Below are 288358 nucleotides of genomic sequence, written 5' to 3' on the forward strand. Positions count from 1 at the left end.
GTGTCTAAAAAAATTTAAAAATAATAAAATCATTCTGTGCAGGTATTTTTCCTACTATAGAATAAACTGTATTTCTTTAAGAAGAGACCCAATGCAATAAATGAAAGCTGTATTTTGTCTTTTGTCACTCCACCTACTTTGCAAACTACCTTGAACTCATTAATTTTATTTTGTCCAGCATTAAGATGGCTCTGACTTTCAAAGCCGCCACAAAATGGTTTCAGCCTATATCCTCTATCCTTTCTGATTTCTCATTATTCACTACAAGTTTACTTGCTCTTGCAGGGATTTGATGAGACTAGTGTTCGCAAAGAACTTTAGTATAGCTGAGTTGAATTTGCAAGAGGTAAACTGTGGGTGCTGTTTATGTTGCTGACCTCTGGGAAGAGCATTTAGAAACATGGGATTTTAGGTGGAAGAGTTCTGCATGTTATATCCTTGGAAAATAGAACAATGCTATTGCTGTTCCACTTTTCTCAGTCTTAGAGTGCTTTCAGAAACATGCCTTTTGTAGTTTACGCCTGCAAGCTCTGTTCCTACCACCTACTTCACACGGACATGTGAATGGATCAGGTTTGACATATCTGGCTCTTCCAGATTTAGAGCACTGAAAGAAAACCATCATGCTGCATTTGACAACTCTTGGGCTGTGTATTCCATGATCCCCTGAGGCTTCAACCTCCATTGAGCAGTCTGTCACCCTGTCAATTATTTTCCCAGATTTGTTTCAACAACCCCAACTGTCTTTCTGCCAGGTAACTTCTTCCATTACTTAGAGGCTGCTAAATAGAGCGTCCTGAACATCTTTAACAAACACACAATCTGGACCCAGTCACACCTCACCTCATCCCACAGAGTAATCACCACCCTTCTCCGCAACCTCATTTTCTGGATTTGCAATGGTAAAGAATGTGTATCTTGGAGACCCTCAGCTTGGTAGGTCCATCAGTCACTGTGCTGTCAACATGGCAGGCAACTACCATGCAAGTCATAGTTCAGACCAGGAAAAGACCCTGCCCCAGGTGAGTCTGATACAGCTGCTCTGAGGGAGCCGTAGAAAGAGCTACAGGAGCAGTGCGTTACCATTCAAGCTCTTCCCAGTGCTACAGAGAATGCCAAAATTGCCTTCTGTACTTCATTTTAGCTTCCAAAATCTCTTGCCAAGCACAGAACGAGAGCTAAGGATTTGTGCTGGCATCTATTTTGAGAAAGTTATCTGGAGGACAGCATGGGAGTCAGAGAGCTTGTGAGAACTGCTTTCACTAGGCAAGAGCTTCCTAGGTTCCCAAAAATGCTCATGTATCACAGCCCACAGGAGCTGGTCCAGATGCTCTGGGGTAGTTAACCAACGTGTAGCAACTGTAGTAAGAGCAGATGTGTGTTGTAAACTACACCTGATTCAACATGATGAGCACAGACGCACAGTACAGCTGATACACAGATAACACAGGTTTAATTATCCACAGTTTGATTATCCGGTGTTGACATGGTTTTTATGACTAAGTTACCCTCGAGACGCTCAGAATCTGGAAACTGCAACCACAGATAAAAATTTCCTTGCAGCTACATAAAGTCATAGTACTTTTCTGACAAATTTTGGCTGGGAGTTTTGAGCATTTTTAACTTATCGAGTTTGCTTTGCTTTTTACAAGGAGTGAAGTCTTAAGGCATAAATCATTGACTTAAAGGAAAACAACTGTGTAACAATATTACAAGATATACAGAACAGGATGCGCTTGGATTCCAGTTTCTGTTCACTGGCTCACCAGAGACAAGGATCATAAATCAAAAATAAAGAATGGAAATCAAAGAAAAGTAACAGGAAGTGTCAAAATGAAAACCTGGCAGAAATTACCAATAGGAGGAAAAGAAAAAAGACTCCAGATGTTTTTTTAAAAAAATAAAAACCTGGGAAAGATTCAGGGAACAAAAGATCTACAAGCAGAAAAGAAAAAATGATAGCTTGGGTGGGGGGGCTTCTCCTCTTTCTTTCTCACATACAAGCCAGGTCTACAGTGAGGTAAGAAAATATGTATCTACTAAGATGAGGGAGGCAACGAGGGAAAAAAACATACAAACATCACCTCCCCTCTTTTCTTCCCATGAAGCACAGCTCTGGAAACGTGATCCTACAAATATTTCAATGGGGCTTACAATTCAAAAGGTTCATTAAATTCAGGATTATTACCACGAGAGAACTTGATCAGAGCAGCCAGGCTGTAACATTTAAGGGGCTCCTTATTCACACATACCTACAGGCTGCAGCACTCACATGGCCAGAAGCACGTGAATCCCAGCCCTGCCAGAACCAAGCTTTTTCCTTTGGGGCCATCTGCTGGCTCTCCTGCAGATGCTTCTCAGGACCTTTCTGGGAGAGTGATTGGTTTATCAGGTGCATCAAAGGTGCATGGTGCTGGAGCCATTTGGTATGATTTCTCATGGAGCTGTGGTCCAAGCTGTGCTGGAGGTTCCATCTCTCTGTCCCACATGCCACTCTAATTCCCACGGATGGTGCACATTCTACAATCCATATTCTGAAGACTTAAAAAAAACCAAATGCAGCCCCACTTCCAATACTTCCCTTGTGATCAGAGATGGTTTCGCCCCTTCCCCATGTATGTACTATATTTAATCAAAAAATGGTCATAAATTTTAATAATTTTGAGGGTAAAGCATGCTAAATCCTTTCTCCAACAACTCCAGCCAACATTAATCTATTCACCTAAGACTTTCAAACAGAACTGTGAGAAAATTAATTTGCAGACTGATACTTAGAAAGACAAGGTTGTTACTTATCCATGTTTAATTTCTCTAAGAATCAAGCTTAGTCAATAGACTCCCGACTCAAGAATAGATTACATTTTTATTTGTACATGATAATCTCAGGGTAATTTTACCAACTGGCATATATTTGTATCATGCTGCTACTAACTACAGCGTACTGTTGTAAATTCCTTTTCAAGCTGCTTAATTCAAGAATGGCTAAATGCTTAAGGCTATCATAAAACAACCCAACAGAACACCAAAACCCAATAACCTACACACACTGCCCCAGTGAATTCAAACACCTTTCTCCCTTCATCCCCCAGCATGCTTTACAAATTTTGACTGTTTAAACAACATTCATGAACCATACTGTAACATGAAGAAACTTTCAATCCTAGCACATTCCATACAAAAATAATCTCATGTTATAAGGAAGAAAAATATCCCCTATTATTAACAGAAAATGTATGCTGACCCACCACCAGCAATTTGCATCTGAAAAGCTTATTACCTTTCAGACTAGAGAGAGAGACTGATATGTTTTCCATTTTAAAAACTCCAGTTCCTATAATTCAAAATTATATAGCTGGGCTACATATTATTTGCATTTCATTTAAGCATTAAACTTTCTGTTCAAAGTTTCTCTACTCGGCTCCTTTGCACTGCAGCCACATCTATTCAAGTACGAGGAATCAGGAAAGCCACTTGCTATATATACTGGATCAGATTGCATGCAGTTACATGTGAAAGTGCACTGTGAAGCTACAGTCCATCTGACCAAAGGTTTCTAAAATGAAAATGATGAGTTTCTGTATATTGTTACAGCATCCACTGCTTTGAGGAGAAAAATGAAGAATATGCTTCTTTAGAGATAAAGAAGATCGTGATAATGACCCGTTAGAAATCCTTAGCAATGCAGACATCAAAAGTAATACTAGGTCTGTTTATGCATTAGTTATTTTCTTGAATAATGCTAAAAAGCCTTTTAATTATTTTATAATCTTAGAGATGTTGGGGCTCAGAATAACCTCAAATTTGAGACAAATTAGAAAGGCCACAGAGTACAAAACAGGCATTCTTTGGTATTTTTGGCATTCTACTGCGTTGCAATTATACTTAAACCTCAATAGTAAGTCTTGCAAATCTGTACTGTAAAGATGCTGGAGTCCTTAACAAAACGAGCCCTTTCTTATCTGCTGGCTGGTTGTATAACATATAAATTAACCCTGTCAAGCTAACAAAACCCAGAGCTTCTCCACACCCTGCAGCCAATGAAAAATCCCCTCGAGTGACATATCCCAAGACAGTCCTGGAGCAGTGAGAAGTAACATCTGGGAGAGCATCTGACCAAAGACCAAGAATGAGGTCTTCATGGTCTTCAGTTGTGTCTTTATCTGGAACGCTCAGAGGGTCACCTTCTAAAGCCTTCGTGCCACCCTTTTTCTTCTTCTTCTTCTCTTCTTTTTGTCTCTGTACCTTGTCCTTGAATATGTCACGATGTTTGGGTTCTTGAGGACCACAGAAGAGTTTGTCTTTGCTTAGATGCAGCAAGTCGCCTTCTGTTGGGATGCAAATCATGGCATGTAATTCAGGGTTCCCCTTTCTCAAGAGTGACAAGTTGACCCAGACAAGAGCCCTTGGATAGCTCATCAGGATTGGCAAAAAAACATCTTCAGTCATTTCTTTCTGTCCCAGTCGAGAAATAAGACGGATTCGCCGATCTTTTCCAGCAGTGGGATAGCACCAGGCTGATAACTGCATTAGTAGTTTCTCACTCCTATTAAAAATTTTCAAAAATAAATATCATAGATAGTTATTAACAAGCAGTACAACAGAAATCCAGCACCCCACATATTTGCAAGAGAATGATTAATAAAAACCCTGGGGTTTTCAGATCACTCTGAGCACAAAAAGAACATGGAGGAATGGAATTCATGTGTCTTCTTCAGAAGGAAGGTGACACTACTTGTTAAAACCCTCAAAACTTTTTAAACCACAAATACTCTAAAACCTTCAGTGACATTAATGCAGTCCAGAACTTCCAATGTTTTCTTCTCTGGTAACTACACAAAACTACACTAAGTCTTGCATTCAGGCACTTTCCAAACACTGTTGCTGCCCTCATGTGTTGCACTGGAATGCAGGGGATTCTCTATTTTCTTTGGAGTGCAAGAACCACCTGTGATGATGTATTACAGAAGAGAATGCAAGACGATTTTCACAGCAACAGTTTTAAAATCAAAAACATGAACCTCTAAAAGCTCCATCCACCTGGAAGCAGCCAGAATACGCCAACTCTAAGAACACAGTAAACTCCAGAGTGTTATATTTAAAATAATTTCAGGAATTTACTTCATCTAGTCACTAAGTTTGCTGGGGAAAAGCAAAGGACTTCCACTCAATGGGAAATTCTGATCCATGCAAAACTATTTAATCTCACTGTATTTGGATCAAATAATTCCCTTATCTTAATATTCAAGGCTGGGCTCTTCTTTTCCTCAATTCAATAATTCCCAATAAAGAAATAACATGTGTGTATCATTTTGACATACCTGAGAACAATAAAGTCACTTGTCTTAGTTTCATCTCTCTCACCAAGGTCATGGGTGCTTGTAACATCCTCTGGTTTTAGGGCACCTTCAGAACTTGTTATTTCCATGGTCTCCTCTACCTCACCAGTTTCAGGGGAAGTTTCTCTGACCACTTCTGCTTTGGGGTCACAGTAATTATGCCCTTCAGTTGTGCAGCACTCAGGGTGTGGGGAAGAAGGACGTACAAATCCTCCTGAAGCTTTCATTCTTCCTTCCCAGTTCTTTGTCAGCTGCGCCCAAGGACAGATGAAAGGAGACAGAGTGCCCAGCTTGACATAATTTGCCCTTTTTGCAGGTGGACGTCTAAATGATAAACCAAGTAAGTAGGTAAGAATATTTGTTTCCTGGGCCTTTACTCAGTACTTAGCACTTCAAAAGGCTGTCTGCTTTTTCCTGCTAGTCTAATGTTTTCTGTTTTCAAAATCAAGTATTTAGAGCAGAAAGTTAACTGTGCATTCCCTTTGTTATCTCATTGAACAGGAATTTTAAAGTTACAATCTAGAAAACACTGCTGCATGTTTGACGACCATATCCTTTCAGCCAGCTGGAAATGTCTATGTGCTGTGATTGACACCACCACCTTTTCCTCTGACCTTCTCCTACGATCCCCTCCTGGCTTGAAGGGGAACCAACACCAGTTGGTGCAGAGGACACTTCCAGCTACTCCACACTCATGGTTAAGAGTTTTGTGTTTGTTGCAGTGAAAATGAAGGAAAACTTCAGAATACCTGATATTTTAAAAGTACACATTGAGATGTACTTCTTAATTCACTTTATTCTTTAACACTTGGTACATACTTTGGTATTCTGCCTCTGCATTCTCTTACCTCCTCCCTCATTTTCTGCCTAGGGAACTTGGAATAGCTTTGTTTATTTTATTGTTTTGCAGCCTTGTTACTGTCCTATAACTGAGCATGTCTCTGGGAATAGAATGTTTTAATTCGTATGCCCTGTTTAGCAGAGTTAAATATATTTAGGATTCTTTTTTATAATATAAGATTTAAAGCATTAGTGAAAGATGTCAATATTAAGTTCAAGTTTAAATGAACACAATGACAGATAATTAAGGGAATATTTTAAGCAGTATTCCTTTTTGTCATTCTTGTAATTAATTTTTAAGTTAATATTACCGTTTGAATTGTTCAAGAAGACTGGTTTCCAGTTCTTTGGCAAACTGCCTTCCTGCCTGGCAGTCTGGGAAATCATTTGGAATGTGAGGTGTTCTTTGATATTCAGAATGCTTTAATGCTTCTTGCAAGCCACCGACACGTACACCTTGATATATCTGTTATAAAAACCAAACACCCAAAAAGCAATGTTTGTACTGATTCCAGCTTCCTAACTGAAACAAAAACATTAATGCTCCAGAAGGTACTGCCTTAGAAAATTGAAAGTCTAACACTTTAGCTTTCAAAAAATAAACTTAAGTATGGTTTCTACAGTTCTACATGCCTATTTCAACAAAAATGTTAGTGATGCTCTTTAAATTTAATTCTGAAAAACTATCAATGAAATTGAAAAGAATTTCACAGGTTCTAATCCTGTACATTGCCGGGAATGTTGTAATACTTCAACAGTCACTGCCCTCACAACAGGTATCACTGCAATTAATGCCCCTGCACATTCAAAAGCATAAATTTAACTGCAGAAAGATATTAAAACTGCCACCTAAACATTCAAAGCAGGATGCTCCAAACAGCATCAGAGGAGTATTCAAGCTTAACTCAAATTTTGTGTTTCAAGCTCTCTCCCAAATCAGAGACAACCAGTTTGTTGTCAGAGGTGGAGATAGCCAAGCTGAAAATAGATTAGCAGCAGGCACTAAATGATTTCTCTTTAGAGGCATATCCCTGCAGAAACACAAAACCAGAGAGCTACAGCTTCAGCTTCCCCTCCTGACTCCCCACTGACTTGCTGCTTTTAGATGCTGCTATGTGGACATAGTTATACCCAACAGAAGATATTGTTTAAAGTTTCAAGGCCAAGCTTCAGTCATCAAATCAGTTCATACGCGCTCTTTTAAAGTGGGATTTTGATCCTGTAATTGTGAATTGGTTACACAATGTGAAGTATACTCTCTAATATCGATTAATTTAAACCAAATTATTTGTCATATTTACTTGCAATTTGGCATCAAAGTCACTTACAAAAGGAATCCAGAAAGCCATGCCCCAGCCCTTTGGGAGATAGATATCCCAGCCACTCCCCCATCCTGGTCGATCTTCTCCAGCCATTTTCCCTGGCTGCTGCACCAACAGTATGGGAATCTTAGATTCACAAGGACCCAAATCAAGGTGTGATCCAGGTACCAGTAACTGAGCTCTCATATGGTTTAAATCCTGAGAAGGAGGAGACATTTCCCAGAAGTTAGTAACCATTCTTCTTCCCTCTTCCAGATACCCTTCCAAGATACAAAGAAGAACTGAGCTTACAGTTAGGAAAAATATTCTAGTAATATACTATATATTTTAACAGAATTTTATCATGGTATGAAAAATTATTTTAGAAGAGTATCGAGCACCCTCTTATCATTCTTCTTACTTCTGTAGTCCTTGATGGAGAGCAGGTACTGAAACTCAGGGAAAAAAAATGTACAACATAAATTAAGGAGGAAAAACAAACATTGCAACATCGTACTATAGATCTGTGCACAAGACTAGACTGAACAGGTGCTTTCAGACAGTTTGTCAATACATAGAGCAAATCTGAACTACATCCAAAGAGATGGGAAGAACATTTGGTCATGAAACAGTTTCACATAAAGCATGCTGGCACCAAGGCTTTGTCAATCACCAGTTGGTATATTCCATTGTACCACATTAAGAATACATTTATAAAAAAATAGACCATCAGACTCCCTCTGTTTTATAAGGTAAACATTAAATTTCATGATAGCATGAAAAACACTGTCATCTACAAAAAGATTGTGCTGACAACTGTCATGTGCTAGCGCAATATTTTCCAAGTACTCTCCTTTTTTAACACTATGTCAGCCAGTTTGAAAGAGCACAAAACTAATTTTCATAAAGAGAATATTTATAAAGATCTTTCTGCCATGCAAGTGTTTACTCTTTCTGATTACAATGGTGCTGAAAGTTTATCACCTGTTGTGACTAAACCACCACATAAAGTGCAATTCACCCACGAACTCTACGGGCTGCTCCTCCATTGTGAATGAAAATGTCAAGATAGATTTCAAACCTGCAACAGCAAATTTAAAGTTCTCTACAAATCACGAGTTATTGCCCAGAATGCCCACAGCATAGTGTGCTGCAGTTCAGAACCAGAGGATTTATTTCCTTCCAACTTCCGCGGTTCTTTTATCAGGAGAATAATCCTGGCTACGAGTGAAAGGCCAGAGCCTCTCTCTGCCACTTATCCCTCTTATCTGCTGCACTTGAGTCAAGGTGATGTAGGAAAATCTAATTCCAAACTCTTCTGATAAATAAACCTACAACTATTTAGTCCTGTAGACAATGCAATAAAGCTTTCTTTTAATTGAGTCGTGAAAAATGGTTGTGCAAGAACATTATACAAAGGCTACAAAAAATCACTTCAAGTCAGCAACTGGATACTATGACATTAGGAAACTACTGATGGACCTTGGATTTACACAAGTCTCAAGAGCCTCTTTCTATGGACTCTAAGGACCATTAGCCATTTTCTCTGTGGCAATCCACCTACTTAGTTACCTGCTCTGAGATTTTATTTTCAGTGACGTTCTTACAGATGTCCTGGTCCCAGATAAAGCTGTGAGCACAGTCTAGGGGTACACCCTCCAGGTACAGCTGCCTAACTTTATCTAGAAAAGAAAAGAACCTTTAAACAAAATTCAAACAATTTTTGTGGTTTAAATATCAAATTTCCAAAATCACTCCACTATCATAAGTACTATGGGTAGACAACCAAGGAAAGACTATTAAAAGCTTAACAAGCATCGCTGCTTCTGGAGTAGGTTCCTATCATGTTTTTCCAAATACCAAATACGAAACAAACTGTTAGAAGAACTAACCTGGCATTTTTTTACCAGCATTTCTTATTAGAAATGACAACACCTTTGGCAATCTAAATTAGATCTTTACATGCCAACTTTAATGTTCTGGAATTTGACCTTTCAGGCAGAGTGTGAAATTCAACAGGTTTGCAGAAAATCAGGAAGAGTAACATTACAAATCCTGAAATAAGTCTGCCTAAGTAAACTTGTAAGAAAAGTGAGTATTACCTTTAAGAAATGTACATACAGGAAATATTTGTATGGAAATGACTAGCATGCAACTACTTATTTAGCACTAGCTTTCCATTCTGGATCTTTTCAGACTCTGCACTTCAAGGAAGGGACTATTCTTCCTTATGTCTGCACAAATCAACAGTTGTGTACGTTACTGACGATAAATAACACTTCTAGCTTTAAAACTTATGTTGAAGTATTAAATACCCTCTCTCTTCTGTTTCGCGGTCTAAGCAAAGCAAAGAAAGTGTATACCTACCTTTAGTGATCTGTGGATTAAAAGCCTTCAGTGTACAGTATGTAATGTATGCTGATCCATATTTTAAGTAAAATAAGTCTTATCCATAAATAATTCAATGAACCTATTAATAGTTCTGTGATTAAAACTTAGAGTGACTGCTCCTCATTTTGTCATCTACAAGGTCTTACACATTAAAGGAACAGAACATGTCAGGGTTTGTTTTGTTTTTTAAAATTACTTAAGTCTTTTAAAAATGGTTCCACTAATTTTTCCAGGTAATGTTGACAAAGACTTGAAGCACAGAAGATAGGGACTATTCAGTGGTAATAACAATACAATAGGTACTGTCAAACATAACTGCAGTAACTGTTTTTTTAAAATCCATACTCTTTAAGATGTCCCCATTACTAAAATTTGCAAAATCCTTTGCAAAAAATATTACCTATGGCACCATTTGTGACAGTTTCATAGTGTTATCGAGTTGATACTTGCTATGCATTCTTGCTAATGAGTTAGATTTATGTGAGAAGAAATGTTAAAGAAGTTATCAGATTAGGGTGACATTTCTCCAAATTAAGAACAATACAACTAAAAAGAAATTCTTGCCAATTAAGCCAGAAGAATTCCTTCTCAGACCAAAAATTAAGGACAGGAACCTGATTAAGAACTTAAGAGAGCTCAACACTCCTAGAGACAAAGCACATTTTATCTGAAGATACAGCAAATATCAATGCCCCAAAGGAAGGAGAAAAGACAGCAGTAAAACTATAGGTAGTGCTGGTGGGGAATTCCTTTCTGGTTCTTATTATGTGACTTAGGGCACATAATCACAAGCAAACATAAGGTAAGGAATGAACCTTTTCTATCTTCTGTAGAGAAAGCATTTGCGAACACCAGAATCTCTTTATGTTAAATCATTTAAACATGTTCTAGTTCCTTCACTGTAAATTATTCACTGTAACTTTTTGTGGTTTTTCTTAACATTTCTTTTTATTACCACAGTTCAGGCAGTCTATCCTTGTCATATTCTTGGAGTTCTTTACAATTCCTGTATACTATAATGGCATTAATGTTTTTTCCCACTACAGAAAGCCCTTTTAAGTCATTCTCTTTCCATCACCACTGTGCATCCAATATCTTCCTCACTACCTTAAAATACTCTTCTCTAACTTGGTACTTTCTTTTCTTTGATCCCCACTACCTTGGAGAATTTATTCTTTCTACTAAGCACACTGTAAATTAAATCATAATCCCAAACTCTCACACCAGTTCTTATTTCTTACCTCTCTCCCGTTTTCTTCAGTCCACATTTTAAGATTGCTGGGGAAATAACCCTACTGATGAATAAGTTGCTGATGATAGTGAAAGATGTTAGGGCTAGTATAGGAAACAAGAAGTTGCATTACTAAGCACAGAAAGCTCAGTGACAGACTACTTCTGCTGGTGTCAATGGTTGGTGCTTAGACAACACAGATAGAGGGAGGTTTTGTTCCATTTCAAGCTGTTGATCTGATTTGCATAGCTGATTATCTGAACAGTCTTAGAAGAGAGGCCTAAGAGTTGAAAATTCTCTTTCCTCCCTTTTGCAAAAAAAAAAAAAAGCCAAAAAAAAAAAAAAAGCAGTTTCAGAGTCCTATGTACATAGGGGTTTGTGTATCAGGACAACTGAGGACAGATACCTGAAATTCTGCAAGAGACGTGTTTACAGGCAAGGACCCAGGCTCTGTGTCTGCAGAAGGAACTTCAGCTCATATATCTTTCATGGTGTATTTTCCTTCTATGCATCTCATTCATGCATCTATATGTATCATTTAAAAGCTTCACCATACTCCACGCTGACTGGGTTTTAAGGTCGTGAAATTTGCTTTCTCCCACGGAAGACAGTAAATACATATCAAAATGTCAGAAGTGTACTTTAAACTGGAGAAAAGAACAGCACTAATGTGCAGTCATGTGAGAACTGATTGCTTATGGGGAAGCCTTGACTTCCAGAAGGCATAAAGCTGCTGAGAAGGCAGTGAAAAATGATTTATCCTCCAGCCTGAAGAAATGAGGACAGTTTTTTGAGTAAATCCCATCAGCACGTGTCCATAACACACAGCTTTCACACATGCATATGCATTCAAGAGTGTGAGTAACTGGGAAAGACTGAAATTACACTTGATTTGTTAGCATGTCACTCACAGGGAAAAACTACTCAGGCATACCTTAGAACAGCATTTTGGAAAAAAAATCAATATGGAGAGATGTGTATCAATTTCACAGAGTGCATGTATGACAATCCACAAGCAAAGATGATGGCTGTAACTTACCTAAACTATTCACTCATTTGACAAACAAATGCAAATTAGTAAAGATTGTCTAAGAAAATCAGTTAGCTTTTATATGACACTGAAGAAAAAGAAAGGCTAAAGTACATACAGAATCTGCTACCATAAGCAGTGGCATTTCAATCTTACTAATACCAATCCTAATAGCATTTCAGTGTCTGGGAAGAAAAATGAGGGAAAAGTGTGGAATACAGAAATGATTCCTTTTTATTGCTTAACCTACATGATGTCATTAAGGCAAATGAATGACTATTAATATTTTTTAAATTGAGATCAGCTGAAAATACTACCACATCTGAGTAAGGCTACAACACAACCAAGGCTCAGAAAGTTTATGTAGTTCTAAGGCTTATAAAAAGATTTTTTTTTTCTTACAGTAGGGGAAAACTAATACCATTGAAATGGAATTACAGAACTTAGAGAAGTCTAATTTTTTTTTTGGGTGGGTGTTACTGTGGAAATGTTGATAATGCTACTGCTGTAGTGATGCATGCTATGTGCCATGATTAAATTCCTTCCTTTTCTGGTTGAACAAACTGCCCTTCAAAAAAAAGTGAAGAGGAGGGCAGTCTCCATTCCCGGGAGACTCCATTCCATTACTCCTGGCAAAAGAACCAGTAGAATGAGGGGATAGAACTGATTGGAAAAATACTAGTGAAAATGCTAAGTCAAACTAGAATAATCTTTAGGAATACATTGTTTTTGATGAAATTCTTGCTGGATGTTTCACTCATCTGATTCCAAGTGTGGCCAATAATAGGGTCCTAGGGAAGAGTACAACACTAGAATCAGTACATCGTGTTGCATTTCTTCACTCTGCCAGTTCTTTGCCTCTTGTGGCTTACAAACTTTCAGTTAGAGGTGATTCTTTTGCACTGAGTGGCTTGCAATAGGTTCTTCTACATATATTTAACTGATTTTAACTTCTGCAAACCTGTCAGGCAACCAAGGAGGCTTACAGGAAAAAAGAATAAATCAAAGTGATAGACTTAGCAATGCTGGGTTAATGGCTGGACTTGATCTTAGAGGTCTTTTCCAACCTAAATGATTCTATGATTCTAACTGATGTATAAAGGCAGTGAAATAGGCAACAAGACCCCGTGCTCTGAAGAGATTATAAACTAGTCTGAATTCAGAAAGACCTTATAATGGGTCCTGAAACAGTGAATTGTGGCAAAAAAGTGTAATGATTGCACGGAGAACAGATTAGACATAAAATGGATTCTGCACAATTATGTCTAGGTTTCCTTTTATTAACACATATGCAATTTTACTTTTTCTTTCAAAACCAACAAGAACCAAATGCACTGGAATGCTTTCTCCTGATTAGAAAATTATCTAAGTATCTGAGTTAAATATTTAACGTAGATTAATTTTCTAGAAGGATTTTTAAAAAAATATAAGTTCTCTGCTTTTAACTACTTTAACGAGGAGGCTCATTAAGGCAGAAATAGATCACAGGTAGTAGCTGACACAAAGTCAACTACAAAATTAGGTTAAGAACAAAAGTCTTTAGAGAGTAACAATAGCCTCTCTTTCCAACTAACGTGGAAGAATATTCTGAGGGAAACAGGAAAGTGGCAGTTAGACCCCAGTCTTGAGATGTGAACTACCGCACCATAGGATTCCCCCACTGCACGTGTAATACCTGTGCAGGAGCTTGTGAATGATTCTTCCCACGCAGCATGAGGAAGTCAAACTTAGGTGGGAAATGTAGAAAACAGCTGCCACTTTCCCTGCTAAACCATCAGTTCCTCCTATTCTCTCCCTAATTACAAGAACGTAGGAGGGCTGTCCTCTCCTCTTCTACTCTCTTACCGTGACATCCTTTTGATTTGCTACTGGAAGACAGCTGTATTGTCTGTCTTCTTTCATTTTTCTGCCTCCTCAACTTTTTTAGTCATGTGTAACAATAAGTCATTTAGCAGAATCTAAATTGGAAGGTATTAGGCAGTTTACCTTCCCTTACTAGCTGAACAAGGACCTTCTCCCCCTCCTGAATAAAAGTCAGAGAGGACAGAAGCAGCTTTGACTTCATGATGAAACAAAAAAAAGACTCAGAAAGAAACCAGAAAGCAACACCAAGTTTTCTGAGTACTTGTGGTTTGGAAGATTTTTTGTAAGTAAAGGATAACCCCAGGTAGAAAGATCTTGAAGATGGACATTTCTAGCTAGCCACAGGAAAAACACAAAGGTCCTCTTGACTCCTTATCTTACATCATTACCTTTTTACCATGACCATACTTCCTGAGGGACAAATAGCTCTGGCAGTGAGAGAGAAACTACTTTTAGACATTTCCAATACCTAGATGCCTTCTCTTGATCTTGCCTCCTTGAACACATCTTCGGACATGGCAAGCAGAATGAAGGGAGTCAAATTACTTTTTGCAGTTGCTAACTCCTCTTTCAGCTCAAACCAGTATCCTTAAACAAGTGCTACATTGCTCACCTTACTTCTCAACAGGAAGGAACCAAAGCAGAGGTCATGTATGCTGCAGCATTTTCAACAGGAACACTAATGATGAGAAACTTAGCTGAGCAGAAATAATTAATAGAAAGGCTGTTCTAGGATGTAGAAGCAGAGGATGTAAGAAAATAAAAATAACAGAATTGTGCAGAGAGCTAAAAGATACTAACTGAAGTAGGTATTCAGCCTGATTTAAGTGAAAGGTAAGACTACATTATTCTAGTGTCTTTCACTAGACACATCATCAAGGAAATTAAGTATTTTTAAGTCTCTGGAACTTTCAGCTTATCCTATGTGCTGCTGCTTGCTAGCTGGCAAGGATGTTTTGTATATTAGGTCAGGCAACCTGTGTCCACTCAACCTAATTGGGAATGCCTACACAGCACTGTGCACAAACCCCATGGTATAAACTCTTGAACATTTTTCAAGAACGTTCACAACCTGCTGAATTTGAATTTTGCACTGAAATCCTATGTAAGTCAGCACTGAAATGAAAATTTCAGAAGTCATGCTTGCATCTTTCATTTTTTAGCATAACCACATCCTGGCCATCTGAAATATTAATCCTGCAATGTTATTATTTTTTCCCAATGAAATTGGAACTTTCATCACTGTAGGACTATAAATCAGAAATAGCAGATATCTTCTTGTAGAGATAGACAGCATCAGGAAGACTAAACAGCAAACAAAAACTTACTAAGCAGCTTTTAGCACCTGGTTGGCCTTGCCAGGATTCGAACCTGGATCATCTGTATGGTCAGACAGAGGCTTCCACTGAGCACAAGACCAGCTTTGGTGCATGTCCCTCCCTCACAACTGCTGTTCTAAAACCTATGCAACTTTCAAGCTGTTTCTGTTTGGCCAGGGGCTGTGGAAAGGGGAAAGAAACATTCTGAAAATCAAAAGCTAAAGGAAAACAGCAAGAGACAATCCATAGGAGATGACAGTAAATGAAAAGAAGTGTAGAGAGAAACTGAAACTTCTCCCTTTGTCAGTTCCACAAGAAGCATAATATAAGCCAGGCATTTTACCTTGGTATTTTTCAAAGTCAGGCATGGCTTTTGTCTTCTTTTTTGGCAAATTGATTCGAGGATCTCCAACAGTTAGGCCAAGAATTGTACCTGGTGGCATTTCTGATGGTGAACTCATCCCTTTAAAAACACACAGATGAACAATGCCATGAAAGCACCAATTAAGTTGTGATCTTTTTCTGGACTGGTATTTTATGCATTTTTTGCCTGCAGGGATGTGACACCACCTAAGCCAGCAAAGCAATCCTGAGTACTCTATTTAATGCTTTGAAAACTCACCAATGCTTGTTAAATGTCCAAGACCAAGGAAGTCAACAACAGCAAGGCAAGACTTGGTTTGCAATTAATTTTAAGCATAGAAGTGAGGTCATGCTCAATTCATCCTTTGCATTTGCACATATCAAAGAACCAACAACCTTTGTTTTATACTTGTCTTCCAGAGAAAGGAAATTTAGAAATGTTTTGTAAAAGATTTACCTCATCTCTGCTTAACTGCCTCACATTGGATAGACAGCTTGAGTACAGTGTGAGATCTACCAAAGCCAGTTCCTTACCTGCTTCAGTGCTAGAAAGTGAGGAGATGCTGTTAACTTTATGATACTTTAAAATTCAGTCAAATATACAACTGTTAATTAGAAGCAAACATTTATAAAGCAAGTTATAATACTTTCACTTTGGGTAGAAGACTACCATTTTATCTGGGGAGGTATTGTACAACTTATTGTCTTAATTTGAGTGTATGAGGGGAGGGAGTAAGAGCATACATCAGACTGTGTATCCCATCAGCAATCTCAAATCTAAGTTTACAAAGAAAACAAACAAGATTCAGTTCATCTATTAAGAGTTTGGACTACACAGATGATTTAAATTCCCTTAAAAACTCTGATGTAACATTTCTTAATTCTTTGCCATGCCATGGTAATTACCTAAGCACATTCTCAAAGGCATCACTTTCTGGATCATGCAAAAAATAAGCATGTCCACACTGAAGTCAACTCATTAACATGCCAATTCTGACCACTAGATTTTAAGAGTTCCCCCTTTCTCCCATAGCACCCACATGCCCAAATACCTTCTAGTAGCTCAAAGATAGCACTTTGACACTGATGAAGAGATACTTTTTCAGAGTCCTTGCAGTTTTCTACCCACCAGTTATTCAGTTCCGTCTCTGAGTCTGCCATCTCCTGGAAAACAACACATCTAATTAAACTCAAGTGGTTATTTATTACTTTCTATCAGTGTGAATTCACTCTTAGTTTGCCTCAACCACTATAGTCATTTTCTCTCCCTTCATGTTTTAAACCAAAATAATTTTTTCATGATTCAATGTAGGCCTATACTTTACAGTAATCCCTAATAAGCTGTTCAATTTAGTCCATGTTACAAAAATAAAAAAAGCAATGCACAATACTTCCTAATTCTGTCATTATTTCTTACAGAAAGCCAGAAATTTCATGGCCCCCATCATGTTTGCTGCAAGAGACAAAAAAAACCCCCACCATTAAAACCACGGTGATACCATGTGACAAGAGGCACACAAACCCCCACATCCTGGAGGAACTGAATATTTGATTGAAAACACAAAAGTTTGCCCTTTAGTTCTAGTGCTCTAGCTCATTGCTTGAGAAAACGGTCTAGGGTTTGTCAAATAGAACACAAATTATTCTGGACCTCTCAGCAGAATACATCACTACAGCAGAAACTACACAGCCTGCTCAACAGCACCATTATTTTTATTTTCTTCCTACTGCCACTTAAAATCCACATAGGAGTTCTTCCTGAGATAGCATTGATCAAGAGACCCAATACAGAGAAGATAACAAGTAATACATAGGTTAGCCTTTATAATAAGTAAGGCTAGATAATTTATGGTTATTTCTAGCCAAAACAAGCTTGCACATGCTAGGAACATTACCGAAATTACACTAACATCCAAACTGCCAATTTCCTTACTGTTTGGACAGAAGCAGCTTTCAGGGTCTCTGTAAGGACTGAATGTGATAATGGGCCAATCAGCCGGTATCTGAGAATCTCCATGCTTCTGTCACTGAAAAAGAAAAATTTCAAGTGAATGTACAACATACTTTTTTTTTCCCCAGTACACTATTAAACCAGCTATGTTATGTAGTTATAGGCCACAGTTTCTGACTCTACTATGAACAAACCTGATTCCAATACCAGTAGTCTGTGAGATCCAAGAGTAGGACTGAAATGGATCTCTAGTGCCGTCACCAATTATTTTTTTAACTGGCACAACTTTTTCTCCTTCTTTATCCTCCTTCTTTCTTTTCTTGCCAGGGCTCATAACAACCTCCATTTGTTTCTCCTCTTGAATTGATGTTGTAACAGGCTCAGTAATACAGATTTCTTCAGGCTCCGAACACTGAAAAATTGCTTTTAACTCCCTCAGTATGTCCTTAAGAAAAACAAAGTTTGTATTAGGATAATATGCAGTGCCCTACAAAACTTAAGTACACTTCAAAAAAATTACACTATATTATTTAATTTTCCTATTTGGATTTAAAGGAATAAACTTAATTCTGCTGAATTTAAGGGCTTGCTAACAAAAGCTGAAAGTAATATTGAATGTTACTAAGAATTTGTTCTCATGTAAATTAACATAAGAAAAATTGCTTGCGCACGTTTTACTTTTAAATTTTTTTTTTAAAGTTGATAGCTAAGTATCAGATTATGATTACCTGTGATGATATTAAACTTAGCCTGTTGGGGGTGCCAATGGAAAGGATGTGAATCAAGCAACATCATACTGCACATGTATCCTGAACCAAGTGACACTACAAAACTTTTAACAAGCTCAAACAGTAAATGCCTCAGCAGCATCCACCTTCTGTACCACCTTTATAAAAACTGTTTCTGCAGAACATGAATATTGTTACAGCAGAAACAGTTTTCCAACTTTTAATTCCTAAAGTCATGTATTATATCCAACTCTTCCATACTTTTCAGATGACATCTTCAGCACTAATATGTACAATGCATAAAAGATAAGAGTTCAACTACATAAAAAAAACCACCTGCTTTAGAGCTGGATGAACCCATATCCACAACTGTCTGTGTTCAGACCCATCCCTGGGTCTCCAAATAAATGTAACAGGACCAAGCATCTCCTCAGGATAGCGATCTGCTCGGTAGAGATTCAGGGAACCCTCGAATCTTCCAGACAGACAACAAGCTTCTTGAAATGTTAATCCTAAAAGAGACCACACTTACTGAAAAACAAAATAATCTCTTGTTTAATAAACAAAATAAAATTGAAATTCAGTCTGGCTGCTGGGTTGCTAATGTTGTACCATAATTAGCTTATTAATAAGCAACTTAATAAGAAAATAAGAATGTCTAGTCCTAGTATGACACATTTTAATTATGTTTTCCACCCAAAAACACAACTCAGTATCAACTTTGTTACTGAGACTGGTACATTATTAAAAAAGGAAAATGATGGATCATCCTTTAGTCTACTCAGAATCTTTCTTTTGAACTACATAAATTTTACCTGTGTCAATGCTACATATTCGACCAAGTTGCTTCAGAAGTTCATTCTCTTTACCAGTCAATTCCAGGCAACAATAATATGATAAGTCCTGAAACAACAGGATAGTGGTAAAGTAAGAATAACTCTTGAAAGTGAGCCTGCTAAGAAAGGACCAGACAAGGCTTCACAATTTACACTGAAGTATTACTTTTTCATTCTCTAAAATTTGTCAAAGAGGAAGGAAAAATTACTTTTCTTTTCTAACTCAAAATTGTTAGTTATAGGAAGGCTGACAAGTATTTCTCATTTGAGGGCCAACTTCCTCTCAAACCAATAGACCAAAAAGGACATGGAACAAAGTGTCTCTTTTCAATAGCATTCTGCTTAAGAAGATGATACAGGGTTTTGCTTAATCTCTTGGCTCTTGAGAAGACTGAAAATGTAGTATTTCAGTCATAGTTACCATAAGTCTTTTAAAGATTCATCTTATTCTGATACTCGTCACCTTTAATAACAATTATAAAATCTTTTATTTCATACTTAGCAGGGTTTTTAACAGCTGACACAACAATACTTCAAAGAGACAGAAATATTCATTATAACTGAAGAGTTGATTACTTCGCCTTGGCAAAATAACAAAGAAAACAGATGTAAAACGCGGTACCTGAAGAAGGCAGTGTTTTGTCATGGCTCGGTAACAAGCCCTGTAGCTCTTCTCTGTAGGGCTGTTTCCTAAACAGTATCCCCATTTCTTTACCATGTGAAATCTCTTTGCATGCCAAATATGCGTTTCCAGCCAAATATTCTTTCTTTGCCTACGATTAAACTCTACTACCAAGTTTATGTGGCGCCTTCTGGCTTTGCGGCATTTAGTCTTTGACTGTTCTTTTTTCTGATGTACAGCTTTCTCTGCCTGTTTTTTAAAAGAGAGGATATGGAAGTAAATCTCGAGAACAAACTTCTGAAAAGAAAAAGGCTGAAATATAATGATACAGGAAGCACTAACATTAAGTTATACTTTATTCTGATGTTGGATAATTCTTGAGGGTAACTAACACTTTGAACCATTCTACACGAGCGACATCCATGGAAGTGCGTCAAGGTTTGGGTGAAACCCACACACAAAACAAAATCCCCACACATTCAGAAACTTAACAGTGAATAGTAAGATCTGCTACTTCCTGTCTGAGTTTTTGCCACACATCAGTATATTCACATGAACAAATCCATGTGACATTAAAAACACCAGTTGATTTGAGCTCCTACAGAAGCAGTACAGACTCTCAGATTGTCAGGTAGGACCCTAAGGGTTCTACAATACATAAAAGCAGGTAAGAGAGGACTGTGGTGATATCTTGACCAAATTTTTGATAACCAGACCCAGTCAAGGTCTGAATTATTATGGGTGAATGCATGGCTGGAGAGGAAGGCTTGATTCAGTCAACATTTAATTTGTCCTTTTGAGAAAGAAATAGGGACTATAAGATACAAAAAGATTCTTAAAATATCCTTTGTAAGCTCACCAAGAAACAGTTGACAACAGACCACTGGTTATAAGAACAGCAAAGGAAAGAGAATCCTAGAAGATTGGTGCCAAGAACACAGAAAACACTGAAGTAACCCATGAAAATTGAAAAAAAAAAGAAAATATCTTCCCATCAGACCCACCATTCCACCTCAGAGGAGGCAATACAAGTCACTGGATCAATGGTAGGGGACTGGCTTAGACAGGCAATTAGAGAAAAAGGGATGTGGTATTGTAGGTGAAAAATATTCACATTTAAGCTTTCTGAAGAGATAAGAGATGGTCTGGGTAAATGTTTAGATGAAAATGGTCATGATAAAGGATCTTAGACAAATGAAGAAAATGCAGCAGAAGTGAAACAGATAATTTTGAAGATGTAGACCTCAAACACTGCAAAGTAATAGACAGAAGCTTTACAAAAGCAAATAATGGAGATATGACAAGCTGTAGGAAAGCATGAAACAAAAGAGACTGTGCAAACACACAAACTACACCAAAAGACCTGAAGACAGAAAATACAGAAGAAGAAATACAGCTGTACCAGGGCCAGTTAAATAATGTCAAATATCCAGGAGTCAGACATGGATGTGAGAGTGTGAGCATGTGAGAAGTCAGACAAGCTGTCACGTGGAAGGAGTTAAAAAAGCAGGACACAAAAGAACATAGACACTAAAGAAATCTAGATTTAACAAGGATAGAGCAAATAATTAACTACGCAAAATAGCCCACACTTTCTTCCTTCAGTTCTCAGAAAACAGGCCAAACTGCATCTCTTGTCATGACTGACAAAGCAAAAAGAATGCTAACCAACATAGTAAAATAAGAGTTATGGGTTATGAAGATCCAATAACATGTAGTTATTGGATCCTAAGAAACATGTAGTTGGTGTAGCAAGGAAGTACCCAAAGCAATTTCTGAACTGCTAACAATTATCTTCAGGAACTGAGGATGGAGGCAGTAAAGTCTCAAAGAACTTAAGAAAGACAATGCAATGGAAAAAAAGAATGCAATAAATACATTTATCAGTCAACCTTAATACATAGAAAATTTACCAAGCAAACTCAGTCACTTTAAGGAGTCCCTAAAGATGATAAAGTGATCAGTGCCAAACATCAGAAAGATCATTTCCAATACAATCCTGCCAAAACAATTTTTTAATTTTTTTTTAAACACCCATGAAAGCCACAGGGGGTAAGGAGCAAGTGCATAGGCATATTCTGACTAAATGCTGAAATACTGACACAAAATCAGTTTCATAAGCTACTAGGAATAGTCAATAAGTAAGTCTTAAGCTGCATGCAGTCTGCCAATAACCCCAGTGTACCTCCCACATTAGAGCTATAGCATGTGAACTGTCCATCAGCCATGCTGGTTTGAGCCAGCAGGGTCACACCCTAAAACTGTGGTGGTGCAAGGCAGATAGGTCTTACTGTGGACTCTTGGACCACCTGAGACCAGTGCACGACCTGAACAAACCCTCCTGGCAGTGGACCCTTTTAACACTACTCTAATAACTTTTCGATGTCCAGCAATCGCAAAGCCAAGTGGTTAATGAGACCTACTTGAGCAAACACCTAAAACTGAGGTGTTCCTGCATTTTGCATCCAAATGTCACTCATACTTTAGGGTACCCAGGGAAGTTCTGCAGACAATTTCAGGTCTTAATATTAATAAATGTACAGCTGAACACTGTGCATTAGCTATGCCCAATATATCAAAGGCTGTAAAATGCACTTATACCTCTTTCCTGGCCATCTCTTGGAGGCGCCTGGGGAGGCGTTTAATATTGTGACTCATTGCTCGCCTTCGCATGTGTCTGGGTAGAGTCTGGAAAACCAGAGAGTTTGAAGACTTCTGCGAAACCGCTTTCAACATGGCATTGATTTCAGCAGCACGAGCTTGAGCAAAGGTAGACACTGGAATGAAAAGGACTGCATCAGAGCATGATAAATACCAAAAACCAAAGAGGATACTGTACATAAATTATGGAATTACTCCTAGTATATCAGTTCAATACTTTCTTGACATAAAAGTAAGTACTGCACACTATTACTGAGGAAATTTCAATTCTTCAGATATCCTGAAGCTTACAGATATGTTCAAGCAAATATTTATATGTGAATGAATCTGAAAGCCGTGGTATAACCAACAAGTCCTATTTGCATTAAACAGTTCTTTGTTAAATTAAAATAGCAATCTTTTCAGATGATATTCAGAGAGATGAAAAGAATTTCAGCGTGGAGAAAAAAAGGAAGCAGTAATCACATTATAGACTGTTTTAAAATGATCAAATAAAAATCCAGAACTTGGTCTTGTTTTATGCTTATGGAGGTCTATCCACTATCAGAGCACTGCCACATTTTGCAAAGCTAATCTGCTCTCCTAAATAAACGTTCTGTTAGATAAAAAGCTGTCTTTAACTTACATCATGGGTAAAATCAGTTTCACTGGCTACATTAAAAGCAGATGACTGTCGGTACTCATTTTGCTGGCAAACAGAAACCAAAATGCATATCCCTCACTACAAGCAGGTGCAACTTTTCAACTCAGAAGTCCGAAAGGACCCATTGAACAACAGCTGGTCATTCATTCCAGTTCACAACTACTTCTGTGTTTTGGAGAAAATCAGGAAAAACAGAAGAACATAGCATCAGTTCTAATTTTTGCTCTTGCACAAAAACAAAGACAGACAGTAAACTTAATCACCAGCAAAATTGTCCTGGACATGAAATTATGACCTTTTCATATATACAAACCTGTTATGTATTTTGGCATTTCCTCAGAAACACTCTGGCATCCTCCTTGCCATCCTCCTCTTCCTCTGGCTCTCTCTCCTCTACTTTGCCCTTTTGGAAAATATTGGTCTTTCCTGTAAGAAGGCCCAGCTGACTGATTTGAAAATTTCTGCTGCTGATGCTGCTGCTCAGAACGAACATCTCCTGGAAGGTTTAGAGATGAAAAGAGGTTAGAGAAATGCAAAGCAGTCTGAGTAACTAATAACTCTACAGTCTTTCCTCATGAAACTGCATTGCAGATTCCTCCTATTATACTTAATATATGTAACTGAAAAAGGCATAAGAAATCAGAAGAATTAAGTTCTTTCTTACAGGAATAAATAAGAATTTTACACTGTCCTGCAGCAAGCCTACAGTAGATTAAGTAACTTCTGCACATTCTGAAAATGGTACCCAATCCAGACTTTGCCTCCAAGAGCCTGACTGAAATCAGTCCATGCAACACCAGTAGTGATTTTTATTATTGTCTAGTCAGGATTTACTATCAAACCAGCAGTTATTTTTTCCTCTTCCCCCTTTTTTTCCTATAAGCAAATGTATTCTTGTCGGGCACTATAGAACAAAAGCACTTAGCAGTACTTAAAGTTGAAGAGGGCCATGAAGTCCATATTCAATGATTATTGTATATTCACCCTAACTAACATTATATATTACTTTAGATTACTTTATATTCAGTTAAGTCTTGGTTAGGATCTCTAGTATAGCTTGAGATATGGTTCTCAGGCTGTTCAAGCTGGAAACCCAACTAAAAAGGGCCCAGACAGCCATTCCCACCACCCCACCCACTTCATCAGGATGAGTGCTTGAGAGAACATGGGGCCATACAGTTCAGGGACTTCCCTAGTGAAAAATCAATCTGTATGTGCAGAGAAATGGGGTGAGACAAGCCTGTCCTTTCATCTCAAAAATGCTACCATTGGCACAAAAAACAGCCAGGAGCAGATTCACCTCCAGCAGCATCAATTTATGTGAACTAAAAATGGTAAAGAACCTTCTTTTTCCATTTCAAATAAGCAAGAAGTTGAAGTTTTATGTTCAGTAGCAATGCTGTTACAGCCTGCTGCAACCACACATCATGCAGAACCACAGTAGTACAGCTAAAAAAGTAATTTGGTGTGGAAAACAGAAATCAGCTTTTATGTAGAACAAGTCCTTGACTTGGGTTTTCCATGTGGCTGAGAGCAGCACTGTCCAGGCACTGAGGTGAAGGTGAGAAGGAAATAGTTGGGAAAGAGGAATGGAAGCTGCCTCAGTCAGCAAATCTGTGTAGCCTTACAGCCCAAAATTAACTCATATCACAAGCACACTCTCTCAATGGAGGAACTAAAAATTTTATCAGAAGATGGAAGAGTGTTTTAAAAAGCAGTGAATGACTTAACACCTAAATAAAATTTAAATTATTCCAGCTTCTATGGTTATCCATAGTTTTATAACTCCTATCTAGAATTTTTCTTTCCTGTTTCTACAAAATAGCCCTGTAAAACTGAGATACTAACACCACAGAAGAATGTTACATGGATGAAAATCCACTATATTTAATAGAACAGAAAAGCATAACCATGTAATCTTAGAAGTTCCCTGCTACAAATAAAGTTAGAAAAATGTGTTTAATCTGGCAGTACTGCTGTAATGATATTCCAAAATCTTCAGACATGACTGAGCATAATTTGCTATGTCATTCTGTCTGCTTAGGAACTCTTCAGTCACCTAAATACACTGTGACACTTCAGCATTTTTTTGTTCAACCACAAAGACGCAATTTGTCATCTTTTGAAGGCCTCACAGTAACAAGCCCTTTCATGTGTGGTGTTTTTAGGTAACAATATATCTAAATGGGAGGGTGTGTGAGGTCCAACTGAAGCATACAGGATGCAGGTCAACAGACAGATGAAAAAAGCATGTGGCATACAAGCTGGCAGGATCCTTCAGTCTTCAGCTGCAAAGGTTACCTGTGTACAGAATGCTCCAGCAATGACCCAGCGACACTGCCATTTTAGGGACACGTCCTGCTGCCTCCTGCCAATACCCTTGCATAGATAAAGGAGCCACAAGCCCCAAGAGGCAAACTGGTCGGGCATGCTGATCTGAGGGAAAATCAGTGCATTTATTCACTGCGCCAGAAGGCTAAACCAGCCCCTCCTGCAGCTCCGAGGTCTGACAGAAAAAGAGGGGGGCCGCTGGATGAAATATAACATCCAAATTCATTTCAAGACTAGGAACCACAGGGATTTGTTGTGTAATCGAATGGATGATACAAAGAAGCGCATATTCCCAGAATTGTCAGGGTCGGAAGGGACCTCTGGAGATCATCCGGTCCAACCTCCCACCTCTGTCAAGGCAGGATCACCTAGAGCAGGATACACAGGAACGCGCCCAGGTGGATTTGGAATTACTCTGGAGATGGAGACTCCACGATTCTCCCATATTAACGAGAATCCTGTACTAAAGGGATTTATGGCAGCACCAGGACTAAAGGAGTCTATAGCAGGGGACGAAGCCTTGGGTACTCCCGTGGCGGGCACACCGGGGGCTGAGGGGACGGGGACACCCGGCCGGCCGTACCTGGGGGCGGGCAGGCTCTGCTCCCGCCGCCTGCGAAGGGCCCCGGCTCTGCCGGAAGCGTCACGCTGGCCGGCTGGTTCCTCATCTTCTTGGCCCGCTTCTTCTCCCGCGCCCCAGACATCGCCGGTGGGGGCTGCCGAGCCTCTTGGTGGTGGGGGGAGGCGGGAGGGGCTGGCGGGCGGTGCAGCCGCGGGCGGAGCGGGCACAGGCACCGCCACGGACCCAGCGCTCACTCGCGGCGCGACCTCCACCAGCACACGCGGCTGCTTGCGCCCCGTGCGGCGCATGCGCACCACGCCCGCCCACCCAGCTCCGGGGACTACACTTCCCATAAACCCCTGCGGGCGGCGGCGGCCGGGTAGTGCGCCGGCGGGATCCTGAGGGAGGCGGGGAGGGGCGGGCACCGACGGCAACACCGGCACCGACGGCAGCAGCAGCGCCAGCTATGGCCTCGCTCGTGAAGAGAATAATCAGCACTACCAAGGCCCCTGCACTGGGTCCCTACAGGTAATGCCTTAGCTGAGAAGGATCGGGGAGTCTTGGTGGATGACAGGTTGACCAGGAGCTGGCAGTGCCCCTGCGGCCAGGAGGGTCCATGGTATCCTGGGGTGCATGGGAAGAGTGTGGCCAGCAGGTTGAGGGAGGGGATCCTGCTCCTCTGCTTGGCCCTAGTGAGGCCACATCTGGAGTACTTTGTCTAGTTCTGGGCTCCTCAGTTCAAGAAGGACAAGGAGCTACTGGAAAGGGTCCAGCAGAGGACCACAAAGATGATGAAGGGTCTGGAGCATCTCTCTTGTGAGGAGAGACTGCAGGAGCTGGACCTGTTTAGTCTAGAGAAGAGAAGACAGAGGGGATCTCATCAGTACATATAAGTATCTCAAAGGCAGGTGCCAAGAGGATGGTGCCAGACTCTTTTTGGTGATGCCCAGCAACAGGACAAGAAGCAATGGCCATAAACTAAAACACAAAAAGTTTCACTTCAACATGAGGAAGAAATTCTTTACATTGAGGGTGGCAGAGCACTAAACAGGCTGCCCAGGGAGGTCATGGAGTCTCCCTCTCTAGAGACATTCAGAACGCACCCGGACACGTTCCTGTGTATCCTGCTCTAGGTGACCCAGCCTTAGCAAGGGGTTGGACTGGATGATCTCCAGAGGTCCCTTCCAACCCTAACAATTCTGTGATTCTGTGAGGGAGAGGTCTCTTAGGAGAAGCAGAAGATGTTTTGTTGGTGGAGTTTCGGCAGATCCCAGTAGGGTCTGTCAGGCAGCCCAGGGGCTGAGGTGAGGGCAGGACCCCTGAGCAGGGGCTGGTCCCCTCCCTGGTAACCCCTGGAACACCTCGAGTCCTGCAGTAGGAGCAGGGCTGCAGTGACATGCAGGGGAATGTCCCCTAATCGTTTTAAAATGCCCCTCCAGAAGTCAGTTTGGGAAAATAATTCTAAAATTAGTGGCAAGAAGTGAATGAAAAATAAACTGCAAGAGGAAGAACGATTCTTCTCCAGGAAAATGTGTTTGCCTAGAGACAAGCGTGTTGCGCAGGAGAGTTACAGAGTGCTGACTATGGAGGTGATGGAGAGGGAAGGCTGAGCCTGATCCAGGGTGAGCTTGGGCAGATGGAGAGTTCAGTGCCTCAGAATTGTGGATCCTTCCTTATTTTGAATGTTTGTAAATGCTTTTCAGTCTAAAAACTAACTGCTGTAAAAATATGTAAGATGTTGTTCAATGTTTTCACAAGTTTGTTGTTGCAGCAGATCTGCATGCAATTTAAAAAAAAGAAAAATCCCACTTTTATTTGCAGAAGGGTTTCTCTTTACTATAGGGATGAGAAAAAAAAGTTCAATCAGTATAGCATACTCTTACAGCTAAGGTACAGAGGGGTTTTTACTAGGGCATTTTATAAGAAATTTTAATTCTGCATTCAGTCTTTGTATTCCCAATAGTACCTTATTGCCTTCCAGGTGCATTTTTGTCTGCATTACTTTGTGTCCTGAGTTTTCTGAGCTTCAAACTGTGTGTTCCTTATAGACATTATAAAGATGGAAAAATACAAAGTTTGGAAGCTGAGAGACATGACATGAAGGTTAACTTCTGTAAACAATAAACTGTTATTGTACTGCAGCCAGGGGCTCGGCACTGCTTGGCATTAGGAGAACATCTGAGACATGGAAAGGTGATGATTCTTCTGCTGCATACGCACACACCACACTGGCCTGGTCTTTAATATAGTTATCCACTTCTGTTTTGGATTAACTGCACTCCAACATTTTGTGCTTACTGATAGTGCTTGATGAAATACTTCTTATTATGCTGCCTGTTAATTGTACAACAGGTCTAACTAACATCAGTGAGTTTATCACTAACTTAGTTTATCAGATTTCGCTAAACTTGTCAAAGTCCAGTGAGCAGAAAAGTTGCACAAGAAATAACTGCCACTGGGGTTTGTGTGGTTGAAGTTTCTCTGAGCTTCACTCATGCATTTGACTGCAGTAGAACTGCACCCCTTGGCTGGTAAATTGTTACTAGTCTCAGTGAATGGAGGAGTCCATCAGTAAGCATACCAAGAGAAGGAAGCTGAGGAGGAGCAGAGAAGGAGACCCAATAAGGCTGTTGCAGATGTTGGTCTGGCAGTGGTATCAGAAGGTTTCAGCTTGTTTGTTCCCTAGTTATTTGTGATTTAGGATTTTCCTAAGGCTTCTTGAGATAAACGTCTTGTCATGTCATTTATTTTATAATAAGCAGTACAAGACAATGTCTTTTTTTCTAGAGGGCTCATACCTTCTTGTTGCATGGTTCTCTGCGCTTCAAACAGAACAGAAGTTTATGCGCTGAGGGCCTGTGCCTCAAAGAAAGCAGGACATGGTAGGAAAGAAAATTAAAGAAGCGTGTGTGTACAGGCACATATTTTCTATGAAAAAGACTGTCAGCTGGAAAACTATTTTATTCACTAGTTTCTCATCTTTAAATGGTGTTGTTCCATGATTTACTCCAGTTTTGTTAGTTGATGATAGAAAAAATAGTTGTCACATAAGATATTTTACTACATCCAATAAGTTACTGGCTGTTTTTTCCCCTTATGAAATTACAGGAGAATGTAGGACAGGGATAAAAGGAAAGAAGGGAATGATGGCCCTGTTTGAACTGCCTGACTTTAATCATTTTACTGAGTCCCTAAATCAGGTGTGTCACCTGTGAGGTTGGATTGAGACAATCCAACTGAGTCAATCTCAATTGAGAGAAGAGATGTCATAAAAATGTACTCTGAAAGTGTCCATTTCTATTTCTACTGACATTTAAGGGAAGCTAAACTCCTTCAGATACTTAAGGGAGGTGCTCAAGCAGTTTATGTAGCTTGAGAAACTTGTTGAATGGTTAAAACAATGCATTTTCTTGTGGAATGGAAGAGGTAAGAAAAAAGGTATTGACACGCCACAAACACTTTCAAAAAATCTTTCTCTAGTTCCTTTGCAAAATATTTTTAATTACTAGCTGAAGAGAATTAAATTATGTTTCTTGCATAATGTTTGCTAGGTAGTTTAAATCTTTGTTTTAATCTTTTAATCTCTTTGTGATAACTAAAGACATTAATAATTGCTAATTCTACTTCAGCAAAAACACACCTGACATTTATATAAAAATGTTTTGCAACTAGCTTTAATTCTGCATTCTTCTGAATTAACCCAGCCAACAGGTCACTCAGGTTATTTGGTGAAAGGAGAGTGATTGTTCTGGGGATGGAGCGATCAAGGTGATTTGCTGACTGCCCAAATTCATGACTATGGAAGAATACTGCCAAAAAACTAGTGGGCAGGGTGTCACCTCACAGCTGTAACTCATTACCGTGGTGCCTGTTTGAGAGGAAAACTCTTAAATTTTCTAATGAGCCCTCTTTTGATTTTTCTTTCTTTTGTGGGTTTTTTTTTCCCTTCATTCCCCTCATCGCTCTGCAGCTGAGATGTAGATAAAAGGCATTGTCTGCTTCCCAAACTAGGATGGAATATTTATCTAGACGTGTGCAAAAAATGTCCATTTACTCTGCCTTGCATCTGTGCTATCTGCAGTGTGGAATCTATAGGTCAGTTTAGTGTTGTGTTGCTGCATTCATACTCTGAACCTTTGCAAGAAATGGGGTTTATTTCCTCAAAAACAGGTCTATGCAATTCCATAGATGGCCTAACCTTGGCACTTCCAAAGGCATACACCTAGTGAGTGTATGACTGTGTGTACAAACTTGTGTGTGCATAACCTCGGTCTCCTTTCTGAGATATTGTAAACTACTGTGGAAAATTTGACATGTGCTTTCAGACACTTGGATGTTTTAATGGGGAAACATTAAACCTACAATGTGACTTGTGTTTTCAGCCAAGCTGTGCTGGTGGACCGGACAATGTACATTGCAGGACAGATAGGCTTAGAACCTTCCACCGGGCAGCTTGTCTCTGGAGGAGCAAAGGAGGAAGCTAAGCAGGTAAGAAGTCTTCTAGCAATGAACTTGTACTGGGATTGGCATGTGTTTAGTTAAATGTGGACTTGTGAGAAATTGAGAAGACTAGAAAGTGCATTTTGCATCCTCCAGATGAGGAAAAAGCAAGAAAAAGTCATTCCATCCTAACCCTGTCTTTTTTCTGCTTGGACAACTTGGAGGTCAGGGGAGGAATCTATGTTTTTATGTCATAAAAACATAGATTTGGGAAGTGTTTTTATATAGGAAAGTAAGAAAGAATCAATGTTTGTAACAAAGGTTCACACCCCAGTAAAAACCCTGGCTTGAGTTGGGGAAAGATTTATTCCCCCAAAAGCAAAGAGGTGGAATAAGATGAGATGGAGCTGCATCATAAATTTACATCTAATGAATAGATGACTTAATATTTATGGTTTATTAGAGGCTCGCTTTTATTAGTTTTTATTTTGGTCAGTTTTGACAGTTGAGGTTTTGCTGGGTGAACTTACAATATAACATGGATGCAGCCAAGTTACAAGTCGTATTTGCATACTTACACGGATATAACCTGATAGTTAAAAGATTTTTGTTTCATTTTTCATTAGGCTCTAAAAAACATGGGAGAAATCCTGAAAGCTGCAGGCTGTGACTATTGCAATGGTAAGTGGTGCTATGATGGTGGCAAACAAGTAGTTGTTTTTACCTGAATTAAAATACAAAAAAAATCAAGTGACCTTTAAAGTGATCTTTGCAATGGGTATCAATGGAACACTACTCTTCACTGAAAGTTTCTGCCACTGGTACTAATACTTTAACTCCAGCTGGGAAAGCTTAGGTATAGACAGAGCTGCACCTGACTACAGGCGTTTTAAGCATCCTAGGCTTTGCTCCAGGTAAAAGAAGGTTTGTGTCTATGGTGTTAATATTCTAGACACTTTCAGTACTTTTTTTGGGGGGACTCTAATAGTCAGCCAGACCAGGATTAATGCTGCCTTAGACAGTCATGGGCAAAAAATTCTAGAGTAGACTGTATTTTCAGGCATTTTTATGGATTTTTTTTCACAGCAGATATTATATATGATATAAGTTATTGCCAACAGTTGGTTTACAACAGCTTTTTTAATTGACTTGCTTGTCAGTTCTGTGCCTCTTGGTAGATTTTGGCTTTTTCAGAGCTGGTCAGGAATGCCTCAAGTCCTTAAAGTTTTCTTACATACGAGGTACTCAGATTTTTTTTGGTGGTTCTTTAGGTTGTAGCTCTAATGATCAGTATCTGTTTGGAAAACTTATCAAAATGTTTAGACTACTCAAGAGAACTTTATGAAATAAAAGCAAGAGATGCATTAAAGTTTTTCAACTTTTGTATGCAAGGCCGAGGTCTAAAATAACTGCAGTTATATAATTTCCAGTTGTGAAGACTACAGTTTTGATGGCAGACATGAAGGACTACAATGATATTAATGATGTTTATAAGCAATGTAAGTAGATGTTTTGTTTCTGTTTTACCAGTATGGCTTGTGTAACAAATTATATTCATGGTATTCAAAGTGTTTGAATGACTCAGATGATGCAGTTCCATGTTGTTTGAAATTCCAGTAGAAATTTTAAAAAAATTCATTTGCAAGCATCAGATCAAGGACAGCCTAATTTCTTGTAAATTTGTGACCTACCATCTCACTCACTCACTGTCCTGTGAAGATCAGCTCCTGCTATCCCTCCAAGTTGATCTTCCATGCCTCTATCTCTATAGATGCTCAGTTGTCCCTAATATAATTCTACTGTAGGCAGCCTTCAAATGCTTAATTTTAGATTTTGTATCTCCATTTCTTTAAAGTCTATTTATATCTTTGAACAATTTGTGGGTTATTGGTATGAGACAGGGCTCATTTTTTATACAAAGATGCTCCACTTGAGGAAAAAAACCAAACAATGCTTGGTTAACAAAACTGAATGTAAACTGAAATAGGTGATGCCAATGACCCATATTGTGCAGAAGAATTTGAGAGAATATGCACAGGAGTTCCTTATGTTCCTTTGGCTTTAATTGGGTAGCAGCATCTGATCTTGAATGGAGTCTTTCATTGATGAGCAATCAACACAGTCTTCTGCATGTCAAAGTGGAATGGTGTGTGTGTTTAAGCAGGGTAAAAACAGGCCACCTAGACACTTAGTTACATGTTGCCTCCTACCTGTAGTTCAAGAAAGCAGTTGCTGTTCTTTCATTGTGAGTTATTATCTCAGTGATTAACAGCTTTGAGTAAAGTTTCATTTAATTACACAAACTCCTTGGAAACGATTGAAGTCAGGTTGGACGGGGCTTTGAGCAACCTGATCTGATGAAAGATGTCCTTGGCTGTGGCAGGGAGGTGGATATGACTATGTGAGCATTAAATGTTCCCTCCAACCTGAGTTATTCTATGATTCTACAAATTCAGCTCTTATATCTTTACCAGTACCCTTCCCTCTGCTTCACCCCCTGTTCTAACACCTGTGACCGCCAGGTCTAAGCGGGCACAGAGGAATAGGCCAAGGGCCTATTTTTTTCTCTGTTTTCCTTTGAGATGAGTAAGTTTGGACTGCTGTTGACTTTGCATAAATCTGGGGTCTCTGCTCATGACTCTTCTGTCAGGGGCCTGTTTCTCTCTCTTGCTCTTTCTATGAAAGAGCCATCTCCTACTCCTTGGTGTTTGCAATTGTAGATCACCATTCTGATTTAATCTTTCACTTTCAGCCAAGCTGGTGTTAAGACCCTGCAGTATCAGCAGAGTGCAAATATCACTGGTCACTAGATTACAACTGCATCTGGCTTCTTAGTGATGAATGATGGCTTGCTGAGATGTGAGAGCAGTCAGTGACCAAAACAAACCAAAAAGGCAAAAATGATAGCTGGCACAGGAGACCTGTAGCCTTGAACTGTTCAAATTGACTGCATTTTATATGATTACTTTGAACTGTGTTTTATCAAGCAGAGTTCAGTGATTAGTGGATATTTCTGTTTAAATTGCAGTTTTCAAGGCAAACTTTCCAGCCAGGGCAGCCTATCAAGTTGCTGCTTTGCCCAAAGTAAGTGTCACTTTTCTGCCTACAAAAAACCCCCATTCTGAAATACCTTACTTCTGAAGCATTCTGACAGCTTTTCTTATTCTGAAATAGCTTTGATCGCAATTATTTTAATGGAGACTCCTAATAAGCTTTTTTCTAAGTATACCAGTCTTATTCCCACACATTATCAGAGATCTGAATATGAGATATAAATTTCTTTATTGTGGAAGATAGCTACAACACTAGAAGTAAGGGCTTATGATACTTGAGTAAGTGTAAAGTGAATTGTCAATATTACTTAACCTTGCTAAATCTGTCAGAAGTGTAATCTCTCTCAAATATCACTGTTCTTTCAAGGTTGTGTTGTACATCCACTTGCTTCATAAAATAGGTACATTAAATTCCTAATATGTTCCTTCATTGTTTTGTCACAGGGTGCCCGAGTTGAGATTGAAGCTATTGCCATTCAGGGACCCCTCCAAGATGCTTCAGCCTGACTATAAATAGAGACTGGATATCCTACAGCAGCAGTTTTGGATTTGATTAATACTTCTCCCTTACATCCCATTCCTACAGTTTACTAACAGCAGTTACATTCCTTACCAAGGAAAGGTGCCCTCTTCCGAATTGGGGCCTTGGATTCTCTAAAATATGAGCTTACAGTGAGTTCTCTGCCGGCAAACCCTGAAACCTGTGGGAGTCCTGCTAAAATCAGCTGATCTTGATTGCAGGACAGGGCCCACTTTGTGATGGTCACTGGATATTCAGGTATTAAGGTACATGTTTGGGTGAACTTATAACAGTTATACTGTCATAAGTTATTCTATGTGTGATCTGGACATAGAAAACTATAATGATTTGTAAGTAACAATTTTAAATAAGAAAAAATGACAGAAATGAGAAAGCAGAACACTTGAATTGCGTAGGACATATTTTCACTTTGGGGAATTTTACTCCATTTGTTTCTGAATTGTCTTAACCTCTTTCTTTACATAATAGATTACTGTTGGGAGTCACTTTTTTCATATGTAAGCAACTGTTTAAGAAACTTAATATTAATTTCAGAAATAAGAAAATTATGCTTTTCTGAAGTGAAGTGCTAACTTTATAAATCAACTGTAAATTAATATCTACCTGAACTTTTTTCATAATTTTTTCATAGCAATTCAACTTTGACTGTTTTGATTTTAAAAAAACAAGCAAAAATCCACAAAAAAAAAGTTTAATGAGAATAAAATATAATTGCAGCTGCAAAAATGTGCTTGTCTATTCTGGGGACAAACTTCTTTTCCTGATTGTGCTTTGATTATCCATTACAAAAAAAAAATCCGCATTTTGCTTACTCAACAAGAAATAATTTGAACCAGAAGAATAGGCTTATTACATCTCTCCTAATAGCTAAGGATGAAATTCTCCAAGACAGGACGATTTCAGCAATTGTAGCATTACAGTTCTTGGCTCTTTTTTTGCTGCCATTAAGGTCAGAAGCATCAGTTTGATGGGGTGATTAAGCCATATTGAGAAGTCTGACTGGTGCTGCTAGTAAGTTATCCCATCCCTACTGATCTTCTAACCAAGTAGCAATGGATATTGTGTTTTTAAGTATCTGAAAATCAGCTGCCTCATGGCAGAGTTGATTCCATCTTCCCCACAGCCACATGACTAAGCACAGTTGGTTTATTCGGGGGGAAATGAGCAGAAATTCTTTCCTGCTATAGTCTGTCCACCTCAACATCTCTTTTTTGCTCTCTTCTGTGAGGATGGCCATCAGATTGCGTATGGATGCTACTGTCACTGTGTCTTCACTGTCTTTGTGTAGAAAGTAAAAATAGCTATAAACAGCATCTTGGAGAAAGTACTGTTTTAACGGTGGAGATGTGTACCTGCTTTATCCAATGTACTGCAAGAGGGAATCTCGTAGGCTGCTCCTTCCAGAGGCAGTTGTTTGTATGCCAGAGTGCCGTGATTGAGCGTCTCAGAAGCTATTTCTAGTCCCATCTTGTGTTATCACACTCACTTAATATTGGTAAGCACAAAAGCAGTAATACAGTGAGGAGAAGGCATAACAGTGGTTTGCCACATGGCGAGTCCCAATACTGTCTGTTCAGCTCTCCGACCCCAAACTTCAGTTCTGTGTGTGCATTTCTGGGCATAAAGCCTACTGATGCTCCTCTTGCATACTTTTACCTGGCTAATGGTTTTCATATGGTAAGCACACAAGAAAATCCAATCTGGCAGCACCATGTTGCTGTCAATCTTGCCATGGCACATGCAGATGTTGCCTTGTCTGAAAATCCCCCAGCATGCAATAGCACAGCCACACTGTGTGAATCATCTTCCATCCCTGGATAAACTGTAGGTGTCCCACTCGTGGTTTCTTACCTTCCTGCTCACCAGCTCTGCTTTCCAGATCTTGTTACTTCAGTTGCAGTAAGAATATTTTGTATTTTTCATGCATTCCTGGTATCACTTTAGCGTACACCAGATGGACTGTTGGAAAGTTGTGAGGAAGTCAGCCCTATTTAACCCTCCTGGATGTGATGGGAAGTGGCTGTTTCTGCTTTTCACTGAGGTTATAAATTGTATCTCTATAGAAAAAACATTCATAATGAGGTTGTCACAGTAAGCATATACTTGTGATGTGTGATATTTTACAGTATTATCTTGCTTTCCCTTGAAAAAATGGGAGATACTTATTTTTATTAGAAGCGAAACAATGCTTTCAGTATTTCAACAGTGAACTTCCAAACAACTTTTTAAAAGTACCTAACTTTTCTGCAAATAAACTTCCTACACATAAACTTTATTAGTTTTGGCTTCTGCTTTTGTTCTGTCTCCTTGACTATACTATTAATGTGTTTATGCTCTACAACTCTGACTCAATAAGCAATCCCTCCTGAGAAAACACATGGTCAGACTTGTTAGGAAGGAGTTAGTATACTAATATGGATATGACTTTCTAGGAAACAAAGAGCAGATATTGCTTCACTTTATCAATTAATAAGAATAATATAATTGAATGAAGTTACATTTGAACTCCATTTAAATGGAGTTTAATTTCTAATTTATATTTGGGGTTCTCTGTAACAGCTTTGTTCACATATAATTGTGTTGTTTGAATTTATTTCACTTATTTGTACAAATAGTTCAAGTTCCCGTAAATCAGCTGATTTCAATAGTCTTGAACATCAGCTAAGTTCAGCCTTGTATAATCGCTGTGGTTATCCCTTCTTACCTCTCTGCCTTACCTGTGCTGTGCTGCCTCTTTGCCAACCTTGAACATAACACTAGATGACAGTTTCGATATTTGTTTGGAGTGCTGACGTGTGCTTTGGCTGATGTAAGCCCTTTATAGAACTCCTTTGGGAGACTTCCCTGGTAGGAATAATGTTAATACACCATTGCTTTACATAGTAAGGGTCAGTCTGAGACTGAAATTTAAGTGAAACACCTGGAAAAAATGCATTCTGGGTGCAGCTAACAAGGCAGAACACATTGATTCCATTAAAAACATTATTATCAGTGCAAAAAGTCAGGAACTAAAATTCACTTTTAGCTTTAGGATTTTTTAGGTGGAGACCAGTTGTAGTTTTTAGACTACATATTTAGATCAGAGCCTTTTCTTGAATGGCTCTGATCTAAATACGTATTCTTCTGGTACAGGAAGTCTAGAATGACTGAAAAAACCTCTTATTTACAGCTATAACAGTTCTCAACATAAACAATCAGCCTTCCATAGAGGTGTATAAAACATTTATTTTTTTAAGCAGACTTTTATTATTTGATTCTATTCTTTAAAACAAAAAGGCTAAGCTCTGTAATTCTCTAATATGAGAAGCAAGTATCATGACTGTCTCTTAGGTCTTAGCATACAAACTACTTAGTACATGGATATTTAATAAAACCTGTTTTAGGTAGAGGCAAGTCAAACATAGCTTTTTTTGTTTGCTAGACTGAGCCGCTAGCGTGCAAAAATATGAAGTTGGAATTCAGCTGGTGGAATCCCATTTTCACCATTTAGAATTTGTTTCCATCACATGTAACTGAAAAACCACAACAAAACAGGTCCTCTCTTTCTGTGAAAGTAAAGAAATACCAAAACATGCATGTTCTACCAGGTGTTTCTTTTAGTAGAACTTTTTCTTCTTCAAATGATTATATACTCTACAGATTAAACAATGCAAAAATAAACTTCAGTGCCAAGTTTAACTTTGCTCTCCTAAAGCACTTAACCTGCCCTAATTTGCTACAAGCACTTGCACTTGCTGCAGTGTTTACCTGAAAGCAGCTCCTCACTGAGTGAAAGAGCCAATCCCAGCCAGTCAGATGGCCAAGTATCTTCTGAGATCTTACAGGGTGCATATGTGCCTGCATGGAGCTGACACAGGGTGCAAATTTAACCTCTTCTAGGACTGTGTTTATTGGTAATTAAAAAAAAAATTCTATCAGAACTTCCTTGTTTGCTTGGAAATCCAGTTTGTTCCATCAAGTGTCCTGCCCAGCTCTCCCTGCAGCATGAAGTAATTAATTCTATCTTGGATGAAGCTGAGGGCTGAAGATTGTCCAGCTTTTGATAAAATACAAAGCAATTTTCAAAAATGCTTGCCTGTGTTAAAAAACATAGACATTGGAGCATATCCTTTTCCCAGCCTTTAACATGAAAAAGCTCTTCGATACACAGACCAGTTTCTATCCTTGGGAACCTCTGTGATGTCCCAGGTTTGCAGAGGCAAATAACTGCATTTTGGCCCTTTATCCATAGTACATGCTTTGGTAGCTTACAGATCATGAATAGTAGACCCCAATGAAATTTTCAAGGTAGGAATGTTTTATTTCTCAAGGCAGAGATGTTCAGCATCTATCTAGCAGCTGCATTGTAAGAATTTAGGTGATTTAAATTTTCATGTTTAACAAAGTATCAAGCATATTTCATCTTTTAGAAAGGAAAAATAGCTTTCATCTGTTGTAGTTATAGAATATGTAAGGATGAAGATGATTGACAAAGGTTGATACTGTTGAGTCATTGACTGGTTTATATTCATCTTTTTTCTATTTGCATTGCTTAATGACCTGAAAAAGTTGAACAGTGAGGTAGGAACATACATTGTCACCCATCTTCCTTGTTAAAACAGTGGTAGAAAAGAGTGACTGAGGTGAGCAGGTCATTTTGACTCCTGTGTATCTTCACATTTTGCTTCCAAGTGCAGCCTCCTCTATTGCTGTGAATACTACTGATCTCTGTCACAGAACTCTTCTTGGTTTATGCTTTAAAATTGTTTAATATAGCTGGTCAAACTGCAACTCGTGGTCTTACAAGAAGTCAGCGTGGCTCCTCCACCAATTTAATCTCCTGTGTTTGGGAGTGAGGTTATGCTGGCACAGGTGCTGGTGGCTGACCTGAATTCCCAGCTCACAGGAGGAAATCAGCCCTGAGATGCAGCTGAAGGTGGAAATTCCTGGGGAGTCCTGGACCCTGGATGTACACCCAGCCTAGTCCTGTATCACCCAGGGCTGTCCTCATCCTGCTCAGTACCTGCTCCCCCCCTCCTCAGCTCTCCAAAGTGCATAGTATGCTTCTCATGGATTTTCGTCACGTTTTGACTACCTCTCTTTGGATTTTTAACTCTTGCTTTTTTATTAGATCTCACAAATTTTTTATAGAATTAGCTGCTCATTTTAGCTTCTCTATTATAGAAAGCTAGTAAAAATAAAAATAAAATAAAAGCAACTTCCACCTAGCAAAAAATCCCTAAAAAAATAGTAAATATGCATTTGGGTTCTAAAAGTATATGGTGTTGCCTATATGATGCTGACATTAAATGAAGCTGACAAGTTCAAAAGAGTGCTGCAAAGCAGAAAACCTTAGATTTAGTGATACAGCCAAGTTATATCAGCTTACACAAAAGGCTGATAGCCCAAGGATATCAACTAGGTTATTTGATACAAACCAGAGTCAGCTGGAGTCAGATGTGCACATGCAGCACCAAATTTTGTTAAGTCCTTTTGTACAATAAAGCTAATAAAACAGACGTGCTTGCTCTTTTTAAGTAATGGACTTTTTTTCCGTGTTCTACTTCCTAATGCTAGAGCATCCTGTTAACACAGTCCTCAACAATATCCAATATATAGTCCCTTTGCAACATTCACCATCAGAACATATTTCTACTTTCTGTCTGATCCATAACACTAATCATATTTAGGACCCATTTTCACAGGAAATTTGTTTGAAAGCTTTGCTATTCAGCTTCAGCTCCAAAATTATTATTTACCATTTTGGAAAATAACCCATACAGTCCCTGATGGTGTACTTCTCTGGGAGGACAGCTCTACGGGGAAATATAATAGATGGCATCTCCTTTGGGAACAGGCTTACAGTTGTCTCTTGTTAGAAATCTATTTTAGAAGCCACAAATGCATATGAAGAGAGCTACACAGCTAAAGACAGGTTGTTAATCACCATGAATGCTAATAGCTGTGAAATTATCTTCTAGGATTTATATTACTAAAACATCCTACCCAGTTAAAAATGCCCTCTTCTCCCTGTTTTTGCAGAAGTCATCACATATATTGTACTACTATTTTTTAAATAAATTTATGTTTAAAAATGGGGAGTGAGCAGCACATACTACTTGGGTCCTGGACAATGCAGCCTGTTATCTTCTATCTTCTGGAAAACTAACCTCTGCATTTAGTTACAGCCTGGTAAATGGGCACTTTCATCTCGCAGTCCTCTAAGCTATACACTTGAGCAGCTCCATACACTGGTAGTCCAGGCACTCAAAGAAATTGCCTGCATACAGTCACTTTAAAAAAAAAAGTTGCACTGTATTCTTTATCCTATATAAGGCTGATTGAAGGTATAGACGGCTTGAAGTTAGTTATCTGAACCTGAAAAAAATCCTAATTGAAAACTGAATGGTTATACTGCTGTTGGAAAATTATCCCACTGTGTATAGAAGGCACTCTGTGGCAGGGTGGTAAAAGTTTAGGTATTTCAAACACTTGAGATCTTGGCAGCTTGAACTAAAGAATATTTATATTATGTAAAACTTTTTCTGATGCCTTTTATTCATGTGTCTGTAGCTTGTGGCTCAATCCATAAAAGCTTTTCTATCTTCCCAACCCAATAAAATTTTAAAATGTTCATGTGGACAGAAGAGCAGGCCCAAGAAGAGGATGTTCATAGAGACATAACTTCTATTCCTTGTTATTAGTTGTCTCTGAAACACATGGAAAAATTAATTTAGCGATTCATTGAAGGTACAACTTGATATTCACAACATCTCACAGAATTCAAAGTGAAAGTTCCCTGGAAGCATCACAGGATGAAGGGGGTATCTGTTCTTCTCCCAGATCTGTAAGAATGTTCTGTGTCGACCTGAAATGACCACAAGCAGCCACTGGCTCTGCTTCCTCTTGCCCCATCATGTTCATACAGTCTTCCTCTCACAGACATTAACATCACCTCTGTATTATGCTGCAACAGTCTCGTGCTCCTCCCCACCCTGCTGCCTTTTCTCTTAACAACTTTTGAAATCACTAGATCCTTTCAGTCATATCTGACATAGAGGCAGGCATCTCATGGACATTAAATCTTAAATAAGGACAAGAGACATAGGGCATAAATTCAAGTAACTGAGTATTAAATATAAGAAAATATTTTCTTTTTTTTTTTTTTTCTCTAAGGACAATTGACTGATGAGAATTGACTGCCCACAATTTATGGAATCTCCATCCTTGGGGATTCAAAACCCAACAGGACAACCTGTTCCAGCTGACCCTGCTTTGAGCAGGACTAGACAAGCTTCAGAGGCACCTTTCTACCTTAGCCATTCCGTGACAAAGTATGGTTGGGGAACCAGCCCCTGAAACTACTGATGTTAACCATCAGCAGCTGAGAAGTTCTGAGGCTCACTGGCTTCCTTGATAGCTAAAAAAAAAGTGGCCAAGGGGATGATTGGCTGAAATCATAGTGTCAGACCACCCAAGCTCAAAGTACTTCTTTCCCAGCCAGAAGACGCTGCAAGGATAGATTGGGAACATGAGAACATGGCACTTCCTCATAGTGAATAATGGTGTTCCATGAGGGTGGGAAGGTGGGAAATTTGCATGGAAATCAAGTTGAGTGACAGACATCCAACTGCAGTGACTGACTGTGACAAAGACAGTTAATTAGCATGAAGATGGCTAATGTAGCATGAAAAATAACCAACTACCTTTAATGGTTTTGAATTTTTTTTAATTCAACACACTTAGCATGTCACTGAGCATTCGTTCAGAGGTGGATTGCGGCTACCTTTAGAGCAATATTTTTTTGCACTAGGAAAAGCTCATATCCTCTTAGTTGTACCCTCTCAGAGGCAAGGCTCTGAATGGTTTTGATGTCTCTCAAAGTAAGAATTTTTTCATTCCCTTAAGCCATTCTGTTTCCCTGCCCAGAATCTTGTTTTAGTTCTTCAATATCCTTTCAAGATGAAAGAATTGCTCCCTTACACAACAGCATCCCAGGTTTAAATGGTCGCTATTCCATTCTTAACATTGTTTTCTCCTCTTGCCCGCAGCCATTCTCTGAGCTGTGTACATCAATGCATTCCTATCATCTGAAATGCATTACAGACACAGAAGCAGGGCTGATTTTTCTGCTTCCCTACAAAACTGTTGAGGAGAATATTGTCAAAGCGGGAAAATGCAGAAAGTATTTCAATAAAGCTGTAATTATCACATGATGAAATTTCTGGATTCTGGAAGTATTCAAGGCCAGGTTGGATGGTGCCCTGAGCAACCTGATCTAATGGCAGGAGGGCTGGAACTAGATGATCTTTAAGGTCCCTTCCAATACAAGCCTTTCTATGATTCTCTTACTCTTCAGGAGCAGGAAGCTGTTCTTTAAACTGTTCTTTGATTCTCCCAGAATCAAGTGCTTTGCTGAACTCAGCACAGAGAGATAATTCTTTGCAAAAGCATATGGGCAAGACATTAAAAACAAGTTGATTGAATAGAATTGTTTTGACTTCATAAGCAAAGCTACATGGCATAAATCTAAAAATTCTGCAAAAGCACACTTGTCAGTGGCCAACATCTGCTTGTCCTCACAGGCTAGCTTAATAAGTAGCAGTATAAAGGGGAGCAACTGCCAAACATGAAAATTAAAGAGAGGTGAGTAATTTTTTTTGTTTTATCGCTGTTGATCTAATTTTACTTGAGTAATCACAAAGTCGTAAAGGCACTTATGCCTTGACCAAACTGCTGGACCATCACCCTACTGGTCTTCCAGGCTGCAGTGCTTGTGCTGAAAAACATTTTTCTTAGTCTTGTAGCACAAGTGGAACAAGCTGGCTTGCTGCTGGGAGCTCAAAGCTGACATATACTAGCATATACTGGTGTATGCTAGCATTGGGAAGGAACCAAAAACTTCTCATCCCAGGTGCAAGAGCTTCATTTGGAAGTCATGAAAGGCACTTGTGTAAGATATCTACTACCCTTTCTGCTAAAGCTGTCCTCAATTACAGAAATACTCACTATCCCGGAGAGATTTTGAGCATAGCTACAAATGGTGGTTAGGAGAGAGGGGAGAGGGGAAAGATGGTTTCATCATGCAATAAGTTCAACAGGGGAAGAGAGGAGGTGCCTGTGTTGCCTGCTCATCCCTTTTCACATTTCAGCAATACCACAGGGTAATCTGTGGTGGTAGAATCACCATGCCTGAAAGTGTTTATAAAACATGTGGATGTAGAACTTAAGGACGTGGTTTACTGGTGGACCTGGCAGTGATGGGTCAACAGTTGGACTCAATGATCTTAGAAGTATTTTCCAACTTAAATAATTCTATTATTCTAATTCTGTCTTCTGGGGCATGTAATCACCTGATGTGATGGACTTGAGTGTGGGATTCTTAGTGAACGTGGAGGAAGAAAAAGAAATAACTTTTGCAGAAAGACTGTGTTGACAGAATTGTGACCATAATTTCAAAGTCTGCCAGAGGGATAATCCCATCTCCTCGAATTTTTCTCTTCACTCGTATGATGAATTTTCAAAGGCACTTTATTTGGCCTCTGACTTTTTCTTCCCACCATTTGACTACATTTGTTGTGCAATGTGCTTTCACCTGCTGATTCCAACTGATATGAAGAACGAGGGGATCTAAAATGACTGACATAGAATGGAAATCACAAAGCAGCTTTAAGACTTAGCTCACAAAAAGAAGCCTGCAAATAATAATGAGCAGAGTCATGATTTTAACACAGGTTTTTATTTTCCAAGACTGCATGTCACAGTCTAGCATACTCTCCAAAGCTGGATAATTTATCTCTGGTAAGGCTCATGTATTGTATAAAGACGACCCATGTAAAAAGCATGACTTCCAATTGATTGCTTCCAAAAATGTCTCTTAATGTAAACAAAAGTATTTATGATGCTCTCGTGTTAAAATGCAGAAAGCAGCTGCCTGCCAGTAGGGGAATGACAAGAAGTGCTCATTAAGGACAGCACAGTATTTTCTGTCTCCTAAACAATAACCCATGTGGTCCTTCCCTCCTCTGTCAACATACCCATCTCTGTCGCTGCTGCACTATCCACAGCTTCTCCTGTTTCTTCTTTTGTTTCAGGCCCTCCACTTACTGTCTCACTGAGCAGCTCAGTTTCCACCTGTTCTCCCGTCTCACCTGGGAATGGTAACCATGGAGATCAAATTAGCATCCACTGAGAAAAGCACCAAGCGCCCCAGCTCCCTTCTGTAAACCTAATTTTGCTTTGTCAGCTCTCCAATGCCCCTTACCAAGGTACCCCTGAATGAATCCATAGACAACAAACAGGATGATCCCATCCAGTTATATGCATGCCTCATGCCCATGAAGTTCTCCTTATGCTTTCACAAAATCCCCTTGATGCTATATCCAAAAGACATCATGAGTACTATTTCTGTTCAAATTACTTTTCCTGGATTTTATTTTATATATGTGCAGTTTTATTTGCAATTGGAACAAAATGGATATAGAATACATGGTAACGTGCCAGTTTGGTTGAATTTGTGCTTTCCCTGGGAAGTTGCTCCCTGATTCATTTCCTCACACAGCTATGGAAGAATAAAGGAAAGTGAAACAAATGCTAAGTATCCTATGCACCATAGAATAAAAATGTAAAGCCTCTTCATCATATGCCTCATGGAAAGAGAATGCACACAAGTTATTACATCTAGCTTGGAAGTAATAGGAGCAAAACTCTTTTTCCTAAAGTCTTGTTCAGTGGCCCTGCACACATCATTTGGTGCTCAAAGCCCCACGACTCATCTTCAGCCAAACAGTCAACTGTAAATGTGTTTGCACAGACATGAGGTGGCAGAGTAATGTTCAGTGTGTGCTGCTCTGCCTTCAGCATTCTGCCCTGAGGCTTAGAAATGGTGATTAATGAGTTTGCAACTGGGCAAGACTGCGAGTTTAACAGGTGAGCATCCTGTCATTTACTCATTACATAAAATGAGGCTGTATGCCTAAGGATAGATGCCCATGTTATGTAGAGGAAACTTCAAAATTCTTTTGTGGAGAGACACAGGAGAGGACAAAGTAAGTCAACCACCCTGCTCAGCTACTGGAATGCAAAGAGTGAGATTTATACAGCTGGTTCAGAGACATGCAGAGCAAAGCCACAGGATTAGTGGTAGTGTGTGTAACTGGTTCTGGACTTCACACAGACCAGTCCTTCTCCTGCATCTTGCATTTCTTCAAGGCAAATGCGGAGTGAGGAAGGCTGCTGATACCATGTTTCCCTGCAGAGAAATATTCCTCTTTGTGCTTCGCTTGCTTGTTCCCTGAAAAAAAGCTCCCCCAGGATGTATCTGATTCCTTACCAAGCTACTTTGTACAATTCAAGAGAAATTCGACTCCTCCTGTGAAGTGTTCACCTTTTGCATGTGCAGTCCATGTAGTTGGGCACCAACCCAAAGATGAGCATAGCCTACAATTTTCAGGAACAAGCACATCTCCCACTAAAGGTCCCTCTCACTGCACATGGAAATATCTGCCATCTCAGACACCACTGCCTCCTCATGCAGCCTTCCTCCACTGCTAGTCATCTCCAGAAATTTTTTGAAAGCCCAGCCCAATGTCCCTCTGCTACTACTTCTATTTAGCTTGTCTAGTAGCCAAGGCTCTAGGACAGACTGGATATGCCAGGCATATATCAGAGATGCTTTTTCTTACACATCCAGGCAGCCTCCAACTTTATGTGCCCAGGGAGAGTTGCTTTATAATTAATACATGTGACTAAGTAATGGAGCCTTTGGGCTCTGCAAATATTAAGGAATGTGTCTGAGCTATACAGAGACACAAAGTTTTAAATGAGGGGTACGGTGAGGCATTTTACCTGCTAAGAACAAAAAGGACATGAAATGAAGTAGCAGAGATAATGACTGGAAATGCTGATTAAATTTATTACAGCTTGGACTTGTAAATCTGAGGCTTCCTCACCCACATTCTTCTACGCTCCACATAGTACAGGCTTCCAGGACCAAATTCTGACTCCAGAAGCTCTTGTGAGGCTCTTAGTAAAGTCAAAAGTACCCACACAGATGTCTCTGGAGGCAAAATTTGGTCTCCTGAATTTATGAAAGTACAAATATTACCCTCAATGAGGTGGTCCTCTTCAGTAATATGTACTTTATCCATGACTTCCACTACAGAGCTGTCACTGCCCTCTACCAGCCCACTGTCCTCAGCTGGTCCTGGTGATGGTGCCCCAACATCTTCTGGTGCTGCAGGTGAAGGCCCATTGCCCTCCTCTCTCCACACAGAAGGCAGCTCAGAGCTTTCCTCTGCTCCTGCAGGCAGGGGCTCGGTGCCCTCCGGCTCCTCCCTTTTACTGACTGAATCGGTCTTCTCCTCAACATCCAGAATCATGGCTGCAGCCTCCTCTCCTGGCAGATGCTCTCCTAGGTTTGTCTCCTCAGAGGCAAGGCTCACATCCTCTTCTGGGTCCAACTGTGTTTGGTCAGCTATGGTTTCATGATTGTCTGCAGTCAAGGTGTTTGCACCTGATGATGCTTTTAGTTGCAGAAGGGCAAAGAAAGAAAAAAGAGAATTGGTGAGTAGTAAGCTCAATGAAAATTAAACCCACAGTGAACCGCATAAGCACTACCTGTCAAAGAGCTCCCTCCTGGCTAGGAACATACCCTCTCACAGGTGTGCTGCACATATCCACAAATATCCCATAGAAGATGGTGCTGCTCTTACACTAAAAGGAAGTTTTCATTTGAAGCATATCATATATTTTTATATGAAGAGAGCCGACCTGTTTACAGGTCACTGTCCTATTACATTTTGCCTTATGTATCTGAAGTGTGCAGGTGGTTTGCAGGTGATGGGACTCTATGCAAGGAAGCACCTTATCCTGCCCCAAACCAAGCACAGGATCAATGTGATGAGTGTGAGGGAGCTGCTGGTCTGGGCCGCACGTGGGAAAATTCTAGTGGTGCCTCCAGGTGGGCTCAATGAAAAACCCTGAGAATGTTCTCATTCTGAAGGACGAGCAGTGCCCACTTCTTAAAACAAAAACTGATTTGTCTGTCTTTTTCAATACCAAACTACCATTCATAGTATCCTCTGTCTAATAAAAAAATCAATAACAGGAAGCCTAAACAAATTAACTTCCACTTCTTTCATCTTTCATCAACTTATTGGCTAGTAAAGCAATGGATTTTGGCAGAAAAAAATTATGAATAAAGAACTGACAAAATTACTCTGACAGGTATTTAAGTATGAAAGTTGAAGACTCAAAATGAGCTATACCTACCCATCAGACTGATTTAATAATGTTCTGATTAAAATCAATTTGACAAGAGCTTGCAGTTAACCTTCTTCAAAGGAATGCCAGGATGAAAACCCTAGTAATTCATGTATGAAATGTTTATATAATAATTACACAACTGGAAAAATGTTATTTTCTGAGAAAATTATGATTGCGTTGTCAAAACCAGTAAGCAGAATCATATGATACTGTTCACAGGTGAACACATCTATGCGTGATCATACAGACATAGATGAACAGCAAAAAAAGGTAATACCTCCTGCTCTTAAAACAGCTGCTTGAATACTGCTGCTTTAAAGTAACTTCACAGTTCTTTTGAGGCATTCAAGCAAAACACCTTGCCAGCAAGTGTCACCTAGTCAGCATGTGCCTAGAGAAACAGGGAAGGATAGCCAAGCAGGAAGAAGAGCAAGAACTGGGAATCTGGACTGTCAAGATGGACAGAAAGCAACTTTGACTACAACATAGATAAAATCTCATTTGTCCCAAGATCTGTAAACCCATCCAAGTTCCAACCATGCCCTCCAAATCCACATAGATATGGCTATTTATAACACAACTCCAACAACAGGAGATAAGTTCAGCTACGCATGTTAGACCACAGAGCCCCCAAAGGGCAGAACCAGCCTCTGACAGCTGCCAAGGGACAGGGAAAGGACAGATGGTCCCAACCCACGGGGCTGAGCTTCAGTCCATCAGTGGACATTCCTCTGTCAACCTGCCCAAGCCCTTTTCAATCCATTTACTCTCAGCCTCCCCCATGACCAGTGGCAATGAGAGCTGCAGCCCACTTATACCCCCTGCAAAATATATTCTGGCTGGTTTTAAGCCTCATGCAAGTGATTTCATTGAGTGACAGTTCTTGTGTTACAAGAAACAGCAAATATATTTCCCCTGATTACCTTCTCTTGATCTCTATCACACCTCGTCTTCCAGGCACTCATTTTTCTAACATGAAGCTCAAGGTGAAACAGATACCCAGTTGGAATAACAGCAAGTAAATCTTAACCTAAAGCTACTCTAAGCAGTGATTAAAAAAAAGCAATGTATGCTCAGAGACCAGAGACTTAATCTTTTCACATTCTTATTTTTCATCTCTTTGGACACTTCTAAATGCCTTCACCTTGCTTGGTGTCAGGAGCATTTAAAACTTATGGACAGAAATAAATGAGCCATTCAAATCAGAATGTTTTCAATTGTTGTTAGCAGTAAAAAAAACAAACCTCAGACCTATTATTACTGGGAATCTCCTGCAGCTTCTACAAATATCAGCCTTGTAACTTCCAGCTAGCCTTCTCTTAATCAAGATGTTTTATATAAATTGAATTTATAAAATACTGCCATGCAACATGAGATCTGCACTGTTGGAAACCGTGGAAGCATTCCTCTGCTCTCATCTGAAATGCAAAGAATTCCCTAATATGGAGGAAAAAAAATCCTCACAGTAATCTATTCAATACCTTTATCCCCCAGAAGAATGAACATCATGTGGCAATCAACATTCCTAGGATTCTGGCTAGTTTTGTTTTATTTTTAAATTTATAATTTTTATTTTCCCTGCTGTAGATAATTTCGGCTTGAAAAACAATGACAAACACAGTGAATTTAAGTGGGCCATGGCAACAGTATTTTTCCCTTTGCCTTCTTTTTTTCCTTTTGGAGAAGCCTCAGATTTTTGTTTTTATTAAATACATTTAATAAAATTAATTTTATTTTAAATACATTTCTGCATTAAATGTACATTTCCTCACATTAACACCTTTGGATAAGTTGTTTTTTCAAATTGTCCTTTCTTATTAAACTAGATTTAAAATTATTAATATATCTGGCTGGTAACTGCCCAATTAATGGAGATCTTTCATCTGTAATTACAAACTGCACTTCATCCTTACCATGACATTAATTTACAAATTTATTACATTTCATAACCTATCCTGACATGAACAGGTGCCTAGACAGAATTCTTAAAATACTCATAATAAATTAGTTCAGTTATTTCCCTGAGCCCTTTGGTGTTCCTGTGCAAACATCTTTCAGTGGAGGACGGAAAGGCAGAGGAATTGTTACATTGACCAGGTGAACAAGACAGCAGGCACAGGATAAAGAGATTTCTGCCGGGTACTTTCAGCTGGGCTCCTCAGTTTGCAAATGTATGTTGGCTCTGTAGTGGCACCGACAACACTCACCCCATACAACCTGCTATCGTCTCTGCAGTCACAAGCCACAGCATTGCCAGACAACACATGGAAAATAAACCCATATAGAAAACATGGATGCTGCAGCCAAAATAACAGCAAGTACTTATAACGCGAGAATATAAGAAAGAAATGCAGCAAAATTAAGTGCAAACAACATTTATGTATATGCCTTCAGGAAGTATGTTACTCGAGAAGCCAATATCTGTAACTGCAGCATGCAGGTTCATATGAAAACGTTTCCAAACCATCCTTGGAGCAAATAGCTAAGTGTGATGAATATGGAAACAAAGTTTTATTTTATTTCCACTGAATAGCAAGGATATTCTTATGCAACATTCTACAAATACACCTTGCACACAAAATTAGTCTGCTGTGACTTGAGCCAGTCAAAGCCACAGGAGCATTGCCGGTGCTGCAAACGGTGTCGGGGGTGAATTTTGTCAAAAAACAGGAAGGATAATGGGGTCAGGTATTGCTAGTTCGCTATTCTTTTAAATGGGGGGGGGAAGGCACTGGGTTGAAGAGGTACTACACGAAACGGCCAACAGCAGGACCTGTCTGGAAATTAAAAAACAAACAAACAAGCTGGCGGAAAGGAGCGGAAGGGGACTTAGGCATTCATTCACAAGAAACAGCAGTTTCGAAGCATCGCTCACAGAGCGCAGTTCCATCCACAGCTCAGGCAGAATTGAAAGCCGGGAGAAGCCCGACGGGCTCCTGCCCCGCGGGGTTTCTGCGGGTCGCGCACCCGCGGCTGGACGGGACGGGACGAGACCACCCCGCGGCTGAGAGCACCGTGGCCTCCCACCCTCAGCACCCGCCTGCACCCCCCAGCCCGGCTCATCCCGGCCCAGCTCACCCCGGCCCGGCTCACCCCGGCCCGGCTCAGCCCGGCCCGGCTCACCCCGGCCCGGCTCACCCCCGCCCGGCTCACCCCGGCCCGGCTCACCCCGGCCCGGCTCACCCCCGCCCGGCTCACCCCGGCCCGGCTCACCCCCGCCCGGCTCACCCCGGCCCGGCTCACCCCGCGGCGGCGGCGGCGGCTCCTGGGGGCGGCTGCGGGCGCTGCTGGAGCAGCCCATGGCGGGGCGGGCGGCGCTGCAGCCGCTCCCGACGGGACCGGGGCGAGTGAGGAGCGGCTGGAGGGGAGTCGGGCATCATCGACCGACGGAGCCGGGGGGCGGCCCCGGCGACGGAGCCTTAAAACACACCCCCGCGGTTCAGCCCGGGCCACCGCCGCGGTCGTCCCTGCCCCGCGGGCGGATTTCAGCGCTGTGTGCGGGTGCCAGAAGGTGTGAGTGGCAGCAGCCGAGGAGGGGGGACTGCAGGTCCGTGTGCCCCGTGAGTTTAACCCTGGGGCTGTGTACGTAAACCTCACGAGCAAGCTTCGACCCAGGTTGGTATCGAGGAGACCCATAATTCCGGGTAAGAGGGTCCAGGTCTGGAGGGGGATATCAGATGGATTTGAAGGCCATGCTGATATTTGGGGGGCCATGACTGTGGCTGAGCTTATGAACCTGACACAGAGGGTGTGGGGTTTCTGTAGGGAACCCCAATCCGGACCAGCAGAGAGGAGCAGCAGGACTGGGTTATCTGCACTTAAGGTGTATGTAGTAGAGACGTGCCGGGGGTGTGTGCTCGTACACACACAGGGACCTCAGCGTCCCCACCGGCCCTCCCTACAAACGGGAACAGAAGTGGATGCATTCGTGGTACGGGAGAGGGAGACCTCTGGGGTCTCAGCAACTGGAAGGCAAGAAAGAACCCCTGGGCTGGAGATTCCTCTGGATTCAGCAGCTACCTGCAATATCCTTACCATGAGCCTTAAAGATAAAATAAAGATAGCATGATTTTTATACTTGCATGTAGGCAAATCAGCAGATGTCCAGGAAAGTCCAGGTGGCCTGAAAAGTTTCCAGAGAGTAAGAATGAAGAATGTTTGCCACACGTTTTCTTGCATAAGCAATTATTGCACCAAAGACATGTTTCATTATGTCCTTCAAATTTAGACTAATCACCCACTCTTCTAAATGAACATTTTTTATCCATCCAGAAACTTGTCCAGACAAACCATATTGTCTTTGGACATTTGTCCAGAGTGTGCAATGTCCCACAGCCAAGATGGAGCAGTAGCAATTACTCCAATAACTTCTGCAATAACTTCTACTTCCTCTGTTTAGGTTAATTTTCAGGACCCTTTTTAAAAATAACAGAAAGAACCCTGTAGGCTATATGGATTTCTTCATGGCTATACATAAGATTTTAATCAGACACTTGGTGGTGAAATGCTGGTAACTTTAGCATCAGCAAAGTATTTAAGGGCATTTAAGGGCAAAAGCAGAAGTGCAACAAAGGTCTTAGCAACTTAAAAATTAGTTTCAGAAATATTTAATATTCATGCTGCTGGTGTAAAATCCTGAGTGTGCTTTGGTGGGAATGAGGGAATGAGTTCCCTATACAGCACATGTGGGTTCCCTGCACAGCACAAATGAAGACGCCCAGGCACCCCACTGCTCTGCTGCCACAGGTAGGAAAGTAGAAGTGTCTGTGACTTGAAGGAGTACTGACAGCTGAGGAGGCTGCCTGGAGACAGCACATACGAAAGGGAGGGATGGCAAACATATCTGATTTCCCACTTTTCTTCTATGATCTTTCAGAGAATAAAGCAAGGAGGATGGGCCACCTGGAGAGACTCATTGAGCACTGGAGACTGAGGGAAATAAAAAGGGAAAGCTACATTCAATTCCTACTCTTGCTTGAGGAGCTTTGTACCTGCTTCCCTCTGTGTCCTAGCCAAAGGGTAAGCTGTGCAGAGTGCACCTACTATCCATCTAACTTAAATAGTGGAGAAAGGCATCCAAGATTTACAAGGCCAGAGGGAACACGTGTGGGCATGTATTGGCAGCCACAGGCTCACCAAGGGGACCAGGGTGGGTCTGTACTTCACGTTCCTTAAACAGGCCTTGGACAACATACAGAAATAGGAATGAAAACCCAAGGGCCATTTGGGAGGTGACTCCCAGAATCACTAAATAACGATGTCATGGTCTTCTTTCCTCCTCCCATGAGTGAAGGAAAAGTTGCACGTTTTCAGCAGGAAGAGTCCAACGGAGCCAGTGCTGGAGCTGATATAGGTGGGGCTGTGGCAGGACAAGGCTGCACCTCAGTGTATCAGCTGTTTTGCTACATACCAGGACAGGCTTGGACAATGTGTGCCCTCTGCAGAGTATTCATCACAAACACATTCCTGCAGGATAACTACATGCTGCTCTGCAGCTGCCTCTGTGCCACTGTCCTACCTTTTGGGAGCACAAGATCGTGCAGAGCTTGTACAGAGTCCCAAAGAAACTACTGCAAGTGATCCAGTGGCTGCAGTATGATGTTGGGAGATGAAAATCCTTGGTAGCCTTCCCATCTATTTTCCTGAGCAAGGCACCTCTCCACAGACTCCCTGCCTTCTCTGATTTGAACCACCCTGGTACTGCCCCAAATGAAGGCAGTACAAAAGTAGCTAAAAAAACCCCCCTTTAACAGCAAATAAACTAAACAATCATCTCAAATTAGTTATTTTTTACAAAGGAAAACTATTTTAGTCAGGAATATAAATTGGGAAATTAAAATTAAATGTAAACTGTGAGTGTTCAGGGATAGCTGTTTCTCCAGCAGTAAAGCATCAAATACCTATGACCTCTTATATACAAGCAGCAGTACACTTCTAAAAGCAAATTTCCAAGGCCCTGGCAATTTTCAAGTTCCCCAGACCAGTACTCCATGATCAAACTTGTTGCATTCATTGCAGGCTCACTAGCTATTAAAAATTTCGAGTACTATTCCTGCTGCAGCTATTAAATTTATTATATATTTTCTGGTAGTCCCAAATCCTGGGACTTCCCAAATCACAGTGACTTTTCATAACATTATCTTAATCATGAGTTTTCTTCTTTGTGATTTCTTTTCTCAGCTCTCTGGCTATTCTGTACAGAAAGACCAGCACCTAACCAGGCAATAAAGTATTCTAAAATGTTTATTGTGTCAGATAATTCAAGTCAAATGTTCCACTGATCCAAATTTGTGTAGCTCCATTGAAGGCTTTTCTGTGATGCTAAGAACTGCCTTCTGAAATGGCTGTTTTGTTTTGCATGGGATGCAATGACCTTGAAACTTACTTCCTGGGACGCACCTCGTAATTTCCTGGAAAGGAGGCAATCTGAAGATTTTCTTACCAAACTAGTTGCTATGTTTAGATATCCACACCTGTGAATTTCTGCACAATATGGCTCTTAGAAAATGCAGTATCTTGTTGTACAGGCACTGTATTTAAGCTGGCTACACATCTAGGTATCCAAATGTATGTGTTTATATATGTATATGTTTATGTATGTGCATACGCTCGCACTTCTAAGCATGCTTTCACTGGCTGAAAATCTATCCAAGTTGTGCAGATATCCAGGTATTCACAATAGACTGTATTTAACCTCAAGATTTTCCCTGTTTCCTAATGAGATAGCCTTTCAGCACTTGACCCATTTTCCTACTCAACTCCTTTCTTTCCTTCCTTCCCTTCTCATGTTAAAGCTGATGCAAGGGTGGCCAAGGAGAGGTTTGCATACAGATGAGGTGGACCTGTGCCTTACTGGGATTTCAAATTCCCAGCAATCTGAAATGATCTGCATTTGTCTGCCTGACAATACAGGGGATAGTTCAGTGCATGACCCTGTGAAAACCAGATGAACATGTTTGCATTCACTGTAAATGTGATGATTATCAGAGAACACAGTCTGTCACTTTTAATAGCCCTGATGTGCAAAAGTAGAAAATAATGGCTGCAGGTGTTCACACAATGTGGTTGCATAATGTGCAGAGACTTGACCAGACTATAAATCTAAGAAAAAGCAGGATTGTATTTTTGCATATTTACATCCTATCAAAATAGTATGTTCTATTCATATTGGTAGAATAAAGATATAGGCCTAGCTTTTCGAAAGATCAGTCTTCTTTTTTGAATTGAACGTCATCTTTCAGGGTTAGCGTGTGACTTCTGGCACCTGAAGGGCAGCTGTAGATCTGTTGTCCCCCTTTCAGCACCTTTAGCAGATCAAAAGCCCCCCCCCACTGTCACATCACACAACATTTCCTTGAACTTTTCTGGCAACGGGTCAGTACCTGTTACTGCTTCAGGGACCTGGCAGCTCTGTCAAGGAGCTCTACCCGTTGTCTGCTGACGCTCAGGGAAGGGGGCTAAGCAGGTGTACAACTTCAGATGTTCCTCTACATCTCTGGCTGTCAGAGTGATCCCCACTTTCTCACAAGGTCAGCAGTGCTGCCACTTCAGCTTTATGAAGATCTCAGAAGTTCAGAAAATTTAACAGAATGATCCATCCCAGGCTGTGCCATAGGGTGCCTGTGTACTGCTCATTTTTCAGACTTCAGAATGATTTTTTCTCATTCTCCTTTTCTCTTTTTCCTTTCCAACCTTTTCTCTCAATTAATTATACACCACTGCTCTCCAGATTGAATTAAGTTATCTCCCTCTCCATTGGAAACCCTGTTCCTGCTCTCTTACTAGGTAAGCACAGACTAAGGCCAGGGTGGGAGAAGCAGTAGGGGAGGAAGAGTGGCTTTGCTTTCCCTAAGTACTCTCCATTCCCTGCATGCTCATCTTCACTGACAAACTGAGCACCAGCCTGCAGAGCCCCTTGGCTGGAGTAATACCTGACTCCACCAGAGAAGATCTCCCTGGCTGAGCATGGTGGGACAGGCAGGAGGGCTGGATGAGACCACAGTGTCTGCTCTTAGTGCTGGGAGAAGTAACGCTGGTTTTCCTGAGCTTTCCAGCTGCTCCCTGGATCTTTCCATCGTGAGACTTGTTTGTTGTAGATAGAGACATTGTCTACTTCTTCCCTCCCTTTCTTCTATTTCTGATGTATCACGGCCTCATTGCAGAGGGGAGCTCTGCATTCCTTGCTGAGGGTGCCTGGGTACCAAACTCTGCCTGACGTGCTTTCCCCCTTTCTTTGCTTCTCAAACAGCTGCACTGTCAATGCCCATCTGCTCCCAGCTGTTGATTTTTAACAAAAAAGTGTCAGTATAATACTGTTTAAGGAATTTTGGTGGAGCCAAAGCCTTTTTTTTCTTCTAGTGTTGTTTTCATCTGACTTGGACTTGCCCTTTGCCTTTATAAAGGACATTTTATGGACCACAGACCCCCAGGAAAGGCCTTCACAGCCACAGAAGGGAGATTTTGGGGATGAGAGACAATAGTGCCCATCCCTGCGTGTATTCCCACCCCCTCTGCCAATCCTTATTTCACCCAGATTTAGGGACAGAATTTGGGGTCCAGTGACCAAAGTGTCTGTCAGAAATTTCTTTTGGAAATGCAGAGTTTTTTAAAAAGCACATCACTGGAAAGAACTAGTTATATAAAGTGCTAAGGAAAGTACCGCCTTCTCTCCTAATCTGAGGAAAGGTTGCAAGGGTACCCTGGGAAACAGCTCCCTCTCCCGGAGCCGTGCATGACTCCCACATCTTGCAAGGTATCATAAAACATGGAATAGTCGAAAGGAATGGCACCGAGGACTTCATGAAGCCCACAGAACTTTATATTCCCTTGCCAGTAATTTCAACAGGCAAAAAAAGGTTAATGTTTCACCAGACCACAACCAACCGGATAAAAGTATAAAGAATTAAAAGCAAAGTCACAGTTTGACAGTAGGAATAACAGCAATGCAGCTGAGTGCTGGAGCACAGGGATGAAGAAGAACAGAAAAGAAAGAGCCATAGAAAGGAGTTTTCAGCTGCCAAAGAAAAGTTTGAAGCATACTTCAAAATTTATTTAATTATGCTCTCTAAAGGGATGGAAATTATTTTGTTTCAGTAAGAGAAATCAGACTATAGAGACACATCAAAACGTAACATTATTACAGTACTGTTTATATACTACATATATCATTTATGTGCTTAATATAGAAATTATTCCCAGAGAACTTTATCATTAGAGATGGACCAATGTCTGCGTTTTACCTGGGGTATTTAAGCTTCACTTAAGTTTGGTGACATTTTTTCCAACCTAGTTTTATCTCATCTTTATCTCAGCATAAGTAGCTTAGATATTAATCTAGGTGCTTAAACTGATCTGTCAAAACCTAAGGTTGTTGCCCAGAAAAAAATGGTTGGGATGAGGGTTTGCATTTTGACCAAAGGCTGCCTGTCAGTGAGGTTATCCTGTTGGAAATATTTTGGTAAGGTGTGTGATCACAGACCAGAAAAAAGTTAGCATGGAGGTAAGCATGAAGTAGAAAAGCACAACAGTATATTGCAATGAATGATTTGCCTTATTTGAAATAAGGTCTATTAATATAAGCATACTAAAATGACTGAATACAACATGTTTGGGCTTGGCTTTTTAGTTTTTTGTTACATATCCTGTATCAGCAAAGGCATCAAGCTTGCTAAAGCCAACAAGCACAGCACTCTCCCGTGCTTGTGCTAACCCAGGCGAGTCTAGAAAAGCTCTTCTGCTTTGTAATTTCATGAGAAAATGTATACGCTGGGGTGCCTTTCTGGTGTGATGTGTCTTCAGAGCACGAAGTCACATCAGCAGCAGACTTGCTGTCCTGTGGGTGGATCCCCAGGCGTCATTTTGGGGATATCACAGGAAATCCCCAAAACTCTCACCCTGAAGACCCTCACTGCTCATCCCTGCAATGCCATTTGAGCTTGTGCTCTCTGTGCCTCTCTGCCCAGCCAGGCTGGACAGCACTGTGGGATCGACTACAATTGTCCTCAGATCAAAAAGGGGAACCTCATGTAACAGCCATGTTCACAGCCAGCATGTCTGTGCTCAACCAGACAGTTTTCAAGCTGGTGGTTTCCAGAGGGCACAGGAGCAGGAGGAGGTTTCCCTGCACTGTGACTCCAGCACAGCCAAGGACTGAGCTGCTCAGTGTGGGAAAAGAACACTGCACAGTTGGTGGGAGAGCAGACCCATCGCCCTGGCAAACCCTGGAGGTACATTGAGGGTGCCCAGTGCTGAACTCGAGCTTAGTGGCTTGCCATGCTTGAAACCCACATGACTGTGCAGCCCAGGGGTGTAGTCCCATCAGGACAGGCTGCTGATTTCTGCAGAACTAGGGGCAGGCAGGGGCTGCCAGGCCTGGCAGAAGGCAGGCAGTGCTGCTTTACCAAGGCAATGCTCAGTGCTTACAGCAGGGACATGGAGTCAGACCACCATGTGTGTCCCCTGAGCCTTGTGATACCCAAGAGATTTATTTTCTCCATCCCATAAGTTTCCACATCAACTCTCTATCAGAAGTGACAGTCCCCAGGGGGACTGTCTACTCTGTTACCATGAGACTCCACCTGGAGTACTGCATCCAGCACAGGATGGACAGTGACATTTTGGAGCAAGTCCAGAGGAGGCCACCAAGGTGATTAGAGGAATTGAGCACCTCTCCTATGAGAATTGAGATTGTTCAGCCTGGAGAAGAGAAGGCCTAGGGGTGACCTAATTATGGCCTTCCAGTGCCTGAAGGGAGCCCACAAGAGAGATGGAGAGGGACTTTTTACAAGTGGCAGAACAAGGGTGAATGGCTTCAAACAGAAGGAGAGCAGGATTAGACCAGATATTGGGAGGAAGCTCTTTACTGTGAGGGTGGTGAGGCACTGGAACAGGTTGTGTTCCTGTTCTGACTTTTTCATTTTCAGACTTGTGTAGTCTTTAGAGAAATCTTTGCTCCACAACTTGCCTTGATTTCCTGTTAAAATATTGTACTGTAGGATGTGCTAATTATCTGTTTCTACAGGCTAGTTGAAAGTTAGTTATCGTACTCAAATGGCAAGATACTACTGAAAATATTTTCAAGAGTTTGCACAGGCCAGGCTGGCAGGATGCTGCTCTGTGATGCCTGACTATGCTCTCTGTAGGCCAACATCCAGGTGAGGAAACAAGCTGCATAACACTACACACAGTTCTGAAGGAGTGTGCCTTTAAATATATTCCCTGAAAGGGCCAAACAAGCACCTTTTTAATAGGAACCTTTCGAATAGGTGCATCCAGAGCAGCTGTGGATGTTCCATTCCTGGAAGTGCTCAAGCCCAGGCTGGGTGGAGCTCTGAACAACTTTGTCTAGTACAAGGTGTCCCTGCCCATGGCAGAGGAGTTGGAACGAGATGATAACTTTGAGGTCCCCTCCAACTCAGGCCATTCTATGACTCCGTGATTCTATGATGGAAAGCTCGGGCCCCTGGGACTCTCCCTGCGAGGGGCTTCCCTCATCAGCGTCCGAAGCTCCCACGAGGCTGTGACGGTAAAGGGGCCCTCGGAGCCGCTCTGTGGAACGGGGAGGGGCGCGGAGGGGGAACGGAAGGGAAGGGGCCGGACCCACACCCACGCGCGCGCCCACAGGAGCTGGCCCCGCCCCCAGGCAGGCCCCGCCCCACCCGCCCCTCATGGCCCCGCCCCACCCGCCAGGCCCTGCCCATTCCCGCCCGCCGGGGTTGGGGCGCGTTGGCGGCCGAAGGGTGGGGCGGGGAGCGTGCGCGCGGCTCTCGCGAGAGCTGCCACGGGTATTCGCGCGGTGCGCGGCGGGAGCGGCCCTTTCTGCCGGCCCGGCCATCTTGGTGGCGCGTCTGCGGTGAGCGGGGCCGGGCGGGGGGCGCGGGGCGCGGCCGGGGCGCTGCCAGGTGCTGACCGCTCCCCTCCATCCCACTGTGTTCCAGGTACCGCCGGACCCCGCGCCAGGCAGCACCATGGTGGCCGCGAAGAAGACGGTGAGTGGGAGCGAGACCGCGCCGGGTGCACGTGGCGGCGGCCCGGCGGAACGGGCCGCGCCCCGGTGAGGGGGAGCGGAGCCCGGCACGTCTGGGTTGGGGACCGGGGGTGCCGGGGTGGAGGGCCCTCAGAGCTCGGGCCGTGCTATCCTGACACAGGCCGCGCTCCCCGGCCCCCTCCCGCCGGGTCCCGTGTCCGGGTTCCCTCCCGGGCAGCTCACAAGGCCCTGAGCTGAATGGAGGAATGGGGAACTGGTGCGCAGTTCTTCGTGCGGGTGGAGCTCAGCTTCTGCGCTTCCTGCCGTGTTCTGGCCTTTCTCTTAATGTGGCTCTAACAAGTCTGTGTTTTGTGTTAAAAGGGGCCGTGCTCGTCTTTGCAAATGCCTTTCCTTACCTGTGGGAGCTTCAGCACGGGATTGCTTTTTTCTGCTGCCCAGTATCACGCTGCCACTGTGCGCCCTAGGGAGAGACAGACTCCAAACTTGACTTAGATTTGCAAGTATTTACTTGAGCAAGACTTCGTATTTACTTGGGAGTTGAGTAGCTGAGCTTGATGAGGGCCTGTCAGATACACGCATGTCATTGACTTGCATAGGCAGCAGCAGTGCCTTGAGATAGATGTATTTTCTTATTGTAAGATACCTAGGTAAGAGAAAACTTTCTGAAGCTGGGAAGACAGTGTCAGCAATCTCTTATCAACAAACTTTCTTACACTCAGAGGGTTGTGTGGCCTTTCTTATTCTGTATTTCAGTTCTGCTTGTATTTGAAATGTCTTTGTTTTCTTATGTTCTCCATGATTTTGAAAAATGCAAAGTAACACACAGTAATGCTATTCTACATCTTGTCCAGAAAAAGTCCCTGGAGTCCATAAACTCAAGGCTTCAGCTGGTTATGAAAAGTGGCAAATACGTGCTCGGATACAAACAGACTCTGAAGATGATCCGGCAGGGCAAAGCCAAGTTGGTCATCCTCGCCAACAACTGTCCTGCTTTGAGGTGAGCAGACATTTGGAAAAACAGTTCTCTCTGAGACAAGTTCTTCGTACAAACACAGTGTGTGCTAATTGCTGCAGTGAGGTAATGCAGAGGACTTCATGGGCATGTTCCAGAGTGATGTGAAATAAAAGTAATGGGTGATTTGGTGTGTAATGATTTCAGGTCTGGATATGTTGAAATGCTTCCCAGTGGGTTGTTTTGGTTTTTTTTGGTTTCTCTTCCAAGGAGTTCATACTAGAGAAGCTAGTACAGGAAGCTTTTCACACTGTTAGCATTCACTGAGAGTGTACTGGAGCTGAATTCCTGTGCTTTTTCAAAGTAGTGTATTGGAAAATAATTTTACAGCTAGGAAAACCGGTAATTGATTTAAAATATTTGAAGCATACAAAATTTGCTGTCCAAGTTAGTTATAAATTAGGGTTCCTGGTGAGTGAGTTGCTTTTTTGAGAATGAAATCTTCACTAACTTCCTGACGCTTTCCTTGTGGAATATGCCTTTTTATTGTCAAGGGATATTAACAGACTCAAGAAAATGCAGATGTGAAAATGAGAAATTAGACTCTTGAGAAATGGCAGGACTGTTCCAGTAGGCAGCAATCCCCAGTGTTAGTGGGGATTCCAAAAGTGCTTGAAAAACAGTATTGACTGCTAGACTCTCCTGGTGGAAGCCAGAAGAGAGTGGAATATAAATGGACTTCTTGTTTTAAATTACAATACACAGTTCCTTTCTCAGCTAGCAGCAGCTGTATCTCTGTTCAGTGTCTGGCCACTGCATATCAACATTAATATTGATCTTCGTTTATGCATTTTGGCACAGCTACAGCTTTTCAGAAGTCTGCAAGACCTAAAACGTGTTTCTACTGTGTAGAAATAAGGAGGTATAGGAGCAACCTGAGGGGTTATTACAAGGTATGTTATTACATACCTTCAGCATAAGTCTGGGTAAGGGTACCTGAGCCGCAACACAGGGCTGATTTTGTCTGGCAAGGAACAGCTGTGTTTCTTTGGGTGCTAAGGAAAACTGTGTAAGGTTTAAGTGTGATATGAGTTAAAGCTGCTCTCTGTACTGCAGTCAGTCAGAATTGTTTGTTCGTACTGTAACACCCAGTTTTTGGATTTCAGAAAATCTGAGATTGAGTACTATGCTATGCTTGCCAAGACTGGCGTCCACCATTACAGTGGCAACAACATTGAATTGGGCACAGCATGTGGAAAATACTACAGAGTGTGCACACTGGCCATCATCGACCCAGGTAATTCCCTCCTACAGCAGAGGGACCAAATGAGCATGTATTCATGGTTCCTCCTTTCTCCTGTGAGCAGCAGCACTGAGCAAGTAAAGAGAAGGAGTGATGACACACTTTGCCTTTTTCCATCAGGTTTAACTCTTAATTTGCTTTGACCAATATCCTGTTCTTTTGTGAGTCCTAGGTTCTTAGAACCTGGAAGGACTGCTGATTCTGTTTGTACATAGCTCCTTTTACTGCTGAACCTTGTGAGCATTTTCTCTATCTATTGGTCCATAGGGAGGTTTCAGTACCTAGGAAGCAACTTTATGGGACCTGTTTCTGAACCCATTAACTCAGATACGAGCTCATGCAACGTGCTGTTTACATCAGCCCTGTTTGACTGTTCTTAATCGAAACCAAAGGATTGTGACTTGTTTTGCTTCCCAGAATGATATATCCAAAAATAACCTATATGCAGATGGGTGCTAATCAAGGATTGAAAATTATAGTAAAAGTCTTTGTGTATTTCTATGGTTTGGTGGCACTCTTTGTCCCACAAAGTTGCTCAAGTTCCTTATATAGACTGCTTATTAGGTGACTTGCCAGCCTCTTTCCAGAATGTTCTAAGAGAAGAATCACTCTCTTGTTCTGTTTGTTGCCCAGAATACATACACATGCGTTAATGATTTCTGTAATAACTTTCACCAAATGTTCCCCAAATGACATCGGTTTGAATTCACTGTTACTTCAGAAAACTTTATTTAGCTTGCTTGTATTCAAATAGTAGCTGTAAACCTCATGTTCAAAATGTCACTTTTAGGTTTGCTTTCGGGTGGGGTGGGAGCTGCAAGTAAATCCTGCTGCTGTGTAACAAACCAAATGCGAATATTCTCGCTGTCCTGATATTGCTGTGATCAGGGGAGGCTAGACATTCGCTAGAGTAAAACTATGCACTGTGTCCTCCAGCACTAGACTGCTGCTCTAGTACTGGCTTTGTAAATGCTAGTAACAGCTACATAATTACTGGAAAAATACTGTATTTGGATTAGAAAAATACAGTTATAAGTATTTTTTTATCAAATCCGTAAAAATTACTTACTTTTTTCCTAAACAGGCTCTCTGTACTGCTTTTAAGTTGTTTTCTTTTTCTAGAATCATCGTGGTGTTTTTATGGGTGGGGTATTTTCCTGCTTTTTGGCTTATTCTTGAAAGCACCTTCTGTGGGTCCTTTTGTAACAATATATTTTTATTTTACAGGTGACTCTGACATCATTAGAAGCATGCCAGAACAAACCAGTGAGAAGTAAATGCTGTAAAGGTGTTATTTCTACAATAAAACTGGTTACAGATATCTTTTAAGAAAAATTTCTACTATACCTTTCTTGGTTTTGGGAACAAACTATATAAATGAAGATTCATTACCACTGCTGTGTTTCGTGTTGTGTTAGAAATAACCTTAATGGGACAAAGCTTGGCTGTTTCTTTCTGTAGAAGATGTGGATCTTGAGAGGTAAGTGGAGGAAGGCTTGATAATGGCAAGAATGGTGCCAAATCCCAGCTGGCTAGGGCTTCCTTAGTGTTTGGTTTTGGAGTGCTAGCTGTATTGACCAAAGAATGTTTTCATAATTAAAATATTAGTTGCATTCAGGAAAGTTAGAAAATCTGAATACTGACCAAGGGACAGCAGGGAGAGGTTGGATGGTCCGGATGCGCTAAGAGAAAAAGTACTGGAAACTTCAGGCTGTGATGCCCTGATAATCCAGCAGACTTGCCCCTCTGTGCATTTACTTTGATCACAGTTTAAACACAAAGGTGTAGATTTGTATTTTTTACTTCCAGCTGATTTCAGTAGTCTGCTCATTTGAAGAATCCAAGTAAAACGTAATGGCTTTGAGTGCTGTCCCACTGGTTCTGTTTATCTCTGTATGTATACCTAGTACTATATATATTCACACAGATTAGGTGCTTAAAATGTTAGCAGAGTGGAGGAGGGAAATACAGAAAAGCCATAAATAAATTCATACCCTAAAAGTACTTCAAAACATGGAGGTTTCACTTCAAAAAATAACAGCATTTTATTATTTTGCATAGCTTATTTCAGTTAAGTTCTGCTTAATTAGGATTTTTGCTAGTTACTAAATTGTTTATAAAATTTTCAACATTTCTTATCTGCAATCAATGCAAGACAACACATGGCATATAGATGCAGGGATCCAAAATACTCTTTTTAACTTCAGACAAAAGGATTAGTTATTTTACTTTGAACCAGTTTAAGAAAATAGCTCTGACACATTTGTATGTATAAATATACAGTGTAGCATACACTTTAAATTCTCGTCAGTATCTTAGCCTGTTTTCCAAATCTTCCATTCTCTTCGTCATTTCTTCGAGTACATAAATGTTAAGGAAAGAGAGGTAGTGCTAAGATGCATTAATAGAAAAGTCATCTGCCTAATTGTTTTGGTCCATAAACTTTCTCTTGTTTCTCCTATTTAATGCTGTTTAAAAAATGTTCCAATTAATCACATGGAAAACTGCATGTAACTAACAGATTATAAAACTGTATGGAGCTCTGAGACTGCAGTAGGAATGTCTGCTGCTGATCTGTTCTGCCTCATGGTCATGTAGTGTCAGGTACAGTTTTTACAAAGCCAGTGGTTTCCAGACAGATGTGGAATAGAGCACAACAAGCCCCATGAGATCTAGGGGTGGCTCCACTTAAACTAAGAAGCTGTAGCAATACAGAGCAGCGTACAGCATCATATTCCTGATAAGCACTTCTAGTTGGCAGGAATTTTATGTCTGCTGCAGCAGGAGGTTGGACCAGTACTGTTTACCTGAGCATCTCTCTCTGAGTGCCATGGTAAGGCTGCAGCCCGGGGAAGCTGAGAGGAAGAGGATGCCTAGCATCAGGAGGGAACTGAAGGCACTGAAGCCCTCCTCAAAGGGATGAAGTTGCTGCATTCCACTCTGCTTGTTAATCTAGTGTCTTGATTTCAACATTTTAAGGTCTTCCACAAGAGAAGAGGGAGAACAGGGTATATAAATTGGGATCTTTGACAAGTGGCACAGGAATTGGTATGGGTAGACAGGCAAATTGAATTCAGCCTCTTAGTTTGGCCAGAAGAGCCATGTGCTCTGTGTCCCCTCCCTCCCCACCTTGACAGCAGGAGAATATATCCTCTGGGTAGTAAGGAGCAATAGTGTGGGTCCTGCTGTTGCTGTGGGCACTAGCTTGCCTGGACATCGGGTTTGTTTGGTAATTCCTCAGCTGTCTGTCTTGCTGAAGGGATTACTCTGCATATTGGCATCACGTGAGCTGCTTTCTTTGCAACATCCATGTTTCTCAAGTGTTCACAGAGGCAAAATTCAAGCAATGGAAACTGCATTCAACTACTGATAGAAAAAGTTAAATGTAGCTGGATACAAATCCTCAAGAGTTTGGACTGGTCCCTCTATATATTCTATAATGAGCTAGTTTTGTAGCCAGTTCTCCCACTCCCCCCAGATCTCTGGATGAGGACTGGCCAGCCATCTTCTGCAGCTATCAAAAACTGGTGTATCACCCTGTATCTGAGCTGCTCTTGAGATAAGGCAGAGAAACAAGATTTGTAATGGAGAGGAAACTGGATGGTTCTTACTTTGTTCAAAGCAGTGTTTACACAGTGCTCTGAGAAGTGCTTAGCACTTCCTATCATAATCCATAGATCTCTGGCTCAGTGTCAACAGCTTTTCCATCACCTTGAGTCCTTGGAATAAAACTCAAAGGGTTGCCTGTTCAAATTGTAAAGCAAAAAAGCACATGTTGCTGAGCTCTGTTCTTTGATTCTGAAGAAGCTCCTTGTAGCCTGGCTGTAGGAGATGACAGTAAAAAGGCTGAGGCTTCTCCTGAAGGGGTGAGGAGCAGTCTCCTTTCTTGTCAGCATCTAAGTTGGAAGTCCATGTGCCTAAATAACTTAAGGATGTGGGAAAAGACCTAGAAATTTTTCTCCAAAGTAATTTGGAGAAGTCCCTTCAGAGAAGGGCATTTGATATGAGCATTTGAAACACGTAGCAATAACCATTTACAATGACTTTCTCCCCCTTTATGAAATAATTCTACTTTGCATTGAATAATTTAATCAAGAGATCAGAACATGATTCCTTGAAGTGTCTACCAAAGGATTCACTTGGGAAGGTGAGAGTGAAGCTGGCTGCTGCAGGTACATAAAATAGCTAGAAGTAAGGCCTGAACTGGTAGGCAACGTTTTGCATCAGGTTAACAGAGCCTGCTGGTCCTGCCTGCTGTTACAGCCCCTGAGGGCTCTGTTAGCCTTGCTCTGGACAGACTTCACAGGTTCCTCAGTCTGAATCTGTTCTTGTCTAGGAAGCACACAGTTAGGAGCTGTTAGTGTCACTGCACTCTTTCATATAGAAAATAAGTGCTTACTGATCTTGCACTGAGTTGTAGAACTTAAACAGAAGATGTAATGTCTTCTCACTATATATTTGATCAGAGAGACGCAGCTTTCATGAAGAAAACAGGAATTTGCTGCATAAATAGTGCATAAATACTGCATGATGTATTGTATTGCCAATTTGCTGCTCTTGTCTGCTGAGACGTGGTAGATGTTACAGATAGTACAGCAGCCTTTACACTAACATTTCCCTTGGAAAAAACAGACTAAGGAGGAGGGGGAAGGGACAGAAGCTACTGATCTGCACTTTGCTTATTTTTATCTGCATTTCTTTTGATGCAAAATTAATCAAACCTCAGTCCTCTGAATTCCTCTTCATCTGGAGTATGATTTTAAATGACTCACTGCATCTGGTGCCTCACCAAGCAGTTCAAAAGGGAAACATCTCCTGTAGCCAGTAAATGCTATTTCAATACCATCTGAAGAAGCAACGAGTGCTAGTCTTGAATTTGATTAGTCATTTCTTTGCTGTCCCTGAAGGTGTTTACTGTTAGGGGTTATTAAAACTTAAGATCTTTATTAATATCTTGGTCCCTTCTATGAAGGAGAGACAGATTACAAGTCTTGAAGGCCTTGCTTCTTGGAAATTATTATGTAGTTTAGATTTTCATGACAGCAAATTGATTTGAGCTATGGATGCAGTTTGGACTTGATGCATTAAAGTTATAGTTTCTATTAACCTGCCCTTCCACTCTTAAATGTAAAAATTATCCGGAAAGGATATATCGCTCGATGAGTTTTCTTACTTCATTAGTTGCATAGTTCTGGAATGTCACAAGGTTTTCACATTTGCACTGGTCGTTATCTTTTGAAGCTTTTGCTGAAAAACAGAAACCATCAGGCAAAGGCTAAATGCTTAATACATTGAATGGGATGAGGGAGGAAATTATAAGGATTTATAAATTCAGAGTAAGTTTAATACAGCTTCCTGTTCTCAAAACAGGTCAGCATCCAAAGGAATGCTGGGGACAGATTTTGTAAATACTGGAAAACAGTAAACAGTAAGTAGGCCTGTATAGTGAAAGAGCAGTCTGGTTATTCTAAACAAAGGTAACCTGATTACCTGTTGTTGAGTGACTGTGACTGTCTTCAAAAAGATACTTGTGGTGTATTGCAAGGTGTGGACAATCAATGACATCTGTGATGGCTATTGTGGTTGATTCAGGTCCTGCAGGAAACCCCCCAAAAGTCTAAAAATCAAACCCACTTAATTATACAGTATTTTTTTTTCTGCTCACATGCACTGAGTTCTCCTTAATTAGTGAGTAATCTCACTGATTGCAGTGAGGATCATTCATGGAGAGGACTAGGGACACAAAGATATGAAGGAACCAAGCTGTTAGGCTGTTATTTACTGTATACATGATTGTAAGATGTGGGTTGCAGAACTGAAAGGAAGCTGTGAAGGTTCCTGTGAGAAACAAGTGACTGAAAGCTGAACATGCTTGAAGTACAGTGTTGAAATGCAAGTTTCCCCATGAAGTAATTTGTTTGGATGGTGTAAGAAGCATGCAGCCATGCTTTTGTTACAGTGAATCTCAATTTTTCACATTGCAGAAAGGAGGGTGGCTTGAAGGAGGGGGAGGCAGGGGAATGCAATGAACAACTTCAGGTGAATTGTGAGGGTGCTCTACAGAAGGTGACTTGAAGAGGCAACTTAGCAATGACCGGGGAGACAGCAGGACACTGAGTGAAAACAGCCAACCTGAAGGCTGTGGACCCATCTTATGAAGTCTGCCAGACGATGGATCCTGCTGGTGAGGTGACTTGCTCAAGGCTGGTAGACAGAAATTGTCAAAGGAAACAGTATCACAAAAGGAGCAATAAAAATGTTCACATTCCCTAGAAGTGGAGATGTTTATTGCCAGTAACTTGGTGTTTGTCTCTCATTACACATGGAGAATGCCTCATACCTGTGCAGTTTAGAAGAGGTCCAGTGTTGATGGAAACTCCAGGACTTGCCCTTCAACTCAGACTATCAGAGGAAGTCTTCCAAAACCAGAAGTGCTTTATGAATAGATTAATAGAAGTGAAGCAATCTGAAATGACAGCAATCTACTTTGTGTCCTTTAGTGAAAATTCTTGCATGTTTCATTATCATCCATCAGTCCTTTGGGGTGAACTGAATAAGAATAAAAACTGCTTGGAGAAAGAAAAAGGCTCTTACTCTCCTTCAGTTTTCTTCTTTATAACAGGAAACATTGATAAGGGAGTTAGGAGTGTATAGGTGAGAAGCATGGAGTCTATTTGATGCACTGCAGTTATAAGCAAAAACACACGTTTCTAATTGATGAAAAACAGCCTTTAAAGTGTAGGGATTTATTTCAAACTCTGCACACTTATCTTTTTAGTCAAAAGGTGTTTGGAGAGAAATAGAAACACATTCTAACCGTAGGGGTAACCACCTCGTGCTGTGCACTGCCCCTTTCTTGCCGCCAGAGGGAAGTGTGGAGGCAGCTAGAAAATAAACATTTCTCCCTTCGACTGACTTTGGAGCCCTTAATGGCTCAGATGAGCTAAAGAACGTGTAGTTAACAACTGCACGACTTGATGGACCATGCCAAGGGAGTGGATGGAACATCTGGGGCTCCCTCCCTCTGGAACCCAGAGTTCTTGCACTGAAAATAAATGCACAAGTGTAAAAGGTGACAGTGCAAACTCTCCTGATGTGCCATGAAGATGCAGTAGGGAGATGGAAGATGCATCTGGGCCGCCCAGGTCTATAGCTATTGAGATCCCTGCTGGTTCAGCCAGTTTTGATAGATGCACAGTAACATATACAGCTGTGCTAAGTTGCACTGGGAAGGAGATGAGATCCTCTTGGGTGAGGGCTGGAATGACAGAGCATGAGGATCAGGGAATGAACAAAGATGAATGGTTGAATAAGAAGACCAGAGATCAGTGGGCAGAACAACAATATTTTTATATCTATCTATCTATCTATCTATCTATCTATCTATCTATCTATCTATCTATCTATCTATCTATCTATCTATCTAATCTATCTAATCTATCTATCTAATCTATCTATCTAATCTATCATCTATCTATCTATCTATCTATCTATCTATCTATCTATCTATCTATCTATCTCAAAAAGTCTGCATGGGAACCAGCTGCTGGAAGGAATACAGTTTTTTGAAGAAGAGTTCAGGGCAGAGAAGTGTGGGATGAAACAAACTTGGTGAGGACTAGCAAAAGAACGATGAACTGCAAAGATGGATGGTGAGATTTCCAGTGTAAGAGGGAAGGAACAGGTAAGATGAACCTCGAGTGTTTGATGTCGGGTAATGACGTGCTCTAGAAGTTGTTCAAGAGCTGCAGGCTAATTGAGGGGGTTGTTTAGGATGGGCAGAGGAACTGACCTGAAATGTCTGAGCTTTGGACACTGGGCTGGTATGGACACCTAATTAGGGACAGAAAAAAGACAGATACACTGGTAGAGGTGTGGCAGAGGTTCTCCAGTTTGGGATGGGAATTGGGCATTTCAGAAACTTCTCTTTAGGCTTCAGAAACTGGTTGGGGCTCCAAGATTTCTGATCTCATTGCCTCTGTAAAGCTGAATAAACAGATGAGTAGTGACAGAGGCTGCTCACCCTGAATCCCTTAATGAAGTCAATGCAGTGAACAAAACTGTTGGGGAACAACTGAAGTCGGGGAGTTTGTTTTTACTGTTCTGTTTTGTAACAAAACATAAGTAGTTTATTAAAAGAAGCCTTCAAAAAAGTGTCAGTAAAAGCAGTGTCTATTTGCTGCACTTATAATGATCTGCAATTTAGAAGGAGAACAGAATGTTAACCAGCAGGCTGCTGAGTACTGTCATATGATCAGGGCTGGGGTCTGGTGACAAAAATAGTATATGACCATGTAATTAAAAACTCTCATAATGCACATGCTCAGAAAGGGATGAAGCCACAATCATGTTGAGTATGTGTTATGTATGACATTGCTGTAGCCTCGTTAGTGCTCCCAGTCAGATGAGAAATCAACATTAACCAAGGCAATGAATGGGAACCTTCCGACTGAGTTCTTCTTAATAAGAGACAAGAGAAAAACAAACCCTCTCTTTTTTTTTTGCCTTTACTACTAGTCATCAAGAATAATTAATAGTAATCAGAAGCTATTCTACAAGGCAGATGCTTTTGCAGAATAAAAGGAAAAAGCCTTACCCCAAAAAAAGATTTGGAGGGCTTCTGATTTAGTTGGAAACATGCAGTGCATCCACAGCTGGGACTGGGGATGAGAGGCTTTTTGTCAGTGGAGTCCATGAGGTTCACAGGATCTCCCACTGTCCTCACAAGTTGCAGCCTCAGAAGTCCTCAACTAAGGACCAAGGTTGGAGTAAAAATAAAGTTATTGCTGTTGCAAAGGAGGGGGGAAATTAGGCTGTAAAAACAGAAGGGGAAAAAACATCCCAAAACTTTTAGCTTAAGTAACAGACTTGGAGGCTGAATTCCTGGTGGAGTGAGTTGATGAGCAATAGCTAGTCCTGGAGTGTCCAGAAAAAAAGGCTGGGTGAGTCCTCAGCTCACAGGTGTGAGGCATTCATTGCCTGTTATGAGAGAGGAGGAGTAGGACAGAAGCTAAGGCAGTTACTAGAGATGCAGACTAGAAACTGCCACAAAGGGGCAGGATTTACTTATTTTTTTCATAAAGTAATAAAAGAAAAAAAAATTGTGGTTGCTAACCACCGGTGTGGGTACCTGAAGAATGCATTTCCATCACTGAGCTCTGGGGCTTGTTAATGAATGAGAATTATTATACTGGGGTTTGCTAATGAGTGGGAATTATTATCCTGGTTGCCAGGTAGTTTTGGCTTTGGCATCTCCACGGGTTTTTAAGATGACATGCTGTCATCAGCAGATTATCTGCCTAATAGGAAGGTTAACTGAACTGACTTGATTTCATATTATCATAGTATTTAGTATTTCAGAAAGATGGAACTAGGACTTAGGACTGAAAGACAGAGAGCATACAAGCTAGGAAACATCCTCAAATTTTTTTTTACAGATTCTTCCTTGACATCTGTATGAGGAAGAAATGTGCTGCAGCCAATTTTACACGGTAATGTTAATGAAAAAGAAGGCAAAACCTGTTTGCATTTAGTTCCAAGAAAAAAATAACCAAGTAAAAGCTAGTAAAATTAAATTATCTTGCACAATTCTCCTATGACTAATACTATTCCTAGTGTTCTTTCTAGACTTTGCTTCAGGTACCAATTTGAATGTAGAAATACTAATGAGTCTTGGGAACGTGTGAGTGGGAGAGATAGGCTGTCCTCTCCCTGGCTGAACAGCTTTCGCCCCAGCTCACATTCCCCTTCCTCTTCAGCTGGGAAAGGTAATAGAGAGGCTGTTTGTGCCAGAGTGAAGAAGGGTGCTTTCTGGAACAAACAGTCCACATTTGTGGAGCAAAACTTGGAGCTTACACACAACTGAAATCCACTCTTTGTAGCTGTGAATGTATACTCAGTGAACTATTTTTAGTCTTCTATAAATAGGCACAACAGGTCTTGATGATTTATTTGCTGTGGTTTAGGTTTTTGCCACTGGTCTTAAGAATATTTTTTTTTATTCTCGTTAAGGTATTATGAATCCCTGATTATTTTCCTACATTCCTAATGAAGTAGGTCAGGCTTCTTTGGTGGGGTGGGGTTCATTGCATTACTGTAGAAGTAGAAAAGGGAAGGAGCAATTGATTCTTCTGGGCATAGAAGTGTACATTTAATGCAACCTTTATGGAAATAAAGGAAAGATAATTTCTATATACCTTTACCCAGTGATAGATTAACGATATATATTCCTCACATATTAAAGGAAAGAAAAATCCAAAAAGGAAAACACCTGTATGCATTTGTTCCTTTGCTATCTCAAGGAAAGTAGAATTTTGTTACCTTCACAGATTTGGGCTCTTAGCTCTTCACTTATGTCCTCCAAAGCTGTGAAATCCTCAGCATAGAAGAGATGTTTATATGATGGCTCAGAAGCAATTTCCAGCAGTTCTTCCTCAATTGCTTTTCCTATTCCAATTGCATAGATGATTATACCTGGATTCAAAAGAAGTTGCACATAATTATTACTTCAGCAGTTCTAATTCTAAGTACTTGTTCCTCTGTGAAAGGAAGATATGAGAGAAAGGGAGAGCACAAGAAAGGTAAATGCTGTGTAACTTCAACATCAGTGTTGAAGAGGCTTAATATGCTTTAGTTACTGAGAGATTTGTAGAAACTCACTTGTTTGCTGTAATTTGACATATAGCTTTTAAGTTAAAGAGATGACAGTTGCCTGGCACTACTGATACTAAATAGCCCCAGAAAGAGTTATTGCAAAACATCCAAGAGGATCACATAATTCACCCTCGCAATTCCACTGAAAGTCCCTGGTTTGTGTGTGTCTGTGTATGTAGGATATGTCCAATAAAGCTAATTATTGGGTGGAAAGAAGACCTGTCACATACTAGAAAATGGGTCAGAATCCTGAAAGATGGCAGTATTTTTTAAAAAAATACTAAAGTGTTTCATGGAAATCCTCAGACCATATTCAGACTAGATTCTTGCACTCTAGAGGACATTAGCAGGCTGGGAGGCCCACTTAGGAGGGTAAGAATGGGAAAACAAATTATTTGTGGGCCTAGGAAAGAAAGAGCCTTACAACAGGGATGCTCAGGATAAGTATTTCCCCAGCAGAGATGCTATGGAGAAAGTAAATGAAGATTTGTAGTTTTCTTAACTCTGAAAGCAGGGATGGAGGAAGTGGACTCAGATTTTAAACAAGCAATGTGTACAAGATATAGTGATCTTCAATATCCTTTTTTTCAGCAGTTATTTTTCTATTCTCATGAATATATGATTTGATACAACATTTCCCTTTACATCAGTTCTAGCTTAGGAAGTGTGAACCACCACTACTGATTTGTGATTCACAGTACTGCTATGAGCTTCATAGCTCTTTTATATGATTCAAGAGCAGAAGCTGCCTTCTCAGCTGGTTGGTTTCAGATAAAACTTGGGATGAGGAGATTTGATAACTTTATTGTCATGGGGTAATAACTGCTGCACACTCATGGAATTGCAACTTTAACCTTTTTGCTGAAGAATCATGGGCCTGATAACATAATACAATATGATTTTCCAAGCTTTTAACATTTAATACAAGCATCTCCTTGCTTTTCTTCATGAATCTGCCTACCATTGCACTTTAGCCAGGAAAGTCAAGTGTTCACCAGAAACGGATCCAATTCGATGAATGCAGCAGTCATGCTGAGATTTGGGTTTTTTTAAAGACTTGGAGGTATCAGTGATAAAGTATTCAAGGTCAGGTTCATATTCAGCATTACTACATTGCCTATGCTGCAATTACCCAGGGGATGAGTTTGGCTTGTAGCATTACAGTATCAGTGTAAGCAGCCCAGAGCTGACATTTCATTGAGCAAGTAAGAAGGTCAGCTTGTACTTCTTTCCTTCTTCTTTAAATCATTCATGTAGTGTCACACATCTCAGCAGTTAGCCTATAAATATTGTTTTTTGAAAAAACTATTTTAAAACGCACTTTGTGTATTTCCCCATTGTAATGGCACACTTGTTAGCACATACTCTTCTCATATCCTTGGGCATTTTCTCCTTGCAGAGAGATATCAGTCCTGATCGATGCTATACTAATCATATATCAAATTCTGAGTGATGTATCTTGTCAATAAAACAAGAACCGAAAAAAAGATGTGCAGAATCTTTTAAAGTCTGTCTATTTTCTCTGAGCTGTATGCCATCAGCCACGGTTCTTAAAGCAGTTTCGCATTAAAAAAAAAAGTTTTGCAAAGAAGAAAGGGATTGTTTACTTTCTTGAAAACTTTTGAAAATTTTCAATTGACTCTGCTAAACAGATTAAAAGTTTCTGATTTGTAGTACAGGTGTCCTAGAGGATGAATTTCTCCCCAGTCATATTAGAAATTAAAAATCACTGGTTTTCAGTCACATTTCAGCATATCACCTGATAAGGTACGTAGAAACAAAAAGATAGACAGCAGGACAGCTATATCCTTTTGAAAAGAGGACCCATCTTTCTTCCAGAACACCATCAGCATTACAAAATTGGTTCAAAATATAGAATATATTCTGTAAACAAAAATATAACATAGCCAATTATTACCATAGTATTTCTCATGAAGATAGATTTCTGTATTTTGAAGACAGCTTGGGGCTTGGGGTTTTTTTTATTGTTTTCTTAGAATTTTTTATGAAGTTCCCAGTGCTCCCAATGTATCAAATGTCCACCCTTAGTGGGTATGTTCAGGGCACTGCATGGCACTGCCTGGGCATGGCACAGAACCCCAGTGGTGAGACACTTACTGTGGGTCCCGCTCCAGGGATGAGACATGTGCCTGGCAGCGAAGGCTCTTGAGAACACCAAAGATTCAATGGTCACTGTACCAGCTACACTCCTATGGCAAATGCTCTCTTGATTAGCACATACTGTAGCACACCCAAACCATTACTACATCTTATTTCTAACAGTACTTGCCTTTTAGAATTAAATATCAAAAACATTTCCACTTACCATTTTGTTTTGCTCTAGTAGCCCACTCAGAGACTTCATCTTGGGCTCGTCCATCCGTAAACACAATGGAGATTCGAGGGACATTGGCTGAAAGTGGTCTTGCTCCTTCTGCTTCTGTGAAGCTTCTCTCAGACATTTGCCTCAGCGCCAGTCCTGTCATGGACCCTCGCCCCATGTACTTCATCTGTGATACAGCTTTCTTCATGTCCTTGGCTGAGCTGAACTGCCTTAGTGTAAACTCTGTGCGAACCTCCGTGGAATACTGAAGCAGACCAACTCGAGCAGCCTTGGGTGAAATCTCAAGTGTATCCAAAATTCCTGAGACAAATTGTTTTACAATTTCAAAATTATCCTCTCCGAGACTTTTTGATCCATCAATCACAAACACCAGGTCAATTGGGCCTTCAGTGCATCCTGTGAAATGAGCAGGAGAGTGTTCAGATCACGAAAAAAATCCACAAAGTTGGGAAAGGGATCTAGATACCCAGGGACTGCATGAACTCAAGAGATCATCAAAAGTTCTGGCTCATCCAATTTTGCCAGTATATCTGAAGATGTGTTTTAAGAATGACTATTAAGTGGAGAGAACTGAAGAACATAACTAGGATATAGAGACAGAGTTGCCACAATTTTCTTCCAGGGATAAGCCATATGCTAACTTTGCATTTGTGTAGATGAGCAGCACTGAGAGACGTGGAAGAGAATTACTGAAGTTGAATTTGTACTGCAGAAGTTAAAAAATAGTTAAAAAACTATAGGTGAGAGAATTGGTTAGATAAGGGGTTTTTTGCTTGTAACTGCCTAACAGTCTTGTAATTAGAAGGCTAATGTATTGTTGCAATTAACCTTTTTGGTTTATCCATTAAAGCTGGGAGTTTGTCAGAAGACTGACAAATTTGGAGTTCTTGTACTTTTTGGCAAGTGCACATGCAAAAATCAAAGTAGTTTCAGCAGGCATAGACTACTGTGCTTTGTGCAAGGGCTAGCTGCAGAGATGCTTAGCTCCTATTTGATCAATGGAGCTTCCAAGTAGAATTTTCCATACTAAGGAATGTAAGATTTGGTTCTTGGTCTGGATCAAATAAACTTTGACCTCAACTCATTTCAGAGCTTTGTATAGGAAGAATGCTGAAAGCACCATACAAAAGAGTATTGTGCAGCAGAAATTACTCTGACTGCCAAAATTACTGGAGATGTCTGTTACCAAGTCAATGAAGGAATAAGGAATTTTCAGCTTTAAAGCTTGGACTTTACTTTCTAGAAAATATCTATTTCAAAACTGCCCAAGCATTCATTTCTGCAGTCATCTGAGAAAAAAGATGCCTTACACATACTAAGGTGATGCAAATGCAACTTATATGAGTATCAGAACCACCTCAGTATCATTGTGTAAGTCAAGATAGGTCAGCAGTTCATGGTGCATGGTTTTAGGAGCAAGAACAGCCATGGACAGGATACCATTATTTTGGTAATCGTAGTCTCCTCGACTAAGGCATCCATTTTTAGCAGAATAAACATTTTTATTGTATTCCACTAAAAGAATTTCTCCTCCAAGTACTAAGAGATGAGATAAATGCATATCATGTTGGAAGACAAGCAAATAGAATTAATGGTATTTTAAAATACAGTATATAAAGATAAAAGATACACTATATGAATCTGATTGAAGTTCACATTCCTTGTTAATAAGATTCTATTTTCGCTTTTTTGCTGATGTTTTGAAATAATTATAATTGTACTTGATGCTATACCAAAACAACTGTTCCAATGTGATAGCGTTTCGCTTATGAGAGCATCAAGTTAATTGTTTGCAACACTTCCCACCACACATATATGCTTTGGGCTTTCAAATATTATTTCATGTTTGAAGTGAGTTGTGGCAGTGTACAAGGCCAGGCTGGATGGGGCTTGGAGGAGCCTGGTCTAGTGGAAGGTGTCCCTGCCCATGGCAGGGTGGTTGGAACTATGTGATCTTAAAGGTTCCTTCCAACTCAGGCCATTCTATGATTCTATGATTTTTTTGAAGTGAGGTCAGTTAATTTTAGAAATCAAATAAACAAATGCTTTCTAAATAAAATGTACTTACTTCTGCATGTTTTCTGATCGTCTTTTAGTACATATCCCTCCTGGCATTTGCAGAAATATGAATCATCATTATTAACACAGGTATGTTCACAACCATGCTCAACTGATTTGCAGACATCTTTATCTAGGAAAAATTGAAATATTTATCTGTATTCTATTTAACACATTTATAAATTCAGAGACTCCATACATAATATTTGAAGAACATATGACAAAGGAATATAACATCTTAGTTTGTTTACATAGCAATGCCAGGGAAGAGTGATTGACAGACACGATTAGTTACTTACCTCGACATGTTTTCCCATCTTGTCGCAGGACAAAACCCTCATGGCACTGACAGCTGTATGAATTGTTATTATTAATGCACACATGTTCACAGCCATGGTCAATGGATTTACACACATCTTTATCTGAGAATTGTTAAGAGAATTTCCTTATTAGACCACTTTTTAAATGCAAAACTGGCATGAACAAGCTTTGAGTGAAATTAAGTCTGTTATTTCTTTTATGACTGGAAAACAGATTCCCCATAAAAGTTTCAGCTACTCACTCCTGCACGTTTTTCTGTCTTGCCTCAATATAAATCCCTTGTGACACTGACACATGTATGAATCGTCAGTTGGAACACAGACATGTTCACAACCATGGTTGACTGTTTTGCAGACATTTTTAGCTTGGAATAATGAAAATTGTATTTAGCACAGTTAGCTAAGTACATAACTTTCACAAAATATAAGAATTATGGCAATAATTTTCTATGAAGAAGCTCACTTCCATGAAGTTGATTCTATATTAAAGACACAAATAAGACACTACTGTTGCATAGTGTGTTTCAGTAACAGATCAGGAAGTACAAACCACAGATTAAATAACTTACTCCTGCAGGTTTTTCCATCTTCCCTCAGTATGAATTCATCATGACACTTGCAGACATAGGAATCATCAGTATTAACACAAATTTGTTCACAGCCGTGGTCAACTGAGTTGCAAACATCTTTATCTGAGAAGAGTGGATGGGGTTTGTGAGGTGAGGCTCATTAAGGCTGGGTTTTTTTAACCAGCCCAAATAGTGGGAAATCACAAACATACACGTGTGCAAACACTCAGAGCCACAACACTTGAAAGCCTCAAATAAAAACATACTTTTATGCTCAGCCTACTCACATCTACATGTCTTTCCATCCTCCTTCAGTATGAATTTTTCACGACACTGGCAGATGTAGGAATCTTCAGTATTCACACAAACTTGTTCACAGCCATGGTCAACCGAGCTGCAAACATCCCTGTCTGCAAACAGGAGAGTTGGTAGTCAGCATACGTCAGCAGAGGCCTTGATTATATGTGTAATTCATCAAACTACGTTCTCATGCTACTTACTTCTGCAGGTTTTCCCGTCATGTCTGAGTAGGAACCCGTCGTGGCATTTGCAGATATACGAATCACCAGAATTAACACAATCATGTTCACATCCATGGTTGACTGATTTGCAAAGATCTTTATCTGAAAGCAGATGACAGCTTTTGCTGCTTAATGCATTTCTACACAAGCATGAGCTACAGATGCTGGTAAGTATCAGACTACTTACTTTCGCAAGTTTTTCCATCTTCTCTTAGCAGGAATCCCTCCTGACACTTACAAACGAACGAATCACCAGCATTAACACACTCATGTTCACAGCCATGGTTGACTGCTTTGCAAATATCCTTGCCTGGGAATAGTTAGATAATATTTAATGTGGTTTGCTAGTTAAACTTTTTTTTATAAATACAAATACTGTGGAGGTAATCCCTTGAGCAAACGGAAGCAAGTCTCCAAACTGAAAGCAAATCTCTTAGTTAAATGACGGTTAGTTAAATGATGGATAGCTTAGCTTACATCAAGCGTGAGTTCTTTACCATCTGAGCAAAAAAACTGCATGGTTTGGATGGCCTTCAACTAACAGTAAATCATTTTAGGATTAATCTGACTAGATTAAGGAGGAGGACTTTACATTAAGAGCAGTAAGAGTGAAAGGAGGGAATAATTTAGTACAGTCATTTAGCACAAATTCATATTGGGATAACAAAATTAGGAAAAACACCACAGGACATGATTTAACAATAATTCTTTAACATCCTTACATCAGTGCCAAGAGTCTGCATAAAAAAACACCATAAAGAATAGGAATTACTTATTTGAGACAATAAATAAAATCTAACTGGTATTGCTGAGAATTGATAGGAGGACTCATATGACTTCAATGTTAAACCAGTGGGTTAAAACCTCTTCAAGAAGGATAGATGGGGGAAAAGTATAGAAGAAAGTGGAGCCATCTATCAGCATTCTCTGTTTCTTTTTCACTGCAACACAGAAGAAAATATTCTCAATTTCTAATGGAGAACTACCTTTACATAAAAAGTGGAACAATACTGACAGTCAAGTTCAAATTGACTCTTCAGGTTTAATACATAGCGAAGAAAACCTTATGTTCCAAAAACTACTACATAAGACAACCTTCTAACTCAACAGAAATTACATTTAAGACATGGCAATCTAAACTAGATTCCATCATAGCGAATAAAAAGAAATTATAATGTAAATAAAAATTAGCATCTGCTTATACATAGCTGTGGGCAACTTAGACCCATTTCTTGTTTATAAACAGAAACAAAAACAAACCAGCAACAGATATGGCTATTACTTCAAAAGGATGAATTTTTTACAGCTGAAAGCAAATATGAGCCAGACTATTTTGGGATCTGAGGGGGCAGGGGTTGGGTGGGAAATAATAATAATAGTAGTAAAAAAAGTCAATGATTGCAATGATTTTACTAGACACTCCCCAAAAATATAGTCTCACAATTGGAAAGGAATGCCAGAGTAGTTCAAAAATTTAGAAATTGAAGTTGAAGACAGCTGTAAGATTTGAATAATGACTGGAGGAAAGAACATTCACAGTATTTACTGAACGTGAAAATATTAGGAATTTGAAAACACTGAAATAAAAAGGACAAGGGGTGCATGGCCAACCAAATAAAGGGTAGTATGAGTATGTTATTTAAATATTATTAGGAACAAAAAGCATTCTAACAATGTATTTTTAATTAATAGACAGAAATGGTAGAATTGCCAATCAATGCAGAAATGTTAAAAATTTTATGTATTCAGATCTGAACTTATGAAATAGACTACTGATGGTATTGTTGGAGTGAAGTTTCATCAGCTCAGATTTAGGTCACACAGCACATAGTGAACACACACACACATTTTTGAACCAGTAACTACAGGTAATTTGCAGCAAATAGGTGTAAAAGAGCTGCCTGAAGAACACCTTGGATGCACACTGAAAAAAATACTATCCTTCCAGTGTTTAAAAGGATGAGTAGTTCATTGTAAGCCTGTCAGCTTGACATTGATCTTCATTAAAATAATGGAATAGATAATGTGGAACTTGATTCAGAGTAAAACCAAAGAAAGGGCATTAATATCAATCAACTTGGTGTTATGGAAAAACAGATCCTGGAAAACTAAATAAATATCTTTCTTAATTGATGATGAAGCTGTTTCATAAAGCTCATGCTGTTCATACAATGAAGCAGTCAGAAAGGCAGAAGTCTTGGTATTTATTTTGATTAAGGAAACAGACTATAGAATCAACATTATTTGGACTAATGCTGCCTTAGAAAAGCCTTCAGAATCAATTGTAATTGGGAGACCATCAAGTGGCTTTTTTTCTAAGAATTTGCCCTACTCCGCTTCTACTTAACACTTTTATGGACAGCCCAGAAGAAATTACAAAATAATCACTGACAAATTTTGTAGTTACTCCAGTTTTGAGAGAATGGCAAAAAAAAAAATAGAGCAGCTGCTGATATTAGAAGACATGATTCTTTTTGGAATCTGGATAACAGAAAAACATATGTATTTTAAAATAGTCAGAACTAAGCTTATGCATTTAGAAACAAAGGCGTGGGACACCTGTATAACTGAGAATCTTAAAACAACTTATGATCTTGGTAGATAAGTAACTGAACACAAATATTAGCAGAATATTTTGTTCAGAGACTAACATTATCTTTTGTCATAAAAAAAGATAGATTAAAAAAAGATAAAAGATAAAAAAAGATAGGTAGATTCAAACAGGAATTAGGTGAGTTATTGTTCCTCTACCCTGGCCCCTGCTCTGTCTCCTATTTCACCGGGGTGCCGCTACAAGGATGCTGATAAATAGCAGAGGCTTTAAGGGAGCAAGAAAAGGGTTATAAAAAGATTAGAAAACATATAAAAAGTCTGAAGGAGTTTCGTTTGCTTATCATTTACAAAAGAATATCCTAAGAGGTTAACATAAGGAATGGGTTAAGTCATGATCCGCATGAATATACTCAGAGCAACCCAGTGGCAATTAGAACTTCAACCCATTAAAGTGCAGCAACATCCTATGCTCAAGATTAAAAGTCAACATACTTAATCTGGAAACAAAGCTCACATTTCTGAAACTACATTCAAATCTTAAAATTGGCCTATTTTCTGAAATGTATCTTTTGTTTAAACAATACTTACTTCATAGAAGTCTGATGAAAAATAGAGAAAAATATTCCATTCTGGCCACTATCAATCAGTGAATAATATCACAATAAAAGGAGAACGAAATTTCTTGTTTTATTCATAAACTACTTACTTCGGCATGTTTTCCCATCTTGCCTTAGTACAAATCCATCATGGCATTGGCAAGTGTATGAATCGTCATTGTTAACACAAAGATGTTCACAGCCATGACTGATTGATTTGCAGATGTCCTTATCTAGGAATAATTTAGATTTTATTTACTACAGTTTCATGAATAGGAACATTTTCAAAACTTTAAAGACTAACAGTAATAATCTCCTAGTAAATAAAGAGGTTATTCTCCTCTTTGTTAGGCAAAATCTCCTATAAGAAGACCTGCCTCTAAATAATATGTTTCTTCAGTAGGCCTCTGAGTATAAAAAAATATAGTAACATAAAATGACTTACTTTTACATGTTTTCTTATCATCCCTCAATACAAAACCCTCATAGCACTGGCAAATGTATGAACTATCAGTATTCACGCAAATATGCTCACAACCATGGTCAACAGAATTGCAAACATCTTTATCTGTCAAAAAAATAAGGTTGCCATATTTAAAACATGTCTACAAATGCACAGATTATAAAGGAAATCTTCTTTAAAGATAAGGGTACTTACTTCTACATGTTTTTCCATCTTCCCTTAGTGCAAATCCCTCATAACACTGGCAGATGTACGACTCGTCAGCATTAACACAGACGTGTTCACAGCCATGGTGAACGGAACTGCAGATGTCTTTATCTGAGAACATTGATGATATTAGGTTAGAGCACATCCATAGCCAATATATCATGCAGGGAGAAGTAACAGCTCTTACTAGGTCTACTGAGATCACTGGAACAAATGGACAAAAATTTAGGCAGCAAACACTTTTAACTCTTGATACCTGAAAAACTTTGAGTATTTTCTGTTTCTAGTCTATCAGTTCAGCTATTAAAATACATTATTTTTATCCACAGAGTCTCTTCAAGCTTCTGGCAGGTATAACAATACTACTCCTATATTCTAACAGTAACCTGTTGCTGTATTTGTTCAAAGCCTTCTACAGATCTACATACGGTAGATCAAAGTCTATGAGTAATTATCAGAATACTTACTTCTGCATGTTTTCCCATCTTCTTTCAGCAGAAAACCTTCATGACACTTGCAAACATACGAGTCATCTTCACTGACACAAATATGCTCACAGCCATGGCTGACTGATTTGCAGATGTCCCGTCCTGGGAATGATTGATATAAATGTAGGTTTCAAACAAAAATATGTTAAAGAAATGTAGATATCAAAAGGTAAGTTTTGTTTTTTTTCTTTCCGGTAAGAAGTGAAAACCCCCTTTCTTTCCTTGCCTGATGCACACGCAAAAATGTTCAGTAGATATCGGTCACTCACTTCTGCACGTCTTGCCATCTTCTCTCAACACAAATCCCTCACGACACTTGCAGATGTAGGAATTGTCAGCACTAACACAAATATGCTCACAGCCATGGTTGACTGATTTGCAGACATTTTTACCTGGGAATAATTTAATATATAAAAAATTGTGTTTGTCAAAGGCAAACAAATTGTGTTTGTTCAAAGTCTTACAATTGTGATCTACTGAATGTTCTTATCCTTTCTAGTACACTGAACTCAATTCTGGAAATCGTTTATAGCACCTGTTGTCTTTTTTGGTTGTAACAAAAAATACATCTTTGTCCTGCTAAACTTACTATTAAGGAAAAGTGCATTGTTCCAATTCTAGAGTTTGTGAAATTTCACATATCCCTAGTCTGCAGATTAGTGAGACACTGCAATTTCCAAAGGAACATAAATCCCATATCCACATTGTAAGTAAACTTTCTGGTGAGAAATTGATTTTTCTATCATCATCTTTTTATCTTCAGCAATGCTGAAACAGTTAGTCTTCGTTTTCTTTGTGTGTTTCTTTGTGTGCTTAAGCTTGGAAGGTGTTTGTAATTTTTTCTGTAAAGCAGGATGACAAAAGTTTGCTGTATATAGCATTTAGGTAGTGAGAAAGATGAATTTATGATCCTGCTGTGAAGTTCTGGAAAATCGTCAGCTATAATTGAGCAAGCAGATGTTCAAAATTTAAACACAATTAGTATCTCAAAATAAAATCCACAACTGTCCAATTTCAGGACTACTTTTTTAAATGGCACAGACACTTTGGGTATGATTCAGGTGCCTAAAATTATACATTCAGTACCACTTCAGATGCCTTAGCATTTCCAAGATATAGACAAATATGATATGACACCAAAAGTGAAATTAGGACCTCTTGAAATCCTTGAACATTTAAAATCACATTGGACTGTAATGTTTAGGCAATCAAACCTACCTTACAGATTTCTTCTGTGTGTAATATTAAACTGAGTTGCTGAATAATAACTTACGTTTACATGTTTTCCCATCGTTACGAAGCCTGTATCCTTCAAAACACTGACAAGTATAAGATCTGTCACCATTTACACACAAATGTTCACAGCCATGATCACTCAGAGCACAATAGTCAACTCCTGTAGGAGCAATTGAAATTATTAAAAAATTTAACCAGTAATGAATTAATTATTTTTCATCTCTAGTATTTGCATTCCATATAAGCAAGTAAATATAAATACATTGATCTGCTTAAACAATAATTCGGTTTCTCATCTGCTAATATATACATAGCTTCAATAAAATGTAAGAGGGCCTAGTGATGTACTTTTCATTATTTGCTTTAAGCAGAGTTGAGAAATTATACTTTTCTATGCTTAAAATAGCTAAACAGAGTGCATGTCTCAGTAATTAGAAAGTGAATTAAAACAAAACAAAACACTTTGGCAATGATTTTATACAAGACACTTGCAAAGACATAAAAGCTATCTTGTTAGCGTTCTTTAAATAGTCTCTAAATGGCCTGATGTGAAGGTGGCAGACCCCAGAACTCACTTGTGGACCTGACCCAGGTCCTGTGGCAGCAAGCAGAAAACCTCTCAGGCATCAGTGGGATTTGGTTTGGACTATTCAAGCTTTTGCAAAGAATTGCAAACGACAAGTACTGTCAAATATGGTCCACTTTACATCTCAGATTTCCCAAGTGTTTCTTCTCTGTAATATAAAGACATAGGGCTCCTGGGACCTTGCAGGCAGCACTTGATACTATCTATTGGCTACACACACTCATTTTTTTTTTTGTAATTAGTTGTCAGACTATAGATTTGTTTACCATTCAGGTGTTCCCACAGCTCTCTCAAGATACTGATATCGGTGTATATGACACTAGAAGGTCCCCTGTTTTCCCATTAGGAGTGGTACATATTAAATGCTAATCTCTTCCATTCAACTGCTCATTCAGGAAATTGCAAAGTGCCAAAACTCTCTTCATGGTAGCCTAAAAATGTTCAGGAGGTTTCAACAACTCATTTAGAACTCAGGAATAGGACAAATCTCTTTCCTAAATATATATGAGGAGAGAGTTACGCTGGCAAGAAGAGGAGCTATTCAAAAGGGCTCAGTTTCATTGCACAAGAGAGATTCCAGAAGTCACAGCACCATTTTCATAGAATCATAGAATATCTTGAGTTGGAAGGGACCCACTAGGACCATCAAAGTCCAACTCCTGGCCCTGCACAGGACAGCCCCAAGAGTCACACCATGTGCCTGAAAATGTTGTCCAAATGCTTCTCGAACTCTGCTACTGATAGGTCTCCAAGTACAAACTGGAGGAAATTAACTCAGGAATGAAAAATCACCTCTTTTTACTATAAAGGAAAAAGGATTTTCCATTTGCAAGTTGATAAAACTCTATAGTTTGTCTGTTTCACAATTTTCAGTGGTTCTACAGATAAATGTCTAGGTAAATTGTTTCAACTGTAGACCCCATGGCTGTTACAGGTACACTAATTCTGCTTTTGTATTACTGTCTGCCCCTTTCTAGAGAGCTGCAGTGGCAGACAGAAGCAAAATCCAGCAAGGTATTGGATGGGGATAAAAGCGTTGGTATGGAGGCAAAGATAATGTTGAATACAAAGGCAAACTGCTTTTGCTGATTCGTGTCACCTTTCTATATATAATTTTTGTGACTGAGGACATGCAGTTTAACTTATCTTAAAACTGTGTTGCCTGACTGCAAGAAAAAGGGTAAACTCTGGAGCTGCTCCAACACTCAACAAGCTTGAAAAATAATGTACCTCCAAAATCTGTGGAAAAAGTAGCCAAAACTCCCTCATCAAAGAGGTCCAAGAAAAGTCAACAGGCAAAATGCATTTACATTTCTCTTTTCCTGGCCCTTTCTATATATTATTTTTTCCAGTGAAAGAGGCAATTCAACTATTTGTGAAATCGCAACAATTCTCAATGTTCATTAAATTTATAAATCTAATGACAGCAGAGAGCTGTCAGGATAACTTTTGTTCATTTATTTGGGATTCCCATACAGAATGTAAAGCTCAGTGTGGGACACTCAGTTCTCCTCCTGCCCCAGGTAAGGTGATGCAGTTTGCCTGGGGGACATTGCTGTCCAGGCAACCTGTCAGTCAGACACATTTGTCATGTGATTGAAAAACTGTCCTTAACACCTGGGGATGAACAGGTCTTCCAAAACTTTTCTGACTATGAGAGGACTAACAGTTATTCTTTCCTAAATACTTTTTCTGTTTCTGCTTTCAAATAATTATTGAAGTATTACTGAAATGCAGACTGTAAGAAAAAATTGAAAGTGTGTCCTCTTCCCTGTATGAAAACAGAAACCCTTCCCAGGTGAGCTGAGATAAAGGGCATTCTCACAAGACTTACGTGTGCAGGTTTTTAGGTCCTCATTGATGACAAACCCTTCAGAGCACTGACAGACGTAGGAGTCATCAGTACTTAGGCACAGTTGCTCACATCCATGATTGCTTTCAGCACAGTGGTCCACTCCTATTGATGTGTTAATGATTGAACATCTTAGACATTGGCATCTTAGATACATAAACCACTGTAGTTAGTACACAATGCCTTTGCAGAGCAAGGGAAAAAGATCAGTACAGCTTTCTACGTATGCAAGTGTTCCCACCTATTTGAGTAACCTGAGTTAATTAACAACACATAAGTGAAATTAATACAACAACCCCACCTGGCAGGTAACAGACTTGGTGAAGTACAGATCTCCCTTGCCAAAAATCTCAGTGTGATTGAACTAACACCAAGTGGAGTGAAGGGAGAACCCTGAAGCCCATTCTGATCTTACTCACAGAATCATGCTTTCTTTCTTCAAAAAGCAAGACTCTTTTGTTCACCATAAAATTTTCTCAGCAAGTATGAATATTAGTAACTTTTGAAATAGAAATTATGTCTTTCAGATTATTTAATAAACATTAAATTCTTTTTTCAAAGGACGAGAAATCACCAATTTAAAACTTCAACCTGCCAAAAGGTTCAAGCAGTTAAAGCCTAGTGGGGCACAGATACAAATTAGGAGCGTGAGAGTGTCTTAACAAGTTCTTTGATTTTCCTATTCCAAGTAAGATAAAATGGAATATTTCTTTTAAGTCTTGTATGCAACTGGTTGTGTGCAAGCTGAAAGGTGGGGTAAGGGAGAGAGAGGTGTGAATTTTGTTTAAAAAATATATTGTCTCATATAGTGGACAGCAAAGCAGTAGGGTGAGATACGTGCACTTGCAGATGTACTATGTAATTTGCTGAATCTGTGAGTATAGAAAAAGGAGATTTTAGGAAAAAAACTTTGAACTTCCTCATAATATTTTATTACTGGTTTGTTAATGGCTATTTTTAGTTACATAGGCTCAAACCACTTTATCTTAACTTGACCAAAAGTAGTGAAGTTCCCTCAAACACAGTCTCACATGTCTCCATTTACAAATCATTTACAGATGTGAGCAGGCATGTCTGTAGCAATTTGTTTACGTAAAAAAAAAATCTGCACTTAATGTAAAATCACTTAATTCTAAATATTTCTGTTTATTAGTTTGTTTAACTAAGCAACGAGTTTGCAGTAGTTGGTCCAGATTTACCATCCTACATAGAGAGACAATGTAGGCTTGAACAGATGAAGCTGAGGTGTCAGCTTTTACCAGCTAAAGCAAGTTCCAGCTGGAACATTCTCCTTTTTCCAAGAGTTCACATCATCATGAAGAGGCTTGTGTAACTTCACAGAGTACACAAAAAATGTGGAAAAAAAATAAAATCCTCATATTCTCTGTGAAAAATTGCATCTGTTTGGCACCGTCTTTTACAAACACCCACACTAACCGAATTTTTAACATTTAAATACCTGGGGTTCTCATGCACAATATTGTAACACACTCCTTCAAAGAGTGCAGTAATCACGAAGGTGGTAATTACCAGGTTTTAGAAATCATTATAACTGTAAATTTGGTCATCACATGTGCTTTATTACATGCGTAAAAAAAAAATATAAGAAGGGGAAGGGACCGGGAAAGGCCCACTGTTTTTAAAAACAACAAGTGTCTTGGAATATATTAATTTTTAGATATTCAACTTGAGATAGTCTAAAACTATAATTGCTAAAAAGTTCTGAGGTCTTGCAAGACATTCAGGTTACCTTATATATGGCTTTATCACAAACAGTTTATTTAAAAATAATTATTCCTTGTCCTATCAACTTTTTTTTTTAAATTTCAGTGACTGGGTATCCCTTTGGAAAAGTATGTCATACATACATCAGGAAAAAATGCTGCTGATATTTTAGATGATATGCAAAATGGCTCTCTGCAATAAAACTATCTTCTAAAAACTGGGTGATGTCATGTGGGCAGTGCTGTTGGGTTTTTGGGGGGCAACATTGATCCTTCATTTAGCAACATTCTTATGAACAGAGGACATTTTACTGAACAGATCACCAAAGGTGTAAACATAGAGAAGAGGTAGGTCTCTGCATATCTCCACATGTCAGCATATAGCAGTACCAGGTGTGCTGCAGTTTACACAGCCCATGACAATGATACAGATGTTCAACAGCAAGCACTGCCTTTGTGTTAGACACATTGGCTGAACACGTTTTCCCAGTTAGCTGGCTTGGAGAAAATGATGCTGTTGGATCAAGGATCTCACTATAGCATTACGTCACCAGGCCTGGCTCGTGGTGGACTTTACAGTAACATAGGTTTGCATGACTCAGAAATATCTCAAGAGGGACCCAGAAGTATTTTCTCATTCTGTTCACACCTTGCCCTTGCACTAAACTAGTCACTGCAGTTCATGAGAACAACTTATTGCTGCACGTATTGCCATGGTGTTGTCGGGTGTATCCAGGATGACATGATACAAATTACCCCTCCATGTTAACACATTCATGTTCACAGTCATGCTGATCTAGAGCATAGAAGTTTACTTCTGTGAAGAGAAAAACAGTGAAGAATTGAAGCCAGCCATAAGGGTTTCTGAAGTAAAGTGGCTTAGAAAAAAACCCCACTTTTCTTAAACAATACTGGATTCTGTGCTTTGGATACCTGCTAAAGCTGATAGTGAGTGGAGGATCTGAGAGCAGATTGCAAATAGTTGGCTGTGTAAGGTTTCACTGTGACTCCCACAGATCTCCTGCAGTCATCAGAAGTCACACATCATGGTGAAGGAGGAATGCCTGGTGCTAGTCACCACTGATCTATTCTCCCTGATTTATGAAGAGGGCATATATGCAAGTGTGCTGCTTTATTTTACAAGCTCAGCTAACATGATCCTTGTTATAACAAGATTTGGAATAGGAGCTTAATCCTGGAAGCATCACCAGATTTACAGCCAAATCCAAAGCCCCCTGAGGAAAAATACCCCAAATGGGAATTACAATTTGCCTTTAATTTGCAATTACATCCTTGCAATAAATATTCTACACAATGCTGTTGTTTTGCTCGCCAAGGCTATTCAATCTATAAAAACCTGAATATATTAAAATACCATATAGATAATAAAAAACCAGAATAGCATGGATTGCTGTAAAAACAGCACTGTGCAGACGAAAATGCTTCATGAGAATGGATCTTTAAGAATGAAAGAAAATAGTTTCAAACCCAGATAACATTTTATAAGTGTCTAGAAATATCATTAGATTGCTCCAAGCAAGCTTATTATTCATAAAATACCAGCAGTACAATTTCCTCCCCCAAACCCGAGTCACCAGATCAATTTATTTCATTTTACTGAATATATTCTCCCTGAACTTTAACATATTACATTAAAAAATTGGTGTGATTCCAGGCCCCCACTCAAGAAAATCTGTAACACTGAAGTCTTTTTAATGGAAATAGTATGTGTGTTTGGTTTAGAATCTTGACCTTGCTCAGGCTGTTTTTACAATTTTTTAGGAAGCTGTGGGGGTTTGCGTGTGACTTTTAGTTGATTTTGATAGATATGTTACTTATCCAATATGTTTCCAAGCTAATGAAATATATCTGTCCTTGGCTAAACCAAGTGAGCAAATCAAGGGGATTTTTTTTTTAATTTAAAAGCTGTTTGTGTCACTACAAGCCAAGGTCTGAAAGCTTCAAATAAGTAATGAGCTTATTTTTTTTAGGCACTTTGGTTCCTATATTAATCTTCAGGTTTGCATAAAACTCTTCAGAAAATGTCTAATATACAAAGCAGGCTACAAAATAGCAAAAATGTGTATTTACCCCAGCATGACTGGCTCAGTTAAAATTCAAGTTTATAAAGAAACATTTGTTTCAACCTTAATTACAGAGAAAACTTCCATCCTTTCAGAAGCAAAACAATTCACAGCAGGTTTAAGAAATAAAAGCAGATAAACTTTATTATGTCCAAACGATTACTCACTTTTGCATGTTTTCTTATCTGGATTAAGTCTAAACCCTTCTTGGCATTGACAAAAATAGGAATCATCTGTATTAACACATTCCTGTTCACAACCATGGTCCTGAAGAGCACAATAGTCTGGTACTAAATGGAAAAAAATTTGTGTCAGTGAGGAATATAAGAAATAAAGTGGGTAAATAAAATTAGAAATAAACTAGGTAAAAATTATTTACTTTACTTTCTTTTCCTTAGCCTTTTTTTTCCTTAAGCATCATTCTGACTTTTTACCATATTGTTTCAAACAATGAAAACAAAATGTTCTTTTTTTTCCAAATATCTGCTATACTGAGGTACCCCTGACATGTACACTTCAAAGAATTATTCAAGTACACAAGTACTTCATGCAGTAGAGAAGTTAGAATCTTAAATATTTCTTAACATTTTGCAACTACACCTTATACATTGCCTCATCAAAACTGCCTCTCTATTTCACCCAGAGCAAGCTAGATATGATCTGTAACAAACACACAAACATGCTGTTCACTAGATCAAAGCAGGACAACCAGGCCATCAGGAGCATTGATGTTTTTCACAGCTCTGAGTGCTTGCTTCATAATTCTTCCATTTGAAATGCTCATGGAAGACAAGACAAGCAGTCTAGAAACAGCTACCATGTGTATAAAGTACCTCAGAAAGGAAAGCAATTGTGCACTGAGCACTGAGGTATTTGCCACATAGTGTTTATCACTACTGATGAAGTTAAAGAACCTGACATTCACTTAGATCCAGTGTCTGCCCATCATTTATATCAGTAGAGTTAATTAATTTATACCAGTGAAAAATGGTTTTAACCCCTCAGCACTGCCAAAAATAAATAAGCCACAAATTAAGTAAATTACACTTTAAAAAACATCCAGGCACTTTCAAACACCTCGTTACACAACCTGAAAACGGAGAGGGTTTTATTATTACCAACAGTTAATGAATTAGTATTCCCGTAGGTAACTGGTTTTCTGAGGCAGGAACTGTGTTTTCCTTGTATTTGTGGCAGGTAAATGCAATTGAACCTTTATATATGATGAAAGTCCTTAGCAATAATAAACCACTCACATTCTCAGGAAAAACAAGGCAGAATGTTTTCTAAGAAAACTCAGGAAAACTACTTTATAATTTATGAACATTACTTCATATATTAATAGAACATTTCCTTTACCAAAGCTTTTTTCGACAGCGTATGCACATACACATATACATAACATGCAGATCTCTCTTTACTAAAAAGATAATTAGAAAATATAGTTTGTTCAAGAGTACACTGAAGGGACAGAAATCATAAAGCCATGTGTGTGCACCAGAGGAATATAGCTGTATGCCTTCTGGACCTACTCAGTGCTGTGATTCATTTACCTGCTAAAATCCTGACTCACTCAAGTGTGCAGGACAGATTTTTCCTGGATAACCGATTCTGAAGATGACCACAAGAGTTGAAAAGTGTGTGTTACCTTTATTGGAACCTTGAGGCTAGCATGTTGGGAATGCTAAAAACACACTTCACAGGGCTTTATTAACACAACCTAGATTAAGGATGGTAACAGAAAGCCTCTACCAGCTACAAATAGTGTGAACCCACCCAGAACTAAAATATAAACCTTCCCTAAAGAGCAAAAGGCTCAGGCTCGGCTCCTAAATACAAGCAGAAGCTGCCACCTGTCCTCTTGAGGGGAGCAGCAAGAGTGGCAAAGGTCCCCTTAATAGTTACTAGCTCTAATGACATCCACCCGCCTCATTGCTCAACCAAATTTGCTGCTCTCTTCCAGCCATAGAGCACTCTGCAGGTGTCAGCAGGGTTGTCTTCCTGAGCCTTATTCCTTTTGTTTCATTCTGAGAAGTTTGGAATAATTTCAAGAGAAAACATTTGTCAGATCTGCATGACCATACTGATCACATTTACATTTCCAAGCTTTTCTTTGTAGCCATGAGCATAAAGGCTTACTTTCTATTTTTGAAAGGAAAGCCAGGATTCTGAGACAATCACGAGATCTTTGGAGCCAGCACCCCAAGCCTAGGCCTGCTTGCTGATGCAGAGAACTAGTCTGGCATGGGTGTAAGTCATGGCTAGCTGGCCATCATCCCTGAGATTTAGTACATAAGCAAAACATGCAGAAATTTATGTTAGAAGTTTTAAAGTCATAAACATTTTAAATCCAGTGATATGTAATTTGTTTCTTTGTGTTTTTTTATGCTGACTTAAAGGCAGAATGACTCATAACACCTGGAGTCTAGGGGACACTTTTGCTCTGAAGAGCTCTCATGCCATCTTGACTTTTGCAGCATTAAGAGCTGCACAGTTCTTTCATTCATGCTTTAATTTATTAGCAAGGCTCAGAAAATAGCAAGTTTAAGGTAAAGTGGCTTGTAAGTTTTATTTATGCTTAGGCTCAGGACACGCATCTTGAGTGATTTGATACGGTGGGTAAGACATTGTGCATGCAACACGGGAGGATTATGCACAGACTTGGTGACAACTTCCTAATGTGAATTCTCGAGGGGTGGGGTTCCTTTTTGACTTGGTCCTGTGACCATGAGATGACAGAGTTCACAATCCAGAAGGCTGGGAGGTGAAACAGCAAAATTCTGACTCCATATTTTACAAGCTCAGATTTCAGCTTATTCAGGGAATTGGTTGGAAGAATCCCCTGGGAAAGAGCCAACAAGAGAAAAGATGACCAGGAGAGTTAGATTTTTAAAGAAAACTTACTAAGACCTCAGGCAAAAACCATCTCATTGTACTGGAAAATCTGTTCAGAAGAGCCAAAGCTTCTCAATGAACTAAAACCACAAAGAGGAATATAAAAGCATTTGTTACATATTTCGGGACAAAACCAAAGCTTTGCTGAACCTTTTATTACTGAGGTACACTGAAGGAAATAAGAAGGGAGCCTACAAATACGCTGGTAGCAAAAAGAAAGTCATAGAAAACACTGGTGTTTTGACTTAGGGAACAACCTAATGATAAATAATACAGAAACGGCTGAAAAAAAATGCCCTTTTTAATTCCTAATTCTTACAGACAAAGTCTCTTCCCATGTTTCCACATGTACCAGTAGTCTGAGAAGGAGAGGGGCTAGCAACATCGGTTAGAGACCACTTAGAGAAACTGGATATACACAGATCCATAGGATGACTGGTATTCACCTCTGGGTGCAGAAAGAGCTAAGTGATGTGACACTACTGTCTATCATGTATCAAAATTCACAGGGACCAAGAGAGGCCCTGACAACTTAAAAATGCTAACATTACACTTATCTTTTAAAAAAGGCAAGAAGAAAGACTCTGGGAACTGTAGACCAATCTGCATTATTTCAGTCCCAGGACCATGAGGCACATCCTCTCAGAATCCATTTCCAAATATATAAAGGACAAGACGATTCTTGGAAATAATCAGCACAGACTGACCAAGGGTAAACCACTCCTGGCCAACCTGTCCACCTTCAGTGATGAAATGACTGCACCTGTGAATAAGGGAATATTGGTGGATGCAATACACCTTGGCACTGGTGAAACTCCTGATGCTGCCTTCCACAGCATTCTCATTTGGAAGCTGAGGGAGTATAGGCTGGAAGAAAGAACTGTTAGGTGGAGTCTAAATTTGCCAGGCTACCAGACTCAAAGGATAGTGGTCAATGGCTTCATGTCTGGCTGGTTGCTGATAATGGCCAAAGTACCACAGGGGCAGTGCTGGGGGCCACATTCCTGAACATCTTCATGAGTGGCATAGATGATGATACAAAGTGCACCTCAAGTAACCTGTGGGTGTCATAGGTTAGAGACAGTCATACAGGGAAACTGAACAGCAGAACTTAAATACAGAGGAGCCTTATAAACTTGATGATTAGACCAGAAGATGTTGTATGAAGTTCAGCAAGAAGAATTGGAAAGTCCTTCATCTGGGTTGGAAAGACCTTATAGCTTGTACAGACTGGGAAGTGACCTGCTGTCAGGGAGGAGCATGGGCCAGCTGTTCCCCAAAGGAAGAAGACCCCTGAGGGGCCAAGGGTGATAATGCAGGCAGCAGGCTAGGGACCTTCCTAGACAGGTAGTGCCCTGCAGAACCCAAGCAGGTTGAGCAGGGCAGGCCTGGAAATGGCAGCCAGGTTTAACAAGAAGTGCAGATGAGCAGACAAGTACATGCTGCTGAGGCAGGTCTGAGGTCAAGCCAGGAAGTCAGCCTGTGTGTCAGCATGAGGCAGGGCCACTCCTGGTGAGGGCAGGAGTGTCCCTCAGGAGTGACACAGCCCAGGGATTGCTGGGCAGGTCTGTAGTGTGAGGGAAGGCCATGGTCAAGCTGGGAAGTCAGTCTGCAGGTCAGCTTCTGGACCAACAAGGGCTGTTGCCAGGCCAAATTGCTGGAGACAGCATCTGACATATTTTGTTCAGTGCTGGAATAACCCCTTCCCTTCTACCCACAGTTAAAAGGATTAAGATGAAGAGGGCTCAACAAAGACCTACTGCTGTGACATAGTGCACTTTACTTGTGTGGAGAAGTTGAGGAATGTGGTCTTTCTGAGTTTGGTGAAAAAGAAGGTATTTAACTGCGGCCTACAATTACTTCTTGTGGGTCATTAGAAAGGTGATGCAGCTAAACCCTTCTTGTTAGTGCCAGATGATGTAACAAGGAACACTGGTCACCATCTGTGGTTTGGGTGATTCATGATGGACATGTGCCAATCCTAGCTTGTTGACTTTTGAGCTTGTTAGCCTGGTATCTATCAAACTTGACAAACAATTAACAAACAAAGCCAGGAAGCTACCATAATCTGGTGGAAATACGTAAACTTCGTAGAAGATACCGATGTTGCCAGAGCTTTGTCACACTATCAAAGAACTCACTCTGGAGAAAAATCCACGGGAAAACAGACTGCAGTGTTTCCTCTGATTGTGGAATTACTCATAATTTTAGCTGATCATAAATTGTCTTGTACAGACTTCTTTGTTCACTCAGCTAGGGAGATGATATTCTAACTGAAAAATCAAAATAATCAAAGAGACAATGCAAGACAAAGCTCTGGCCTTTAACTGTCAAAAAGAAGCCTGGTTTCATGCTAAAAGCTTCCTGTTCATAGGAGGGACCCCTAACCTTAGCCCCTCCCCTCAAAAGCCAAACTATCCCCCAAAACAACTTGCATTGCTTTCAGGACCTTTGGCTTCCAGGGCACTTCAACATTTTCTATAGCTGACTCATTACTCAGTGTTCCCAGGACCAGTGGGACAACTGGACAACTGGAAAACAGAAGAAGTACAAACTGTTCATAATTAAACCTTATCACAACTTACTTCTGCAAGTTCTTTTGTCTGGATTTAAAATGAACCCTGGGTGGCATTTACAGTAATAGGAGTCCTCAGTGTTAACACATTCGTGTTGGCAATCTTGGTTATCCAAAGCACAGTAGTCTACAACTGAAAAAGAACAAGACCAAAATGTGCAATTAGAAAAACAAAATAAGAACTATTATGCATAAATACTATGGTACTAGTTACACAAAGTAGACTATTAAAAAAAAGGAAAAGCTGACATAATTTGTGTCCTGAAAAGTCTTTCTGCAAAAAGTAGCACACTTTCAACACTAGCTAGTAAACCCGATTTGATAGGAATCATTTCTCAACTTTGAACATTTATTAGATTGTCAGGAATCTTCTCAACATGTTTTCTGAGATCTGGAAACCATGCCTCAGTCAGTTAGTCTGTCCAGATGTTCACACTGTAGTCCAGGGCGTAGCAAAGTTTGTTTGATTTAGTTCTGTCTTCTGTCTCTCAAATCCCAATCCTGGAATTGCTCTATTTTTCCTTAGTTCTCTCCCAGTTGTACTAGTTCTCAAGAGTTGTTCCTGTAGCCTGAGCATATAGGAGAACCTTGGCAATATCTTCTGCATGGAGGACTGTCACAGTACATTCATTCCCTCTAGCGTGCTCCAGATTCATTCTGTACAAAGCAGCTGCAACTACAAAGCCTGAGAGCTTCAGGCTGGTATTCACTACTGACGTTTTGCTTATATAATGCCTTTTGTAAAAAAAAAAAAAATCACATGCAGTCACTTATAAGTCTGGTAATTTATTACATAAATCCATATTTACAAGTTAGATTGCCAAAGAGTAATATGGTAATACTTCAGAATTACTCTGTAAAGCCCATTCAAAAGCGCTAAACAAGTTAAAGGACTATTTTTTTTAAATTTCTTTGCAGGTTAAGTTTTATCTCCACAACAGAAGTCTTAGAAGAAATTAAAGATAAGTCACAAAGCTGTTTCTCTGCCCCCAAAGAGCTGCCAGGCCTACATTAGGAAAGTATACCTGATTCTTTCTGCAGAAGACAGTAATGTGTTAAGCTTCATACAGACATTTACTGAGACAGGTTCCTCTTTGCAAACTGAGTAATTTTTTCACTACTTTATACTGCTGAGCCTCACAGATTTCTTCAAGAGGCAGTAATTTGTTTCAATGAACTCAGTTCTTTCTTCAATTGCCCTGCTTTTGTAAATCATGCACACTCAGGTGTGCTACAATATTTAGTCAAGGTCATCTAGTCAGGAATGCAGATAACCCATTTAGTTACTTTGAAAGAGTTTCTTTTAACCCTTCAGAATATTTGTGTTGAGTCAAGTCAACTACTTACTGGCTACTATGTGAGACCATTTTCCTGGCATGCACCTTCCTGTTTCCAGACTGAATAGATTCATATAAAAATCTATTTACTGAATATATATTTCAGGGATATAATGTGTCATAAAATTAGTCAGCTTTCCTTTTAAATTAATTCTAATCTCATGTACATTTTCAAGTGTTTTAAAAGACACATTAAGAAACAGGTAAGCTAAAGAATATGTATTTTTTTCTATTTATCATCGTACCTGGGAAACAGCCCATATGGACTACTCTGCAAAGTCACCTGCTCTTCTGCCTTTAAACCTTAACAAAATTAATTACTACTAATCCAACTCCTCTAGGAAGCCTGTTCCAGTGTTGGACCACTCTCTTGATAAAGAAATGCTTCCTAATGTCCAGTCTAAAACTCCTGTGGCAGAGCTTTGAACCATTCCCATATGTCCTATCCCCGGATAACAGGGAGAAGATCTCAACACAGAGCTCCCTCTTCATGTCCCCTCCTCATTAAGCTGTAGAGAGATGAGGTTGTCCCTCAGCCTCCTCTCCAAACTGGACAAACCCAGAGTCCTCCGCTGCTCCTCACAGGACATTCCTTCCAGCACTTTCACCAGCTTTGTTGCTTTAGAGACAACTAAACAGGTCTTAAAATGTTTTATTATCAACATCTGAGCAACTATGACCCTAAGCACTTTCAAATTACAATCTCTGGAGGGAAGAACTGTGCTTTCTTGTGGCTATGGAGTTGCTAATGTACCTTGGACAGAAAGGAAAAAACCCCAACAAAATAAATAACTAATTTTTTCAGGCTTACTTTTTAGCATTTATAGCTTTCTGAGGATCTCTTACTGACAGAATTAGGTCTGCTGACCTATAAGAACAACAAGCACATTAATTTAAAAGATACCCTTCCACTAACACAGTTAAGAAGTAAAAACATTTGCTTGACGGTTGCTTTTGGAGATAAGTATTATTCCTTTTTTCAATAATTTTGTATATAAATTGCACTAATTACAGGCAGGCTTGGCCTTGCAGATTGGCACTAGTAACTGACCTATAAAGTCATTTCGGTTTTAGCTTCGTGTTTCATTTTGGTGGTATTTGTTTAGAAGGGAAACTTGTCAACAGCATTCCAGTCAGCAAGTAGGTAAGGTGTCTATGGAGTTGAATTTTCCTGAAAAGACTGAGAAAAATTGTAAATTTCTATTTCTTATACTGAAGCACTGTAATCCTTTAGTTGGTATGCAGAAAATAAACACAGTTGCTATAAGAGCAAAGCAGAATAATATTTTCCTAATTTGTAGAAGTGTCATTATTTTCATATTGCTATACTGAGTCATGAGATATACGTTAGAAAGTGAACACTTAGAGATCTCACTGATTTTACTGTTATGTCATGCCTATTTCAATGATAAGTTTTTCTAAATGCTGAACTAATGTCCTTTTTAGTGAGCAAACTATTAATTCAGTTGTCATCTCCCCATGTTTGTTCTGCCCCGTTTTTGTTGCTCAGAATTAGTAAGTGATAGGTGCCATCTTTTACTTCCAGTTACCAGTTCTGCAATCTGGATGCTTACATTGCCCTCTCTGAACTCTGAGCAGTGTGGCTTATCTTTCTCTTGTATAGTTGTTTTACTCCTATGATGTGTATACAGGTTACTCAGGCTCAGGAGAACAAAGTTAAGGAGAAGGGTAGAAGAAAAGAGTAGGAAGAAAAGGTGACAGAGTAACTAAAGGCATAAGGAGGATGAAAAAGAATGAGGGGGAAGAGTAGAGCAGACTCATGGAAGACTCATAAGAACCTAAAAAGCAGCCAAAAAAATCTAGCAGTGCCAGGAATGCAGAGAGGTGCCAGCAGCCAAATCACTGCCAGGTAAAGAGGACCCAAGCCCAACAGCTGCAGCAATATGGAGAGAGTCTAGCACTAGTGCCAGGAAAGAGAGGGCAGCACGTCAAGCAACACCAAGAAGGTGGAGAGACTGAGTGTCCAGCAGCATGATGGAGAAAGAATGGCTCATAACCAGCAAACTTCAACTGACAGGACTTCGTTCATGTGAAAAGGTGTTCAAAAAGGCAAAGTTATAATGCTCTGCCAGCCAGAGCAGACAGTTTCAAATATTGTTTAGTCTGAAAATTTGTTCATAAATTGTGTGTTGCAAACACTCGAGTGGTTGGCTGTTCAGTGGTCATTTTGAATTGATACATTGTGAATTCTGGCTGCAAGATTTTATTTCATTATTGCCATTCAGATAACTGGCTGATATGTATCAATAAAGCAGTTAGTATTGCCTTTGATCCTTAATTCAGCCCATCAGAAAGATCTTAATAAACATGCCTGTGAAATGAGTTTTCTGCACTTTCTCATTTGCTTTTGCTGGACTTAAAACTTTAGAAGTATTAGATATCTCAGAGGGAAACCTCTGTCTCTTTGAGAGAACCACAATGGGTATTTTCCACTGAAATTCTCTCTTCATTCCCTGCATGAGGAGAGAGTAACCTTAATGAAGTCACTGCTTTTTGCAAAATTGTTATTGCACTCAGTGGTCTCTAGTACATCAAGATCTTTTTCTGATCTGGCTCATTTGATAATAAATACTTCACAGAAAGAAAGGGTTAAATAGCTTAAGAGTAAGGAAAACTGAGAGTTGTCACTACTGATTCAATGCTACACATAGTCTCCTTTATATGATTTTCCAGCAAGTGTGATTATTCACTGGTCATCACATCTGGGGAAGCTGTACATTCTTAGTAGTAGCATATTCCTCAAAAATGTCAAATTGTTCAAACCTGAAAAATCAAATTCTGGAGGCTGACAGCCAATAGGATTTGCAGAAAAATTACCATCAAAATCACAACTTACCCAGACAAGCTTTTCCTGTTCAGGAAAGGTAAAGAAGCTAAGTTCTGCATGGGTCAAACATATTTAATATACATTGAACCATTCTTGTATATCAGTAAGAAATTAAAAATTAAATGGTCAAATACACAAATGCAAAAGAAAATTGAAAAATAGAAGAGTTAATAGGGTGCTTTAAAATCACAATTAATACTGCTAATTACTGCAGTCATATAAATAGCATGAATTCATGGTTTTTTGCTAAAGTGGTACAAACAAATAGAAATCAAGTGGAGGAGAAAAAGAGCTATAAATTGCAAGATAGTGAACCCATGCATGAACTACATTTTGAAAATAATTTAAAAGAGAATATTAAATCTTTAAATGTAGAGCTTATAATAGACCTGTATCTCTTCATGTTAAAGAAAGTCAGTGAGGAGATAGAAAAAAAAAGTCAAAGATGTATCCCACCTCCAAATACCATTCTCCAGACTTTGCAAATAAGTTATTACCAGGCAAAAAAACAAATGCCACTTCAAGAAATTTAATAAATGGCATAAAAATATTTTGAAGCTTTTAATAGCAAAAATAGACTTTGTATTTATTACAGAGGATAATATTAGATTTGACACACAAAGAATTTCTCCAGAATGATGCTCTGGTAGCTACCTTCCCAGTAAGAATATCTTGGGTTGTCAAGGACCCTTCAATTTAATAGAGAGAAAATAGTAACAACAGTTGATGACACTAACATGAATATTTTGGATTAGAATATATGGTAGGAAAGAACTGGGGATGAAAGAACCTACCAACAGAAGTTGCAGATTTTCTGTGTCAGGATATAGTCAAATAAATAGTAGAGAAGCAGATCCTTTATCCTAACATAGGTAAAGGTCATGAGGATCAGCTAAGGGTATTGCAAGAACTTCAGTGGAATGTTAGATGTAGAAATTTGGGCCAGAACATCTAACTTGCCTAAATAACCATTATTATCTGCATTTTCAAAACAGTTTGGCTTCAAAAAGCGGGTTCTTAAAATGGTGTATTAGTGGCCAAATTATGCTGGGGAAAAATTACATTGAGAACTTTAAACACTCCAATCCTGAAATCCTAAGCTACAAGTAATGAAAATGTTTTGGAAGAGCAAGTAAGCACAGAGTGAATGTTCTTCAAAATTGTATGTTACCCTAGGCCTAAAAAACCTCATTTGCATTTCCTATATGAAAGTATGTGCAGAAAGTTCCATAAACTGCCACTGGTTTTGCATCTCAAAACAGGTTTATCCTACAAGGCAATAGCTCTGTGAAGGCAATAGAAGACAGATATATTATGTTAGAGTTTTTTAAAACAACAAGAAAGGTGTTAGACAAAAGCATTGTGGTGGCCTGTGGCAGATTGGGGGCAAGGATTCACTGGGATTCACTTCCATGGTTTTTCAATATGTATTTGAAATTAAGCACGCATTTAAGTGCTTGCCTGAAGAGAATACCTAACAAATAATGCAATTTTTCATCAGGGTCTCACTAAGGTTTTTTTTGTGGTGGATATCAGAAGACAATATTTTCTCAGAATGTAGCATGGGATGAAAAATTTACAGGGCAAATAGGCAAAAAGATTATACTCCAAGTATTTACTGTGTATAACAGGAAAGAAGAGAAAGATACTTACATGGTAATAGAGAGGGAAGTATGTTTTGTTTTAAAAAATTATCGTACTGTATTTCCACACTCTTTCTTTTGGGCTGTAATTCTTAGATCTGATGTTTACTTCATTATTGCTCATAGCGAAAATTAAATGCAGATAGTGGATGGGTTCTTAAGGAGGCTAAACTTTCCTTAAGACCATCTTCCCAAAAAGGGTTTGAAATCTCCACTCACATGACCATAAAATCAAGTGAATTAAATATCAAGAAATTGTCCACTTTCAGGTTTTTCCATGCATAACTTCTGTCTGAAGAGGAGCTACTGAGTTTCTCTGGCTTTGTTTTTTAATGGCCACATATATCATGCCAGTACATTGCCGGCCACCTACATGGATCTCGAATAAAACATCTCATGTTTTGTTTCAAAACAGCAATGTTATTTTCTGTGTGAAATTCGTTGGAACAATTTTCCCAAGACACCATTTATTGTCAGTAAAGGCCTACAGACACACTAATTATGCGTTCTTCCTCATCTACCACTCCTACAGGAGAAGAGAATTTCCCCTCATTGTCTATGGCTAAACTGGATACTCATTTACATTTAATTTCCCTTTGGTTTGTGTTAAGAGATAAATACGAAGTGATGAACTCATACTCACCGACACAATTCTTTCCATTTGCATCAAGCTCATACCCTTCATAACACTGACAGACGTAGGACCCAGGTGTGTTCACACAAATCTGCTCACAGGCATGTTTCTCCACAGCACAGAGGTCCTGAGCTACAAAACATAATTGCATGAATATGAAATTCTTTGACTTTCTACAATGCACAGGTAGATTATAGATCAAAAGTAAATTTCAGGAAGCTGTGGACAGCTCTTTAGAAATTCACTCATTTTAACACAGATCACGTCAATGTTCTGTCAAACAGTAAAAGCCAGCAGGATCAGTCACTCAAAAGCTGAGGAACTCCTACCTTCAGCTGAAGGCCAGGACTATTGATGGGCCAATGGTGCCTAGCAGAGCTGCTTGATGTATGTTTCTCTAAAAAGTTTGAAGGGCATTCCTCAGGGTTTTTTTGGAAAAAAAAATTGTGTTTTTTGATGGAGGGTTTTTTTGTTTGGTTTATAGTGTTTTTTTGTTCTGGTTTGGTTTTTTTGCATAACCAGATAAATGATGATGAAGTTGGAAAGGAAAAGGAAAACACAACATCAGAAGACTTGGGGATATTTAATTTCTGAGTTTTAGACTTTTTCATTTTTGTGTGAAATACTGTAGCCAGTTACCCCTCCCAAGCAAAAGATCTCATAAATAAAATCACAATGACAAATGAGGTCAGTTCAGCACCTAGCCAAGTGAAGCACACTGGGCTTTCTTTTCAACAGACTAATGCTTTATGAGAACCTCAAGTTTCCCCAGCGAAAGCTCTGGAAAGCAACGTATTTTTGTGTTACTCAAAGACTGCTCAACACATAATGGTCATTTACAGCTACAAAATGGGCTTTTGGAACATGTTTGAGGAAACTAGCCAAGCAAAAACGAATTTTCTTTTATAGCTGTCTGCTTCATATCAAGCGGCACCATGAGAAGCATAAACAGTCGTTTAACTCTTTTGTTCCAGTATAAACACTCACAAATAGATAATTTTCCAGCTTGTTTCAGCTACATTTCCTCTTTTGTATTATTTTGTGTATTAATGTAAGATTTGAGCATCTTAGAGAAGAAAGGAAGAGATTAGTTAAACAAACAAATACAATGTAATGAGTAAAGAATACTCATTATCTGACACAAAACCACTTTCCTCTAGAAAAGTTAGACCACAGTATGTGAAAGGAGCATCCTTTGAATGGATGCAAAACCATCATAATGAAACAAATGTAAGAATATTTCAAGTTAAACAAACAAAATTACTATTTTCTCCCTAGTTTTGTTCTTGAAGACAGATGAGTTGCCTTTTCCCCCATCTCTCCCACATGGAAAGTAACAAATCACAAATATAGGAGATGTTCTTCTTTTAATGCAAGGAAATATCTTTTTTAGAAATAATGTTACAATGAAATGCATCAAGGAACAAAATCATCAACTATTTAAAACAGAAATGCACCATATTCCAGCCTGAAGCAAAGCTGTCAGTTCATTGCTGATTGAAGCCATTTGGTTAAGGGTTTTTAAGAACTGAATCACTTCAGTGATTGTTCTGTGGTGTACTCCCACAACATTAAAAGAAAAGGGAACAGAAGAATGAAAACAGAGTCTAACTTTAGGTACAGGAGAATGAAAAGAGAATATAACTTTAGGTACGTATCTTTCATCTTTTCTGCACTGTTTAACTTAGAAAACCTTAAAATGTATATAAGGAAACTATTTGTTTGTGAAAAAGCTGCCAAATACATCCACAGCTTAGATAAATACATCTGGTTTACGTTCATTATGTATTGCACTTAACATAAACATGCTGAAGATTTATTCTTCTTAGAGGTCAGGTGAGGAACATGTTCTCTCTGTGAACTTGTGGGCAATTAACAGCCAACGAAGGCAACCAAAACCACTCCCAGCCTGTGGGTTTTTCTATCCCCATGGTTTCCCCTACCTCCAGAACTAAGCTCTCCTAATTGTCTAGGCTTGGCTCCCTATCCTCATGAATTCTGTTACATCTCTGTGGGGATTTTAGACATAAAGGTTTGACCTTCTCTAGGCTGTTTCTGTATCCTCTCCCTCCTTCACCAATGATTAGCACCATCCTAGCACATTTAAGGCCAGTTTGAATGCCTCTTCATATTAGATTCCCAGTGCTAATTGCTGAAATTAGTTTATAGTTTGGTAATGTAAAAACAAGTCCTTTAGAAGTAGGCTACAAACACAGTAATTTCCCTTTCATATTTATCAAACTTCAGTCTGTATCTTCTGATTGATGATCAAAGAAAGTACACAATCAAGGAAATTATGTGTGACAGGTAGGTGGGGAAAACTAATAGAAGCCATAGATGAAAAAAAAAGTAAAACAATGCAGCAAAGGGCTTCAAAAATGGTATAAAGGGAACATATTGAGGGCTACTGTGCATGGGTCACCAGTAGGAAAATTACACACAATTCCAAAACTCTTGAAAATGAATCAGTAATTTGAAGCAAAATTACTGATTACTGGCTGACAAAAACAATGGAAACATAACACAGTAAAAAGGAAGAAGAGACAATAAAAAAAGAATTTTTCATACTTGTAATTAATTTTTTTAATAGACTGAAAAAAGACAAGTTTAATTATCAAAACTGATGTTAGGGGTGGGGATAAGGACAATGTGTGAAGAACAATTAAAAAAAGAAGAGAAATTTTGAATTTCAATTAAATTTCAGAAAATTGAAAGAAAAAATTCTTTGTTAAAAATTCTTTAAGAAATTTAATAGCATGTAGAGGGTTTAAAAGAAAGGTTTAAAGGATACAGAAGTTTTAAATGAGAAGCATTTAAGGGGACACAGGGAATAGAATATGTTAGAGAATACTATTAAAATGTGATTACATAATTGGAGCCATCATTTTTCATGATGATTACACCATCTGAGCACCTTCTTTCTGCAGAGTTATAGCAAATATGCTGAAGCAGAGAAAATAGGCTCTACGAAAAATTTTTCTGGTCACTATTGTTGTATTGGCTGAGTTGCTACCAAATAATAATTAGGAAATATTCCAGATTGCATTGATTTTTTTTTCATCTTCTTGAGGAAACAAAACCACAAATGAAGTGTTAGATTTGTTCAATTTAACACAAAATATTGCCTTGCAATTCACAGACATGAATATGACAAATGTCTGCACTTGGTGAAGGATGCTGATGAGAAGGAATAGAAAACAAAGATTCTCCTAGCTCAACAGCTCAAAAGTGGTTTCCTGCTGTAGCCCAAAGGGTCTGAAGATGCTTCCATGGGAGTTAGAATGCCCTGATCAGTTCAGTGCTGACATTCTTTTGATCCCATACCATTTACTGAGCCTCTGACTGAAACCACACGTCCCACTGCACATGTAAGGATTCTAATGCCAAAGCTAGAGAGTCACTTTAGATACTGACATATCCTCACTGTTTCAGTGGTCACTATTTGATCTAAAATGCAACACTAAGCAAAAGAGACTAAGAATCCTCTAATCCCAAACTACCTGATTGTTTTATTGGAACTCTCCTGAGATGCAGAACATCAAATACAAGGATAGGATCTGAGCCTGCATCCTCCATCTCAATTCTAAATCATCAGTTGTGAGGAGTAAATCCTATGCTCCCACAGTTTCTTGAGAAGACATTTTCCAAATTTTTCTTCTGGCCCAAATCAGTTTGGCAGATTTCATTTGAATCCATGTAATGTTGTGGGATAATAAACTGAATTTTAGACAAGTACATTTTCCACAAGTAATTAAAAAATAGTGTTACATAATTTCATTAAAATAATGGTGGACACAGAAATAAATTTTGTGTATCCCCCTAATGTAATTTGCAGTTAATTACTAGGAAACAAGTTACAATGAACTAAAAAAAAATGTTGATTACAAAGATCACAATTAAAGTGAAATAAAGTTTGTTACTATAAATTATACAACAAATTACCGAAATTTCAGAAAGGTTAATATGAATTTCACTTACACAAAGCAAGAAAAAAATGTACAACTCCACCTTTCAAGACTCTTTCTGATGATTAACATTGATTATATACTGACCTCAGTTCTTTATGAGCCGATCAGAAAGGGTGTGTGATGTTAAGCACTTTTTGGGAGCAAGAAAGAGAAAAATTAAGTGAGATAACATACTGCTGCAAGTCTTCTGGTCAGCATTCAGAATATATCCTTGTTTACATCTGCACAGGTAAGAACCAGGAGTGTTTATGCAGAAGTGATCACAGTGATGCTCAACTGTACTGCACATATGAGGCACTGAAAAAAAAGGGAAAAACATTATTAACTGCTGGCCTTAATTACTTGTGGTCACAAAAAATGGTGTAGAAAACTTTACTGAAATAATTCAGAAATTTCAAATTAATGTTGCTAGTAAAGACAAAAATGGGAGCTTAAGAAAATAAACATACACAAGCGAGTATCTGAAAACACTAATTATTTGGTGGTCCCAAGAAAACAACAAAACAAACCTACCATATTCAAATTTAGAAAATAAGTGGAATTTAAATATAAACTGCTTTAGAGGACATTTGATTTCTTGAATGAAGAAAATCACCACACAGAACAATACTAAAGATGATGAATTACTAGAAAACAATGAAGAGAATATTTTGCTTGCTTAGTTATTAATGCTGAGGAACATGCAAGTAATACATGATGACACTGAGAACATGCTTCCTTGAAGATTCATTAAGCAGTTACTGAGATGAGCTATGCTCCAGACTGTAAGTCTTTCTGGGTCTATTTTTAATCTGTTTGTATTTTATGTCTCTAATAGCAAGTAGCAAAAGGCAACAGGCAGAGACAGTAAAATAAAAAAGAATGGTAGACCCGTTTTGTCAAGTTCATCATTGAACTATTTTCTCCAGAGCAGTATTTGGGAATTTGGAAATCTCCCTGATGTTTTCTTTCCACTGGAGTATTGCTTGTATGTAATTTCTATAATAACTGATTTTGCCCAACAGCAATTAGGGATCGATGTGCTCCTTAATGTGCTAGGTCAACAAAGCTCAAAATTTATGGAATAGATACTAACAGTAATCTTCTAGAAACCACAACAGAAGCCTGCTAAATAACTTAACATGTGGTATGTGTGGTACTTGTGGAAAAAACCACATGTGGTTTTTAAGATATATACTACGCATCTCCTCTTTGAAATGGTTACAAGAATTAGGCATTTATTACTAATACACAAACCACCACAATTCCCAAATCTCCTAATCAGCTTCTTGGATCTCATAACTTGCTGCCATAATAAAACTTCTCAAGTACTTTGATTTATGGGAATATAGACCTGCTTTGACTTCTTGTCTTTTCATCTTTCTGTCATTCTGAAAATGAAAGCATTCAATGACAAGCATCCCAATAACTCAGTCCTTTCTAAGAATATATTGTTACCGTCTGTTACCAATCTTCCCATATATTACCACATAATTTTTTTTCCAAAGTGCCTCTGTTGCACTCATTTCAAAGCACCAGTGATACTCTGGTCATCAGTCTAATTTCTATGATGAAGGAGCCTGCTCTCTGAATGATTTCTGTAATGTCACCTGTTGCAGGAGGTGTTTGGCAGTCACAGACAGGGACTGAAGTAATGGAAAGGGTGATCTCATAGTTAAGGAATTTGAACATGAGCCTTGTTGTGAATTATATTTTGTCCCTATGTCACAGGGTCCTTATTTGATTTTGGGCAAGCCAATCATAACAGTATCTTCAAGGAAGCATCAACATTCACACTGTTTAGATAGGGACATCTGAATCTGGATTTGCAAGAATGCAAGTGATGGCTGCAGAGCTGTGAATAATATGTTGCATTAGTCCAAAAATGCTAAATGTCCCAGAAGATCACACCAGGAATTGCACTGAGTAAAATATTTAAAGTTAGTGGGTGATCTTGACAGACTTCAACCTATTTCTGTGCCTCCATTTCTCCAACGTAAAATGGGGATGACACCACTATCTACTTTACAGGAACATAATACAGACTTTATTCTCCCCTGACTGCTCCATCCCAAGTTCTGTCTTTCTCACACTTCTAATCTCCATATCCTTTCCTGCATTCTGTCCCCATTTCTGTTTACATTCTTCTGAGTTTTCAATTCTTGTCTACTCCTCTGATTTCCCAGGATACTCTTTGCTTCTGTTTTACCCTGCTGACTAGTAATAAAAAAGGAGGCCCTTGGGATTCCCTGGTTTCAACTGCTGTTTCTGATATCCTCAGATCTTTAGCAGCCAGAGGCAGCATCTGTAGGGAAACTCCAACTTAGCAGGAGGCTGGACATGACAGGAGACTTGACCAGAGGGATGCCTTCAATTGCTTTAACAAAGAAACAAGGTGTCCAGATGTTCAACTCAGCTAGAAGAATATTGCCTCTGGGTCCACACATGGGAGGACTTAAAAAAAACTAACCGCATTTCCCAGGAGGAATGTAGGTGCTCAGGAAGCAAAGCTTAGATGCTCTCTTGAGACTCAGCAAGAGATGAATGCTGCTTCACAGTCGAGAGCCAATAAAATATTAAGGATCCTATCTGCAATTTAGTACCTTAAGTTGAAATCCATATGAATCTAACAGCTTAAATTATCTGTTGCATCTGGCTATGAGTTTTTAAGTACATCTTAGGATCTCACTTTCGATTCCCAGCACAGCAGATATCGTGGAGGCATTCCCTGAGAACAGGAGGCAACTGCAACCCTTGTCACCTCCATACTCCTGTATCTGCAGGGGGGGTGGTTTTACTGAGGAATCCATGTATTTGATTAAAAGTGAGCTATAAAACTCTAATAAATTTATTGGACACTGCCTAGTCAGAAAAAATCAAGCAAACAGTATTTGTGCTGGATTTGTTTCTAAAACACAATTAAAGAAATTCAATAAGATGGCATTTTGAAGCATTTGCTGTTCATTCCGTTTAAACTCTCAATCCGTGATTAGTTTACTTTTTCTTGGTCTTTAAATATATCTTACCATGTCAGCTAATAATGCAGCAAGGAAGAAACAGGAAAAAAAATCTATTGTCTGATGAATGTCTGTGCTGGTGTTTTGTGCTGATGCAGTTCAGCTGCTCTTTGAAACAATTTTGGAAAAGACCAAGTAAGGAAAAATCTCCAGACTACCCTTACAATAAGCCTCAGTTCTTTTCTGGCAAAAGCATCCCTAGAGATGAGTGAGCATTTAATCTCACCATGCATTCTTTTTCTGGACTCTGCTGAAAATGCCTTAGCTTAATGCCAAATCTGTATGAAGCACTTTCATTTTTATCTCGTGAAAAAATAAAAAAGAGAATTATACTTACTATACAGATTGGAATAAAATTAATTATGTATCCCTTGATATTTGTAAAGTGTAATTTCTTGTAAAGGGAATTACAGATGGAAGTGATATCTCTGTTGTAAATTAATACCTATTAAAATATTATTTACTTTATTGTATGAATGAATAATATCACTGTAATGGATTTTCCTAATTTTCTGTATTTCAAATAGATGGAATACAAACATTGCCATGTCTGTGTCTCACTTCCAGTCACAGGTTCAGAAATGATTGTTTGCATAGAATTAATATGTAAGCTTTGGAAGAGGAATACATGAACTTCCCAGAATATTTAAATAACTGAAAGACTGTTTATCAGTTTGAAGTTTCACTACTAAGGGAGATCACATTTAAAATGAATAGATGAAACAACTTATCTAATATTAAAACAGCAGAGGGTTGTAAATGTATTGCTATTACTCAATAAATAGGAAAATCATGATATGTGTGTTTGCCTCACTGCTTATGACCACTAGGAATTAGACCACATTTTATGGCACCTAACAGTAGCATTAGGTTTATCCCAGATGTATGACTGTAGTTCTGAATGTTGTCTGGCTAGTTCCCTTCAAAACATATATCCTAAAAGATAAGGTTTAATGTAAAAAAAAGTTTAATTATATTATATTGTTTCTGTGTTTTACTTTCATCTGTGCATTCAAATCTATAGATAAAAATCTTACCACAAAGTTTAGTCTGGAAGGCAGAGGTCAGTGTTTCAATCTGACTGAAATTAGCAACCAGAAAAACATGCTCTTCATGCGGTTCACTCCCAATGGACTTCAGAGTGTTCATATCTACTCTTCCCACGCCAATGGCAAAAATTAGGATTCCTGAGTTACGTGCTTTAGCAGCAATCTCTGCCACTGGATCCTGAGGTCTCCCATCTGTCACTATCATGATAATCCGGGGCACATTCTGCTTCAGAGGCCGAGCTCCTTCTGACTCTGAAAATGCAATGTTCACTGCGTACTGCAGAGCCAGCCCAGTCATGGTGCCAGTGGCCAGGTGCATCATCCTCTTCACTGCTCTTTCGATATCCTGCTTCCGCCTGAAGGTCTTCAGTGAGAACTCCTGTTTGACTGTGCTGCCATACTGAATCAGACCTACCCGGGTGGCATCAGGACTGATGTCCAGGAACTGCAAGATGGTTAAAATGAACTCCTTCACTTTTTCAAAGTCATAATGTTGTACACTGCGAGAGCTGTCAATGATGAAGACAAGGTCCAGACGTTTGTTGTTGCAAGTATTTTCTAAAAGGCAAAATGCAAACAAAAATACTTTACAAGAATTTCAAAATGCAAATAGGTTTGGGTTGATTGTCTAAACACCCTGGAAAGTCCTGGGAAAATTAATGAAAAATAGGAGATATCACAACTAAGGTTACTTGGGCAATATAAATTTGTTCACCAGTAAATGAAAAAGTTGCCTGTTACATGATCATTATATGTATCTGTGTGTGTGTGTTTGAGATCAGTGCCCAGAATTGTTAATGGCAGTGGAATATGTAGATAGAATTGCAGAATTGTAGAATGGTTTGTGTTGGAAGGGACCTCAAAGATCATGTAGTTCAACTTCCCTGACATGTAGTTCCCTTCCCTTCCTCTAGACCAGGTTGCTCAAAGTCCCATCCAACCTGTCCTTAATCACTGCCAGGGATGGGGCATCTACAACTTCTCTGGGTAACCTGTTCCAGGGTCTCACAGTGAAGAATTTCTTCCCTATATCTAATCTAAACCTGCCCTCTTTTAGTTTATTAGTAGTTCATTACCCTTTGTTCTATCACTACATGCCCTTGTCGGAAGTCACTCTCCAGGTACTTGTGCCATACCCTGTTGTGTCATTGTAGAAGTTTTGACCTCACTCCCCACACAGGATGGAAATCCCCCCTGAATTACATAGTTACTATTTGAGTTGGCTGCACTATGATGCTTTTTGTGGTAGTGCCTGAGAATTCAGAAATCTAATACTCATGATGCAGGGTGGTATCAGTCCTCCATTACAAAGAGAGAAAACAGAGCACTAAGGAATCCAGGTCAAAAGCATCTGTTAATTGCATTGACTGATAAGAGACACGAAGGGACTGATTTTTCAGGGAAGCTGGCAGGAAGCAGCACTTTGCATGTACAAATTACAGCTCTCAATGGCTGCGAATGCTCAGCACTTCTACAAATTAAACCCCATGATTTCAAATCCCATCTGGGAAAAGTTTCATGTATTGGACTAGCTCAGCATCAGAAATTCTGTGGCTGCAGCAGAGAGAAAATCCTGTTGTTGTCTACAGTGGCACTCAACCTGGCCAAAAGACGACTCATACACTCCCTGAAATCTTCTATTTCAGCCATCAGCTGTCTTTTTTCCAAGAGCCACTGGAGTAGAAATACAACAAAGTATGTCTATATCTAACAACTGTATAGGCAGGCAGGCCAAGCTGTCACAGATGACAACAGAAGTGAAGGCTGGCTGCCCTCTGGCCATGTTACAAGCTTTCTGGGACACTGGGTACATCCTCTGGCTTCTGCTCAGCATCCTTTTCTGGAATGAATGTGTGAGTTGTGTGATGAGAATGGATAGGGACTGACCATTCTCAAGAAGCCAGCACATGGCAGGCTTAAGGCAAGCCTGGGAGGTGAGCCATTAGCCTTGCTTGAGAAGACAGCACATTAAAAGGACTTTGATGAGACTCTGGTGAAAAGAAATTAACTGAGGTTTAATATTTACATCAAAGACTCCTCCAAATTAGGAAGTCCCTGAGTCACAAAAGTATGGCAGTTCAGGCAATAGCACTGTTTTGTCCTTAAACTATTTCACATGTACCTACTGTTGATCCCTGTCAGAGAGAGAACATAGGGTTAGATAGACCTATGGCTTCAATCAGTGTGTCTGCTCATCTTTTTAAATTCCTGTGGCTATGAATAAATCTGTGAGGTTGTCTGTTTGTCTGCATGGCTTGCAAGATTAAAGATGTCAAGAATGATCATCAAACTGCAGTGGCGTCCTCATTTTACTAAGTTGAGATACCCCTAATCAGTAATTTCCCTTATTGCCCAATTCAATTCCCAGTGCACTCTCATCCATCTTGTGCAGCAAATGAGGCAAATGCTTGATGGAAAAGTAGTGTTTGACTGTATAATTAAAGGTCATGTCATACTGCACAAGTACAAGTGGCCAAATCAATTGGAAAAACCTCTGTCTGTAGAGACAAGCCTTCAAACAAGTTCACTTGTGACTGCTGACGAACACTCATCATGCACTTCTGCCAAGGCAGGGGGTGAGAAAGATGCTTGTTTTCACCAGTTAGCTCAGAGGCCTCTTTCATAGATTACCAAGAACATTCATTGGCATAGAACAAAAATGCTCTTTAATGACAATAAAAATGACTGCCTGGATTTATTCATGTGCAGTCTACAGTATGTCTTTATTCATAAGTGCAGAAATATGCTCGGGTTGTTTATTCTTTCAAAATCAGAGCAGGTTGAATGTAAGCCAAGTGGAGCAGAAACAAAATTCCAGTTCTAATGGGATACAGATATCCTGACATGACAATTTTCCATCTTATTATCTTAATTATAGTTATATATAATTATTAATTATATTTACTAATTATAATATGATCTACAAAGATAACACTAAGTTATGATTTGTGGGAGCAGAGCAAGAAGAAAGGAGGATAATTACAGAAAAAGGGCTAAGAATATGTGTGTGTATATAAGGGAAGGACAGGTAAGAGAGAAGAGTAAAATGACTGCTATTTTATTTCCATTAAAACATTTCAGCATAGGCAAAATCAGGAGGTGTGGATTGGATGAGTGGACAGTGAGGTAGATTGAGAACTGGCTGAAGAGCAGATCCCAGAGGGTCCTAATTAGTGGCACAGTTGTAGGCCTGTCACTAGTGGTGTCTACCAAGGTTCAGTACTAGGCCCAGTATTAAGTTATTCATCAATGACTTGGATGAAGGGGCAAATGCCCCCTCACAAGTTCACTGGCAACACAAAGCTGGGAGGAGTGGCCAATACCCCAGAGAGCTGTGCAGCCCTTCAGCAGGACCCTGACACGTTGGACAGCTGGGCAGAGAAGAACCACCTGAAATCCGACAGGGGCAAATGCAGGGTCCTGCAAGTGGAGAGGAATAACTCCCTTTACTCGTACAAGCTGGAGGCTGACAAAGTACAGGCTGGAAAGCAGCTCTGCAAAGAAGGACCTGGGGGTCCTGGTGGACAACAAGCTGTTCATGAGCCAGCACAGTGTCCTTGCGGCCAAAGGTGTCCTCAGGTGCATGAGAAAAAGCATTGCCAGAAGGTTGAGGGAGGTGATCCTGCTCCTCTACTCAGCCCTACTGAGGCCACATTTGGAGTGTTGTGTCCAGTTCTGTGCTCCTCAGTACATGGAGAGACATGGAGCTCCTGAAGCAAGTCCAGTGAGGGGGTTATGGAGATGATTAAGGGACTGGAGCATCTCTCTTACAAGGAAAGGCTAACAGATTTGGGCCTATTCAGCCTCAAGAAGAGAAGACTGAGAGAGGCCTTCATCAATGTCTATAGGGATCTAAAGGAGGGTGCCAAGAAGGTAGAGCCAGGCTCTTCTTGGTGGTGCCAAGCCATAGGACAAGAGGCAACAGGCAGACACTGAGGCACAGGAGCTTCCACCTGAACATGAGGAAGAACTTCTTTCCTGTGCGGGTGACTGTGCACTGGAACAGATTACCTAGAGAAGTTGTGGAAGTCTCCTTCACTGGAGATATTCACGAGCCATCTGAATGCAATCCTGTGCCATGTCCTCTAGGATGACCCAGCAGAGAGGCTGGACCAGATGACCCACTGTAGTCCCTTCTAACTTTACCCATTCTATGATTCTCTGAAAACAAGTCAAAGCTAGAGCCATGGTGTTGAATCCTTTTAATTTCAATATAAAGATTTGGATCCCAGTCTGAAGAGACTCATGTCTATTTAGAAGTCTGGAATGAATCTTGGTGGGAAAAAGCCTGGACAGCGTTGGTGGATAGTACTACCAGAAACACACCCCATTGTGCTAAATTACTTAAGAAAAATCTGCTAGTCTGAATGAAATACAGTGTATTTCAAAACTACTTTGACAAGCAAAGTTCTACCTATATAAATACCACATATTTTCAAATTAAATTGTATTTAAAATTTGTGTCTTCTGAATTGGAGGGAATGTTTAAGAACCCTGTAATTATTAAAGTTGATTTAACTGAGATGGGCTCTATGAAAAATAAAATATAACTCTTTTACAGATGGAAAATCCAGTTTGGTGATATTTTGAGGAGTGGCAATCAGTAACGACTAACAGATCTAAACACTCGTCCCCTCAGATAAATGTTCAGTGAGAGCTTTTTAGCAGTTACATGCTTTTGCATTTGTCCTGTAAACTATAATCTCTTCCTCTGACCAGCTCTCATTTTAAACAGGGAACTTTCTCACAATTTTGGCAAACATCTTCGTACCCAAAAGTAACTCCCTTCCACTCTTCTTATGAAAAGTGACATACTCATTAAAAAGAGCTACTCATCCGTAAGCCTGCTTCTAAGTCAGTGGAGGTTTTGTAATTTCAACACAAAAGTTAAAAAACCCTCAGTGTGAGTTGTCTTATCCAAAGGGGAGGCCAGGAGGGGCAAGACAAAGGCAGAAGGAAAGATCAAGTCAGTAGTAAACATGTTCTCCTCCTCCGCTCAGTATTCATTTTGTAAATGACAAATACAATGATGCCACCTTTTCAAAACTAACAATGCAAGGAAATTTCAGTTCTACTTGGAAGAATCCAACTGGGGTTCAATTACTGAGAGATACATGAAACAAAGCTTAAAAGAATATTTCACATTGAGCATCTTAATTTCCTCTAAAGCTGAAAAGTCTGTTAAATTATTCTCTCTGATCCCTGCAGGTTTCCTTCTATTCCTTTCTCAAAGCAAATTATGCTCAGGCCTGAATCCCTATTTTGGCTTTGACAAAGCTCAAATTGCCGTGTCTGAGTGTGTTTCTATCCTCTCAGCTTATTTCTAACTAATGCTACATTCCCTTATTATAACTAAACAGTACCAAGGAGTTTTCCTGGTAGTTGGAATTGACTCTTCTTGGCTCTTAAATCATTAGAACAATTCCTGATACTGTTGTATCTCTTGGTGAGCTCAGGGTGTTCTGTAGCACAGCAGCAGGCTGCTTTGTACCTCTGGTCTCAGTGCCAGAGAGTAATCTAAAGTACCAGCTAAGCTCAGAGGCCAGCTGGCCTGCATCCCCAGTGTTAAATTCACCTTCCCAGTAAAACAGAGTGGCTGTATGCAAGATGCCTACTGGGAATAATCCCCTGCAGGGATTATTCTCTGTAGTCTCTGAACCATGCATGGGGATTGCTTGGGGTTGATAGTCACTGTGGGCCAGAGACACTTAGCAGCAAGAATGATGGTGGAGTTCCAATGTCCAAGAAGTTCCCAGCACTGTTTAATTTCCTCAAACATTTCCATTTGGGGATACTCAAACAACACATTCAAAGGACCCGAACATTAAATGGTGATTTTTCACAAGATTTTGCAAGCTCGCTCTATTGGAAACACTGCTTGTCTAAAAATGAGTTAGATATTTTCTGTTATTGTCCTACATCTTTATGACTCCTAAATACTTTTTTTTTTTTTATCTGGATATTACTTATTTGGTTATGTAGGTTTTTATCCTAATAGATGAGAACGGATAAACATTAAAGGCTATTGTTGTATGCAAAGCAAGAGGAGATTAGTTCAATTTGGTAAACACTACAGCAAAGTTAAAACATTGAAAAAGTGATTTATAACAAGTTAATATTATCTCCAGGAAGATGTTTGCCATAGAGCAAGACAATTTAAGCAAAAAGAAAGGATTACATCAGTTAAGAAAAAACGAGATCATAGAAAAATTATTGCCTGAGCAGGCTTTAATGGCAATTTAAAGATTTTGTGTTTCTTAGCTCACTCCACAGTAATGTATATACAAAAAATTACATGTCCTCTGACACTGCCAGTAGTAACACCAGGTTTATTTTTAGATTTTATCTTTGACTAACAGAGCAAGTCTTCACTCAGAATTAAATAGAGGATAAAACTATTCTATTAGCAAACTACACAACTTTTTCCTAAATTTATCTTCTTTCTTTGTAATTTTATTTCATTTTCCCTCTAGCCTTCAACCTTACTTGCCTATTTTCTCTTTACAACTTCTTTCTTTATAAATCTCTGTATAACTCCTACCAAATCTGTTTCAAAATATATGAACTTGCTGGGTGTCAAATATTTTTTCTTGAAGTCCACAATTCTGATTTTCCCTAGCTAAATATCCAGCCAGAAAGATTGTGTTTGACAGGTTCTCGCATATTTCCAAATGATTTATTAGTTCATCAAGAAGGTTAATCTTTATCATACAATCATACAAATAAAGAATACTCGAATTTCCAATTAATTCATAAATATAGCAAGTACAAAACACCTCGGAAAACACATTTTGTGATTGTTGCAAAGCATAAAGGAAGAAGAGCAATAATTCCAAGCACTTCTTGTCTCTAGTGAGACATTTTGAGCAAGTTAGCTTCCACTCTTTTCATTTTTTTCTCATTTTAATTCAAAGAAGGACAAAGTATGATATGGTGCATTTCAGATATGATCAATACCTAATTCCTGAAGAGAACATTAGAAACTGCTCAGTACCCCTGTCCTAGCACACATATGGGCTGCACTTGGTTCTGCAGGTGACTCCACCTCTTGCCAGCTCCGAGACAAGCCTTGGATCCAAGACCTGCCCCTCTAGTCCCTGGCCCCATCCTTTCTCTGAGCCTTTCCCCAAATACACAGGCCTATGGCCCTAACCCAAACATTCATTATGAGTTTGGCAGCTCACTCATTCTTCCTTACAAATTTCTTCATCTGGGAACAATCTCTAAATGGAACACAGCCTCCAGACATTTCTTTATTGCCTTTGACAAAATCTCTTCTGAACTTCCAACATTTCTGGGAGAACTGTACAGCAGGAGGCTCTTGTCCAGAGATTTCCATTTCCTTCTACATGCAAATGCTTCATTATTAGTCACTGCAGGAGGGTCCACTACTTTGTTCTCATTTCACCTCACTATTTCTATTCCTTCCATGTCATGCTTTTCAAAATAACAAGCTCATTATTAACATTAAGTCTCTCTAATTCCAGAGTCCCAAAACTGACTCCTAGTACTTTTCCATTTCTTTACCAACACTGGTGGTGTCTCTGGCATGAAGCCAAAGCATGGTGTAGGGATACTCTCAAGTTGCTTAGCTCTTTTTGCATATTTCAGCTGTTCTGAGATGGAAACTGCTGGGTTTCCTAACAGGAGCCAAACCCGCTTTCCTGGTCATGAGGACCAGGGAACAGGTTGTTTTCCTTGCAGGCAGGGGAACACCTGGACAGAGGGAAAAGGAATACTGATACCCCATGCACTGGCAGCATCAACATTTACCCACTGCTTCCTGACAGAAACAAATGTTATGTGCTCTGAGCTAAGGATAGCTTACACCCATGAGAGAGGAGGAATTCATTTTCTGAGCCATGATGGAGAAACCTCGTGGCACACACAGTTAATGCTACTTTGCATCCAGTTTCCACAGGCAGCCTGAAGGCACTTACTCTGATTGAGACTGTCTTTTCCTGCAGTCATCTGTAAAACATCAAATCACAACCAACACAAAAAAGGTGATTATATGGGAGGTGGTGATCTTTGTATCTTCCACCTTGAAGATCTTAAACTCCTATCTTGCCTGAGCTGCTTGGGGCATTGTCGGAAGGACACAGAAATTATTAGAGAAGGAACAGATACAGAAAGTAAACAACTGTTAGTAACAGCATGGAAAATCTAGAGAAAAAATGTGACCTTATTGAGTTAGTGCTGTCCTGCTTTCCGGATATTAGCTTAATGTTTTAAAAGTTCCTATCCATACTTTTTTTTTAAAGTCGCCCATGCCTTTGTTTACGGGGAAAGCTGTTAGCAACCTCAACATTACTCACCGATCAGCTGACCTGCAACCACATATTTCTATCCATTGGTAACGGTCTAAGTATTAGACTCTTTTCCAGGACAAACTCAGAAACACCACAATGGGATACTGCTGTATACCATTTCCCACTGTCCCCCAAAACATGGGACATTAGGTCCACCGGCAAAGCAGTAGTTCTACCACTTCAGCAGCACTTCAATAAAGAGATGGTGTCTTTAAGCTTCCAAAGCAAATTAAATGTTGTCTTCATTCACAATAACATCTGATTACCCACTCATACCTACAAAATGAGATGTCCCTTAAGTTATGCAAATGCTGTTTGCAGGATTTTCAAGTTAATTTTGCAAATATGTGCTTTTTTTAAATCAAGAAGCCAAAGTGCTCACAATGAAGTCAAAAACTTCTGTAGATCAGTGTTCTCTCTTTTGGCCTGATATTTTTTCAAGACAAAATACACAAAGGAAGCTTTGAGCTCCTTGAGAACATACACATAACAACAGTTTGTAATTTTACTAACTGAATTATCATCAAGGCAAACTCTTTTTCAAACAGAAATGGCATTTCACAGTAATTTGTGGGGGTTGTAACAAACAAATTCAGAAATACAAAGATCATTTGCTGTTTAGTTCATGACTCAGTTTTTTTCTGTAGCAGTAGATATTCTTTCTTCTTGTGGAAAAATTACAAATCACTTTCTGAAAAAAAAAAAAAGGAAAAGGAAGAAAGGGAAAAAGGGGGGCAAAGGTAAAAGAATAAGAAAACAAAACAAAGGAGAGAGAAAGGAGGAAAGAGGGAAAAGACTATTACTGAAATACCCTTCAGGTGGCTTAAAAGTGAATGTTGTCTTGATACATTACTTGGAAATTAATAATGAATACTAAATACAAGAGTTGGCAAGCATAATGTTGTTCTGTGGTTAAAAATTACTAACACAGACCAAAATTCAAATATTCTGATCTCCATGATAATTGGCTGCAGATGAGCATGAGGACACAAATCCCTGGGGTCTGTCATGGTCCCAGCTAGCCCTCATGGCTCATTAGTTGGGCCTCTTTAAGGAGTAACAGCTGCTGCAGGGAACAATTGGCTGAGCAGGGATATGATTGCTCAGATCTAGCCTTCTCAGACTCCAGGACCTCTGTTAGAGGCTGGGGAGGCAGAGCCTCAGCACAAACCAGGCTACCAAACCTCAAAGCCACAGAGACAGGATGTCCTACTGTGCATAAACCCCAGAAATCTGAAAGAGCAGCTACTGTGGGGGAGACTTCAACAGCTGAGAGATTAAGATGAAAGTTGAAGTTTCAAGAGTTGATATAAAGTCCCTGGGAATCCTCTCAGCTATTGAAACAAGCACTACTGGGAAGCCAAACACACCATTGTTAATATTGTCTTGAGGCTTAAAGGTTGTAATACACACCTACACATCTCAGAAGGAAGAAACAAGCAATTTCACAGACTGTAAAATGCTTTGCTTGCTCTCTTTCCAAATAGAACAGGTTTCTATCTATATGGCAATTTTATGTTTAATTATAGAACTGATATATTGTATCCTTATAAAAATTGGGTTAGGATTGTGCTTATACTTTCACAATTCAAAAGATGTAATTGACAACTTCTTCCTTCCTTTACCTACTGCCTTGAATAGTTTTCATCTCCCCCGGTATTACACCAGCATAGAATGTCAAACACATTATGTACTTATTGGGACACAATTCTGACTTTAATTGCAATACAGACTTCAGTTACAACAATTCTACTTAATATGTCTGAGGACAAAAAACTTGGCAGGGCTGCATTTATGCGAAGAAATAACACATACGCACAAATGTTGAGGCTGTGAACGAGTTTCTTGCAGCAGTTATCAACCCATGTTGGGTCAACAGTCCACAGTAGCAGGATTTAGAGATCTCTGGCCAGCTCTTAGTACACAAATGTACAACAAATTCAACCAAAACTAAACAAGAATCTTATCTGCACTCCACAGAAGCATCAGGGGTTGGACTCACTTTTGTTATGTATTTTCCCCTCTGATTTGCTGCTAAAATAACTAAAAATGGTTAAACTGATGAAGATACATACACTCAAGTTTAAGAACTGGGTTCGATATAAGAATGCTTGGAATAATTTTAAGTGACTGCAGCAAGTGATTTACAAATGTAGTGAGCACTCTATGTACTTCATTTTACTTCCCTTCATATTATTAGAGGAATTACATACATACAACCAAGAGATAAATCATTGTATATTTGCAAAATATAATTTAACACAGACAGGGATATTCATGTTAAGCAGCAACTTCCAATGAACAAGAGCCAAGTACATATCTTTCTTGGCTTCTTCCCCCTCTGTTTTAATTTTGTGCAGCGTCAGTTAATCTCCTGTAGTTTCTTCTGGTATCATATAGTATCTAAAGAAATACCCCTCCAAATTAGCTTTTCTCCTCACATAAATAGCTATTTTCAAAAACAGGTTTTATATTGCTAAAGAACAGAAAGAATGTTATTGCTTAGAATAGTATTCTACTGCTTATTCAATTATTTCCATGCATCCATTACAAACCTCTCCAAAGAAACATGTCCCTGTGAAATGAAATACATGTCAGTTTACAAGAACAGAGTTCATCCAGAAAAAACCCAAACTCAAAAACTTGTGGTTTTTTCCACAATGCTGAAATTTTGCTTTGCTTGTTTTATAATTAATGATTAAGATGCAGCAGATCCTAAGTCCCGAATCTGCTTCAGCAAAAAAGCCCATAACATTAAACATCAAAAAAGTGCTCCATCTTGCCAGCGCTGAATACACGTTGCTTCCAAACATGGAACCTGCTGTGCTGTGGACTTCTGGCTGTGGCTTTGAAAACACAGTATGGAAATCGCCACTGTGGACAACTGACTCAGCTCTTCCTCAGTCTGTTGAGGCGCAGAAGTCCATTTCATTGTATCTGAAGGCAATCAGCTAAGGTAGCTTACATGATTTTATCCTTTTAACAGTGTAGCAAGTATATTACTGCTTTTCTTTAGTATCCAAAAAGCAATGCTAAACTGGCAAACTGTCTTCAGCCATCTCTGTGTAATCTAACAAAGCAGCTGCGCTCAACAGGAACAATGATCTTGTCTGAGAACTAGGTAAAAACTCCTCAGAGCTCTCTCAAAGCCTTCAAAAGAGGAGATTCTAAAACAAAAAATTAATTTCCTTTAATGAATCAGGATAAGGTCAAAGATCCAAACTCGGGATAAAATTACTGATAAGGGGAAAGAGAAGGCAAAAGTTAGTACATATGTCATGTAAGGGTAGAGGTGACTGCCCTCTGCTACAGGAAAGACAAATGGACCATCCAATTTCTTTCTGTTGTTCCACAAGATCTTACACAACTATGGAAATAATCCTTTAAAACATACATTACCATAAACCTACTCAAAACATTATCTTCCAGCAATCTAATACAAATTCTTTTACTACTTGAAATATGCTTATATTTTCTAATATGAATATCTAATATGCTGCAAGAAGATTTAAGAAAACGTTAAAAAATCAATTAATTTGTCACAATTGACAAATTTGTAATACTTGGAAGTCTGATTCAATGTTTAAAGAAAGAAAAACCTGCAGAGCAGTTTGGTTTTCAAGGGCCACATAGAGAGACTTCCAAAAAATTGATGTTCAATCGATCTTTGTACAGAATATTTCAGATCTTTAATGGAAATTGTTAGCTATAGCAAAAATAGTTTTATACAACAACAAGCAAGGCAAAGATCTGCCAAATTAAAACAACACACGCTGAGATTTAGTTGCAAGACTGAGGATAAGAAAAAAATATGTCTTTTCACAAAGTTTTTCATTCTTTCTGAAGCATTTGTTAAAATGTATAGGCTATTAGCCCTAACTCAACAATTAAAAAATCTAAGAAGCATGGTTGATGAAAAATTAAATCCTTCTAAAGCTGGATTTTTCATCCATTACATTTTGCTTATTTATCTTGTCGGCTTCCTGGAGCAAGGACTTTTACTTCTGCCCATGGACAGTACTGGTATTTTACCAGTAAATAGTTAGAACAGCAGTACACTTTTGTTTTAAAAATTGGTGAAATGAAGAAAAAAGGAATAAAATTATTTTAATACTACTATACTTACATAGCATAATCCTTCATTTTAGCTCTATAAACTTTTTAGACTGAAAAAAAGAGACATCTACCAAAAAAACCCTCAACCCCCAAACTAAACTTTCATTACTTTTCCAGGTACCTGTTGGTTCTTTGCAGCTATATTGCTCCCTTTTGCCTGCCAACCAAGTCTTTTCACTACAGCAGCAATTGTCATCACCACTAGTACTTATAAAATGCATATTATATAGAATGAGGCAACTTCTAATCCTGGCTAAATTGCTGGAATTCTGGAGTGATTTTATTAAGTCTACTGACTTGATGTCACTGAGATCATGGTTTGGCCCCATTTTTTTTCATGTCATTTAAGGAACACTACAGCTTTCCAGCAGAGTGGCATGCATTTTACATATTCTGTTCTTCACAGAGAAGAACATTTTTACCATGCCCCTGTTTCTACACATGGCTAAATCTGAAGTAGGTGACCTAATTCATTGAAACAGAATCCAAGGCCCAAGGGTCTGACTCCAAACTGCCACGTACGTTTATGGGCTGGATCAGAGAATGTCCAAAGTTTCTTGCATCATTTAATGTCTTGAAAGGGTTCTTTTAGCCACAGCTGCCAGAACTGTTTGCATCCTTCACATGCCAAACTGAGTAGGGATCCAGAAGTTTCCAAATGCAGGGACCAGGAATGTCCAGACTTTTGAAAGGAGAAATAAATAATTTAATCTATACGTTTTGATTTATATTGAGTGCTAATCCTTTTCATATATTTTCCACTATTTAAATTATGAAAAAGAGGCTATAAAATCAATTCAAAAATCACAGGGAAAAAAGGCAAGCTGAGAAATGGGACACTTTCACTTTCTTCACATAACATCTTCCCTTTGCACTCATTTTCTAGAGAGGTGGGCAGTTTATTTCTTGAAGTAATAAGCTTAGGGTATTTGCTGGGAACCATCAAATATTCAGGAAGAGCTGCTATATAATCACATTTAGAAAGTTTTAGATTCTTATTAAGTAAGGTGTGAGTGCGGGTATTTATCTTTGCTGTTCTATATCCACATTTTTTGGTCAGCTGAATCTCCAGACCTGTGGCTTCCAGCCAGCAGTTGCAGAACCCCAAGTGTTTCAAGACTGCATCTATTAGTTTTGAGAAAGATGAATAAGAAATGGAAATCTGTTGTCATTTGTTTTAAATTTGTGCTACAGGAATTGAAAACCAATATTTTAAAGTTAACAGATTATGAATGGTACTTTGTGGAATTTTACATGATTTAAAGGACTACATTTTGTCCGGAGAAGAGTTTTGCTGATAAAACTTGGTGCTCCCAAGCTCTGTCACCCATTCTCCCAAGTTCTGGCTTGCTTTCCTCTTCTTTCTTCCCAGTATTATCTTCTGCAGAACATTTCACATTCCTCATGTTCACCTAGGTTAGGTCACCTTTATGGAGAGGCATCTCCCAGTGGCTGGAGAGAGGTATCTGATTAGATCTACTGTTGATGTGAATCATTAATCCCTAATGATAGGCTGTGTTCAGACCTCATCCATGCTGTGTTTTCATAATCTGACGATTATTTTAAACAAAGAACAAAAGAAAGTTATTCTAAGTCGCAAACTGTTAGGAGATGAAAAAGCTGACCAGCAGACTGCTTGATAACATATAGGTGATGATCAACAAGAGAGAGATGAATCTTATATTTTAAAATATGGCAGCCACAAGCTAAAACTGATAGATTCTGTCTTCAGATTTTTGGCAAAAGACGTGCTGCTCATTATAAATAAAATAAACCTGACAAAATGAAGGTATGAGCATGTAATTAGCAATGTATGACAAGCCTAATTTCAATAGCCACAGATTTCCATTCAATCATCTTTACACACATCACATACATATAGAGAGCTAAAACTTTCTGGCATGGTAAAAGGCACATTTGACAGAACCTCCATGAACCAACATGTATTTTCTCTAAACACTGAAAATACGTTTTTTTTTTTTTTTTTAATAGGCCAACAGTCCTGTAGCAAATATTTATTTCATACCACTTACATAAAGTAAATCTAGTACCCCAAAAGTAAACACCTTCTTTCAACAGCTGCTAACTGGTCAACAAATTTTATCATATTCCTGCTGGCAAATGAAAATCTCCTTTTTATTATAAACTAATTCAGTCAAGGTTTGGCCAACTGCTTATGCCTTTTATCATTTGTATTTGAGATAGCTTTTGGTAGCGGAGTTTTGGGGTTTTTTTGTGTGTAACTTACCTAGTAGAGATTGGGTGTTAACATCCCTTCTTTGAGTGAAACGTCTTCCAGGGAGATCTTTTGCCATGACAGTGGAAAGCAGAGTGTGCACAAATAGCAGAAAGAAGCATGCAATCATTTTCTTCATCTTCAAGAAACAGAGGGACATTCAAGGATGTGAAACTGCAACAGAGGAGAAAAGGGGATAAGCTCTTCAATTACATAAAAAGATATACTTAGCCTTGTCAACCACCCAGCAGCATTGCTTTGCTTCCATCACATACAAATATGCAGAATAGTCATGGAATAATACCTATAACCTCAAGAAATAAGATCTACATACTAAAGCAGTTGGCAGTCCCTGCACAGCATTTATAAGTATTGTTAGTTGAAGTTCATAGTCAACATCTACAACCATTCATAGTAATCAAGTATTTTTAAAGTAAGAAAAGGAACTTTGTTTCAGTCAGCCTGCCAGCATAAATGGGTTTGAGTGGGACACAAATATATTTTTGTTATTCCATTCAGCACTCTGTTGCATTTTTTTCAGAAGTTTAATGATTCTTGTAGTCTGAGGCATTCTTGCTTCAGAAAATCTTGGAGAATTAAAATAGAGGGAAGAAAATATATTCCAGAAACAGCAACTATAAATGTGAACTGGTGAGAGCTCATGCTTCCTTTTCAGAAGACAGTCCATGGTTGCTAACATGGATGAATGAATCTTGTTTACTGGACTAGACTCCTAAGGATTGGCAAGGAGCTTGCCATAGGTTCTGGAAAAGTTTTGTCATACAGAAGAACGAATTGACAGGCAAAATTCCCACACTAAGAGATTATTCCTGATCAGGATCTTGTTAATCCACCATAAAAAGCCATGGCTGAGTCTGTCCACAACAGAAAGCAAAACCTGACATGCTAGAGGCTCATTTTCTGGCTATGTTCCCTGTTGATGGCATCCTCAGAAGGAGATTCCTTCTACCTTCACCCAAAACTTTATTGTTGCATTTGTGAAGACAGCATCCCACATGAGCTAGATTCAGCCTTGGAACTGCTGATGCGATGAAGCTTAGTCAAGAGCTCCCCTAGGTGTGCAAGAGATGGATAAAACTACCCACTTTCACAACACAGAACTGTTCTAGCTGAAACTTAGTGTAACTTTTTAAGCAGTGCAAATTTTAACAGTAATTCTTGGTGAAGTAAATAAGATGTTGAAAACAATTTTAACAGGGTCCTAAACCTGACAAGCAGATATGTAACAGAAGGCAACTAAGTGCTCCACTTCAGAAAAATAATTTCTTTTCTTTCCCACTATGAGGTATTCACTGGCAGAAAAGAAAATACTGATTAAATATTTTCTCTCTAATAAAGGTATTTTGTACATCATTCTTCACTCTGTCCCACACAACCATTACATATTAATGTATTTTTCTGACTATCAATCTATTTTTCCTTTTGTGTATCCTACTCAGCCACAAATGCAAACATAATGTTCTGGTGTATATGCAGAGAATAAAATGAGTCTTTGAACTCAAAATGCCCAGCCTTGCTTCAATGTTTAATATTGTCCAGTAACACCCAATATATGATCTAAGGACATTCAGACTAGGAAAGAGATGTAAATATCTGGTGCTTATAAAAATAGCCACAAAAAAATTCAAATATTTGGAGCCCTAGGAGCATGGACACCAGGATGGTACTATTAGTAGGGTTTTTACAGTGCTCTAGTCAGAAAGAGATGGACACCGGAAACAGCACACACCACTGGAAATGGGACTGAATTTTGCTGGAGGCAACAGCTTTTACTGATGGAGATTATCAACAAAATCTTCTTTCAGGTCATCTCCTCACTTCTCAGAACATCAACACACACGGGGCTGTGCAAGAGGGTCTCCTCTCACTCCGGCCTGTCCCTTCAGCACATGAGGCAAATGGACCTCAAGGATACATGCCAGTTCTAGCACCAGTGTTTTAGAAACACCACAACCATGCTCAGAGAGCTGAGGAGCAAGAGAAATATGCTCCTTTCAAGGCTGTCACAGGAACCCAGCAAGAACAGATTGTTTAAGTGGGCTATCTGGCTACTACCTAGTTATCAGTGGCCTAACTCATCCCTCCTTTCAATCCACCCTAAACAGCTGTGAAGATGGCACTAAACTCTAAGTAAAGCCATTTGGCCTGTTCCTGGTGGCACATTGATGGAGAGCCAATGATAACGTGGCAGGAGAGCCTTCACAACATGCTGCTGAACCAGTAACAGTATGTCAAAAGAAATGGTGATAAAGAAGTGTCTCAGGACAGTCTCACACCAAACTAAACCCTCTTACATTCTGTCACTTAACATACTTTATACCTTTGTAGCAATTTTTTATATTGGGTCACAGTTTCAAATTCACTAGGCTCACAACTGTCCACAAGCAACTTCAGAAATAAAAGAAAAGGTGTTTGTTTGCTGTGATTTGAAGTGTTTGAATTCTGTTAGGAAAATGCTTATATAGCATGCAAATATCATATTAGCTGACCATATAAATCAAAATGTCTACATAATCATTCATTAGCAGTTGTTGAATTCTGAAATACATTAAAGCAGCAAATTTTCAGTTTTGTGTGATTTTTACCAGTCCCTTTAAAAAGTAAGGCTGGGTGTATTAAAGAAACAGAACCACTGAATAACATACTGTTCAACAGTATTTAATTCTGATTCAGAAATGTTAGATCCTTAGATTTCATTATCTTTACCAGTCTGATAATCAGAAAATAAATTTACTAACAGTTCCACCAAAAAAAGATCCAATTCTTGCTAAAAAATATCCATTATGAACACACTCCTACCCTCACAGTGTTCTAAAATACTGTGATTAGAGAAAGCGATGCTTAACAGAGAACTTCAGTTGCCTCATCTTAAAAAAATTATATATAATCTAAAATAAAAATTAAAATTAAATTGCATCCATTTTCCATAAGAAGAAAAAAAACCCAAACAAGCCCAAGTTTCCAAAGCCAAAGGCTGTACGTGATAAAATACACTGATACCACTGATCCAAACCTCTCACCCTTTCATCCACACTGAAATCTTCTGTGCTGCTTTCCTGAGGTGATGACAGCCTGAACCTGTGTGCTTTGTTCCAGTTCCAGGTACATATTTGTGTCCAGTGCTGCTCACATTTTTACATGACCAGTTTGTATTGTGGTTGCATGGCTGCTCCGCACACAGTCCTCCCATGGTTCTCTGTTTATCTTCTGGGTCTTCTGTGAGGTTCCCTGTCTTCACTCGAGAATATGATGATGGTTGCTGCACCACATTTGGTATTTAACACCTCATTTCCCAGCAGGCTAAGCCAGGCTGCTGGCACAGCCCTCTGTAGCTTCACATTGCTGGCTAACCCTTGCTCTACCAGCTGAGAACACCTTCCCAAAGTACCAAACTTACAAGTCGTATTTTTGTGGCTACCTGAGGAATATCTTTGAAGCACTTTGATTCCGGCTGTCACACCAGGAGTATTCAGCATTATACCATCGGGAACCAACTCCCCTGGGTAGACCCAAGACCAAGTCACTGTAAGACAAACATTCTGAACGCCTCTAAATAAAAAAGACTGCAAGAGGAGGTGTGGCAATCTGTGGGGCCTTAACAGGTTGAGCACAGAGGCACCATCTTCCACTGCTCCACTCTTCTACCCATGGTGACAGGAAGAAGAGGGTCCCATGCAGGGCTTTCACAGCAACTTTGGAGTAGCTGCTGTGCTGGACATGTGAAGAAGCTCCTAACACGGATGGGACAACTGCTGCTCACAGAGATACAATCTGGTGAGGGTTGCTTGCAATATCTGCAGCTGTCTTCTTGAAGAAGTTTGGAATAAAGGAGGAGATTCTCCTAGAAGATGGCAAGTAAATAGACAGGCTCTCTGTTCTTTTCAGGCTTCCCTTGCTCCCTAACTGGCTGCTAGTCAAGAGCTGAATATTGCCATGGTGTTTTCTTACCAATTTTACCTGTGCTTCCTTATCCATATACCCTTGCATCAGGGTAATTTTTCTGATGTGCTGTTATGGATTTTCAACTTTCATGAAGTACAGTGTAAGAAGACCAAAAAATAAAATTGGGACTTCGTCTTTAAAATACCTATTTCCTTTATTGGACAGTAGTGAAACAACACAAGCCCATTTCTACTCTTTCAAGTATCTTCCTGTGGAATTCTCCTCCTAAGGGGTTGATAGCTGTTTTGGACAGAGACACTACTGAATATTCAGTGTGGTGATAAAACAATGACCTTCTCCACTGCATGGTGCAGGTTATTAATATTTGTCTTCTTCAGTGTGATAACTCTTACATAATATCAAGGGAGAAGAGATGATTTGTGGCTCATGCTGAAGGCAGTGTCCTTCCACCTCTTACACCATTTCAGGAAAACTCCTTTTACAGAAAATCAGGAAACCCTCCCAGTGGCCTGAAAGACCACCTTTTTTCACTCAGGTACCTTAAAATTGTACCTGTGTTTGCTGAGCAGAAAGAAATTGGAAAACTAGGGTAGTAATATGTTTCAGCTCATGCTTCCTGCTCCTCTGGGTGGTCTCCCTCCCCGTCTTGCAGTACAAGTTCCCTTTCAAGGCTAAATCATGACATGAACTCCCCAAACCCCTACCTCTCCACTTTCCTAGCTGCCAACAAAACTGGCATAATGTACAGAAGTGGAAGTTCTCAGCAGTTACATGGAATACCAACACCTTTAGTATCTGCAAATAGTATCCCCTCTCTTGAATCCTACACAAATTATCCTCATAGGTGGAAGTGAAAGGGAAGTCAAAAAAAGCACCAGAGACAGAAGTTATTACCACTACAGAAGCTGCCTTCAGCTTTTCTTGTTTCACAGTTAAGAGACAGCCATTTACTTCCATTAAGGTGCCAGCAGATCTAACTTCAGCGGTTTTAAGTTATAAAGAACACAAGTGCATAGAAGAGAAACCATTTTGAAGTTCTTTCAGCACTCTTTATTATCTACCCATTTCTAAGATAACAGGAAACTGGTCAAATACAAAGCTTTTACTGAAGTTAGAGGAACTACAAGCAATCTATATAAGTCAATAAACTCACTGTCTGTGTCCCCAAGTTAGCAAGCACAGCGAGCTACTTGGAAAAACAAACAAGCTCTTATTACATCAAAGCCACAAAATATTTCATTCTCAATCCCATAATCTCAGAAATTAAGGGCTGCAGGCACTGTAAAGCCCTGTTAACTATCAGTTACAACATGTTCCAAGATACTTCACTATCCACAAGCCAGCATGTGCATTACTAGTTCATTACTTATTAAAATCACTCTGTGTGGCACAGGCATCAGGACATAGAGTATTAATAATTTCCTCTGTCTTTCTAGACCAGTTGCTGACCCAGGTATTTTCTAGTTCTGAATAACAGCTACAGAGCCCAATAGAGTCCAACATCATATGACATCTGTCCCTAGCCATGCAGGTTTTTGTGGGAGCAGGTGGCCACAATCAGAAGAAACCGGTTTGCAGGTGCTCTAAGCTTTTAAATTCCTCACCTGCTGCTCAACCCTGACGGCAGACACTCTGTACACATGAGACCATGAACCTACCCACCACTGCACCATGTCCTGCAAAACAGCAGAGCAGTATTCACATGTTAACACATTCTTTACCTCTTTTTAGGGGGTTAACTTTGGCCATTCATGCCGTCAGCAGTATCAGATGAACCTGGGAAACTCATTATCTAAAAGTCAATTAGTAATTCTGGTATATTCTGAGACAGCCAACCCAAATGCAAACAGCTTTCATAGCAGCACAGCAAGCCACCACAACAATAAAAATAACTGTTGACTTGGCAACATCAGTGTTCAGACAGTACAAATAACCTGAATCTGCAGTGGATTTAGGATCATAAGTTGTGTACTCCAGTGCAAGAACACTGGGACAAATTCTTTGCATGGGTACAGGAAATTTCATGGCCACACATTGTTTTGTATGTGCAGAAGGGCACAATCCTAGTATGTGATAGCAATTTGTCTGCTCCAGACATGTCTGCATAGTGATGGGAACACTAACCTTTGTTTCCTATGCTTCCATATGGTCCTCCTCATCCAGCACGTATTCCTCCCTTGGCAACTAAAAGGATATTCCAGTGCTTTTTGTATTGAGAGATTCCCCCGCCTTGCATAGCAAGGGCTGCAGCTGAAACTCCATAAGTACCTAATCATTCCAGCTGTGGCTACAAAAGCCCACAAATGAGTTGTATCCTGGACTAATAAAATCAAATGTGACAGTGGACTAAACTAACTTAGATTTTGAAACATCAAAGGGAAGACTTAAAATATATTACAGAGCAGTTCCTAGAAGGGGAGGTGAATTGACATTTGGAAGTCAGACAAATATTCCCATAAACCCAGCACTGTACATGATACCCATATGCAGAGCATAGCTGAAGGTGCTACAGGATACAGGAGGACAACCACATTCTGGAAGCTGTCAGGAGAGTGTTAGGGATTGGGCAAGACCAGCTTGCCTATCCAAGCACAGAGGTAGGATAAGCACACACGTAGTGATGAGCACACACACACAAACATACAGCATATCAGAAAGAAGAAGAGATCAGCATTAAATTTTATTGTGAGGTGTAAACATCATGGTAGAACTTTTATGCAATGGACCATTATCTAAAGGACTTAGAGTGTATGTAGTACATGTATATGTAGTACATGCATAATATAATTTTCTACATCTCTAAGGAAATGAAGAACATTGAGGGATCTATTACTTAATTTTAAGCCATTCATCTAAATGACTTCCTGATATCAGTGTTGTAAAATGAATAACTACTAAATTATTTAGGTCAGAGAGGACCTCTGTAAGCCATCAGGTCCAGATGAGCTGAAGCTGATGACTATTTCAGTAATTTCAGAAACTCACCACATAAAAGTTAATGGTGGTGCTATTGAACACTACACCCATAGTATGATTTACTCTGCATATTTTCCAGTGGTCAGACAGCAAGCTCTAGAAGTGAGAATTCTTATTTTATGACAGCATCAATCTCCATGTTATGATTTTCTTCAGTTGCCACTTGGACAATAGACCTTTTCATTACCTTGTTCTTTTGAGGAAGACTCATTTGCACTTTGTGGTACTGAATCTGATCTAGACATCAGAGTTTCCACTAAGTTCCCAGAAGAGTAGCATGGGAAAACTGAGAAACTTCACTTTTACCACGAAGAGTAGATACTTAAATTTAAAGCATATATTATATGACATATGATACATATGTGGGCTGCTTACGTTTGTCTCTGTGAACTACAGTCACAAACCATAATAGACTGTTAACTGCAAGAAGAAAGATTTTTAAAAAAAGAAAAAAAGGATACAATAGTTCTGAAACTTATTTGCAAAGTCACACTGACTAGCACCAGTGTAAACCAATAATCTGAGGATTAAAACCACTCCATTCCAAATACTCTTTGCTCATAACGAAAACACTAACAATGTACACCGTATAAAATGAGTTTGTTAGTGATATCCACATTATAATTAAATAGTGCTTAGTTGTTTTACCCTCCTAGGGAGATGGTTTATAAGGCAAAGGAGAGTATTTAGATCTGATTAGCTTTTCCCTAGTTTGCCTGGACTGACTAAAACATCTTTTACCATCACAGCTGGGTCCTTGGGACATAAGCACTAGAATGTGCATCGCTTCTTCATGAGAAATCCCAGTGAAGTTAATGGAAAGACTCACATAAAGTAATTAGGTGTGAATACTGAGTGCAAGATGGAGGACCTTACCCGCAGCTTTGTGTAACAAAGTGCTGCATTTTCTGAAGACATAAAATAAATCAAATTTAATTTGATGAATATAGTTAAAATCACAGCGATATACAGTACATGAAGAAAAGTTTAGAAAATCTGCTGCTTGAAGCTGACACATCAATATGAAAAGTGTAATACTCCAAAATTATTTTGTAAATTTTGTACGATTTAATGGAAAAGCTATATGTGTATTTTATTAAGCTTTTGATTTAAGGAGAATTTTGGATGGAATACAGTTTAATAATTTCTTCTGAGGTAGTCAGCTGTTAACATGTGACACGGCACGTCACCTTTTTAGATCTCAGTCAGGATCATTCACCCTTTGAATGATGGTCCCAAAAGCAAACCCAAGCATTAAGGAAGTATTACATAAATCAGTAGGTTCCATTCTTCCATCTCAGTCAACACTCAACTACTGTTTAGCCGTGATAGAGGCCAGTCTGACACAGAAAGAACTGTTTTCCGAAACAGAAATATGTGGTCATTAAAGATGCCACGATAATTTTTATCAGATTAATGAGCACCATCTAGGTTGGGTTTCCAGGGTAAGTATATTACACGAAACAAACTGCTCCCCATTCCTCTCATCTCCAGCACACGCGGTGCTCTCAGGAAGCCTGGGCAACTCCAGCACTCGGTGTCAGAGGTGACAACTCCAGCAGAGAGCTGCCTGCGGGGTACCTGGCACGGGGATAAGCTGCATCCTGTCCTGCTGCGAGCTGGTAAAGACACCTGCAGGCTACTTACTCACTAACATGTTTCGGTAAAGTTCGGCTCTGATTCTGCACTGACTTTAAAACAGAGTGAGATTTTATCCGATAGACTGCGGCATGCAGGGGGAAGAGGGTAGACGGGGAGTTTGCTCAGACTCACGCAGTTCAAAAAAAGGGAAGCCTTCCTCCTGCGGCTGCAGCACGAGCAGCAAACCCACTCCAGCGGAACCCAGCAAGCGAACATCCCACTGAGACGCAGACGCCGCCGCGGCCCCTCGTCTCGGCCTCCCGTTCCCCACGGGGCCCCCGCCGCCCGCGGGGCCCTCCCCAGCCGCCCCCCACCCGGAGGAGCCCCCGGGGCAGGGCCGCTCCTCCGCCGAGCCGGGGCCCCGGGGCGGCGGTGGCCGCCGGCTGTGCCGCGACCCGGCGGTGTCAGCGGTGCCGAGCCCGCCGGGCGGCGCGGGGGGCGGCGGGGGTGCGGTGCCCGCGGATCGCGGTGCCCGCGGGCGCCGGGGACCCGCCTGGCGGGCGGGAGAGGCGAGGCGAGGCGGGGCAGGGCGGGCGGCAGAGCCGCGCTTACCTGCGGGGCTGGCGGGGCCGCTCCGCTCGGCGCGGGCAGCGGCGGCGGCCGGGAGCGAGCGCGGAGCCTCCTCCCCCCGGCGCGGCCCCGGACGGCGCTCCCCCGCCCGCCCCCCGGGAGCAGCAGCCTCCCGCCAGCCCCGTCCCGGGTGGCACTGTCGTACCGGGGAGAGGGAAAATGAGGAGTCCCACTTGGGAGACACCGACCGCCCTGCGCAGTTTCAGAGCCGGTGCGGCCCCGGCAGGAGCCGCGGGTGGCCGGGCTGCTCTCTCCGCAGCCGCCTCCGGCGTCAGGGACGCGGTCCCGCTCCCTCCCGCCTGCCGTGAGGGAAGAGACGGGATCGACGGCCCTGGTGGGACAGGGACCGTCGGCCCCACGCCTTCCCTCCTGATGCCGAGGGACGCGGGACCTGCTCCCTCTCTCCAGCCCCGGCAGGGACAGGGGCTGGCGGCCCCTCGGGGCTCCCGTCCCCGCACACCTCGGCCCCGCTGCCGCTTCCTCCCTGCTCTGTGCTGCGTGGCGAGGGGCTCCTGCAGCCCTGAGGAGCAGTGCCTGCCGCCGCCGAGGGGGCTTTCCCGCAGCGGGGCCGTGGGGTCCCTGCTAGAGGAAAGCGGTGCGATTTTGGCCAGCGCATCCTTCCCTGGCCAGCGCCGTGCTCCCAAGGCCGGGCCCGCGCTACCTTCCAGGGAAGCCGACCAAGGGAAACGCCGGGGAATGGAAATCCCATTCCCCGCGCAGAGGACCCGCGGGCCAAGGCAAACAGTCCCTGGTGAATCATACGGTGTCTGCCACTGCGGCGAGCCTCCGTCGAGGAAAACGCTGAGAGAGGTGTGAAATAAATGGGCCGAGTAGCAGGGGCCATCAGCTGTCACAGCAGCGGCACGGTCAGTAGTCCAGGAAAAAGCTGAGTGTGGGGTTTATATAAACACTTAAGGTACTATTATATATGAAAAAGAAAAAATAAATTTCCTGCTTTGTTCCCAAGCAATTGTTTCCTGGAAAAAAAAAGAACAGTGAAAGCCATGCAAACAGCAGAGGTGAGCCGGACTCACTGTCACTGTCCAACAGGAAAGGGATAAATCACCAAGCCATGACAATTGCAGTGCATCCCATACCAGATGGATTCAAGAGAGGAGATTTGTCCCCCTCAGAGTTGCTGGGATAGTGAGCAATTCTGGCTATCAACAGAGCAAATTTGTGTAAGTTTTGTAAGGCACAATTAATTGTCTGTGAGGTGGGTGTACAAAATCTAATCCCTAAAAATATGTAGATAACAAGAAAATCTCTAACTGAAAGGGGACAGATTCATGTAATCTTTAATTCTGAGCACTGGCTCCTGAACCTTTTCTTGAGAAAAGGGAAAAATTAAAAATGCAGATGAGCATTGATAGACATTGTAGCAAACCCAGCAGAGCCGAGTGCAGAACAATTCACCCATTCTGCTTCATCCTTGTAATGTAGCATAGAATGAGGCCCCAAACACGGTCCTAATTAATGCTCTGTCATCTTAAAATACAGAATCTGTACTTTCATTTCACTGTGCTGTGGCTTGAGGCATCAGCTGAGTTGCCAGAGGAAGACAAAAGACAGGAGAAGAAAGTGTTGTGGTAAGAAGATCATGTGAGTGCCCAGAGGCATTCTAGTGGCTTCAGCTCCAACTTACACATAAGAGATCCCAACACTAGCTCTTCCCAGGGGCCATGCAGTCTGCAGCTCTTGGCAGGTTGAACACATGGAAGGTATCCCAGCTGGAGATCAAAAGAAGAGGTATGATAGCAGTGAGTCAGCACAAGGCATCTATTTTTTTTTTTTTCATAAGAGACAGCATAGAAGATGGGGGGAATTTTATTTGACTTTAATAATCAACTTTGGTATTTATTTAATACCATACCAAAGGACTATGTATTCCCCACCTTACAGAGTCTCAGTCTCTTTGCCACTTGTCCTTTCTCAAATGACGAGCCTCTTCCTCCACTCCCACAGTGTGACTTCTTTCGATTCAGGAGAGACATTGTTCAGTCTGTCAACATTTAGGAGGATGGATAGAGGAAGGTTAGAAGATGTACAGTAAGAAAAAGCTGGAGGCTTCTATCAAACTGTGCTTTGCAGGCAATTATTAAGCTTGAAGATTGCTAACTGGATACCTCAGGCTTTGAGTCCTCTCTTTCTTTTCTTGGCTTCTCTTAGTGCCTGGAAGGATTGCTCTCAGTCTGGAAGAAACTCCCAGTCATGTAGGCTGCTTTCAAGTTATCACAGGCAAACACATCATGTAAAAATCATATTTGAGAAACTACGTTTCATCTTATAAGCAGGTGTTTTAGTAAAGCAGTGAATTGATTTTCCCTCTGCTGTTAAAGGACTCCTTACAGACCTCCCCAGTAGTTAGACACTTCTTACTAATTTCCAGTCTAAATGTATTTATGGCCATTTTATACTTGTTTCCTATTACCAACATTGTCTCTCAACCTAAACAACTTATTTTGTTCTCCCAGGCTTACCTCCCCAGTGCATTTAGTAACAACAATAATTTTCTCTTTCAGCTTTCACTCTTGTTTTACTCAACAAGCAAGTTCTTGCTGTGTATGTGCTGAGCCGGTTCCTTTGGGTGTGTGTGGCAGAACTGAACTCAATATGCCATACAAGCTCTCTCCAGATCATTTCTATTTATTGAAAGTACTTCTGATGTGGTCAAGGATGTCATTATCATTTTCAGTAGTCACAGTACCGTTGATGGTCGATGGGCATCTTTGTGTTCAGTTTATATCTGCAGCTTCACCTGTTTGCCAGTGGATAAATCCTTTCTAATATATGATCTTGAGGGTCTCTTCCAACGTTGATGATTCTGTGATTTTATAATATGATATTTCATCTTTTCTAGTTCTTCCATTTTTTCAGTTTCTAACTAGCATTCTTGATTATACTTATCATAGATAATAAAGAAGATAATTGATTTTTCTTTCTTTTAGGTTTCCTTTGGGTTGGATTCAGTAGCAGTATTAGAAGTATCCTTTCACTACCTAACCATGTTTAATTCAGCTACAAATCATACCAAGGTTATGACAGATCTCTTTGGCATCTCATACTTTTTGTTTTACTGCAGTTTTGCTTTGATGCCTTTTTCTGTGAAATAACATCTTACATTTGGATGGAGGACTCTTTTTTTCACGTTAATAGGTACATATTAAATTATTTTTAATATCTAGTACTATTTTCAAGAAGCCTTTCATCCTTTGTCCTTTCACTACAACTTATTTTTCAAAATTTTCTTCCTCTTCAGTCCTTAAAAGCACAGTGATCTGGTGAAGAGCCAAAACACTGGCAAATACCACCACCACCAGTGATGGTAAGCATGTTTTGGAGAGTTTCCAAGGTAAGTTTTTTTTACTTCAGGTATAACAGAAGATTCATCATATGAGACTATGATGCTGAACCTAGAGATGCTGAACACCATCAGTGGGGATTTTTTTTAGGTCACTTCCCACCTAAATTTTTCCATAATACTGTCATTCAGTGCATTACTCACAAAACTGATAATAGAACACAGGTCTGCTTGGGGAAACAGATTTTGTCAAAATATTCTTTTTTCTTTCTTTTAAATGGGCTATGAAGTAGATCAATATGGCGTCAAGTGTAAACATTATACACTTGGACATTTCTCAGGCACTGATATAACACAATATTTTGACTAGGGAACTATAATGGTATAGCAACAGCATTGCACATATGAAATAGATTGTGAAACACATGATACATCTCAGCTGTATGTAAGCAAAGAATACTCAGTAAGTGAGTGTGTTTCAAGAGAAATTCTGCAAGGATAAGTTTTTTTACTCCATAGTGCTCTAAATTCTTCATCCACTACATTAAAGAAAGCATATTCTTTTTGGCTACACCTTAAAGCTGTGAATAATTCAAGCAGAATGTTTAGAAAAGCTTGGAGTGGGATAGCAAAGAGCTGAAAGACCCATTAGAGAACTGGAAAATATGCCATCAAGTGAAAAACTCAAGAAATGCCTTTAATAACTCAGATTAAGGACGTGACTTAAGGGCACCATAAGTATATATATATGAGGCACAAAACCTCAGTAAAAGATGTCTTCAATGCAGCCAACAGAAGTGTAACAGCACTTAATGATAGAAAGCTGCAGAGAGAAAAATCAGATGAGAAACAGGCTAGTTTTTCTACATCTCCATCCTTTATATTTGATAACATTTTGTGAGGGATTTTTTTTCTCCTTGGCAATTTTTTTGAGTAATAAAAGACTGTTGTAAGGCAATCCATAAATTAATTCAGAAATTAATCAATGTGGGGTTATTCTTTATCTTTTGTTCTGTAGAAGGCTCAAAAAAGAACTTGTGCCTAATTCCAAAACCGATGCCTAGACAGCATGTTCAATAGTTGCCCAATCTTCAGCTTGCTCAGTTTCACTGCCCTCTTGGTGCCTACACTTCTGCATTGCAGAACAAGTTTTCTCCAATATGTGGAGCTTGGCATTCACTTCCTGCCTGGGCCCCAGAGGGATCTGACACGGAGAAAGGCACCACCAGTTTGGACAGGGCTGAGCAGGCTGGAGCCCACCTCATGCCCAAGCCCCCTGCAGCCATTCAGCCTCCTGAGTTCCTCTGTGTGTTCTTACAACACACCCAACACAAACTGGCAGAAATCTGCTCCTCACAAAAGGCAGAAGTGGCAGTCCCAGTGCCAGGACAGCCTGAGGTGCAGGCATGGCTTGGCTGTTGCTACCTGCTGTTTGCACAGAGGCTTGGAGCATCTGTCCTTGAAGTGTGCCTGAGAGCAAGAACAGGGTGACCAGCGCAAGGATGTGCAGAGAGCCAGACAGATCACCACCCTTTATTGGCTCCCACGGTCCTCTGCACAGCCCTGGCAGCAAGAACTAGACTTTTTGTCTTCTAGGTGTTGCAACAAAGGGAATTAACATCTATATTTCCTTATGCACCAAGTTTTACTGGGGCAATCGCTACAAACCTAGGTACTGCAGGGTCAAACTTTTAAAAATATTTTTTAAGTCTATGATTTTTTTAAGAAACCACCAAAACCTCTAAACATGCATTTAGTTTGAAGGCCCTGAGTAATCTCCTTTAAATCTAAATTCAGTGCAGTGTTTGGTGCCTCCAATTATCTCCCAAAGATGGTTCATCAGTCAGACTTAACTGGAGGGCAGCATCATAGCTGTACCACGGCCAAAAGAAAAGATGTATGCAACATTTAATGAACATCAAAGGGTTTTGTATATATACATATATATGTATAAATATATTCTGTATATTAATATTATATATATAATATATATTACACATATAATGCAAATTAAATCATCAGTATAATAGCCTTTTAATGGAACATATTTCATCTGGGATTTCCAGAGCCAGGCAAGTTTCATTATACTTTTTGTATTAACTTTTTCTTTTAAATACAGACCAGCTTATATGTTTAGGTACTGCATTCTTGTTGATACCTGCTACAAGACAATCTGCTTCTTTTTAAAGTAGCAGTCATCACCTAATTTCATTAAAGACGAAATGTCAGGAGCCACACCAGTGACAGATCAGGCAGGTATTTGTGCTGCAAATGATATCACAAAAGCACCCAGGGATCTGACTGGAGTGGCTGCCATTTGGTTGCTTGGCATCTGAAACACTAAATTTTAAATGTTGATGTAACTTTATTTTTTTTTAATCTTTGATCTACACAGTTTTGTATGAACACCATTGGGTCAAGAGCCAGATTGCCTAAAGTCTGCTAAAGTTGTAGTTCAGATGATATTTGGGTGCCTATTTTGAGCACAACACAGATATTACATAAGATTAATGAAGAACCTTGCTATTTCACTTAAGATACAGACACGTGAAAATTCAAACACATTACTACGTTTAGAATATTTTTCCTTGAGCGAGATCTGATTTAGAGCAAGCATTTTGCATGCTTTCTGGATCATGTTGTAAGATCTGAGTTGGGCTCCTTGTGTACTTGAACTCAATTTTGTCCCAAGACCTGAGTAAGAAAATATTGTCTTGGATTCTGAAGGAGAGAGAATTGAATTTAAGCATGGTATGGCTTAAGTCACCAAGGGAAAAGCTGAAAATGCAATTTTACTCATCATATGTTCAAAGTTACAGCAAAAGTAAAGCCTGTGAATCTACTTGGCAGAGTGGCAAACCCAGGAAAATTTTTCAGCCAGTTAAAGTAGGTGAGTGCTGTCTGCAGATGAATTCAGTATGTATTTTATCAACAGCATATAACTTCATTGAGTCCTGCCCCTGATGATATCATATATTAAATTTTTTTCACTAGTAAACATTACACAGTCTGGATGGTAATCATAAGTTGCCACACAGTTCTGAGGAAAATGAAGAAAAGATGTAACCTATATATAAGGCAAATGCTTGCTTTTCAGGTACCCACTGTGAGAGTTCTCATTTTCTTCTTCTGAAACATTTTAAAGAGTCAAATGGGGTTTCCAAGAGAATTTCAGTAGGAAGAACTTTGTTAATTGCAATATCTGGGCCTCAACAATCAAAATGTTTGCATTCTGTCCATTTCTCTGAGCCATTGAGGATGACTTCAGCTGCTATCCATGGCAACCAGAAAGATGGAAGTCTGCAATGGTACAGAGACAGCAGGGCAAAAAGGGCTGATCTGAGCCTGTATGTCCAGCCATGCACACCAGTGAGTTATTTGCCTTTTTCACATGCCTTGAGAATATGAAGTGATTCTTAGAATTAGGTACAAAACCAGTCAAGACTAATCCTCAAAAATCTGGAAATGAAACACAGCAAAATCAACAGGGAAGTGTGGGGAAAAAGTGCAAGCTCTTTACAAAGTCCTTCAAACCCTTCATTCTGTTTCAGTTCCCCTGGTTTTATATGTATATGATGAAGTTCACAAATAGTTCTGTGAGCAGAACCATGCAATTCATGTATCGTCAGTCCATCACTAACACTGAGGATAGCCCTTTTTACCACCAGTGAGAAATAAACACTTTGTCATTACATCTTTGAGTCTTTACTGAATTTGCTTTTAACCAGCAACATGTTCCTGGAATTATGGAAAGTGGCAGCTGAATACAAAGGATTCATGTAAGAAAACAGTATGTGTTTTCAAAATATCTGTCTCTTAATTTCTTTTTCGAGGCTATATAATGTACCATGTACAAATTAGGATCACGTAAGTGTCAAGCAGGTGGCTAGCTACAGGAAGAGACACTCAAAACAGCAAAGAAAAAAGGGCACATCTTAAGTAGAATGTGCTTGTGGAGTAACAAAAGGATAATGTTTTTAGGGGCATGATGAGATAGAGCATATTATCTGTTCACTTCTTCAGGAAAAAAGATTAGATTTAGCCTTGAACCCTATATCCTTATCTTTTATTTAAGTGATTTTATGTGATAAAAATGGAGAATCATAAGGTAATTGACAACTACTGACCAACTGTAACATACCTGCTTTACATGACAGTAGTTTGAACCACAACAGACATCTTAGCAAAAAAAAAAAAAAAAAGTGTCCTGTCTTTTTTTGCAAAAAAAAGTAGAGAAAGAAAAGATTGATATAGCTTTACTTTCAAGCTACTGTAGGAAATCTGAAAAACCCGCTGTAACTATAAAGAACCTGCATTCTACTTTTTTTAAGATACCAAGTACCTGCTGATCCAGCACTCCAGGAGTCAATGGACACTTTCATTTCAGTGAGCACTGGGCCCAGGAAGGACTGTCTCTTCTAATTATATAATTAAGACTGGTGCTTCAACTGACAGACTCCAATTTGCATATGCATTGCAAACTCTGCTTGATTAATTACAGTACAGTGTGGTTTATAAAACCTATAGGTTAGTATTGGATTAGTATTATGTATACATTCCACAGTTCCAATCACAAGGCTGTCAGATACAAACTTTTAAAGTGATTTAAAAATTATGGCTTGATTTCTCTGCAGACTAATAAAGACACTTAGTAGTACAACAACATTATGGTCTTGTTTATAAGCACTTCAAACCTTGCATGTCAATAAATCAAAAGCTGAATTCCTCCACTGATAAAACCCATAAAATTTTTATTGCTCTAACAACCATTTTAATGTATTTATTTCAAAATTTTTTTTTTTAATTAGATCTCAATTTTTCTTGTTTGCAACCGAAACTAACAAAATGTCTGTCTAGGCCTTTGAGAAACCTGTCTTGCTTCTGCTTGTCTAACCAGTGCTAAAATTTTTGCTATCTATAAATATTTTATTACAGTCAATACAGACAAAGGCAGGATAATAAGCAAGAGCTGCAAGAACTACAGTCAAGGGAGACATGAACCTCAAAACACATTCCCATCAAGGGGAGAAGACAATTTCCATCCCAGCACAGGTATCATACCAAATTGAAAAGTAATAAATACCTTAGACCATCATGATATGTACAAATTCCACCTCAGCTTCTATTCTGATCCAAGTAGTAGTAAAGACTTCAGAACAAACATTGAAACAAAAAATAATTAAAGATGTTGCAAAACATGATCAGGTGATAAATGTAGGGTTAGTTTCTCAGCATGAAGTTATGCTCATCTAACCTGGGTTTGTTTTGGGTTTTTTTTGTTTAGGAAAAGGAAATGCAGTAGACCTAATTCGTCTGCATTTCAGAAAAGCATTGCCACAGAGGAAATTTATAATTGAAAAAGGAACTAGCAGAAGGAATGTGAGCTACCTAGGGACCTAGCTCATGGCCAAAAAAGATATAATATGTTAGGTGTATGTAGACATCTCAAACATAATCAGGGATCACATCTTGAAACTTTCACAGCTTGTGACCCTCTCTGGTCTCAGAACCCCTGAGACAAAGCTGTATTTCCTCAAACATTTACCTCCCTCCTTTTCTCAGACATCTCTTTTTGTAGCTCATCCTCTGGCTGCTCATGTAAAATGAACTGGTCATGGCTCCACCGGGTCCATGCTGCTGGTTCAGCCTCTTGTAAAGGGCCACAGATAAGGCAGCTCACATCTAAATGTTGCTGCTCTACAGCTGCACAGTGGCAATTGTGGAACCACATGTCTTCTATTGCTTGGTGCTAACAAGAGTGCAACAGTTACAGAGGAGTTTTTCTGAGCTTCTCTTTTTCACAGGGGGTCTACTTTTCAAGGCCCCTGGAGTGTTTACAGTGTCTGTTCAGGGTAATGACACATTACCTTTATTTGAATCTTATTTGTTCAAACTACTGTGTCAGAACTTTTTAACCAGGCTGAAAAACTGAATTGCAAAGAGAAGTAAAAGCAACCAAAGATAGCGATGTACTATGTTGTGCTTTGGGCTTTTTTCCCTCGGACAATTCAGATGATAAATCATCATGGCTAGGCTTCGTGAACAAAGATTCGGGAGATGATAAAAAACCACAAAGAAAATATATATTTGAAACAGAAACCAGCAAGATCCTGAGATGAACATGTGGCCACATACACCTTGAGTAAATATTTGTATTTAAAAGGAAAACATAAACATTAAAAATAAGCAAACTTCAGTATTTTTTGATAAATAAATCCCCAAAACTACTGTATCAAATAGTCTGGTTCTTTAAAAGCATTTTGAACTTCTATAGTTGCTTTTTCCTTATGAGAAGCAAAGCAGCAGGATCTCACAATAGCAGGAAATTTAAGCTGGCCTGTGCAACTGATATAGCTAATTTCATCCTTGTCTCTAATGCAATGAGGGACATAAAACTCATTCAATTTTTCTAATGATTTGATGGGGAAAAGACTTTATAAACTCACATAATATAAGTATTTGTAACTAACTGCCAGCTTTTGCCTTTGTTCCTTTACTTTCACTGCCTTTGCTGCCCCAGGTGAGCGCATCTGATACTGCCAAGAATGATCACATTCATATAAATAGTATCCATCTCCCAGAGTGTCCCACTAATTGTTTATCTATTGGTCTTAATCTGGTGTACTGGTCATACACAAAACATAACTGAAAGGTAGTTGTCCAGTAACTTTTTCTCCATAAGAGAGAGACCTGTCTGTGTACTCTTATTAGAATGGTATCTGTATTTTGAGGAACACCTTGCCCATCCTGGCACTGAATGTTCTCAGAAGATTTGATGCTACAAGTCTACCCATGTCAGACCTCTGTCTCTAATTGCATGCTTGCCCCTGCTCTCATGAAGGGACCTCAATGGGGAGCATTGGAGAAGGAAACAGTTTCAATATTACATGGAAAAGATGGAATCTGAAAAAAATAAATATAAACCCCTTCAAAAACCAGAAATATTTAGATACCTGGGCAAAATTTATATTAAAACAGAAGCCTGTTAAAATTATTAGCAGGATGCTCTCAATGGAACCCAGGTTCTGGGCTAAAAAACTGTGTGTGGCTCATCTCTGCCGTTGCTGGTCATGTCGACCACAAAGAGCAAACAGAAGTACTCTGAAATGCCTGCAGAGAATCTGCTGTGCTGCAGCTCCCTCTCTCTGAGTAGCTTCACAGCGTCTCTGCTGGCTAGCAAGATTCTCATGTAAGCCAGGTAGCCAGCCCTGCTGCAGCCCTGATTCATCTCCTTGATGTTTATTCAGCTTTCTGAGTGACCCAGTGTCCTCCGCTCAAGCCAATTAGTTAAGTCCAGCTCTGGCTACAAAGTACAAACATTTAATTACTTTCCAAAAACTCTCCTGCCTGAAAAGTTTGAATAATCTGCAAGAAAGAAAAGAAACTAATTTACTGCATTGAATTTCACAGAAGTGCTTCATTAAAATAAACTACTGCTGTAATTCATTGTCTAGGGTGTAGTTGTAGAACTGCCTTTTTGCTTTGAAATAACTTCGTATTTACTGGCTGGGTGACAATGAGGCTTTCACTCCCATTGCTAGAGTATCCTCTTCTGCTGTAGGTAGATGCAGGCTGCAGGCAGAAGGTCACAGATCTGTCTTCCACACCCTGCTGAGCTATTTAGTTGAAAAACTGGCGACGTTGCAGAACCATTCTGGGTCAAACCCATGGGTGTGGAGACATCATCTACAAATACCAGAGTCTTTCTCTGAAAGAATGCTAATCCTGATTTATCAGAGCCAAGCCTCCCTTTAGATAGCTATGGCTGCTGTTTTGGATTTCTCAGAGCTGGGAACTGAGATAGTGCTGGAACATCTCTGAAGCAATAGGTACTGAAATTTTGCAAGAAATGCTTTTTTGTGGTATCTGATTGCAGTTTCTGCAGCTAATAGAGGCAGATGAATGGGAAGGATATAACTTGGCTCCAGAGAAGCAGCATCTAAAGAGAGCAGCCTCTATGGAGAGAACATCTATGAAGAGCAGTCTTTAAAGATGTAACTTAGCCCCAGAGGAGCAGCTTGGAGTCTTCTATCTAACTAGATAGTTTGGCAGGAATTTAACCAGTACTTCTTTTGGCTTAGAAATACAAATCTGTAGATGTCCTTGCCTTACAACAAGTAAGAACAAGGCATCATCCACTCCAGTGATAAACTGTGAAACAGAGCTGGTCTAACAGCTAATATAACAGGTCAATATAACCCGTCAATGCAATGGCATCTCTGTGCTGCTTAAAGGACGTACACGAACGTTGCCCTCCTATGTTCTGTTCCTGTTGCTGCTCCTCTTTCCGTTCTGTCCTTAGCAGTAGCCATATCTTCCATCTTGCACATTCCAAGCATCAGTGTGCAGCCTTGCTGATACTAGCAAAAATCTGTCAAAATTGTCCATGGTGTCCCTAGCTGCTACACTTTGGCCAACAGAGTAGCAGTAAGAAATGCCCTATTATGAAAGCACAGTATTTGGAATCTGTTTGGAATTTGTTGACCAGTTATCATTTCCTCTGCTTCCTTGCCAAGCTTTTTTCTGGCTGTAAATTGATCTGACATGGCCTTTGCTAACATATCAAGTCTGGATTGTTTTTACCAACCAGATGTTTTCCCAAAGTACAGACAGTATAACACCTAAAATAATGGTTGTTAATAATTGTTTTAGAAAATTTAATGTACTTACAAGCATGAGTGCCACACTGTTGGGTCACCACTACAAATTCCTCTTTGCTTTCTCCAATACGATGTACAGATGAGTGTACAATGAAGGGAAACCACATTGTTTAATCAGGAATAAAAGAATCAGGCACAGATGAGTGAAATGGCCTTTGTGCCTTAGCATGTGTAGGATTTGTGAAGCCTGCAATGTCTTGTAACAGATTTTTTTTTTTTTTAAAAGAGGTTTCCACAAAAGACCTACTTATATTTCTGATACTATCAAAGTTTAGATTCCTGCTTGCTGGTTTTGGCCCCATATTTACGATGTTCCAACACTCCCTGAAAATATTTTCTTTCCAATCCTAAATTACTAAAAATTATTAATAAAACCGCTATATTAGAGTTTCAGATTTGAAAACAGGAGAGAACTCCAGTAAGCACGTGCTCCTAATATCTGGGAGAAAGGAAAAAATGCAAGGAATATTGGAAAAAGCACAGTTAGGAGCAAGCAGTTCCCAAAGCACAGAAACTTAAGAAGCCAAGTTTTTAATGGGTTTCTGTGTCACAGATGACTATTAAAAATGAATTATAGAAAAGCTGTGGTGTGAGTTCCTCAGGATTAGACATGGAAGTGGAGAATGAATTCAACATCTGAGGATAAAAAACCTCCAGCTGGAGTTCGTGTCTCTTCACGTAACCCACAGAATCTCTTTTTTCTTTGGGAATGGGGGAATTCGTCTCTCAAGGGAATCCTCTGATACGTCACCAGAACTGAACTAATATTACATTATCTGTTACCTCCTACCCAGTTATTTACTGTGTCTGCCAGAATGCCATGGTTTTGATACCATAACTGTCCTGCCTTCTTTAACTCATATTGGACCAAATCCAAGAGGAGTCCTGGCAGGACACATTGTACTTGCACTTATGCACGTATGGGGTGTGTGAAGAAGTCTTGATGCTTTATTAAGACAAGCTGAAGTCTAAAGCAAATTCATGTGAATTAGCACAACATTATCCCTATTATGATGTGGAGAAAAAGAAGTCTCAGCTTTTGGCGTAGCTCAGTTTAGCCCTGTTCTGGATCACACACAGATCTAGAAAACTGCCTGCAGTTCTGGACAATAAATTAACACCTTGAATTATCTCTTGGTCTTACTGTGCAATAAATTATAGAATTTACTGTCCTTTTCTCCATTCATAAAATATGGAGGGAAAGATGGTGAATGGACTGGTGAGTGGACTGAAAAACTGTTGCTTAGGTCCTCTACAGAGAAAATCCTGCCATGACAGATTGATTGGACATGGTTTTGTGTATGTTTGTGTTTGGAAGACCATCAAAAATTATTTCCATAGTCTTGAGGAAACACCCTTTTATTGTAGAGAAGTTTGTATACACAGATGGGATGTATTTACAACCAGCTTTTCTCAAACAGATGACTGTTTGAAATCCTTCACAAATCTGTCAAGAATGAAAGAAAATGAAGCTCAGAAGCCCAGCCAGCCAGCCCAACACCCAAATTCAGATTAATTCCCAAAGATATCTGTAAAGAGAGTACATGGAGTTATTCAGAAGGAAAAAATAGGACTGTGATAAAGATCAGTGGATGGACTTCAGGACTGGTTCATTCAAATGCATTGCTTAGTTTGATCTCAGGGTAGATGAACCCTGAACTAAAATTCCAAGAAGGAGATGGGGACCTGCTTTTTCCCAGGGATGGGAAGAGACAGGCAGAAAGAGTCTGTCCTTTCCTTCCCTGACTTCTGCAAAAACAGGTCATAGCTGCAACCTCTGTAAAAAGAAGTTGTCGGTCCTGTGTTCTCCTGGAAAATTCTTTTCCAGAAAAAGGCAGGAAAAGTTCTATATTTCTTCAGTCTGCAGAATGGAGTCAATGCACTGAGGGTTAAAATGGGTGTCCTCCTTAGGAAGGGCGTAGACTCATGTGCCAGCCCAGCCACAGGAGAGATGGCACCTCGGTGTCTTCTGGTGCCCCTCCAAACTGTGGCTCAGCTCTGCACTGCCCTTTACCTGGCGCGTTGAGCAATGGCATCATTTTAGCTTCAGCCTGTTCAATCACCCCAAATGCAGAGGAGACAACACAGCGGGAAACAATGAGAGGTAGAGACACACATTATACTCCCTTTTCCTTTTCAATTAAAAGTAGAACCTTTATCAGCAACAAAAAGTTACATGTGCAGGAGGCACTTCTCTGGAGAAGAAATAAATACCTCACAAAAGCACTCATGGATGGATGAGTCCCATGACAAATATTCTCAGCACAAACCAGTTCAGTCATAAAAGAAATCTAAAATCCCCACACTGATGTATATGATAAACATGTAAAATGTATCTGCTAATGCTCCAGGAAGTTACATGCATAAGTTCCCCACACATTACGAACATTTATCTTAGAATCTGCATAATTTAATTTACACTCAGCAGAACATTGCAATATTTACAGGCACATTCCAATGGGGGAAAATTTGCATATTGAGTGCAAAAGTCACAGCTTTGTCACCTAACCATGTGATTTTAAAGGCAGGGATTTTGTGACCTCAAAGTGCTCTTTGTGAAGTTAGTGGAGAGGAAAAAGCTGAGTAGGCAGGAAAAGAAAGTTATCAGAATTTGCTAAGAACTCTTTTTTTCTGAAAATCAGAATGGTTACAGGCTGGTACAAAGTGAGTCCATGTATACCACAGGTTGTGGCTTGTTACACACCACAGAGCACTTTCTCTACCTCCATTTCCCATACTTATCCTTCCCAATTAAATTTGTTTCCCATTAGCCAGGTTGATGAGAATAGTGATTAAGACTCATCCTTCTTGCAATCATCATCCTTCACAGCATAGTAACTTCATAAATTCTTGTAAAACAGGAATGAACTGGAATGTTGCTTTTTTGGACTTGGTCTGTATTCTGAAGGTGAAAGTGGGCATCTGAGAAACACATTTGTAATGCTTTGGAAGTTTTTCAAATAAAAAAAATAAAGTTACACTCTGAATCTGATTGAGAATGCAAAGTTCTATGTTCTCTAGCACTGCATGTCAGACATGGTGGAAAAAGCTATTCAGTGACTACTGTAACCTTAGCGCTACCCAGAATTGTTCTGAAACCAGTTCACTAGTTTCTGAAACACTACTGTAGTTGCAGTAAGTTATTAAAACTATCTACAGAATAATAATCATACAATTTAGGTTTCAATATGTCAGCAAAACAGCAATGTATAACCCACAGAGGTTATATCCTGGAAGTGAAATTATCAAACTATTGCTCCAATGTCTGAGAAGTAAAGCTATACTCCCTAGGGACACAGCACTCTCACTTATGCTGACACATAAGGTGGTGGTGGATCTTTAGCAGCTCCATTCACAGGATCATCATATGGTGGCAACAGGACCTGCAGGAAAGGAAAAAAAAGTTTATATTTTTAAAACAGAAGTCAGATGACAAAATTTACAGAAAAGAAAACCCTTATGGCCTTATTCCTACCCCTGCCGCCAAACAAACAAACACCCCAAAAGAGTAAAATATTAAGTAGGAGCAGAATAGTTAGGAAATGAAACAATATTAGCTTGAAGTTCGTCCTTTTCAATTTGTATGCTTGTTTTTAATCATGAAAACAGGATTTCTTCTCATTTCTTATTAACCCCAGTGACAGCTTGATTTCAGCCATTCACTGCTGGTACCTGAATTTGTTCAATCTGGCAGTGATAGTAGCTGCTTGTGCTGCAGCTCTCCTCTGTCAAGAGCACTAAACCTTGTATCCTGGAGGAGTGCTCAAACTGCTTAGCCAGAGAGAGAAAAGACTCAAAAACCTCTCTTTCTGAGCCCTCTCTGGAATAGCTAATAATTATTTTGGAGTGGGGAGAAAGAAAGTAAATGGAGAACAAATTACCCAATGTCTAGATAAATCTCCAGTTTTGTGCTTCTGGAGTACTCAGCCACGAGAAGGAAGATCTACACTCCCAAAAGTATTTCAGGGAATACTTAAACATCTGATAGCAATTAGGACAGCTTTAATCATAGATCATCCCCATTCACTGGAGTCCAGGCTGCTTCCTAGGACATGGGAGATGCAAGTTCAGGGCAGAGAATAGATTTGAACCAAGATTTATACTTGCTTAGGCAAGCATGTTTAGTTACTGTGTAATTTTTAATGGCACCGACACTGGCATTAATTAGCTTGCATGTGAAAAGGAAAGGAGCACTTGGTCTGTGAATCCCAGCAAGGACTGTAGATAAAATAGATGTCTGAAAGAAGAATGAGTGTACATTCCCTAAAATATCTCAATACTGTACAAGAATATCACTGAAGTGCACTGTCAGAGATACTTTATGCAGCTGCAGATCAATTATTCATGATGGAATTTCCAAATTTATCAGCATCGCTTCTTGGTCATTAAAGAGCACGTAAAGCTGATTGTCTAAACACACACAGGGAAAATCCTGATCTCAATAAAGCCAATGGAAGTTTTGTCATGACAGGATTTCACCAGTTCTTACAGACTTTGATAACCTGCCTTCTGCAAAGAAACATTCATAGTCATCCCTTTTAGACTTCAACCACAACATACAAAATCAGTAGGAATCTTTCTATAGATTTAAATAGACTTTGGATCAGGCTTTTACCCTGAATAGTTCCAAGGATGATTCAGATTCTACTCATGAGTTTACTCATGTGTTCAAGTACATCTGTGCACGTTTGTTAGATTACAGAATGGCTGCCTTGGCATCCTCAGCCTTTAATCAAAAAAGTTTCATTATTTAGAAAAGGAAATTGTAAGAGCCATCATTCCTCATTAATACCATATGTTTGAGCTTGTAAATCCAATATTTTATGCACTACATAATCTAAAAAGCCTTGTATTTGTAGAGTGTTTAATAAATTATGTCACCTTTAAAGGGTGCAAGCAGCTTATGGCAGACTACTTATCCAGTGAAATTAGGACAGCACACAGAATTTCAAATAAATATTGTGATAAAAATCATAAATGTATTTTGCAACCAACCTCAGTAAATCACAGTGCTAAAGCATATAAACTGTAAAAAGCACTACAACTGAAATCCTCTCCCTAGTACTGATCATTAGTTTAATAATAGGGTTTCTAATAAAATCCGCATGTTACTAAAAAAAGCACTATTTTCTCAAAAATACTGAAACGTGTCCATTAGTTTGTTACAACACAATATAATTAGTAATTAAATATTATCTACAGATTACTCAAGAGAACACAAGTTCACTTTGTGAAGATTTAGCTGTTTCACTGCACTCTTCTGATGCTAAGCCCCAACCTGCGGTCCATTCCTTTTAGGTTCAGAGTCTATTTCATCAGGTGTGATAAGAAATGACAGCAGATGCAATCCAAAGAGCTGTCCATCTTTCAGCTGATAAAGATGGGCTGACAAATAAAGGACAATACCTCTCTCCATGCTCTCTTTTAGATCAATGTGTCCTAAGACTGCTGTGGTTGCATCACTATTATTACTTGACCATTGAGCTTACTGTCATTTGCAGTAGGTCTCCTGGCCCGGAGGATTACTGATATGAGTGATCTTCTCCATTCCTTTCACTCCTTACGAAACAAAATTTGTCCAAGAGAACAGACTCCTGGTGAGGCTTTTACCTCTTGGGAGATGAGCACTCTTCTTCACTCTACAGACCCAAAACTCATACATGGGTCAATGGCCCCAAGGACTCTCAGAAGACAATTTCTCACTTACCAACAGTTCAAAAAGATGTGATGGAAGATAGGAATACCTGTAGAAGCCTGGACAGTAAGGAGTTAATGCACTGCTGTGCCTCAAACACTGATGACCAGTCAAGCGGGCAAATTCTAACAGGACTTGCCGGGAAAGGGGGGCTGTGTGAAAGTAGGGCAGCACCTTTCTGGAGACAATTTTTCTGTTCAGGTCCATGATGACCACACAACATACAGTGCAAGCACGAAAGCAGGGTCAAACAGTGGTCATATCCCTAGGGGGGGCACTGGACCACCAAGGATCCCAAAGCATCCCCCAAGTCTTTGGGAACTCTCATGAGAAAACTGCGTGTGCTCCTCAGTGTTGCATTAGACATGAAGAATCTCCTCCCCGGTGAGCGATTTAGGCATTCCCAGGCTAACTTGAATGTATGTAGTCTGAAGAACTTTTTGTTTTCCAGGCCCCCACCCCCAACAGATCAAGACTGTGACCATTACTCCAACCACAGACATACAAAGCACAACATTTAAGTCTCATTCCTGGATTCATGGATGGTTATATCTTTCCTTGCCACTATCTGCTCTTATCATTTCCCTCTCTTTCTTTCTTTTCCTTATATATTTTCTTCGTGGTATTTTTATACTTTTATAGAGAAGAACCAAAAGGGACACATACCTCCTTTCTGCTGCAATTAAATTGTTTAAAAATAAATCTGCCTCTCATATACACTGGTCATTGAGTATCATCCCACTCTAATTCACCCCAAGGGATTTATCAAAAGGAACCTCAGCTACCCCTCATCAGGGACCAGTTGTAACAATACCTACAGGAGTCCTTTTGGAGAAATCACTGGCTAAATCCTAAGGCATATGGATTTCTATAAAAATATTCAAAGAATGTGGGGTATGAACTGGGGATACTGCTAAAAGGGTTCAGAAGTTTCACAAGAAAATATCTACACTAGAAGGGTAAAAAGTATTTGCCAAATGTCTGTAAAGTTTGGGGTCACTTACTGCTGGCAAAAGTTATTTGTCTGAACAGTTCTGTCAGCGACAACTTTACAAGGCTTACTCCCTACACATTTTTGTGCTTCAATATTTAAATATCATTCCCTAACATGAACAGAACAGTGATAAAAAATAATCAGTGTATAATGAGCAGAATTCTAAATTACTACCTTTGCCCAGCAGTATTTGAGCTAAACAAAGAAAATATGGACAGAATGTTAAACATAGCTTAAGATGAATAAATGTGACAGACAAGAAGTGGAAGAAAACACTTGGAGTCTGTGGAATACACAGCACCAGCTTGGACATCAAATATCTCACGTCATCAGTATAGTAAAAGCCCTTCAAACTAATTTAACTGCTTTACTTTCAGCCGATGTGGTTTTGTTACTGTTATTTAATCATCTGTCAACTCTAAGTCTAAATAATCAACTTTCAGTTTCCATGACAGACTGAATAACTCTTCAAGCACTCTGTAATTATAAATCCCACAACTCTGCCTCTGTAAGACTACCTTTTAATTATTTTTAAAAAAACCCCAGAGTTTCAGGCCCTTACTTTCCCTTGATAATTTTTCCATCTTTTCTCAATTAAATCTATTTTGGCAAAAGAGAGGAATATAATAAAACCTGCATTATCTCAGCTTTTATCTGTTTACTGTTAAAATGCCCAACAGTTTACAAAAATCTCGAAGAAAAGATAATTTCATTAGAATTTTAATCACTGAATTTATACCAAAGTAGCTGAGATGAAAATCTGGATCAGAATAGTTTACCCTTCTCTTTTGTTAATTTTAAATTTCAGCATGGCTAATCGAAGCAGATAGGTGCCTTGGAAATAAAACAGCATAGTTATTCAGGCAGTACATTATGCTCTCCAGACACATAAAATGGAAGCCAGTCACTGAGCCAAAGAGTGAATTCAGAAATTAGAAAAATAGACAGAAACTCACTATTCAGTCTTATCTACAAATCTCATTAGAATGCATGCAGTCTAAACTAATTCAAAAAGTACAAAAAATATGTGCATATTTTAGGTACATGGTATCCTCAAGGCAGAATATCCACTAGGACAACTGACACATTTTGCTTCCTAGGTATAACTTTTGAGCATTTCCTTCTTTCTTTGTTGTGAATTGAGAAAAATGTATGTTAGTTCCCTGAATGCTCTGGGATTAATGTTTGCAGAGTGTTTGAGATTGTCACCCACAAGTTACTATAAAAAGTAAGTATGAAGGACCCACATTTTTTTGGAACTCAGTGATCCCTATGTGAAGACATTCTGGCTTTTTACCAGTAGACCAGCAAGGAAGTCTGGAAGATTAGATAGTTGCAGGCTTCAGTCCTATAGGATGCCTAAAATCCAAAGGACAGAAGCTCCTGACTTCTTTCGCAAGCCCTATAATTGCATTAATTGTGTTTAAGAACCATGTACCATTTTAACAACATCCTTTAATATGACATTATGCACTCTATTTGTACAGTTGTCTGGTGACAAAAGCATTGCATAGAGACTGTGACCAGAGCTCTAGGGGATTCCAAACCAAGAGGGGTGAAACCCACAGCTCCAATCTGCCATGTGAATGCTCCAGACACAAAGTTTTAATTAGTTTCCAGGGACAATTTTTTATCCTCCTGCTGCACAGTAAAGCCCAGTATACAAGAATCTGCAGGGAAAGCAAGAAAATAGGAGAAACTGTGGCTATGTAGCCCCATGCTCAAGTGGAACAGGGAGTCCTGGGTGCTGGGCTTCGTTCCCAATACCATTTAAACATTTTGTGATGAGCAATCTTGTATAATATGCAGAAATAATCCATAATTGACCCATAAGAAATCCTGTTCCTGACTTAGCTAGTGTCATCTGAGTGGTTTGGATAATTGTATTACATAAACATCTCTCTATTACAAAGCACATGATACGGGATGACCTTCTCTGAATAAAATAATCACCAAACAAGTTTGCCAATGGCTGTAACATATTCACGTAACATAAGCATATGTCATTTCATATTTTTTACATCCTGGTTAATCTGGTTTTGGAGAATAAGTTTTTAAAGGCACTGTTTAGAAATATCTCTAAAAAGAAACATAGGCAAAAATTTGTATATTAAACAGTTTGTAATTAAATCTTGTTTTAAACATGTTCTCTTGTTTGTTTTTTGGGGGAGGTATATTGCATAATTTCAATAATCACTTTGCTGATGTCACATTTACTTGAACTTACAGGAAAAAAAATTCTTCAGCATATGTACAAGATTTCTCATATTGCTGCAGTGATTCTTGTTTGAACTCAAGCTCTTAGATGATCTCTTTCTAGAGGAGAAAATGTGCTTGGTTCTGTATGAGTAAATTTAAATATTCCATTACTTGATTATTTCTGCATTTTTAAGGGTCTCACCCAAAACTCAGAGAAATGAACTCAACAGAAATCTTTCTGTGTCTTCAGAAAGGTTTGGATCACTTTTTCCCATATTCATTTATATTCTTCACTGGGTGGAACGGTAGAGTTGCCACAAAACGACTTTGAGTTTGAACATTTTGTTTGTTTGAGCATTTTGTTTGTCTGCTATATGAAATATCTGTGAGTTCCCATTACAAAAAACCTTCCTGATGTCTTATGAGAAACAAACATTGTCAGACACAGCTCTAACACACTTTTCTCCAACACCTTCTAGAGCTGAGATGCACCTGATAATGCCAAAAAGCTATAGATCAAAAATGTCTACGGAGAGAACTGATAGTTGTAGGAAGCATTCAGGATATTTTCTCAAAATGCAGCTTTTCAGTAAAAACTCCAGCCCTTTATGCTGAAGGACTCCACATTACATCACAGAGCTGACAGGGACAGGTGACAATAAGCAGTTGTGTGGAATTGGGGTCATTACTACTTAAGTTTAATCCTGGTCCTGTTGCTGCCCTTTGGAGTTCTGACAAATCATTTGACTTTGCCTTAGAAGGATCTCCCATTTGTAAAACAGGCCTATTATTTGAAGCATCTTAAAAGAGACCGGAAAACTTAAGACTCTCTTTGATAACACTTGCATATGACTGTATGAGATGGGTGCTTAATAGTGGAAATACTTACAAAACAAGTATATATTTACAGAAATTTCAGCCTATGCCTGGAAGTGTTTACCCCAAGCTCTTCACCACAGCCTGTATGCACTGCACATCATTCTGGAGAAGTGACCTTTACATTTTAGACACCCAAATCGTTAGGGAAGGTCCATGCGAATATGTGGGGAGGAAAAGAGGAGAGGGCAAAAGAAGCCTTTTCTTCCACACAGCTCACATACAAAGAGTTGGTGGGCTCAGGCCTTACTCTTTGTTTACTTAAAATAGGAGGGAGAGTAACTACAAGGTGAACAGTGGTAGGCAGATGGGGAGTGTATGCTGGAGCCAGTGCTGAGCCATTTAAAAGGCCCAAAACACAAGTATTTCCTTTTCTGGCAGCCTCTGTCCAATGTGTGGCCCCTGGCTTGGTGATGGGACAAACACTGACACAGCTGCAGGCTGAAATACAGTCACCACATGCCTTTCCTAATTCAGGATAAGTTTTCTCCTCTATGCAGAACAAGACCAATTCATCAGGTTCAGAGACAATTGAACTGAAAGATGAGGTTATAAGCTGCACATGCTTGGTTCCACCAGTTGTCTGCTCTGGGTTCATTTCATCTCTGTGATTCCAGCCATAACCAACCATCGACTTGTACCAATCTGATACCACTGTGCAGTTTGGAGAGGGTTAAACAGGGTATACAATCACATTGATTAATTTTGTGTTTAAGTCCCTGCTGTCCTGTCATTCACCCAGCCAAGAGGAGTGGAATTTCCTCCCACAGCTGCGGTGCTTTGAGGAGCCAGTAACCACAACCTAAACCATGTTCAGCTGCAGTGAAGGAAGCAGCCAGCCTACAAACAGCTCTGGAGGGAAGGCTGCCCACGACCACCTGTCTGGTTCACGACAGTCCCAACTGCTCTGGACCACGCAAATGTTACCAGGATCACCTGGGGAAAACAGAAGATGTCTGTGTGCATACATAGCTATAGCCAGCTGATTGCTTCACTCTGTATGCAGGGAAGGCTGAGAATAATTCCCTCTTGGCAATGTTTTCCTGTCAAATTTGGCAATGTGCTTTCCTTCTGAGAAGTCTGAGATTACAAAGGAAAATGTAAAAATTAAGGTGTATTTTTTGCTTAAAAATTTCTGAACTACAGATCTTCTCAATTCAAGTTCCATTTTGGAGATTTGAGGCACCAAGTGGCAGCTATTTCCTTTAGTAATTTGTAGGACAGTTAGCTCTGGACTATATGTAAATATCACTGATTATATAAGCAATTTTGTATTTTATTTGAAAGGTCATTTCAAATAAATTTCAAATAAAATTTAAAAAAATTCAAGTATATAGTCAAAATAAGCCTATTAATGTAGCACTTGTTTTATTTCCTGTACAAAATTTATTGGAAGTTACTATATATACTGATTTTATTGAGGCAGATCTTCAAAAGTTTCTAATATTTCTCTATGTAGGGAGAGAAGAAGTAGCATGTATGAAGAGTGTCTGAAGAAATGTGTTTTTTCTATAATGGGGTCTCAAGAGTTCATAAAATATAGAATATACTGAGTTGGAAGGAACCCACAAGTACCATCAAAGCCCAACTCCTGGCCTTGCACAGGACAGCCCCAAGAGTGACACCATGTGCCTGAGAGTGTTGTCCAAACTCTTTCTGAACTCTGGCAGCCTTGGTGCTATGACCACTTCCCTGAGAAGCCTGTTCCAGTGCCCAGCCACCCTTTGGGTGAAGAACCTTTTCTTAATATCCAGCCTAAACCTTCCCTGACACAACTTCAGGCCATTCCCTCGGGTCCTGTCACTGGTGACCACAGAGAAGCCCCTCCTCTTCCCCTCACAAGGAAGTTGTAACTGCAATGAGGTCTCCTCTCAGTCTCCTATTCTACAAGCTGAACAGACCAAGTGACTTCAGCTTCTCCTTATACAGCTCTCCCTCTAGGCCCTTAACCATCTTCACAGCCCCACTTTGGATGCTCTCTAATAGCTTTATATCTCTTTTATATTGTGGTGCCCAAAACTGCACAGAGAACTCGAGGTGAGGCTGCACCAGTGGGAGAAACGGGAAGTATTAAAACTAAATCCACGCAGACTTCAGTTTTCTCTTTAACCACTCAACATGAATCGGCACTTTATACTGACTGTATGGAAAGACTGACAGGAGAACTGGGAGCTTTTTTCCAGCAGTGAGGAATAATAATAATACTGTGGTAAGACGCAGTCAGATGTTACATACAAGACAAGCACTGGAGACAGAAGTAGGGATTAGCTTTCATCATGTTGCAGTTTAGCACTTGCATGTAGGGACAGCTCTCCTGGATCAGATAAAAGTTCCATCCAGATCACAGTAATTAGTGATGGATGATAAAGAAACACAAGTGCAAGACAGAACGACGGAAGAAATTAAGAAAGAGCAGTGCAAGCACATATAGTTACAACTTGCCCAGAATATTCTCTAGACTGTTGGAAATTTGAACGTCAAGGACTTGCTGAATTACTGCTCATTATAGGAATTTTTCTTCCACTGATTTTTCTAGCCTGTTTTTGAACCCATGCTGACTTCTAGCACCACAGTGTCCTGTGGCAAGCAGTTCTACAGCTCATCTAGATGTTAAATGAAGAAATACCTTCCTTGGTTTGCTATGAAACCTGCCACTAGATATTTCATTGAATATCCCCTAGTTCTTTTGTTAAGTCAGTGAGCAGTTGTTCCTCCTTTACATCCTCTGCCACTCATGACTGTAAAGACTTCTATCATGTTCTCTCTTGTTCTGCCCTCCTTCATCCCACTAGGGATACTTGCTCCCTTGCAGTGCAGTCCACAGTTACTTTCTTCCTACCAAGAAACTCACTTGACAGTTTCCAGTGCAGGCTGAAGAGAGAGCTCCAAGATCAGGCATGTGGAGAAGCATTTCAGTCAGAAGGATGCTGGAGAAGGAGCTGACCTACATTTGCATGAATCTTCCTTCATGCTCAGGGGAGCAACAGGCACTTTCACCCACCTGACCTGGGTTAGACGCTCTTCCAGATGAGATCAACTGCCCTTTAGAAGCAATTCTTATAAATAACTGCTTATAAATATCTGCTTCAGAGGTGGCTGTTTACAACGTAAATGGATGCTCTGCTCAAATGAGTCCAGTCAAAGCAACTGTTTCTGATGAAGTCAGAGAGCAATGTTTTAAAAAATAAAGTTCCCATCTTTCTTTCTTTTTCTCCTTCCCTTGTCCCAGATAAAAAAAGCCCCGGGTATAGGCCCAAGGCCAAAGCTTCATATCTGAGCCCAAAACATATTTAATTTGAAATGAAAAATGTTTGACTTTGCTTTATGCACAGATGCTGTTCTGGTTTCATTTGCATGTTTTTGCTTGAAAAATCTATCCAAAGTGTGCTAGTTAATTACTATTTAAGGATTTCATTATATGTTGTCTGTCAAATAAATCCCAAGAAATCTTCCTCTCAACATGTACAGGAAGTATTTTCATGTTTATATGTATGCATTTCCTTTAGAAACCACACTAGAACGATTACAGACGGAGTAACTGTAAGCAGAATAGATCAGAGATAATTTATAACTCCATTCAGCAAAGAAGTAGGGCTCAATGCTGCAAAATCATCTGTGCAGTTAGAGCTGGCTTGTTTTTATTTGACAAAACTGCTTGTTTATTCCAAGCCACCAGCTCTCCAAGACACTATTTAAGAAACTTTACACGAGTTTATGAATTTCTGTAATGAAGCAGCACAATGTTTTCAGCACTCCAGATAGAAGAATAAATCTATATATAACTAGGACACAGCAACATTTAGGAACAGATTGTGATTACCCTTTCATGGGAAGAAAATTGGATTCAGGAAGCTATTGTCTTTTTCCATCAAATACAACCTCATAATAGTCATCTAGAATAATGATGTAATTACTCTCTCCACTCAAAGGCATGGAGGAACAGTCCACCTCAGGCCACAGAAGTATTTCCTACATCTTGGTCAGCCTTGTACTGCTGCATCTCTAGTTGCACCTCATGATTTTGTATAGGCAAAACATATTTATTTTTTCAATTGTTCCTTAATTTTTTTAAAAATAAGCATTTTCTGGATGAGCACATGCTTTCTAGGGTATACTTGTCTTCAGGTCACCAGTACTGAAGACATTGAAGTAAATGGTTGCTGTGGTGTCTTGAGTGCAGAAACTGTGACAGAGCACTCCTCTTTTGATGGACTTTTTAATTGCTAAACTGCATCTCTTTCTAACCTTATCTCCTCTTATGATTACACTGTGTATCCCACTCAAGAGTTAACAAGACAGAAACCTGGGAATAGGTCACATGAAACAGCTAAATTGTTTAACAGAACTTGTCATGTCCTAAAAGTGTGGTTATCACAGCCATGCTTGCATTACAGACATTGCTGGAAAGGCTTCTGTCTGTATTTATTAAAAAAGCTATTAATGTGAATAGATCACATCTGTAAAGCACCTATCATCCAGAAACTCCCACGAACTTTTGCCTATCTCCTAAATTTGGTAGATGAATACCCACTCAACCTTGTTCTTTCTAAAGCCGAGTGTCTGTCACAGAGTTAATTTAAAGCAGACCTCGCTTTCTCCACTGCTACTAAGACAGAGGACCAAAACCACAAGTGCTGTGCAGTTTGGAACAGACCGCAGTGGACAGTCCTGTGTCCATAAAGAGTCCCGAGGGATTCTTGGGAAGAGCGTAACTGCTCTAAGGGAGCCATTAAAGTGAATTGAAATCAGACTGAAAGTCCACAGGTCACCAAGAGCCATTAATAACTACAGAAAGATGGACCTCTCAATTATTGTCACACCCTCAGCCAAACGGGGGCAGCTGGGTGCTCCTCTGAGAGAACACAGCCACCCGCTGAGCCACCAGCTGCTGCTGCTCCTGCCTGCCCAGCTGATGGCTGATGGTCCTTTGGCATCTGCACGGTTTGGGGGCTGGGAAAGCTTCAGCAGAGAGGCTTGGGGTGGGAGGGACTCGGATGTGTGAGGAATTGCTCCTCCGCTTGGCAAAGGCCAGGGCTGTGCTGTGCAAGAGGACGCAATGAGGAGACACCAGATGAGGTAGTGCCGGAGCTGCAGCAGGACCACCCCTGGGGGAGCAGCTCTGCAGCAGGGCAGGGCTTCCAGTGCAGGCCAACTCTGCGGCTATAAAGCCACGACACAGCTAACTGCTGCTGGGACTCTGCCTCTCACACCCTGCTGCCTTTCACTGTTTGAGCAACACCTGCCTGAGCGAATTCTCACCTCCCCCATCTGTTGTTGCACAGTGTAACTATGACTTGAGCTTGACCTGGAAAATTCACACACAGCTCAGCTTAACACCCATATATTCTTGGCAACTGGGATTTAAGTTGTCATTGACTTTTACCGCACTGATATGTATCCTTGGAATTACACTGAAGACTTTGACTTATGTTTTGATGCCTGAAAAACATCAGCTGTCAGATGGTAATGGATCAACCCTGTTAGGAAAAAAAGCACTAAAGAAAGAAATACTGTTAATTTACAACCACTCTTTTCTCCTACACTGCAACACACACAATTAGTGAATCCAAAAATATCTCGAAGATTTAAAGTACATATCCCCATTTCATGTCTTCTTTTTAATCTAATTATGAACACTGAGAACAGATTTGCCTATTTCTATTGCAAATCTCTAACGAATTGTCATGTATTAGAAAAGTTCCAGTACGTGGGCTGCAAACAAATACAACTCTTGTATTTAAAATTATTAAATAAAAGTTTAAAATTCTTGTATTTTCTTGGGGAAAATAGATAACCATGTATATTTTAATTTTGTGATTTAACTTGCAAGTAAATTTAACTACTGTAATGACATGTGAAAATGTCTTGGAAATCTTATTTTTAAACTTCAGAAGATATTTGATTGAAATTGACCCTGTTAATAGCCTGCTCCAAACAGTAGAGCTGGCTTCTGACTAGCAGCTACCTAGTAATAGGTGAGACCTATAGCAAGAAATGTAATTAGCCAATAGCAATAAGGAACAGAGCAAACAGGCAGCATGAAGCAATTCAGACCACAGGGTAGGTTGAACTTAAAAAAAAAAAAAAAAATCTTCCATAGACAAGGAAACAGTGGAAGAAAGAGCTGAGTATAGATGATAACATGGAAAGTTAAAAAAAGAAAAAGAAGAAATAAGAAGGAACAATCTCGTTGCTAAGATTAAAGGCCAGCTGACTAGGGATGTAACTTCTCTGCAAGTAGAATATGAAATGCTAGCTGAATAGCTGAATAGCTGTTTGTTGGCAGACACAGACTGCCATGATACTTTTTTGCAATTCAGAATCAAACAAATGAGGAAGAAGTGCACATGTTGCACATGCACACTATCAAGATGTGAATGGTGGCCTCTACATGGAGCTTGAGCCCTTTGAAGATTCACTCACTGAAGTCATTACTCCGGGAATGTTTACAAGTGCAATTCTCCAGAAAAACAGATCCAGCATTTAAACCACAGTCCTGGGTCTCATGTAGACTATTGCATGTGGTTACTAACTAATCACCCCCTTTATTTAAAGCACTGCATAGTTCTACTTGCATCCCTTTTTTTCCTTGCCCCTGATTCTTCTTCCTTTTCTCTGTCTCCTGTTTTACATGCTTTTCCTCTTGTGGGGTTTATCAGACAGTTTTCCACTAGGGAAGGTCAGGGGTCCTCTGCTTGGACTCACCTGGAAGCCCTGAGAAGGACTTGGAGGGTGAGCCAGGGAGGCTATTCATTTGTGGTGGTGGCTGATTTTAAAGTATCTTCATGGTTACTATTCACTGCAAAAAGATGTTTGTGATCTAGTGGCCCAGTAACAATGTTATGCATACAAACTGCCACACAAAACCTGCTGCCTGGTGAACACTGACAAGTCTGTAGGATTTCTGTGGAAAATATCTTTAAAGCAAGATTTTCCTCCAAGTTGTCTTCTACTCAAACATGTATCCTCAAACTGGCTCTGTAGTTCGAAATCACAGGTCCCAAAGCACCTATGAAAAATAAGAGCTCCTGTGTATGGTTTGTTGGTCTCTGGGCTCCATCTCATGCTTCAGTCTGTTTAACTGGCATGAGTCTAAGGGTCCTTCCCTCCATCCATAGCCAAATAAATTACCTTCCACACATGTAGAATAACACAAAGAATGGCTCTTCCAACCTTACCAAAGAATATTCTTCCTCTGCTCAAAGGAATCATCCATCAGAAATGACAGATCTAACTCTGCACTTCTCAAATAAGTCTCCAATTGCTTTGAGAAAGGGAAAGCAAACAAAAGTGCTGACTGTTTAATTACAGGCTGCTTAGTTGAGGTCATGTCCACAGAGGGAATATATCTGCATTTTTTAAAAAAGCAACTCATTAACCATTGTGGATAAATGTATGTTAGGTAAGATCTATTGAAATGATTTTATAAAGCACATAAAGATCTAAATCCCACTTTGAAGAAAGATTTACGGCTTTACGTTTTATCCCCACTGGCAGCATGACTGGAGATGAAACTTCCATTGATTGGCTTCAGTGAGAGTTAAAAATAAACAGAATGAAATCCCCTGGCTGTCTAAGAGCACAACAGAACTGCTACTGCTGTGGAGAACAAATGTCTTACTTTGGGTTATCTTTTGCACCTGTGCACTGGCAATTTTTCCAAATTGGATAAACATTTCCATGGCACTGCTGTGACAGTTTAAATTGGTGTGGAAAATTAATCTTCATCCATGGTGCATTTGAGTAGCTAGCAGGAAAAAGCAATCCCAGATTGGGAAAGTGGAAAAGCAATCCTCAGGTTACTATGGTTCACTGCAGGGGAGCCACATTACTGCCATGCCAAAATCTCCTACAGATACCTCCATAAACTGGGGGAGAGAAGTATTGGGAAAACACTTAGAGCAGGGAGATCCATATTCCTAAGAGACTCTGCTGTGACTAAGGTATGCAGCTGGATCCGCAGGTCCTGGAGCATATGTGGGTCATGTCTTCCCACCATCTGGGGTCAGGTCATTCCCCTGCCCAGCCCCAGCTGGTTCCCCCATGCCATAACAATCTGTCCATGAAGCCAAACCACGTACATTCATGTGGTGTCAAACTTTGATCAAAGGTCACAGAAGGAGGACCTCTCACCTAACAGGGGCAGCAGGAAAATCCTGTTCGCAGTCTGCAATGGAAGGATGTCTGTAAGTTCCAGATGGCACAATTGCAAAAATGATGGCTTAAACCACTTACACTGAGTGACAAAAATCAGATTATCTCATACCCAATAACAGGTTAGTTACAGTTCAGATCTATGAGCATTATATTTATAAGAACCAGTTTGACTGGGGAGAACTAACTGGAAATTTTTGTGCTGGGAACACCAGAGCAAACACATAGTACGAAGCAATTCAGACTATTATGTGTGTATGTGTGTATATATATACATATATATATATATGTATATATGGAATGATGAATTTTAAGACAAATTCCTTCTATAAACAAAGAAGCATCCAGCACTGGGGCTTCCAACATATGAAGAACATGGATCTGTTGAAGCAAGTCTAGATAAGGGCCACAAAGATGACCAGAGGGCTGGAATACCTCTGCTGTGTCAACTTGGAGAAGCTAAGGCTCCAGGGAGACTTTATAGCATCGTCCAGTATCTAAATAGGGTCTACAAGAAAGCTGGAGAGGGACTTTTCGCAAGAGCATCTAGTGACAGGACAAAGGGGAATGGCTTTCAATTGAAGGAGGGCAGGTTTAGATTACAGACATCAGAAAGAAATTCTTTACTGTGAGGGTGGTGAGGCACTGGCACAGGCTGCCTAGAGAACCTGCCGACACTCCATCCCTGGAAGTGTTAAAGGCCAGGTTGAATGAGGCTTGGAGCAACCTGGTCTACTGGAAGGTGTCCCTGCCCATGGTGGGGGGGTTGGAACTAAATGATCTTGAAGCCCCTTCCAACCCAAACCATTCTGTGATTCTATGACATTTAAAACTTTTACTTTAGGTTGCAGCAATTATGCCCAGTCTCATATTTAAACTTAGATTTTCACTTGCATTTGTACAGATTCTTTTAGCTAATGCTGCTGATAAATATATATAAAAATATCCCTGAAGATGAGAGCATACCCTGCAGATATGACCTGTTGGAATTCAGTTAGCAGGTTTGATTCTACAAATAACATACTTATTTCAAAGAAGAGGGCAGAGATTGACTCACATTTTTAAAGAAACCTGTAGTTTATGATTTAAAGGCATGTTGGCATGAAGAAGCCCTGCTGAAAGAAGTTTACCAGAATTCACAAAAATTAAAAAAACATCATTTTAACACAGAAGTAGACTTCAGTGTTGGTGGAATATTATACATTTCAACAGACAGCAGTGACCTATCACAGCATTTCGAATTTTCATAAGGTTTCCTCATGAGTCCTAAACTCTCAAAGGTTCTTGGCACTCAACTTTCAAAGTCTTATTCTTCCATTCTTCATTTTGACACCATTTTTTATCCAGTTGTATTGAGCTTACTTTTTTACAGTCACATGAAGAGAGGTTTTTGTTGCTGTTTCTCAATGTAGACAAAAAAATTAATCTTGTTGAGTCTGTGATTTTGGGGGGTGAAGGAAGGGAAGAAAATCTTCTGATTCACAGTGGAGAAGGATGAGGATTATCCCTACATACGGTTGTTCCTCTCTGAAGCTCAGCAAAGAGCAGAAGAAAGAAAGAGGCTGCTCAGGAGCACATCAGCTCCTCCATCACGTCACTAAGTGCACTGTGCTGGTGCATGTCCATGGAGCTCGTCAGGGAAGGATGTGCAAGAGATGGACACAGACTGTGTCACCTAGGGATGAAGGAGCTCATCCTGACTAGAAAGAAGCAGTCAGACATGCGTTTGAATAAAGCTTGTCTCCACCCCCAATAAATAATTCAAAACCCAGGCTGTTAATGACTCTCCTCCCACCTCCCTGGCTGGACCTGGGAAACTCTTCCCAGCAGCATTGCTCCTGAGTCTTTCTGTACTCACAAACGAGAGTTTTTGGGTGATATTCTTGGTTAGCTGATAAATTCCCAAACAGCTCTTTCTACAGGACCTGATCTAATATCATCTGATTGAACTGAGAAAGATGCATCATACCTGAAAGCAATGGATTCTGACCTTTTTCAAATTAAGGAGATGTAAGTATTGGGGAAGGAAGAGGAGTCCAATGGTCAAGGCACTAAATAGGAATGCACAGCCTTTCTCAGAACCTGCTTCCGCGTAGCTGTCTTGTAAGATCCAGATAAGCAAAATTAAATTAAATACTAAGTGCAACAATATGTCATCTGTGAAAAGGATAAAAAGGCTTCCTTTCCTCACAGAAACACTCACAAGTGCTTTAAAGATGAGGAGGCAGCTCAGAGCACTTTGGTAATTACTAAATACAAAAGTAATGAGAAGAGTCTTGGTAACCAGGCATGTCTAAAAACCAGTCTTTTGCTTTATAAAGGCAGCAGTGAAGCAGATGGTTTTAATGTAACTTTTAAAAAGTAAGTGTAGTTTCCCAGATAATCCAACAGACACTCTCCCACTGTCGAGCCTGCCAGTTCCGTGGGTTGTAGAGTGAACAGTGTTTGAAGCTGAGTTACAACTACCCACAGGCTGAAATAAAGAGCTATCAAAATTATTGCACATAAAACTCCTCGTTTTACTCAAAGTAGATTCCAGTAAAGAAAGTAATAATACATCTTAGCTTTCAATAAACTGTATTTTTATACTTAAATGTCCTGGTTGCCAGCTCTGATCATGGTCTGTAAAACTTCTTACGTTTTTCTTAAAGCTTCAGGTATTGAAGACAAATAACTATGCAGGAGTTACAACTTTCATGTAAAAGCAGTGGTAGTTTTCTAAGTCCTTGCGGCTGCACAGGAATCACTCATTCCAATGGTTTACAGCTGATGGTCTAATATTAGTTTGTGGAGACCACCCACAAATAGAAAAACCTGAGGAAGGCAATCCTGAGATTTTACCCAGATGATCCAAAGGATCAAGTTCATGCTGCTCTCATTCTGTTATGTAAGTGATGTAAAGACCCTTTTTCCACGAGCCAGTGGAGTCACCCTGGGGACTGATCTGGCACAGTGCCGTCAGAGTGTAGCTTGGGTGGAACTGAGTGGCTCCATGGTGATACCACTGCAAACAGAACTGGCTCTTTTCTAGAGACCTTTCTTCCTGTATTCCCTCAGTGCCTTCTGCAAAGAGCAAGACATTGCTTACCAGTCATGTCCTGCACATAGGAATGTCAACACTAAACTACTGTAAAGCGAACTGATACCTTCCATTCTTTGAGATTAAAATCCGTTTATTAATTTCTCTCCCATCAATCTTTGTTTCATTCTGTCTCCTCACCAAACAAACCCCCATCATGTGCTGTGAAATACATCACTGAACTTTTGTTGCCTTTTAGCTCCTCTCTGTGAGTTTGTAAAGCACTACACCAGATGTTGAGCATCCTAAATCACAGTTTCTACAGATAAATCCAAGTTTCACAGCAGGTGCAGATCTTGAATCCTAATCATTCTCCCCACTGTCCAGATCATCACATAGCTGGAGAGATCAGACCTGAGGGTCGTTCCTGGGGCCATAAGATAAACTGCAGTTTATGATTAACGCAGATTCTTTAACAGATTATGTGCATAAAATAAACTTGGTATTTTAACAATAGATGTGATTTGCAACCATTTCACGCCAGTCTGTTGAATCTCAAGTCCAAACATCACCAATAGACAAGGACTCTTAAAGGAATTAAGGTGCTTAACGAGTCAGAAATTAATAAAAAATAAAGCCATTAAACGCATAACATTAGACAGATGTTTGCGATGTAACGTCCTTACCGCAGTGTCGTTGGTGGTAATGTACACCAACACATCTGAGTTGTTTCTGCCATTAATGTATCGGTAGCAGTTCCACACACAGCTTATCAAGTAACCCTGCAAAGGAAAGGGATTTATTATTCTGTGCAGAAAATAAACCATAGACTTCTTCTCTTAAAGCATTTCCATTCTTTATAAATACAAATATCAGCTTGGTAGAAGCATGGGACAGTCACTTTTCTGGTTGCAGTGACTATGAGAATGTGGAGGGACTCTGTGAGTACTTCAACACCGCTCCTTATACTGATAGAATTGGACTTCTTTGGTCTTGAGAAGAGAAGACACTGGGGAGACCTTACTATGGCCTTTCAATATATAAAGGGAGCTTATAAGAAAGATTAGGAAAGTCATTTTACCAAGGCCTATAGTGACAGGACAAGAGGCGATGGTTTAAAACTGAAAGAGGATAGATTTAGATAGGACATAAGGAAGAAAGTTTTTACAGTGAGACTGGTGAGACACTGGAACAGCTTGCCCAGAGAAACTGTGGATGCTCCATCCCTGGAACTGTTCAAGGTCAGGTTGGATGAGGCGGTCTCTGTTCATGACAAGGGGGAGTTGGACTAGAAAAACTAAAAGTTCCCTTCCAATCCGAACCATTCTGTGATTATATGGTTCTGTGATTGTGGATACTTGTGTTGCACTACAGGCCACTCCATCTAGGCAGATATACTGGAATCTAGACCTATCTGAATGACATCTGCTATTCCAGATGTTTAATATTACAGCATACTTAATGCAGACTATGTTTTGAAAAGAAACAGTTTATTTGTGCCTGAATATGGCTAAAGTAACATAATTTTGTGTATATAACCTCCATTTTACCTAAATGAGCAGGTCACGTATGCTGACTTTCTTTTTTAGACCTCTCTATAGAGATACAGAGAGGGATGAGTTCAGTCAGACACCTCGTTACTGTGCATGGGATACTGCACATCTGCAGAGGTGAGTTTTACAACATATAATGAAGGCACGGGTTAGACTGTGACCAAAAAAAGAAGGTGCTACAGACATAGAATGTCTCAGGGACAGTAACAAAAAGTAAACATGAACCATTTTTGGATTAATCCACGGTAAGAATGTTTAAATATCATCAACTGGGGTTTAGTAGCTTTAGAAAGTGGAAGCAAACCCCAGCAAAAAGAGCTCAAGCATGCTGGGGACTGAAGAATCATGAAATTACAGGAAAGCTTCCTTGTCCTGTGAGTGGCAAGCCTGGACACTGACTGTGTGATTATACTATATATCACCTGCATTATTTCAATACTCTGTTTCGCTTAATCTGACATTAAATCTACGTATTCCATGTGACTGGAATGGTCTGGAGTCTTGCTATTCTTGCCTGACTGGAGAAAATTGCCCATGTAAAAGTTTTCATTGATATCTGAAATGATTTCTGACATTTTAAATTATTATAAATTATTATAAATATTTTTTTCAGTGTAAAGCAAAAAAACCTGGTTTTGCAGCAATAAACCTAGTGCAAGATCACACAACTTCACTGCTTTTGTTCTTGGAGCTCACTATGCTCTGGGTAGGGCTGCTGTTGTCTCCACCTTTTTTTTTAAACTGGTTGGGCAAAGTGCTCACATCCATCATCTCCTTCACCAGCATGAAATGGTCCAGTTTGGGCAGCAGAGATGAGCAAAGTGACTGGAAGGAAGACAGAAGGCAGAAAGGCATGCAGGAGCAGGAGTCAGATCCGCAGCATGCTAGTAACAAGGCTGGTGGGACTAAGCAGTCTCCTCTGGAGCTCTGTGCTTCCCATGTGATTATACATGACAATGATAAGGAGAACTATGTGTTTTGATAGTGCCCAACTTGTATTTTCACGTAGTAGGTTCTGCACAGCAATTCTTTCACTAAACTAGCACGTCCAAATTAAACTGCCCGTGTTGACTCCATTTGCATGTGTCTCTCACTGAGTGAGTCATAATTTTGTGACTCAACTTGCGCTGATGACCTTCCAAAAGCCTCTTATCCCTTTGAGCCCTGTGCTTCCTCCATATCCACAACTGACACACATGAGCTGTGTTTTTCAGGATGCCACATGACTCACTGATGGCTTGCTTGCAGATCAGGAAGCGTTTTTTCCACCAGGGTGGAGCTGGCTAAAATCTGGTACATGTGCTACCTCTTTTTTTACAGCATCTTACAGACCCTGGATGACTTAGAGGCGTTGCAGACTTTGACAGTACTTTTGACCACCAAACTGGGGGAGCAAAAGGCTTCTGGAGTGAGCTAAGTCCCAAGGGAATATTAGACAGGCTCTACAGCCCGAGCTGTGGGCTATGCAAACCTGCCCCAAACTACTGAAACAAGTAAAGGCACGTGCATGAAGAACTGGATCTTTTCCAGATTTAAGTAAAATGTCATTGTTAATTATAAGTGGTAACAAATAGTTCAGTAGCTTTCAATGCTCAGATACTATAGGCTGAGAACGGTATAAGAGCCAATACAGAACAGAGTCTGAATATAGTACACTTCTGTGGGGACACAACCTCTCTTTATAAGAAACCCTTTATATTAAGCCTACCTATTTGCAAACCTATTTCTATCCTCCTGTCAAAATCCAAATTGAGGGAAGCCCTGTTTCAGATAATACAATCCTATCTGGGAGAAGCTAGTGGGAGATTCATTTTCGAATGCTCCCATTCTATTACGTGCGGTGAATAAAACACATTTAACCCCACAATTAACCTCTACAGCTCTCCCAGCTCCAAACCCTAGCTCTAATCAGCCCTGCTCCTATGTGCATGGGCTGTTTTTCAGTGGTGAGGTTTGTTTCAGCCTTTGAATTAAAGAGGTCATCAGCCAGCATACACCAAGTAATTGGCCACGAGACACTGACCCACATATGGTTGAGAGTGGCAGCAGTTCAGAGCGTGTCCTTGTCCAAGTGCTTTGGACATGTGCTGCTGGCCTGTGAATCGTGAGTCATGGAAACCTGTTTTCTTCAACCTGTAACCTTATTTAAACTTGTTCCTAATTGTTCTCTACCAATGCTGCTGCACTGTTAAATGGGATTCCTGATTCAGGTACCAATTTTCTCTCCTGAAAAACCTGGCTAAGGTTTCAAATACTGCTTTAAATGCGTGGCTGGCCACTCAGTGTTTAAATATATCGACTCTTACCTCAGGAGACCAATGTTCACATTTGAAATTGGCCCTGTATAAAAGGCCTTAAATCCCTCAGCCTAATCCACCCTTAGTGGTACTCCAGCACAGGCTGCTGACAGACACCTTTTGGGGAGGCAGCCCCAAGTAGCCACCACGTGAAAGGATAGGTGCACAAGAAGGGCTGAATGTGGGAAGAGGCACTGCACCTACTTCTACCAGCTTTCAGTCTTCCCCTTTGCATGGTAGAAAATTACTTGAGCCCCTATGGAACTGAAACCCACAAAAATTTCTAATCCTGCCTCTTGTTGTTGCAATTGCACACACACTTAAGCAGCAAAACAACAGTAATGTACTGCAGGCTTCTGCTCATCAGACACACGATGGACCAGCTGACTGACCATCATCTCTGTGGAAATTAAGAGGTTGCTATATTGTGCTGTTTCTTGTAATACAGCAAGGAAAAGTCTGTGCTGATCTGGGTCACAGAAGCCCTCTGGGCAGCCCCCTCACTGGCAGCAAGTGCAGGGTGAATGCCACAGACCTGACACAGGCCCCTCGGGTTAGGAGATGCCTGCACTGCATCCCATTTTATTCCACAGCTGCTTTGAATTTTCTATTTACAGAGCTGGGATGGGCTTCAGTAACTGGTGAAAATGAGATAAAGATTTATACACAAAATGAAATTTATATGAAGATTTCAGAGGGATGCTAATGGCAGACTAGTTGATCACATGCATTTCCCATGTTGGTACTAGAGAAGGAGAAACAATGGGTTGACGTGCTGATGAAATTTGGAATTAAATTCATCTTCTCAGCACACTAGAATGTGTATCTTGTGAGTATAAAAAACCTGTGCAAGAACCACTGCTTAGAACAGCAAAGAAGTGCTGTAATTGGAAAGAATTAATGATACCAAAACAAACCATTGGCCTGCAACACTTGAAATGGCACCTTATAGGGGCTAGTACATCACCTGTCCCCTAACAGTCACACATACTGGGTTTATGCAATTTAAAGCAGATGACCCCTACTTTAGAAATGCTTCTCCCATAACTACCCTGCCACCAGCAATCCCAGTGCTGGGACCAGTCCTAGGCTTTTTTGGAACAGATGGCAACCTCATGGCTCCTTGTTGGCTGTTCCCGAGAGTGTGGGGCTGTGTTCAGGGTCCCATGATCACAGGAAGGTAGCAGACACCGGGGCAATGTGTTGCGGGTCAGGGTTTCCCCTGCCACAAGGCATCCCCCTGGGCTGAGATACCAGATCTCTCGGGGAGAGCACAGAACTTCATTCCAATACCCTTTTCTGTCTGCTGGGGACACCAGGACATGCAGAGTGGTCTCATCTCCAGGCTCAACACCTTGTATGTGTATCTTATAGGCATATTATGGAGACCAGGGTTAATACTGAGTTTGCTGAAGACCAGCCTGTCTCACTGAACTAGAATACCTTTTGGCTGCCCCACTGGCAATTACCTCTTCCTATCTACTTTTCAGAAAGAGAAAGGCCAGAGAACAAAAGAAAAGGACATACTCTGAAGCTGCAGAGTGTTCAAGGAAGCCTGGGGGAAAGGTTTATTCGGTTGTGTCTGTGCTCACCTCAGCTCCTTTGGGCCTGGGAGGCTTCCCCATGGTGGGGAGATTGAAACCTCAACCATTCTGTCTCAGCAGCTGGGGCTGGCCAGAGGAAACCGAGGCCATGCTCTCCAAACCAGCTGCAGAGGAGGGCGTGATTCAAAAGCCACTGTGTTGGCTATGTGCCATTTGAAGTCCTGCATACATACATAAAATACATTTGTGCTGCTGGATGTCCTCCCCTGGCCAAATAGGAAACACCTATGTTTTGTGGCATGCAACTCTGGTTCAGTTTCTAGACAAAGACGGTGAATGGAATAACACATTTTGGTCTACTCTGAAAAGGATTCCATGTGAAACTGCCTGAAATATCCATTAACTGCTTCAGATCCAAGTAAATCCTAACCACTAAAAAGATAAATGCTTGTACGTGGTTAGCTGGCTCACTTTCTTACCACCGTCTCTCGTCCCCTTCCCTTTTCACAATCTCATGACTGCAAAACACAAACCTAACATCTAACACTGCATAATCTTGCCTTCTGCTCAGTAAAGTTTTCCTGTGCATGCAGCTTCATCGAAAACAAAAGAGTCATAATGCCAAATGTTTCTGAGGAATTATGTGATTCTGGTTCATATTTCCCACCAGCTGAATGCAGCTTTCTCTACTGTAGCTTTTCCTAGGTCACAATGTTTTGGTTCCTCTCCCTGTTTCTAGTTGAACTCCAGAGGGAGAGGGAGCTCAGGCATATTTTTTATGCACGGTACCTTTTCAGTACATAAACGTGGTACCATCTGCTAAGTCTATCAGTGATAAACTGTGAAGCATCTGTGTGTCCAGCTTTCTTTTCATGGAGCAGATTCCATAAATCTGCATAACAGCTCTTCTGGAAACATAAAAAATTCAAATGAAAATGCTAACTGGAATTTAGCATGTGTTTCTGTGTGAGTCATATTTTTTGTGACTAATTTATATGATAATATGTTGCTAGAATGAGCATTATATGAGCCACATATACTCTTGGAAGAAACACGTGTTAGCCACTATAAAACCAAATGAGACTTTTGCACAGTTAATTTCTTACATGTCTTTTCTCTGTAGTAAATATTTTTGCCATGCCAATTTTAGTTGCCTATTTTTTTATAAGCTTAATGTAATAAACTTTTAATTACATATTTCTTAAATGTGCAAATAAAATCAATGTATGGCTGTGAACATATAAGGCCAGAAGACTAAACTGTATTGCTAAATCACAGAAGAAAAGTGAGTATCACTTCCAAGAGCACCTTAATATACCCTATCTGTTGGTTTTTTCCCCCAATTTTGAAGTAGCTTCAATAACCTTATCTATCTCTTTTGCCACAATAACTTCCCTTGCTCATGTTGTCAAATGTGTTGTCTGGAACCAACATCCCTGGTGTCATTGTGACTTTTTGGAATTTCTCTAATTTAATACTTAAGACTATTCTGAAATAAAATCCCATAAGAGAAATACAAGAATGGCAGCACTGTGCCGTGAGCAACTTGCAGAAGGGTGCAAGAAGAGGGCAAACACACAGGCATGCTTTACAAGAGGTCCAAGGTTCAGGGTACTAACTTGGAGCCACAGGTGGTTGCTTTTTCTACATTGATTTGTCTGATCTTATTCTGAGCTCCTTTGGGACTTCTGACCCACACAGCCAGAGGGGGCCGCCCGTGCTGGACCATGAGCCCGGGCGTGGTGGTTTCACATGGGCCCTTTCCAGCTCCACTGAGTGATGCTACATCTCCCCTTCTCCTGGTACCTGCCACCTCCAGCCCTCTCACCCAAGGTTTGCTAACAGCAAATAAATCCTCACTCCCTGTGCCCTTCTGCTGCCTGGTCTGACAGTTCTTTACGTTGTTCCTCCCAGGAGGGATTCCTTGGAACTATTTACCTGCTCTACAAAATATTTTCTGAGATAGGGCACCAGAAGGGAATGCTTGCTTCCAGAGATGGTAGGTATCAAAACTGGCAAAGAAATTAAACAATTTATATTTTTGGGTTTTCTATTCCTTTCTTAATACTCTTAGCATTTGATTTACTTGTTTGACCAGAAATAAGCAGTAAGCTAATACTTTCACAGGTCTATCTATTACTGCTACAAGACCCCTTTTTCAGGTGGTCATGCTTACTTCAGACTCTACTGCAGTGTCTGTGAAACAAGAGTGTGCCTCCTCTGTGCCCACTACTTAGAATTTGACACCACTGAGTTTCTCTGCCATTTCATTATGTAGTCACTCCATGCCATGAGATCCTTCTGCAAAGATTTCCTGGGTGATTTTCTCTATTTTGAATGACATTGCAAAAACAATGTTGTTGTTAGATTTCCTTCCCCTTCCCAGATCTTTAATGAATGTACCAAGTGGCACGGGTCTCAGTGTTGGAAAGACTGATAATTTATCCTTATTCTCTATTTTCTAGCTACAGTCTGAGATGACCTTTCCTCTTCTCCCTCCATATCTAAGGGTGCTTTTTAAAACCTTTGATGAGAGATTCTGCCAAACACCTTTTGAAAAACCAAGAAGCCTGTATCAATAAGTTCTCCCTTGTCCACTGGATGACCCACTCCTTCAAAGGATTCATAAGTCGTGAGTTCCTCCTACAAGCATCACACTTCCCTATTGTGGCCTGTATGTTCTTGTAGAAGATTTTCTGCTTTTCTTCCATGATGTCTATCACTGTTTTCTATACCTGTCAGGCTGCCTGGGCTGTAGGTCCCTGGATGTTTCTAAAGACAGACCTCCCAGCAAGGGACATTCTACCCATGACCAGAATTAGACTTTGTACACAGTAATGCACTTACCTTAAAAGCCAAAATGATACTTATGAAAAGGAGGATAATCACAACCAGACACGTAGGGTTCACAGACATAATCTCTTCCTTGTAGGGAAAATTGTTGGGCTGCATAAGCAAAAATAAGCAAAACACTGTGAGTTAATCTCACGAGTCATTTAAGAGCCATTCAATTAGTGTACTCTATAATTAACAACTTACAAAGCTTTCTATGATCTACTAAATCGGGAGCTCTGCACCAACAACCAGTTTCAATAAGTTTGGCTGGAACAGGCATTGTGAAGACTCAGCTGTCAAAGGTTCCCTGGAGGTCTGAGGGATTTGCTTTTTGCTTTGGATGTGGTGTGGGCTCTCTTTTCCTCAGTGCTCACTGGGTTTGCATCTGACACAAACAAGCAAAGGACTGGGAGCTTTGCAGCAGGAAACTGCCATCTTGGGAAACAGCAGGCAAGTCCTGTACTTACTGAGTAACCATTATAATGGCACTGGTTGCCAAAGACCAATGGCAGCTCCTTCCACAAAGTCAAAGCAGGAAAAACTGGACAGAATAATCCTTTCACCTAAATATTTGAAGACATTTCAAAACACATTCAGTCTTTTCTTTTCCATTTTATTTTGGCTAAATTCGGACTACTCCTCCAGGAGTACTTGTTAATACTGCTATCTGAGTGCATGTCCCATGGAGGCACGGGTCCTCCAGGGGAGCCACATCATGATTTCGAATTGAAATGTGCTCCAGGTCCTTCTGCTACCTTATACATGAAATGGAGGTGACAAAATTAATCTTCTTGTTTAGCACACGCTCTACTGATTTACAGTTGTGAAACACTTTAGGATCACTGGCTGAAAAACAGCCTATAAAAATATTTTACTGTATTTATTGCTTAAAGAAAACGCACCCTTTAAAATTAATGTTCCAAATAGTTTTGAAATACTGCAAGGCACAAGTTCCCGTTTCAGTTAGAATAAACCATTGTTCACAGACAGAGTTTCTCCACAATAGATAGCTCCACTGCAACAGTAGCTCATTATAACTGAATGCAATAGTTCCTTCCACACACGACCCCCTTTTCCCTTACAGGTCTAATTACTTAACCAGGCCAGCTCTGCATCCTTGTCAGGACAATTAACTAGACCAAGCTATAACTGTATTCTTGGCAATGATGGTGTAAATCCAGAGTAACCCCTTAATAACCCTTATGCCAGCATTCAGCCCAGTGCATCAGGAAATTATCTTTTTTTTTGGACAGCTGCTACTGAGAATAGCTCTTTATTTAGCGCTTCCATGAACTGTTCAGAGTGGTTAACATCAACAGCAGCTGTAACAGTTTGCAGATAAACGTTACATAAGCACATTTTCTGCTTCTTGACAGCAATGTTTCTGTTCCTGTACTGAATTTCATGGCTGAAGTTTTTATCACATTATCTTCTTTGTTGAGGACACTAGCTTTTGTAGGACACTAGCTTGCTATAATTCAGTAAGTTGCTGCTTCTTTTTTCCCATAGAAAGTTATCCTAAATATAGTGAAGGCAGTCACTCAGAGACCAAGAAAGCAAGAGTATATGCCAAAAAACAATGCCCCAACTCCCCTCCTGCTTGCAAGAGGGAGGCCACGAAAGGAAGTTAGAAAGTTAGAAAGTCCAGTCAGTCAAGGACAGTTACAGTAAAACTGCCCCCAGATGATTTTTTCAGTACTGACCTACCATTAAAAAACTAGTCAAACTAGTTTGTGAATATAATAAAAAATTCCCAGTAAGACTTTGGTCTTCCTACACAATGATTTTTGGGAAACAGTCACCACCTGAAGACTGGATGACTGCATTCTGGCGTCTTGGCCATAATCTATTGGCCTGTTTCCAGACATCAACTCAAATGGGATTTGCGTGGGGGCAAGAGGAGGGCAGAAAAACGACGAAGAAAGTTTCCACTACATTGAAAAGCAGGAACATCTGCTAGAGCCATGAACCCTGGTCAAGTCTGGGAGAAGGACATGCTGCTGAGCAATGCCTGGCACTCCCTTATATCAGTGTCATTGTTTCAGATGAAAAAACCCAGTAATTCAGCAAAGCCAGGACGGCAGATGAGGAACAAATTCTGCAGTTTGTCCCCTTCAGGCCTAGCTTTCTGGGTCTCTATCCGAAGAGATGCGAGGTGTAAGCAAGCCCCAGCGAGGTGGTGGGTGCTGTGCCCATGTGGTAGTCACCCCTACCCATCTCCCCACCTGGGAGATCCTAGTGCAGGGTGTGAAAACTGAAGCTGGTCCCTCCTGGAGCTTCCAGGCTTTCCATTTGGGAGACAAGGCTTTCAGGGCTTCTACGAATAGGGGGGGTCAGAATGGAAGAAACCCCCTTTTGTCTTTATTTGCTAACTGGGTTGGGCCAGTCTATGAGCAGTCTGATCTTAACTCACAATTACAAACCCCTTCAGTGCTGAAGGAAAACAGATTTATAAAACCTGCAGCTTTTGGCAAAGAAGCAGGAAAGGTGGTAGGAAGCATCTTGATTGGCTCCAGGCTCACCTGGTTCAGGGATCACCCTAGAAGTGGTGCCATAAGGCAGCCCTTGAGGTCCTCCCAGAGCATCAGCCATTCCCAAAATCTCATTAACATGGAAAACTTGTACCAACAGCTGTTCAGATAAATCAAAGACCCATTGCCCTCCACTGCAGTGATAAGCTTAAATGCTGATATGGGTGCATGAGGGGGGACAAGAAATTCTGCTCCTGTGCTGGGGGTTTGCTCTCCTGTGGGGAGACCAGTAGTTGAAATCCTGCTGCTAGAAAGGTTTCAGATACTGGGCTCAGTGCTGCAACTTCTAGGAAAAGATCAGTGTCAAATATTGTGCAAGGTTTGATGAAGCTGAGACTGAAATACGTCTGGATGGGAAAAATCAAGTCTGTCACTGGAAATACAGGAGTGATTTTGCAGCACAACATGATGAAATTTGCTATACAAACAAAATGTACTTACAGTAGTGTTGAACCAGCCAGCTAAAGTCATAACTAAATTGTCATTTATAACCTTGTTGCGGACATGGAGAGGGCTGCGTGCATAATAATATACCTGGTACACTTTTAATTTTAAAAAATTACTGCTTATATATATCAAAGCTCTATTACACACTTAAAAAGAATCTAAAACTTGCATAGAAAGTACATTTCTACTGCATTGATATTGTACAAATGTGCAAGAAGAATAAAATGAAAAAGGCTAAAGCCATTTTTCATTCCCTCAGCCTCCTTGCATAACCTTTCACGTCTTCCTTCCTCCTGGACCATAAAAAATCCACTTTAAAATATGGTGTGGATTCTCGTCCCAAGTTGCAATCCTCCAAGTATCAGGATCTTACAAAATTGAAAGAAAACAGTAATGTGTCAGGAGAATTTTTAAAGCTCTGCTATGAAGTCAGTACTACTTCCTTGGAATTATAAAATGGCATTAAAAATGTCAGAAAGGATATTTCTTTTTTAAGCTTCAGTTTATAGGAAAAATTTCTTTAGGTTTAATCTCTTTCATGTTCTCTAGATGTTTCCCCTAGGATTTAAAAGCATGACTGATACCACACGAATTGTTAGGCAGCAGCATTGCAGGCAGTCCCACAGTAAAGCTATTTAATATAATTTGAAATTTTGTTTAGATGAACTGTCATAGTCCTGTACTTTAATAAAAAAAAAAAAGTTTTCATAACACAGTTGCAGGCTAGCCTGTTCTGCACCTCTGCTTCAATCCATTTCATATACTGTTATGACAGAAGATGAAGTGTTTCATTTGAAGGCTTTAAAAAGCCCATATATCAAAGATTTAGTGGGGTTAAAGGAAAGAAATGTGCTTTAGGTCAAACTGCTTTAGACCTCTACAGCTCCAAGAACCAAAATGATTTTTTTTTTGCATATGTTGGATTCGCTGTATGTGAAAGGTTTTGGTTTTCAAGTGACAATGATAATGACCAAGATGTCCAACGTAATTCTTCATAACTTTAATCACACAATCATCATAAAGCACATAAAATGCAAGATTTGTGACATTTACTTATTTTACATGACCCTCTATGCTGAGATGCTCTTGCTATCTACGGGAATTCAGTGGCACACCTGTGTGCAACTGGGTACCAAAAGGCAACAAAAAGTTTCCAAAGACACTTGTTCCTCTGAAAGAAGAAGTCAGTGTAGGCTGATGTTACCAAACACCCTGTGAACACAATTGCAACATTTTCAGCTAGGGCTCTGCCCAGCTTATTGATTATGTGCTAATCATCTTGCTAAAAGTACATGGAGGGTTTCACAGTAGCTTGTAACTCATCACTGACAGACTGCAATCTCGCAGATGTGAACCACAGTAAACAGATAATGACCCCATATACTAGTGAAGGGAAGTAGAAATGGTTAAAGACACAGGGGTTTCACCTTTAGAGCAAGAAAAAATGTTCCTCTGAGACTGCCAAATGTATTCCATTACCTAATGCACACCTTCATCCAAATATTCAATAATGGATTTGAAGAACGATTGGGATTTTTCATTTCCCTTATGGAGTTGTGCCCCCTAAAATATCATTCCCCAAATACAAAGCAGTTTTAGAGCAACAGAAACTGTAAGAATGCCAGGAAGAAATACAACCCTTGCTTCCTGCCTATCCTGGCAGATCACTGCAAAGGGGGCAAGGGGCAAGACGAATCTAGGGCTTATTTATAAATCACTAGGAAGGATTATACCCAACTGGATGACTCAGGTCTCACCTACAAGGTCAAGGGTATTAACCACAGGTCTTACTCTAAACACAGTGTTTGAGATGACAAACCTATCCACCATGAGTATTATTCAAAGGTAGGGAAACAAGTTCTGTATTTCAGCACTAGCACTGCATTGATGGCATTATTACTGAAAATTTGACAAGCTTGCATTTAGTTCCATCGTGTGTCTGAGTATCTGGTAACAGTAGATGGGATCTTCACCTCTCCCCTTTGTTTTTGCCCACTCAGACTGAGTGTATTTACTCTGAACCAAATGTAACAACCTTTGCCAACCAACGTAGCCCTTCCAAGGAAGGGTACAAGGGGCTCCTGTTGAGTCATTTGTGCTCAGGATCACAGCTAAAACATAGGAGATGTAACCAGCTTCAAAGCAGATGCATAATAGCTTCAAAACTTTGTTGAACGGGTGACATTAACTGCACAAAAATTCATCACAGGTCTTTGGTAGTTTTTCCACATCACTAATCTCCAATATGAATGATAAAATACAAACTAATCCCTCTTTCTAAATGAATTTAACTGGGACTAGCTTTTAGCTGCTAGCTGCTCATTATGCCTCACATCTAATTTAAACAGCCTTTTAATACCTCATTATTTTGCATGTAAGAACTCCAATGGCTCTACCTCTTGGTCTCCTTTCTTGGTAAATGAAGCAGGAAAAGCTGATTGTCTCATGATACTACGATATATCCAGATTTTATATAGTTTTTTTGAGGAACTTTCCTGCATGTTCTCTGACTTTTAAGCATTGTTTTTCACAACCAGACTCCATAAATAGACAGAAAATCTATGTCACCAGATGAGAAGGGAAGTCTCCTCTCCATTACTATTAATTGCTCTTTTTTTCCTGTTCACAAACCCCAACAGCAACTTTTGCAAACAGCAAAACAACTTGGAGGCTGTAGTTTTGGCACTTAGTTCCCTAGGCTGCTTACAGGGTCACTGCATCCCAGGCACAGTTGTCATACTGTATGCTCATCTATATTCTTCATGCTTTTACATTTCTTTGCATTTCTCTATGTGGCACACATTAATGGCTGAACTCAGGCTCTCAGTCAGTCTAGCTCACTGACTAGCCATGCGTTTTATTAGAAGTGTTTATTAGAAGAATATGCTGGGAAAAGCCACAAGTACTGCCGCTGGGAAATGCAGAGATGAGCCCACTCTGGGCAATGCAGGGTAGGGTCTTTCAGAGGATGACACAGAACAGCCAGATTAGACTCCTGCTCACAACCTCCCACCAAAGAACTTGATCCCTCTAGACAATGAGCCTGCAGAAGCTCTCAAGGCTGACATTAGGCTTTATGAAGGGCCTTTTGGGTACTAACATTATTAATGGAAGTTGGGATGAGCATGAAATCTACTGCTGATTCCTGGAGACCTTCCTCTACCCAAAATAGAAACTCACTGGCAGATGGCTGGCTTGACCACGACCCCTTGCAGTCTGCCAGCTAACCTCTCCTAATCCATGTGATACATCCGTTATTGATCTAGTGCTTCACTGTTGCCCTGAGCATTATGCTGCAAAGTCAAACATCTCATGAAAGTCCATTATGACCCTGCCTATCTTTATTGATGAAGTCAGTAATCTTGTCAGCGAAGGAAAATGAGTTTGCCTGCAGGACTGATTTTCCATGAAACTGTGCTGGCAGTCATTAATCATTTTCCTCTGGTCTAATTCTTTATCAATTGACTCTTCTCTCAGCCCCAGCCCTTCTGTCATTATTCTGCTTGGTAGCAATGTCAGGCTAATCAGCCTATAATTATCCTGGAAATCCCCCTTGCCCTTTTGAGCACTGACAGTTTAGCGATCCTGAAGTCCTGCAGCATTTCATTATCAGTACAGAAAATGATTTACAACAGCAAGACAAAGATGTGTGCAACCAGAGATTTTAACACTCCAGACCAGCAATACAGATCACGGAGTGCTCTGCTGCACCATACCCAATCCCTTCCAAGGCCTGCTCCTTCTATTTCTGATACAGAAAGGCCTGTTATTTTTTTTATCTGCAGGAAATAAAGTGGTGTTTTAGCAGACACTTTCAGAGAATCAGCTGCTCTTTGCCTTTCTATAGTGAGCCAGCTCCAGATGCAGCACCAGATTTTCAGCAGAAGAGCAGAGGCTTTTAAGTGCACAGCTCCCTGCTTGCTCCTGCCCCCCTCACGGTCTTGCACAGTGACCCAGTGAAACCTGGTTATGGCTCATGCTCTGGGAAGTGGGGGAGAGTTCCTGCAGCCACACAGATGTTTGTGCTGCCACAAGGGCAGGGCTGGCCCTGATGCAGCAGTGAGGGACTAGGTAAAGGATGGGCAGGAGGGCTCCAGCAGTGGCAATGCCAGCTTAATCACTCACTAAACTGTGACCGCAATCTGCTCTTTTCCACTCGTACTTTTGAGAACCCTTTGATTTATTCCTCAGCTTCTCTTTAACTGTACCATCAGCTGTGAATGCAGGTAGGTGTAAAATAAGAAGGATAACAGACACATTGACTCTTCCTGAAGATTTGTGTGGCTACTTATCTGCCTGCTGTTTCTCATTACCTGTTATTTATACTGGCCGAGCTAGCTTTCCATCCACACAACAAAGTTCACAGCCAAGCTAATCCCTATTTGGTTCTCAAGGCAGATTCTCAGAGACAGTTGCAGCACTGGCTTCTCCAGAGCTCTGCAACTCCACATGAACCCTGCTGGACATAGCACGTGGTTCTGTGATGAGACAGAGGCTGGTGGTCTCCTCTTTACTTCAGGGTGTTTCAATCATATCTTGTACACTTATGCAATACTGGCTATGGATGTTTGGTCAAAGGAGACCATGGCAAGAAGGGATCCTAAGACAGAATCTGAAATATTTTCTAGCAAAAGCAAATATACACTCAATCAAACTCTTGCCTAATGAAATGTGTTAAAGCTACCAAATAAATTAAAAGGAGCAACAAAACATTCTTGAAATAGCACCAAAAATAAGGCACTGGATAGGAACACAATAACTCTGAATGCAAAACCAATTACCTATTATCTATATCTTGTAACATGAGTCTCATTCTAAATGAAATGATGCTGAGAGCTTCCATGACATTACAAAACTCTAGAACTTTGCTCAAATATTACAATAAGCAATTGTAGTAAGCTAGCAATGTAACCTTGCAAAGATGTCGAATTCAGACTGGCAAGGACTGAGAGAATTTCTCAAGGACTGCATGGGAAGTTAACAGGCCAGAAATACAGAACAAACAGACAGGTTTTTTTCCCCCCAAAACCCCAGAGGCTTGTGAACATCAAGTGATTTACCAGCTGATGGAGGTAGTCCTGAATTGTGCTGGGATAGATGAGTACACTGATGGCAACCAACGTGTTGAGAGCAAAGTCAAAGATCTGATAACAGAAGAAAGGGATGATCCAAGCTGCATGTTGCTAAAAAGGAAATAAATTAGAAACTCATCAGCCACAAGTTAAAATAGAAGGATATATGTTTTTCTACACTAAAATCTAAGGAATATTTGACATTATGCAGTATTAAATCAGCTAAAAGAAATATGACATTCAGCCTAAAGGGCTGGCCAAGGCAGTTTGGCTGCTGAACTGCAGTGCAACTCCCACAACTCATTATACTAGGATATCTAGAAACCACATGATACTTTTCGCTCCTAATTAATAGGATTAATGTTGGGACAAACCACAGGCTTGGAAGGTGAATGGGAAAAAATTCCCTTAACTTTGATAGGTACAAGATTCAGTTCTCTGAATTCGCCATTTGCCCAGAGCTTATTTGAAACTGCAGACAGTCAACACAACTGGGCAGTTCTGCTGCCTGCAGCAGGGGGCCCTGGGGTACCACTGATCTAAGCAATCAGTTCTGCTGTCTCTTCTACTTCTCCTTTTTCCCCCCTCTCAGTTTTCAGCTAAACAACTAAAGAAGCAATTGTTAGAAAGCATTTTTATTAATTTTGTTTCTATGGAGTTGTGTAGTTCACTTGATTCATGTCTTCAGCAAATATAATTACCTTATATGCGCCATATGTAGCCATTGCACAGATGAGAATCATAAGAAGAGAAATTGCAGTGGCAATGCACATATCTGGAAAAGAGACATCAAAAATCATTGCAGGCACTTTCAGAGCTTGGTTCAGTTATTTTGTCATCTACCTTTTGCAGAGCATCTCAAAGGGCAGGGTGAGAAATGGGTGGAGATGGGGTCAGGTGCATCATTCAGCCATTGCTGGAGGAAATCTCTAGCTTTCAGGGGGAACCTCCTAAACAGGAGAAGCACAGACAGTGCTTCTGCAAGCCTGCAGCCTTAAACTGTGCAAGCCACTGCAGCCTCTGTGAGGCTGTGGATATGAATGGTCTAATTTTTCTGAGGATTTTCAAAACTCAGGAGCAGCCTTGACAAGAAGACTATTTGCTGGTCATGATAACATCTGTAGTCAGAGAGTCTCTGCTTTTCTGCACTACAGATTGTTTCTGCACCAACAGCTGCTGTATACCACTGCTCACATATCTCTCTTCTGGAAAAGGAGAAAAACTGGCAGGTAAAGGCATCTTAGAGCAGAAATTACATCTTGAAAATTTTCATTTCAACCAAGAATACTACAGAGATGTATTTATTAACGAAGATGTGTAACTGTAAGGGAAGGTGAAGCAGTAAAGGATGGAAAATACTCTTTAAGATTTTGGTTGGAGTAATTACATGACTCCTATCTTTTTCTTTCATTGCTGTCCAGCTTTCAATTAACTTTTCTTAGATTTAAGAAGTTCCTAAGCCATGGACAGCTGGAAGGAGATCCCAGGGGAAAAAATTACATATGCTTGGTCTTTTCATATGCACTTCCCCCGATATCATTACAGGTCATTGTCAGGTTATCAGAAGTGAATTTCTGAACCCGACTTTATAATGAGTTTGGGAATGCAATGGTACATTGTGCCTACCTTTCCAAGGCTAAGCCAGTGCACAAAGAGGAGAGAGAACATAAAGTACAAAGGACATGACTTAAGAGATTCTGCCTCTGTTGGTATCTCTGAGGTACCTCCTGTTCACATTGCTGTCACCAGGTACATTTAAACTACCTGCCTTGATGAGGCACTTGGTGGACCTGAGACACACAAATACATGACAGCGTTCAGGCTGTTCACTACCCTGACTTTGGATGCATTCAAAGTGTAAAGATCACTTCAGCACAGAGTTGCCACACATCTAACTCCACCACAATGATAAGGAGCATCCCACAGCATGGGCCAGTTCCCTCCAACTCCCTGCAACTGCATCAAAATCAGGTTCTGGAGAGGTGCCTTGGAGCCTTCATTAAAGTACCTGAAAGGTCCTGACCTGGTAGCTGTGGACAGGTCTCACCTACCACCACCAAGGTAGCAGCACAGGTTCACCTGGGTCATGGCTGAAGAAGAAGGACAGACTCTAAATCTTATTGTCATTATTTCCAGCCTACCAGTATGATCATCCATGTAGAAGACAAAGGACCCAGTCCTTGATCCTCTCATGCCTAAGGGAAAACAAACCTTGCCCTAGTGCAGAGCTCTGACGACACTGATCCAGATTTATGCTGGCCCTTGACGCAGAGAGGAACCTGAGACTCGTGAAGCTGGTGGAAAAATGAGCAAGAAGAGACTTTTGCTGGCTGGTGAAGGCATCTCCAGATGGTGCTTATATTCTCTGGGCTACAGGATCCTTGGGCACTGTACCTACCAATGGCAGGATTAAGGATTTCAGAACCCAGGCCTCTTCTTTTCCAGGACACTGCATATGTCATGGGTTTCAAGAGTCTTGTTCTCTCCTCTTGCCCCCAAATTTTGTCCTTGTGATTGCATAGGGATTCAAACGCCACAGAAGTCCTATTGCAGAGTACTTCCTAATTTAATGGATTAAATTTAGTGGATAAAGTGTCCTTTCCTGACACTTGGAGAAGCACTGTAGTCTCAAGTCTGATGAGGCCCTGGATGTCCTTACTCACAGTGCAAATGCTCGAATCTTTGTCTTATTGTCCAAATAAGCAGGTCTCACCCAGGAGAGGGGCAAGCACTTAGCACTGAGTTTACCTGCACCCTTGTGCTCACTGCTTCCTTCACAGTGGCTTTCTGCAGCTCAGCTTGTGGGTGCTATGAAAGGCCATTGGGAGGCAGCTGGGGCCCCTGCTCGTAATTCAGGAGGGAATGACATCTCAGTGCATCATAAATTGCTCTTCAGATGCACCTCCTTCTCCTCTTAGATTGTGTGGAGAATCCAGACATCCAGTGCAGGTGTCTGAGCTGCACTGCTTTGACCAGTCTCTAGCCTTTTAGGAGCTGTAAAGGCTGTGATGTGCCTGTTAGAGGTGATCTGAATTCTGGCCTCAAGAGCAAGATGCAAAATAAACCTCTACTAATAAAAGGTACTGCAGCTTCTTCAGACACTTCTAGCTGTGTGGCCATTTACTCTGGCTGCCCACATACATCCTGTGAAATCAAATTTTTTTTTAATAGACCAGGTACAATTGAGGTAATGAAAGAAAAGAAGTGGAAATGGCTGCCTGTAGCCCCTAACCTCTTGTAAAAGAGTCTCTTGGACTCAATACTTTTATTCCGACCATCAGTTTGGAGGCACTGCTTACGTATTTATTCTGTCTGCTCTTAATCCTAACCACCTGTATCCAAGGGGAAGCTGCTGTCATTGTCACTTGCAGCAGATGCAGCAGTCACAGGCTCCACTTTGCTGGTTCAGAGCCAGAGCCTAGCAAACTGTGATGAACTTGACATTGAAGCTTGTCTGACACACTCATGCTCCCTGTCTGCAGTGTCTTCCTAGCTGTGCTCCACCATGCCAAGTCCTAGTTGGCTCAAGCTAGTTCTTTCTCATTTAAGGCTTCATTGGTTTTTTTGAGCTGTGTCAGCTTCAATTAATCAGAATGAAACTAGATATGTAGCACATTAAATGAGAAACTAACAAGGGTGTGTGATTTTTTTCCCCAGCCATGCTGTGCTTTCCATGACATTCATGGCTAGAAGGGCTGTACTTGGACCACTGAAGGGGTTATACAGCCTATTGCCTTAGATGGCTTTTTGAGTTTTCTCCTTGAGTTTAAAGAAATCAGTTGATTTTTATTTTTTTTCTTATACAGTGCAGTGAGATTCTACCTTCCCGTCGCTTTGGGGAGAAGATGCTGCGGGGGCTAGGCAGAGCTTCTGTCATGGGGTGCTCATGTGCATGGCAAGCTGCATCTGGAGCTCCCTCAAGTCCATCTCAAAATTATATCCTTGCCTTCCCCTCTCCTCTTGCAAAGGAGGCTGATGGCGGGTGCTGCAGGGACAGGGAGGACAGCCAGTGAGGCCAGTTCCCGAGCCAGGACTTGTGTGGTGTGTTAAAGACCTCAAATACTTCAGCTCATCACCTGCCCCAGCCCTGAAGTTAATCACTGGCTCACAGCTCTGACAGCAGGGGCCAGAAAGCTGCTGACCAGCAGCCTGTGATCCTCAGGCAGTTTCACCCTCTCTCCCAGCCTTATTTATCCAACAGCCTCCTTGCTGCCAGCTAAGGATTACTGCCTTGCTCTCTCCTCCAGGCTGCTTTTGCAAGCTGGGTGCCACTGCTGCCAGCTGCTGTGCAGCCTCCTGGGTCACAACCCACGCAGCAGTGGCATTTTCTCTCTGGTAACGGAAGAAGGCCAATGAGACGGAAAGAGTTTTCTGCACCTTTGAGCCCAGCACATTTTCCTCCAGAGGATATGTCTGGGGGGAAGATACTGCTCCAAATATGCTAAGCTGGGAGGGAATCTAGTTGTTTTCCCCCCTTCCCTGTAACATGGGGCTCATACTACATGGGTGATGTTGATGGACTGGGGCAGGAACGTACCTACCCTACTACTTCCATTTATCTCCCCAGCAGAAGTCCAAGGCTGTTGTCTGTAGGTTTACTAAAATTTTTCTATTTGAATTAATCTTTTTAAGTCCTGGGTGCATGTCATATTAGGCAGAGAGATCATCATATTATCCTGTCCTGCCCTGAGATCTCTGCTTGTCTCATCTGCCTGCCCAAGGGCAAGGACACAGGTAGATTTTGGCCTGAGTTGCTGACACTTGTATCAAAGTTCCTCTCAGTTTCTGTAGGGCACACAGAGGATTTCAGTCCTTGTTGTCATATGGCTTATGAAGTATCACACACATCTTTGACACCATGAAGGCAGTAAGTAAAACCAAGCAACACCCACTGCTGGCTTGGGCTGTTGACATTTCAGGATGATGGTCTGTGCGTCTGAAGAAGCTGAGCAGAAGGCTCAGGTGAATCCTCCTGGGAAGTCAAAATTAATTATAGGGCTTTTCCATCTCCTGCTCAGAGATTATTAGTCTTTTAACAGCAGCAGTATTACACTGAGCAGCTCACATGTTTCTAATTTTTTCTAGTCCAGCTTCTAGTTCATAGACTCCCTCAGGCCTAAGGAAATAATAAGAAGAAAGATGAGTCTAAATGGGCCCAGCTGAATATCCAGTACACAAGCAAGCCCAGCATTTTGCCCAGCTCCCAGATGTACATCTTGGAGAGCCAGCCAAACCACACACACTGGTGTCTTCCAGTACCTCCATCTGCCACATGGTAAGTCTTGGCAGACTTTTTTCTCTTTTGTTTCCTTTTCTAGAATACAAGGGAAAAGCAATAGCCTAGAGCTTTTTCTAAGTGTTCAGGTAAATCCTTTCTCTGTCTAATCAAACAGGCATCTTGGAGCCTCTGGTAATGCCCTGGGAACCACACTTTATCCTGAAATCAAGGCTGAGCAGTCCTTTGCAGAACTGACGATGCACTGGCATTTTCAAGCAGTTTGCAGAAGGCTGGCTGTGGCTTTGCAGCTCGCAGGAATTTTTCCCACTGCTGGCACAAAAAATTGAAAATTCTCCATAAACCAGACACAGACAGAAATACTTGTCAACAGAAATACATATCGATAACAACTTTGGGACCTTCTTTGGGATAAAAAATTATGCATCTTTTTGTATTTCATACAGATGGTTTCAGCGCATGCAGCTAACCTGACAAACATTTCTTCAAAAAAAGACAAATAAAAGTAGGAAAAGAGAAGTACATGGAAGTTTGTCTAATGATTTATCTCATAATAAAACATTTCTTCAGATTTGAACAAATATAGTCATACTTAAAGAAAAGAAGAAAGAAATTATCTCCTGCCAGCTATTTCCAGTAACTATAAAAGCCAGTAGCTTGATTCAGCTGCCTTTACTCAGTAAGGCATTAAACTGGAGGGAGTCAAAGAATAAAAGGAGACATTAATTCAAATGTTCATTCGTAATTTAACTGCCTGTGAAATGTTCCTTTTACCAAATGGAAATGAGGTCGCTTGGCCCACAAGCCATCCTTTTACAGACTTGCTGTGTTCACTTCAGAAGCCTTGATAAAAATATACAGAAAATACAATTTTCAAGTGTAGATGGAAATCCCCAATGTACTTGATCTGACAGCTACTGCATTACAAAACAGAATTACAATTTTAAAGCCTTGGGCACTGGCAGGCTTCTGATGTCGGCTATATAAAACCACACTGACAGACAGTCATTACCAAGGTTAATCTCTGAGAATTAGGACAAGGCAGTCAGTTTTAATATGTCAGAATCAGCTAGGAGCCCATCTGTATCTACTGTGGTCCTTACTTTCTTAAATCCAGTTATATAAAAAGATTTTTAGTCAGAAGTTGTAGGTGGTTTTTCATTGAAGACACAATAAAGGAGCAATCACCCCTTATCATTAATTTAATGTAGACCCTCAGGGTATATTTGCATTAAAGACCTTGTGGAAATAAGCATTCCTTAAATGATATCCAGCAGCTCTGACACACCATAGGGCAATATTTTTCTTTCATGTGGGGCTATTGCTTCTCCTACTGGCATTTTTATTAGGAATGAGGAAAGGACTTAGAGCCTTTTGCTGTGTATGAGTGCGATTCTGAGCACAGACACCAGTATGACTAGCAATAGACCTTGTTCCAGATTACCAGGAGAAATGTTGAATGTAATCATCTTGTTAGCAGAAACAAAAATAAACAGACATTTTTATCAAAATCACTTTGAGGGAAAACTTTTCTAGATATAAATTAAACAGTTAAATCAACAAACATTACCAAATAATTTGAAACAGTCATGGAAGAAAGAAACATTTGCAAAGGACAGGAGGTTTTGCAGGAGACAAATGGCCTGTCTCACCCTTTCCTGAAAGTGTATTGGAGATTTTCTGTGATGCCTTTCGGTGAGAGAATGAAGTGCCCCGTGTTATTGCTAATATGGCTATGACTGTACAGTTGGCATTTATGCTTGTATCTATTAGAACAGGTTTGTGCAAGTCATGCCATGTGCCTACGGGGGGGTGCATATATACATACAACATGAATGAACAGTTCTATAAATAGCAGTATGGGTTCTGATGCATGTCAGGCACAATGGGACACGGTGCTGGGAGGTGCAGAGACTCCGTATCTCCTCATGTCTTCTAAAATCCCCCTTGGGCTTTCAGCATCATGCTCAGGGATACATTTCCATGCCAAGAGCTGGCTCTGCCCCTGCCAAGCCAGGACACAGCAGAGCAGATGGATTGATTACTAACAGGTGGCAGATAAAGTTACAACTAGGAAACCAGTTTGAACTGTGCCATGAACACACCCTTCACAATAAAACTGCATCTGTAAGATACCAAGGTGAAGCAATAATTAAAATGACAGTAATTATTGAAACAACAGGACAATTATATAAGTGCTGGAGTATTCAGGCAGTTTGTACTTACTGGCATCATCCATAAATTCAAATTCACCCCCTAATTCAGCACTGGTTAGGTGGTACTGGTCAGGATCAGTCAGGGCACTCAGCAGAATCAACAAGACCACCGAATTGATAATCTACAGAGAGGAAAAACAGAAAAGGGTCAGGCTGTGAAAGTAATCCATGAAAAACCTCTGGTCAGCACTTATCCACCATAGTCCATGCCAACTATGACAGAGAATGTTTTCCAACTGTACAATTGTAGTATTTAATTAACACCACAATTAGTTTCTCTAGATTGGTGTAAGTAGGACCTATTTCCTCCCCAAGTGGCAGCATGAAAATGAAACAAAATGTGCATTACCTCTTTTCATTCCAACTCTATCCCATCAGAAAGGTTTCTGTTGTTCTCTCAGACTATAAAACATGTTAGCACCACCATTTTGTTCTCCTGCAAAAACTAAAATCAGTTGAAACCAGTAATTTTGAGAATATTACAAATGGGTGCTGTAGTCAAGGAGTATTAGCATGGCAGAGCTGGAATTGGGGACAGGCCCTGTTAAATTGTTAGATGATCAAAGAGGAGCTGAACTGCTGGAAAAGATTGTATTTTAAGAGCCCATGAGTGATGAGCTGATTTATGTGAGCTGTTAAATGAGGAGGCCTGGGGGGACAGGAGGACGTGGCAATGGGAGCCCAGTGTCTGATGTTCATATTCCTGTGTCATATGGCACAGAGAGATATTCACATCCACCAAGGCCTTGGCTATGACATGAAATTAGTGAATTAAATGCCAAGAATATAGTACCAAGTGATTCAGTAGAAGAGGATTGTCAAGTATCAGTTATGAGCAGATCGGAGAGGTAGCCAAGAGCTGTATTTTAAAACAAATCTGAACAAAATGCTCATATCACTTCGAAGTAAAGAGGGCTAATTGCAGAAAAGAAGATTGTTCAGCATGACATAATACAGTCAGGCTAAAAGCTTATACTACAGAACTAGGAAGATAACTGGTGAACAAGAAAATGGAGAGAAGAAAGCTCATAATGAAATATGCTGGGAAAGATGGATTTTTGTTGCTTTGGTTCTCACTTTGAAGTCATCCCTACCTGATCACAGGTTATTAACAGCAACAAAAAGGTGTAGGAACAGAGGCTGTTGTAAGACATAACAGGCTAGAGAATTTCTTGGGTAAGATAAAAGCTTTTTGATAGGGAAATTCCATCAAGTTTAGCTGATACTGGATCTGTTAGCAGTCTTTGAAAAACTGTTGAGAATAGACTGAGTTCACAAGACAAGGAAAGAGCAAGCACAGTTTATGCCTTTTCAAAGCAGGAAGGCTACATAATGAATTTCTAGCTAGATTGTGAGACTTAAAAACAAAATAAACCCAAGAACAGACAATCAAACAGTCTCCCCATTAGCACTTAAAATTTGTACAGTCATAAGCAACAATCACAGTGGGCTTGTCAAGGACAAACTGTAAGTAATTAATCTTATTTTCCTTCTCTGACAGCCTAAGAGGGCCTCATGGACAGGGCAAAAGTAGTAGGATATCATCTCTTTGCATCTTAGCACACCTTTTGACATTATGAGACTCTCATAAAGGAGCACGGAAAACCTGGTTTGGTTGAACACGCAGGAAGGTGAGTGCACAGCCAGCTGGACAGCTGTACTGAAAGAACAGTTGTCAAGGAGGCATAGCCAGCACAGAAGATATATTGATTAGGGTTTTCCAGAATCATCGAAAAACTTAGTACTTCAAGTCACTTGTGACTTGTACTTTTCTTTAATTTGCAGACAATGTCAAACTGCAAGCACTTCAGGAGATAAGATTAAAACAATTTTGACCAACTAGAGCAGAATTCAGACAACAGAGCCCAATTCCGTACCAACAAGCACAGAGCATCACATTTGTCACTGAAAATAATCGAGTAGGTGACAGTTCCTCAGAAAGGAGTCTGGGTATGACAGTGAATGAACCGAGCGTGACTCAGTGGCATCCCACAAGCTCATCTTGTGGTTACATGGTGGTGGGCAGTACTGCAGAAACCTGAGTAGTAGATGCACAAGCCACCTCCAACTCGCCCTCCTGCAGAAAGGGTCCAATTCAAAGCCCTTTAAAACACACAAAGAAAAACCCTGGGGAGGATCCTGCAACAGAACAGAGGGCAATCAGACATCTGGAAAGTCAGACTGACAGGGAAAAAACTTGGGTTGCTTAGCAAGGAAAAGGTAGAGACAGATGCTCTCAGTCTTTTATGTGCAGAAAGGTGGAGAAAAGAAGGAGGCAATAGACATTCCTCCAGATCCAGTGGGAGATAAGTAAAGTAACCGACTTAAATGACAGCAAATGGGAATTTCAGTTAGGAAATTAAGTTCAGCATCTTGCTGAACAACAAGAACAATCAGACAGCAGAAGAGAGTGTCTGAAGGGGGTTTGAGATCTTCATTTCTGCATTTTTACATAGGACAGCTTAATAGTTTTGTGTTGGGAATGCTGTAGCCATGGACGGTCTTGTCTTGGCTTTGAAGACATCAGATGGCTATCAACATCCAAAGTTACATTCTATAAATCCTACTAGTTTTTAACATTACGTATAACTCTACATTGCAATCCAGTTCTTGCTTTATACTCCTTTGTGAAAGCCTAGAGGACGTAGGTCGGTAACAAAAATACTACCTAAGAAGAGTACTCAACCAATCAATCAAGACTATAAAATGTATAGAATGTTTCTATATTAAAGGCATATAGGTTTTTTCATAGAGATATAGTCAGGAATAGTCATAAAATACTGACCTAGGCACTCTACTTTCTCCTTATGCATATGTCCAGATTCAGATTATGTGTTTGTCAGCACTGCCTTTAAATCCCTGTATAAGACACAGATTGTGTTTGCCTGATCTGAAGTCTGCTGCAGTCAGTAGGAATCTCTCTAATGCTCTTTAGTGCATCACTTTTCTGTTCTATCAGGTTGTTCTCCTGAGATCCTCATAATGGTCTCTGAGCATCATCCAGCTGTGCTGTCAGCAGTGCAAGCGAAATACACCATGTGTTTGTTTGCTCACCCTCTTTCTCCCAGAAATGTGTGCACAGTTGGGTGTATTGTGTTCATTAGGGTTTTCCTTTTGTTTTGAAAGTGATGTGACCGTCGAATTTTGAAAAATGCTTTAGTGCATAAATTCAGCGTGCCTAAAAACTTACTGATGTAACATTTTCCAAGGACACATAATCAAGGACAAGAGCATAAAGAATGATTCCCTGTTGATAAATGCAGTTGGTATGCAAGCTGAAATCTCCATTCTAGGAAAAGCAAAGAGATTTTTCTGCTCTCTCTGTGGGGCCAAGATTTCCTTCAAGATGTTTTACATTCCTTCAGCAACAAATAGTGTAACAAGCAATTAGTAATGCCTAGAAAGCATTTTCATTATGCAAATTTTCAGTAAGGAGCTAAGCCCTATACCTTCCCAAAGAGCCACATTGACCTCCTTTTATGGATGGAGAAACAAAAACACGTCCATGAACATGCAAGAGGGTGGTGTTCAGTGCTAAGAATGAAATGCAAGACTTTGCACTATCAAGTCAGAACTGTGACCACTATGTCCTGTGGTTGGTTGTGGCCATAGGGCTACCCAGGGTTACAGAAGAGGAGCCCCAGGGGCACTAACAGGCCTTACTGGCCCTGCACAGCCCTACTTTGGGCCTCCCCACACCCCTGCTGATGACCCAAAACCCCATCCAGCTCAGCCTTGGGTCATCAGTCCCTGTCCCAGTGACACCACAGGAGTGCCAGTCTCCAGCCACACTTCCTGGATGGACCCTGTAAATGCATATTGCAGCTTGTCTCCAGTTGTGTTCCTGGTCTCAGCCCCTTTTGCTCCTGGTTGGACTCCCTGGTTCATCGCCTTCCCTATTGGGGCTGTTGGTGGACCCCTTGATCAGCCTCAGCCCCCAGTTCTGCTCCTGGGCTCTGTCCCTGCAGGATGGTGCTCAGACTGCCGTAACAAGACTGGACAGAGATCCCATGGAACGTCCTAGAAATACCCAAGAAATATTCTTATCCTGATATAGAAACAAAATAATAATTAAAAAAAATCCCAAGATCCTACTTCTCTGGCAGTCAGAAATACATCCACCTTCTCATTGATGAAGAGGAAGAAAACAACTCTGCTTTGTAGAGATCCCAAAATGTATAACATAAATGGGGAAAGAGGAAATATTAAGTAGGAGATAGATAGTCCAAATACTGGAACATTAATTGGATTTCCTGCTCTGGGCTTACAAAACATAATTTCAGATTTGAGCAGAAGATATTTTAGACAGTATCAATTGTGTGAGAAATGGTGCATTCAGACATGAGGGAGAAAGGCAGCACATGCAGAGGCTGGGACCAGCACTGCCAGCCACTGCTGCTGCTTCCATCTGCACTGTGATAAAGAACCAGCAGCTTATGCACGATGTGAGGCAGTTCTGCTGGAAAGAATGTGCAGTGTTTAGGATGCAAGTAAACAACCTCATGTCTTCCACAGACAGCATCCAGCATTCAGAAACTATATAATGCACTAAAATTTCAGACCTCTACCACCAACGAGTGAGAGGCCTTCTTCTCCATGCAATTTGTTCCAGAGACAGCAGTGAATTGTGGGGACCTGGAAGGTGTCAGGAACCACTGCATCAAAAAGTGATGAGAAAATGAGTACCACTATAATTTTAGAACCTTCACAGAAGTGCAGCTGCATGGTATCTATCCCAGCTTATGTGAAATGAAATTAGTTCCAGCAGCTTCTAAGAGCATGCCATTGACATAGAACTACTCGATTCCTAACTCAAGCAGACAGAGAAGTGCAACGTACGTGGATGCCTGCAATCACCAAAAGAATTGCCTGGAGTTACAACAGCTTAATTTCTCCCTGTCTTTCTCCAGCTTACAGTCAAGAGCGGAAATAAAATTGCTCTGGTAAAGGAGTTTAGAAGAGGAAATATTAAGCTGCATTAAAAATACAGCCATGTATCTATTCAAGTTCATAGAGTCGCCTCTACAAATATTCTACTACAGCTGTCCTAAGACTTCCTAATGCAATGAAGAGAGACCCCATATTTATGGGAAAAAGGAAGGAAAATCCTCTAGCTTGACTTCTATGAGGGTTCAATTTAAAACTGAATCCATGCATGTAGCAGTCTGCATGTTCTCTATGTGGTGCAAGATGTAAATACTGTTGTAATTCTGTGTCTGTTTTCAGCTTCACTGAACTCAAGAGAGATCCACTTAAGCACATCCCTTAAATCTCTGCACTGGTGGAGAACTAACTCCCTCCCTGCATCCCTCTATGGTTCCAGAGAGCTGGTTTACTGACAGTGAGCACCCCAGTAATATGTAGGTATAAAAAATATACTTTTAGATAAGGGGAGAAAAATAGAAAACTACAAAGATAAACTTGATTTTTATGATCTAGAAATACTAAAAAAAATAGATTTAATGAAAAAATTCTGGGCTATCCTTCAACTTCCTGTAACCCGTATTATTGAATTGTAATAGTGTGATTGATAGGGGCAGCTAGTTACAGAAAACATCACTGTAGTTTCCTCTGTAGACCCAGAACTACCAGAGTTGAGCTACCAGATGAAAGAGGAGATGATGTTTCTGACAAAAATGGTTGTGACTGAGCAGCAAATAACAGTAGCTTTCTCCAACGTCTTTGAACAGTGAGCCACCTCTGGATGTCACTGACCAAGGTTCCTAAACCTTGGCCAGGTTTTGAATTGGCACACACAATTCTAGCATATTTTTAATACCCACAAAACTGGCAGGGTTTACTTTGTTGTCCTCTTCAAGTATCCTCTTCAATAGTATCCAGAGATACTATTGAAGCAAATCACCAAGGACACTAATTTTACTAGTAAGAAATCCCAATTGTTTTTAATAAAACTGAAGAAAATCTCAAGCAGAACTCCCGTACCCTCTATCTTTCTTCAAAAAACTGAAGGCAATTTTATGATTCTAGGTACTTGTTTTCTATAGAACCTATAGAAACAAAACCCCAGTCTTAAACTATTTTTGCTCTTTGAAACTTAACAGAAGAATATTTTCTAGTATTTGGATATTTCAGTATTACTATTAGAAAAAGTAAGAATGTATGTAAAATATCTATTTAAGTACCTCAACATCTTTATTTCTCCCCATCTACCTTTTCCTCCTCACATGGCATGTTCTTTGCATTGTTCTTGATTTTTTTTTCTTTTAGCATAAAAGATACTAATAAAAGCAAGAACACTTTTGTTCATCAAGAGCACACAAGAACTGCACAAAGGTTAAAAAAAAAAAATCAAGTTTAGGGTTTAACTCCATACCTCACGGTAGATTTGCACTATCTGGGGTGCCTCTCCCAAACTTCTGTTAGCAATGATGATGAGTTAAGGTTTATGAACCATTGCCCTGTATAGGCAGATTTTGCTATGTGATTTCTCTCTCTGCTCATTAAGCAAAGTTTTGTGTTTGCTGGGTTTTTTGTTGGTGGTTTTTTTTCCTGAATTCTGACTAAAGAAGAAACAAGGAGGAAATTTTAGCAATAAAGGTTTTAGAGCTGACCACTGTGCATAGCAGGCAAACAATGAACAAAGGAATGAGGTCCCTCCATATGCACAAGTTTCTTTACAAGTGTCATAGCACTCAATCACTTTCCCCCTCAGGGCACAGGAGCTACATCAGAGCACACCTCAGTCACTAGCCTGAACTCCAGGAATGGAGCAGCAGGAGAACCCTGGCTGTCAGAGTAGACACCTCTCTCTTTTTTGCGCTGTGTAAACCTTCTGCCTCATGCTAATGAAAATGTTTCAACTTCCCAGTGCTGGGGGACAAGCTACTGGTATCTTAGCGATGCAAAAGTTAATATGTGGTCCAAGGTAGGAAACCCAGCCACAGTCATCTAATGAAACAAAACAGCCTGAAGAGAAATCGAAAGATGGCTACTTAAACTTGGGTTAAAAGGGGATCCCTGACCCCTTCAACCAGTGAAATTCATTTTCAGACATTATTACTGAAGGCAAAAGGTTGGAGGAATACAGAAAAAGATGAGCTATTTATTCAGGAAATGCAAGTGCTTACAAAACATTTTAAAAACAAAATACAAACCTTCCTGCTTCAGGTCATTGCCCAACCTTAAAATAATAGGAGAATAAAAGAAAATGTTGTCCCTGCACAAGTTGTTCTTTCTCCCTTCCCAACTGCACTGCAATAGGGAGAGCATTAGTCAGGTCAGAAGTAGTGATAAGGTTTTTATGTTGTTTAGTCTGGAGAAGACAGGGTAGAGTCTGCAATTCTTGTTGCTGTTTTTCTATATTACGCATGAGAAATCAAAGAATCATCCATGCAGGCTCAGATTAGCGTATTACAAAGTGCATATTATAGAGAGCATATAATAGAAAGCTGCATAAAGTATTTCAATCAGACTTTATTCATAATTTCTACTTCGATTGCTTGGACACTAAACACTGAACTTTAAAGGCTATGCTGATTTAATTGATATAGGAAGTCCAGCATAACTTACCAGCACCATACAAAGAACTCAAGTATTGCCTACTGCCAGCCTTTCAACAGTCTTAAATCCCAAAGCACAAGCTGTCTGTTATTGATGAAATATGGCAATGATTAAATTTATTTTAAAAAAAATAGATGGACAGATTGTGCAGGATGGACACTATTGGTTTCTGCCTTCCTAGAGATAGAGTTTAATTTATTATGTACTTAATCTTAGTCCTTTCTTGGTTTAAGGAAATAGGATATTTTTATGTAAATTAATTAGTGGATTCAGTGTTACTTTTACATTGCATTTAAAGAAAGTTGAACCTCTATCTCAGCAAAGTCCTAAAAATTATTGCTGAGGTCTTCTGCCTAGCAAGACCTCCAGGGAAATATTTATGGGGAAATATAATCATATACCCATGTTCAAATTATATCATTGCCAGACCAACTCACCATTTCTCCTAAAGGTCACTTGGTTCAGGATGTGGTGGAGAGCTAGCAAAGAGGTGGTATGCAATAATACCTTGCTAGAAAAAAGGTTGTTCAACTGGCCAGTTGGGATTTGTTTGGTTTCTGCATTTGTACTTGACTTCCAAAAACGCATGTTTGAGTCTTGCAGGTGACTGTGAAAGGTTGAGGGCAGATCTGCTAAAGTGAGGCTGTGATGTGAGCTGTGGCAGCTCCCATGGCCTTAGACCTTTGTGTGAACTTGTGACAGAGGACAGGCCAGTACACACAGCTCAAGGCACCTGGCCCTGGCCAGTGGCTGGTGTGTCTCACCCACACCAGCCCACAACACTGTGCTCAGACTCACAACACTGTGATCTCAACAGTCTGTGCTCAGACCCACCTCTAGCCTCTTTGGACATGTGTCACTGCACTGGTGAGAGGACTGTGCCTCAGCTTCTGACAGCAAGTCGCACATGCCCAATTAATTAAAAAAAACCCCAACAAAACACCAAAACACAATGAATCTTCAATCAATCATTCCTATGTAGCCACCACAGGCAATATCTACAAAAGCCATGCAAGTGACTGACTGCATCCTTGAATCACTCTGCAACCCAAGGCAGGGATTTAGTTATGCAAGGAAGAATTTGAAGGATGATAGAGTACAGATAATTATTGAAATAGTAAAGAACATGATCACATGCATCCAAGTCTGTCTGGGCACAGCTGTTTCACTGTTGAGAAATGCACCTCTGCAAGGTGAAAATCTCCCACAAGCCTGTGTTTCTGCCAAAAGCATTTGTCCTGTCTGTTTTAAGTAGCTTAATATATCTCCAGATAGAACAAGATCTTGCTCAGCACATGCCAACAATGAAAAGAAAAACAGTCACTGCACTCTAAAAAGCTCTTCCAAGGTTAGGTACTAGGATGACAGTAGTCAGAGCTGATTGCAGACATCTGAAAGAGAGCTGACCCACAGGAGGTCCAGGAACAGTGCACTAGGCTCAAATCCATATTATTCCTTCAATAATGCCTCCCTGGCAGAATCACCTCAGATTGACCAGGAGCATTCTCGTATTCCTTGAGCAACAAGTGTGGGTTTTAGAATCTTATTCTGCCGTGTGGAAATTTGGAGCTTTAAACCTCCAGCCCTGCTGGAGAACAGGACAGAAACTCCCCTGCACGTTTTCAAGTCTTGACCACTTCAAACTTCCAGTCAAAGCATAAACCTCACAATAATACCAGATAAAAAGAAAGCAGCCAAGGAAATTAGTTCCTGGCTATTTTGCAAAATCTGTTCCGTACGTCCAGAAATATATAAGACTAATTGCATTTTCACTGACGTCAGTCTAATCAACGATCAGTTTATGAAGCTTAATGTGTTCTCCTCTGGCTCACTAGGAGATACATATTAACCTTCAACAGAACTTCTAAACACATTTTACTTGATTAACCTAAAAACTCCTCTCCTTTCTATAAATATATTCATGATTTTTGTATAAAAGCCCAAATGTAATTATAGCATGCTGGACTCCTAATAGGATTCTTTCCTTCAACAAGCATTTATGTAAACTTTGCTCCTCTTACAACCAGCCATCTGTTTTCTCACTGGAGGGAGACAACTGTTACTTGTAATCCCAGTGAATTTATTGTCCAATTGAAGGCCTTAATAAGAAAAAAGGGGTATTTTACAAGGGCTTGCAATTTCTGAATTGATAACTGTATTGATTAGATGAGACAATTGTGTCATCTTGTGACAACTGATGCAGATTATCAGCCATCATTGCAATGATTCACATACTCTGTGAAATATCCTACTGTGGTATTTGGGGATATAAGAAAAACTGCCTGTGTTAGGGGATTAGAGTTTAAAGACGTTTTCATAAATCCTTGTGTTACAGACTAATGTTCAGTAAATGCATGGACTGCCCAAAAGACGCTTCCAAGAAATTTTACCCCTCCAGTGACTTAAAAAGTTTTTACCACAAAACCACTAATAAACATACTGATGTATGACAGAGTCTGGGGAGGACTAATAAAATGCTGCTTCTACTCCTCTCTGCGACACAGCAAACACATAAACCTGGCTATTTTCACTCAGAACAGAAAACACAGGTAACTTGGGATATAATGTACCAATTAATCCATCCTTTTTTCAGATAATCTTTCTGGCCTGTTCATGGATGGGTTCTGTCACTCAGAGACAAGTGATTAGGGTGTTTGCAAGCTATCTTATTTATTGTGCAATTTAAATTCCTCCCATATGTTCTTTTATTGTAATTCATCTGAAGAGGGCCTGAAGCAGGATTTGGAGAAAGGTCCTGCACCGGAGAAACCAAGGTGGGCTTGTGCATAGCAGGGAGTTCTTTAAGGATGCCATTCCTGAAGCTATTAACTGTTACATTATTTAATACTGCCTCTCCAGAAAAGTTACAATTAGAACGTGGTTATTGAGAAGGTCTTTCAGATAAGATCATTTTGTTCATGCTAATGAGCAGTACTAGTCTTTATTCTTTGCTCTAACACACCTTAAATGCATACATGTGGTTTCTGTTTCTTAAGAAAATACCATACAAGGCCTGACAGATATTTGTGTGCAGAATCAGTCATTTCCCACTAGTCTTGAAGAAGAAAATGAAATGGATGCAATCCAGTCCAAGAGCATATACCCTGAATCTCCTCTGCCTCCAGTCTCAGTTGAATATTCAACATATACATCAATCATCAGGGAAGCTTTTGAAAGTAACATTCATATTTTTCTTTATTCATAATGAATTCCAAGTTCCCACTCTCCTCAAGAGCAAGCATGTGCACAGGAAGACTCTAATGAGTTACTTGGGAATGTTATTATTTTTTTCATTATTTCAGCTTTCATCTTATGAAGGGAAGTACAGACAACAGAAAAACTAATGATCATTTTATAGACATGGTACTTGGGGCACAAATATTTAGTCACTTAAATCGTTTCTACTAGAAGAATTGGGAATCTCATGTCATTTCAGATTATATCATGACCCCTTCACCTGCCAGTGGAGAAATCTCACATGCTGCTGATACTACATCTCCTACCAAGGGTTGAGAATTAGCCATGTCATTGGTACCATCCAGCTCTTCCCTCTGAATATACAGCCCAGGACTGGGCCATGGAGGGGCAATTACCTGGTGAACCCACAACAGGCCCTATTCTGCTAGGCTTCTTTCCCAGTGTCACCAGTACTGGACTGTTCCTGGAAGCAGTAAAGGCAGCGCTGCCTGCAGGATAATCTGACCCAACACTCCAGCTATATCACACTGGGACAAGAGAAGTGACATCCCAGGCTGACACGAAGGAACTGAGCCTTCAGTGAGCTGGCTACTGTGACCCTTCATACAGAGATAAAGCTGGAAATCCTTTATTTTTAGCCCATTTCCTTCCATATAAAAACAAAGCAAGCTAATTTTCTAAGTAAAACACAAGGCCTCTTACTTGTATTCATGAAAATTCCCACAACCTGGCACTGGGATAACACCAGGCTTTCTAATGGTGCAATTTTGCCCTTTTCACAACTTCAGTTCTTTTTTCAGTTCTTACAATCCCCTGATTCTCATAGGTTTGAAAATAATTAAGAACTTCATCTTTTCGTAGAATTCCTTTATTTTGCCTGGAAGGGCCTTTACACTTTGTTCAAGGGACCCTTACTTAAAACTCCTTGCTGAGTGAGTAGTCTCCAACAGTGTAAAGGTTGCAGGAGTGCAGACAAAGCAGCTTGCAAGGATCCCAGTGTAGGTATATTTTGTTTACATGAGCAGCCACTGCTGATCTCTACCCCCTGCCAAGTAAGCCAAGATTACTGAAATCTTCTAACTGGTATTTAAGCATGCTGTCATACATGCTGTTTTCATGAGGCTTTAAAAGGGCCAGGAAATAAATGTGGCCCAGTCACAAAATATATACCTTCATTCTCCTTTTGACATCAGATCAAGTGCACACTACTGATCTTGGCAGGGTGTTCAACCTGTAGATCAATGAGACCATAGCAAGCTGTGCTCTTTTGCTTTACAATATAAGGAAGCCACTACCAGTACATTTTTTCATCCATTGGAATTCAATCCTTTTATTAAAAAATGACTGGGATACAGACAGAAATTACACATGCTTTCAACAGTATATTCAGAAAAATACAGAAGAACTGAAATGTCACAACCAGCAATTCATGCTGAGCTTTCCACAAGTAGCAGCTCAAATATTGAAGCCACCCTGGCTAAAAACTTCAGCTCACTCTATTTATGTTCTTAGTGCACATCCTTCAGTGAGAGACACACAGCTCGATAACTTGTGGTTATAAAAGGTTCTCAGGCTTCCGCCAGCTTTTATTTTTAGTCTCTCACTGTCAGGGCCTCAGGGAGTGCAGAGGGAGGGCTCAGCTCCTCAGGTGTGGCAATGGCACCTGGGGTTCCCGGGGGGACTGTGGGACCACCGGGAGGAGCAGTCTGTGTCCAGGGCACTGCTGCAGGGAGGCAGGTAGCAGGAGGCACTGGGCACACTGAGCTCAAAAACGAAAGCTCCTTCTTTTAAATGTTTATTTTCTTGGACTGATACCTTACAATTTCATCTTCTCCCCACCCAAGTCAATTAGAAATAATTCCTGTTATCCCAGATGATGTTGGTGGATCCTCGGGGTTTGCAGAAATCCCACTGCCAGGAGAGTGGGAAATCCTTCCATGACTCTGTCGGCACATCTGACGTTGGTCCTTCTTTGTGTTTTAGATAAGGAAAGTGGAATCCATTTCCTCGGGAAGAAGACATGCAGTGTTTATAAATGCTGTCACCGAATGGGGTGTTACTCTGAGTCACCAGCACTTACTGGGCCACTTGGAACAGACTGAAATGCCAGATTTCCCCTGGATTCCAGGGGAGATCAGAACTCATTTCAGCACTGTCACTGCCCTGATCAGCACGGTGATACAGCTGTCTGGGACAAAAGTAAGCTCTTGGAAGCAACTTTCTCATTTCCTTTTTTTTTTTAAATATGACAGTTTTAAGACTTCTGCACCCCAAAACATTTCTGTGTTATTATTGTGACCTCTGGTTTTATGTTACGATACAGAGAAGTGTAAAGTCCATTACAGTGGGATAAAACCCCAAAGATTAATAACCAGCTGAACCAAACTGGTCCTCAGGTTTGAAATAAATATCAGCCCCCAGCCAGTCATATTACTGCCATTTCAATCTTCATCATAACGTTTGTATTTAACGTTGCAGCACCCCCTGTTAAGCTTTTCTCCCCAAGGCAGCACACTAGTTCCTGAAGTGCAGTTTTTTCTGCAACCCGATTCGATATTCTTTTCAGGAAATTTTCCCTGGCTGCTCCAAACTTTACAAGTTACTTTTTACACTGAAGTATCTCAGTGCTCTGTGACAGCATGTATCTTGCATTCTGTATGCTATACTGCAATACCACGCAATGCTGTGTTTGCTATATTGCTCTAGATGCAGTACCGATGGCGCTACCAGGAAGACACTACTGAAACACAATAGCTACAGAAACATTAGCATTCTGAGATCTATTATGTTCTAAATAGAGCAAAGTTAAATATTTATTTCCCAGCTATTGATACTTTATGAGACCACTGTAAGTGTCCATGGCTGCTCTGCCTGTGTTGGAAAAGCAGTGTTCCTACCTATGTGGAAAGAGCTCTCAACAGTAGCACTGATGACTCCACCTGCACTCAGCTCCCATTCTCTCCACTATTTGTAGGATCCGAAGCATTCAATTAAAACATCAAAACTAAAGACCTAAAGCATCATCTTAGAGAAATTCACTATTTTTTCCACATTTTTCAGGTATGACATTCTGCCTTCTGAAATTATTCTAACACAAAACCAGCTCAATATGTGAAAATGCTATTTTAAAAGCCTGCCAAAACTTTTAAGCTACTGTTTTTTCCTCTTTCAGGTGCCTCTACTACTGAATCATTGCATTCATGGTCATAGAATTAATGAAACTTACACTTCACAGGTAGTGAGATTGAAAAGCAACAAGAAAATTATTCCATCTCTAGAGGAATGTTTTCTCCTAAAGTAATTTTCTGTAAAGCATAATGGCAAACCATATACAGAATACAGGCTGATGTGGCAAAAAATCAGAAGTATTTTTGTTTGAACTTAAGTTGAGGTAATGCTCATAGCTCATGTGTGGTTTGAAGTAATGAAAGCATCCAAAACGCATGCAGAGAAAAAAATGCCACCAGGACATCTATTTTTGTGTAAACCCTCAATAGCACATAGTGCCAAATCATAATTGTTCTTCTGAGAAAAAACAATTTTTTTGAGTATGACTTTATCAACCAGACCTTTCAACCGGGTCCATTTATTCAAGGAGCTACCCCTTCCTTGTTTCCTAACTTTGTAAGCTATCAAAAGGTTTAGTATTTATTATAAACATGCATCTAAATCTCTATTCTTAATGGTTACATTTAGAAATCTAAATATTTGCAGTAGGGGAGAAAGCCCAGAAATGTGCACCTTGACACATTATCATTTTGAAGTAATTCAGAAATCTGCCCTGAAAAATCTATGAAAGCAAAAGAAGCAAAGCAGGAAGATGTGTGAATCAGGAAATGCTACCCATTAGAAAAGAAAACTTAAAACCAATATTTTACTGCAAAATCTATGTGAAGTTGGGGCACTACTATTTAAATGTTAATAACACATTAGGTAACAGAGTCTAAATGGCTGTCAGGTTTTTCTTTGTATCAGAGCCCAGGTGATGCACTTCCCTCTTCTTCAAATATCTTTAGGTCTGAACAGCTAAAATACCTATATCCCTGTCTTTGTGGAGCCAACATGAAAAGGCTTCATTCAGCTGAAGGCAGAAAGAAATAACAAGCCACTTCAAAGAAACGTTCAGAAGCTTTCAGGTCATACTAAAACTTACTGAAACTTCACTGCAGCCAGTCAAAGAGAGGCATCTTTTATAATACTGTCAGTATTGCAGATACTACAGGCTGTGGACATTGCAATTAATTATATTTTATTAAACCAGGAACAAGGAATATTCAACTAATGCATCATTTTCTCAGTGGTGAAATATGTATTTTACAGGACACAGACCATTTTATATGATTTCTAGGACATAAATGTCAACCCAGCTATTTTATTACACTGGTTGAATTTATGTAATGAGCTGTCCTACAAGGGAGGCCAGCCCTGCGTTTTTCATTTGCTTCTGCAGGGAATTTCTGTAGTGAGCAAATAAGCCTGGGTCTAATCTGCTTCTGTCTGCAATCATTTGAAAAATGATGCTTGGCAAACAGCTCTGCACAGCCTTGCCATCTGACGGAGACCAGTTCCTCACACCAAGAGACTGAGCAGGCTGAGAAGTGCATCTACGTTATCTACAGCGACGAGCCAGCTCTTTTTATTCTGCAAATCCTGTAACTACGGCAGGGTCAGCTCTGGGAAAGCTGCTTTTCCTGCACTGCTACCCAAGGGATGGAGAAACAACTGTCAAACACAGGGGAGGAGGAATTGAGGGCTTAATTTGCCTCCGACCCACTGAGTCTTTTCCCCGACTGAGCAACGGGGTGTCAAACAGCCTCTGGTTACTGATGGTAACCCTGGAGCCTCCAGGGTCAATTCCTCACTCATGTCCTATAACCCTGGCAGAGGAAAGATGTCTTTCTAGTACCTGAGAACAGCTGCCTGGAAGGTTTCTGATCTCTGCCAGGCAGACCAAAAACACCACTGATAAATGATTACCTGCCAAACAAGGGACAGCACTGCCGAGAACACCTGACTGCCTCACGAAGCAGCGACCAGAGATGAAAACACAGGATTTTCTGTGAGGTGCGGTCCGAGCAGCCCTGCTGGAGCTCACGCACCGGCTGGGCCTCTGTGCTGCAGCCTGCCCCGGCATGAGACACACCGCCCCGAAGTTTGGGGAGCACCCCTCCCTCCAGAGGTCTTCAGTCACCACATTTTCACCCCCTAAACAGCTTTTTGCTTGAGATCCAGTCGAGCCTGCCCGTGCACTGTATCTCCTGCCCCCGCTCCGCTGACCCTTAAACACGCACATGCTTCATGTCCCAGTTTAGGCGGAGCCGAGATCCCAGGCTGTGCCCCGCGGAAGGACGAGCCGGGGCTCAGCGGCGGGAAGCGCCGGGGCTGCCTGCGCATTTCGCCGCTGTAACAACATGACTCCCTCCAAAAACCGCCTGGGCTGCCGGGGGCAGCCTGAGCTGCTGCGATGGGCATCGCCCTTCACGGAGTACCCGCTCAGACCGCCCCTGCAGCCGGTGCCGAGCGCCCGGAGTGGGGGCCACCCCTGCGGGACGGGGAGAGCCGGGGGCGCTTACCAGGTACCAGACGCCGAGGATGATGGTGCCGGTGCGGACATGGCAGCAGAGGCAGCAGCTGTTGGAGTAGAAGCGCGCCCAGGGCGAGCTCAGCATCTCCGCAGCTCCTCGGGGCTCCGCGCCGCTCCGCGCCTCTGGCCGCGCCGCTCCGCGGAGGAGGGGCCGGGCGGAGGAGGGGCCGGGCCGAGCCGGGGCCGGGCCGAGCCGGGGCCGCCCCTCCCGGCGGGCGGGACCAGAACACGGGCACGGCCCCGGCAGGGCCGCGGCGGAGGGTGCAGGGACCCGGTGGGGACCTGGACCAGGCCCCCGCTGGAAAATCCCCGTCTTCCCGCTGGAGAATCCGAAGCACGGGGGGCTTTCAGAACACGAAGTCCAGGGAATTCCGCGAGCTGGCAGCCTGGCCGCGGCCTGCGCCGGGTGTTGGGCAGGTGCCACCCTCCTGGGGGCCTTCCCGCCGCTCCTCTCCCCTCCCGGGCGCACCTCCTTTGGAATGAGCCCGATGAGAGCGATCTCGGGTCGCCGCTTCCTTGGCAAAGGCTCGTCTCGGTCCTTTAGCTCGTCTCGCAATTCTTGACTGGCACAGCTGCAGAAATAAACTCCATTTCACTTTAAAGAAAGGCCATATCGGAGGAGATCATGGAATGCTTTGAATTTTCCCCAAATTTGGGAGCAATGAACATTCAGTTTCTTCACAGTGCGCTCCTAATCCACTCCCAAAGTTGCTATTAAGAAGGCTGGAATCGCCTCGTTTAACTTACACACGAGGTAACATAACCTCATTGCCGCTGCCTCTAGTTAATGCCCTGACAGGGTGTGGGGAAAGCAGCGCTGGAAGGACCCACTGCTGTGTATTTGAGGACTGATGCAGGTTTGAGCTAAACTTCCTACCAAGCAGCTGACTTTTTCATGTTTTATTATTTGAGACTTGTGTCATCCTCTGGAGGAAATAACAAAGAATATCCTACCAGGAGGTCTGTATGTCTACCCTGACCCTCAGCATAATTTATTTACTGCCATCCAACTTGGCTTTCTACCAAATCCCACAATTTATCATCAAAATATAACATTGGAAAGTACTCCAATGCTTCTCTATATGGTTGCTTTGGGGCTTTTCATTATATCATACATACATCTGCACAGAACAGGAACTTCAAGATAAAAGCTAACTTGGCAAGGAGGAATGTTTCTAACTATGCCTTATCCCTACTTGTAAAGCCACTATAGTAAATTAAATTAAAAATGTTTTAAGTAGGAACTTTACACAACCTCTGTTCTTAGTTTGTCCTTAGAAAACTTTCAGGAGTTTGGCAGGGATTTATTTTGCATGAAGAGAAAAGCTGCTTGACATTGAATTTATAATTTTGACTGGATTATATGTATAAACCAAATATTGTATTTGCAAGATTCATATTCAAAAATGAAACTAAAATTGTAGTAAAATGAATCATTTATATTGACAAAACAGAGGGACCAAAGGAAAATCCTAAACAATGAAGTCTGGACTGTGTCTCTGGTAACCTTGAGAGACCTTGGCCTTTAATACCAGAAAGTAGGCAAGTTAGAGACGAAACCCTTGTATGTATGCCTTTTAAATGTGCATGGAAGGTAAGAGCATCTGCTTTATGAAAGTTATCTGACCAAGGACCTGACCTTTTCAAAACAAAGGGGGCAATAAATAAAGAGGGATGTGATAAACAAGGACCCACAGTTGCAAACCTGGTGGACAAGGGACAAGGGAGACAATGCCAAAACCCAAAAGTCTCAGGTTACTGATTGATGGGCCATTGAAGAGCTCCATAAGAAACTTTGGACAGGGTCACCTGGAGTTTGTAACTGATAAGAGTCAGACAAGTAGACAAAACTTTGAAATTAATAATTAGAGGAAGGGGATCAGGAAAGAGGAAGAGCAGACAGAAAGACGTATAACGGAGTTCAGTCATGTGTAAAGTCTGACAGAGCCCTCTGCTTGCTCACCCTGTCTTCTTATGGAAACTTTAAGTGTCTCTTTGTGTAGTCTCCGCTCTCCACACAGCATGTGTGGGGCCTGTAAGGAGCAAGTGCCAGCTCCTGGGGGGGGGTCAGGTGAATGAGGGGCTCAGTGCCAGCAGCTGGAGCGGACCATGGGTCACAGCCTGATGCCCAGGGCTGGCTGCTGGGGAGGTGGGTTATTCGCTTGTAAGCACCAAGCTCTACCAGCTGGTCTGTACTTCTGCGAGTTCTATATGTAGGAGGCACAGATGAAGGCAGCACCTTGTCTCTGGCCATCTGTGCAACTGTTCCTGTTGAGGTTCTGTGCTTGCAAAAGGGAAAGCAGCAGCTGCATCCCTCAGACTGGGACGGGCAAAACAATCTGGCCTTTAGCAGACAGGCAGGAGAAACTCCAGGCTCTGGAGACAGTCACTGGTTGTAACATCTCACAGCACAATGCTCATCTCTGTAAGGAGAAATTAACTTCATGTCTGCTTTTGCTCATGGTTTCCCATCAGTGGCTTTGATCTCCATATTCTCAGAAGAAAAAGGAAGGAAGAATGAGCAGATGAACACTAAGCACTTCAGAGCAGTTTTCTGTATAATTATTAATTTCCATTCAAAAAGCCTGATGAGAAAAATCAGGAAACATTAGGCTTCACATCACACTCTTGATTTATAACCAACTGCACTTGGTTTACTTGGTGAGGTTTTGGTTGCAGAGAGGCTTCAGAGGCTGAGTATTGCCACACTTACTGACCCATAACCACAGTCTCCATAGGTAAAGCCACCATGCCATTCACTTTGCCTTATAAAACGAGAAATGACAAACACTTCTTACCGAGATGGCTGTGAGTCCAGCATACCTGATCTTACACCCAGATGGTGAAAGATCATTTAAGATGCAATGGGGACTTCTGAACTGGATGACACCTGAGTTTTGTCAAGGTTCCTAGAGGTACAAGAGACACTCCAGATTGTCAACTTTATACATCAAAACTTGAACAGGACTGGTATGATTGCCTTGCTTGGAAAAATGATATAAAATCAAGTGAATCAACAGCCTACTTACAAGCACTTGTTTTAATTGTGCTAAAAGTAGATAATCTTTCCAGTGGAATCCATGGTATGGTAAGAAATTTTTCCAAGGGAACATTCAACTCTGAAATTAAACACTGCACACACCCTTGCTTAGCCACTGATCAGCGTGAAGGCTGTAGGATGTATCCAGAAGAGAATTGCAGACTCATGGCTCCAACCTGCCCCTCCTTACCACAGCAGAGCTGTAATCACTAAACTCATTTCAGACAGCCACTGGTTCCCCATAGCACACACTGAGACCTACACTAGCTAACTGGGGAGGGACCCAACCCAACTTTTCTTCATTGCCATTCTTCATTTTCTTCATTCTCTGTGCTTCGAGCTGTTAAAAATATTCTGTATATGTCCAGCATATGTCCTGTTTCTGCTCTGTACCCCCCCATGTGTTCCCTGTCACCTTCTCACTCCAGGGACAACTTCTTCCTCCTGCCAGAGGATGCTCTGATACATTTGGCAGTTTCTTGTGCTTTCTAGTGCTCACTAAAATTGGTTACTGGTTCTTCCCAACTTTTTTAATACTTATCTGAACAAGATTGCTGGAAGAGAACAGTTGGCTTAGAATTTGCCTCTCGTTCCCACCTTCTGTCTGTACTCACAGTCCGCAGAAATGGTGCAGCATAGTTCAACTGGCCTTCAATAATTCAATTACACTGTTGCCCAGCATTGCCTACAGCACATAAACAAAAGGCAGCTCAAGGGAATCCCATCTTCTGCTTGTGGGATTAGCCACGTGCTCCAGAGGGAGCAGAGACATTGTTACTCATTTTGTATTTGGCCAGGATAAGACAAGATAAGAAAAGGGTTAAACATTGTCCATAAAACAAGGTCTGGGTATTGTCCTTGGGCACAGGGAGGTGACAGCACTGGGAAACTGACTGTGATTGTAGTAAGGAGTCATTTTAAGAGTCTAAGCTTTTGTTCAGCTTGCTCCAGAGCTTGTGTTTCATGATGGCTGCAAATGACTCAGGTATGAAATCTTTAATACGACTAAGTTTAAAAAACACCTGTGCTTTCTAAAAAACATAAGCCTCCAAATAAAAGTCTGACACTATCTCTCTGCCACAAAGACTGGCCAACATACAATCAAATAGGACTGCTGGCACAATTCAGTTTGGGTTCAAGAGGCCATTCATTCTACTGGTTTGTGTAAAAAAGATCAGAGTGAGAATAGTATTTTATCTCCAGCATGTTACAACTCAGAATACGTTTTGGAAGCCTGTAAGAAAGCCATCACAATGACAGAGTTTGGTGTGCAACCGCTTGCACAGAGCTAGTCAAATTCTCATGTTTCAATACCAAACAATGGACAACAACAGTTAGTTGGTTGTCGGTGGTTTTGTTTCATCTTTCTTTTGTTTTTTTTTTACTTCTAAAAATTGTTGAGAGAAATGCCTGGACCTTTTAGCTCACTACTGGGATATTTTGTCACAATTTGCCTCATAGAAGATAGTGATTCTAATATCTTAGAAAACTGATATACTTACACATTTTCTTTCCTGATGGTAAAGTGCATTTGCAACTCCAGCTTCCTTGGGCCACAGCTTCTTAATTCTGTTTTAAAGTTGCAGGTTATAAAAACCCTGTCATTAAAATATTTTGATATGTTGCCCTGCCAAGAGCTTAAATGTTCTCCAAGGAAAACCTTGCTTTAGTGCATCCTTCCTTTCCCCTTTTCTGACTTGAAAGCCTCTCAATTTTGCTGTGAAGTTATAGGATTCAAGAAGGCTGGTGAGTCCTGCAGTACACTGAGATCCAGCTCTTTTTTCTCCTGGCCTTCTCATTCACGCCAGCCTCGCAGATTAATTTTAATGTTTTGGGTGAGAAGAAATGATCTGTGCTACATTAATTAGAAACCTCAAAAATAGGTTAGGCAATTATCTAATTATTTGCTTGGCAGTAGATTTGCAGTTTGGTAATATGTACTAGAAGCCCATCTTGAGATCCAGTGTGCTTTACACAAGCTGCAGTCTCCTCAGAGGCATATCTTCTGCAGCACAGAATGCCTGCTTCCAAAAGTATCTGGGTCTTCTGTGTACACTGCCTTTCTCCTCTCCCTTGCCCATGCTGTTCTTTCTTAGGCACTTTGGCACAGAGTTGCCAGAGGCTCAGGTTTTGCCTTGCAGAACATATGTAACACTGTAGGTAGAGCCTTGCTGTGCCAGTACCCAGCAATAAAGAACATCAATTTTCTCTCCTTTTGCCTTGAGAACTCTGTGAATTTTTGTAATCACTTTAGTTCTCTCAGCTAAACCTTGTACCCCAACTTACACCAAGGGGGATGGAAGAACTCTGGCTTCCTGCACCCTGCTGGCTCAGCATGCTCAGCGTGCCTGAAGATACTAAGAAGTGGAGACACCACCACTGATTGAAACTGTTATCAACCAAACTGATAAGTGCAGTTGTCCTGTATCCGAGTAAAATTCATCATCTCTTCCTCCATCAGGCTAATTAGCCCTTTAGCGCCTCATATCCTAGTAATTTCTACTCTACACAAACTCTTCTCCAAGTCTTTTTGATAAATTAATTCTCTGCTCAACTGACACTGCTTCCAGTCCTTTAAGTATGTTTACTGTTTCTCTCACTAATGTAGGGATCTAGACAGTTTTGTAAAAGCGTTTAAAACTGCAGGCATAACAGCATTTATTTAGTCAAGGGACACAGTATTGGGATTGTACCCCCCATTCCTCTTCTCTATGCAAATTAAAACATCCTGAGATTTACACTTGACCTTTTTCTACACCGACCCAGTGGAAGGTCATGCTTGAAGTTTTTTTTGTCTTTTGGCCTGAATGCTTATGCTGGATACAGTATTAAACTGACTGGGACATTTTATCCATAATCTGTAGCCAATTATAGAACATAAATTACAGCATATGAGGATGAGACAGGGTTGTTGGATAAATTGGTTGTTATGTTGCCAGCAGTCTCTCTGCTTGCCAGATTGCTTGAGCAAAGGAAATTTCAGTAACAGGTTTTAGTATTCTGTTGAGTTTGCGGTCAGAGAGGTCACAAGTCTTTGATTGATAGGAAAGGCAAACCTTCGAAGAAAAGCTAATATACATCAAATAACATTTATTTCCTTTTAGTTCCATTAGTTAGATTAGTTAATGTTTAATTTATGGATTCAATTGACTATGGCTCAACACTGGGAAAGTTGCCAGATTTTATTCCCTTTTTCACTATGTGATTATGATTTTTTTCCCCTTCTTCTAAAAGCTTACTGTTTTTTCTTTTGGTAAAGGAGAATGTAGATAGTTTTGATCATCAAGCATGTTCTGTTTACAAATTTGTTTGGATTATTTTTTTGCTTATACCTAGTAGAAGTCATGATCATTTTGTTGATGCCTTAAGGTCCATCTAGTTTTTTGATTATCCTAATTTTTATAAGCTTTATAAGTAGTTATATAGTAGAAGTAGATTTAGAAGCAGCAGCCTTTATTCCCTTACCCTTAGCATAGGAACTATACACATTCCCCAACCCTATTACCCCATTCCATGCTCCCCATATCAATTATCCCCTGAATTCCCTTAGAAAATATTTAGTGTCTTGTCTCTATTTTGTTTAGAGAACACTTGTACCTTGGCCTAAACTGCAGTGTACAGTCAAACTCTGGGTGACCGTACACCCTTTGTGCTCTGAAGAAGATGATGGTTGATGAAGAGAGCATCCCGAAAAACCCCCAGCCCCAATTCCCAGGGGGTGGGATGGGGTGTGGATCAGGGCAAAAGCCACAGGGTGGGAAAACCTCGGATTGGACAGGCAGTATTATAAACTGTAACCTCTGAGACACGGGGGACACGTGCACGTCTTGTAATTCTTATGCCTAGGCACAAATTAAAAACCCTTTCCTTATCTCACCTTCAAAACTAATTTGCCTCGGAGTTTTTTCTCCCTGAATTTTCTTTTAGGCATCGTTGTCTTCTATCAACAATCTCAGTCCAGTGATAAATCATCTTCTTCTGTTCTATAGAGAGCCCATACTATTTTAAGTAAATAAGAATTAAACCAACACATCTTCCATAACTAATTTATTATTGTCCGTAACTTACACAAGAAACACTTCCCAGTTTTGTATTTTTAGATGCCAGTCAGGTTTCAAGCAGTAACTCACACTTTACCTGTGGGCTTGCTTAGACTTTCCCCCAGCTGCACTTTAAGCCAAATGCACCAAAAAACTGAGCACTGAACTGTCACCACCTTTAAAGCAACTGAATAGTATCATCCTCATTGCTTTGAATATCTGTGGAGTTATCCCTCTTTTCCTGCTCTCTTCCAAGTCTGCTGGACTCTTTAGCAAACTCCAGGGCATGCCATCCAGTTCTTCTCACCAGTGTTCACCACAGGCAGAGGCTTGCCATGGAACTTTACAGAAACTTCCAGTCTCACATGTATTTTTTTCTACGCTAAGAAAAGCACTTGACTTTCTCATAATGTCACATCCTCTGCTCATTTATCTGTCTACTACTTATTATGGAGTTCCCAATGGAGATCACTTTCTGCTAGCCAAGCCTGCAGAATGTGCCATAGGAGATGGTGGCTTTACACTGTGAAAATGTCAACTGTTTGTCCCCTTCAGCTGTCTGTCCTGAATTCCCTTGATCATTGATTTGCTGAGCACACAACAGCAATTCAAACACAGTTAGCCAATACCTGCCTTTTTCTGCAGCCCACGCAGAGGCAAAATGCAAGTACTGTACATGCAATATAACACCTTTTATATACACTGTATGTAATTACAGGTCCATGGTGTGTCCTTCATGAAGTGCAGAGATACAGCACATATTGGTTTTTTGCTACTTCAAGAGCAAGGGAAACACTTCTGTACAGTGCTGATGGTGCAGAAAGTTTAATTGGATTGTTCATTCCAGTTTATAAATCTTCTGTATGTATTAGGAAATGTAGCTAGGAAATTTAGATTTAAAGCTACATAAGATGTAGCCACCAGTGCCAGGTGTATGTGCAGGGTGGTGAGACTGAAGCTTTCTAATACTGCATATTTTATATTGTCTCTTCTAAAGAGAAAAAGATCAAGGCTGCTAACATTCTTCTCACTGTAGAAACCAACGATATGCTCAGTTTCTCTTCATCACAGTCTTCTCCAAAATGTCCTCCTAAGATCCCTCATGCCAGAAGTAACATTGATAATTTAAGTCATGTATCTAATTTTTCATCCTCTGCTTTGTATAGCAAATCACATAATAAATACCAGTATAATTCTACTGAAACAGCATTATTTGACAGCTGATCCCCAAGTGCAATATATACATCACTTCAAAAGCATGTCCCACAATCACACTGCTTTCTGCTGTGTGTCCCCATATAGGTTATCAATGTATATTGCTGTAAAGCATTTTACAGGCATGCACATCTGAACATGTTTGATTATAGCCTGAAGCAACTTTGGGAAATCCTGACTGAGCCAACATTGCAGAGATGTCCCAGCTCACACTGGTATTCAGCAATGGACTAGTAAAGGCACAGAGAAACTACGATTGCAATACGACACAATTCTAACTCCTCATCTCCGTTGCAACTCATTTAGTGTCAAACACCTATTTACAAACCTTTGGAACACAAGTGGCTTAGTCTTAGCATTTGGAAACCCCATCTCTGCAGACCAGAATGACACAAATTTGTCACTTTGGAGAGCAGTACCTTCTATCTTCTTCTAACTCAGCATCTCATTCAGTCAATGTTTAAAGTGATTCTGACAGTGCTCTGAAATTAAGTCAAACTCAGTGGGGCAAGCTGGTAGGTGTGGAACAGTTCAATGCCATTACTGTGCATCCTGCAGCTTCCTTGTTGCACATTCCTGTAGTGAAGTACCTATCACTGTTTGCTCGGCTTCTCAGTATCCAACTTCCTTTTCATTTTTAACATAAAAATCACCAACATGACATTCTCCAAACCCAAGCATACTTTGAAAATGCAAATCTGCGTATTTTTTCCCTTCCCCTTTGCTATTTGCTATATATGAGCCTTTAAACCACTTGGGATAGCTTCATATTCGTAAGATAGCACCCCTCACTGAGAGTTTTACCATGCTGATGGAGACATCCTTAAAGCCCTGACAGAATACTCTGATGATAGCTCACTTCATTTGGAGTGGGGCTGAGCCACTGATTTACAATTAAAAAGAAGAACAAAATTTGCAGTCAGGAATTCTTCCCTCAGTTAAACTTGTCAAAATACCTCCTGTGAGGTGGACTGCTCAAGAAATATTTGGAATGATTAAGTCTAAAGAGTTTAAAGCCTCAAACTATTATGTCCTCCATGCAGCAGCAACACAAAGCAGAAGTAAAACACTGTGAAAGATGTGTGGTGCACCACTGTGTGGTGCTCTCAAGAGACATTAACACTACATTAAATCTTCACATAAGAAAATGTGTTCCAGCATGATCACAGAATCACAGAATCAACCAGGCTGGGAAAGTGAAGGACTTGTGATCCTGCTTCCACATGTTGACCTTTTGCTGCACAACACGTTCTGCCTCAAAGTGAACAGGCAAAGGTTATTTTCTGATGTGAAACACATGACTTCTGACCAAGTTTGACCACAGTCTAGTATTTGCATGATGTGATTGCAGAAATCCAAAACACATGCCAATCTTTGGGTATGTAAAACCTGCCCCTCCCAGTCACCAGGCTTTGGAACCTTCAATCATGCATCTCTACGAAGTATTTTTTATATTCAAGGCAGTAGAAGTTGAAGTGTTTTAATAATTACAAAAACAATCACTAAACCTGCTGTTCTGCATGCCTACTAAGGACTCGCAGAAAAAGAAACGTTCCTAAAACATCACAGAGGAGTTCCACGGTTAACAGCATGACTTGGATGACTTTGAACTGCATCTCTGTAGCATATGAATATAAAATAGCACAGTATTGATTTGCCCGCTCAATTCTATCAAGTGCTGAGCGCACTCCAGAAAAGCACTTAAATACTTTTTAGTACTAGTATTGCTGTTCAAAAGTGTTCAATACCCAGGTCAAATCTGAGTAACATCACTTTTGTTTATTAAAAAGACAGGTTTCTCTTTTTTTTTCTTAAATTAAATAATTACGTGTTCAGAGAAGACAGCTATTTGAACCTCTCTCCCTGAAAACTGCAGAAAAGAAGTTCAGCAAAATGAAAGAAAATATTTAAAATTTCCACTATGATTAAGATTTTTAAATGTTTTAAAAATAATCAGCTAGGCGTGATGGTGACAGATGGTAACCATGAAGGTGGACCCTCACCTGTTAAAGACAACTGTGAGAGTCTCATACTTAATGTAACACCAATATTAACCCTACTCTACACAGGCCATAGACTTTCCCACTTATAGAGAGACAGATAGCAGTCATGTAGAATTTTACAGTAGTCTGTTTCTGTTCACAATTTTTCTGCATTCAGACAATATGGAAGCACAACTGGCCAGCTTCATGTTATTTGGTGATTCCATTTTTTTTTTTTCTTAAAAACAAAATCCCACCTCATTCAAATGCAAACTCAGTTTTTTATGCTTAGTCTGAGAGATCTTCTAGAGATTTCAGAGTCCCTCAGTTAATGCACAACATACAGCTCCAAACTCACTGGGCACAGAGGAGGACTCATCACTAGGTTACCTGGTAAAACAGGTGTGTCTATATGAGGAACACATACAATCTTCCAGCTTGTCTGGATGAGAGTTCCACAAAGTCACCTAAGATTGAATAAAGATCTGGAAGGGAAGCTCCAAGGAAAGCCTTCTGGCTGCAAAAACAGTTTTGCCAATTACAATCTCATGTTGGGATACTTCAAGCTTACAGTCAGGAAGAGGTTACCTTGCCAGTCAGCTTTGAATAAGCAAGATGAGTAACTAAAGTGAATTAAGAACAGAGAAAACAAGAGTTCTGGCATGTGCTAGACAATTGAAATACCTCAGCTCCCAAGGCATAGATTATTATGGATATAGGAAGTACCACCTATTTCAGGCAGCCCTTCTCTTCCTAGGAAAGCAGAACAAAAGAGCAGTTGACATTGGTGCAGCCACATTTGGGAGCTTTTCAGGAGTTGTATGTGTGCAGATCAAACGACAGAAGAGGTAAGGAGGCTCAGAAGAAGTGAACTAGACAGCCTGAGCACCTCTGAGTATTTTTTAAATGAAAAAAGTTTAAGGAAATACTTAATCACAATGTATACAAATAAGAAATTCCTATAGGGAATAGCTTTTCATTTGTAAACTTACTAATTTTCCACTTTATATTATTTAGTTAGTTGAAGCTATAAATAAGATAACTTTAAATCAGGATGATTTAACTCTTAACCTAGAATCTGTAGCTTTTCATAAATCGTAACATTCTCTCTATCCCATTTGGAAAGATGTCACCTCCTTTCTAGTAACCAGAGATCACAGAATACCAGGTTGGAAGGGACTTCAAGGATCATCTGATCCAACCTTTCTTGGAAAAAGCACTGTCTAGACAAGATGGCCAAGCACCCTGTTCAACAAAATCTCCAAAGTGTCCAATGTTGGGGAATCCATAACTTCCCTGGGGAGATTATTCCAATGGTTGATTGTTCTCATTGTGAAAACTTTTCCTTGTGTGTCCAGTTAGAACCTCCCCAGGATTAACTTGTATCCATCACCCCTTGTCTTTTCCACATAACTCCTTGTAAATAGGGACTTTTCATCTTCTCCACATCCACCCTTTAAATACTAGATTGTGGTGATAAGGTCTCCCCTAAACCTTCTTAATGCTGAACAAACTCAGTTCTCTCAGACTTTCCTCCTGTGACAGGCTTCCCAGTCCTGTTTCATCCTTGTTGCTCTTCTCTAGACTTTCTCCAGCCTGTCCATATCTCTTCTGCATAGTGGGCACCAAAACTGAACATGGTATTCCAGGTGTGGCCTGAGGAGTGCTGAGCACTGTGGGATAATGACTTCTTGATCTCTGCTGGTGATGCCCTTGTGGATGCAGCCCAGCATCCTGTTGGCTTTCTTTGCCACAGCAGCACACTGTTCACTGATATTGATCTTATTGTCCACCTGGATTCTCAGGTCCCTTTCCACAGAGCTGCTCCTAACTGGGTAGATTGCAGCCTGTGCTGCACGCCTGGGTTATGTTTTCCCAGGTGCAAGACCTTACACTTGTTGAACTTCACTAGGTTCTTGTTAGCCCATTTTTCCAGTCTATCCAGGTCTTCTTGCAGGGTGGCTCTCCCTTCCCACTCAGGTGGTATCATTGGGAAACTTATCAAGGTACACTTGAGCCCATCTTCCAGATCACTTATGATGTTATTAAACAGCGCTGGGTCCAACATCGATCCCTGGGGGACCCCACTCATGACAAGTTGCTTGTTTGAAAAGAAGCTCTTTACCAACAACCTCTGGGTGCTGCCTGTCAGCCAGTTCCCCACCACCACATGGGCCACTTGTCCAAACTGTAGCCCATCCCTTTCTCCAGGAGCAAGCTGTGGGAAACTGTACTGAAAGCCTTGGAGAAATCCAGGAAGACAATGCCCACCACTTACCCATCAAGCAAGCCAATTACTTTGTTGCAAAGGATCATCAGGTTTGTCAAGCATGATTTGCCCTTGATGAATCTGTGCTGGCTTTTCCCAGTCCCATGCTTCATATGATAGCCCTCAGGAGGATTTATTCCACAATTTTCCCAGGGAACGAAGCAAGACCGATGGGCCTGTAATTTCCTGAATCCTCATTTAAGTCCTTCTTGGAGATGGGAGTGACATTGTTCTTCTTCTTCCAGTTCTCTGGGACATCCCTCCAACTCCACAACTTCTCAAAGCCTATGGAGAGCAGCCTTGCAATGGTATCAGCCAGTTCTCTTGACACCTTCAGGCAGGTGTCCCATTGATTCATAGGGGTCAAGATCCTGAAATAGCTCACATACTCTCTCCTTCTTCACTGACAGTAGTGGATCTGTGTTTGCCTCAGCCTAGATTTTTCTTCCCAAGGCCAGTGGCCCAGCAGTGCTGGTGAAGACAGAAGTGAAGGAAGCGTTGAGAACCTCTGCCTTTTCAGCATTGTTAGTGACTAATTCACCTCTCTTGTTCATCAGCAGGACGGTATTTTCCTTCTGCCTGTCACTTCTGTACCTGAAGAACCCTTTCTTGTAGTTTTTGACATCTCTGGCCAAATTTGAGCTCAGCTTATTCTTTTCTAACTGCATCATCGGCTGAGCTTTTTCTTTCCTAATTGCATCTCTCCATGCCCTAGCAATGTCCACGTAGTTTTCAACAGGTATTTATCCACTTCTTCATCTCTGGTATGCTTTGCTTTTGAGCAGACTCAGAAGCTCTCAGTTAAGCCAAGGGGGTCTCTTGCTCCACCTACGTCCCTTATCTTTAAAGGAGATGAACTGTTTTTGTGCTTTCAGAAGTGTGTTCTTAAAAGCTGCTAGCACTCACTCGCTTCTGTGGAAGCTTCTTATGGAATCCCTTCCTTCTTGAGAAAACTCACTGCAGGAATTTCAGACATGGCTGCAGGTATTTCCCCCACTCAATAACTGCCTCTGCATACAGGTGAAAATGGGAGGTTATCCATCTTTCACACTGCCTTTGGAGACAGAGCAGAAGCAAACCTTGCACATCTCCTTGGATATACACCCAGCAACTCAGCTGCAGACAGACCATCAGTTGATACAGCTCCTACTCTTTTGGCTAACTGGCTGCAAGTCAGAAAGGCACTGGTCTCCAGTCACATGCCTCTTCAAAAGCTACATTAAAGCCTGGCTGACTGAGAGCGAAACCAAGTTACAGAATCACATCAGAGAGGAGTTATCTCCCATCCAGAGCTTTGCTTGCAGACATAGTTCAAGGCACAACTTCATTTGTTAGCTACGTAGGCAAGGATGGCCAAGGAAATAGTAGTAATGAAAAACAAGCTGTGGCAGCCTTTGTCAGAATGGCCTCTGAAAAAACAAAAAAGAGCAGCTCCCAGTAACAACATATTTGGTTTATACTTCACCAGATATTTGAAATAAGGAATCACTTAACTCCAAGTCAGAGCCTATTGAAGAGGGGAAATACCGTGTGTGTAGAAGACAGGGAATCATCTCAAACTAGTCAGTTTTCTGAGTTCATTGTGGTGATCCGGTTCTGAGTGATCCATGACTTACCTTCTACCATGGACTGAATTAAAAACACTGAGGCAAGTTAAGAGATTACTTGATGCTACAATTAACATAGAAAATGTACATCTTTGAGCTGATGTTCCTAGGCATTTTTGTTTAAGAGAATTGTATGAAACCCTGAAGCCATGACTTTCATGTTAAGAGTTTTAAATGCATTTTTCTTTTCTAGAAATACACTAACATTAAAAACATCACAGTTTCAGTAAAGAAACTGATTTTCAGTGCACCAGAGACCTTCACTTTGGTACAACTAGCCAGAAATTTAAAACAGCAGAAGTTCAATAATTTCCTCAACTGAAGGGACCCACTATGGAGACTAGATAATTTTAGTAATGCAACCAAGTTTCAACAGGAACAACCCGTGAACCATTAACAACATGATATAAAATACAGATAACAATAACTCCCACCCTCCACCCATGAAAAAATTGAAGTTGTCAATTTTTGCTGTCAATTTTTTGGGATGGACACTGCTCCCAGTGTCCATCCCAATTAACAGCAGTTCTGTTAGTCCTGCGGCAAATAAAATCTATTGTGTTCCCACATGACTTACAAGTTAAGAACTATCGGTCATGCAGCCTTTCCTGGTCCTTCCCCCCACCCAAATTCACTTGGCTGATGTTCTTAAATGAAGCAATTCACTCAGAATTTTAACAGTAAAATATTTTTAGCAGAATATTTTAAAAAGTAATTTAATGTTTTAGGTTTTTTTTTCCCCTTCCATTCACAGCAGAACAATGAAGAAATCTTTCAGTACTGGCTTGAAAAACTGGAACTGCTCTTCACTGGTACTCAGTGGTCACCAGAAGGAGACTCACAAGTACAAGTGGCTGCAAGAGACTTGTGTTTTTTTTAACAGCTGAAATCTTGACTGGCAACCGAGTTAAAAGCAAAACAACTATGATTAATAACAGATGAAAGTCTGCTTAAATCATGTACTCTGCTGTCTGCACTTTTCAAAAGCCCTGTTCACAGGACGATCCCATGGCTAGGAACTATTAACAGGGCAGCTTCAAATGAGATAGAATTCAGTTACAACACAACAGTACTAGAAGTATTTCTATAAATTTTGAAATGTTTTTAATATGTACATTCTTTCTTAGTAAATATTAAAGTAGTGCTCTTTTCTTGCACTTTTTTCTTTAGACTTCTAAAAGGGCATCAGAAATACAGTTTTCACCCCCCTCCAAACCAATGCAGTTACCTTTGTAACAAGCACATATGAATTCTGTACACCTTTCCCTCCCCACAAAAGAAATAAAAATATGCCATGACTATCCAATTACACATCATCACAAGTTTAAATTACACATACAAATAATTCCAGAGTATTTAGAAAAAAACAACATACTGGATTTATGGAACCATTCCATGCATTCAAAAAAAAAAAAAAAAAGAAAAAAAGAAGAAAAAAAATTTTTAAGTTTTTAAGTTTCTTTAAATGGTGTTTTTCGCTCTATCCAAGTACCAAAGTCTGGATTCAGTGTATCATTAAGACTAACCACTGCTTTAGTCATAGAAACATGACAGTACACAGATAACCAAGTTTCTATTTATAGACAATATGATATACAGTTACTACCTCTTTAATGAATGTCAAATAAAGCAAGTTTCGCTTTCTAAGACATTGAAACTGCACATTAAGAAAACAGTAAGAGGTGCTGCTAAATAGGTAACAATATTTTGGAAGGAAGGCTATGTATTTATATGATCCCGCTTAGCAGTAGCAGTTAATTAGCAGGGTTCCTATGTTTTAGCTAGTTTGTTTCTTTTTCCAGAATGACAAGCTATTCAAGAGCTAGCACTTACTAACCCAGAAATATCACCAATTTTATCTTCAAGAGGAAAAAAGAATTTATGCAGTGAAAGCCCTTGGGGGCAGTTTCTTTCATTACATAAAGTCTTTGTATTTTCTACAAAAGAGGCTCGTAGCACAACATACAGATTGGAAACAGACATTTCAGACATACATTAAAAACCTGAATTCAAAGGGTATTCTTTTAACCTTTACTATGAAGACCACACGTAAAATTATCATATTTACATGCAAAGGACGCTGCATGATTTCATAATATCCTATTTTTCATGTTTGCCTTAAGATACTCCTTGAAAAGTTGTATCAGTTCTAAATTTATTTTACATGAATCTTGACAGATAACACTCTCAAGCATTACTCCCTCCCAGTAAATAAATCAATACTGTCAATATGCTCAATTTATTTTAACAAATGAATTTAGAGTGTCATATGTTCCTGATATACAGGGGTTAATACCTGTGCAAGTGAGTATCCATTTATCAGGAAAGCTCTCAATTAGCAAGGTGCATTTTCAGTACAATCAAACCCAGCTTGCTGCATTACCTGTTCTTGCCCTGAAACACTGTCAAACTGCAGTTGAGTACAGTAAGAGTACAAGATTGTTGATCAGTACCATTCATTACAGCTGTTAATAATTCTGTTTGTGCCGCAAAATCAGAAGCCAACATTTGAAAAGAAATCTTGGCTCTTCTTCAGCTGAATTTACCAGGTGATGTTAACTACCATCCTTATCAAACAGATATTTGTAAAGGCTATTTACAGTGCACATGGCTGAGCATGTGCCCTACAGACACAAACACATCTGCCAGTTGGATACCATGTCATTACACAGTACCTGAAAATGACAACACATCTTAAATGTCATTTCAATTAACAGTTTCAAGTGGGAAATGGTCTTTATTTTACAACTGCTATACTTGCATCATTTTTTATTTTTTTATATAAAAACACTAACTCCTGTCCAGAAGTCTAGACACATTCTACATACTACAGGTTAAGGCAGTAAAAAAATGTGTTCCTGATAACTGGTCTTGACAATGTCAATTAAAGCTGTCTGAAGCTACTCCAGTTCTCCAACAGATCTTTGAAATCCCAAATAATTTGAGAGTGAAAAATTACCTTTGCTTTCTTTTAGTAATAGAGACATAACAGAATTTGGTATGCTAAGTTAACAAGTGTTAAGGGAAGGAAACATTTCATTTCAGTTCATTCCATGAGTTTAAAAGTGGAAAGAATACAGTTTTAGATAGGACTCTGAATCAACCAAGAACTGTAAGGAATGAAGGAGAAAACCAATTTTATGCACATTACTGCATTCTTAAAAATATACTGTTATCTTCAATAATTCAAGTAAGGTAGTAGACATTATAAAAAATAACTTCATGAACCATACTCAAGTTTCAAATCACATTCTCAAACTTTTAACCCAAAGCAGTTTTATTGTGTTAACTTCATATAATAAACCATGAAGGTCTCACTGTACAAATGGTTAATGATTTGCACTTGTGATTCCTGTAACAGCTAGCAGACTTGCTAACCAACTTACTGTAAAGATATGGCAGATTATGTATTTAATCAAAGCACTTTGATTTAGGCATGAAACAAATTCAGATGGTTGACATTCTGTGCTTCTAATGCATCACTCATAAGAGAGGCAAGAAACACCCACTACTGTACAGACAATTATTTTTACAGAAAACCCTTCCTTGAAATTAATCTTTTATCCGCAGCTGTAGATGAGAGTATAATCTGTTGTAAACAGGGCACTGTGTTGTAAAACCAGTTTTTTTTAATTAAGATCTCTCTCCAAAAGTTGGAAAAACAGACTCTTCAGAATGTCTTTCAAATGTAGCATGTTCTGTTTGCTATATCATAAAGTTACTTTCATTTGATTCCTTTTAAAGATGTTTGTGTTCACAGCAGTTCTGTTTTTAAAAAGTGTTTGAAATTTTTATAAAATTCTGTACATGTTCACAAATTATTGCATAAACAGCATAATCTTCATGACAATATTCAGCAACACATGTCCATCTCAGGAACCTCACGTTTCCCTTCTTGCTTTTTTCTTCTTTTTAACTTGTTTGGGGGATTCCCAGCTTTCTTCAGACTTTGCTAAAAAACAAAACATAACTACAGTGTTAGGACTGAGAATGTTTACATAGAATTGTAACTTTTATAATCCTGGATAGTACACACGATATTATTATGAAGTAATTCAGAACAATCAACTAGCAGTTCTATTCACCTGCTTCTTCCAAATAGTTTAATTTGAAGTACATCTAAACCAACATTCGCCAATTTCAACATACTTTTTAACCCCACAAACACACAGAGTGATACACAACAAAAGTCATTCATTTTGCACATGTATTATTTACAAAAGAGTCACTGTTATTTTCTGGTTAACTAAAAAATAATGTACATGTACACAACTGACATTAAATGCTCATTTTTACCAGATTACACTGGTTTTAGTCATTATATATGTGACATGTCAGAAGAGTTTTTTTAAAAATAATGAACTATGCAAAGATGTGATTCCAATAAGAAACGATATTCTTTTCATAAAACAGACTGCCTTAAAACATGCTGGCTGCCAAGAGTGGTAAAACGAGTAAAATATTGTATATACTGAACATAAGAGATGTGCTTTCAATTGCTGAGACGTGAATCAGTACAAAAGATTTCATATTTTAGAGCCAGAACAAAAAGGCATCAATTGACACATTGACTTGAAAGATTCCATTGTTTCACGTATTGAAAACCAAGAAGCCAATTACTGCAGTTGAAGGAGACCATTATTATGAAGCCATAATTCTACCATCATTAAAAACTCATTTAGTACTTTAACACTTAGCCAGGAACTTATTATGGATTGTCAGTATTTATTAATTTCATTAAAAAGTCTGATTCAAAACAACTTTTTTTTTTTTTTAAGCAATGCCTTTCACATCCTGACTTCCTTTCCAATTTTCCCATATTACTGTGTAAGTACTTCAGTAGAAGCACTTTTGCAGCATACAACAGGAAGGTACATTTGACATTTTGGGGCACAGCATATTTTTAAAAAACAGTATACCTGCAGCAATTCATCCTGATCTATGTGCTGTTAAGCTACAACAAAAATATAAGTCCATCACCCAATACCTTTCTATTACAATATAAGCAACTGTTTTCCTATATGATTACAGGGGAGCATACAGAAAAAGAAGCTAATGAGCTAAGTTGAGAAGTCAAAAAACCCCAGTAGGTTGAAAATTGAATTGTTTGTATTTTTTTTCAAAATTTTTGGTAGCTAAATATCCTGTCAACTGCTATGTCAGCAGCCATCTGTTCTCCACCAAAGGCTCACAAGCAGGCCTTTGAAACAGTGTTGGCAGAACTCCTCAGTCGCAGCATGGAGCTCAAGTCCTCATGGTGTACATGAGTACCTCCAAATGTCTGGTAAGGACTGGACAAGCCCAACAGACATTTTCAGTCATTCGAGCATATGAAGCCAGTTTTTCCTCACAATGAAAACAAATATATCAAAGCGCTTCAGAGGAAGTTAAAAACATGGCAAGATGTATAAATGAGATACACAAGTACCCGATATGGCACTCTAAAACTCAAAGCCCAGGGCAAGGCATTCTGACTGTACATGCTCTATGGGGAAAAAGCACACCCTGAATTCAGACAAAGGAATTGCACCAAGAGATACTTACTCTGTGGAGGAGGCACACTGTTTTGCTTAATATTAGGACTAGAAACATCTGTCTCTTGCAGCATCTGTGGCACTTGGGAAACGATCTTGTCAGAATTGCTCTCTGATACAATTACAGATGGCTCAGTAGAAACAGCAAGTGAAGGAGCCTCCTCAGACTATTTGAGAAAGAGAAAAAAAGTTTCCAAAAGTTTTTTAAGTCATATAAAATAATTACTCTTACATGGTGTTATTTTAGCAGTATACTTAGCAGCTGCTGAGAAGATGGCATTGAAAAATTAAGCCAATATTAAAATCCTTCCAAATTTTAAATTGAGGCTGTAATACTAGGACTGCCATCTAGTGCCAAAATTTTTAGTTGCATAGAAGTAAAGATAAACCACACAAATAAATTCTTAAAATATATCACATGCAAAAAAAGGGAAAACAATCTAGAAATCACCAAGACCCAAAAAAAAGATTGAATAGTTATTCAAGAGAGATGTAAGACAGTGACACATATGCATTTGGTTGCAAGGCAAACAGGCAAGTTACACAGGCCCAAATACACAACTCAAAACTCAAATCAAACTTTTATTTAAAAAGGATTTGCAGTCATTCCTATCAACTGCTCAAAACACTCTGTATGCTTCTATTAGAATAACAAATATTTGCGAGAGCAGTCAGCAAGTATTTCAGTGGAAACTACTGGAGAAATAACTGCCAAGATACTTGCAGTATTTTCCAGTTATCTAGTCGGTTTTGAAGGTTCCCACTACAGAGACAAGACATAACTGTAACTTAGTGTGTAGCACTTATTGTAATTAAAATTACAGCAAAACAGAAAAAACCAATTTTATATTCCAATAGGAAAGTCAGAACATAAAAAAAGTACGATCCCACAGCAAGTCAACAAATGACAAAAGGCTTCAAAAAAGAGTGTATTAGAATCATGTCTTAGCCAAGCAATAAAACCCAAACTTTAGGATGTTATTAAGAAGTCATGGCTGTAGTTGTGCCACAACGGCCAAGACCTGGAACTCTGACAACAAAACAGTGAAGTCTACATCCATCCCTTGATGCAGATGTACACAGATCCTACGTTACAGTCACCAGTTTGTACTGTTTCCATCACTATAATGCAAGCATCTCAAAAATTGAGTCAGAATATAGAAAAGAACAAAAAGATATAATTTTCTTTTAATCAAATCACACTAAGCAAGAAATTAAACAACTTTAATTGAAAAAAACAAACACATGAATTTAGAGGATAGCAGTTCTCTAACCTTTTATGAATAGTCTGCTGTACCCTTACACAGACTGAAACAAGTTTTTTAATAACTATAATTGCAGTATTTCTCTTAATCTACTGAAAAATTAGTAATCTCAAATATTTTTGAATATATCAACCATGCTGATAAAATGAACTCCCATCCTACAAGAGTTCCAAGCTTAGCTAATTCTAATGTTGCCTAATGGTTAGCAATCATCAGCTACATAAATAAGGGAGCTTTAGCACAATGAAATGTGGTTTCTAAAATAAAAGGAGGACATAAATTTTCTAGTGCAAGGTAATCAATTCAGGTAACTGGTATCAAAGTTTTGTTAGGACAGCCACACTCCACCAGCAGGTAAAGAAACTCAATTAAGATTTTAATGGCTCTCTTAGGTTGACTAACATGTTGCAGCTTGAATTACAGCATGCAGTATTACTGACAATGTAATGATATTGGTACATACAGCACTCTCTGGACATTTTTCCAAATATTTCTATCTAAATTTTGGATACAGAAAAGTGGGTAGTGATACCAAACATTAAAAATTGGGTACTATTCTTTTCTAGGATATTCTCTGTTAACAAATCCATTCAGAAAGCAGACCTGTAACAATGAATAAAGCCTACTTGAAGATATAAATAGTTATATGCATAATTATATGATTTAGTAATGAAGTAGTAACTTGTCGAAGCATTACAAATGAAGGATTTCCAAAGATATCTCTTCATTTAAAACTAAAACATACCTGCTGATAAAATGCAAAAAGTTTCAATGAAGCCCAATGTATAATATGGGAAAAATAGTGTGATGTGAAACAGAAATGTTCAACACTCAGGTGTTTCTGGTGTCTATGAGGATATCCTAAATAATAACTTATTTGTACTCAGTTTATTTTCCCTTATATTTGGTTCTCATGTTTTGGAGCATTTGCTCAAGCAAGACTAAATTACCTACCTTGGAAACTCAAGTCATCCATTTCACACATCAATCACAGATTGTTTCTAAAACTTTTTGGAACAGCTGAGTCAAACAATATTGGAAGGCATCTCTGCCTGTGTGAAGTTACAATGAAGCCAAATCTGACGGCAAGGAGATTTGATAAAGACTGACAGACCATCTGCATTGTCAGATACAACAATTCGCAAGCTGTCCTTTATCAACTCCAGTTCCAGAGAATGCTAGTAATAGTTTCATTTATCCTCTTCCCCCATGCCAAGTTTAATTCAGTCACCACTTGCACAGACATACATAGGCACATATATGAACAGATGGAATTTAAGATTCAAGAGTAACAGAAGCTCTCGAGTCCCTTAAAAATAGCACAGTGTGGGTCTACATCACCAAATCACCTAGGAATTTTGGTATGATTATAGACACTAAAGAATTGAGGAAAGTCTGCTGAAACTGGGCTTGTATTTTGACAGTGTCAACAGCTTGTGAGAAAAAATATAATCTAACTGCTGATACATTTCAAATCAATTCAGATTTCTGAACAGCAAAAGCTATAGTCTTTTGGGATGCACAAGTATGCCTCTCTCTAGATGCCAGAAAAACCCACCTTGATGTCACAACCCAAGCTTTCTGTCTACACATTTTCAACTAAAGCTTCTAAAATGAAGCAATGTATTTGCTTTTAAGTTTTTTTTAAAAAAAACAAACACTAACAGGAGTAAAGGCACTTGCGCACACAGGCAGATATCTTTTCAAATACAGCTTCAAAAAACCACCTCTAAAACCAGCTATGCACAGGTCAGATAGAACAGTTGCTAACCTTGAATAAAGGTTGAACTGATCTACACTAAATAATTGTAGTAAAACTCCACTTGGATGTAGGGTATTTTCAATGAGCCTTAAGTATGTCTGAATGAATGTACTTTTCAAGACACATTTTCAACACACTTCTGTACTTTTTCTTTGGTGACCTGCATCCTCTTGTAAAAGATTTCATTCTAGCATTTTCATTTGAATCTTAACACCTTGTTATCCTTGCAAAACTAATGCTTAGCACTTAAACTCAGTATTCTGACATATACTCTCTGGTACTGAACTGCTGCCTCACTAGTATTGTTCACTTTTTATGGAACACAAAATCAGTGTCACTAGAAATATTAAATACTTTACATCTCCTACAATGTGACAGTTTGTAGGGTAGCAGTATCTGAGAAAGCTGCTATTTGGAAAAAGATTGAAAGAGAACTTGTATTCACTAGACTATGTTTCAATTGTGAGATGAAGCAAACAGTTTGTGAATTGGTTCACATAAAACCTTTTCTTATTCAGTCACTAAGATTAGGCTCAGTACAGCTACAAAAAATCAGTTTTAGACAGCATTTAAGTCAGAATATAGCAAGTCAATAACACTTCATTCTTTTGCAACAAAACAGTAGAATATCCTACTAGTCTTGTGCTCAGAACTTTTAGTTCTTATGTTTCCAGATTTCAAAGTTTTCAACTATTGCCTGAATAATTCAAACGAGAAAAAAACTTGCCAGTCAAGAAAGTGACTACTGATTTGGAAGATACTGCTTTTCAGAGCAGATGTATTTTTTAAAACTTATAAAGTTTATGATATCTATCTGAAATTCAATTTCTCAATTACCTTTACATTCGTAAGCATTTAGCCTGAAACAGTATTCTTAGTGTAACCTTATCCATACAAATTAATCTTTGAAAGGACTTCAGCACTTCCAAATCCAATTGTAACATAAACCAAATTTTGCATCCCTACCTTAGCTGGTTCACTAGTACTTATGGTCTTCAGAGAAAAAGCTCTTTCCTGCTGTGGTTGAACTTTTGAGGTATCCTCCTGAAATTCCTCTCCAGCTTCTCTATCCAGTTCTTCAGTGTCCTACAAAAAGGGGTGTGGGAGGGGAAAAAAGAAGAGCCTGTGTTTGCAGTCAAGTTCTGACTCTTCTTCTCTGCGTGAGTTTTGTTGCCATAATTTTATTATAGCTTCTATACTAACCTCCATAACTAAGAAAATCTATTACAAAAATTAAAGTAGTAGGCTAAAATTAGCCTAGGCTAACACTCAAAGTTTATAGAACAACATAATAAAAAAATACCCATAGAATCCAATAAAGCCCAGAAAGTAGTATTCTTCATACAGTTTACAAACAAAAATCCCAATCTGAGAATGAACTACACTTCACACTCCTGTTAAATTATAAGGATGTGAAATTAAACTGAATTTACTCTAAAAACTTTGCAAAAGTATCACAACGACACTTGACTGCTCTCAATTCTGTGCTTTGTTACAAATAGAAAGTTTTAAAATGCAAGCGCTGCATATGAACCTGCATAGTTATCTATTATTAAGCTTTAATATTTTTGCAACTCAATTTGGTTTGCCATGATGCCTGTAAAACAAACTTCAGTACAAAAACTGAAAATATGTTCAAAAGTATCCAAGACTTTTACTCCTTAAACACTCCAGTGGTGGAAAGTTTTCATTTTACGTGTGGAATTAGAGTAGTTACACTTCTTTATAGGACTAGAAGAATCCCATGGTGGTAAAGAGTAAATAGTACACAGGTCTCTGATTTTAAACTGGAAGTACCTCTTGAAAGACTGTTCCTTCACTTACTTCCACTGGAACCTTATAAAAATGCAGTCACAGTCTAAGTCTGTTGCTTCTTGACAGGAAAGAACACATTGCCTTACACCTAGCTCTTAAGTTAGCTTCCACTGCTTTGACAAACACTGAAGTCAAAAAAAGAGTGTGAACATTTAAGTAAAAGCAATGAGAAAGATGAGGCTGTTTAAATGAAGGTGTTCCATTTTCAGAGAATAAATATACAGATTTTAAGTGAGTTTGAAGTAGGACTGACAAGTTAAATTACTAAACTTTTACAAAAAGGATAACTTCAGTGATGTATTGGGAGTTCTGTCAGCTCCTATCAAGCAACACCCTCAATTTTACATAAAAATTTAGTACAGATAAATTCTCATCTGTAAACTTATGGCTTCATAGACTGATGGACTGAAAGAAAAAGTAACAAAATTGAGTGGTTGGAGACTAACATGTAGAACAAGTGAATCTGATTATGATAATATGGACAGTAGACCTCCATTTGACATATACCACTTAAAAGACAGCTCACAAGCAATGGAAAAAAACCACATTCAGAATGCCCTCACTGACTATAAGATCCATCCAGGATACCCACAAACACCTGTTAACCATAACCTATTAATCTTGACTTACATTCAGAGTCATTGTAGAGCCTAGAACAGATTTTAATTACAAAAAAGCTATAGTCCTAGTTCCCCCAGACTGAATCTGCCTCAAAAGAAACACTGCAAATTGCCTCACATTTGCCTCAAAAGAAACACTGCAAATTGACACAAGCTCCACCTCCAAACAGACAACTTGAAAAGAGAATTTTATGTAGCAGGAATGTAATATTTTAAAATTGTTTTAAAACAATCTCAAGACTGAAAAACGTGACAACCATAAAAGCAAATCCAAAGCAAGTATGACTGAAGTTTTGCTTTCTCCCCTCTCCAATCCACCTAGTCAGATTTCACTGAACACTGATCATTTTGTAAAGAATGTGAACTATGAATGGCTGTCACTACAAGCAGATGCAGGATGTAATCTGATAATGAGCTATTAAAAGCTTTTTCCTATTAGGAAAGTACTTGTTTTCATCTATTCAAACATGATTCAATTGCCAAGTGAAGTGCAATCTGCTTTCGCTATTTTTACAAATGTGTTTCAATGTAATCTTCAAAAGCTATTTAAGTAACACAGAAAACTCCAACCATCCTCAGTTTGAAAATATTCTCTTCCTTGTTAAAATCTGACTCAGAGTAGCTCCGCCCACTGAGTTTGAGGCATTGAGACTTTCAGATAAATCAAGTTACAACAGTACTTACAAAAACCACTATATTCTCATAGAATTGAAAGTTTAAGAGAGAACTTAAATTTCTTTCATTCTGCTAGCTAGCTATGTTCACCAAGGCAGCTGTCTTTGAAAGGACATGAGGAGGCTTCCCATGCAGAGGGCAGTTCCTCCTGGAAGCATCCCTACAGTACAGAATCCAGATTTGATAGGAAATAAATAATTCAGGATAAATAGATCCCATATTTCATGCTTTTCTTAAACCTCGCAAAATTACGAATTATTCCACATTTGACCTGTGAATACAACAAATTAAGGAAATACTAGTAAAAGAAGAATTACTTTAATTCTTGAGAAACAATAGTAGACAATCCAATACCATAAGGAAATTAATTTCCCCAAAATAATGTTTGGTTAAGATGCTAATAAGGCAAATCTGTGAATTCCTCACAACTGCCTTTCAAACCATCCAGATTTTACCTGTGCAGGAGAGTTAGCTTCTTCCCCCTGCTTCTTCTTTTTCTTCTTCTTTTTCTTGGATTTGCCACTTGTAGAACTCTGAAGAATTGGCTCTGCTTTTTCTCTTTCATTATCTGAAATCTTTGTACGGAAACAGAAGGTATTTAGCATTTAAAATGACAATGAAACATGCCTTCTACAGACTAAACACAAATTAAAGGAATTTAGTTGCATATACAACTGTAAACAGCCTTATCTGTTCAGTTCATTTTAGGAAGACCACATTCTTTACATGCTATCTGATAATACAGGTAGAGAAGTTGGGAAAGGAAAAGGCAACAGAGCACCATGTACTGGTGGCATGGAAATGCTGTTTTTCATATTGAGAATTAAATACTGTTAAGAAGTATTTATGAAAACAGATCTAAATCCTCTCAGTCTATACTGATAAGGTAATCCCTCTAATTACAATGAGACAGTAAGGTTTAACATGGAGCTAAGCAACTTCTCTTTTCTTAATAACATAGAGCATTTTCCTTCTCTGTGTACACAACAAACACAATTGTGCTATTCTTATCAGTGTAAAAGAGATGAGAGATTACCTTTATCACCACCCTTTAAGTTACTTTAAGAAATGGCAGTGGTAAGGGCAAAGTCTTGGTGCTAAGGAGAAAATACCACCTTTTACCTTCTGAATATCAGATCTCTCTTCACGCTGAGGAACAGAAGCAACTTTTTCTTCATCTACCCAGTTTCCCCACTCCTCTGCTGGTGCATTCCAATCAGAGCTGGGATCAGCTGAAGAAAGTCCATCTACAAAGATTAAAAGTTACTTCACAGGTGCTCTTTTCCAGTTTAAAAATGAAAAAAAAAACAAACCCAAAACTAAGCATAACCCCACTTCCTGAAATCAAGATATAAATAGTAATTTCCTGTATTTCTGAAAAAAGTAAAGATTTTATCAATAAGTGCAGGACATTTTTAAGTAATGAGTACGACTGATTTTACAGCGCAGTCTGATTACAGACTAATCACAGCAGCTAGCCAGATGCAATTCCTTTGAGATATTTTTCTAAATTACATGAAGAGGAACAAATTTAAGAGTTGTTCTCTATGTTAAACCTTCTTCCTAGTTTGTGAAAAAATTAGGATGAACTGTAACACTGATCAATCTTACCTTGGTAAGATTACTTTACAAGTGATATATCTGAAAGTCTAAATCTTAGTCAAAAGTCATCTTGAAGCACTGACATTTATTAATAACCTTATTTTTTCTAAGACTCTTTCATCCCTACTCCATTTTGTTATTGTTCATTTATGATGGCACATATTTATGTTGTCACACAGGAATGACAGGTTTAAAGGGTCAGTTATATAAAAATTAGAAATATCTGAAGGGAAGAACTAAGCCTTAGACTGTCTGTTTAGTAGAAAGTTACTGCAAGCCAATTTTAAAACAGAACACCTCATAAAAGATTGCATTTTCATTTCGCGTTTGTATTAACATCACAAATATTTCTCACTCCCCATCTATACCAAATTGAAGAAGAGGTAAACTTGGTCTGCCAACTACAGTAGGATTCCGTTTAATCATTTAAAAATCAAGTCAAAATGAAAAGCAATAATAAACCTAATTAAATTTACTGGAAAACATACAAAGCTAAAAATGCACTAAGAGATCTTAAGATTAGTTAGTGCCTCTTGCCTTCATAGAAAAATATTACGTTAATTATGCCTACTTTGGATGCTAAAATTTACTGATTTGAAAACGCAATTACTGCCCAACATAACACTTCACAGTTTATCTACTGCTGTCTCACTACTTGCTTAAGGAAAACATCCATTCTGATTAATAATAAAAGTAAGTAGTATTTCTATATACAGTTAATTTCCTCATCCTGATCCTGATCAAGCAGTAAGGTGTATCTGTGTATCACATTGGCCTAAATTTGCATTTACCCACTTCTATCACTGTACCTTTCAAATAGTTGACATCTATGATAAAATTACTCTATTAACAGAAGCTATAGCCTTAAACACTCCATGCTCAGAAATGTGAGTGAATTATGCTTTTGATAAAATGTAAATCTGATTACTTTCAAATGATTAACTGATATGTGCTTCCCTTATCCTTAAACCAGATAAACCACAAAAGATAAGTTTCAAAATGATCTGGTATCAGAGCAATCATGCCAAAAGTGGTGTAATGCAGGACTGCATCAATCTATTCCACTTTGGAAGTTGTTAACCAGGAAGTTGTTCTTAGAGAGAAGGTAACATGCAAGGCTGCTCTGGTAGTCCATTTCTGGAACAACTGTCCAGCTCAATGCTCTCATGAGATGCAGTAAACATTTTCTTAAGGAGGGAAGGGAAAGCAGGGAGTAAACACCCATTTTACCACAATTCCCAAGTAATTTCAGTGATTTCTATCCTATATATGCTTTCTATACACATAAGAACTTCCTAATGTTTGGTAAATGTGAAAGTAAGTTAGATTAAATACAGGAATCTTATGTCACATTAACTTTTCATTAAGGTACAAACATACAGAAACAAACTGACTCAAATACAATCTGCTAAATATGTATTTTGCAGATTTGCAGTAGATTTTTCTCATCATTTGCAGTAAGACTTTTTTAATTTATTATTCTGATTTTTCTAGCAAAAGCCAGAACTGCCGTAAAATGCATGAGCTCTCCCACTTCTGAGTTTGAATAGCCAAGTATTTTTTCTAAAAATTAACCATTTTCTATCATAATTTGTGAAAATACTTCTTCCTACTTTCTTCAAACTGTCAATTAGCTTTACAAAAGTGAAACATTCCAGGTTTTTCCTCAGATACCCACAACTGTCCAATACCAGTAGCTAATATAAGTAACTAACACTAATTAACATTTTATTAATGAACATTTTAGAGGAACATACTTAACCCAGACCATTCATCATCAACAGAGGGTTGAGCATGACTTAAATCCCACTGAAAATCAGAAGTACCAGTCTGAGAAACTGACTCACTGTTGGATCCTGAAAGGGAATAAACAGAATTGTACTTGTAAGTTAACAAGCTTCTTGAAGTTTTCTTGGGGAACAAAATTCCAATCAAAGTAGGAAAGGAAGACAAAAGCCTCAAAGAAAACACTCTGATTCTAAGGACTGCACAGGACAGGAAAACTAGAAGGCTCTTGTACATGAGGTATATTCAGAAAATAAGGAAATTGAAGGAAGACAAAATTAAGTCATGAAAAGAATATGGAAAAAGAGATAAGAAGAGTGAGTGAAAGCAGTCTATGAGGCTTTCAGCAGTCTCCTCAAACTGAAAAACACAATGAAATTTTGTGGGTAGTAAAATTATTACCCTGTATTAGTAGGAACTCTTACAGAGAGAAGCTTAAAAGATTACTAGAAAGAAACCTCATTAATTACATTGCAGGTCGACCAATTAAATTATACATTACTAAGATTCCAATTCTCATTTAAAGTAAAGGATTTCAGGAATGTAAAAGCGGCATGACAAACAACAGTAAGGCCAGTATCAGTCATCATAACAGAAAGTGTTACACACCTAACATTATTAAGAAAAATAAACAAGAAACAGAAACCATTACATAAAAAAGTAAAAAAACCCCCTTAATTGTAAGAACGAGAGAAATTAGTATATTACTGTATACCGAGACTTCTGAAGTTTAAATGCAGTTCAAATATGACCTGGGTCTCTTATACACACCTCTGCAAAAGATACCTGAGATGACAGAAATATTGACGTGTTCTCATTGTTTTTGCCAGCCAGTCACAATTAAGAAGTAAATATATGTCCATGTGGTCACTTTACATTACAATGTTGCTGCTTAATAGCAATGAATAGCGTTAGCTGTTTTCACACTTCTCTCAAAGTTTTCATGATGGCATTGCAGATGAATCTCAACTCAGCCTGTCATCCTACTTTATTTAATAAACTTTAAGTTTTAGTTTAAAGACGACTTGAATTCAAGTGGCTGCTTGGAAATATTTTTTTTCAATTAAAACTCTCTGTACAATTAAGACTCAGGACACTGAGCTTGAGTTAATAGCTAAAAGCCTGTAACATGGAATACAAGCAAACATAGCCTAAGTTCATAAGCACTTGGCCAGCTACTTCCAAACAGAAAATAGCCATGCCAAGCTCATGCAGTAAGCAAGCAAGAGCAGAAAACCTGACATATGATCCCTCTTTTGTATAATAAATCATTGTAGCACTTATGTCAGTAGTTTAACATACAAGATTTATTATGAAGGCAGGTTTGCACTCTACAGCAATTTCAGCCTTCAAAAAAGAAAACCCTAGAGCTCAGCTTTTCCATCTGTCATACAGAGAAAAGACTCAAGACTTACAATCCTGCCTATGGAACATATTTTGAAAGTAGTGATTCAGTTCCTTGAAGGGCAAAAAACCATCAAATAACAAACATCCTAAAAGATCAGAGGTAAATGGGCTTTCCTGGAAAGCAATCTTCAGATCTCTAACTTGAGACATAGCAAAACTGAGCAACCTCTTATGCCCATTATTTAGACTTAATATACAAACAGGAAGGCTAAATAAGAAATCACAGAATCACAGAATGATTTGTGTTGGAAGGGACCTTAAAGATCACCTCATTCCAAGCCCCTCTAGATACCAACCTTCTTAATGATCTAGCTTCTGATTATCAATTTAAAACAGTTACTTCATTGCATAATTTCAGCATAACAAAAAAGCTTTCTAGGCTTTCATAAAACACGTCTTCTACTCTTTATAGTACTATTTTCAAAGAGCAATGAGAAAAATGTGTATTAATAACACTTGGCAAACTACATTCCACCCGGTGGAGTAGAAGAGTGGAAAAATCTTTGGAAAGGCATACATACCAGAAACTGCAGGAGTTAATCCAAATGAGGAGAAAGAAGTAGAATTCTGTTCAGAGGTATTAATCCTTGCATCCACATTCCAAGCAGCTGTGGAGGAAGGGGAGAAAAAAATTAAAAGAACTTCACACACTGCTGGCAATGTTGAAAAAGTTAGTTATTTTATTATGAATCAAGTCAGAAAAACAGTGGACATTCCAGCTGTGATAACATTTCACACAATTGAGGATATTAATCAATGCTGATAGAGATGGGACTTCAGGAACACACAGCCTGAAATAATTTTCTAGCTTTTCAAGATCATCTTCCCTTTCAGCCTATATATAAACTTCTCACAGAGGAAAAGTAGATTGTGTTTTGAACGCCATTCTATTATTCTTCCCATTATCACAACCATTAAGTTATCATAAAGCATGTATAGATGAAACACAGCTTGGAGAAAACATATATGTATATATATGTTAAAGAACAGAACCAAATTTAGAATAATTTTTGACAAATAGGAGATACTGCTTAAAAATTAACACATATTTGACTGTTAAATGTAAGGCAGAAAATAAGCAGAAATGATCAGTGGCACTAATGTGTCAAAAGGAACACCTGGTTATAACATGATTCTAAATAAAAACTACTAATGGTTTTTTTATTTTGAATCACATTTATTTAATTGGGGGGGATGCACTAAAAACTGGACAGGTATTCCAGATGTTGTCCAAACGGCCGAGAATCACTATCCCTAATCTACTGACTCTTGTGTTAATACATTCCAGAATACTGTTGGTGTCCTTTGCTGCTAGGACCTATGGCTGACTCATGTCCAGCTTGGTGTCCTGCAGGACCCCTTATCCACAGAGCTTCTCTCCAGACAGTCAGTCTCCAGCCAGGATTGCTTCCAACCCAAGGTTCAGCACTTCACATTTGTCCTCACTGAGCTTCCTTGGGTTCCTGTTGACCCATTACTCCATTGGGTTTAGGTCTTTCTGGATGGCATCCCTGATCTGGACTGTATCAACTGATTCCCCTGTTCCCGCTCAAGTTTGGTGTAAACTGGAAATCTGATATAAATGGCACTCTGTTGCCTATTCCAGGTCACTCATAAAGACAATAAACGGGAAAGTTTAAGTACAGCTTGTTAACAGCCTCAAGGGAGAGTAGGACTTATAACCATTACCTTTGAGCCTGACCAGTTTTTCAACCATCCTAACTTGGATACAACAATGCTGTGAGAAAGTGTTGAAAGCATTAGTCAAGTCGCCATGAAATATTTTCCACTGCTCTCCCCTCACCCACAAAATCAGTCATTTTACCAGAAGTAAATCAGCCTGGTCAAACATGATGTAACAAAACCAACAAAAAGATGTTCACAGTAACCAAGAACTGCCTTATTAGAAAATACAGCAGAATACAACTAATTAGAAGATGAAAAAAAGGCCTTTGCTTCCACTTGGCAACAGTAAAGCTTCCAATGGTATATCAGGAACCCCATTTCAAGATATGCCAGAGAAATAAAAAAACATCTCGTCTTGTGCTAGTTATGGCTGGGGTAGGGCTAAGTTTTGGATTTGTGCTGAAAACAGGGTTGATAACATAGTGATGTTTTTGTCATTGCTGAGCAGTGCTTACACACAGCCAAGGCCTTTTCTGCTTCTTGTACTGCTGGCAGCAAGGAGGCTGAGCATTGTCTTCCCAACAAGAAGTTGGGAAGAGACACAGTTGGAACAGCTGACCTCAACTGGCCAAAGGGATACTCCATACCATATGGCATCAAGCTCAGTATATAAAGTAGGGGGCAGAAGGAGGAAGAGAGGGACATTTGGATTGATGCCATTTGTCTTCCCAGGTACCCATGATGTGCGATGGGGCCCTGCTATTTTGGAGATGGACGAACACCTGCCCATGGGAAGTAGAGAATTATTTCCTTGCTTTGCTTGCATGTGAAACTTTTGCTTTCCCTATTAAATTGTCTTTATCTCAACCCATGAGTTTTCCAGCTTTTACCCTTCTGATTCTCTCCCCCATCCCACTGGTGGGGGAGTGAGCAAGCACCTGTGTGGGGCTTTGCTGTTGGCTGGGCTTAAGCCATGACAAGACTAAAGTAACACTGCTGAATTCAAAGGAACACTGCTTTCCAGAAGAGATGAGAATTACTTAGACTGAACAGTGGGAAGGCATATTACAGCATTTACCAATAAGCTGGAGATTGCTGCCCAGAGAGAAATCAAAAAATCTCTTCATTATTACTATGGACAGCACAAATGATAAAGGCAGAAAATTATACTGAACACTAAAAAACAGTTTCTAATGAGAAAAACAGTGTAATACTAAATGTCACAGAAGTTGAACAATCTTCGTGCCTGAAGCCCAAACAAACACCTGTCAAAACCAAACACAGTTGATTTGATCATGTTGGATCAACAGAATAGACTTATGACCTGGGTTTTAAGACGTTCTTTAAAAGAACTTACACTTCAAAATGGCACAATTTTATCTCAGAAACAATTTTATCTCAGATAAACTCAAAAACCCCAGTTTAACTGTACACAGAGCCATAGATGCTAAGCCACCAGAACTTACAGTAAACAGAAATTGTTCAGTTTACATTTCACTAGACCATGTCAAGATTTTTTTTTAATATATAAACATAAAGATATTTCAGAGATCCACTACTAAAAAATATATTTATGTAAAAATGCTTAAGGGAAGCAAGTTTCTTCAGAACAGCTTACCAATGGGAGTGAACAAAGAACGCTCTTTCCAGGGCCTGCCCACCAGGCCTACACCCCAGTCCTTTCCATTTCCATTAGCATCTCCAGTGTCCTGGCCCCAAGCCAACGTCTCAGTCTTCCTCTTCCCAGCTGCATTTGAAGGAACAGATGTCCATTTCTCCTCTCCTACACCAATCTGTGAGATTTTTACAGACTTCTCATTCCAGCTTCCTCCATTTACTGTATGGCTTTCACTCAATCCAGGAGAAACTTAGATACAAGAATAATGAAAGCATTATTTAAAATAAGAACTGTATGAAGAATTAAAATATCACTTACGTGCACACTCACTTGATAAAAAAAAACAAAAGACAAATGAACGGCAGCTTTGCTACACCAGTGGGATACAGACGAGCTGCTGCTCTGTCTCAGTTGATTTTCCAGTTCAGATGATATGCACCATCTGTCTACTACCTTGAAGAGTAAGGAACAAACAGCACCAACTGCACTCTCTTTCCTCATTCCTTTCTTTATAGGGCTGGTATATTGGTGAATCAGTGCCTCTAGATTATAAAAAAGGCCAGGTAATTTCTCTTAGAGTATGATGATGATTTGTGGAAAATCCTATTCACTAAATGGAGAATATTTTTGTTTTCATAATTGCATACAGCAGTTTTCCAAGCAGGAAGTAGAAGAAATTACCAAGTATTAGAAAATACTTACCAAACACTGCACAGGATTTACAAAAAGCATAGTTATCATATTGTTGATAACTGTCCACCACAGTTGGAGTTAAAAATCATGGTAACACTCTCAAAATAATTTATAAGTAACATATTTTATGCTACACTAAGACAAAAGACCACAAGACTCCAACTGTCTACCCTGATGAGAAATTACCAGCCATAGCAAGTTTAATGTATACTTTGAGAGAAGTCAGCAGTACACTGAGACAAAGACCATTATAGAACATTTTTAAATTTATGTCCCTATAAAATATAAGGGCTAGTGCGCACAGCCTCACCTCCTATATATCACAAACCTTTCTCAAAGGGCTTTGTATATCAAACCCCCTCTCTCTTTTTATATATGCAGTGTAAACAACAGAAATTACAAACAGTTAAGAAATACCTGCATATTGCAAGTGTAACACTTAAACAGTCAGCCAATACCTCATGCACAAGTCAGTATCATCCACCAACAAAAACTACAGACCAAACATTTTATTCCTCAAATGAAAGCATAGCTCAGGCAGCATGAACATGCCAAATTCAAGGCAGCCTCACTGACAAAGTATTGATTAGGTGAAATATGCCTAGATTTTCCCAGATAAATTAATTTCAAACACTGGAATTACACCAAAACACTGCCCTTGCTCCATAGCACTAGCACTGCTCCTGTCAGTCAACTTCATCAGAGGGCAATATGAAGTCCTGGGGAAAGGCAACAACAAAAATACCAAGAGACAGAAACCAAACTGTAGCTGGTAGAAAAACCCTTCTGCAACCTTGCAAAAAGGTACCTGAGGTCCTGAAGGAGGAGCTTAATTATTCTGTGTTTATTATACTACTCTTTACCTTCTATACGACCAGCATGTTTTTACAGAATCACAGAAAACTTAAGATTGAAAGGGATCTCTCCAAGTCACCTAGTTCCACCTTCTGCTCAAAGCACAGCGGACTTCTAAATTATACCACATTATTCAAGTTCTGGAAACCATAAAGGCTGATAGTTCAAAGCATCTCTGGGAAATCTCATGAAGAGCTGAAACTTGATTATTGCCTCCTGTCCTCTCATTATGTATCTCTGAAGAATCCAGCTCCTTCTGTGTGATGGTACAGGGAGTTTGCACGTGAAGTAAAGCTCTCAAAAACAAGCAGAAAGGGATTCACTTTCTGGATCTGAGTGCTTTTAATAACTCATTTGACTTTCCTAATTACACTAACTACTTTTCATTAAAATAACACCGCTAATGTTGGCTATGTGTAAGAAACAACTATGTTAATTTCATTATGCCAAACTAACTCACTTTAAGTATTAGTATAGCAGTATCTCTTATTAGAAAACTGCTAAGATTCACTAGTCAATGACAGTCTAAAAATAGCCAAATATTTTGAGTATGACATATGTCATGCAAATTTATAAACATATACTTATATTTAAGAATTTTAAAAATGAATGAATTTATGCATCTCAAAGGAGTACGTAAAGAACTGAGTAACCAGTGTATACAATCTGAAACAAGCGAAAACTTTGCAATAATCATGACTTGTGAGCTCTTGGCAGTTATCTAAACTAAGTTTTTCTTTGAGCAAATAATTCATTAACATGAAAAAGAAAGTTTGAAAAGCTAGCATAGAGGATTTTTCAGTGGAGCTTGAAAATGAGCTTTAGTGTTCTGTAAGTAACTATTTGTATAATAGGTAATCCATCTGAAAATTCTAGATACCGAATCCTATTTCCACATGTAACAGGGACTGTTTTCAACCTATTAAAAAGTAACTGCAACTTTGAGATATAACATTTATTACATTTGTATAGCCAAAAGAGCCAGCTGTATAATAAAGTTCCATGTCAGTAACTGCACAAGGTCCTGCACCAACAATTGGTGTTTTCCACTTCTGTAAAACGCTTCTCTAGTTACTTGTGATGCCCAATAATGAAAACTTTTTACCTTGTGGAATTGATGACTCCCCCTTTGCAGATTTAGAGCTGCTAATCTGTGCATTAGAAAGTGCATCACCTGATTAAGAAGTAAGAGGAAACAAAGTTAGACCAAGATTTTTCAAAAAACACCACCTGTAAAAATCTTCTTAAAGAGCATCCATTATTTTAAGAAAAGAAACATATTAATCTCAAAGTAAATTAAGACATTTCCAGAAAATTTAAGAATAAAATTAAAATGCTCTATTATAATTTATTTATTATTTGTGTTTATTTTGCAGATAGAATGAACTCAAACTGACTTAGTGGCCATAAACCAAGTATCTGCAGATTTCAAAGAACCTTAGCTAATTTCCTCACGAATGAAGAGCAAAAATCTAAAACAGAGGCTGTAATTTTTAAGATAAGGGTGGCTCTAAGTATTTCTAACCTATAACTATTTCTTTCTACCTTACCATGAAAACACTAGATACAGCTGAATTCTTTGCAGATTAGTTTGGTACAAGGTGATACATAAGAACATGATACATAAAGGACTCTGGCTAGAGAGGTTAAAGTAGCAGTTATGTTTCACCACAGTGCAGAGACACAGCTAGAACTACCATTTCTTAAAACTCTGTAAATGGACAGGGAAAAAACAAACGTAACAGGAAACAATTGATCTAGTCCTCAGGGTAAGAATTATGCACTCAGTCAAGACGCAAACAAGTGTCAATAAAACACCAGGGTGAGGCATACAAATTTCAATAAATTGTTACAAGGTACTAGACAGTTGCTAGGCTCAGTCTTTTTGTCACTGTGCTAGAATATCAAGTTTCATCTAATTAAAACACCAATTTCTCAGTTGCAGCCAAATATGAGTTCCTGTGCCTACACATGATTTAAACCAGCCCATGCAACCTTCTGTAACAGCAGAAGCCACATCTATTGAATTCTTAGCTATAACAATTGATTACTAAATCTCAGCCAGATGTGCCTCATCATTATAAACAGCTTTAGTATAGGGTACTACTAAATCTACATTGGAAAAAACGCCTACGTGTTAAGCAGTGAATGGTCTTTAAAGAGAATTTCATGGGCATAACTCTTCTGAAAGGAAGCACTCAAAAAGTTAAGGAGCTGGTGCTGCCTGCAGCAGTGCCGAGGATGCCTTTGAAGTTCCAGGAAACATAAAGGGCAGAGTCAGCAGAGCACAAGTGAAGGAACAGGGATATATGCCCGCACAGCTGTGCAGCTACGGACAGAGCACCAGTGCGGATGGAGGTCAGTGTCTTAGCCACTTAATCTGGAACTCTTGAGCCTCCCCAAAAATACAGCTAAAAAGGGGCAAGTTTTGCACAATAAGAAAGTACTTTTACACAGTGTGACAAACTTCCTCAAGCGTTTCACCTCCAAATATACCTATCATATGTCTAAAACAGCGTCACTATTTAAGCATGCAAGTAAAGTTATCTTTCTAGGACAGATTCACAGACCTATCGACCATCATACCTTTATTTTTTCTGAGACCAACCGGCAGTGATGGTGTAGGCATCAGTTGTTCAATGGATACAGTAACCGTATTTTCCAGCCCCTGGAGATTTGATTCTCCCGAGCCACCCTCGGTCAGCACCTTGTCTCGCTTACGCTGCTGACGTTTCTCTCTGTTACTGATTTTTGTTTCCCAGGCTCCTAAAACATCATCCAAATGAAAACATCAAAAACTAAGTGAGAGAGCAAGGGAAGAGCTTTAGCTTGCCTCATATCAAGCTGAAGTCTGAGGGCGGTTTAACAATCAGACATGGCAGTCAGCTTCAACATTAGTTTGAAAACACAAACAAGTGGCTAAAGGTAAGTTTTTCTGGATGCAATGTGATAATACTTTGCTTCACAGAGCAAAACATAAGTAACATGAGGGCCCTATTATTCACAACTTCTCAGTTTTCATAAGTTTAACTTAAAAAAATCAGTTTAGGTTACTAAATTCTGTTGATTCAAAGATCAGATTTCCAGATATAGTATGTGACTACGGAGTTATGACAAAAAAAGTTTCTTATGTTTTTTTATGAATCAAACACAAGTAAATCTTAAACAGCATTTAAGCCAAAATGTTTGCATGTTGTGTATGTTTGTGTTCAGTACCTTCATCAACTTCCTTTCCATCTAGACGAGATGTATCCTGAACCGTTTTAGCATCTCCCTTTGATTTCTTTTTTTTCTTTGACTAGAATAAAAATAAAACATTATCTTAATAGTTATTTAGTGGTCACTTTTCATAGTGATTGAGAATTCTCCCCCTCCACCTCCAGTCAAAAAAAGCAGGAATAAATTTGAAACAGATTTTCCTGAACAACCCTCTGTGAAAGACTTACACAGCACAGAAATGGCAAGTGGGTGGAACATTACTTATGCTACAGAGCACAAAGCCTGGTGGAAGAAGCTGTGCTGGTGGCATCACAATCACAGAGGAGTAATGAGCTGTGTAGCAGGCAGATCCTAGTCTGGCAAAATTTGTTTTGTGCAGAAGCAAGTATAAAGTCACATATGGAGAAATAAATAATGCCATTGACTCCTTTAAAAAAAAGGTACGAAAATTCCAGCTTGGAAATTATTTCAAAACATAAGCTGTGCTTAGAGCCCATACATGAAAGACTTTCCCTCTCCCCCCCGCCCCAAGGTTTCATCTATTACAGCTTCTTGAATACAAGAGCTAAGCTAAACAAATAGGAACAGATATGACTACTTCTGCAAACAGTTTTGGTGCAACAGGTAGCAATATACAGTGTTGGCCAATAGCCAAAAAGCACATGAGGAACTCAGCAGGCCAGTCAAAATTTTAGAGTCCTGAAGATGCACCATACCCCATGCAAGAATGGTAGAAAAATAAACTTTTCTTCTTGATCCCTAATGGTCTAATTATTTCTAGTATTCAAGACAAAGCAAAGTTGTCTGTTTGCAAACAGAATGGAAGATGGCATTTTAACATTCTACAGTCTCATCCACAGAGTCACTTTTCAGATAACAGTCCCTTACACTAAACACTAAAAAAACCTCTCTGTAACGTGGCAAGTCACTTAAATGGAAAGCAGGGAAGAAACTATTCAAAGTGTCAAGGGATTTATAAACTCTATGAACAGCCACAGATCAGACATTACCCAAAGCTTTCTCTTGCACAAAGCAGAACAACTTAAATGACTATCCTGAAAAAATGTGCATGAAATTCACAACCCCAAAGCAGGTAACAAACAGAGAAGCAAAAAGGATGTGTGATTTTCATTGAAAGCATATATCAAGGCACAAAAAAACAACCATGCCCTTCAGGCCACAGATTATATGTATTCATATATCTACATACATGTACATAAATTGTTAATCCCACCCATTGACCATCCATCCCAAACTACACAAAGACACATACAGAGGACTCCTTAAAAATTTAGCAGGTTTGTAATGTTACAAATGTACCAGATGCCCTGAGAAGCCTTACCAAATAATTAGATGCCTGTACAGTCACCTGTAGTTAAAGGAATGTTCTTGAGTATGCTTTTGACTGAAGGGTAGCAATCTACTCCTCAGTAAATCATGCTTTGCCCAGGGTCCCCCAAAGTGATGTGAAAACATAATTAGGTTGAATAATCATTCATATACTGGCACTCATTTAGTGCAGTTGCAGCTTCAACTTTGCATTTTAAAATTCAGACAACTATGTCTGCAATTTTAAGGCAAAGCTTGAGTTTAGCATTTAAACACCTTGCCTACTTGAAAACCTGCAAACAGTTATTCATTCAGGTTCAAATTGTGTTATATTCTTGGGAAAAAACCCAACAAAGTCAATCTGATATGCAAAACATGGGGAAGAGAAAGAGGCACTCAGTATGAAATTTTATGGCAAACCTACTTCACAGAAAAGTCCTTTATTTGCCAATGCCAAAAAGATTTTGAGTCCCACAGCAAACTAAAAGAACACAGTCTTTTAGCCAATATACTAACTGCAAAAGAAGTTATTAGAGGGCAGTCAAGGACGCTTATTAAAGCCTGAATGAGCTAAAGAAATGACAATAATCATAGAAAGGCTTGGTTTGGACGGGACCTCAAAGATCATCCAGTTACAACCTCCCTGCCATGGACAGGGACACCTTCCACCAGACCAGGTTGCTCAGTGCCCCATCCAACCTGGCCTTGAACAGAGCCAGGGATGGGGCACCCATGACTTCTCTGGGCAACCTGTCCCAGTGCCTCACCACCCTCACAGTACACTAATTTCTGGCTGTTTATGCACAATCATTTATTTTTCCAATACACCTCAGCTGAGTTACAACAAATGCATGTTGTTGAAGAAAATAAGTCAGAAATCCATGAGAGTGGGAAAATTTTATGGAAAATGTTATCAAAAGAACCAAGCAAAAAAAAATATCATCAAAGGCCTATCAAGTATATCCATGTTGCCTACAAATAATAGCATATATGATAAGGTAAGAAGATATTAGTCCTCACAGTGCAAAAAATAACACTGTCATTAGTATGGTTACCTTTTAGATAACACTGCAGATCAATGTTTAAAAAGATGTTTTTAATGTAGCTGTTCAATATGCATAATAAAAAGCTCGCACGAGACTTCAAAGCCCATATTTGTCATCAAAAATTAAGAACTCTAATGGATACATCTGGCAAAAGAAACAAGCAGGCACATGGTCTCAATCCTCTGAATAGTAGTCCCCCAATTGGTAGACCATTTACAAGGCACTTAACAATACTATCATTATGCTGCATCTCCATAGAAGCCATTGAAGAAACACAAATTTAATTTCTGTAGGCTTATCATTGTCACATGATGAACAGAGATATCAGTGTTTAGTTGGGGGCAGGAGGGGGTTTTGCTTCACAAACATTCCATGATAAGATATGATCTCAGAAGTTAAGAAAATACTACTTTAGCTCTTTTCAACACCAAATCGGATTAGCACTATTCATAGTAAGAAATATGCCTCTTCAGTCATGTAAGTAACAGGATTTTAAATTACAAATAGAGTTATTAGATACTGAAATAACATACACTAAACTTTGACATTGTCATTTTGTATCCATAACTGACCTTTTCATTCTTCTTTTCTGTCTCCACGGGCTGCTTTATATTGTCTTTACGGACAGTTTGTGTTACTTCATCTTCAGATACATCAAGGAAAGACCGTCCATTAGGCTGTGTAAATAGTAAGTGTAAATAATAAAAAAATTGAAGAAAGCAGATGATGCAAAGCTCAAATTACACTATGACTGAAATGCAATTACTTGTTGACTGGAAAATGCTTGTATGATTATTGAATAAAGATTATTGAATAAAGCAGTCTGAAATGTGGAGTGGTGCTCAAAATACCTACTGCAATTCTATATTTACCAAACACAGAAACGAAAAAGGAAAGGAAACAGGTCTCCTCATTTCATCTCACTCCTACTCAACCCAGGAATTGCATATCAAAAGGTAAATTTCTGAAAGTTACCAGTTTTTTAAGTTCTCTGCAGCTGTTCCAAAAACTGATTCAGAACAGCTACGGTTGTACGTGCCATAAATTATCTAATTAACACAATTACCACTTTGTAGCAGTTCAGCAACAGGCTGAATTTTTAAAAGTAATTTCTACTTTAACCAAACATCTGCAATTTCTGTGTATATCCCTCACAGCTCACTTCCTTCACAAGTTAAACTTCATAGTAGAACAGAAATTAGAAGTCAAACATGAAGCATGACTAAGCATGACATCCCATTGTTCTTTCCAGACAGATTTGATCATAGGCGTTACATTAGTCTACCATTTTCCCCTCACATAATAAAGGAAAGAAAATCAGCATGTATTATTCAACATCCAAAGTTAAAACTCTGGACAATCATTAAATTAGTCTTTGCTACTACCTTTGGCAGCAGAGGCATACACCTTAGCCTACATATTCTCCATACAAAAACGTAATAATTTTAGAGTTGTTCACTGTTAACAAAAAGCTATGACTGAAATTACTGTGCTTAACTGCAGAAAAGATGAGAATAAGCATACATTATACTACTGTCAGCCTCTAAGTTCACTGAGCGAAAAACAATTGTCAAGAATTAGTATTTGATAAAGTCCACACAAATGTCACTGATTCACATTCAGAATGACTCAGATAAATTAATGGTTGAAAATTAAATAATCATAAATAACTACTTCAAAGTTACTTTAATTCTGGCAATTCTTTTAAAATAAAGTTCAAGCTATATTACCTTTAGGGTTTTTTTGTAATTAAAAAACCAAAAGCTATTTTAACTCTGCATCACACAAATGTAATTGCATTCAAGTAAAACAAAAGCCATATCACAACTTAGTGTGGCCTATTCCTTCAAATATTAGATCTGATCCTCAGTTTAACTGTTACAGGTATTTAAGTCTTGCCATGTTATATTACACTTACAAACTACCACTGGCATGATTTCACCAGTGCATAACATAGTATTGCTTACCGTAGTTAGCAAGCATGCCAACTTCTTAAAAGTAACTATTAATAGAAATTGAAAGATCAGGTCACCTAACCCCTCTTCTCCTGCAACAACCAGCTTTAAACTAGAGTTCTCATATCTAAGATGCAGTACATTTCCCTCAGCATTCTGAAAATTAAGTATATTTTACAAATCTGTGTCTCAGAACTCTCCCTAAAAGTTCTTCTCAACCAAGCTCACAATACTGAGTTTCAGAGGGATACCAAAGACCTGATACTCAATCTTGAAAATAACTCATTGCCAAAAATCAGTTCTTGTGCCCCTCTATTTTCTTCAGATTCTGTTTAGCGGTAAAGTATTGGATTTGATGCATCTGGTATTGGACTTTTGTCAAGAAAGTTTACAGCCAACTAACTTCTTAAATTCTATCCCTTGCTTTGCTTCTTTGCTATTACATATATACCTTAAATTAAAAAAACCCCAAACACTTTCTTAATCGCTTCCAAATATTCAACAGCTAAAAGTTTTAAATAATTTAAAAAAGCTTCAGCTGTTTCTCTGAAGTAATAAACTAATTCATATCCCTTAAGAACCCTCTGGAAAATTCATCCCCATGACTGTTCAAAATGCTGTCTGATCATCTGATCATATAAACAACAACCTTTAGAAAGATGTTTAAAAACTTGCACTTCAATACACTAAGGGAGAAATGTATCCCTGAATAGTCTCCTTTTCAGTGGAAGCTTTCCACATTTATTTTCTGCCCACAGATGAATCATCGAATTTTAACCAAAATCCATGTGACCATTTTTGGATATACCAAAGACAGCAACAGAAGCGGGAAAGAAAAAAGCTTTTCTATAGTACTCAGAAATGTTTTGTTTTAAAAAGACAACCACAGCCCAAAATTTAAAACTTTATGGGTAATATATTAAACATCCACTGACAAAATTAATTAATTCAAATTGTGCAATTTATTGTGCCATCTTTTTTCCCCTCATCCTAAGGCCTCCAGGTATGATGCAACAAGGCAGAAATAGTGCTGTCAACAACAGCACTGATTATTGAATGCTTTTCTTGCCTGATGACCCTAAAATTCCAATATTCAAACAAACCTTTTTTCACACAATTCATTTGAGGGTGTTAAGATACACCAAAAGTAGAAAAGGTTTTGCTGAGACCGTCAAAATGAAAAATATTCTTTAAACATGGCACAGTGCAAAGGATAACTCAGTTTCACACTTCAAATAGCAGTTAATGAAATTGCTTTAGTCTGAGCGTTACACGGCTGTATTAGCCAAAGACCTTAGTTACACACTATAAAGATATCTCTGCTTAGAATACCTTTGGCCAACGAAAGAATCTGATTACCAATATTTTCTCTAAGTTTCTCTTCAGAAAGAAACTAAGCAGTTTTCTCTTTGAGCCCCATAGAATCCTACAGCTCAACTTGTGCCCTTTGATCATTAACATACAGACAAACCAAAGGGGGTGTATCAGCTGAAAGTATAAGTCTTTATACAATCTCTGACTGCAACAAGCATTAAATGGTCATAGCCCAGAAAGTTCTTTCAAGAAGACCAAGTATGAAACTCTTTCAAATGAATGCAAATGCTTTTACTAGATCGTGTAGCATTTACTCTCCAGGTGTACTTCAAACAGTAGGAAGTACATAGTCAATTCAGTATTTTCCACATCTACAAATAGATGGTGTGAATGGCTTTCTAAAGCTGTAGAAGAGCACAGAAGATGGCTACTCTCAAGTTTCTGTGGTGTTCTGCAGATGGCACAGAAACCATGTAAGAATAGCTTCACCTTTTTCTGTTGAAAGTTTAAAAAGCAGGAAAGAGAGGCACAGAAATTATTCAGAAGAGAAGGGAATTAAAATATAATCTCAAGAGATTTTTGGAAGGAAGAAAAAAAAATCTTCATGGGACCAAGGAACTCTGTGAAAGGAGAAAAAGAGCACTGCCTCTTCCAGGAGTTTAAAAAAAAAAAAAAACAAAAAAGAAAAGGAAAAAAAAGGGAAAAAAAAAAAGCAGCTCCAGTTTTACTGCACAATCTGAAGTAAGGACACCATATTACCTTGCTCTAAGCAGCTGGAGAAAGCTAGAACTGCCTCCATAAACTATAATAATGAATGCTTAACAGTTTCAGCTCCATTTTTTTCTCAGCATGCTCACAGCAAGTAAATAAACAGAATCTCATAGCTGCTACTGTATCCAGTCAACACAGTGCTATTCAACTAAACTTACTTTATTGAAAACAGGAGGTAAGTTGTACCCTACTTATACTGGAACTCAATGAAGCCACATGCAAGAAAGAAAGCTATTAATACTCTTCCTCAGAAAAGGTACAGTGAAGAACACTTCTGAACCTGACTGATGAGTGTTACACATCACCTGCCAGTGAGCTCAGTAATGCTGTATTAAAGTAACCCTACAGCTTTTAATTAGACATCTGTAGTGTGTTCTTAATGCTACAGACCAGTTGCTCTAAGCTTTCTGAAACGCCTGCAATGGAAATCTAGACCCTTGCATAGCGAGTCCTGTAGCAAATCTACTTGTAATAGGCTTACTCTTTTCCCCTCCCAGACCTCAGTATTAGCATCCACAAAACCACAAGATCAAAATGACCAGACAACAATCAGTAATAATTTTTGCTGCATCTTTAAATTTCCAATGTTATTTTGAGAATTTTTCACATGAAAATCAGAAAACATTGCGACATGTTAATACTGGTCCCTCTGAACTTATCTTGGAAAATGAGAATAAGGCAGGCCTAATAAACTTTGCCACTGGTATAAACTTATTTGCACTTCAGTTAATGATTTAGTTTGTGCATTTTCTTTTGGGGAAAGGTGAGATTTTTTTCATCTTTGAATGAAAATAATGAATAAAAAGTACTATAAAAATAACTTTTAAAATCTTAACAATATAGAATGACAGCTCAAAAACTACTTTACTCTTCTGATTATGAAAAGATTTGCTTTACATTGCCTTAACTTTATTCTGTGCCTGTATAAACCAAGCTTGAAACAGTATTCACCAAAAAGTCAGTTAGTTAAGTTTTATATGAAATTAATACAAGTTAGCTTTTATGAAGCCCTACACTACAATGCATTGTCAAGTCAACAGTAAATATCTGCATGTTCACTCTATCTTCTATTGAGGCACTTATTAATGTCTTCAATGATGACTTGCAAGAGCTCATGCTGTGGAGTTTAAAAAAAATAAAACAAGCAAAACTTAAATAATTTCTAAGACTAGTCTTTGTTTTCAAGAAGGTATAATGGATCTACTAAATCTTGAAAAATCTGCTGTTCAAGATGGCAAAAAAATTACAACTTTAGCATGCCTTCTCCAAAATGGAGACCCAAGCTACACTGGAAAGATTCTGAATCACAGTGTTTCCTCTTCATGCTCAGGATTCAGACTCTTACAACTTCCAGAAACAACTTCAGTAGTTCAATGTTCAAAGACAGGTTGGTGGCCTATGCAGGCTATTTTTTTTTTTTTTAAGATGTTCTAGCCTTAGCTTCTCATTAAAAAAATCCCCCAACTTCTCAAATCTTAATACTGCCACAGACTCAAATGAAGATACAAACCTATTGTCTCTCCTTTTTCTGGCCATTAGGGAAACAATTCAGATTTTATAGAGCAAGATATGACACAGTTGTAACAGGCAGGGGACATCTGCTACACTTTCATTCCTATAATCCATTTGGACATAAATAGGATTACAAACATCCTAACAATATAAAAGCTATAGAAGCAATCCCTTCAAGCCCCAAAACTGTGACAACTGGAAGCTTTGAAAGGACTGTTGAAAATTTCTGCATTCTACTAATTTTTTCAGAAGTGAACACATACCGTCAAAGATGGGAGGTTCCCACACCACATACTGAGGATTTAAAAAAAAAATTACAGGAATGATCTGTTTTTAAGGTGCTGCTAAGACACAGATTTCCTTATTAAAGGAGATGATCCTTACTGTAACAACTAAATCAGACATATTCCTACTGAGGCAAGCTCACCACATGATTGACATTAACTTGTTCCATTGAAAATACACAGCAATAAGCTTACTCAAGTTTGAATCATCACAGCATTTATGAGGCTTCGAATGCTGCTTCCACTAGTCTTTACCTGCCTAGACTACAACTCCTGTCTTGAAACTGTAAGCCATACTAAGGTCTCCACTACTGGGTCCTAACCCTGCAAGCATTTACTGCATAATAATAATAATAAATAACGCTTTCATACAATTTTTGTTGCCCATATAAAGCTTCTAAAAAGAAGTGAGCCTTTTCCTCATCACCCAGAACTATTAACATGCAATTTCCGTGCGCGCGCGCTTCTCCTCCAGGTTTTCAGCGGAACCAAGTAATCCAGACTACACGAGACGACTTCAGAGCAGCCAGGACCCCCCACCATCCCTTCCACAGGCAAATATTGCTCGGCGGGAGGTCTGTGGCACCCAGACCCTACGATCGGTCCTGCCCTTCCCAGCTGTGCCCACCCGACCGCCGGGGGGTTCACGGGTCGGGGGCACCGACACAGGGCCCGGGGGAGCGGCCGCCGCGCTCGGGGCCGCTCACCAGACGCGGTCCCCTCGCCCTCCCGCGCCCGCCCCGTTCCGCCGCTGTCAATGAGACTTTCACCCCCCGGCCCTCCCGCGGCCCTCCCCGGCCCCCGCACCCCCCTCACCCGCGCCGCTTTCTCCGGCAGCTTCTTCCTGTTTCGCTTTTTCTGCTCGTCGCCTTTGAGGTTGATCTGCCCGGGGCCCGGGCCCGCTGACTTGCCCTGGCCCCCGCCGGCCGCCAGGCCCGCGGCGGCCGCCTCGTCACCCTTCCTCCCGGCCGCGCTCCTCGCCGGCTGCTTGCGGAGGCCGCCCCGGCAGGCCGCGGCCACCAGCAGCCCCAGCAGCGCCAGCCCCAGCGCGGCCGGCACGGCCAGGGCGAGCCAGGTGGGCAGCGCCTGCGGGTCGAGGCCCAGCTCCAGGCCCAGCTCGGCACGCAGCAGACCCAGCCCGCCCGACAGGGCGTCCCGCACCCGGACCGCCGCCTCCTCAGCCTGCCGGGCCGCCGCCTCCTGCCAGCTCCCCGCAGCCATCGCGCTCCCCGACCCCGCAGAGGCCCGAACCAGGCGGGGCGGCTAGGGCGCGCTCAGGCTGAGCGCATCGCGACCTCGGGAGAGCCGCGCCGGCCCGCCCGAACCGGAGGCGCCGGGGGTTGGAGGGAGGGAGGACGGGGCACGGTCGGAGCCTCGACAGGACGCGGCCGCCTCAGCCCCGGGGGCGCCCGGGTCTCCTCCTCTTCCTCCTCCCCGCCCTCCGCCTCGCGCGCGACGTCACGGCCCCGCCGCGCGCCCGCCGCAGCGCGGCCCCAGCGCCATCACCGAGCTCCCGCCTCCGCCACCGCCTCCCGCGCCGCGCCCGGCCCGGCCCTGCCCAGCCAAGGGCGGTGCCGGCAGGGAAGGCAGCAATCTCGACGTGGCAGACAGCGAGCGGGGAGGGAGCGCTGGGGCGGCCCACGGGTTGGAAAAGATCTCCACGATCATCGAGTCCAACCTGTGACCGAACACCACCGTGCCAACTAGACCACGGCGCTAGGAGCCACCTCCGGTCTTTCCTTAAACACCTCCAAAGACGGTGATTCCACTACCTCCTTGGGCAGCCCATTCTAGTGTATAATCACCCTTTCTGTGTAGAAATTCCTCCTAACGTCCAACACAGTTTGAGGCTGTGTCCTCTCATCCTGTCACTCGTGACCTGGGAGAAGAGGGCAACCCCCACCTGGCTACACCATCCTTTCAGGTAGTTGTAGAGAGAGTTAAGGTGTCCTGCCTGAGCCTCCACCAGGCTAAACAACCCCAGGTCCCTCAGCCGGTCGTCATAGGGCATGTGCACCAGACTCTTCCCTAGTTCCATTGCCCTTCTCTGGACCTGCTCCAACACCTCAATGCCCCTCCTGTAGTGAGGGACCCAGAACTGGACACGGGACTTGAGGTGCGGCCTCACAGTGCCAAGTACAGGGTGACAATCACTACCCTGGTCCTGCTGACCACACTTCCTGATACCAGGATGTCATTGGCCCTCTTGGCCACCAGGGCACACTGTGAGGGATGGCCAGGTGCTCGCGTCCCTGCCCTGGCGACAGGGGTGCATTTCCGCAGTAGCCATGGCTAACCAGCCCTGTTTTCGTGAGCGGTTGTCCTGGAGGGGCAGCACAGCTCTGGTGACACCACCAGTGTCACACCCAGAGCAGCCCAGGGGCCACACCAGGGGCCTCTGCGACTTGCAGGTAGACACTCCTCACTGTCAGGCTTCAGAGGCCGGGATCGGGGCCCCTTGGAGGCTATCTTGTCTGTGGAGGTGGTATTTGAAAAACTTGCCAAAAAACCCCTAAAACCCCCGCAAACATGTGCTTTTATTTCTCAGTATACTAGACAAGGCAATATAGAGTAGATATATTTTATGACCCACATTTTTTAAGATTTTTGACTCCCACAAATTGGCTTAATACATTGAATTAAATAGCTTTATGAAAAATACAGCTGTGTGTACTGCAGTGGGAGTTCTTTTATTATTACGAAATCCAGAACTGTGTTTCTCCATGAACTTCAAAAATAGGCCCTAAAAAATTTGACCCCAAGTGCATGTCTTGATTTTTCAGAAATCCAGTCTCACAGCTTCCAGAGTTCCTACAGAATTTGAGTTGTCAAAACCTCAGGGCTGACTTTGTTGAATGGCTTTGCAGTGACTATAGTCTCATGGCCGTGGTGTGTTGCTGGAAATGAACATTGTGTCTCATTGCTCCCATCTGCATTTTGACTTAACAAAACATTCTTCTCTCATAACCTGCTAGAAAAATATCTTGGTTTAATGCATTGAAATCTGCATGGGATACTTAGAATTTTAAATGTAGTAAAAGGAATTTCATTTGTTTAAGCAGCATAGTGATAGCTTACTCTGCTTTCTATACCCATAACCTTGCTTTATTTTGTAAAGTCAGTATATCGCTTACGTACAGGTATTTAATGCTTTCAAAGTGTCTTAGAAAAGTAGTCTGAAATTGCTTCTAAGTCCTACTTTTTTTTAATGATACCACCAGACAGTCAAGTCACACTTTTCTAATTGACTTCATTTGGAACAAAGGATTTTTCTGGAAGTAGAGGTAGCAACAATTTCAGACAGAGCATTTTACTGGTAGACATTTATATACTTTTAGAATATTATTTTTTTTTCAATTCCAAGTCGTAATACTGTCTTTTTTATAAGCCTTTTACAGAATCAGAGGAACATAAAGGTTGGAAAAGACCTCTAAGACCGAGGCCAACCGTTAATCCAGCACCACCGTATTCTCCCCTAAACCATATCCCCAAGTACCATGTCCACACACCTTTTGAATGCTTTCAGGGATTCCACCACTTCCCTGGGCGGCCCATTCCAATGCCTAACCACCCTTTAAGTAAAGAAATTTTTCCTAATATCTGATCTAAACCTCCCCTCCTGCAGCCTGAGGCCATTTCATACCAGTTGTTGCACATTTCAGCCACCCTAACATCCCAAATAAATTATAAGTATATTAAGATGTCTGTTTAAGATATTTGCTTAAGATGTTTGTTTAAGATGTCGCACTATGTAGATAGAGGTGACAGAACATGTAGTTTTAGTTTTAAATACATTAACTGAAAAAATATGCCTAACACATTTGAAACCGTCATTCAGCTACAGTGGATATTTTGTGTTTTTTTTTTTTTTTTTTTTTTTTTTTTGTTTTGTTTTGTTTTGTTTTGTTTTTGTTTTTGTTTTTGTTTTTGGTTTTTTTTTTTTTTTTTTTTTTTTACTTTAGCCGAAGCCATAGAACAGTAGGTATTGTTCATTTTAAAGAAAACACTTCAAGAACCTGGTGGGGCTGAATTCCACAGTTCAAGCGATTGACCCGCTGTAGGTTTTCAGTGCAACACCGTGGCACCATCAAGTGGCAGCACCGTGAAAAGCCAAGCGCTTGTAGGAAACATTTCTGTGTGAAAAAAAGAACAAAGGGAGCAGATACTCACCTGAAAATAGCCACTTTCGGTTCGATTCGGCTGGTGAAGTAAGTTAATCTGAAACGAATAAATTCATTTTTATTCTGAACTAATGAGATACAACCATAGATAGGCATACAGTTTGTAGCAAATTGAAATATTTTGAAGAAAGTTTGTGTGACTCATTAAAACTGTTGGGAACAAATACACTACTCTGACAGTACTCATCAAATAAAGCAAACATTGTCTTTCATACTAACTTCAATACTTACATTAGTCTAGTATTAATCTTCTACTGCATTAGTAAATTTGATCAAAGCTACCCCAAGGATTCTTCTAGCAGTGCTAATATAAAACATCATCTTTCTTATGTCATTCTCGCAAAGATCACAGCATAAGTTTGAATGATACATTACAAAAGAGAAAATAAAGGAAAAACCAAAAAGAATGGAGACAAAGCTTAATTTAATTTTTTTAAATGAAATTTCTGTTGACCCTGCAAACATTCCTTGTTTTACCACAGCTGCTATTAAACATACCTTACACAATACCTTTCCACAATCATATTTAAACTCAGCACCTGCCATTTGTCATGGCATGAGGAAAAACAAACTATTGCCTTACAGTCTCAAAATATCTGTTTCATGTGGTTTTTATGATTATCTTGAACAATATTGAAGCCATGTGTCTTGCAGCTCTAGACATTCTTTAGACTAGAAGTAAGATGGATGCAGCAGAAACAAATTAAGCCTCTCAGCAGTTAAATAAGCAAAATCCCAACAAAATGCATTCAAGGTTTCTCTTGTGACAGGAAGTTGAAAAAATCTTGAAGAATAGGCAATTTTGCTGTCTTACATGGCTCATGAGTCTGAGTTGCTTTAAGGTGAACTCAATACATAATTTATTGAAAATACTAAGGTAAATTCTCATTATTTATCCTGAAGTAGGGAGCAACAAAAAATCCAAGAATTACCATCCTTGGCAATGTTAACAAATAACCAGGATGGGGATGAGTAATCTGCAGACAGTTTTCATTGAGAAATTACTCATCTGGCCCATGGCTGGGTATCTTAGGCTAAGAGTTAGCCCAGGCTGCAGAGTGGGCTCAGAGTTAAGGATTGGATTAGGAGAAGGATTGTCATCATGACTAGAGGTGCACTTGGTGTGGAGCTACAAAGGGCAGCCAAAGAGCAGTAGGACAGGAAAAAATTCTTCCCTGGGACAGTTTTCATCCAGGCCACGGCTGGGCCTTTTGAGGAAGGCGCAACTAATGTCTTGGGTTAGGGTTAGTGTTAACATTACATACATAGTTGGGAGAGAGATAAAACCTAGAGCTACAGTTGGTGTGGGACAGAAAAGGTGCAGCCTACCCTAAGGGGTGGGCTGCAAAAATACTTTTCCCCTGAAATCTTTTTAATCTGGATACTAGTTTAGGGTTTGGAGCTAAGACTTAAGCCTTTGCATTCAGACTAAGTTAGAGGTTTAACAGGGCAGAGCCTAGAGCTCCATTTTGCAAGAAAGATTTGCTGTAGGATATTTAAAGTGTCATCCAACACAGTGTCTGGGGTATTTGGGGCTAAGTCTCCACTAACACATAAATTTGGGGTTGGGAGAGAGAAAGGACAAAGCTCAATTAGGAGAGAGGCTCTAAGGGGGTTGCTGAAGGAAGGTGTGTGTTGCAAACAAATATTGTCCCCTGAGAGCTTGTTTACCTGGGCCATGGCTGGTAGACCTGGACTAATGCTCAGTGGCCTTCTCATCTCAGGGTGGTCAGTGATTTCAGCAAGACTTTGAACAATTTCAGTTTTTCTGATGCAGTACTTCAGGAAGAATTTCTTTCCTAAGGGAAGAGGAAGAGTTCAGTTATATGAGTAATCCATGTCCCTCTCTGACCTTGAAAGTTTACCTTATTTTTTTTTCCTGTTGGTATGATCAGCTTTCTGAGTTGACCCAGAATCCTAAATCAAAATTCACTGTTAGGGAGTAATGTGTTCTTCAAAGTCTTTCTCAATTTTACATTATTTTTTTATAGTTTACATTCTTGGGCATAACCATATCATTCAAATACAGAAATATTCTGATAAAAATACTAAACTTAATTCCTTGTGCAATGGCTAAGTCTGTTCTCATTAAACCTTTGACATAAATAGTGTTTAGTCATCAAAGCTAAGTTGTCCCTGTGACTGATAGAGCTCATGAGTGTCTTGGGAGGTGAAGAACACTTTGGCAAACTGTTCACGTTCAAATTTCTATCAGCCCTAAGTACTGAGAAAAATAAACATGCAAAGACTTGCTACCCAGCTGAGGAAAAACCCTTTGAATTAATGGAAAGCAAAGACCAAGTTATAGGCCTATTAGCACACATCACTGGTTGTACAACATTGTTTTCTCTATTTTATTAAGTGTACATTAAATATCTCCTGTATTATGTCTTCTGACATTTATCTTTGGAAAGTTTTCACAGCTTTTTTTATAGGCAAGACAGTTTTCATCATACTGCATTTTAATCAAGAGGTAGGTGCTGTTCATAGCGATGGCACCAAGTTAACTTTAAACCATGTGGTTAATTTACTAGGAATACAATTACAGAATCCAAGGGTGCAGGCTCATTTATCATTTAGCCTCTAGCACTGCAGTCTATGTTGCTGACTCTCCTGTGCTGTCAGTACCTGAAGTAGCTACTGACAGAAACAGCAGGGACATCAGTGTAGACATATTCAAGTTGTTTGAGTTGTTCCTATGTGTTCTACTGTAAATAATTTTGTTACATGCTAGGACTGTTTTCTGTCATTCTACCCTAGAGATAGGTGGAAATATTCCAAAATACTAAATGTTATCAGAAAACTCCAGCTCAGGGAAATGACAGTCACAAAGGAAAATGTCTCTCTTTGAGCTTTCGATGCAGCCTTGTCTGGTCCTGTTCTCCTGATGGCTCATGTAGCAGAGTGCTGTGAAGCTTGGGCATCTGTGAAGCTCTGAGGTCCACCACAGAGAAAACCTGTTCTTGGCAGCTGTACTCTTGGTAACCCAGAAAACCTGAACCCTCCTCCAGGGTAGGATATCATGGGTTTTTAGTCCCTTTTTTAGTGGATGGAAAGCTCTTTGGTCCCACGGGAGGAGAAAAACTCCCACAAGTCAATTATGAAAATATGAATAATATATAGAACATTAGTGAATTCAGTCTGAACTGTCAGCCCTGGAGATGGCATTTCCTAACTTTTGGGTACTTGAATTGGCATTCTTAGTTATTTTTAGTGTGAAAATTTACATACCTATTGGCTTTTTAGAAAATCAAATAGGAAAAAGGTTTTCTGATTTTAAAATCAACTTCAAATTGAAAATATGCTGATACAGAGTAAAAACCTCAGCCTCATTTAAAACGTGATGAAACATGACCCTCTGAAAGACCACTGTGTCTTTAGTATGTGTGTCTATGATGTTCAGTAAAACAATCCCAGGGACTGTTTCAGTTCCTGACTCTGGGATGGCACTGATTCGCTCCCTGTTTTAACTCATGCTGCTTTAACTCATGGGCTGTGCCCATACTGAATAGGTTGTGCCTCTGAGTTTCATTCAGGTGCCATGTGATGCTCCTATGACCATAAGAAATAACTGCTATTTTTCTGAAGGTCTTTTTAGGTCAAGCTGTGGGAAACAATGTGAGGGCTGTGTTGCAGCTTGCCACAGTTAAGTTTTTACAGAATGAGTTTGGGGGGTGCATGCTGTGTGCTGTAAGGATCTGTGGAAATGTTTCAACATGTAAGGACTGTGCAGGTCAGAGAAAGCCAAACCTTGTCAACAGTGCTTACTGTAAGCTAACCTGAGCATGCTGACTGAGTTTTGGTTGGAAAGTTAGCTGGAGTGGTCCAAACCAAGCTCAGGATGTGAATTTCCTCCTAGACATCAGCCAAGCTTAGCTTGAAAGTCTAAAGTAGAGCGTGAAAGACCACCTAGATTTCTACGGAATTTGTGCATTAGCTGCCAGACCAGTGCTTTTTGGTAATCATGTAGTTGTTCCTTAATCATTCCGTGTATGGTTTTCATCTAAACCAGAGCACTACTATGCAAAACATTCACATTTAGAATTACAGAATAAATGAAGTTGGAATGACCCATCTATTCCTATTCCCTGCATGAAGCAGGGCTAACTCTGAAGTTTGATCAGTATGCTCAACCTTGCCCAATCAGGTTGTGAAAGTCTCCAAGAATGGACATTTTTCAGGTTCTCTAGTTTCATATACCAGTGCTTGGCCACACTCTTGTGAAAAAGATTATCTCCAGCTGGAATGTTCTGTGACGTGGCTTGCAGCCTCTTGTCTTTTTGTTGTGCACATCTGAGAAGAGTCTGGTGCTCTTTTCTCTGTAACTCTTCTTTAGTTTAGCTGAAGTCAGTAGTTAATTTCCTCTTAGCCTTGTCTTTTCCAGGCTAAACAAAACCAGGTCTTCTTCTATAGTTTATGCTCCAGCCTTCTAACCATTGAAAAAATATTGAGAAAAGAGTGAATTTTACACTGAGAAAATACATTACAGAGCCTGAAATCAGTATGTGAATAAAAAGAAAGCTCAGAAGTAAACAGATACTTTGGACAGAAAGCTAAACCTGGACAAAGGCAAGAATTCCTTTCTGAAAAAGCAAAACCAATTGTGGCCAAAGAAAATGTGAAACCTGCCTCTTTTTTTCCTGTTTCTTTTAGAATTATGTCTTTTGCTTAGTCTTTTTCTTGTTTTAGCTGTCTTTAAAAGAGAAAATGTTATTTTGAAAAAAAATAATTTGTCTTTTAGAGCTTTTGGCACTTCTGAACAGAAATATTTTATTGCAAAGAAGTTGAACTGTTTCAACCTATATGGATTTTCCACCCTGTCTTCTAACTAAAACTGCTAGCCAGCAATTTGACTCAAATTCATGAACACTTCCCTTTAATTCCATTTTGTCATATTCACTATTAATTGATTTTTCTGTATGTTGGACTTTAAGAGGCATTTTATATCTTCCAAAAGGTGAACAGGCCTAAGCGTTTCATTCATAAAAGTGAAGATCTAAAAAGTCACAGGTGTTGAATTCCACATATTTTTCAAGGCATTTTCATGATGATGAACCTTTGTGATGTAAACACTGCCGACTGCACACTGAATTTCTGAGCAGCACCCCAGCTTTCTACCTGCAGCTGTGCTGTCTCTGTGCCATCAGAATGTTTTACTCATCCATGGCCACTGTCCTTGAGAAAATTCTGCATATCCTCTTGCCTTCTTTTTTTCCATTCTATTTCTACATAGTAAAAAAAAAAAAAGACAAGCAGTCCTCTAACATAAGGACTAACTTTTATGATACTTAGGTTCATTATGTGTCATTTATGCAGACTATTCAACAATTTCTGCTCCATTTTTACTGTATCTAAAATAGATATTCTATTTCCTGTATTAAAATCATGGTCAAATCCTCTCATAAAGCATGGGTTATCCTTTGGGGAATTCTACTCAAAAATAATAAGAAAATATTCTCAGTACATCAGCAGTCTTGTGTGCGTTAGGAAAGGAGCAACATTTCTTTACAAGAAAATGGACTCCTATTAAAATCTAAGGTGTGTGCTTAAAAGTTTAAAAGTTAACCAGCAGGGGAAATGAACTCAACTCAAAAGAGAGATTATAAGTCAGAATAACAATTTAATAAAATAATACAAGAAGTAAAATTATACAGACAAGCAATTTGGTTTTAACGCACATAACCCAAATGTATAACCCAGCACCCTGGGGCATGAACAAAGTGGTGTTTCTTGGGCCCCCCCCCGAGTCCAAAGTAAAGGGAGAGGGGAAAAAACCTGCTGGTGGGAGAGCTGTTGCAGTCTGGTCAAAAGTGGTGATTGCAGTCCAGTTGAGGGTGGTGAGCTGCAGTCTGGTTGAGAGCAGTGAGCTGCAGTCTTCCTCTGGATCCCACAAGTGGTAAAAAGGTTCCAAAACTCCAAGTTTATATATTCTCCAGTTCAGGCAGGAATGCTCAGTCCTTCCCTCAGAGCAGGGAATTCCATAAAAGGGTGTGAGGACAGGAACATCTACAGGCCTCTACTGCTAACAATTTCTGGGAAATGGCATGGAAGGCTATAGAATACACGGTTTTGGGTTACACCCATACCATGATGAACTGGTCTCAGCTGTCCTAACTGAGGTGATAAAATTATGCAGATGCCAAAGTGCCTCCAACAGTTACATACAATTCCTGATGTTGCTGTCTGGATAATCTTTTACAGTAGTTCTATTTATGGTGACTATTTTTCACAGCGTTTTCTTGGATAAATCCCGAAATGCTACATTTCTTGTAGTACCGTTTGAGCAGTAATGGAGAGAGGAGATTTTTAAAAATGCCAATAGATTGTTCATTTATTCTACAGGGCACAAACGACATAGTGCATCCTCCAGAGTGGATGTTAGGTGTTTTTTCTTTCTTGTTAGCCCTATTTCTTTTACTACTGTATCTGCTATCTCATATACTTGTCCTCTGACACCTTCCTCCTAGACCCTCCAGTTCCTCTGGATCCTGACACGTTTTTAATTTCAGAGTTATGCCTGCACTCTTGCCCTTTTCCAATTCCATAGTACCTGTAACTCATTCTTGGATACATTTTTTTTTATTAAAGAAATACTGCTATAATATATAACATAACTGAATAAGAAACAATACTTAAAATATAATATAGTTTAATAGTTTGCTAGCCTTTACTCCAGTTGCTCCATGTGTATGTTACATCTTGCTTTTATCCTGTCTGTTATCATTCTGTGGTAAATTGTCAGACTTGCTACAGAGCTGCCTTAAGCTGGTAAAGAATTGATGAGACTGATTGGGAAATGCATGAGCTGAACCTCTTGCTTATCTTGCACCTGGCTCGAGCAAGGCCTAACAACGGAATGATGTTTGGAGCAAAGTGGGAATCTCATGGCTGATGTTTCAGTGAAGCACAGAAGAGCACCCAAACCCCTGGACCAGCTACAGACCTCACTCCCCCTTCACTGTGCAAAACAAGCCTTCTTACAAATCTGGTCCTCCAAGGAGATAAGTAGGCAAGCAAAAGCTGTCCGATGAATGTCAGACAGTCTTTACTACTTTCTTCATAGGTGGAGGAGGATCAAAGTGTTTAATTTAGTCTTTGTATCAACTATGAATTCTGAGTGAAAGTAACCAAGACAGTCATTGAGCCCTGTTTGCTTATTAACTTTCACCCCCCTTAAGAATGCAAAGGAAAAGAGAAGATGCCTTACATGTGTGACCACAGTCACCAAGACCCCATTTACAACATGAAATTGTTCCCTCCTTTTGGGATGGTTTAAAAATTATTGTATAAAAAAAAGGGGGGTTGGGGACAGAAAATGAAAGAAAAAAGATAAAAGAAGAGAGGTGGAAAACACCTCTGCTTGTTTGGCATTGATCAGTTGTCTCTGTCTCTCCTTCTTCCCAGAGGGATGATGCCTTTAGGAGCTTTGTGCCTTCAACTGTGTTGGAGCAGACTCAGGAATATTTATTTACACACACACACACACATATATATATATTTTTAATAGATCTCTGTTTCTGTACCTTGGGTTGCTACACATCGTAACACACTGTAGTTAGTGCACTTACCAGTGGTAATCCTGAACCTGTTTTCCTGTTGCTTCAATAAACCTTACAGTTTGTGACTCTGGATCTGAACTCTTCCAGAGCTACAGTATCAGAAAGGTAAATCACACCATTCATGAATCTGTGCTGGCACAATTCTAATTGAATGCATTCAGACTCATAGTGTCAGAATTGCACTACTTGTGAACCCACGTTCATGACAGTTCTTATTGAACATGACTAGACTGTGCTGAACTGGTTATAATCAGAAATTAATGTCAGCCACATCCAGCCTCCCTGATCTCTAAGGATCAACTGGAACACAAGGAGGTGTATTTTCTGTCACATTTTTGTACTCTTAATACAACAAGTGCAAACTGCTCAGGGCACGTCAATACATTTTTTGATGAATCATTTCCATTTTTTTTTGGAGGGGGTTAGCTACACTGGCATCCCCTTTATGTCTGCTTTGGGACGCCTCTGCAACATTGCTTTTCATTACTGCTGTAAGGACCCAAACATTTGAATGGATCAGTCTGACTGAGAAAAGTAAGAAAGAGGCTCCATCTGGTATTTGAGTTAGAGAAGAATGACATCTTGAAATAAAGAAAAAACCTGACTTAGCATTCTCTATTTTTCGCTTTTCCTTGGAGATCTTGTATTTGTCTTGGCTGCTAGGGAGTACCTGGCACACTTCCATCCTGATTAAATTGTCTGTCTAGACTGATAACTATCCAAGCCTCAATAAAATTACAGCAGAAATCAAATCAGCTTTTGGAGCTCTCTTCTGAAGAAGTGGAGAACTAGAGTAGCTTAATTCCCAGAAAAGGGGAGAAGACGTTGTGGTGCTGGAGAAGAGCAGATCAGGAGAATGAAGAGTAATCAGTGACTTACAGTGTTGGAAAATTATTTGAGATGGCTTAGAAAGAAAACGTTCATCTGGTTCCTTGTGCTCCCTTCATCAGCCATGGTAGCAACTGTTTGCAATATAATAGGGTATAAGGGAAAAGTGAGAGCTGCACCGAGAGTAATAACGACACAAAAAATTACTTATTTTCTTGTATTATCAGGATCCCTAATCAGTTATGTGATATTTTAACAAGAAGTAACTGACTAGGAACACTGAATGTGGTTGTTAAGATGCTGCAGTAAAGCATCAGAAAACAAGATTTCCAAACTTGGCACCTATTTAATAAATTTCACCTGCTGTAAGGCTGTTAACAGCTTTATTCAGCGTTGAAAAATGATGCAGATCACTAGAAAGCTTTTTGCTGTGGATTAAAGTAGAAAAAACAAGTAAACAACATCTAGAGAAAAACACCAAGACCAAAGTGTTGGACAAGCATAGTTCTTCATGCCTTCCTTGCATTAATCCCCTCAGCCAGAAGCCACCAAAAACAATAGCAGGACTTCATACTGATCATGCTGATCATGCTTGTGCTTTTACTCAATATTAACAATCTGACAGTACTGAAAACATTTAGTCTTTTCCATTCAGCTTGTCTTTAGGTAAAATTCATGTTAGGCTCCCACATCTTGAACATAGGTGTTGCTGAATGTTCCTTGCGGGTGCGGAATTAAAAAAGGAACAAAAAGTGGACTACAGATTAACTGTTAAGTGATCCTTTGACTAAACTCTTCACCTGCTTATTTTTTGTACTGTTCAGTAGGTTCCCTTGAGGAACTCAATAATATGTGTAGTGTACAAACAGAACAAAAAGACAGTTCCTGTCCATGAGACCTTATTTTCTTTATAAAGACCCTTGGTAGATATCACCTATCCCTTTTACTTGGTTCAGAAATATTTATTGAACATATAATCCTTGGTCATGTTATTCTTGGTCATAGGCACAACATACAGAAATCTAGAGTCCTGAGCACATGCAGTCAGCTCTTTACACAGGTATTTAGTGACGTCCTTGAGAAATATTTTTGTCATGCCCTTACCCCTTTTGTGCCTCTTTCCCAACTTCAGCATTTCAGCAGCTTTGAAAATTTGGCCTTATGGTAACAAGTGGGAGCAGTTTAAAACAAAGATGAACTACCCAGAGACCAGAGAATTGAAATGCTTCTCATTAGAGAGAGAGGCATAAAGACTTGCCAAACCCAGGAAATCACATCAAGAAGAAAAGTGTCACAAATGATCCCACTGAGCTCAATATGGGGTTTTGTATTGGCATATGCCTGTGAATTGAAGCTCAAACATCCAGAAACTGGGCTACAGGGAGGCAGCAGCAAGTTCCAAGTAAGTCTCAAAAGGTTTTTTTTTTAGTTCTGCCTCAATGTTGCCAGCTAAAAGATGTTGGGGGAGAAATTTTGTGCATGGGGAATAAATATACATCACCCCACATTTGAAATGTACTTATGTGAATTGGATTCTGTTTTCCTGACACCAGCCTAGGAGAGTGAAATTATTTTTTGATCCTATTAAAAAAAAAAATCTTAAGAATATTTTCAAGATGTCATTTTTTTTCTTTCTAGTTTTGTTCCTCCTGACACTAATTAGCTGCAGCACATAAGAGCTGCACACCACAGCTTTTTCTGGGCACTAAGCAGCAGTACCACAGAACTCTTTTTGCACTCACATGAACCCAAGACAGGAACAGGCAAGGGTGGACTGAGAAAGATGAAAGAAAATAGCTTAGAATTTAGAGGAGATTGAAAAAACTCTGGTTTTGACCATTTGGAAGATGTTTGGTGCCTGGGAACATTTACCACCAGAGAGCAATGGAAGCCTTTAAATACACACATCACCCACTTACTTTAAAAGACTCCCTTGTCTGTCACTGAATAACATGGGCTGTTCTTTCATATTTGTTCTAAATCCAGTGTAAAGAGACTACAGATCAGTTGTTGTACTAAGGCTCTCTTAAAATTATACAAATTATACTCCAGATACAAATATTTTAAATATTTCAAATTTTTTTTTTTTGCTAGTTAGCAAAACATACATTTTACAGGACTTTGGAGGTTTTATATGCAGCATTTTAGGGAGCAGTGATTGTGTATCCATTCTAAATCCCTAATGTTACACATATGACTAAGTTTCTTTTAGTCTCATATGTGTTTTTCCTCTTACTGTCATGAAAATGAACATTTTCACTACTGTCTTCAGTAGACAGGGGCATTGTGCAGTGGCTCTGAATTACTTTCTCCCTGTGTTCCTCCGTTGCATGAGAAAATGACGTCTTAATTACTGAAGCCACAAAATAACTTCTAACCATGGTTATGAAAATCCAAAAATAATGAATTACTAACTGTCTATCAGTAGAGTGCCTCTGAGACCAACGTGGCCTTCAAAAATTATGAGTAAACTGGTGGGGAACTCTTGAGATTAAGTTGCTCTACAAATTGTATGTATGGCCAGAGGCTAAGTGGGATCTTCATATTAGTCAGTGCAAGAAATGCAGCAGCTTCCAGCCAGCTGGTGCTCACTGCCAGCGCTCCATAGCTCTGCCCATGCATCTTGTCCTCTCCAGTCTGTGGTGATCAATGTGCTGCCTCTCCAAACATGAGCTTATACTTTTCATCTCTCTTCATACCAGAAGAAACATGACAATACTTGAGGTTCATTTTTAAAACAACATGCGAGAATGATAGGGTGATAGATCACTGTGTCTTCAAGAGTTCGAGGTGATAGATCACTGTCTCCTCCTTCATACCTCCCTCCCACTCCATGAAGGAAAGGTAACCTAAGAGAAATATGTGCAAACACACACATGCTCAGACTTCCTGAGGGAAGTGATATAGCCAAGTAAAAACAGACTGTCTGTGATAGGTGATATGTTTACTGAATTAAATTCTTCATTCACCTCTGTTAAAAGCACATCTTGACCAGCAAACAACACAGTTTCCTTTACTACACTAATGGTAAGTGCATCATCAGAGCAGATCAGTGAATGAAACAGGAGGAAAAGATAATACGTAATGACATCAAGATACCTAGCCTACAGCCCATGCCTCAGACAGTCCACATGAGGACACATGTCCAGTACTGCTCAAGGAGTCTTGAAATAAATGATCTTTCAGGATACTCAGTCTGACAGACTTCTCAAGCCAGTACTGATCTGTGATCCAACAAAATCCTAGCTGCACTCTCACTCTATCTCCTTGACTGGCCCCTTTTATTTTCTGGGTTCATGTTTTCATGCTTGTCTTATTCATATTGTTTCTTCTCTCCTAGCTCCTCATCCAGTCTTTCTTCCTCAGCTTTCCCATTCACAGTGATTTCCAATCTTCTCCTTTACATTTGTCATGTACTCTTGGCTACTTGTTCTAGTGTTTTTTCCTAGACATTTCCCACTGTTTACACCATATATGGTCACTAATTGAACCCATCTTCCTTTCATACCTCCTACTTACCAACCTGTTTGTTCACTGTCACTTTCCTCTAGGTCTTCATCTCAATCTCATCTCAAACTAGATCTAAGATAGCCACCTCAGTCTCTCGATTGTTCCCATCCCACTGCTCTCAGCACCTTGTCAGCCCATTCCAGCTTTCCTCTCTCACGCTGCATCTTCCTCACCACACCGCTCCAATCCACACCACTCCACACCGTATCACCCACACTTACCATAGTATTCTTCTCTCCTATACCACCAAGACCTGATGTTGTGGCTGTTGAAAGTGCATCCATGCTCTCAGACCATATGCCCAGACCAGCCAGCAATGATATCAGCTTGGAGTCAGAAACGTGGGGAAAGTAGTGTGCAGCCTGAGGCTGGAGTGGGTGTATGTGCTGGGGTCTCTATTGAAAACATGTGTTATACAAAGGCCCCAAAGTCTATAACATGGACAGACTTTGACAAAATTTCATGAGGATAGCAAGAAGGTCATCTCAATAAATAGGCCACCCAGCTTGCAAACAGGAAGTCCCTGTAGCAGAGGATGAATGTACTAAAGCTATTTAAAGAAAAGCCTGCCAGAATTTTTTAACATGGTCAAAACAATGTATTTTTTTTTCTTAATTGTGTTTTTAGAAACAGCTGAAAGCTTTTGACTACAGTTTTCTACAAAATTGTCCAGAGGCAAACATCCAGCATGGAATATTCCAGACCGAGCTATTCATGTGGCAAAATTATATGCAGCTGATAAGAGGGCTATGGGTTCAAAAGTGATGGATAATTGTCATAATAGTGCTACAAGTCCTGCTACAGCACACTAATGGATTAACCGAATCAGCTAGCATACTGCTGCTCACCAAAGGGTAGCAAAGGCAGTGTGCAATTTCTGTTAGCATTTCACTCCATTCATTCATATAATGGAAATACGAGTTTGAAACCTAATGGAATACTTTCAGAGGCATTAAAAAGCACAGCCAAATAGCAGGCTTTTGTCAAGATCCCAAAGATACTTAATGTTAAATCTGTCTGTATGCAAAATGTATGCATGGAAGAGTAGCCATCTAGATCAAAAATACTGTTACAGGAACACTAAGTTTGATTCCCTTTCTAACATATTTTATCATCATGGTAACTCAAATGCCTTACTTCTTATGTAAAATAAGAAAAGAAGACGGAGACCCTTCTCTGTTCAAATATGCAGTATTGCTGTATTCTGTTTCTGGCAGATAATTGCAGAGTGGATAGAGGAAGACCATACTGTCAAAATGATGTGAATAGAAAATTGGTTTTAGTGGGGTTTACACCCCTCCCCCTTTATTTTGATTTGTTTGTTTGTTTGTTTGCAGTACCAGTGGTAACAGTGTGGGATACTGTACAGAAAAGGGAATTATGACTTAGATCAAGTGTCTACTCCTGTTCCATTAGGTTACTCTGGAAGTCATTTCTTCTGTGACTCCTTTCTCCACTAGTAAACAGCATGTGAAGGTCTTTATTATATTGCAGATCGAGTTTCAATTTCTCAGCAACTTCTAGAATGCTGCTAGTTGAGTTTCCCTGTATTTGGCCACCTAACCAAATAGCTCCAGCCTTACCAGTGCTAGAAAACATCCTTCCAGCAGATGGCAGATATTGCTTATCCAATGTAATCCTGTCATTCTGATTAGTACGGCCACTGTGCAGTCTGGAACATCAATAGAAACGGGAGCTAAAACCTGAAAAACTGATCCTCAAGACACACACATTTCAAAAAATTTTAGGTAGCATGATTAAAGTTGGCCGTATTTCTTATGTGTTTGGTAAGTGTGGAATCCCTAGTGTATGCTTCTATTTCATTACTATTTTTGGAAAAAAAGGAAATATTTAAGTGAAGTAATGATTAGGGATCTAACTGTTCAAAAATAATGGAAACTTCTCATTTGAACACGTGTTTATGATTTTTGAGTTTTCTTTTACTGATTCACATGAATTAATCAGTCAGAATGCTTTCAGTGTTGAAGCCAGTTGGGCATTTTGTAACAGGAGAAACTCATACAAGTCTGGACAATGCATAGCAGATTTAAAGCCCTGGTATACTTTACAGTAAGTCTTGATATCTGCTCTATTTTTACTGCCATTCATCCTTCTGTATGCATTAGTTCCCTCTATCATTTATATAAATTCATGGAGCCAGAGAATTTATAGTAAAGTTCACTTCATGGTGTAAGAAGCATACAATAGACTAGCTGATGGAGAGCTCTAATTTCACTCCTATGTGCTCTATTCTATTATTATTTGTCTACTGCTTAAGAAAAATGTTCCATCTGGGAAAAGACAAGACAAAGGAAATAGTAGGAAATAGCCTGATACTTGCAAAGAGTCACAATTCAGTGACCTCTTTTGCAGAACCTGAATTATTTTCCAGATCTGAGCTATGGTACGAAAGACCATCTTCTTTATGAATTATATCAAATTTGCTCTCCATTCTTATTTTTCTCTGGCACTTTCTGAATCAAAGCTCCCAAACTCCCACATGGGAGATGTTATAGCATCTAAGATTTTATTCATTAGCTGTTCAGCTGAGAAGATCAAAACTGTTCTTCTTTGGTACATTAAAAATATTCTGCAAAGGAAACTAATGAGTTTTTAAACTTTTCTTTCTTTTTTTTTTTCCCCTTTGCCTTCTTTTTTTTCTAGCTGGCTGAGTTATTTTGTTTGTATGGTACTCTGGGAAGCCATTTCTTTGCAGTATTTTATTTTAAATTTTCTTCAGTCCTGTTTCTGATCTTTTCTTCATTGAGATACTCTAGAAAATGATCAGCTTGTGTCAGGACAGGGATCATCTTCACTCTTAATGTGAAATATTACCTAGCTTATTGTGGTTCCGTGAATATGAATTTAAATGCTCCATGAACACCTCATAGTAAAGAAGTCTTTAATTTCTTTATTATTACAGCAAGTCTCTTTGCAAAAGTAGATAATATCAGATGATTTTTTATTGATAATATTACTGCCGATGCTATCAGTATGTGGGTAAAAGTTTTACCCACACCTAATATTGAAGCCATTCCATAGATCAAAAGGATTGCAAAGAGATTGTAAGACCATTTTTCTATTGGTATCCAGTATAAATTTGAGTGACGTCACAAATTTATGTTGAAGACAGTTTAATATGAGTAAGAGTTTCAGAATTTTTTTCTGAATTAAGGAAATTTCTACATGGTCTATGCCAAAAGTTTGGTATTGAAAGTATCCACTAGCAAGTCTAGTCTTTTGCTTTGTAACTAACAGGGAAAATGTCTATGAGAAAATGTATCGCTTTTTGAAAAGTCGAGCTTTCATACCAGTGTGAAATACATCATGAAGTGTTTAGTAGCACCTACATCAGTATGTAACATTGGACTGCTAGACTTCAAATACAAATAACAAGAATTTATTATTTAGAATTTAGAATGTAACATTTCTGAATTACCTGTGCAGTCAGATGGGGGACCTAAGTGTCAGGGAATGCACTATAGGTCTTCTTATGTCGTATAATTTCTTGTATGATAAAATTTCTATCACGCATAGGAAGCAAATATCTCTTGGTCATAAATACTTGTCTCAGTTGTATACTTATTTGCAAAATATTATTCATTCCTCTAAGCATACTGTGCTGTTGTGTCATTGTCCTGATAAGGATCAGAAGATATGCCTGGGTTTTAGTTTGGTTTGTTAAGAACTAATCATCGTATGCTCTTTCTCTTTCATGTATCTGGAAGGAAAGAAAGACAAAAATGGGGAAAAAGATAGAGGCTGATTGACTAAAACCTTCTGCTTATCTTTCCTCATGCCCTGTTCATTGTTGTGGGTGCTGTGAGGCTGAAACATAAATGTTTTTATGTAAGAAGTGAAACAACAAGCCTCTCCTGAGAATTTTGATCTTAGAACACATAGTTTTTCTTTCTTCTTCAATCAAAATATGTAAGCCAGACACCCACATTCCCTTTCATTGGAAGCTCCCATGGGATATAGGTCCCTCAAAAGTGTAAATGTCTATCTATCAGTAATTTGGTTTCTCCCAGTGCTGAGGATAACAGCATTTTCTTAATTAATTAATTAAAAAAATGTGAGTATAATTGTGAAGCACTCAGAGTGTGCAGTACAGAGGTTATTTAAAGAACAGAGAAGAATACTTCTCATTCATTATGGTTGTTTTTTTATAAATAAAATAGAAGAGTTGGAACCAAACAACGCAAATGAATTTATACTACAACTTCTATAACTGAAATAAAAGTTTAAGTCAGCCCTAAATATAAATGCAGAGCATGAAAACAGATCTGTAAAACTTGTTGAGTTTCACTGTGTGTAAATTTTCTGCGAAAGCACTTCATAGCTGAGTTTCTTGTAACAGTGCTCTTCCTTCAGCTGTCTGCTCTGCTGTGGTTGCCTCTTTGCTCCATGCCCTTTAAAGGTGCCCCTTTTTCTTTTCTGAGGTGATTTGCAAGGAATTATACTTCTCATTTACAGTCTCTTTCAAGATGAGCTGGGAATGATACAAATCTGCAGAATCGTGAAACTGCACGAAGCACTACTTTTCTCCAAGCAATGTTTCCCAAATTGTCCAAACCTTTATAAAAAGTGTTTCTTCTTAATGTGTAATCTTGTTTGAACCTTTAAGACTTTAGCTGCTTCTAGTTACTACATAAATATTTGCTCCTATTTTTTAATGTTTGTACTCTCTCGCTTATCATTTGGTCTTCTCCCAAATCATGTTTTAAATCTCTTAGGGTGGGGCAGCATCTAACTGTGTTTCTGCAGGGCCTGCTACAATCAGGTCCATAAGTTTCTATAGCTGTGTATACATGACTCAAAACTTCTTAAGCACCAACGCTTCCTCTCAGTGAGTACCATATAGATGCCACAGCTTTTATCTCAGATGAAACACATCTTGGTAGAAAAAGGTACAAACTGCATTCCTTTGCATCTGCTGTATGTAGATCTGATTTAAGAATCCCTTGCTCTTAATGTCTCTCTTTGTCGTGGGACCAAGATCAGCTAAAACTGGTATTTGAACTCTCCTCCTGGGTGGGAAAGACATATGAGTAGCTGTAGCTGATGGAGCAATGGCAGCTAATACTTGAAGTTATGACTATCTTTTATGGCTGAAGGCTGAATCTTCAACCTTCCAACAATAAACTTTACGGAAATGGACATCTCCAGAAATCCCTGAAGTGAGCTTAGGAGAGATAAAACAATTTCTGCATGAAAAATCACAAGAAGAATCCTGGATAAATCCCCAAATCTGTTGAAACCACATTTGCTGCTCCCCAACCCAGTTCTGTGCAACCAGTGTCTTCAGGTCTGAAGTCCCAGCTCTCTGGAGCTGGTGCCTTCTCATGGCCTCCATCAGCAGCCTGCCCACACCTTTGGAGCCAGGTGCCACACTCCTGATATCTGCAGCTTTGTTTACATCACTGAGGGAATACACAGAGCTATGTTTGGTATTCTGTATTTCTATATTAACGACCACAAATCTGTACATCCATACTGTTACTGCTTCACCTTCTAACCTTAGCCTAATATTACTCTGTCTCTCATTTTTTCCAAGGTCCTCTGCTACAACTCCTGTGTGGTTTATCATCTTGCTCTCCCTCTCTGCCTTTCAATTTCTTGATCTCAATATTCCAGCTTCTCCTTATGTAATTGAGAAAAAAGGTAAAAAAAATAAGATATTTGTTTTTTGTGTAAACTCTAATCTAAAGATAATATTAACTGCAATAATGCAAGAACAACTTTAATACTGTAAACTGTTAAACCTTTTTAAATATATCAATACTTAACACAGAATCCAACTTTATTTAAACTTGGGATGTATGTAGTAGGGTGCAAGTGTGTTCTGATACACAGCATTCATATTATAAACAAAGAGAAGCCAACACCAGCAGGACTAGCACAAATCACATTACAGTCCAAAGCAACTCCACTTTGTACTCTGTTTTGTAATCCCTAACTTTTTTTATCTTTCATCTTTTTTTTCTAATTTCTCTTATTTGATCTGCAAGCACTTAGGCTTTTCATAGTTTTCCATATGTGAGACATTCCACAGGATCCCATGATCCTAAATACAGTGTATTTAAGGGGCCCTGGGCCTTTGAGCTGTTACACACACATACTTAGCATTGGGTATTGCAAGAGACCCCCATGAACTGTGAAAAGTGAAAACTTTTACAGGATTGTGGCTCTAAAATGCAAAAGCTTCAAAATAGGGCACATGTACTACATTTGTTTTGAGAATGCTATGGTGTTGTGCAGCTAAATAGACATGATGTGTGATAGTGGTCATAGCATTGCTATTTGTGAAGTAATCACCATAATGTTTTCCTTATAAAGCTATATTTAACCAATATCCCTCATTGAATTATGCCGTAGTTTCTGGTTATGTTTTGAAAAACTTTCCCCAACAACACCTCTTGCTCATTCCTTGCAAAGTGGTGGTGAATTTGGATAACAGGTTAAAGGGAAGAACTGATAACTAGAAAGTGTCAGAAAACCCCAGTGCTACCTACATAAACATGCTGCTACATGAAGGCACGGGTTATCTTTGTTCTGCGAGTTATGAGCTCATACGTCAACATGGGAAAACAGATGTTTAGATGAAAAAAATAATGAAAAGGCAGAATGAGGAACATATCCAAGTTCCTTTGGCTTTTGTTCAGGTGTTCCATGGACTGAGCTAATGGGAATCATGTGGAGTGGTTGATTATCATTGGAATCAGACGGTCTTTTTGTAACTGTAAAAAAGAAAGAAGCAATTTTAATTTGTATACACATATCTTTGATTTAGTTCTGGGCTTAGTTAAAATTGTCTTTCACTGTTTAGTACAAGAAGGGTAGAAATTAATTGACAAAATGCACTTCATCTTCTTCTGTGGAAAAAAAATTGTATCATAAAATTAGTAGGTCATCAGATCTCTTCTGTACCTGCCTGTAACTATTGAGATGAAAGACCACACTGTTTCAGCCTTTGCTCCTCAGGTGGTCATCTGTGCAAAACAACAGTACTTTTTGCACATTTCAGTACAGGATTCTGCTCAATGTGCAAAATTCTGGAAAATCATTTCCTACCGTGTCCATTTGTTAATCCCTTCCAGGCCCAGTTCTTACTTAGTTTTGACTGAAGTGCTGCCATGCTCTTTTACTTTAAGAGATGTGTCCCTCGTCTTCTTTTGCCTTCATTTCCTCCTTATGTTGCTGTGGGCTGGCTAGGTGCTTCACTGGCTAGTGATGTGATTTGCCATGTCTCTGGCTAGGAAACCCATGTACTCCTAAGGAACAATTTTTTATAGGGTTCCCTTTCCCTTCCCTTTGCCATGCTCCTCTCTTTCAGGCTGATTCACATACTTGCTTTCTCTGATCAGAGTGTGAAATTACCCCCCCCCCCCCCCTTCGTATCGGTTAGATACCAAACACTATTTTTGTTCTCTTAGTCTCAGTTTCAAAGAGCAAACAGAACTTCCTATCACAGGAAATCATTTTTATTATGACTTTGGGACCCCATTTTTTTCAGTTGCCATAGAGTCATGAATCCTGATCCTCCTACACCTCTCCTAAACAACCACTTTCAGATGCTATCTCAGGGCACGATGTACCATGGAACATTCTGGTAGAAAATTATATTAAAGCAATCAGTTATATCAGTCTTTAGACTGGAGAGTTTAATGCAGAAAACCTTGCTGAGTTTTTTGAAAGATATGAATCCGCAGCCTACAAGGGACCACTGAGTGCTTGTGGAATCTGGAAGTTTACACTGAGAAATGGCTTAGGTATATTTATAAAAAGTAGTTATAGAATAATCTAATCTAAGTCCTCCCTTGCTGGTCAGATTGTCAACAGATATGTTTATAGCATTGCTTTAACATTTAACTTTATTAATTTCATTATTAAGTCATTTTTGCCCAAGACAATTCATACTGACCTTAAAATGAAATGGAAACAAATGGTGCCAGAAGTAAAAGTCAGCAAGGGAAGGATGATACATGGCTGTCATCCATTTACCCAGAGAAACAAGATTAAGGGCTAGGTTGTCAGCTGTGCTAAGGCAGTGCTCAGCCCAGCTGGGACTGCGGGGGAGCATTGTTTTTGTTCCCAGGAAAAACTGTCCCAGATTAGCTAAGAGTTAACATCTATCAGACCAGCTTTGCACCTCCCCAAACATCCAAGTAGCTTCCTTGGCCTCTGGGGATCATGTTCTCCTGATTAAAATGATTTCAAGATGAAAGAACAGTTTCTCAATTTCTTACCTGAAGTTTGCCAGACTTTGCTCCTCTTGCTTCTCTCTCTGCTCCACCAACTGTATTAACTTCCTAGTCTTCTGATATTTCTTATTTCTAGTTCTTGGGTTTTATTCCCAGTTTATAAGCATCTCTTTCCCTTTTGCCACCACCTCCTGACCCCAGCTGACCTCAGCTCCCGGTAGTTGTCAGTGTCATGATGGTATGTGTCCATGGGACCTGGGGCAGAAGACCAGAAACCAGCAATGACATACTTGGTCTAACGTGAGTCTAACAATATCTGATTTGCCACCAACTACACACAAAATGTCTTTAGGTCCGTCTCCACATGTTCTTTTTATTTCTCTGGCTGCCCAAAACTTCCGAGAGTGGTTGGTTTCAGGCTGTATTAAAACTCAGTACTTGTTTGGTTGAGCATTTGGTGCTTGACAGTCAGCAGTCAAGAAAAGTAGCTCAATGCCCCCCCTAGAAAGCAGCTGAAGCCACATTTGGAGAGGTGGCAGCATTGGAAATCCAGCCAGTGACTGACAGTCTGTCCAGACTTGGGATGTGTCTTTAAGGAAAATTTCCTTTTGCTTCAAACTCAACGTGTAGTTGCTTCAGGATGGTGGGAATGGCAGAACTAGAGAGCAGAACGACAGAATTAGAGATGAAAGTTGCAAGAAATCTTTGCTTCACCTTCCTACCAGGGAGTAAAGACTGGAGAGAGACTCTTCGTCTCCCACCACCATAGATAATCTCGCACACAAAACTGGATATTGAGGACAGGATTACTTTTCAAGTGCTTAAAAGATGTAAAGCGCTGAAAAGCAACTCAAATGCCGGTGTGAAAGGATTCATATTCCCAGATGTAAGAGAATGAACACATAAAGTGCTAGTTGTCACCTAAGGGTGAAATCCATCTGACCTGAAGAAGAGAGAGTAAAGAGCTCCAGTGAGGGAAATTTCTAAAGTTAAACCTTTGCCCTCCAACTTGAAGGGCAGCTGTGTACTGGTTTACTGCACATTCAGAGCATGTGCTTATAGAAAATGCCTTCATGTGACATGGCTATAGGATTTGATAGGAAGCTGTTGATTTCTCTATGCTACCTCACTGTTCTTCAGCTCCTCTCTCTCCAAAGTAGAATTATACAACTTCTGCTACCCCAGGAGACTCTTTGGCTGAAGGATGAATGCGGGTTGTGTTTTAACCTAAATGATCTCATATAATGAACTACTAAAAGCTGGTTTTAATAAAGAAATTAGGGAAAATGAGACTGCTGACAGACAACTTGATGAACATTCTCAAATTCCTTCTACAATATTGATTTGATTCCAGTTTCTCATTTACAACATTTTCTTGTTGTATACATAAACTATTTCTGCAACAGTTGAATTTGTCCAGTGAGCCATGCACAATCCAAATGTAAGTTCCAGGTCTCTGTTTTCAACAAGACCATTGCCTTGGCTAGAAACCACAGTGATGTCAGAGATTTAATATGTCAAAGCAGGAACAGCACACAAACAAAAAACTAGAAGTAATACCACCAAAGGACTCAGCCTTGCAAAGGAAATTGAAGCAGTTAATTATTACCCTCTATTGGCACCAGATTATTAACACTAGGATTATACATCACCTATAAGTATAAATTTAAAGAACTGGTTAGTCCAAAGGTAGGCATCCTGTCCTGACAGGTGGAGGAGTTCTTTAAAGAACATGTAAGGAAGGATAAGCAATAAATGTTTTTTGCCTTGGTAGAGAGGTTATTTTCCTTCCAATCTTTGGCAATCAAGATTTTAATCAATTGCAATGTAAATGGTAAAGGCACCTGAGAGAGTCTTTCTAATAAGTGTGGATATTGCTAGAGGAGAATGTGGCTGTTCTTTCTAGGGAATATTTAATTCTAAATACCGAGATTTGGGAGAAAAATAGAGAAAATAAAAACTGGCTTCAGCTTCCAAGGTATATCTTTTTCTAATAAACAAAGAGTTTTTCTTAATGTATCTGGTAGTGGAATTCTGATTGATAATAAAATTGGAATAAATTCCTTTTTTATATTGACAGGAAAAATGAGAAAGGCATTTGTCATAGACCAGTTTGTAGCTAGAACTTAATGAATACTGGACTTTGTGTGATAGACTTCTTGTAATACACTTCAGTGCTGAAACAGAGTATTATTTTCCAAACATGATAGTTAGAGATGTATATTAAGGAACATTTCAAATAGGGTAACATAGAACTGCAAATAAAATTAGCAATGTTCCTACATAATCACATTCAAAGATAATACAGAGATTTGAAAGAAGATACATGGAGAACATTTCATTATTTTATAAGTGTTAATTAACCTTTTATTTGCTTATAAAACTAAATGAAAAACATTGGCTGAAGATAAAAGATCAAATTAACTACCCCTCCGAGAAAAATTTTTCCTTAAGAGGCTTTATTAAGCCTAGAAATAAAAACATTTTTGACAAATTAATGACAAAATCAGACAAATATAGACAGTTCCTGAGGCACAGGAGCATGAAGAACTGACATGCTAGAGGAACACAGGACCACTGTGGTATTTATGGTATCAACATTATCTTAATGAGAGACTCACCAATATAAAAAATTAATAAAAATTAATATTAGAACTTCTTTTTTTTTTTTTGTTACTACAAAAATATTGTTTCTCCCTTCAAGAAGATAATACTTCAGTATCTTAATCAAATGATAGAGGTAATTTAAAAGTATTAAGATTTGGAAACCAAGTACTGAGCTACTCATTAAGTAGACTGATCAATGGAAGTTTTTTCAAAAGAAGCTAAGAACCCCTCTTACTGTACAGTCTAAAGTAATTGTGGTACTTGATGTTTCTTATATATCATCATTGATGAAGTACTTCTGCAGAAACAACAGCCATTCATTTCATGGATTTTACCACATCCTATAAGCCAGCTTTGCTTTACATAAATCTCCAGGGCTTCCTCCAGGAATGAAGCTTGGCCTTGTGTTTTTCACTTTTTCTGTTGGCTGCAGAGCAGAGACAGCAGCCAGTAAACCGTGCAGAAGATAGCAGCCAGTAAACCCTTTTGTAAGGCCCGAGCTGTGGGCCCAATCCAACAGTCAGTGCACATGCAGCACTCCCACAGTTGTTACTAGACACCTGACCTAAGCAAGGAATGGAGGACTGTGTTATTGCACAGCTAAACCTCCCCCACAAATGTAAGAGGAATTTTAGATTTAAGTCATCTTGAAAGAAGAAAAAAAAAATCAGCCTAAGGAGAATAGAAAAAGAAAATAAGGAATAGTTGCTGGAAAAGGAGAATCCTATGTTCCTAAGACAGCAAACAAACTGTTCTATCTACAGAGTATAGCTCAAAGCCATGAAAAGGTACTTTTTTTGAGTGCTGAAAGCAGGAGGTGCATGTCAGTGTGACATTTCATTTGTGTCAATTTGTTAATACAGCTATTGTGCCTCTGGGTTTAAGCTAGATCACTGCCATTGGCCTATGGCATCACATTCCATGGACCACAGGAGAGACATGAGAGGACAGAAATACAACCAGCAGAATGTTCACTGGATTTTCATGACCATAGGCTGATGCTCACCAAAGCAACCTGAAGCAAATGTCAGGTTCCATTTCAGCAAGGTTGGAGGCAAATGTTTTACATTGCCCCAAGAGGTGTCTCAGACACACACTTGTAAAGTCTCTGTGGCTCCATTTAGGAAAAAAAGCCAAAATAAAGAGGAGATCAGTATAAAGCTGATCAGTATCAGCTGATAAAAACAAACCCAAACAAATTGCAGCTTCCCGTTTCCCATTTTGAGCCCTCCATTTTTTTCATTGGTGTCATACATCAGTTAGATGAAGGTTAGGGGATTATTACTGGAACTCCTGAAAATCTTGTGTTACGCCTCTGAAAATGCCACTCTTTCCAGTACAATGTTATGTTGTGATAGATGGATTCAATAACAGTGGCTAGCAATCCAGAGATGTGAACCACAGGGAGTGGGGTATTTAAGTGTCATCATGACTTGTGAGAGACTGCTCTGTTCTACATGTCAATACCTGTTTTCAGGAGGAAGGAACTGGCCACCTAGCTAAAAAGGTGCAGCAGTGTGTTTTTTCTGGCCTCCCTGATCTTGGAATTAAGTCGATTTTTCAGTCCCCTTAAGTGCATGGTAATGGGTGCACAGCTACTCTAGGGTAGCATCAACTTGTGACCACAAACGTCCACATGTGGGAAGAAGGACAGAAGGGTGGGAAGCAGTTTTCTGCTGCTGGAGAGGCCCAATACACTCTGCAAGATGAATTTGCCTAACGTTCTCCCTAACCATCATTGTTGATATCTGTCATCCTGGGTCCGACCTCCTACCTGTGCTTCTGGCTGTGTTTAGGCTCTTGTTTACTCTGGCTGGAAGGATATATCTGTGTAGTGATCATGCATGCAGGAGAGCCCATGCATGCTCTCCTGTTCTTCTGAATGCCAGTGCAATATACTCAGGATCTTCTGCTCCAGCCTGAACTGCAAAAGAAGTCAGATCTTCAGGACAGTACCTAAGTGAACCAAAACTATCAACCAGCATTTTTATAGCACTGTGGGACAGACTTACTTTGTGCAGCTGCAGTGGTAAAACAGCAATGAGGCAAGAGAAAAACAAAGGATGTCCAGCTGGCCTTTGTTCTGTGCTCCTGAGTGACTGCAGACACAAATTGAAAGGCTGGTGTAAAGCCATTTGCTCCTAAAAATCAATTTGCTGTTTTAACAAACCAGGATCAATTTACTGAACTCCTATATACTTTCTGTGCAGGACATGATCAAGAGTCGTGTTTTCATCTATTACCTACATTTTCTTACCAGAGTGGGCATTTTAATTACTAATGTTCGTTCACTGTCACCTGCACTGGCTGTTACCACCTCCACAGTGTGTGACCCCAGAGAGCAGAACGAAAACAACATTTATTTTATTTAGAAAGAAAGTAGCCACTGAGGCTACTTTAAGGAAAACAGTCTGAAGTTGTGAAAGCAAAAGGTCAACATCTAATTTATAGGGGCTTGTGATGTTTGTAGAAACCTATCTCTGTTCCATGGTCTTTTATATTAGGCCAAATTTGATGCAGTTACACGGACTCTGCAAAAAACACTCCAGTGATTTGTTGTTGTTGAGATGCTGACTGTAGAACAGTTCCTTGTGACTTTGACGTGAACAAGCAAGTACTTCAGCTAGCATAGCAAACCTCTGTGTAAGGCTGATCTGCTCTGGACTGTGCTGCAGCATGCTATAGGATGTGTTTACTGTAAAATTGCAGGACCACTGAGAGCCAACTCACTGTAATCTAGGACTAATAAGAGTGGTCTTAGAGCCTCATCGAAAAGATACAAAGACATTCCAGGGTTTGCTGATCGATTCCTTCTATTTCAGTGTAGATGCAGACTACTCAAGCTAGAGGATAGCAACCAGCTCTCCTTTCTAAGTGAGTTGTCTATGTAGTTGTCTACATCTCTAAATACAGACTGCACATGCTGGGGGCTCTTGCCATGTGAAGCCGTAGGAGCATTTAGGATGGCAGCATGTATCTCATGGGTTTGCTCTTGTAGGTGCTGGTGAGTGCGTTACAGACACTGAAGCCAGCTCAGGTTCAGCAGCCTGGGCTCAGTGAGTTGTGCTGGACCTGGCAATGCCCAGAGCCACCCAGGTGACTCTGCCTCAGGCTTTCCCTCATGACAGGTTCCAAAAGAACTTATCACCTCAGAGATAGCACTGGACCTGGTTGACTCCCTGCATTCCCATGGCATTGCATCCTGCATCCTGGCATGTTCAGGAAAGGAGTAAGGATTAGCAGCAACATTTCTTGTATTTTCTAAGGTTTTCTGTTAAAAGTAGCATCCCAGTCCCTCATCACAGGACATAAATGGCAAGTGGAACTGCAAGTTTCTCAGATGTTTCCCTGATTAACCCTTTGGTTTCTGAGCACTTTCGTAATCTGTAACCAAACTTCAGCTTCTCAAATGCCAAAGCAGTCTCAACCAAGCCATTAAAGACTATCTATCAAGAACACTATTCTGAGGAATCTAGAAATTTGTGTGTGTGCGTGTGTGTGTGTATGTGTGCGCACTGGTGTCACTGTCAAAAAGAGGAGCTGCTGTCTCCATGCCACACTCAGCACATGAGGCTTTGATGGACATGCAGAGATCAAAAGCACAGTGTGCCTGTAGATGTGGCGTTCATGGCCTAGGAAGTAATCTTGTGGGTTCTGCAATAGAATTTACTTTTTCCTTATCTTCACAACAGAAATTAATATTTTTCTTGCTTTCACAGGAATGCAAAAAAACAATCATGATATTGATATCGACTCATATACCCTTGTTCTTTGGAGGACATGAAAGATTTGTATTATTTGGAAGGAGGCTAAACTGAACATCAGCTCAGGATAGCTGCTCAACACATGTTGAACATAAAGCACCAGAGGAATCCAAAGATGCAAAGGCATATGTCTGTAGAGGGTATTGAGAAGTTATATGTGTCTCCAGAAGCAAGCAAATGCTTCTGAAAAAAACCACAAGAGGCCACATCATATAAAGAGGACTGAGACCCACTTCCCCAGGTTGACCTGCTCACTTGTGCATGGAGAAGACGTAGAAGCTGAATGAGCTCTGCTGCTACACTGAATTTGACTTTCCAAAGCTAGAGATGTATTTTAAAGTTAGAAAATTTTGAGGTCACATTTACTAGATGAACACATTAAAGTCACCATTTCCTTGATTTTCCTGCCCATGGCTCTTCCCTGAGAGCAGTGCCACCATTAGTTGACTCATGAAAGAATGTGTGGCTGTAGCTGGCTGGTTGCTTCTTTCCACTGCCACAGCCTCTTTTTCTGGCAGACATTTTTGCTACAGAAATCTGAATTTACCATGGAAGAAACTGGCAAAAAGATTGCATGAATTTAAATTTGTATTCCTTGAATTGCAGTGAAACAACCCACAACAAATGGAAAGCACTTTCACATTAGCTGTAGCAATATCAGCTGCTAGCATTCCAAAGCCTTTCACTTCTGGAGTCAAAGGTGTCTGCTTAAATTGCTAATTAGCTTTCTATTGTTATAGTTTTTCTAACTTAAATACTCTGCTTGAAAGCATTTTCATACCTGCTCTAGTTGCCATAGCATCCATCCACAGATCAGCTGCTCTTCTTTAACATCTATAACTATAATTTCTTGAGGAAAAGGAATAGTTTTTTTGACAAAACGTAGAATACAAATTAAGAAGGCACTAATAAAGGCTCAAATAAATTCCTTATCTGGCAGCATACTGAAAATATCTTGATTCTTGGCACAGCAAATATATTGTGGAGTTCACTCTTCATTAAAAAGCACAGGCAACCACAGTACCAGGATGTGGGTAATCTTAAAGACTAATGTGTACATTTATGCAGATACAGTCTTCTGGGAAACAGCTTGTTTTAATCATAAAAGAAGCCTTCAAGTAAATTTAATGAGGAGCTGGTTGAGGAATTTATTCTGAAACTTTAAACTATGTGTAAATTCCTGAGGATCAAATTAAGTTGAAGGTAAATAATGTTCAGAATGGTGTTTCAGTTAAGGCTGCCTAAAAGCTGGAGACACAAAGATCCTGCTTAGAGAACATTTATTTTCCAGCTAGAGATTTCCTTAAGGAGCCCAGACAGATGCCATATGTTGATGATAAAACAACATCTTTCACAATGTGACATTTGGAGCCTGCTCAAAAGATCAGTCATTTTTGTCTTTTCTAAGGTTCCCACCTTTAAAATAAATGCCAAACTGTTATGGACTGGGAAAAGAGTAATTTCCAATAGTTATAGGTGTCATCACTGATGAAACATCCATAAGCAGATGTTTTGCTTTACATGCAGGGAAATTCTGGATAAAAGAAACACTGTGACAAGGACAACTGTGTCAAGGGTGCTTTAAAAAACCCTTGCTTTGAGCTCTTCTCTCAGTGAGAGGATGCTTGGACTATGTTCTTCCTACATTTAAAAAATAGTGCACATAAAGATATTTTATTTAATGATTTACCTTTTGAATCATATTATTTATTTGAAGTTATGAAGTTTAGTCAGAGGTACAGTAATATACAAACATACACACACACACACACACACACACACACACACATACATGAACAAAATATCCTGTTTCCCTTTCTCATTTTCACAGAACAGAAGCATAAAATGGGTTTGATTGGAGGGAACCTCTAAAGATCTAGTCCAACCCCATGCAATGAGCAGGAACATTTCAACTAGTGGTCTTGAATGTTTTCAGGGATGGGGTATCTAGCACCTCTCTAGACAACCTGTGCCAGTGTTTCACCACCCTTGTTGTAAAATTTTTTTCAATATATCTGGTGTGAACCTATCCTCTTTTAGTTTAACAACATTACCACTTGTCCAATTGCTACAGGCCCTATTAAAAAGTTTTCCCCCATCTCTTATAAGCCCCTTTTAAGTATTGAAAGGCCACAATGAAGTCTCCACAGAACCTTCTCTTCTCCAGGCTGAACAACCCCAACTCTCTCAGCCTGTCCTCATTGAAAATTTTTTCTGCATGTGGTTGATCATTTACTGATGGTGTTAGCAATATACACTGTCTGTGCTTCCCAGCTGGACATTGTCATTTAATGCATAATTCTTAAACAAAGAAGTATTTTCTAATAATGTCAGATATGCAGATGAAGCAAAGTAAACATCTAAAGGCTAAGTATGTTGGCATCAGAAGGTGCAGCTTGCTCATATAGGTGCTCACTGGTGTATCTCATAGATCTGCAATTTCATAATTAATTTCTCCAGTATTAGTGGGGAATAAATTAGATCTTATTTTACTTAGCAGAATTTTTGGGTGGAAGATCTCAGTGAGACAGAATATGAAGAAACAGATGCATTCAAAAGATACTGCTTAGGCATATCCTTAATGTTTTCCTCTAGAGCATACTGAACTGATGCATATATGGTTTGAAAATATGTGGAGCTTGTGTGGTCTGTGTCCTGGTCTTGTCTCTTTGTCAGAATTTTTACAGTGTTCAGAAACTTCTCAAGCATATTAGAGGATGAAAAAGGGAAGGTGCCTCCAAGCTGCTGAACATGTACCCTCTGTCCTGCATGTGTGCTGAACAACTTATACAAGAGGTTCCACAGAACTCAAAAGCAAACCTGCATGGGGAGAAAGCCCTAAATTCAGAGTAGATGTAATGAGATGCTGGCAGATGGGGAGGGAAGAAATATAAAAGGTAGGCTTAAACAAGTGGTCATGTTGTGGTTCTGCTGCAAATAATATGATTATTTATTTCCTTTATTTACGTCAGAATCTTGCAAACTCTCGCACAGGTAAGCAACTTTATACACGGGAATTCAATTCAAGACACAAACTCACTACCAAATGATAAATACAGACATGTCTACAAGATTACAGCCTGACATGCTGGTGATTGTTAACAAATATCTACGAAGGAAAAACATGAGGAAAATCACACCATTTGATTTAGGAGGGTGGAATAGTCTGGGAGGCACTGTTCTAATAGGAGGGAGAGCCTTGCAGATATGCACAGCTGAAAGGGAAAATGAGGCAGCACTGACTTGAAAAAAGCAGAAAAGTGGGATTCAGAGGGTAACAAATGTTTGAGCTACATAAAAGATTCTTCTTATGGAAGTTTCTGACAAGGATCTCAGCACTGGAATGAGAACAAGATAAACATGATGGCTCTGAGAACTTGATAGTAAAAAGCTGTCAAAAGGAAGATAATATAAATGCAATAGAAATACTTATGGGACAAAAGGGTTTCAAGAATATACTACATTTCCACAAAAGGCAGGTATCCGATAATCAGATCTGTTTACAAAATGCAAAGAAATTACCCTACAGAGAGCTTTGATTTTTTGTGAAAAAATCAAATAATCTGGATAAAAAGGCTTACAGATTAATGTTACTGAATTTTCAATGGAAATAATATGTTCTGTTTTGGTTTTTAAAGAAAAAGGTTACATCTCCAAACATTTTAACTTAGTTGCAATACCACTCTCTTGTAGGAAGAATATTTATTCAGCCTCAGGGACAGCTGAAACCCATGGGAAGTGCAGGTGATAACTATGTCAGAAAAATCAGATCCTAAAAGGCTGCCACATGCTACATGACTGCTAGAAGTTTTAATTCACAAAAAGGACTGCAGGGCTTGGCATGGTGATGATGAGATTCTTGTTCCCAGTTGTCTTCCTACTGGAAGTGTAGGAAAGGCTGAAACCCTTATGATTACCTCACAAGAATAACCTCCCACGCAATGACACCCCTTAACCCACCAGGAGTGCTAGCATAGCAGATGATAACTTTCCCCAGTATTTATTCCCAGTGAATGAGTGATAGTGCCAGCTATGAAAGCTTGGCTTGCAGAGTTTGCCTTGCAGTGAGGGTGACTGCCTTTGGGGCAGCTATGATGGTGCTGTCTCCAGCTACCTGTACCACCTCTCTCCGTGGATGAATCCCCAGATCATGCAATAGATGCTGGATTGCTACCACTGCCACCCTGAGACATTAAATAAAATAAAAAATTGTGTGTCAGTTTATATTAACACATCATATTGTAGACAACTGAAGTTCATCTTTTGCTTCACCGAAAGCTGATCTTTCTTTGCATTAGAGATGAGAGTCTCTAAGAGACGGTATGGTAGGAGGGCTCATCCACCAGGTAGGAGGCTGAACCACCACAGCATCTCTAGACAGAGTGCCCCCATTCAGCAATCTGCACTCATATTATCAATTCTCATTGGACA

The 288358-nt window shown here is 39.8% G+C and overlaps 7 protein-coding genes and 1 non-coding gene across 23 annotated transcripts; 3 read left to right on the forward strand and 5 right to left on the reverse strand.

The window, feature by feature from the left end:
* Positions 1 to 1431: 1431 nt before the first annotated feature.
* Positions 1432 to 26300, reverse strand: POP1 (POP1 homolog, ribonuclease P/MRP subunit). Of its 2 annotated transcripts, XM_064647971.1 has the most exons (15): positions 26030 to 26300; positions 23429 to 23611; positions 22413 to 22588; positions 19812 to 20060; positions 19169 to 19256; positions 18690 to 18865; positions 17820 to 18070; positions 17608 to 17701; positions 16727 to 16838; positions 15655 to 15774; positions 9050 to 9159; positions 7505 to 7696; positions 6488 to 6642; positions 5319 to 5660; positions 1432 to 4543 (listed from the first exon to the last, which is right to left on the reverse strand). In XM_064647971.1, the coding sequence occupies exons 1-15, from the start codon at positions 26148 to 26150 to the stop codon at positions 3883 to 3885; spliced, it is 3030 nt and encodes a 1009-aa protein (XP_064504041.1). In that variant the 5' UTR covers positions 26151 to 26300; the 3' UTR covers positions 1432 to 3882. The 2 variants fall into 2 exon arrangements, with proteins under 2 accessions (XP_064504041.1, XP_064504049.1); XM_064647979.1 differs by lacking the exons at positions 23429 to 23611; positions 26030 to 26300 and adding an exon at positions 23098 to 23258 and having other exon boundaries at positions 2845 to 4543.
* A 74-nt stretch (positions 26301 to 26374) lies between these two features.
* Positions 26375 to 36317, forward strand: RIDA (reactive intermediate imine deaminase A homolog). Its single transcript, XM_064648087.1, has 6 exons — positions 26375 to 26536; positions 30391 to 30496; positions 31075 to 31129; positions 31879 to 31947; positions 33477 to 33532; positions 33946 to 36317. The coding sequence occupies exons 1-6, from the start codon at positions 26475 to 26477 to the stop codon at positions 34006 to 34008; spliced, it is 411 nt and encodes a 136-aa protein (XP_064504157.1). The 5' UTR covers positions 26375 to 26474; the 3' UTR covers positions 34009 to 36317.
* Positions 34215 to 56613, reverse strand: ERICH5 (glutamate rich 5). 5 transcript variants are annotated; one of them, XM_064648066.1, is made up of 4 exons: positions 50531 to 50640; positions 46128 to 46544; positions 44059 to 44172; positions 34215 to 40731 (listed from the first exon to the last, which is right to left on the reverse strand). In XM_064648066.1, the coding sequence occupies exons 1-4, from the start codon at positions 50586 to 50588 to the stop codon at positions 40709 to 40711; spliced, it is 612 nt and encodes a 203-aa protein (XP_064504136.1). In that variant the 5' UTR covers positions 50589 to 50640; the 3' UTR covers positions 34215 to 40708. The 5 variants fall into 5 exon arrangements, 3 of the variants coding, with proteins under 3 accessions (XP_064504136.1, XP_064504131.1, XP_064504123.1); XR_010428962.1 differs by lacking the exons at positions 34215 to 40731; positions 50531 to 50640 and adding an exon at positions 56527 to 56613 and having other exon boundaries at positions 43742 to 44172; XR_010428961.1 differs by lacking the exons at positions 34215 to 40731; positions 50531 to 50640 and adding an exon at positions 47565 to 49517 and having other exon boundaries at positions 43742 to 44172.
* Positions 56614 to 59009: 2396 nt separating this feature from the next.
* RPL30 (ribosomal protein L30) lies at positions 59010 to 62863 on the forward strand. Its single transcript, XM_064648101.1, has 5 exons — positions 59010 to 59138; positions 59224 to 59274; positions 60125 to 60270; positions 61392 to 61522; positions 62756 to 62863. Exons 2-5 carry the CDS (start codon positions 59254 to 59256, stop codon positions 62803 to 62805), a joined length of 348 nt encoding a protein of 115 aa, XP_064504171.1. The 5' UTR covers positions 59010 to 59138; positions 59224 to 59253; the 3' UTR covers positions 62806 to 62863.
* Positions 62378 to 62512, forward strand: LOC135406064 (small nucleolar RNA SNORA72). The gene has a single exon (XR_010426126.1). It is a non-coding gene; the product is annotated as a small nucleolar RNA SNORA72 (small nucleolar RNA).
* Positions 62864 to 63548: 685 nt separating the features above from the next.
* On the reverse strand, positions 63549 to 133555 carry MATN2 (matrilin 2). 10 transcript variants are annotated; one of them, XM_064647958.1, is made up of 27 exons: positions 133485 to 133555; positions 124404 to 124565; positions 109716 to 110285; positions 105857 to 105979; positions 101724 to 101846; positions 95263 to 95385; positions 89950 to 90072; positions 85957 to 86079; positions 83574 to 83696; positions 82570 to 82692; positions 82280 to 82402; positions 81801 to 81923; positions 81588 to 81710; positions 81253 to 81375; positions 78181 to 78303; positions 77973 to 78095; positions 77760 to 77882; positions 77473 to 77595; positions 77146 to 77268; positions 76883 to 77005; positions 76594 to 76716; positions 74508 to 74921; positions 71849 to 72001; positions 67661 to 67732; positions 67019 to 67123; positions 66680 to 66775; positions 63549 to 63888 (listed from the first exon to the last, which is right to left on the reverse strand). In XM_064647958.1, the coding sequence occupies exons 2-27, from the start codon at positions 124549 to 124551 to the stop codon at positions 63836 to 63838; spliced, it is 3825 nt and encodes a 1274-aa protein (XP_064504028.1). In that variant the 5' UTR covers positions 124552 to 124565; positions 133485 to 133555; the 3' UTR covers positions 63549 to 63835. The 10 variants fall into 10 exon arrangements, with proteins under 10 accessions (XP_064504028.1, XP_064503943.1, XP_064503949.1 ...); XM_064647873.1 differs by lacking the exon at positions 77146 to 77268; XM_064647879.1 differs by lacking the exons at positions 77146 to 77268; positions 133485 to 133555 and adding an exon at positions 133065 to 133283.
* Positions 133556 to 146806: 13251 nt separating this feature from the next.
* LAPTM4B (lysosomal protein transmembrane 4 beta) lies at positions 146807 to 206586 on the reverse strand. The gene is made up of 7 exons (XM_064648111.1): positions 206424 to 206586; positions 190142 to 190253; positions 183381 to 183454; positions 182668 to 182790; positions 174642 to 174740; positions 167087 to 167182; positions 146807 to 148846 (listed from the first exon to the last, which is right to left on the reverse strand). Exons 1-7 carry the CDS (start codon positions 206517 to 206519, stop codon positions 148772 to 148774), a joined length of 675 nt encoding a protein of 224 aa, XP_064504181.1. The 5' UTR covers positions 206520 to 206586; the 3' UTR covers positions 146807 to 148771.
* A 15082-nt stretch (positions 206587 to 221668) lies between these two features.
* On the reverse strand, positions 221669 to 254704 carry MTDH (metadherin). Of its 2 annotated transcripts, XM_064648123.1 has the most exons (13): positions 254091 to 254704; positions 248011 to 248115; positions 245061 to 245142; positions 244431 to 244610; positions 242950 to 243018; positions 240297 to 240545; positions 237574 to 237660; positions 235618 to 235716; positions 233381 to 233505; positions 232714 to 232833; positions 230115 to 230234; positions 226132 to 226288; positions 221669 to 224539 (listed from the first exon to the last, which is right to left on the reverse strand). In XM_064648123.1, the coding sequence occupies exons 1-13, from the start codon at positions 254493 to 254495 to the stop codon at positions 224469 to 224471; spliced, it is 1869 nt and encodes a 622-aa protein (XP_064504193.1). In that variant the 5' UTR covers positions 254496 to 254704; the 3' UTR covers positions 221669 to 224468. The 2 variants fall into 2 exon arrangements, with proteins under 2 accessions (XP_064504193.1, XP_064504202.1); XM_064648132.1 differs by lacking the exon at positions 230115 to 230234.
* Positions 254705 to 288358: the final 33654 nt, after the last annotated feature.

Source organism: Pseudopipra pipra, chromosome 1 (assembly GCF_036250125.1).
Source record: "Pseudopipra pipra isolate bDixPip1 chromosome 1, bDixPip1.hap1, whole genome shotgun sequence".
In the NCBI taxonomy this organism is placed as follows: Eukaryota; Metazoa; Chordata; class Aves; order Passeriformes; family Pipridae; genus Pseudopipra; species Pseudopipra pipra.

What these genes read in the sequence shown, in the direction of transcription:
- POP1 (XM_064647971.1), bottom strand. Translation starts at nt 26,150, where the DNA reads ATGTCTGGGGCGCGGGAGAAGAAGCGGGCCAAGAAGATGAGGAACCAG. An exon ending in ACTACTGGTATTGGAATCAG is followed by an intron (nt 17,702 to 17,819) that starts GTTTGTTCATAG and finishes TTTCTTTTTCAG; the next exon opens with TGACAGAAGCATGGAGATTC. An exon ending in TATCTTTGAGCTACTAGAAG is followed by an intron (nt 15,775 to 16,726) that starts GTATTTGGGCAT and finishes GTGTTTTTAAAG; the next exon opens with GGATGAGTTCACCATCAGAA.
- RIDA (XM_064648087.1), top strand. Translation starts at nt 26,475, where the DNA reads ATGGCCTCGCTCGTGAAGAGAATAATCAGCACTACCAAGGCCCCTGCA. An exon ending in CAAAGGAGGAAGCTAAGCAG is followed by an intron (nt 30,497 to 31,074) that starts GTAAGAAGTCTT and finishes ATTTTTCATTAG; the next exon opens with GCTCTAAAAAACATGGGAGA. An exon ending in AAGTTGCTGCTTTGCCCAAA is followed by an intron (nt 33,533 to 33,945) that starts GTAAGTGTCACT and finishes GTTTTGTCACAG; the next exon opens with GGTGCCCGAGTTGAGATTGA.
- ERICH5 (XM_064648053.1), bottom strand. Translation starts at nt 50,588, where the DNA reads ATGGGCTGCTCCAGCAGCGCCCGCAGCCGCCCCCAGGAGCCGCCGCCG. An exon ending in GCCGCCGCCGCCGCCGCGGG is followed by an intron (nt 46,545 to 50,530) that starts GTGAGCCGGGCC and finishes TGCAACTAAAAG; the next exon opens with CATCATCAGGTGCAAACACC.
- RPL30 (XM_064648101.1), top strand. Translation starts at nt 59,254, where the DNA reads ATGGTGGCCGCGAAGAAGACG. An exon ending in TGGTGGCCGCGAAGAAGACG is followed by an intron (nt 59,275 to 60,124) that starts GTGAGTGGGAGC and finishes CATCTTGTCCAG; the next exon opens with AAAAAGTCCCTGGAGTCCAT. An exon ending in AACAACTGTCCTGCTTTGAG is followed by an intron (nt 60,271 to 61,391) that starts GTGAGCAGACAT and finishes TTTGGATTTCAG; the next exon opens with AAAATCTGAGATTGAGTACT.
- MATN2 (XM_064647958.1), bottom strand. Translation starts at nt 124,551, where the DNA reads ATGTCCCTCTGTTTCTTGAAGATGAAGAAAATGATTGCATGCTTCTTT. An exon ending in AGATGGAAAAACCTGCAGGA is followed by an intron (nt 77,269 to 77,472) that starts GTAAGTTATTTA and finishes CATTATTCCAAG; the next exon opens with CTAAAAATGTCTGCAAAACA. An exon ending in AGACAGAAAAACGTGCAGGA is followed by an intron (nt 77,006 to 77,145) that starts GTGAGTAGCTGA and finishes AACAATTCTCAG; the next exon opens with ATAAAGATGTGTGTAAATCC.
- LAPTM4B (XM_064648111.1), bottom strand. Translation starts at nt 206,519, where the DNA reads ATGCTGAGCTCGCCCTGGGCGCGCTTCTACTCCAACAGCTGCTGCCTC. An exon ending in GTATCATTTTGGCTTTTAAG is followed by an intron (nt 167,183 to 174,641) that starts GTAAGTGCATTA and finishes TTTCCTTTGCAG; the next exon opens with GGTTACTTGATAAGCTGTGT. An exon ending in TTACCACCAACGACACTGCG is followed by an intron (nt 148,847 to 167,086) that starts GTAAGGACGTTA and finishes CCTTTCCTGCAG; the next exon opens with GTCCTGTTGCCACCATATGA.
- MTDH (XM_064648123.1), bottom strand. Translation starts at nt 254,495, where the DNA reads ATGGCTGCGGGGAGCTGGCAGGAGGCGGCGGCCCGGCAGGCTGAGGAG. An exon ending in TGCCGGAGAAAGCGGCGCGG is followed by an intron (nt 248,116 to 254,090) that starts GTGAGGGGGGTG and finishes CTATTTACACAG; the next exon opens with CCTAATGGACGGTCTTTCCT. An exon ending in AGAGATCTGATATTCAGAAG is followed by an intron (nt 232,834 to 233,380) that starts GTAAAAGGTGGT and finishes TTCCGTACAAAG; the next exon opens with ATTTCAGATAATGAAAGAGA.